At 40.3% G+C, this 253,749-nt stretch overlaps 1 protein-coding gene and 1 pseudogene across 2 annotated transcripts; one reads left to right on the top strand and one right to left on the bottom strand.

The window, feature by feature from the left end:
- The first annotated feature begins 10,586 nt into the window (after positions 1 to 10,586).
- ZSWIM6 (zinc finger SWIM-type containing 6) lies at positions 10,587 to 194,765 on the top strand. Of its 2 annotated transcripts, none has more exons than XM_074328909.1 (14): positions 10,587 to 11,253; positions 124,341 to 124,697; positions 138,094 to 138,242; positions 141,267 to 141,417; positions 169,092 to 169,271; positions 173,676 to 173,852; positions 174,126 to 174,272; positions 178,560 to 178,706; positions 179,734 to 179,994; positions 184,606 to 184,741; positions 187,659 to 187,816; positions 188,434 to 188,597; positions 190,333 to 190,414; positions 192,019 to 194,765. In XM_074328909.1, exons 1-14 carry the CDS (start codon positions 10,608 to 10,610, stop codon positions 192,879 to 192,881), a joined length of 3,618 nt encoding a protein of 1,205 aa, XP_074185010.1. In that variant the 5' UTR covers positions 10,587 to 10,607; the 3' UTR covers positions 192,882 to 194,765. The 2 variants fall into 2 exon arrangements, with proteins under 2 accessions (XP_074185010.1, XP_074185011.1); XM_074328910.1 differs by lacking the exon at positions 10,587 to 11,253 and adding an exon at positions 113,388 to 113,433.
- LOC109453680 (oocyte-secreted protein 2) lies at positions 43,774 to 44,235 on the bottom strand (annotated as a pseudogene).
- Positions 194,766 to 253,749: the final 58,984 nt, after the last annotated feature.

The following is a 253,749-nucleotide window of genomic DNA, read 5'->3' as shown; positions in this document are numbered from 1 at the left end:
ACACCAACCAAACCTCCATACCCACCAACATATTTTCAGTGGATGGAGGAGTTCCTATAAAACTTTGGCCCCCAGGTCATACTTCTGTGTCTGATGCTAATTTGTTCCTTATGGCAGGGCAAGAGGAGCGTTTTCTGAGGCTGTCAAGATACCTGGCTCAGTCCCCAGTGGCAGCTTTCCAAACCTTCCGGCTATATATTTTTACCTCCCAGTCCAACTCTGAACCCTGATGACACACAAGTGGCCCGTCTGCGTCACATAGGGACACTCCTCTCAGGATGCTGCTAGACCTAAGGGAGTTCTCCCCTCTCTCTCTGGGCGTCTTTGTGACTGAGGGTTTTGGAGGCAGACCTGGCAGAGGCTGGGGTGAGGCAGGGAATGGAGAATAAGAAAAGGGACCTGCCAAAAACATGCACAGACAATTCAGAGGCAAACACATGTTCCCACAAAGACATAATAGCTGTGTGTATATGATACCTTTCTGAAGTCCCCTTGCTTGATCTTTCCAGTTAGTCTAGCTGCCCTGAAGGCATATTTCAAACTCTGGTTGTGTAATCCATTGTGTGGTGATTAGCTGTTAATGATGCTGAAAATACCTAAATCATCCAACAAGTCATTTGAATTAATTTTTTTATGGTTACACATCTAGACAATTTAGTGTCATGACAAAAAGACCTGGGGATCTATACAGATGTTTGTACATACAGATGTAATGCACACACACAGTCTCACACACAGAGATAAACATAGGCAACAGTGACAAATATGGAACAAGGTGGGAGGAAAAAAGGAGAACTTCACGGAGAGTCATGTGAATTGAAGAGCATGAAACCCAAGGTAACATTGTGAATCAGTGAAGTTCATTCAGCACCCCCAGTCCCCCGCCCAGCATCCTGCTCCCCGTTAGCACCACCCTGCAAGGCCTGTCCTGAATTTATTTTTCCATGGGGAGAGTGGGTGGTGGAGGGGTTGGCACTCAGTTTAATACCTTGGGATTATAAATTGATAATGACTTTAAGTTTTAGCCCTTCAGGGGATATTGATATTTTTTTTTTAAAGGGACCTCATGAGGGTCCAAAAGAACTAAATCTCTAATAGTTGAATTATAAATTGAAAGGAATATCTTCAGTCTACAGACTTGGCTTTGTTCAAGCATACTTTTAATGTAGAAGCCTCCTCTGAATATTCCTAAAGCCAGAATTACAGGCAAGAAAAAGTGGCTGGGGTTGGGTGAGGAAGTGCAGCGGGGAGCAGTCCAGCAGCTCTGCAGGAAGATGACACCTGTGATGGAGAGGAAGAGTCAGGAGGCGGGACTTCCATAAAGAAACAAACCAGGAGTCAGTGTTTGAATCTTCCATATCTGTCCTTCAGGGAACTTGGAAACTTTCTGGTGACATGAGATGTGGAAAATTACAATTCAGGATATTATATAATGTGTTAAAAACCATCTTACATAACCATATACAGGCACATAGGTTCTAAAATTGTGGACATTTGCTTATTAAGGAGATGAATAAAGTATTTTCTTCCTTTTTCCAGTTTTCTCAAAATTTTCAGTTATTACTGGTCAAGTTTTCTGTGGGCATGAGCAAAACTATCATCTACTGAGACTATGGAACAAAAAAATGCGGTAAGATCAAATGTTTTTTCTGGCTCTGGAAGTCAAGAAATTTTTATCTACCTGTGAAAGAGAAAAAAAAATAAAATTGACAGTGTATAGAGTATGGTTCTTTGTAACCCAAGTTTCCATTGTGTCAGGAAGAGCTGTATAAAATGTCTGAAGTGTTATGAAGGTGCCTAGAGGGAAGAGGGAAAGGTTCTCACTTAGAGCTAATAGTTCATGCTTAACAATTTGAACTTGACTTAAGGATAAATCTAACAGCCCACATCTGGGAGAGGGTATGTTTATCTTTAATGTAGTGATTTGGAGGTATTCATGGCAGAGAACAATGCCTGGCACTTATAGGCACAAAAATAAATACTTACTGATGACACAGAAGCATTGCCTCCAAATCAACATTCTCTCAATTCACAAACACTATCAAAAGGAAGAAAACTATAGGACCCCAATACAGTGAATATTTTCACCCTCTTAATCTCTAAGAGATCATTGTTTCCTATTTCCATGGTAACTAGAAGACTCAAAATTGCCGAAACTTGAGAGACACTTGAGATGAAAGCCAGAAAAAAAAAAAATTAGCAAAAGACAAATGTTATAGGCAGCATGTATGACAGTGTGGCAAAGTTTTTGAAATGTTTGGAAAGATTTCCTATTTCTTTGCTTGGAATAATGCAATGATTTCCAGAATGCAGCAGTAATAGCTTCACACCCACTACTGAATGTTCGAGTAGATTTTATTCTTTTCTTGAAAGGAAAGCAGAGACCCATGGGCCTTGGCAGCAATCAGGTGAAGGTAAGATGTTGGAAATTGCTCTCCTGGCAAGTCTTGATGTTAACCACAATGAGGCCAGTCTGACTGGAGTGCCCTTGTTCCCTCCCTTCCATGAAGTGAACAAATATTTATTGAGCACCTACTATTTTCTAGGTAATCTGTCCTACACACAACTAAGTGAAAAATTACAACACTGATAAGGGCTCCTAGGAGGTGTAGTGTGTAATAGGCAGAGCTGGCTGGTCAGAGCAGCCAGGCCTTCCTAAGGAAGTGTGATTAAGCTGAGTAGGAAGAAACTAGGCAGTGGTTGCAGGGCCCAGGGAGGGACAGCATTCCAGGCCGTGGGAACTTTTGGGCAAAGGCCCTCTGGAGGAAGCGAGCCTCAAGTGTTCAAGCAACAGAAAACGGGCCTGAGCAGCCTGCATTGGCCAAACCCCAGAGAGTGAGGGGAATGAACTCGGGGCAAGGCCAGCTGGAGAGCTGAGCAGGAGGGCTGAGCAGGAGGCAAGTTATGCCCAGTGTGCAGCCTTGAGTCTTGCAGGGTGGGTTTGTTAAGGATTTTGGTCTCTCTCTCTCTCCTCACTTCAGCATGAACTCAAGCTGTAATAGGAAGGCATGATAAGCCCTTCTTGTGTGTGATCTGGGAATGGCGGCTTCTGGTTCATCTGAAATCCATCAGAATATTGCCATAAATTCCAGGTGTGACTCACTAAGTTTCAAAGGATTATGATTTTATGAACTACTTTAAACCTAGATCATATTCAAGATACATTATTTCATGTATGATGATTCAGTAGGCACCTCAGAATCATCATCCTGAATTTCCATTATCATTTTATATTAACCTCTCAGAAGCCAGAGTTTGACCATCTAATAACCTCCCCTTTATCTGTGACTTAGCTGGGATTCAGGAAGTCTGCAAGAATTCAAAATAAATGTGACAAAGACGATGCAGATTTTAGCCAGAGGGGGGTTCCTCATTAAGACCTTAGTTGACTTTTTATCTTATACATGATTCTAACAAGAGGGTTTTCTGGGTTGCAAGGCCACAGCAGATGAAGAGCAATAATTCAGAAAAGGAGAAGGGTTGGGGTGGTATATGACAATAATGAAAAGTAACAGGAAACACCAACTGTAGAGGGGACCCCCCCCCCAAAAAAAAAAAGAACCAAGAAAAAAAGACATAAAAACAAACAACTAAATATAAAATAAAGGAAGACAGAAACCACTCTGGGCTTTTAGTTATGGACAACCATCTTGCAAGACTTAGCGCATCTTGAGGGCATCTTTGTATCGATAATGAGACCTTATGCTAGTCAAGGAAGTACGTGTTTTAGAAAGATTTCTAGCCTACAGGGTTAAGTTTTCTAAAAGGGTTTCGGCAATTAAAAAGTAGATCTTCAGTTATTTGTGAAAATTATCTATTCAAGATGGTTATTATATTACAAAGTTTCTGTATAAACACGGTTTTATGGCAGTATGGTTCTGTGGAGGTATTAGTTAATATAGATTTTTCAGGTTGAAAAAATAGCCAACATACCAGATTTTGCTGAGACTGCTTCATTTTCACAAGTTATATAATTCTGGGTTTGAACAAAGTCATTGGAAGTGACACTTTTCATATCTGAATTGTCATGATGCTATTCTTGATAAGGAATGAGTTCTTGAATATTTAAAAATATTGTAGGTGATAAAATGCCCTTAATAAATACATTTTAGAGTTTGGCTTTGACATTTTTAACTTTAATTTTCATGCTTGTCTCTTAAATGCAAATAATCTTTATCTAGATGTAAGGTGCCCCTAAAAGGTATGTGGTTGTCTGAATTGTATGTCTTTATTTCCTCCAGATGGGACATAGAATAAACAAAATATTGTTTGAGCACTTGGAATATGCTCATGCTATGCATTTATGAAATGATTTGGAGGGATGACATTTTCTGCAAATATATCCTCCATACATGTCAGAGCATCTTTTGTCTCCCCAGAGAATATGTTTGTAACGTTAGTCTTAATTGTGTTTTTCTTGTGCCATTTCACCTATCAAAGATATCTGCAAAAGAGTGATGCAGTTTTGAGGAAATCAGTTAGTTTCTAAATAATGATTTTTCCATAGTTCTTTTTCAGTGTTTAAAAGTGGGAGTTTTTCCCACAGTTGACGTAAATATTTTCATGTTATCCAATTAAATAGTATTCTTGTGTCTTTCTTGTGACATGCTTAACAAAATATTTAGTAAGAAGTTACAGTTATTAAAAAGGGGAAAGAGTGAAAGTTATAATTAAATATGGCATTTCCTGTTTCTTTTGACCATCGCTAGATTCCTGTTTGGAGGTCTGTTAAACATTCGGTTTTGAGATGGTTTTCATTTGATGAGAACTTCATCATTGCCCTTTGGATCGGAATGAATGGCAGGATGGTAATAGTCTGGTCAGTTTTCACAATACTGAAATTGTACACAGACTATATTTACACTAAAATATTTTTGCTAAAAATTAACAAGAGTAGGTTATCTAATATTTAATAAAAGCAAACTCCTTTTATGTCTTGAGGGAGGCATTGTCCAAATTACAAAATTTGAAGCAAATTTATTTGGAAGCAAATTGCCAACCTGTTATATATATTCTATAATATATCGATATCTACATACCTATCGATCAATCGATCGATCGATAGATGGAGAGAGAGAGGGAGAATGATTTATTTTTCAAAATGCCCAATTGTAACTTTAAAGGCTTCCATCTTAACAGAATGCACCGTTTTTAGAAGTAGGATGGAAAAGATTGGCTGGTTGATCAGTAGTTGAATACACTTCTTATAATTACAGCAAATTCTAGAGAGGTACGTCTTAAGGACTAAAGCAATGGTTTAGTAAGTGATAATGTGGCATCTAATTATGGTGTTTTCTAATTTTGCCTATTCTGAAGCCTTCTACAGGGGAGAGATAAAGGAAATCTATATCTTTTAACAAATACTCGGCAATTTTTCTAATCTGACAAGTTTGGGAAATAATGGATAATGGAGAGAACTCCAGGTTTACTGTCAGACAGACTGAACTTGAATCCCTGCTTGGCCAGATTAGAGCCGACTAACCTTTAGCAAATTCCTCTGAGCCTCAGTTTCTTCATGTTTGTTTTGGGGGGACTGGAGCACCAAATGAGTTACTGTTTGTAAAAGATCTAGCACTGTGTCTGCACCAACTCTCTAAAAAATATTAATGGTAAAATATTAGTGGTTGGATTCTCTAAAATGTAACCAAGTTGAAATAGGTCAAATTTCCCCCCTCTTCAAAGATGGAGCGATCCTTTTAAATTGATCAATTCTGGGTTGAGCATTTCCTGTCCACCTCTTGTTTTCCCCAAGAATCTATTTGGTGGAAATGATTGACCAAGAAGACTTCCGACACTTTTCCCTGTTATTGGACATTTGTCCTGATGAAGTGTCACCTCTAATTTTCACTAGTTTTTAGCCCCATAGAGTATGAATTCTCTGTCATTCTACTGGAGAGGGCAACAATGTCTGCTTCAGAGGCTAACTATACTGTTTTAGGCTTTTCTTCTCTAAACAATTAAGTATAGTCCAGAGAACAGAATTGGCTTTACTTATAATATCAAAAGTTATTTCCTAGTATGAGGAAGAGCTTGGAAATGGGCATAACTTTGTGTACACCTTCTTGAAGTCCGTTCAAACCAATTTTCATGTCTTGGACTGTTCCTACTAATGGCAAATATTCTCTTAATTAGCTAAGCTGAGTAGCAATAATGATGAGGCAATGTCATTTTTTCTTCCTGCAGGCCTCCTCCTAAACACTTGGGACTGTGTGAAGTTCTAGCTACCAAAGGGTACTTTTCAAACTTGAGTGTAAATTTAGAAGATTCATGTGGTGAGTGAGTGTCAATTTCTGGTTCTCAGTTCCAAAATTGTGTGCAGTATGCTCTGGGGCAGTCTACGGGTTTCTGTTTGAAGACCACTGCTCCAGGAATTTGGTACATATTTATTGAATTTAATTCAGAATTTTCATTTTTAAATTAAAGGCAGGGAGAGGAGCCATGATAGATTTCTGGATAGGATTCCACTGCCCCTCTCAAATAAATACCTTTGCCATCCATCTGTCCATCCATTTATCTATGCATCCAACTACAACAGGACAGGTGCTGTGGGAGGGGTGTCTCCCTTCCTTGCAACCATCACTTTATGGAGTTCTGTTTATGAAGGCTGCCTGAGAGCCTACCTCCTGACCACACTGGCCAATGTGGTGTGGTATGATGTGATATGATGAGTCATTGCATTTGGGAAGCTGTAGGCTTTCTGTACTTTGATTTCCTACCATTGCCTAATGGTAACATAACCAGAGGCATCTAGCCCTGATTTAGTCCCTGGGGAAGGGGCCTATTTGAAAAGAGCAATTAGAAATAATTCAGTAATGATTTCTATGAACACCAGGAAAAACACTGTAAATACCCCAAAAGTGAGAGGTGGCACAAGCACCAGCCAAAGATGACATACTGTCCCTTAATTCTCCCTTGGTTCATGGGTGTAGCTAACCTCTGGGGAGAGATACGCTTTGCAGTGCAGTGCTGGGCACTTGAGATGAGATGGCTGAGGGCTAATCCCAACCCTCAGAAAATTCTAACAGGGAAGAGAGAAGATGAATGGTTCAGGCAAGTGAGTGCAAACAGAACTGTGATGCTAGGCAGAATGGTATAAATGTCACAAGAAAGATCAAAAGTGTTAGAGTGGCTCTAGGAGAGAGAGATCACACACCCAGGTGGGTTTTCCCAGAGGAAGTGGCATTTGAGCAAATCCTTGAAGGAACGGTAGGAATTTGACAAGTTGTAAGGGAAGAGAGAGACATTACAGACAGCAGGACCGTCTTGAGCAAATGTGCAGAGTAGGAAAGTAGGGATGACTTCTGGGGAACTGGGAGCAGTCCTGTTGGTACATAACAAAATTCCTGTTGGGGAACTGAAAGTTCTGTTGTGTTTTAGTGGGAGATGAAGCTGGAAAGTTGGGTTTGGTTAAGATCACATCTGAGTTTGGACATTTTCCCAGCAGGCACAGGGAGCCACTTAAAGGGACTTGAGCAGGAGGGTGACACTTTAGGAAGCACAGCAGCTGGGTGGAGGAGGGTATGGAGGAGGAAAGGTTATACAGACATACCAGTGAGGAGGTTCTGCAGAGTGAAGAGGAGGAATAATAGAGCAGTGAGAGGGGCTGGGAGGTGACACAGCAAGAAAACCTATGGAAGACCTGCAGGCAAAGGCAAAGAGGAACAAAGCTTGGGGGCCTATGAACAGGTGGCCACAGTAGTAATCTAGGGGGAGGAGGAGAAACTGGTTTCCAGGGAAAGATGGTACTTTGGGTTTGAGGTGGCCACGGGCACCCTTCTGGCAGTGGAAAAGGGAACTGTCCACCACGAAGAAATGTGAACTGAAGTGGAGACCACGGTTGGGAGTTGGAAATGGTGGAAACTCTCCAAGGGATAGATCACCCAAAACAGAGAAGAGGACCATGCTAGGCTATAGGTTAGGGTGCACATTTAATAGTGTAGAGGAAGAAAAACCCCAAAACAAGGCAGATAAAGATGAGTTGGAGACATTGGAGGGACAGGACAGTGTTAGGGAAACCAGAGGGAAGATGACAGTTCAAGAGGGAGAGTGGTTTCAGTGTACGAGACTGCAGAGAAGGAAAACTGAGTCAGATTGAAGTGGTAGCTCTGGATTTGTCTTCAAATTAAACTAAATCCCTCCAGTGTAGAATGATGCCTTAAATCCAGTCTCTGGTTCATGACAAAATCGAGGTCTCTATATGTTAGGCACCTACCTCAAAAGTTGTCTGTTTTCCTTTTCAGTATGAATTAATTTCTTCCACTAACAACTTGTATGACCCTGAATGAGTCACTTTGTCTGGGGGGGGGGGGGGCGCACCAGTTTTGTCATCTTTAACTTTCCAGTTCAGTGATTGTGTGTACACATGAAAGTGCTTGGTCATCTACACAATATTATACAAGCCTAAGTCCTATCATGACTGTATTTGAGGACACCATAGAGGCCAAATTGTGTTATACTTTTCGATTTACTTTGTACTCCTGTCATTTATATTTTCCAAAAATTTAAAAATTATTTCTGTTTTTAGAAATGGAACTGGAAGAGCCTCCCCCCTCCCAGATGCCATAAAGATATTCTTCCAGTTTTTTGCCCAGGCCTTTTCCTAAGCATTGAGAAGGTGCCCAGAAAAATACGACGGATATACAAAAACATAAGGTCACCAAAATTGTCCTAACAAGTAAAACAGCTCTGGAAAGTCGGCCTGTCCTTTGGGACTTGCAGCCTGGGGGTTGGTAAGGCCTAACAAGGGGGAAAACCTGGAGCTCGAGGTCTAGCGGGCCTCGGTCCTGAGTGGGCGATTTTCTTTAAACCTTGGAAGCGCTCTATCCCTTTAAATTCAGGCAACTAGGCAGGCAGGTGTGTATCAGCCAATAACCTTAAAAGACGCGAAAGTGCCAAAGGAAATACGGTTTATCTTCCACAACAGCGATAGTATCAATAACACGGTTTACAGTAAAAACAGAAGGTGGGGCAAAGAGAAAGGATGTCTCTAACGTGCTAATTAAGTCCGTGGCTTGGACCCAGATTTGACCAAGCTTTGCGGAGTGCGAAGAACAATGTCTGCAGGGTTCCCGGTTCAGCCTGGTACTCGCTTCGTCTCCTTCCCCGGCGCTCTCGCACTAACTAGCGAGCTGCGCTCTTCACTCCCTCTGGATCGCCTGCCCCAACGCTGCCTTTACCCGGGAGAATGGTGCGATCGGGCGACGCCAGGGCTGCACAGAGCGCGGCGCGCGTCCCGAGCGCCTGGGCTCCGGGCAACCTAGCCCCCAGCGCGGAGCCGGGCCGCAGATCTAAGTGCGCACCAAGCGCGCTCGCAGGCGCCGTCTTTTGCCTAGTGGCCCGGGCTCGCAGTCCGCAGCCGGCGGTGCTGTGCGCGCGCTCCCGTGGGGTGTGTGCGCGCGCTCCCGTGGCGTGTGTAGTCACAAAGGTGTGTTTGCCAAACCCACTGCCCGGGTGTACGCTCCACTTCGAGTGGGTGCACTCCAAGCCTGGAGCGGGGTCTCAGCGGCGCGGCCGCGCCGGGAGACGAGGGACGGTTCAAGTTCCCCCGCTCCGCGCCGGCGGACCGGCCGGTTTCCTTGCCCGCTGGGCTGAAGGAGCGCGAGGGCGGGGCGGCCGCGGCCCTCTCGGGACGCGCGTCGCTCAGCTGCGGGGCATGTTCTGAGCGCTCCGCGCGTTTTCGGACACTTAGGCCGACTCGGCCCCCAGCCCAGCCACCGGGACAGAGCAGATACAGGGCTGGGGCTGCGGGCGCTGCAGCGGAGCCGGGCGCTCTCCTTCCCGTCTCGGATCTGCAAAAGTGAACTGGAAAACAGCGGCCGAGCACAGCCTCCTCCCCTCTTACCCGGAGCCGCCGTAGCCCCGGTTGGGGGTGGGGGGAGTTCCCTCGGGCTGGCTGGAGGGGAAGCGGGCAGCCAGGCGGCCTCAGCCGCACCTCCTCCGCCTTCCTCTCCACCCCCGTCCCTGGGGCTCCACGCCGCATTTCTTTGTTTTGAAAGCGCCTCCTCCGCCCAGAGGCTTTTCCCCCGGCGGGCAGGCTCTGACGGGGGGTGGGGCATCGGCCCGCGGGCCCCGCCCCCCATTTAGCCCGGACCCCTCCCTGGATTCTCTCCCCATTTCCCCTTCCCTCCCTGCTGCGACCCACGAGGCGCGTCCTCACTAGCCGGACATCAAAGGAAGGCAGGGAATTGGAGAGGGAAGTTGAGTAGCAGGGGGCGCAGAGACCCACCCACCTTGGGCCAAGTCCGGCGGCCCGCCCCCTCCCGCGGGAACTCCTCCTGAGCCCCGCCTCCCGCGTCACAGCAGCCTGATATTCTCACAGCCTTCGGGCACCCAACCCCGCCGGCCCCGCTACCCCCGTGTCCGGCGAGTGCTCTATTTATGTTTCAGCCTAGCGATTTGCATAGGCCCCACCCATGGCCCTAGGTCCCCCTATCGGTGCCCCGCCTCAGCCTTGACGTCACGGCTGAGGCCCCACCTCTTGTTCCCATACAAGGAGCGGCGGGCCCTACATGGCAGCGTGGCGTCGCGGCGGCGTGTGCGTGTCGCGCTTCCTTGTGCCGTTTATAGGGTCCCGGCACTTCCGCTGTCGGGTTAGAAGCGGCGCGGTCATGGCGGAGCGCGGACAGCAGCCTCCTCCCGCGAAACGGCTGTGCTGCCGGCCGGGCGGCGGCGGGGGCGGCGGCGGGGGAAGCAGCGGCGGTGGAGGAGCGGGTGGCGGCTACAGTTCTGCCTGTCGGCCGGGCCCGCGGGCGGGCGGTGCGGCCACGGCGGCGTGCGGGGGCGGCGCGGCGCTGGGGCTGCTGCCGCCGGGCAAGACCCAGAGCCCCGAGTCGCTGCTGGACATCGCGGCGCGCAAGGTGGCGGAGAAGTGGCCGTTCCAGCGCGTGGAGGAGCGCTTTGAGCGCATCCCAGAGCCGGTGCAGCGCCGCATCGTCTACTGGTCCTTCCCCCGCAGCGAGCGGGAGATCTGCATGTACTCGTCCTTCAACACCGGCAGCGGCGCCGCGGGCGGCCCCGGCGACGACAGCGGCGGCCCCGGCAGCGCGGGCGGAGGCGCGGGTGGCGCGGGCAGTGGCGGCTCTTCGTCCTCACCGGCCGCCACCTCGGCCGCCGCCGCCGCCGCCGGGGCCGGGGCCGGAGCCCCGTCGGTGGGGGCCGCCGGGGCGGCGGACGGCGGCGACGAGACACGGCTGCCTTTTCGCCGGGGCATCGCGCTGCTGGAGAGCGGCTGCGTCGACAACGTCCTGCAAGTCGGTGAGTCACTGGGCAGCCGGGGGCTGTCTGTCCGTCCGTCGGTCCCTCAGGAGGGGGGCGCCTGCCCCCTCCCCTCCGGGCAGCCACTCAGTCAGCGCGCGCCCGCACCCCCTCCCGGTGCCCTCACTGGCCCGGACCGTCGTCCCGAGCGGAGCGCCCATTTCCTCCCCGCCACTCCCCGCCCCTCCCCGCCCCCTGTCTCCCCGGACGGGCCAGCGCGAGTGGGAAATGAATCAGCAGGACGCGCCCCGCCGCGGGGTTGGCCGGGTGGGTGTCGGGTGCCCCCCGACCTGCCCCATTCTCCGCTCTTCTCCCGGGGAGCACGTCCTGGAGGGCTTCTCGCCTTTTTGGGGGTGTGGATATGGACAAAGGCGCGGGCGGACGGCCGGGCCCCGGCGGAGGGTGTGTGTGGCGGGGCGGTGCGGGGCGGGGGAGGGGGCGCGGGCCGCACAGACAATGCCGGCCGGGGCCGAGCCGGTGGCCGGGCCGCACTCTGCGTTCTCCCTCTTCTCTCCTCTTGTCTGTCGCTCGCTCCTTTTTCTTTCTCCTCTTCCCCCTCCCCGTCCCTTCTATTTGAGCGGAGGGGAATACATTTCAGTGCCACTCGGTGGCCGCTCCTCTTAATGCTTCGACGGGCCGTGGTGCTTCGCGGTCGCTGCGGCGTTTGGTCTGGCCCAGGCGAGCTCCGCCGGCCGCCCTGGGATTTAAATGTCTTTTTACCTCCGTGTGTCCCCGTCTCGGAGCAGCCCAGGACGGTGCGGCGGGCTGGACCCCTCTCCTGCGGGACGTTGCCCCCGCCCCCCCCGAAAGCCCCGAATTAAAGGGCGCGAGCCCGGGAAGGAGCGGCTCGCGCTTCCCTTTTCTGTGGGGTCGCGGGGGTGCCCGGGCGCTCCTGACGCCTAAGTTTGGTTTGCGCTGGGTGGTCGGGTGGTCGTGCTCGGTGCGAGCCGTGGAGCAGTTACAGGCGATGCGCTCGCAGCCGGCGGCGGCTGCAGGAGCGCGAGGCCGGGGGGCTCCGCGGCTGCCTGGCAGCCGGGCACGACCCCGCACTTTGTTCTCATTTTCAGGTTTATTTGTGCCCCTTTCAGTTTTCTGTCACCCCCTCGGAAAGGGGAAGCCAAACAAAAGAGTCTCTTTATTTCTTTTCAGGGCTTGTAAAGTAGAAGATATTTGACAAAGGCCAGAGAAGGACTTGTGATTTAAAGCTGCACAGCCCTCCTTTCTCTGATAGACCATGAGAGTTTTCTCAAATACCGAGTTTAATAGCTTTCCCTGCGCCCCCGCCCCCGCCCCCTGTGTTTTTTCCCCCCCTCCCTGGCCTGATATCTTTTTCAGCCATAGCGATGGGGATGTTTGAGCTGACTGAAAAGAACAATGCTATAGTGAAACTCCCTTCTCCCCATATTTTTCTTATTGCCAAGGGCATTTTTTTTTACCCCCTCCCATAATGCTGTGTACTTTAAATTGTAGTGATGAAGAGGATACCTAATGAATGGGGGGCGGTTTGGAGGCATCATTGTCTCTGATTTTTAATCTTTTCTTTCCGTAGTCAGTTCCTTTTATTCTTATCTTTGGGAGGCGAGTGGGGGTCTGGAGAGGGGCCCCAAGAGAGAATTCAGATTTGTTTTAATCCTGTCTGGTTAATTTGAATTCTAATGCAATCTGCAAACGTGATTTTCTGCATGGTCATTTATTTCCAAAGGCAGCCCCTAGTGTTGTCTTTTCGGTACCCTTTCCTTCTGTCTAGAGGAGGTTGAACTTTTGAGGCTATCCATCCATCCTTTAAAAAAATGTAATTAACATTTTTTCAAGTTATGCCTTGTTTTTTTCTTGTTTCCTGCCCTGTTGAAACGGATTGAAGCACATCGATGGGTTTTCAGTATAACAAACTAGAGTTTGGGAATTCTCATGGCTTGGCTGGTAATGTTGAGTTGTTTTTTTTTTTTTTCTTCCCCTTCTGTGCTTGATTTTGCTTGCAAGCAATGAGGAATGACAGGAGAGCACATAGGGAGGGTTTCTTGGCTGATTGCATTTAAGCCAGGAATTCACTGTGAAAATAAAGCCAAGGAGCGATAAATAAAAGATGCAATCTTCTCTAGGAGACAGACACACAGCGTGGGCTTTGCCTGCTTTCATCAGTGAAGAGGCCTCCGTGAGTTGTAAAAGAAAATAGTAACTTTCTGAATAGTTCCCCAAGGGGAAGGAGACCACTGAATGAAGTTGGCATTGGTTCATGTGAAGTAGTATGATGCTACTCTTATAATTTTGAAGAGTTGACCACCCCTTTGGAAACACTTGCATACGTGCTAAACAAGTGCTGCAGAAATTTGGAAAATACTCTTTTTCCCCCACTCTTGAGTTCTGCCAATTTCCTTAACTTCCAAGTTGTATTACTTGTTGTGCCAGTCAGTTTAGAGATGGAAGGCTGTTAAATGCCTGGCAGCTGGCACTGTGAGATAGAAAACTTATGACCAGGATTTTTTTTTTTTTTTTTTGATGGAGAACAGAGAGTGGCTAGATTAACCATCTAATTTAGCTCTAAGTAGTGGTTTGAATTGGTATAGTAACTCAAGAAGCTTATTTTATAATTTTGTGATTTGAGGTGGAACTTTTTTTCACTTCAGAACTTGAAATGGAAAAGAACAGAGTACAGTGTTGATAGCACCATAAGCAATTTTCTGGTATTGCAAAATTACAAGTTTGTTTGTACAGTGAGTATTCACTGACTTTAGTCATCTTTAAGATGACTAAATTATAGCTACAATAGGGAAAATCTAGTTGTTGAACTTCATTTTGTATTTATGTTGTTGAAGATTATTTAAGTAAGGATTGAGGGACAGAGAATTGAGACTTCCCAGAAACATAACTTGCTTGTTATTTTTCAACTCCTAGATTTTAACAAGAGAAAGTCAAAGGAAAGAAAAATTGCACTTTTGGTGTAGTAGTTGTAAAAAGAGTGCTCCCTCAGTTCGTTACAGGACGTTTTAGAGAAGCATAGTTGGCTTGTTTTTGTCAAATCGTGATATATTGGAGCTATCACTGATGGTGCTTGCATGTAAAAATTATCGACGTCATTTATGACGTAATTTTTTCGTATGATATAATTTTATCACATAAAATTTTCCCTAAATTTTTTTCTGGGAAAGAGCTTACCTAATATGACCTAAAATTTGAGTATAAAGGAAAATACATAAATGGAATTGCATAAAAAGATCTAAAAATTCCTATAGGGCAGAAAACATGATAAACCAAGTTAAACAGCTAACTGGGACAAATATTTGACCAAAGGCTGACAGAGAACTAAATTGGTTAAAAAAAAAAAAAAAAGATGAATAACCCTCTAGAAAAATGGAAAACACAGTTCACAAAGAAATGCACATGATTAATAAACTTACTCATCTTCACTCTTTCAAAAAGAGACACAGTTTTACTTGTGTAAAAATGACGTGCCATCTTCATCTGTCATATTGGTGAAGACTAACAAGATGGGTGGACAATACTCGGTGGAAGAGGGAGAAGAGGATACAATATTTTTGTGTCATTTCTAGGAATTTATCCTACAGATATATTACTGCACAAAGATGTGTACAGTAAGCGATGCTCATTGCAATATAGTCTGCAATACTGAAAGCCGGAATCAATCTACATTTCTATCTGAAGGAACTGGTTAAGGAATACTCAATGGAATATTACGCAGCGATGAAACAAGTGAAGTAGATTTATGTATACTCATGAGAAAAGGTGACCAGAATACTTCATTTAAAAACAAGCCAATTGTTCATATAATATGCTACAATTTCTGTTTAAAACAAAAAAAGATAGACTTGCATATAGATGCATAAAAATGTCTGGAAAGGCTACACAAGCAGTCGTTGAATAGTGGGTATCTTTGGAGATAGGCAGCCAGATGAATGGGCAAGGCTTTGGGGGGATTTTACTTCTCATTTTGTGCCTGTCTTATGATTGGATTTTTCTTAAAGCTAGAAACATACATTTTTGTAATAAAAAAAAATCTTAGAAAAAGTACCTTGTGTTTTTAGTTCATTCATATTTTTTGTTTTGGTGTGTGTGTGTGTGTCTCCCCTTTCTGAAGACCTGGTATACATTCAGATTTTTTATTTTGTTATGAAATATTCCTTATTTATGACTAAATAATTATTATAAAAGCAAGAAATCTCTAAAACTAGGGTTTTTTATGTGAAGGAAGGAGATAAGTTTTAAAAGGAGTTCCTTTTTTTTTTTTCCCCTGGTTACTTTTGGGAGGAAAGAACGTTGCTCACAATTGTTACCACTTTGGTAAACAAATTCTTAGGGTATTTTCAGATTCATAACTTGAAATTTTGTGTTTTTGGGGGTGGCAAGGCAGTAAAAGGTGATCATTATTAGGATTAAGATGGATAAAAATTTTTATCAATGAATTTATTTAAGGTTAGTTTATTGGCTTTTGAGTATTTTGATTTTTCTTTACAGACTATTATTATATGAAGATGTGATTCTAAATTACTTTCAGAATTGGGTGTTTTGTTTATTGATAGTACATTTCATTGAACACATTTTCAAGACTAAAGTAATAATGTAGAACAATTCAGAATCACATCTTACACTTGTTTGCCTTTTGATTAATGAAAAAGTACACAAAAGAAATTTTGGAACTAGGTGCATGTGTATTTTTTATTGTTTTTCTGTGTAAATTGAGATGTGATTTGCTTGCAATTGATTTTTGAAAGTGCATACCTTATATGTGTTTGTTGTTCTGCGTGCAGTTCTCAATTTCAGGTGAGGAAATTTTGGAATTTGTTACAATACTTAGTTCTCTGATGGTTAGTATTGGTCCAGAGAGGAAATCTCAAATGTTCAGGAGACGACAACACTTTTTGTAGCCAAAAGATTTCAACCATATTGGAAGGTGGAATTGAGGATTTTGATGAAGCAAACATTTCTACTCTTCTTCAGTCTTCAGTTTCTTGGCCACACAGTTTTATTCTGAGTATACCCTTGGAGTGAAGAGGAAAAGGCCATTACCATTGTTTTATTTCAACTGTACATTGCACTTTATCCTTTTTGCAGATGTGAGACTTTGATGCTTTTCCTTTTAAAAACATTAGGATGCCTGTGGAATATGCCTTTTAATAGAAGAATTATTGTAATTAATTGAATAATTCAAGTGATTGTTGTCCTGGCTGATTTTTTTCAGAGGCCTCTTTTCTTTTTACAGTGGATAATCAATTGTTATCAATTCTAACTCCAAATGTTTAATTTGGAATGACACAACCAGCATTATGTTTTGTGCTCACATTCATATTTTAGAGTTTAGTTAAGAATGTGTGATTTCAGCTAGTAATATGTTCAGTCAACTGGATGGCAGTGGAGGAATGACTGATGTTTTTAAAGAAAACTGTCCCTCTTAAAATCACATGGATTTGTACTAATTCCACATGCTTACATGCTTTTATATTTTTATTAGCAAATTACTTTTCTTCAATTATGCAAAATGAATTTGTTACTTTTATTTTAAGAAGCTTACTTACATGTACATACAACAAAACAAACTCCTGTCCTGTTAGACAGTTCATTAAACTTGAACTGTTGTTGACCTTCAATTGTTATATTTAAGAGGAAAAATATCCTAGAAAAGAGTGTAGATTATGGGTAAGTATAAACATCTTAGAAACAAAGCAGATCACATGCAACTCTTTTAAATGGTAATAAACTACATGAAACTTACAAAACCATAAGTTACCTTTTAAATAACTGATACAGTTTCAAGAATGGTGCTTTTTCACAACAAAAAAAGACTAATTTAAGTTTCTTGGCTTATTCATTTTTTGACATATCTAAAATTTGGGGATTACTATAAATTAGAAGACACAAGCTGTTTTCCTCTTTTAAATGTGTGGGAAGACTCTCCATCTCTACCGGAGAAATCAGTATCAAATGATTATTTGGAGAAAAATATTACAGTCTTGTCCCATGAAACCAGACTCTTGTTTCTCAATCCTAGCCAGTCTCAAAAGTAAAGTGGGTTGGTTAGGTTTTTTTAAAAAACCTGGGTATCTTACCAGTTTTTGCTTTCAATGCCTTGTGTTCTACTGAGGATATGCTTTGTACATGATTTAAAAATAGGATCTTTCCCTTCCCTTCCCTTCAGTCTAAAAAGGTAGCTACTATGCAAGCGTTAGAGAGAGTACAGTGCAAAATCTTTTCATTTTGAATTTAAAGATTTGACTTTGAGATTGTAGGGTATGCTGCTTTTTATATTTGTGGAATTCTTAGATGATAACTAGTTTTGTGTTAGCATATATATATATATATATATATATATATATATATATGTATGTTTTCATATATTTACTTGTTATTTGTAACTAATTTGATAATGACAAGTGAGCAGAAAAGGAGACAAGTGAACCCAGGTGACATTTGAGTATGGTTACCCCAAGCATGTTCCAGCGATCTCTGTAGAGATGCGCTGTTCCATGTCTTCTTAGAACAAAATACACCCAAGATGAGGAGCTGTTTTTATAAAATGCTCTTGCATAATAGCTATCATCTACTTGTAGAGCTGTGGAGATTTTAGAGATGAAAAGATAACATTAATTTCAGTTTCTCCTATTTTGCTCATGAGAAAACTGAGGCACAGACATGTTGAGTAATTTGCAAAGTTAAATTTTGTATCTCTGTCTTTCCATTACCCAGCTGCCTCTTAGTTTGTTGGGAATGTTTGGTAAATCACAGCAATCACAACAAGCGTATTCTTGAATGTAAACTGACTGGACTGTTGGAGAGATTATTTGGCTGATATTTTTTTGAATGTTGTAGAAGTATTTCTAGATAGCAGTTTAGTTTCAGGCCACATTCTAATGGCTTCAGTTAAGCAATGATTCTAGTGTACTAAACACAGTGTAAATCATTTGTAGACATTTGGAAATTGTAGAGATGTTCTAAAATGAAATTAAAGTCCAGGAAAAGTTAGTTATGATTGCTAATTGTATGAAACTATATTGCAGCTGTGTGAATATACATGAAAGTATACTACGTACACCCATGTAATAATTTACTGACAGTTTAAAGTGCTTATGCAGAAGAGAATTCCCAGTAAGGAATTAGATTGTTCTGAATTTAGTATGTTTATGAAAAGTTATCCAGTAGTATCTGTATTTGACCAGTTTTTGTGCATTTTTCAGTGTTTTTGTGTCCCCCCATTTCGCCAGTATAGTCTCTTGCTCTGCTTCTAGATACACTTCATTCACACAATTGATGTGGCCTCAAAACTTTAACCTCTCTAACTTTTAAAGGCTCTTTGATTTGGGGCTTTTCCTCACTGAGCTGAACATGATTTATGGTGAGCTTTTTGATACTACCACAACAACATTTACTAATAGTAATAATCGCCAGTGCTTTCATCGCACTTAACCATGTGTGAGATACTATTCAAAGTGCTTTATATTTCTTAACAGCCCAGCCCTATGAGGTAGGTACTTTTATTATTCTCATCTTACCGATGAGGAAACTGAAGCATAGGAAAGAAGCGCAAGTAACTTTAGCCCAACGTGACACAGGCTGGTAAACTACGGAGCCAGAACACAGCCTCTCTGGCTGGTACTCTGACCCTTAACTAATAATTTCTGTGATGCAGTATCATTAAAAACGAACCTGTAGGTTTATGGTCTCTTGATACTTTCTAGGCTGTATTTCATAGTGGCTAGAATTTTAAATTGTATTCATAGCTATGATTTTTTAATGTGTATTTTTTAAATTTGTCTTGAAAAACTGTATTTCAAAAATGCCTTTTATGAATGAATTTCAGCGTTTGGAGAATGGCTGTGTGGGGTGATTTTGGTCATCTTCCATCAGACGTTTTTAACTTTTGAAAGAGGAATAACATGCAGGCTAGAATAACCACATCTAATTGTGGTATATGCAGCAAAGGTAATTTCTCAAGGTATATTTAACAAATTATATATTTATCTCATTTTAACGCCCTTTTAAAATGTTATGATAAAGAATTATGCTATTTCTTGTTGCTGGTAAAAATATTTAACTTTGAAAGAGACTGTTTATTGGAAGGATGTTAATTGGAAGGGAATGATAAAACCTGCCAGTACATTTAAACTCTTACTAACTGAATAAGCTAATCAGATAAGTTGGAAGCTCATTTAGTGAATTTAATGTGCTTAGAATTCAGGTGACTCACTGCCTGGTCCTGCCTTATTTAAGTCTGTTTACTTAAAGCATTTTTCATTGTTAATTGGTGTCAGATCCATAATGTTGGAAGGTATACAGAAAATATGCTTAGGAAGATATCATGTAGAATGAGACTACAAAATCAAGGTTTAAATTTTTGTACTTAATTACACCAGTACAATTTAGAATGATATACGAGTTTGGACAATTAAGTTCGCAGACTTTCCACTGTGCGCTTATATACACCTTGTATGTGCCATGTTGTACCTGTTAAATATTTGCTGACAGTGATGAGCATTTTTATACATGAAGTATAGGTATTTTTAATTTCAGTGTAAAGGGCTGAGCGTGGAGCCTCTTCTGTTGCTATTGGTTTTTCTTGGTAAAGGCCCGAAAAAGTTAAAGGCAGCGCTGTATTTGGTAATGTTGAACCTTTGCTCCTGCTACTGCTTTATATTAACTCATTTCTACAAAGAAGATGGTCATGATTTTTATAAATATTTGTCATAAAATGAATCCCTAAAACACAGATACCAGAAGTTTGTTTGCTGTATGTGAAGACTTCTTCTTCTTTTTTTTTTTTTTTTGTAATATGTTTAGTATTGCTTTAGGACTTAGTTTTTTATTTTTAACATTCTTCAAGTTTCCTTAGCACGTAGGATTTTGTACTCTTGCCGTCATCTAGTTCTCCTTTCCTTCCCTCCTCCAATCGTCACCGATGTCCTTTTTGTCTTCTACTTTCTCTAGACCCATGGTAAAGCTGAGGATTGAAATGACCAATGGCTGCTTTGTGATGGTGGTCAGATCAAGTGAGACTCGAGCGCAGGAGATGGCCCAACCTGCCTCAGAGCTCCAGTTTCTTCCTTCTTTCCTTTCTTTTTTACTCCTGCCCTCACTGCCCTTTCTCTGTCTCTTCCTTTCTTGGGCATGGAGTGATGGGATTGGGGGAAGTGAAAGTAGGAGGGAGTGGTAGGAAAAAAGGGCAAGAAATTGGAAGAGGTAGGAAATACCAACCAAGAGAATATATGCCATTCCTTTCTTTCCCTGCAGTTGTCCCCTCCCTCCCAGCCTCCCTTGGTTTAGGGAAATAAAGCTGAGGTCACAAGGACCTATGTGTTCCAGCTGCTGCTTGACTGCTATTTTTAGCCTGGCTCTACATCAGGCTGGCACCCAGCCATGTTGGCACAGGGCCAGCACGTTGTGGGACTGCTGGCAAATGTCAAAAACCGAACTTTTCGGTATCAAACTAAACTAATTTTCAAACATGTTCTGTGCTGTGGTATTCTACTTACCTTTACTTTTTCAAAATGGGATGTGCACCGTCTTTCTGGAAAGGATTAATTTTTGATAGTGGCCATACTATCACTGTTTTAGATGGGCAGAAGATTTAAGAATTACCTTATCAGATCAGACTTATATCCATCTCAACAATTTTGGTTTTGTGGTGGCACCAAGAGGTGTGAAATTTGCCTGTTTTATTTACTATGCCTTGGGCATCTTTAAAATTGTCATTGCTTTTGAAGTTATGGAGTCTGAATTAGTTTATATAATTATAGGTGTTTCCAGACATTTGAAAAAAGACATGTACTGATTTTTCTACAGTTGTCAATGATCCCTTTGGTAACAAAGTTATGTCTGTTTATGTTTGGTTAATGCTGTAGGAATATGTTTAACAAATAAAAGACGCTTATTATTTATTCTTATAGGAAGCAGTTAGGTTTTGGTTGAAATATCAGTATCTGGGTCTAGATTTTCTATACCCTAGAGCCAGTAAGTAGTATGTGGATTGTATTTACAAACTGAATTTCAAATTTTTGGATGCACATATGAATTTAAGGACTTATTTATCAGTTTCATTCAAAATGAAAAATACTGTATTTGTTCTTGAATAATTTTGGAAAGAAGTAAAAAGAATGTCACAGGGTGAATCTATATCTTTGGAAGGGACTTTGGTAAGAAGAACAGTATTTATATGTTTTCTATAGGCAAACAGAAAAGCTGAGGGTAGATTAGGAATGATTTTCTGTGTACCATGGGCTACACTGAAGATGAATAGAAACAGGGATAGTAATTACTTGCTTATTCAATGAGTAGTGGTGTAATGTACTTAGATCTGTTGGATGGCAGGATAACATTTAGTTAGTGCATTGATCTGATGCTCTTCTTAAGGTAGCAAAAAATAATTGGCCAAAATAACTAGAAACAGAATCAAATTGATTTTTTTCCTTCACTTTGTCTTTAAGGTAGTTATTGGATACATTCTGCTGAATTCACTTTTGTGAAATATGAAAGTGTAAGGTGAAAAAACCCAAACAATCCAATTAAAAATAGGGCAGAGGACCTGAATAGACAATTCTCCAAAGAGGACATACAGATGGCCAATAGGCATGAAAGGATGCTCAACATCACTAATCACCAGAGAAATGCAAATTAAAACCACAATGAGCTACCACCTCACACCTGTCAGAATGACTGTCATCAAATAATCAACAAACAAGTGTTGGAGAGGCTGTGGGGAAAATGAAATCCTCCTGCACTGTTGGTGGGATTGTAAATTGGTGCAGCCATTGTGGAAAACAGTATGGAGGTTCTTCAAAAAATGAAAAACACAACTATCATATAATCCAGCAATCCCACTTTTGGGTATTTATCTGAAGAAATCCAAAACGCTAATTTGGAAAGATATATGCCTCCCTCTGTTCGCTGCAGCATTGTTGACAAGAGCCAAGATACGGAAGTAGCCTAAGGGTTCATCAGTAGATGACTAGATTAAGAAATGGTACACACACATATGAGGTGTGATCAAACAATATGGCGAATGTTTAAAAAAAAATTAGGGTGGACGGGTGGCTCAGTTGGTTAGAGCGCCAGCTCTGGGCAACGGGGCTGCTGGTTCAATTCCCACATGGGCCAGCAAGCTGCGACCTCCACAACTAGAATGAAGTCAGTGAGCTGCCGCTGAGCTTCCGGGTGGCCAGATAACTCAGTTGGTTGGAGCGCAGGCTCTCAACCACAAGGTTGCCCATTCAACTCCTCAACTTCTGCAAGGGATGGTGGGCTGCACCCCCTGCAACTAAACAACGGCAACTGTACCTGGAGCTGAGCTGCGCCCTCCACAACTAAGATAGAACAACAACTTGACTTGGAAAAGTCCTGGAAATACACACTGTTCCCTAATAAAGTCCTGTTCCCCTTCCCCAATAAAAAAATCTTTAGAAACAAAACAATTATTTCAGTCAAAGACACGTTGCCATTAAACCCCCTCAGAATACTCCCTTTCAGTTGGAGCACGCATATCCCATCATTTTGGCCACTTTCTGAAGCAGTTCTGGAAGTCCTCTTTTGTGAGTGTCTTTAGTTGTGCTGTCATGGCTCTCTCGATGTCCTGAATCATTTTGACATTGGGGAAGAGCAAGAAGTCACACAGTGCCAGATCTGGTGATAAGGTAGAGGGAGGACACACCGTAATGTTTTTATTTGACAGAAATTGCTGTATACCAGAAACGATGTGTGACATAGAGCGTTGTTATGATGGAGGATGATTTATGGCACACTTTAAAACACACCTCTCAACTGTAGCTCACACCCAACTGACTGCAGAACAAGTTGAAACTGGTCACACACTGTTACTGAGGTTCGATGCGCTGCTTCCTCAATTGAAGATCCCTGCCTTTCCGTAGGATGGCACTCGACAGCAGCATTCACCGTATTTTGTGATCACAGCGGAAAGGCTCCATGACACACATCGCTTCTGGTTGGGCAATTTCTGTAAAATAAAAACATTACGGTGTGTCCTCATCCCCTTATTCACCGAATCTGGCACCGTGCAACTTGTGGCTCTTCCCCAAAGTCAAAATGACCATGAAAGGTAAACATTTTGAATTGATTCAGGACATCGAGGCAGCCATGACAGTGCAACTAAAGACACTCACGAAAGAAGACTTCCAGAACTGCTTCAGAAAGTGGCAAGAACAATGGGATAAGTGTGTTCGAAGTGAGGGGTGGTATTTTGAGAGGGATTAATGGCAATATGTCTTTTACTGTTATAAATAAATTTTTCTTAATTTAAACACTGTATTTTTTATCACACCGTGTGTGTGTGTGTGTGTGTGTACGTGCACATGCACACTCACAATGGAATATTACTCAGCCATAAAAAAGAATGAAGTCTTACCATTTGTGGCAACATAGATGAACCTAGAGGGTATTATGCTAAGTGAAATAAGTCAGAGAACGATAAATACCATAGGATTTCACGTATATGTGGAATCCGAAAATCAAAGTAAATGAACAAACAAAACAGGAACAAACTCAGAGCTACAGAGAACAAATTAACGGTTGTCAGGTGGGAAGGGGTTGGGGGGCTGGGTGATAAAAGTGAAGGGATTAAGAGGTACAAATAAGCAGTTACAAAATACGTAGTCACGGGATATAAAGTACAGCATAGGGAATATAATCAGTAATGTAATAACTGTGTTACGTCAGGTGGGCCTAGACTTATCTGGGGGATCACTTTGTAAGTGGTATAAATGTCTACCCACTATGCAGTATACCTGAAACGAATATAATATTGAATATCAGCTGTTATTGAAAAACAATTTTTTAAAAAAGGAAAGTGTAAGGTGAAGGATTAGTGAAAGGTAAATGTTGGTCTACTAGCTTAGAAAAGGCAGATGTTTTGGATTTATTTAAATTTCATTTAAATTTTTACACCTGAAAATGAGATGCTTACATCGTGGGAAGAGCACGTTGGGGGCAGCTTGCTGTTGCTGATCCAGGACTATTTTATTTCTTTACTTAGGGTGAAAACAAAAGTTTCACTACAAAATATAATCAGACTGTCTTGGGGATAGAGTATCAAATACATTGAACCACATCATGGTGTAGTAATTACACCGTATGGTCTCTTTCTTCAGTTAGAGGTTATGGTAGGTATTCCAGAAGTCGCTTGGAGATAGATCTATTGATGTATGTATGTGTGTTTCTGCAGATAGGTGTGTGTGTGTGTAAAATTTAATATGATGCATAGAACATTGTAATCTACTGGGTGGTATTAGGTAAGTGACTATCTTTTTGATCCTAATGTAATTTAGATTTTATTTAGGTGAGTCATGTAAATGATGTCAGCTGCTGCTGAGCTTGATTAAAATCAAAGCCCAGAAGGTAGCTTGACTTGTGCTGTTTAGAGTCCTTATAAGCAAAGTGCTCAAATGACCTTCCTTATTGGAACTTGTCAAAGCAGTTTCTTTGCAATTTTCATGGATTTCTCTTAGCAACTTATTAAAAAGGCATTTTGTGTAAGATGTTTCATAAAGACCAGGAAATTAGAAAGTACTGGATAGTATTGCATTTTTGCTTTCAAAAAGGACAATTGCAGTGAGAAAAACGTTTTTAAAGAACTTCATTTTAACAATTTATGGCAAAATACATTTATTTTAAAATGGATAGATTTTTTAAAATTCTTATTTCAACAGTAATTTAAGTTTCATCCATGCTTTTTCATGCTCATTTATTTTTCATAATTTGTTTTCAGAATTTATAATTTTAGAGTTGTTAGAAAAAAGGTTGGTGAAAAACGAGCCAGTGACTACAAGTTTATTCAAAATTCAGTGTCTGTGTTAGGTCTGTATTGGTACTCGTAGCTCATAGCTTAGCAGTAGCTTGTCTTTTGATCTTGTTAAATCATGAGACTTCCATGCTCTTCGGTGAAATTTATTTTTTGACACATGATGTGGTTTGTATTTTTCAAACCGTGTGTGTGTGTGTGTGTGTGTGTGTGTGAGTGTGTGAGTGTGTGAGACTTTGAATGGAATGGTGATAGTGGGCCCAGTGGTGGTGAGTTACAACTCAGACAAGTACCAATTCAAGTCGCCATGCTGAAGTATAGAGGTTTCCTTTCCTCCCCCTCTTTTAGCTAAGGAATTTATATTTCATTGGGCTGCTTATTTAATGTTGTTATTTAAAAACGTGTTTTTTACTTCCTCTCCCCCCATTCTTCCTGTTAAAGAGGAACAGTTCAGATGTGATCTGCAAGTTCTCTGTGTGGTGCTCTTGGGGATGCGATGGCTATTGCAGCTCCCAAGGCTGTTTTAGAAATGTGTTCCTTGAGTTTCCATCTGATCCTTTACAGTTTTGGTGCAACTAGTTTTTGCCTTTTTGGTTTGTCATTTTAATCATTTAGAATTGAACTTTGAATGCAACTCTTTCAAGAAGCCTTATTTAATAAATCCAGGGAAGTCTATGTCTTGAATCTTTCAAGGAGCTGTATTAAAGAAATCTAAAAGCATCACACTGTTATTTAAAAAGATGTAATAGTAAATCAGGTACATTTAGATAATCTGGTTTTCTTCCAGTTAAAGTAGATAGACCTGAAATTCTACAAAGGGTGGTTGTGGAGACGGCCACCGGCCAGTCCGATTCATTGCCCTTTCTAAACCTGGGAGCACAGCTGGGGAACTCATCTTTAATGGGGAGGTTGGAGGGAATGAGGGACAGTTTCTTAGGAGAATCAGAACGTCAAATCCTTTTTTAGGATTGCAGATTTCTAAGCATCTTTGATGGAAGGAGCAACAGTTGACTATAAACTGACTCAAAATATGAAGTGCTAACAAATCAATGTAAAAATATTCTGCTAAACACTGTTAGAGTCATTTTGAGTTTTCCATTGTTTGGTGGCTATGTCTAGTCTTGTTTTTTGGAATGAGAATCACAGAATCTTTAAATACAAAGTCCCTTTTTGTAGTGAAAAATGAATCTGCTCTATTGAAAAAAAAAATTGGCAAATTTTAAATCCAGGACAGCCAACTTTTAATAGTACCCATGCAGTGTGTATGTAGTGGGCATTGAAATGTCACTTGAGTGAACGATAGACTTAGATTATATGCCAGTCTTTGTGGGGGTCTGTATGAAATTTTTGTAGTTGAAAAAAATAGGTCCAAATTCTAATTTTTGTCTAATTTTGTGAATCTGAGTTTGTATTGTAACTTAGTCTCTTCAGAGGTATTTTGAATAGGAGTGTGACCACCGCTAGGCAGGTTGGTTTTAGGAATTGGTTTATCATCAATAACACCTCATGCTAGGTTTCTTTTTAACCTTTCTTATTTGAGGGGACTTTTTCTTGAAGCTTGTTAACTTGCTAATAGCATCGGCCAAAAAGCTGTTCTGAAAACAATTTTTTTATTAGATGATTCCAACTTCTAAAAAAGAAAATAATTTGGGAATTCTCATGTAGAACAGTGCTTTTGGGTTACCCAAGAAAATAACTTTGAATTATAAATGCCTTTGAGGGATTAAGAGATTGCTTTTTCCTTTTATTTGATATTTCATTTTTTTAAAGAAAGTGGCAAAAATAAATTTAATTAGTTTTTAAACCTTTTTTTTCCAGATGACTTGCAAAGTACATATAATTTCAAAACATCCCACTAGATCTCACACTTTGTGAAAAGACTGGCTAATTAATAGGAATGGTTTATTACACTGGTCTACAAAATAATGGTGACTTTCCCTTGAGGTCGATTTTGCTTAAGACTCGGTTTTGCATAAAATGGGATACACCAACCAGTATTTTGAACAGTAATTTAACAATAAGGGTGTAACCCAGTGCTTGGCTCTTGAGAGGGGTGGGTTATCCAGGGGTTGGGTGCCCACTTGTTCTCATTTGCCTAGTCAGTTTTGTTTGATGCCTCCTTTCCTGGCATAATTATGAATAGTCACCTCTTTGATAAGTGTTCCAGTTCAGATGATATAGTGTATGATTACCCTAGCCATATATCTTGTTTTTCCGAAAGAAGGGGGGTAATTAATGAATCACACTCTATATATAATGTTTGCATGCGCGCATGCTCCAGCCTGTGTGTAGGGAGAAAGTGAGAGGAAGAGAGGGAAGGGGGAGGGGTTTGGGCTGAAAGGAGACCTTCAGCTTATCTCTGGTCTTCCTCAGTTGGCTCCACTCAATCTCTTTTAGATAGGAAATGTAGGATTTCTGTCTGGGTTCTCGTTCACACCTAAAGGAAGCAGTTCATTAAAGCGCCTCGTATCCATGGTTTGATGGTTTGATGTGATGTGTCCCATTCCCCCCCCCCACCCCACACACATACTTTTTTTACATTTTAAAGATAGGAGTATGTAAATTTTCCTTTACTTATTTAATGTTATAGTGATGTAGCATATGTTTGTATTAATGATAGAATTCTCATTTCATGTTTCTCACCTTCGATTGATGTTCACAAAGTACTGATCGTTTGAGGTACTTGCAGTGAGTTAGCCACGTGGGGGAGTATCACTTGCTACTCACATGGCCATGAGCTTGGAGAAGATTCCTGACCCACCAGGAGACTAGAGTCGTCTTCTTTGGGTCTTGGTTTACTGGTACCTGTGTGCTCTTAGGCCGATCACTTACTGGCTCTGGGCTTCCTTGAGTCCTCATAAAGTAGGAATAATTACACCTCTGTCACCTCTACTGTGAGGCTGTTAAGAGACCCACATGGGAATACATGAAAGTGCTTGAATTCTAAATAGTTACACAAAGGGGGAGTATATTATTGTTATGCAGTGCTCCAGTTTTCCCTAATTTTCTACATCATTATTTCTTTTAGCTTTCTGTATTTCCCCCAAACCCTGTAGTCATCATGTATTGATTTTGTAATCAGAGAAGGGAAACGTTATTTCAAAAAACCTGTCTCATTACTATTAAAACTTTAAATTTCAGGATTTATAGATTAATCTGTTACTGTTTTATTATGATTGTAATTGTTGCCTCATCTAGTACAACTAAACAGAACACGTATTAGTCAACAAACTATGTTATGGCCTTAATGCCTCCCTTGTTTTTGACCCTAATCATTGTTGAATTTTGTCCTGGAACTCTATCTAGAATTATTCTCCCGAAAGTGAAAAGGGGCACAACTAAGATCAATTCAATGATATTTGTAAATAGAATGGACAGTTTATGGATTAACCTAATCACTTGGGGTTTAGTTTCTAGGTTTCCCTGAATATTTATCACAGGCAAGCAGAGTATGGAATAAGATACAAAAGATTCGGTTTCAGATACAGTTTCTGAATTTCTCGTCCCGTCACTATATGTGCTAAGGTCCACATTCCCTTCTTACGGGGACTTGAATCAGGAAAACGAGTTCACTAACCCTCTTCTCCTGACTTAAAGATTTACAAATAAAGAATCTAAAAAAAAACCAGTTGAAAGTGAAATGTTAAGAGCTTGCTATGAACTGAAATCTTGGTTGTGTATTTCTTTTCAGTTCTGTTTTCAGTGCTCCTTAGAAGTCCTTGCCCTTAAAAGCTGTGCTGATGTGACCTAACCACCTGCCTCATCTTCTTCTCTAGTTATTCTTTGAAGGGCCTATGCATGGCTTTCCTGTACTTCTGATGGGCACCATGGAGATGTTTCTTTCTGTGTATGTACACACATGCATCAGATGGACTTCATGTATTTGTAAGCGTGTCATCAGCTCGTGACTTTCGGATGGGCAGGGATCAGCTCTTAAAACCCTGTTGCCGCCGGGATGCTGGTGCCTGCGCTCTCTGCAGAACCTTCGGTGGCTTTCCCTGTGCTCAGGACTGCAGCCGTTCGTGGGTGTGCAGGCCTGCGGGGTCCCGCCTGGACCCTCATCTGCCGCGTGCACGTTGCCCTCCCCTCCCTTCCGCTGCCTCCGAGGTGCCCTGCTAGCGGCCTGTGCCCATGTTCTTTTTTATGCTTGGAATGCTCTTCATTGCCTAGTTCATGCCTAAATGACCAACTTGGCTCAGAGACATCTGGTAGAATTCTCTCCTTTGTCGCCCTAATCATAACTTCCTGTGTGAGTTTTGATCGTCTCTTCCATTTGCTTGTATGTGTGTGTGTATGTGTATGTGTTTTTGTATCCACAGCTCCTAGTACAACCCTTTGCACATAATTGACTTTCAGAAAAAGCTTGTTGAATAATGGATGGAGGACACGGTGTTTTGCTTTGGAAATATTTTCCTAACTTGCCAGGAAGAGGCACTGCTTTTACTCAGTGGTTCCGTCTACCCCCTTATCCCACAAAGAATGTGTCTGTTTGAAAAACAGCCCAGTTTGTGTTTGTGGCTGCTTTGGGCCACTCCCAGATCCCCCAAAGGTACATTTTCATACATCTTAGCTGTTAGAGGGACGTTTTTAGAAGAGTTTGAGAAGCTCTCTTATCAAGGCCGATTGTATTGGTCTGGGGGTTTCTATGACGTGGTCTGAGAAGTTCAGGTTGTTAGGTGTTGCCTGGGAAACACCAAACAGCCAGAGGTTTCGAGAGGATGGTGGGGTGTGTAGTTAGAGCAGGAGACTCTCTTGCTCACTTGTGTAGGTCATGCTCGTTCCTCTTTTCCTCAGTTCTCTTCAGTGAGCAGTTGTGTTCCGGCATGGTGGGCAGGGCACTGGCCTTGGCAGAGCTCGCAGGCTCACTGGGGGCCTCAGCAGGTCTGTTTTTTCTATTCGTTCCTCTGTGCATCTTGTTTATGCTTGAGCTTTTCCTTTTCAACCTTTTTTTGTCATGTTAATCTTTGATTCCTCATGGTAATTGAACTCAAAAGCAGCAGGCTAGAATGATGCGGGTAAGAAATAGCAATTGTGTCTGCCACACGAAGTTATTTCTGTTCTATCAAAGTGATCTTGGACGGACTTGAACCTTTTTCACTTCTTGTTTGGGGTGGGGGTGGGAGTCAACTCTAATTTGAAACTTGTACTCATTTACCGTTTTATACAGTTGCAGCTCATCACGTCCACCGCTTTTTGAGTACCGGTTCTGTGCTGTACAATCACGACCTGCAACCTGCCTAGTACCTTTGAGATGAAGGTATTCTCCACATTCTGTGGCTGAGGAAACAGACATGAGATGATGCTGAGTCACGTGTCTAGGAACCCAGGCCTCCTAGCCTTCCAGTGGGATCTTTCTACTGCACCACGTGCCTTTCTGACTGTAGCTAGGGGTGCCTTGCCTTCCTGCCTGGCAGGAAAGACGCTGTTCAGAGACCTCCTCTGCCGTGACCACTCAGAATCAGTGCCGTGACCTTTGAACAGTGTTCAGTTTTTGGAACGTGCTACATTTTAGGTTCTTCTCCACAATGGTGGTATTGGATGTTGTATGACCCAGAGTATCTTGTTTCTCAGAGCTGAGACGATACTCAGTTGTACATGACTTGTTTCTTTGCTGAGCTTTTTAAAAAACAGAGTTCGATTCACAACATTTGATGACATGAATAGTTTGGCTTGAAACAAGTACCATTTTCTCTTTCATCAGTTCCTTGATTTTAGTGGGAGGCTTGGGGGCACGTATGTAGGAGCTCCTTCAAAGAGAAGATTAGAGTAGTGGGAGCTCTGGAGGCGGCTGAGGTGCACACGCGCTGCTGGGGGCTGTTAGCGGCGCCGTCGATGGAGAGATTTCGGACTTTGCTGAATTGCGGTGGCCTTTCTTACTATTAAATTATAGACTAAAGCCCCGGCTAAGTCTTAGAGCAGAGAAAGCCTTAGCATCTTATCTGTTTTGTTTTTAGGAAACTCCTCTGTTTGCAGGTGAGGAAAGATTCGCTGTATCTTTCCCATCTCCTTATTTCCTCCGAGGTGTATCCATGAGACTGTATAAAGGAGCATTTCTGGGGGCTGTTTCATCCACTAGTTTAAGATGCCAAGGCCTTTATTGTTTCATTGCGGGATTGGCAGTGTAACGGTGTGCGATCTGCATGGCTTGTGTGAAGTAGTCAATACAGTCAGCACATTATCTGTGCTTCTAAGACAGGGATTATTAGCTTTGCCTTCTTGTGACCTCATTCCTGTCGTCACTATACCCCCTCCTCAAATTAGTGAACTGCCTATGGGTTCAGCTTTTATTCCATAGCTGGATCTTCTGCAGCAATTGCAGCTTACTGTGTAGACTTGTCACAAGTTAAAAGCTTAGGACGTCTATATAACTTATCATAATTTTAGCACTTTAACTTATTAAGGTATATTTTGATTATCTGATTTACAAAAGTGCTGTATAAAAATCCACCTAAGCTGTATAATTGCTGAAATGCAGAGTAAGCTCTGCTTTTTATGACCAAGTTATGGGATGAGTAATGACTCTCTAGAGTGAATGGTTCAAAATGAAATAACTGTGCCCACAGTGTGATGTGATGCCAGATGTATTTAAGCCCCAAAGGTATGTATGTAATTATCTCACCACTTGTGCACATACAAGTACATTTATGTTTATGGCAAGAATTTTATGTGCAAAAGAAAACTCACTTTCAGGTAAGTGAAAGAGGGGCTCAAAGGTTTGGTGTTAGAGGCACCGTTTCAATCCTCCTGAATTTCTTTAGGGTATCATTTAAATTCATACATAACTAGATTCTAGATTAAACCGGTATCATACTCTGGCTTTCAAATATTACTGTGTTTCTTATTTTACTATACAAGACCGGGTCTTATATTAATTTTTGCTCCAAAAGCCGCATTATAGCTGATGGTCTGGCTAGGTCTTATTTTCGGGGCAACACAGTAAGAATAATTTAGGGAGTTTCTCAAAACGCCATGTTTATGATTTATAGTCAACCCCTGTACTCAGTGACACTATTCTTACATTCTATTTTGATCATCAATTGTATTAATTAGAGGCGATAAATGTATTCTGGTTTCCTATTGAAAATAAAAACTTTTGTAGTCTTAAATTTTTAATTTTGTATACAGGTTATCTGGTCTCATTTTACAGATCATGAAGATGTATGTGTAGTACCTGATGCTGATTTGCCCATCTGCTTTTAATTCAGTATTAATATTTTAATCATATTAAAATGTGACTGATATTTCTTGTTTATCACAGTGCCGCTGGCCCCATTAACTGTGCTGCTGTTGAATGGTGTGCAGTGATCAGGTTACATCAGTTTCTCCTGTCAAAGGACCAGATATTTCAGTTTGGGGATTTGGTTGGTAGTTAGGACTTAGCTCCCTGTTCACAAGCCCAGGAGATGAGAATTCTTAGCCTGGAGACCAGTGGAGGCCCGGAGTGGCTGCTAGGTCTTCCCTTGGGCTAGAGAAAGGGAGTTGAGATACCCATGGCTTTGGGACTCCAAGTAAAATAGCAGTAATGATATCTTACCTGTTTACAATGTGATTCTCTTGAGAGGTTTACTTAGTTTTTTAAAATACAGTATTAGGTAGGAGGAGCCACATGTTAACTTAGTTTTGTAACTTAGTGTCAGTGAGCAAGTACAGACATTGAAAGCTTTAAATCCTTAAAAAAAAAAAAAAAGTAATTTACAAGTAATTTGTGAGACCAGCACAGTAAGACACTACCACCATGTATCAGTATGTTAGGTAGTATCAATATGTTCACTAAGAGCCTAGTGAGTCTCTGTTTGTATTTGTGCTGTCTGACGTGGAGCTCCAAGCCACATGTGAGGAGTGAGCATTGGAAATGTAACTGCTGGAACTGAGAGTGCGGGAGTGTAACACTGGCGCCAGGTTTTGAAGACTTGGTGCAATAAAAAGGATGTAAAATATATCATTAATATTTTGTTTAGATGATAATATTTTGGATATTTTGGGTTAAATGAAATCTATCAAATTAATTTCACCTGTTTTTCCTTTTTTGAAATGTGGCTACTAGAAAATTGAAAATTACGTATGTGGCTCACATTTTTAGTGCTGGTCTGTAGACCCTTTTTAGGCTCATAATTTCTTTTTGTTTATGTATACAGGTCAGCTATGATTTGCTTACATACATGATTTTTACTTTTTGTCAACATAAATCTAAACACCCTATAGTGATTCTTAAACTTTGGTTCCAAGAACACTGTTCTTTAGTTGCCCTTTAAATTATTTAGGACTTTTTTCAGTCTTAAATTTTTAAGATAGAAGAACCATATGCTAACTGATTATTTTCTAGGTTTGAGACTTAATTGACTAAGTTATTTCCAATAATCTAAGAGTCTAAATCCATTTTATCTTTGTAGAAAGGTTCAGTAGATTGGGTATGGTATTTAAAATCAGTATTTTGTTTCTAGGTAAGGTATATACAACGAGTGCTAGAATTATATTTACTTTTTTAAATCATTCGTTAGAGACCTGTTGGTCTTTGTAATAATGTAAGGAAACTGTCTTAAATGCTTTGATTTTATTTTTTTTTCATTTGAAGACAGAGGGTGGGATTTCCTTGAGTTTCAGAGTATTTGGGGATTTTATTGCCCAGTGAAGAAAAGGAGGGGGATCAGACCAACACAGGATGGCCAGCCAATTCTTTGTTTTGTCTATTGTGACAGTTTCCAAAGTGTGGTCCTTGGTTCAGTAGTGTCAGCATTACATGGGGCTTTCTTAGAAATGCACGTTCTTGGGTTCCACTCCAGGTATACTGACTAAGAAACATCTGGAGGTGGGGCCCAGCAGCCTCCCAAGGGATTCTAATACACTCAGACCCACTAGCTTAATATGCTTGTTAGGATCCATCTGGGAAAAGGGAAACCACTCTTAAGTTCTTAAGATAGGAATTTAGTGCAAGGGATTGGTTACACAGGTGATGGAGGAGCTGAGACAAGATAGGATGGTGAGGCGACCTTGAGATGAGTAGCGGGAGGACAGTATCACCATGGTAGGCGTCTGGGAGCTCAGGGGCTAGATTACTCTGAGGAGATGGGATCTCTTGGTAGGAGCTGGAGTCATGGAAGAAATCCAGCCATTGCTGGGAACGCTGCCTGAGGTAGAGAAGGAGGGGGAGAAAAATTCTGGCCCCTCCTTTCCCCTCACCCACCAATTCTGTACCAACACTTCTCATAGACTGAACCCAGAGAGAAGCCCGCTGACCTAGGAGTCTGAGAAATGCTGTTTGCAGTGATCAACTCTCCTGGGACGAAGAGCTCTCAAAGAATATGTCTGTGGGAATAGGCCCAGGGCTGGCACATCTAGTGTTTACACTTTAAAGCAAAACAATATTTTGATGTAATTAAAACAATTTAAAAGGCATTTTAATACCTCCAAATAATCCAAGGACATTGGACAGTCTTCTTAATGGAATAAATTTAGCTTTATAAAAACTAAACTGTCCTTGTATAATTTCACTGTTGGCCAGGGAAATCTTTTCAGGGACCAGTACCTGCAAATTTAGGAAACTTTACCTTGTACGTTTGAAAGACTTTATTTCCTGCCTACTCCAGGACCTCTTTTAACTCGCCTCTTCCTATTGGAAGCTTTACCAAGCTGTTCTCGGTTGCTAGCGCCACCTTGTGGCAGATATGGGGAACTTGTTTCTTCAATTTGTCTGAAAACTTTCCTGGAACAACCTGGGTTGTTTATTTTTTTTTTATTTTTTTTTTTAATATTTCCCCCTTCATTGCTTAAAGCTTACTTATACCTTTTTGTGTGTCCTCTTTACCTATAGTATTTACATTTTTCCTTTAGTTTTCCAGTGTTCTCGCCCTTTCTCCTTCGTTGTTTCAATTGTCATTAAACTATGCTTATATTCACATTCCAAAACTTAAGAAAAAAGTTGGAGATAAGCAAGAAACTGGTATAGTTTTCATTTTACTTGTAAGTTATTGTAATAGGAAATGCTGCCAGTAAAAACTTGGAAACAGAGAAGGAGCTCCATTTCATGAGGTCTGGTTGCAGACCAGAGCTATTGTTTCGTGTGCAGGGTGCAGAGTTGAATGCTGTAGAGTAAGGTGCCAACCTCTTTTTACTTCATGACACACAGAAAAGAACATTTTATACAGTATATGGGATAGGAGAATTCTAACTGTACAAATGCTGCCAGGGGCTGCTGGGTGAAGACCCCTGGCCTGGGGGACGGCAGCACCACCTGCCTATGCCAAGCGCTAGGTATCAATATCCTTAGAACCCTCACCTTATACAGGGGAGCTCTGCTGCATGGAGGGCATTCGACGAGTAATGCATTTTAGTCTCCTGAGGAACTCAGTAATACCTAGCACTAGGTTATAATAGTACTGGCGTGTGAAATGCTAGGGAATACCGTAGGAGAGGCTAGTTCTGTTTGGAGTGGAAGGGATCTAGCAAAGTCTCTGTACAGGATGTGGGACACGGAAGGCATTTTATGCAGAGGAATGTTTTTGTGCAAAGGTGTATCGGAGGGACCAAAGGGCAGACAGGGTTTGGGGAATGCCAAGGATTTCTGATGTGGTTGGAATGTAAGATTTGGGGAGGCAAATAGGAAGCAGTATAGTGGGAGCTACTTTTTTTTTTTTTTTTTTTAAAGATTTTATTGGGGAAGGGGAACAGGACTTTATTGGGGAACAGTGTGCACTTTCAGGACTTTTCTCCAAGTCAAGTTGTTGTCCTTTCAATCTTAGTTGTAGAGGGTTCTGTTCAGCTTCAAGTTGTTCTTTCAGTCTTAGTTGTGGAGGGCGCAGCTCAGCTCCAGGTCCAGTTGCCGTTGCTAGTTGCAGGGGGCGCAGCCCACCATCCCTTGCGGGAGTTGAACCGGCAACCTTGTGGTTGAGAGGACATACTCCAACCAACTGAGCCATCTGGGAGCTCAGCGGCAGCTCAGCTCAAGGTGCCCTGTTCAATCTTAGTTGCAGGGGGCAGAGCCCACCATCCCTTGCGGGACTCGAGGAATTGAACTGGCAACCTTGTGGTTGGGAGCCCACTGGCCCATGTGGGAATTGAACCGGCAGCCTTCGGAGTTAGGAGCACGGAGCTCTAACCGCCTGAGCCACCGGGCCGGCCCCGAGTGGGAGCTACTTTTAAGAAAGGAGGCAGGGGTTGACTTCTGGAACTCTATGGGATTAATGACCTTGGGCACCTCATGACCTTGGGCACCACTGGTATTGGCATGATCAGACACCTCCCCTCCTCTCTTTAGAAATACACTCCTGGGGCAGTGTAGAATGAACTGGAGCCTGCAAGCAGATAAGTCCCTAGGGAGCGGAAGACACTGATCCTGATTGATAAGGAATAATGAAGGCTTGTGTGTGGGGAATGGGGATCGGGAGGGCTCCCTGCAGTGGGAACCCACAGATTTTGTCTGTTGATGTGAAGAAAGCTGACTCAGATTTGGACCTGAGTGAAGGAACAGATGATGGGAACGTTGTCAGGATTAGAGTCTTTGTGGGGGGGCGAAGACCTTGATTTTAGACATGTGGCTTGTAAGATGCTTGCAGAGCAACAACATTTATAAAGTGCGTGTTAGGGGCCAGGACTGATCTAGGCGCTTTACTTTTTGAAACTCATTTTATTCTCACAACAACCATAAGCAGTAGATGTTATTAGTTTAGTGTCCAATCAGTAAAATAAAAAGCACTAGATAATTTAGGCACAGAAAGATTCAATGGAGGGAATTGGTTTCAGCAGTATTGGAAGAGCTGGAGGAACAACAAAAACAAGGTGTGTGGTGGGTGGATGTTGGAACAAAAAGGAGAAAGTGTGTGTGTGTGTGTGTGTGTGTGTGTGTGTGTGTAGATGAATGTGGAAGGCGCAAAAAAAAAGGAGAAGGGGATGTTATTCTGCTACCAGACAGCTGCTGCATAATCTGTATGCTCTACAGATTTGCTGAAGACCTTCATTGGTTCTGCCGCTTTGGAACCACCACAGATGCTGCTGGAGCCTGCGGTTGTCTGCTGCTGCTTTTGGAGGTACCACCAGAAACAGGAAATAAGAAAAGACACTTTTCTTGTCTCTCACATTGAAATCTCCTGCCGTTGTTTCCCATGGGCACTGCCCAGCTGGAAGCTAGTTGGCAAGGGAGTTTGGAAAATGTGGTTTATAGACTTCTATCCCCTTGTAATGCAGAAAAGAGATCAGAACCAACAGAAAGTAACCTGCCCAGTGGGTTCTTTTTTTCCTTAGTTTACAGGTATGGAAACTGAGGCACAGAGCGGGTAACTAATTCTCTTAAGATCACACAATTACAACTTGGCAGAGTTGGGATTTGAGTCTAGGTAGTTTGGATTCAGACTGAGCCTGTGCTCTTAGCTTCTACACTTTGATCTTGCCTCCACACGTGGTTAGTGTTTGATTTTTCTCCTTATTGCTGAACCTTTCAAATGAGCAGGGGTTTACACTGATTTTGCTTACCCTGCGCTTATTTTTCTTTTGATGTCTCTCACTGACTTCAGTTTTTCACTTCTACCCCTGGAACCTCTCTCTTCATGGTCACCACTGATTTTTGTAGCCAATACAATACAGTGGGTTATTTCAGTTCTATTCCTCTTTGATCTGTTTCTGGCTTTTGATGCTGTTACTTATTTATATGAAATTCCGACCTTGACCTTTGTGATACTGACATGCTTTCTTTTCTCCTTACCTTGCTGAGGCTCCTTGGTTTTCTTTCTCTTCCCATTCCTTAAATCATTGCCATGTCTTGGCTTGAGTTTGAATTTCAATGTGTTATATAAGAAGCTACTTAATGTTAATTTCATATTTAAATCAGGACCAATACAAACATCAGGTGTACATACAGTTCTTGTGGCCTTTTTCCTTTGTCATGAAGTCACAGAGTGTCAGAGAGGATCCCAGTTTGTACTCTGCCTTGGGCAAGGAGGAAAAGAATGGGGACTGAAGGAGACGGACTCACTCTGAGTACCTGCTATGTGCCAGTGCTAAGTGCTTTAACACAGTGTTTCATTTAAATTCTCCTGTGGGATTGGTTGGTGTTACCCTTATTTTACCCAAGAAAAAACGGACTTGACTGGTGATGAACTAGTAATAGAACTGGGTTGAAATCCGCATCTGACTGGCTCAAGAGGGTTTTTGCCTCCGGACCACCTGGGGAAAGCCCCCACTTTCTTAATCTATTAAATGAAGGAACTGGGCAAGGTAATATTTAAGGCCCATTTCAGTGCCATCAGTATGATTCTGTCACATACTGTCCTGAGCAGTAGTTGACTCTAATATTGAAAAAGGAAGTTGCCATCCCACTCTAGGAAACGTCCTGTTTTATTAAGACCAAGAATACTAACATGTTATTTGTAGAAATTATGAAGGAGGGCAAAGGCATTTAAAGGGGCCACGATGATAGGTCTTCATGTAAGTTTCAGGAGAGCCCCGTTACCTCCGAGTGAGGCTGCTGCCCAGCGCATTAGAGGCTGTGGCTTCTACTGACGGGCTCAGGATAATAGCTTTGGAACTCCTCCAGTGTAAACGAAGGGCAACCCTGGTATTCCGTTATGCTTTCTGTTGAGAGCATTTGCTTCCAGATTATTAAGAATCCATTCTTTCTTTGCAGGGAGTTTAGTATGAGATTTGTAAGAAGATAGTGGAAAATGTATTTTAAGGACAAGATTCACTGTAATGTCGTTTGGCATCTTTAGAAAGCCCATGGACAGCCCTCAAATGATTAACTGTCGTGTGATTCACCCACGTTGTCTTCAAGCATGCACATAGATGGTGGAAATGGATACCAACATCCTCTTGGTATACAGAAAATACCCATCATAAAATACCAGCAAGCATTCCTAGATATGTATACATCAGCAGAGTAAACACATTTCCGGGCTCCACAGCATCTGTTTTACTTCCTTACAAACATCCTCCAACCCATCCTCATTTACACCTTATTTTTTAAAAATGGGGAATTGAAAGGGATATTTCTCTTTAACTTTCCATTTTCTAAGCTTCCCTTGCATTAGAGGAAGGCTGCACGGGGAAACTCAGGCCCCTGGTTTTCCTCCTCCTCCTCTTCATTTGGTTTTGGTGGTTCTTCCTTTGTCCAGCCTCTAAACGGTGGTGCACCCAAAGTTTGAGGCAGGCCTCTTTTCTCCTTTCTCGTGCTTTTTTCTAGATGATGCCAACCCACCCCAAAGCTTCCTGTGCCACCAAGTAACAACTCCCAAGTTTCTGTTTCTAGGCCTGACTGCTGTTCTGATTGCTTACTTGTCTTGTATGTTTACTTAGGTCTGGCAGGTATTTCAAGCCAACTTTAGACTGTCACCCTCTCTTCAAAGTAAGAAGCTTTACATTGCAACCTAGTACACACATAATGTTACCATAAATAGCAGAAATGTTTCACAAAACAATAATCGCCCTTAAAACATGCCTGCCATGGTTGCTGATGTTTTCAGAAGTACCGTTTCATTTCATTAAAACATGTTCTTTGTGACCCACAAAATTGGCTGCTGCCGTATTAGTGGATTGTAACCCACTATTTGAAAAACACTGTTTTTGAACCATTGTAGATGTTTTAGAGATATTTTAGGTTGTGGGGAACCTGCCCACATATTTGAGACCTTAAATATCCAGAGTGCAGTAAATAATTATGAAATGAAAGAAGGCACGAACAGATTCTTTGCTTTTCTCTACATCAGGAAGCCATAATTTCTTGGACTGTATCTGCTCTTACCTAGGTCACTGATAATCTAACCACTAGCTGGGTGGGTGACCCTCCTAAGAAACTGCATTTTTGCCCTTTCCCTGTCTGAGCAAGATTTGGATAAATGGAATTACTAATGATTTTTAAAGTTAATGGAATGAAACCAGTCAGAATTACCAGATCCAAACAAATGTCCAGCGTGTGTGTGTGTGTGTGTGTGTGTGTGTGTGTGTGTGTGTATTTTTCCCCCCTCCAATTGAGGCTGACTTAAAATTTTGGTACCCCAAAACAAAATATGTATGTTCCAAATTAATCACTGATTTTCAAATACCTGACGTAAGTCAGTCTGGTTTCAATTTGTCTCTTTTTTTTCCTCTGAGGTTCAAGATGAAAAGCTGTTTTCTTTACCACCTGTCCAGTTAGCAGATCTATGTCACCTGCTTGAGCAAAATTTCTAAAACGAGGAAACTTATTTCATCTAGTTTCGACCATGTCTTCCTCTCCCCACCCCACAGGGGACAGTGCACACAGGGAAGGCGTTTGATCCGAGCCCACTGAGGTTGGCCAAATGGAAAGGTTCATTATAGGCAACAACAGCAGTTTAAAAGGCTGTCCCATATAAGAATGACCAGGTCAACTTTTGGAGAGAGTGACTATGGAATACGAGCAACCTTTTGGTTATTCAGAAATATTTATTATGTGGAATTGCTCAGTCATCTACTAACGTGGAAATTGTCAGATTATAGTGTACCAGGTTGGAATATATCTGTAGCAGAACTCTATAATGAGATTTTATAGGCACTTACCTTGCACGCTTCTGTTAATCTTACAGAAGGCTGACTAATCCAATGTTCTCAAAAGCGTCTTGATCCCAGCGTGGTGTCATATTTTAGGTCCAACACATTTATTCTAATGAAGCTTCAGGAAATGGCTTTTATCATGCTATAGAAATTTACAATCAGTACAGTGACTTGAGGGTTAGTTAACTTATGGGGTTGGGGGATCCCTAGCTATGCTAGGATGGACCTAAAAATACTATGCTAATAATATAAACACTGCAGAGTTAAGTCATTCCTGAGGAAGCTAAAAGATCTTTAAAGGTTATTGAAAAGACACTCTCTTATTTAACATTTTGGTATTCACTTTTGAGGCCAGGATTTTGAAGTAGCCTGTCTGTATAAGCATATTTTCTACTTCAAAAGCACAATAGTACGTTATTTAACCTGTGGACTATCCTACATCCCCCTCCAGGTTTGAAGGACACTTGATTTCAATATTGCATTTGGTGGGTTTTTTGCATTTTCATGTTTGAATATTGGGTTAACCTGTATCAGGGATTGGGAAATTATGGTCCATTGGCCAAATCTGGCCTGCCACCAGGTTTTGTCTAGCCCACAAACTAAGAATTGTTTTTACATTACTTTAATGGTTGAGGAAAAAATTAAAAGAATAATGTTTTGTGAAATGTGAAAATTATATGCTATTCAAATTTCAAAGTCCATAAATAAAATTTTATTGGAACACATTCATTCTCATTAGCTTACATATTGTCTATGTAAGCAGAGTAGTAGTTGTGATAGAGACTATGGCCTGCAAAGCCTAAAATAGAAAAAGCCCTTTACAAAAAAGTTTGCTCACCCCTGGCCTGTGTTTTGTAAGCTTTGGAATGGAACATACTTCGTCACTTATATCAGTGAAATTGATCATTTAAAAAAGTCTCAATGTAGAATATCATGTTCATAAATAAGAATGGTTTGGAAGTTAAAAACATGAATATATATATAGTTCATGGACCAGCTTCTTGGATAGGGAATTAATAACTTGCTAAAGTTTGAAAAATGTTTGGAAATGGTAGTTACAGTGGTGTGACACAGAGATACAGGAATGCTTAATATAATTGCTGTTATGAGAGTAGAACATTTTAAACTTTGTTTTGGACTTGACAACTTTTCTTCCATTTTTGAGGTGTCTCAGATACATTTTATATGATCACCTCCATCTCACCCTCCCTTGTGTGCTTTTATTTTAATCCAGTGGAGGCTTTGTCTTGCAGTAAACAGTGTGATTATGTTCTTTTCTAACACTTAGTGGTTTTTGGTACTTAAGTGTGTCTAATGGGCTCATACTGAAAGTTGGAATCAGTTCTTTCTGCTGCGTTGCTAGAGAGCATGTGCAGACAGCATTGAGTTGGCATAGTGTAGAGCAAAGTTGTTCTCTCCAACCACCATATATATGGCATACAGTTGGGCAAGTATGTCTAAAATAAGAATGTCTGTGTGATACTTTAGTTCCTCTTCCATACAGTGCCTCAGACCCGAAACCCTCTCTTGTATTAGCTGTCAGTTCTAACCTCCACTAGCCTTTAGTGGGCCAGAGGAGAAAAGGCTATTTATGCTTTTATGGACTATTCGAGCAATCTGGTGTACTAGCCTGCAGCTGCCTTCCTTCACTTATCTTTGTATATCTGAGTTAATAGTAGCAGTGCCATATGCTGGCGTGCTCCAGCAAGACCATATTTATCTATGGGTCTAAAATGTATGGGATCCTCAATACTCTTGAAAACCCACCAAGAAGCTGCCAGATAAGCAAAAAAGAACTCTGAAAAGCCAAAACTAGATGTTACAAAGTCCATGCTCTCAAGTGTTTCTCTTGTTAACTAGTAAAGGAGATCCCAAAAATTCCCCTTAGCACCTGGATTTTTTCCCTCAGAAATCATTTTAAGAAGTCTAGCTATCTAGTTTATTTGAAAAAGACATAGAAGAGGGGAAAGGGTGCCCCGTACAGGCACATGCACAGCCAAGAGTGCCAGCTTGAGAAAGTGATAGCTTGAGAAAGCAAAACCTTAAAAATAAACAGATTCCAGAACTCAACAGGAGCAGTGTGAGGCCATTGGTGTGGGACAAAGCCCCCAAGCCCTCCCAGGGGTCCCTGGAAGGATTGCTGTGTGACTGCCTGCTGACATTTCTAAAGGACTGCGCGCGAGCCACATACTGTTTATTACGCGTTATGTTGTCTTCTCCTAACAGTTCCGTGATGCAAGAACTATTAGATCAACCCTTTTTTTTTTAAATTTACAAGTAAACAACCATAAGCAGCATTTTATTGAAAATGGTAAGATAGCATTTCAAAAAACTTAATGACAAATATCTTGGCAAAATCCGTTTCCAGAGAGATGTAGCACCCGAAATGTACATTCGGTGAGTAATTGAATAATTAATAGCACAGTTTAATTCTTATAACAGATACAAGAAATCTCCCCCAAGCCAGAAGTGATTGTTTTTGGTGTATTACATAGACAGACTCCCTCGTTAGTGAAAAGAAGGTGGCACAAGTAGGTGATAAATGATCATCTAATGAATTAAGTGACAGGATGATGCTATGCTTGTCCATCTCAGTCAGTCAATTATTTCAAGTATAGACGCATCACATCAGGGACAAAGGAAAGCCTCACATCAAATTTCAGTTTAAGGGAGTGGTTCTTACATTCTAGATTATATATTTAATTTCTTCTGAAATAATTATTCAAATATGATATACATTAAATTATTTTTAGGACCCAACTTTACTGATTAATTAGGAGAGCACACACACACACAAGTCAGAGCATCTTCACATAAAAGGACTTTGTCTTTCCTGGGAGTTAGTCTATCAAATTTTAATTTCTGCACACATTTTAGTCTCTGGCACATGTATACACCTATCTCTTTTTTTATTCTTACTAAAAATATTTAAAATATTTAAAATACATACTTTGGAGGTTCATATCAAATAGATCAAACTAATATCATTGAGAACATATTGCTGAATTTATTATATAGAACAGAAAATAAAATTTAAGTGGGTAATATAAAGTACCTAATAGTTAACATTAAATTAATAAGCCGTATTCCCAATGAATAATATAAAAATACACCTTCACTGACACAGAACCTTCACTGAATTAGGGTTTTTTCAGGGGTTAGATACCTGAGCAAAGATCTATATCAATTATTTTTGGGTACAAAAAAATTATTTTTCCAACAAAATTCTTCATAGCAATTCCAAGTTCCCATCTTTCCCTAAGGAGGAAGTCAGTTTAATTAGAACTTAATAATCCTAACTCTTCTGGTGTTGTCTTAAAGTCAGCAATGAAGGGACTGGAATCCCATTTTATTTCATTATCTGTAGACACTGGTGTAAGCTGCACTGATTTCCTAGAGGCAGACCACTCCAGAGGGGTGCTGTGACAATTACGATGTCTATTCCTTGGATTATAGTACAATTCAGTCTGAAAAAGGAGAGTATGCTCTGAAACAACCTGTGTCCGATGCCACAAGCATCAACAAGATATATAAAAGGATATTCAGATGTTTGTATCCGCGTTTCAGGACAGCCTGGTCCCAGGTATAATTCATCAGTGAATACGTACACGTCTGCTGTATGCATGCGGGATAACTTGGACCATCATCCAGTCCATAGAACAAGTTATTGTCACATAAATGGTTTCAGCACAAGGCCAAACCAAAAAAGCAAGGAGAAACGAAACCTCTAAAGCCATAGAGAGCTTCATCTTGGCAGACCCCCAGCACAGGACTTCTCAGGAGGTGGATTATATCAACTCTTCAACATTCATTTTGTAGTTGAGAAAAGTGGAGAGATTTTCTCTAGCTTTTCCAAGATTCCTCAGTAAGCATGGGAGCTAGGATTTGAACCCAGGTGGTTAGATTCCAGAGTTCATGCCTTTTTCATGGTTTCCAACCCTGACAAGAGAATGGGCAGAGCACAGGGAGGCAAGATAGTATAGTGGTTAGACTTTCTAACCTCTGATCCCAGTTCTTTCATTCTGATGGATTAGCTAATATTTAGTGCGTCCATTGCCTCATTTGTAAAATAGGTCTTAAAGTTGTTTGTACTTCTGTCATGAAGTTGTAAGGATTCCTCGAGACGTGGATGTCAGTAGCCCACTGCACAGCATGTGGTTACTCGAATACTGTATTTCATATAAAATACAATCAGTAACGATTCATAATAGACACCAGTAATTTCTGTATATTTAAAAAGATAGAAAGATGTTCATTAATTTCTAGAAACATTTTACTCAGTTGAAATATTTAAAAAATATTAATGCTTAAAAAGGGGCCATCATTTATTAAAATAAGGATAACTGGCATTGTCCTTAAAATAAGGTAGGATAATTGGTATTGTCATTAAAATAAGTTAGGATAATTGGCATTGTCATTTTAGATAATGAGATGTTGTCTTTCTTGTTGATGTAAACAGTAGAAAAGGGGAAGCAAAACTTGAGGTCTGCCTTTCATTTTCCTTCATGGTGTTCGCCCCTCAACTGTTAAATAATTTTTTTTTTAAGTTAAGTAAATCCATGTATTTTATTCTTACAGAATCGGTGTCATGATATACATACTCCTCTACATTTTTTGCCCACTTAACAATATATCCTGAAGAACCAGCTCTTCCTCACTTTTTTTTTTTTTTTAATTGGGGACTATTGGGGAACTATGTTTCTCCAGGACCCATCAGCTCCAAGTCGTCCTTCAATCTAGTTGTGAAGGGCGCAGCTCAGCTCCAAGTCCAGTCACCGTTTTCAATCCTAGTTGCAGGGGGTGCAGCCCACCCTCCCATGTGGGAATTGAACCGGCAACCTTGTTCAGAGCTCGTGCTCTAACCAACTGAGCCATCTGGCCGCCCCTTAAATAAATTCTTAAAGTTTGGGCTTTGGCTCACGAGGAGGCTTACATTTTTAGTCACCAGTTTGCCTTTTGGGTAAAGAACTGTGGTTTTCTATTATTGGTGTCAGTAGATGAAACAACTCTTATTGCTGGCTGGCTCCCAAGAAAGGACGTATGTCTGGGATGTCATCATAGAATTTCCCTTTGATCACACGCCTGCACAAGATGTGAGTCAGTCATTTCTCTCATGGAGATCTTGCTTGGGTGGGGAGGCAGGCAAGAGTGTCTTTCACCCCAAAGTGTAGTTTTTGCTCTGCCATTTAACAGCTTTGTGAACTTAGTCAAATCATTGACGCCTTCTGAGCCTCAGTTTCATCATTCAGCAGGGCGTAGTAATACCTGCCTGGCTTACCGGAAAAGGCTGGTTTGAAGGAGAGGTGGCATATGATGTGTGAAGGAAGCACCGTGAGAGCTATAACGAAAGGTCTAGATACATTTTAGTTATCGAATAATATTTTGTATATTATGCCCTTTTAAATACTCTAAAGTGCTATACAAATGTTTGTTGGTAGTTTTAAAGTTATAACATCATTTCCTTTGATCACATCTACTGGATGTAGATTCCTGTATTGTTCTAAGATCTGAAGACCAGGTGGTTTTAGTAACAAATGTGGCAGCCCTGGTGAACTAAATCTCCCATATCCTTTTGTAGAATTTTACTCGTATAACAATCAGAAAAGTTTCAATCAAAAAGGTCTTTGAGCATAGGTAAGTGAAAGCCCAAATTTCTATTGCAGAATGAAGTAATTTCATCATTGGATTAAATTGAAGTACATTCTTTTAACCTGCTAATAAATGAGCATTCTCTGTTAACCACCATTTTATATAATAACTAAAAGAAAAAATTCTCAAAATCTGTTGTAATAAATGTGTGCTTTCTGGTTGACCAGAATTGAGTCTTCTGGCATCAGGCTGAGGTGACTTGAAGATTTAGCTGGAGAGTTTTTTGGTTTGGTCCTTCGGGTAGCCCACCTTACAGAGATGTCTGGACTTGGGTAGCCCTCACTGTTTACCCGAAAATAAGACCTAGCTGGACAGTCAGCTCTAATGCGTCTTTTGGAGCAAAAATTAATATAAGATCCGGTCTTATTTTAATATAAGACTAAGTATCATATAATGTAATGTAATATAGTATAAATACTGGGTCTTATATTAATTTTCGCTTCGAAAGACGCATTCTAGAGCTGACTGTCTGGCTAGGTCTTATTTTCGGGGAAACACGGTATGTTTGCTTACTTGAGTGGTGGTTTGTGATTATCCTGACTTCTGGGACATGAGTTTTTCCCCTTGTACATCTCATCAAGCACAACTTATGTTTGTGCAAGAACCACCCACCGTGCTAAATAAGCTACCATTCCTGTCTTTTCTCAGGGACTGGCAGTGTAGTAGGGGAGACATGAAGGTTTAGAACAGTGTTACATTTTTCATGTTATATACATTTTATAATTAGTTTTAACCAATGAATTTATCGTATTGTACATGACCATTCTCTTATTTTGGACATAGGGTTGTTCCAAGTTTTTATTTTATGAATAATTGTCAGTTGAGCATCCCCACCTACTCGGCCCGTATTTTAATAATCACCTAACAGTTTCATACACCAATTACCAGCTCTAGGTACCACCATGGTTTTATATTTTTGCTAATTTAACAGGTTACTAAAAGTTTGCCAAAACAAGTTACCTTGTTTCAACGTGAAAATTGTGGATTACACAGGAAGTTAAATAGTTTCCCATATGTTTGCTTATTCGTTACATTTCCTATTTCATGCATTTTTATCCCTGCCTTCCTCTTCACCTGTTGGTAAAAATGGGCGCAGTAGTGGTGGAGGGCAGGAGCTCTGGGGATGGAAGGCCCAGTCCACACCTGGCATTTGCCTCCAGGAGTGGGGAATGTGGGCAGGTGCTGGCACCCTGCTGATGTTTTAGTTGCCATTTTGGGAAATTTGGAAGTTTTTTATTTTTAGGAATTCAAACTTTTTCCCATGGTGGTTTCTAAATTTAGAGAACTTTTCTCACATTTCTCACAAGTTTAATACTCAGTTCTACTTTTTTTTCTGGTTTAAAAAATTATTTTATCTCCTCGCTCTACCTAGAGTTTTTTTTTCCCCTCTCATTTTAAGGTCTTTTAAAATTGAAGACTTTCCCAAGTGTCTGTACTTATTGTGAAGACGTAACAGACATTCATTCCTCAGGAACTAAATTTCTCATGTTTTAAATTTTAAAATTGGCACTGTATTTGTAGTATAACCGAATGTGTAGAAGTTTATTGGGATAATGATGTTGTTTAAATAATTTGTTAATTTATTTAATGTCTTTACCTACATTTAGGTAATGTCTTTACCTAAATTGCTTTTATTTTAGAGAGAATCAGGTAAGAATTTATTAGGGTAGGCATATTAGCTAGCGTTTGGCATGGTGATTTGGTAGGTTTTGGATATTATAAACAATTTTATTTGTTCAGAAGTAGTTGGTAAGATGTTTATCTTTGATTTTTTACCTCCCCTAAAGGTGAGTTTTATATAGAAATCTGTACCTCAGAGTCACACATGTGGCCTTGTGTACAGGCTGTTCAGGGAGCAATTAGGAGGGCAATCAGTTAAATCTTTTGCCTCAAGGCAAAACCATTAGGTGTGCTGTGTATGAACCTCTAGGGGTGTAAAGAACCAAACCATTCATGTAATCATCAGTTTCCTTTCATTTCAAGGCATCTATAGAACCTTTAATCTGTGGAAGAATCAGGAAGTTGACCTATTGGATCCACAGATTATTCTCTTTCATCTGATTATTTTGAGAAAGTATATTTCAGAATTTACAAATTATTGGTTGAACTTTAGGCATATGAACTTTGAATTTCATTTTCCATTGTGATGTGAGCATCCAAAATTTCTGTTATGAGTTAAATGTATGCAGATCTCTCTTAAGAACACTTTTATGTCTGCATAAAATATTTTTTGAGAGATTTATTATTGATTTTTTTTGTTGACTTATTAGAGATTAAGAGCAAATAAATTCCATTAATGGATGGCCGGCGGAGATTTCTCACTGCCATAATAAAACCATCCTCAGAAATGAGCAGCATTTAATGTATTCCCTATATTTTGTGGCATTATTGAAAGGTAGGAATTTTTCTTTTCCATGCTACTATTGTGCATAAGTATTATTTAAACATGGGGAAATCTTTTCCATCTTAAAAAAAAAAAAATCCTATGACACTGAGCCTTCCCACTCCATTTCTTCTGTCAGTGACCTGTTTTGTTTTTTACTTTTTCATACTCAAATTTCCTGGAAGAGTGATTATACTCCATTTCTTCATCTCCCACTCCCACCCTTCGGCCCTCTGCACTCGGGCCTCTGCCCCTTCCCTCCACTGTGCTGAACCTGCGAAGGCTACCCGTGGTACTAAAAGAGTGGGCTCTCTTCATGCTTCATTTTAGTTGACAGCTCCACAACACTCAACAAAGCTGACCATGCTTCCTTGTAACAGTCTTGACTTCCATAAATCCAAGCTCTCCTGTTTTTTTCTCTTACCTCTCTGCTAACTTGTCTTCTTTGCAAGGTCACCTTCTATCCACTTTTCTGGGCCCTTTTCTTACTCTTGTCTACCCATAAAACTTCACACACCAGCTTCAAATCTTTACTTCTCCTGAGCTCCAGACTCTGTAGTCTAACTGTTCACTGGATGTCTTTGCTTGCTTATCACACTTGTGTCTCAGACTTATTATTTTCCTTGCAAACCTGCATTTTCCTATATATCCCCCTGTTCTGTAAATGGTACCACCATCCACTGAGTTGTTCAAGCCAGTGACAATCATCGGTGTGTTAACCATTTCTACCACTTGAGTATCTCTTAAGCAAGTCCCTTGTTCATTACTACTGCTGCTACCCAAGCTCCAACCATCATTGGTCGGGTTCATTGCAATAACTTGTCCTCTATCTCCCCTTGCCACACTGTAACTAACTCCTCCTCTATGCTGTACACAAATGACTTTTAAAAAGCATCATCATCATGTTCTTTCCCTATTTAAAATCCCTTTAAAGCCAAAGTCTAAAAATGATTAAGATTAATATATCTACAAGGTTCTTCATGATCTTGTCCTGCCTCATATCTTGCTCCCCGGACCCTTCAACAGAGAGGGCATGTTTCTCTTTTGATACCTAAGATTTGTAGCATTTAAATTACAGGATGTAGTAGAAATGAATGTTTTGGTTTTTAAACATCGCTTATACAAATTATTGTTCTCCATAAAGTATTTTTTATTTATATATAAACAGCCCAGTTTATGCATATATATAGCCACTGAGATATAGTATATGTTACGATGTTTGTAAATTATAAATATTAATGTAAAATGTTGTTTCTATTTTTTGTTCCCATCCATCATTCCTTTTGCTTCCATGGACATGATGATAAAAGATACTATACATGTGGTAACAATTCTATAGGAATGTTGAGGTAGAATGGACATGATTTTCCAATTTGGAGTGTCCTTTGAATAGGAAATTAGGAAACAGTCCATAAAACAAACCATTATGATAGGAGTGATGTGTTCAGAACAAAAGGCTGCTTAGAACCTGGTCTGGATCATTTGTCTTCTTCAGTTCTTTATTCCTGTGACTTTAGCTTCAATTTTTAGAAAACATATGGTGACCATGGAATTATTTCCTATTTATGTTTAATTTATGGATAAACTCTGTGAATATGCTATTTTAACAGTACTTCTGGCATTCATAACATTTTTCATTCAACCCTTTTGTCTGTAGGAGCAAAGTTAATGCCACACCTACTATTACCTGTGAGAAAGACCATAGTCTTGTGATTGGAGACATGCGCATATGGAATTTGAATGCTCTAGCGAACTCATGAATCAATACCACTCATACTCAGTGGAGCAAAATTGCTAGTCAGGAACATTCTGAAAAAGAAAGTAACAACAGGTGGGACCAGGCCCACTGGATATTAAAAGGTATTAGTAAGCTACATTAATTAAAACTGTGTGATGAAGGTACATGTGCACATCTACCGATGAATGGAAAAAAGATGAAGACGCGAATGACACCCCAAAACACATACAGGACGTGATAAAATTGGTGTCTCAAATCAGTGATGAAATTAATTCAGTAAGTGGTGTTGGGATAACTGGGGAGCCATCTGAAAAACAAAGTTGGGTCTATAATTCATGCTTCCATACAAATGAATTTTAAGTGAATCAATTTGAAGTTTAAAAAGCAAAGTCACAAAGGAACCAAATTGGGGAGAAATTTTTTTTCTTTTCTTTTTTTAAGATTTTGTTGGGGAAGGGGAACAGGACTTTATTGGGGAACAGTGTGTACTTCCAGGACTTTTTTCTAAGTCAAGCTGTTGTCCTTTCAATCCTAGTTGTGGAGGGTGCCGTTCAGCTTCAAGTTGTTGTCCTTTCAGTCTTAGCTGTGGAGGGTGCAGCTCAGCTCCAGGTCCAGTTGCCGTTACTAGTTGCAGGGGGCACAGCCCACCATCCCTTGCGGGACTCGAGGAATTGAACTGGCAACCTTGTGGTTGAGAGCCCACTGGCCCATGTGGGAATCAAACCGGCAGCCTTCGGAGTTAGGAGCACGGAGCTCTAACCGCCTGAGCCACCGGGCCAGCCCGGGGAGAAATTTTTTATAATACAGGATTGTTTTTCCAACTTTGACATAAAACTCTGAAGCAATTAAAAAGATTCATAAATTGGGTTTTATAAAAATTGAAAGTTCCTGCATATCAAAAACTAACACAAGCAAAGTTAAAAGACAAGTTGAAAAAACATTTACAACTCATCAAAGATAATTGGCAAATTTCATTAATGTGTCAAAAATTTCTACAAATCAGTAAGAAAAAGACCAACAATTCAGTAGGAAAATACGCAAAGGATACGTATGGAGATTTCACAGAAATAAGATGTAATTAGCTCTAAATCTAAAGGTGCTCACTTTAAAGAGAAATACAAATTAAAACCATACCAGATGCCATTTAAAACAAAACCTATCACGTTGATAAAAATTTAACGTTGTTAGTCGGGGTATGGAGATAGGCACTCACACATCCCTGGTGGGAATATACATTGGGACAGTGTTTATGGAGTGTAATTTGACAGCATCTATTAGAATTATAAATGCACAGACCCAACAGTTTCACATCCAGGAATTTATCTTATGCTAAATTGAAATGAAGTACTTTATTGAAGCATTGTTTTTAGTAGCGAAACACTGGAAACAAATGCTCATTATAGAGACTGGTTAAGTAAATGATGGTCCATCCATGTAATGGAATGCTGCGAAGTTGGAAGGATGAGGACACTGTAGTGATGTTGGAATGATGTTGTGTGTGTTAAATGGAAATAAGATGTAGAATAGTGTGTGTTGTGCTGCCATTTGAGTAGAAAGGAGAAGAAATATACAAGCATTTATTTACATGCTGCTTGTAATGTGCCTGTAACATCTTTGGAAGGATTCACAATGAAATGATGTGTATGTTGCCTTGAGAGGTTGGGGGCAGGCATACCCTCTCAAGGTTTTCAAAAAGTTGTAAGCCATCATAAACATTAACTAATTAGAAAGGTAAATAAAGAACAGTTCGGAAGTTAACATTAAGTCTTTATATTCAGTTTATCAATTGAGAAATGTTTTTATTTCTTACTGCAATTCCTTGGGCTAGACCGGGTGAAGGGAATTCTTTTTCTACCCTGGGAACAATCTTTTGGATTTGTGGAGTGTATTTTATTGCTTCTCTTTTCTTTTAAATCTTTATTGTCTAAACTACTGCACAGAAGTAGACTGTCATCTTAAAATTGTAGGAATTTACTTGTGGTCAAGTAATCCATTGCCTTTTACAGTTTCATTTGTCCAGAGGGTCCTTCTAGTAGTTTTGAGTTGATAACTGTATGAAGACAAAGAATTTGATACCACAAAAACCTGAAGTCCTTTTTTTCTAGTGCATATTGGAAAAAGAGCTCTTTTAGGGATTTTTTATTTCCATTGGTTTTTGTCTTGTGAGGGATGTCTTTCATGAGGTATATATTGTATTTGGACTCAGCTTTAATAGACTGTCAAGGGAAAACTCAAAGCAAGATGCACCTTCTGTATGCAGTGCCTTTCCATGACAATAAACGCCCCCCTCCAAAATTTTTTCTACTCTGGTAATATGCTGAACATGGACGTATTCTCACCTGTAGCTTGACATTATTAGCATGTCCAAGTCCTAGTGTAGGTAGGAGATCCAGTTATTGCTATTCAAAAGGAACTAAAAGTGTGACCACACTTTGAAATTCAAAGGACTATTAACAATGCAAATGCTAAGTTACTTCTGATAGACAGTAAACAAAATGTTAAGCCTGTTTGATTTTTAAAATGAGAAAATGGCTTTGCCTGTTTGTTATGACTGAATAGCTTTGGGACTATTTTGCTCTGTTTATCACTGTCCTCACTTTGTATAGCTTTAAATTATTCTCAGGATGGACAGTCAGCAGTAGTTAAATACCCTCTTGTAGTAGAGCTCCAGAAAAATGTCCCTGAAAATTAGCATCTGTAGAATGATTTGCTCACCACATTTAAGTCTAGTTTTTGAAGATGTTACTATTATAATGTCCATTCACAGTTCTTTGGACTTCAAATCTTGACAAAACTGCGGGTATTGAGTGTATTACTGCACCAGGGTCAGTCTCCTCTGTGTAGTCTAGAGTCCTTTCTGGATGTCAGGTCAGGAGGTGGAGGTGCAGGAAATGCTGAGCTGGGTAGGACTGTCCGGCACACACAGTAAGATATTCAACAAATATTTGTTTATGGAAAATATTGATGGGAGACCCAAGAGGATTATACTCCTGTGCATTGACCATTACGTCTTCTTCAACAGTGACTTTTGCTCCCTGGTTTTTGTGCCCGCAGTTACCACCCCTTAGTTTAGAACTCCTTCATGTGTTCATAGACATTTGTTCCTTATAGCTGTAATAGATATACTTGTGTAATAGAATGAATCATTCTAGGACTTACTTTTAAAGAATATCATTGCAAATTTTTTTACAGTGAAAATTATCTTCAAATTTTTCTTTTGCATATGACAGTATTGAATTTACTTAAAATAAGGTACACGTGTCCTGCACAAAGAGCTCAGAGTAGCTAATGTTGTGTTACAAGTCATGGTTTCATCTTAAAGTCTGAAGGACGGCACACACATGCCTCAGTGGTGAGCAGTTGTCTGTCGTTTATTTTGTTCTATTCTGTGACATTTGGCTTCTTGGCGGAAAACTAGCGTACAGTTTTTTGATCATCAGAGTGATATATTTTTCTCTGTTAGCTGGAACTCCATATAGTCAACTTTTGAATGCCACAAGAAGGGCTTTTCTTCTCCTTAGTAATTGAGGCATTTCTGCAGTGTGGGGTGAGCAGACCCCTCCATAGTACTTTATGTAGTTCACTGTGTGGATAAAGGTAATACAATCCATTCAAAACAAACATAAAATTTACTAGGGCTTTTCATGTAGAGGTGGAATGTAGATGAAGTTGGCTGTAGCTAACATGTGTTATACTAGTAAAGGTCCACCTGCTAAACTTTTTGTTCTTTGTTGAGGGATAGAAAGTAGAGTGATACAGATATGCTGGGGAAATGAGAACTGGAATGCAGGCCAAAAGCTGGTCTGTTCCAGATGAATGCAGCCAAGACTAAGTAGCATCATGTTCATCTGATAGACAAGTGTGGCTGCTGGTGGTTGGTCCTCTGTGCTCGCTTAATGCACCTTCTCCCTCTCCCTACGCATAGCGAGCTGTTAGTCATTTGGTGATAAAATAGCCACAATGCACATCTTTTCTATTTTGGAGCAGAAAGAGATAATCCTTTCCACTTCAATTTTTCTCTGATATTTTCACAAAGGAATTTTGTGAGTACCCTACTGCCTTTGCTTTTGGCACTCCCATCAAATCTCAAGAGATGCATTTATATTTATTATTAGGTATTCGCCAGTAGTTGACAGCAATCAATGTCAAGATTAACTAGTCTCTTATGGAGCCAATTCTTGTTCTTCAGCAGTTTTTATCAGTTTTCCTAAAGTGCTACACCATAAGCAGTAAAGTCACGATGCCTTCTTTGTAGAAAGAAATTTGGTGTTTGGGATGGTTGGGGAGGTGGGTAGGAAATTTGAGGGAGCTAATTTGCAGTGGATTCAAATATAGGATATCCAAAAAGTCAGGAAATGTAAGGTGGTAGTCTTATTTTTAAACAGCATATTAGTTTTACTTTCAAATAATATGCTCAGTATAATTTTCTTTAACCTCCAAACACTTTTCCAGGTGAAGTTTCTCTAAATTTAGAGCAGTGAATCCACTTCTTAATTGGAAGGAAGGAAGTACAGTAAATAAATTGTGTCCAAAAAGTCTGGACACAGAAGGAAAATGGTATGCTTAATGATCGAGTGTATTATTTGAAAATGTATTACTGTTTAAAAATAAGTTTATCCCATTTTTTAAAAAAATTTCAGACACGCTGTATTTTGTTTCTATTTAGGATTCCTTTTCCTTTCAAGTTTCAGGCATAGTGCTAAAATAACTGTATAGTCAGCAGAGAGATGGGGAAGGTTGGGACTACACACACCTTCAATTTAGGGAGGTGGGAGAATAAAGAAAGGCAGATAACGGGAGTAGAGGATGGTGTATGGCTGTCCAGCTGGCTGGCTTTTCGCTCCAGGAACTGGCTGAGTCATGATTGAAATCTTGATCTTGTTTTGAGTGAATGAAGGCCTGGGAAGCATCACAGTATTATTTTAATATTTATTATTTTAATCTGGTACCCAGTGATGTATAAAAACATTTTCTTATACATACTAGTACCTTTTGGGATTGGCTTAAGTAATATATCATCTTAGTTAGAAAAATGATGCTGAAATCAGTAATATTTCTGAGGAGAACTACTACTTTAATGACACTTTAAAAATTTGCCAGATAAGTATCAGGTTTACAGTAAAGTGCTGCTCTCCTTGCTAAAGCAGAGAATCTGTTTTTTATTGGTATCTTCCAAACTGATGAAAAGTTTTTAGAACAAGTGTAGTGTGAAAAGTTTCCATAACTCTGTGAGTCTGAGCAGAGAGAAAGAATATCACCACCCTCACAAAACCTTTATGAATAGATGCTTTAATCTTTTACAGTTGAACCTGAATTCATGAGATTACAGGGTTTAGAAAATGTTAAGATTGACAGGTGACCAATTGGGCTACGCGGGCATAATTTCTGTTTGCTGGGTAGAACTCAAGTGTTGGAGTGACTGCATTTAGACAGGATGCTGGAAACTTTGTGTCCCTCAAGCTGCTTAAATACATTTTAGATCCATTGAGCCGCATGTAAATGGCATTCTTTTCATATTTTTAACACTCTAGCCCTCTATTTTGGAAAATCTTATGAGGAAGATCCTGCAGTCATAGGGTTTGAACAGGTGGTTTGTACAGCCCCTTCCGTTTCTGGGATGAGTACCATCTCCTGTCCCAAATGGAAGAACACCATGGATGGGATGCAACCCACCACTGCTTAGTGGTGTTTGGTATACTCTATTTAAAAGGCAGAGAAAGATTATCATCAAAAGTGGTAAAAACAGAAACATTTTAGTATTTAAAGGAGTTCTCCCAAGCCAGTGTGTGCTGCCAGGTTGTCAGGGAAATGCTCGGTTCTCTTGAGTTTTAAACCACCTTTATAGATGATCGCAGTGGAAGCTTAACTATTAGGTGGGTACAAAAGTAATTGTGGTTTTTGCAGTTATTTTTAACCTTTTACACTGCAATTATTTTTGCTCCAACCTAATATTTCAGGGCAGCATGATAAGAAAAATAAGAAAAGACATCACGATTTAATAGAAAGAACACTTGCTTTGTAGTTGGACTGGTGTTTGGATTCTGGTTCTAGCACTTACTACCTTTGTGATCTAGGCAAATTATTTAACTTTTCTGGGCCTCAGTTGAGTTAATTGAGATAATGTGTGTCCAGTACCTAGGCCAGTGCATAGGTGCTTTATCCGTGTGACTGCTCTTTTCCTCCATCATTCTTCATGGCAGAATGCACATAGTCTGTATAGCACATGCCTCACGTAACCAGGCAGAGTAGTTGACTTGGCTCCACCATCGACAGTTCTCCTGATCTCGCTTCTTCTGAGCCTGCTCTCAGCCCTCGTGCCCTAGGACTGGAGGGGTGCTAGGCATGTTACCGTGCCCACTTACTGGGGTCTTACGGAGCAGTGAATCTGTGTCTTTTCAACAGTAGCAAATACACCAGGCTGCTGGGACCTGGTCAGATATAATTTATTGCCAGTTCCAGATAGTGGGGTTTGCACGCACGCTGGAGAGAGAGCCCACTGGGAGTGGTGGGCCTGGTAGGCACAGGAGATAGTGGGAACAGTGAGTGGCCTTGTCGCCCCAGCAGTTGAACATTGTTAAAGATGGGAAAATCGCAAGCTAAAGATGGGAAGTATTTGCGGCCTAGTCTGCATTGGCTTTTATACATTACATACTAATTGAGAACACATTTTTATGCTTTGAAGTTGTGCGAAGCTCTCCTGCCTACATTCCAGATTGATGTCTATCTGCCCCGAGCTTGCCATTTGTTTAAAATACTCCACCAGGGAAACACAGACCTCGGAGAGACCTTTGGTTTGTCCCCTGTGCATCAGTGGGTATTTTTCTTCCTGCTTCTGAGTGATTTTGCCTTTGCCTTTGTGCCTTGGCAGGTTTTTTTCCCCTCCTCTCTGTTTAAACAAGGATTAATACTTTCTTCGGTTGAGCTTTTTTATGTGGATGGGTGATTGTAAAGCTTTTTCTCAGCAGGTGTGGAGCAATGAATAGTCTTCTTAATTTCATTTTTTGATTTACATTTTTTATAACCTCTTTTGCAACAAATGGTGAAACTCCATGTCCATACTCTCTTTCAGTCAATAGTTAATGGTTTTTCCATACTTCCCAGCTGCTTATCATGGGCACAGCTGACAAAACCAGAAGAGCCTTTCCAGTAAGGTGAGCTGAGCTGGCGTTTGCGTAGGACAAAGGGTTTTGGTATAGAATTAGGGCTTTGACAAAGTGAACAAATGTAAAGGCAGCTGGAAACTTGAGTGTTGCTAATCAGGAATATATTTCGCGATTCTGAAGTTTCTAAAACGTGTACTTAAGCAAAATAATCCAACAGCTTGTGTTTTAATAGATTTTCCTGTTTTAAAATCCCTTGTGTGGATTTTAAAAATGTTTTTCATATCTTTGAATATCTTACTTTCTCAAAGAACATTACTAACTCATTTTCTTATATTTTTGCATCCCAACAAAATTATGATTTACTTTTGAGGCTCTTCCCCCATTTGCCCTTGCCAAATGCCCTGTGTCCAACTCAATTATGGCAGATCCCTTTATCTTTAGTTGCTAAGACTCTTTTCAAGGGATCATTTGCTTTTATTGTTTTATTTATGACATCGATAATGAGCACTACATAGAGTTCAAAGGGGCTTGTTCTGACTATTGAGAATTTACTTCTCTGCTGGTAGTTGCTTGTGTCTGAAAACAGCTTTTTACAGTAGATTGGCCATCTGCTTTTGGGAGAAATACGCTTGCCCCAAATCAACAAATGGGTAATATCAGTAATAAGATACAGTAAATGTGCCATCTCCAAAAAACAGTATGTTTACATAAGTTGCTTAAAATCCAGGATTGTGTCCATTCCATGTTCTCTTCAATGCCTCATGCTGGAGAAACTTACAAATATTTTAATTAACAATTTTGCACTATTAAAAATAATGGAATATTCTAAATGTAGGGAAACAGTGAAAAGGGTAAAGAATACTTGCGATTCAAGTGCAGAAGTTTAACATGATAGGAAAAGTGCTGTTTTAAACAATTGGGTGCTTGTAACAGTCTCTTCTCTAGAAGGGTAAAGCAAAAGCACTTCACAGGTTGAACACTCTACAGATGTATTTAAAGATTAGTTTGAGTTAATGGCCTGTCACAGCTGCTCTGAAAAACAAAACAAAAACACCTCCCAAACCATCTCTTCTTCCTTTTCCTTTTCCTCTTGAAAGATGGACGTGGGAGCAATTCACATTTCAGAACTTAGCTTGATGAGTATAACTCCTTGAAAACCCACTATTACTAGCTGAACAGCTCCCCACATACCAAAATGTTTTTTAAATGTAAGAAACATTTTGCATTTATATTGTCTTTTCAAATTGGGAACTATTTGGAATGCTATAGAGGTGACACTCGTTCTCGGAGAGGTTCATAGTGCGCCTGGCAAACTTGCTGAATGGTGATGATGCTGTAACAATAGTAATAGTCACGACCGTTACAGGAAGTGCTACAGACTGTTCTAAGGGCTTCATGTGTATTAATGTAAATTAAGAGATACAGTAAAGAACCGCGGCACAGACAGTAAGTGGCTTGCCCATGGTCACACAGCTGGTAAATGGCACAGCTGGAATTTGAGCCCACACAGTGGCTCAAAAAATCTATTCTCTTAACCACTTCATTATGTAGTGACTGAGAGGCTTTCAATTTTCTTGGGTTAGAATTGTGACTTTGGGTATTCTGCTACTAGAAACTCTTAAAATGGAAATCTATACTGTTTACGCAGAAGTAGAAATAACTGTGGAATTCTTAATTTGGTTTTGTAGTCAGCAAAAGCATCGCCTTTAACTTGTCTTTTGAATCATTCTAGATCAGTGTTTCTTTATTCTTTGTCACTTAAAGACCCATAAATGCATTTTGGCATTCTGGGGCACTTATCCCCAGACTCAGGTGGGGAGGAGAAATGAGGGAAGAGACAAAAAACTATGCAAGTCACCATCTGTCAGTGAAATGCTGGTCTGTTCTCCTGCCCCTGAGGCCGTCTCTGTGGCTCCTGCTCGGGAGAGTTCCTCCCACATAGTGGAGGAAGGCCTTCTCGCCTGGTACCACATGTGTAAACGGAAGTGGAAGTAGACTTTTCTTGCTGCTCTTAAGAACTCTGCAACTGAACAGAGAAGATAGGGGAGTGAAAAAGTATGCCGTGATTCAACAACTAAATGCATTTGGAAACTATCTTGTGGAGCTGGAAAAAACTCACTTTAAGAGTCTCAGAATACGATTTTGATGGATTTAAATCCATCTGTGTCTGTCTGCTCTGTGTCTGTGTCGGTCTTCCGTGCAACTGTCAGTGTTGTCATTACAGGTTATAGCAGGCCCCAGATGTATCTTGATGAGGACATGCTGGGCCGACAGTAATTCCTTAGCCACGTGCCACGTATGCACTAACCTTGATGTACAGAAGGTACTTGTGGTTTTTGATCTGGAAACTAACAAAGCAGTCCTTTGGCCAATCTGGGAAAATTCTGTATTAAGGGCGCGCCAATAATGACATTTCCTGTGGGCATCTGCATCATGAAGCCGATGTAAATCCTCCCTTCCTCCCTCCCTTCTTATTTGCTACAGAGCTCCCTTTCTTCATCTTCATTTCCTATCGCCTTTCCGTGACTCTCCATGCCTGCCAGTCTGTCTATCCACCTATAGTATGTCCTACCTTCTCGAAAGAATTCAATTCTGCTATAATGAAGATACTATGACACTTCAGAATTGTTTACCATATTTATTTTTAAAAGTTCTTTTTTTCCCCCTCAAGAACTATTCATTTTGATTAAGGAAGTTACTATAAGTAACATACATTGCTTATATTTTTATGCCTTTTTATAAGGAGGAAAATTACTAGAATTCAGAAATAATGTGACTAACATTGTGCCCAAATCACAATTTTTTTTTTTTAGCTTAAATTCAGGTACCTTATTCCAACCCCCTTATTAAACCTGAGCTTATGACAAATATTTTTGTGTTTTTCTCAATTTTTTTTAAAAGTGAAAATGCGAGTTCCTATTCCCTTGTGCTTCTTTTCACTTTGTCTTTGCCTCTTGCTTTGGAGAGCCCCCACATGGTAACATTTTTGTGAAGGAGCATTGTCAATTGGATAGCAATTTCAAAAATAGTGTTTTCAAAACTTCTTGGGCCAAGGCTCCTTTTGCTGTCCGGTGTGCTTTTATAGGGCTGCGCCCGTTTTGCATATGTGTTCCTTCAAGATTGTATATTTCTCATTGATTGACATGCCCACTGTGTTTTAAAATTGAAAAGTTAATGAAGTACTTCTTCCAGATTAAGAAACTATTTGAAATTGATAGGGTGATTGGAACTATATGTAAGATATCCTTATGTATAAATATTCTAGCTTTCAGATTGTGTTTTCTAGTTGTATTGACGAGTTTACAGAAGATCAAAGAAAGGCTGATTTCTCTGTTACAGCAGACAGATGGAAAGCAAGCACAGTTGCATGCAGGCTAGCTACGCACGTGTACCTACGTGCCCTTTTCTCCCTCTTACCCTCTGAAATGGGCTTGGAGATATCTGTGCTTATGCCGGAGTGTATTTTTCAAAAAAAATTTTTTCTCATGAAAACATCAGTGTTTCTCTAGAGAATTCAGGCGATATAGAAAACTGTGAAGAAGGAAAAATCATGGTTTTAACAGTTTGGTATTACGGGAATGATCAGTGTCAACAGTGTGGTAATATGCATGCATTTATGCCCATGTACACATATGTGAACATACACATACCGTGTTTCCGCGAAAATAAGACCAAGCCGAACAGTCAGCTCTCGTGTGTCTTTTGGAGCAAAAATTAATGTAAAACCTTGTCTTATTTTACTATAATATAAGACCGGGTATACGATACGATACGATACGATACGATATCCTGTCTTATTTTACTATAAGACCAGGTCTTATATTAATTTTTGCTCCAAAAGACACATTAGAGCTGATGGTCCGGCTAGGTCTTATTTTTGGGGAAACATGGTACGTGCACTCTTATTTAGACATACAGGACCAAAATGGTCCAGATTGCTGGACTTTAGGTTCTTGTGTCTGTTTCATAAAACTCTTTTCTTAATCTGTAGGGAGCTTGGAAACAAGATAGCCAACCGTATTATATGATGTATAAAATAAAAGCAAGCAACTCCTGAGTCAAAATCTGTGGAGTAGTGTTCTAATTATAGGAATAGGCTAGAGAAGTTGTTGACTGGTTGAATTTAGCATAGGTGAGGACTTTTTTTTATTTTGGGGCTATTATTTTATGTCCACGTTCTGCTGGATTATTTCTACTACAAAGCAGCAATTTACTGCTGAAAGTAGGAGACAAGGCCATATAAATTGAGATAAAAGTCAAGCATTTATGATTTAAAACAAATCCCTTCAGGTTGGCGGAATTGCTGGTGAAGTGTCTGCCTCCTCACCTCTTCTCTGCTTGGCGTTAGCCCACCTGTAGCGCTCCTCCTTGCGGACATGTGTCCTGGTCTGCACATGCTCCCTGGGCTGCCGGCGCACTCCATGGCTTCTCCAGGGCTGGTCATGGAGGGAGTCATTCAGGACTGGACTGCTTGTGCCCTGGCAGCCCCTGCGTGGGCAAAGTTCCCTGGGGTAGCTGAGCCCTGGCCTGCTGAGCAGTACTGGGTATGCAGAGTGTGGCAGACCCTTTCTCCATCTCGGAGCTCACCTGGTGGCAAGTAACAGGGCCTGAAGGCATGTAGTTGACGGACACTGCACTGAGTACCCTCTGAGAGGTGTGTACGAGGAGTTACCAGTTCTTCCTGGGGACCTGTGAGGGCTTCCAGAAGAGAGGGGGAAGCTGGAACCAGTGGTGGGAAATGAGAGTGGGCTTTTACGAGGGGGAGAGGTGGTTGGTTAGAGGGGAGGGTGTGGAAACACTTTGTAGGCAGCAGATAAAGCTCCTGCTTAAGGGTGAGGTAGGAAACAGTTACTTCCCTTATGTGATTCAGATTCCTTACAGCTTCCATGGCTGGAACTCCGTGTCGGAGGCGGCGGGTGGTGGGAGCAGAGGAGATGGTATAGACTGGCCGCTCCTTAGTGGGTCTTGGTGCCATGGTGCGGAGCGGGACGTGATCTTCTGGTGATGGTGGGGAGCCCTCAGGAGGCTTTCATTAGCCTTGCGCCTTGCTTCATGGGCGCAGCCCATGAGGAGCAAATGAAAGCTTGTTGTGTTCATTTCATGGAGTGATAAATCCCATTTATAAGTCAGGGGGTGTGCTGAACATTAGTACCAGAGGGCGTACATTTATGATGTGACTCATCTCTTCAGCAAGGCTCCCATGGACTGTAAGGTGAGTAGAAAGACTTATTTAATAAAGGGGACACTATTTCAGAAAGGTGCTGAGAAAACTGCCGGCAGTTCAACGTGGTGAAGGGATACAGATGTGGGGGGTGGCACAGGGTGTGTCCTTTGCACAATCTTGCCTGACAGGCCACCACAGAGCAGTCATTGCCCAGGGCAAAAAAGACCGTGTGCTGTGCATTGATTCCCACCCTCCCCCCATTCATACCTGCACACAGATATGGATCTGTCAGGGTGTCATCTTTGAATACTGAGTTAAGCAATATCAGAGTTAAGATAAAAATCAATGGCTTAATTGATTAAATGAGCACAGGGCTAGACATGTGATAACTCAGTAAATACTTAATTGATTTTTTAAACCTGACTTTAAAACAAAATGGATTTCAAAAATTGAAAAACACTTGGTTAAAAAGTTCTAGATTTTTTTAAATGTATTTGTAGAGATTAAGATTCAGAATTTTTAATTTATAAATTAAGACATTTTATTCACTTTACCTGTTAAGCAAAGTTTTATAAGTAAGACGCAATACCGTATTTCCCCGAAAATAAGGCCTAGCTTGACCATGAGCTCTAGTGTGTCTTTTGGAGCAAAAATTAATATAAGACGCAGTCTTATTTTACTATAAGACGCAGTCTTATTTTACTATAAGACTGGATGTAATATCATATCATATCATATCATATCATATCATATCATATCATATCATACCATACCATACCATACAATACAATACAATACAATACAATACAATACAGTACAATACAATACAATACTGGATATAATATAATACTGGATATAATTAATATAATACTGGGTCTTATATTAATTTTTGTTCCAAAAGACGCATTAGAGCTGATTGTCCGGCTAGGTCTTATTTTCAGGGAAACACGGTAGGTCGTGAACTATGTATATTAATAAACTGATATTAAAGTGTTCTGAGAATTTATTTTTCCATAAATTATTCAGATGGAGTAAAGAAAATGGCTTTACTTGGTGGGGGTCAGTGGGTTGTTTACTTGAATACCTTATTAAGCTTTACTCTTTTTTGAGGGGTAGGTGTTGGTTTAAGGCATTCTAAATCAGTGTGTTGCTTGGAAACAAAAAGTCTGGAATGTTTGTGCTTCTTTACAAGTCTATCACATACACTGAGATGAGAAAGTCCAGTCTGGTAGTTGGAGGCAGACATGACCTTGGGCAGGATGGACAAGGTTGGACTTCCTTGAGCTTCCACCCCGGATGTCTTATTCATCTCTGTCACTTGCATCTTCTTTTGCAAAATTACCACAATAACGCTTAACCCTCCTGACCTTACAGGTCTATTGTGAGAATTGAATGTTCTCATTCAAAGGTGAATAAAACATTTTATTTAGCTTGCAAAGTGCTGTACCAATGTAAGATGGCAGTGTGGCAGTGTTAGGTGTCAGATTTTTTGTTTTTCTGGCAGAGCGTATTTTAACTTCAATCAAGTTAGTCTGGTTTAAAAAGTAAATAGTTTAAAGACAAGGGAAAGAAACCTATATTTACAAATAAATTAATTAGACATTTTATAATTTAAGTTTTTGGTTAAAATTTTTACTTGCTGCTGAAAAAAACATTTAGAAAAAATTTTTTTTCTAAAGGGGGTGGGTTTAAATGAGTTGTCTTTCTAATTGTCTTCCAAATATTCCTTATTAAATTTTTGAAATGGAGATAGTTAATCTCTTAGGAGGATTATAAGTATAATGCCAATAAATTTGTTTATCTTTTATAGTTTAAAAAATTGTTTTTTATAAGTTAGAGAACTGCTCAGAGAGGTTAATGACTTACTTATGATTGTCCCAATAGTAAGTAATTTGAGGAGACCTGGAATTTTGACTTGTTGCTTTATTGTCAAAATCTGCCTGAATTTATTTGTGGTACAAAGTAAGTATGTTATTTAGTTTTGGACATTGATTTAGACATAGTCTATAAAAAAATATTCAGTTAGTTCTGAATGTATTCTTCCACCCCAAATAACACATTATCTCAATTGTATGCAATACATCTTAAAGTATCGTCCAAAAATGTGTTTGTATAGAGCAATAATCAAAATGAGTTTTCTTAACGTAAAAAAATTTAAATGCATTGGATTTATCACTAACAAATTTGATCTTAATCAAATTCACCTTGAGTGTTATATTAGGAAATTAGTGAAGTGCTGGGGAGCGGGGCGGAGGTGGCTGCTGTGACTAAATTGCATTTCACAAGAAAAATGGCAGTTTGTTTTGTTGGTTTGCATGGGCTGTGACTCCTCAGCCCTGCAGCGGGGGCCCTTCGGGGACTATGGCACACGCAGCCCATCAGTGATAGCCAAGCTCTTGTGAGGTGACTTCTGAAGGGGACGAGTCCTTTCTGCCTGTTTATTGGATATTTCTAAGTGTAGAGAATGGGCTCTGTGGCCCAAATCCATTTAATCCCTATTGAGAGGGAAAAGAGAAGAGTTTGATCCCATTGCCTAGCACAGAAAACAATAAAAATTTAACCATTATTAATGTAACTATTAGAGGCTTTCCAGTTTATAACACAGGAAGTTCGTTTTCATGTCTACACTTAATCTGTACTGCTGTCATTTATGCCTCTGGTGTTACAGCAGCATCTCAACAGTATTTCTAAGAATGACGCTTCATGCCGTCTGGTATCTGTGAAACTCTTGAATAAACTTGGGCCCCACTCCCTTGCCTTGCAGCCCAAAGCATCACTCTTCTTGAGCAAGCCGGCTGGCAGCATTGTATAACGGTTAAGGTTGTGTGGACCTGGAATTCTGAGTTTAAAGCCTGGTCATTGCTCTTGACTTTGGGCTGGTAACTTAATCTCTTAAAGCCTTGTTTTCTTCATTTATAATATTTACTGTATCGACATGCTATGAAGGACTTAGCACAGCCTCTGGCACCTGGGCAGCCCCAGCAAAGGGTCATTAAGATGGTGATTTTTTTATGATGAAACCAAGCATTGTGTGATTTCAGTTCCGAGTATAATTTTTTGTCTGAGTTAGGGAGCAAACTGAATTTGTGGGCTGGTGTCATTAGGGTGTTTGTTAGTGACAGAACTGCTCAGTGGCAGTTCAGGAGGCTGTAGGAGAATGAGTTGTATGACTTTCTAAAAAGACAATGTCTATTATTTGAAAATGTTGAGTTTGTCTGATTATGGCTTAAATCCTTATGTGACTGGGTGGAGAACATCACTGACGCTGGCATTCCAGTTTCTCTTCTACGTTGAAATCTACTCTTTCTGACTGAAGTAAAAAATAAGATTCTCTTGTGCGTTTTCCAGAATCTATCAGCATTTACTGAATTGAGTGGAAGGTTTGAGTGGTGAGGCGTCCTTCTTCATAGGCTTGAAGGACCTGAATCCTGCGGCGGTGAAGCCCTCAGAGCCGAATTCTTAGTGGGAGACACGTGCCGTATCTGTGTACATTAAGGATTGGTGTTTCTCGGGCTCTTTGGGTAACTTTGAACATTACAGTGAAAAACAAACAAAATCGCTTTTCCTGAACAAGGTGATTGGTTCTTCCCAAGTCTGAATGAACTCTTGGGAAGAGAATACTTCCTCTGTGGTGAGAGTCAAAATAGCCTGATACTTGAAGAAGATGGAACAGAATGAAGAATATGGATTTGGGAGTCCAGAAAGCTGGCCTCTGGTCCTGGCTTTGCTCTAATTATGATAACTGAGCAAGGCAGCTCCTTGGTCTGGCTTCAGGTTTTTCACCTGTGTAGTCAGGGTCTATAGATGATTTCCGGGGTCCTGGGTTGAAAGTAGCTTTGTGCAGCCCTTCTTAAGAGCATAGGTAGACATCCTTCAAGCGCCCTTGAAGCAGCCTTGGCTTGGCTTCCATTGGTTTTCGAGATGCTTTTGAACAACTTAATATTAGGTAGCTTTTCATGTTGTGTAGATTTCTGGCCCTCCAATAGTCCTAATTCTATCTTTTCCATCTTTCACATGGCAAATTTTTAGATTCTGAATAAGAGTTAATGTCATATTCCCCCCACCCCACCCCTGTTATGCTGCCAAAGCTCTGTCTACCATTCCTTTTTGATGTAGCTTTCAGACCTTTTATAATCATGCTAGCTTTCCTGAAATCCTCAGTTTTTCATTGCCACTTTTAAAAATGCGGTCCTCAGAAAAGCATACAGTACTCTAGATAGGATATGACCAGCACAGGTGTGCTATGAAGGTTTAAAACTAATTTCATTTGTATAGTCCACGTTGATGTTTCTTGTTGGTTTCTTTTATGAGCAGCCATGTGCTGTGTTGAGCATGTAACTGTCATCCTTGGTGTTGTCTTTCACATGAATTGCTCATAAATAAGGCCTTAGGTTATAGATGAGCAGCTTGTATTTTTAGCTCCAGGGCAGTACTTCATAATCTCTTTTTGTGCGTTATTTTATATCTGTTACTTGTTCTGGACTGATGAATCCCTTTGAACCTTCCATCGGCCTTGGTATTAGGGAGACCTACAAGTTGTTGTCTGTTGTCTCCTCATTCTCCCTGATCCGGCCTCTGAGTCCATCCCTAGTGGTCGAAGAAAGTGTTGACCAGGGCAGTCAAGTTCTAGCGTCAGTCAGACTGCTAGGGGCTTTCTGCTCCCTGTCCCTTTGCCTGCTGGGGAACCCCGACAGTGGTTCCAGGCTCCTGTTGACAGTATGGTTTTAATCGTGGTTGGATGTAATTTGTCTTGGTTTGAAGCCTTGAATTCAGTTAGCTTTCTTAATAAACTATCATTTTCTGTCTCAAATTCTATATATTTGTATACATTTGGGCTACCAGTGCTAGTTTTTTTCCACAATGATTGTGTTCTAGTTATTACAGCTTTTGCTTTAGTGATCTCCAATAGTTTTGGCACGTAGCCCCCACATTTTCTTTTCTTTGCGTTCACAGTCTCCTCATGGTTTCCTGACCTGTTGAGTGCCAGTACTGAATGCTAAACAAGGGGGGCTGGTGGAACAACAGAGGGAGGAAATCTCTTACTTTAAGAAAGTTTCCAGTCTTTTTCTAGAGGTACTACTACAAGTATACAACAAGGCATTTGAAAAGACTAACTTTAGACAGTTTAAATATATTCTGTGGGGGGATAAAATTTAAAATACAATTCACAAGGACAGTATACTAAAATCTTATTGATATTTTGAATGATAATGTGTGTTGAAACAGTACTTTCAAAATAAAGGACATATAGATAATGATGAGCTAGCTTAAACATATGAGAGAAATTTATCCAGCAAATAGTTGGTAAAAACTTTAGTATGAGTATGTAATGGGATATTGCTACATCAGAAATACTACATAATTTCTCTCTATTGATCTGTCTGAAGAGAAGTGTCAGAGTTTGACATGGAGATAGTTACCCAGAGTAGGCCAAATATGCATATTTTTATTTTGTAATTTATACTTTATAATAGAATTTCCATAGTTGCATCAATTTCTATAACCTTTTCTTAGTTTAACAAAAGAAATTTTAGTATAGAAGTTCCCAAAATAATATCACTGCTCAAAAGTCCCATTAAGCTAAGTATTTTCTGAATCAGTAAGACCAATCCCATATTTCCCTGCTGCCAATTCTTTTGTCCCTTTTCCTTCCCTCCTCCCTCCAGCTAAGTGCGTATCTGTATGCTTAAGTAAGTCTTAAGTAAGTCCTCACACTGATACTCTATTTTTTCTCACCTACATCTCTATTGGTAAAAGGAGAGATTGGAAAAAAAAAAATCCCAGAAATCTTTTAAAGATGGGACAAAATTCCAGGACCTATCTCCTATCATTTGTCATTTTTAACATGTCCTTTATGGAACCTGTACATCTGAGTTACGGTAGCGGTTAGTAAGATCCTTCTGTGTTGGAGACACCCCTTAGTAAAGTACTGAGCAGCAATAGAGTGCTCTGTAGAATTAAAGGACCTTGTTTGTGAGGATTAGAAAAGGTGACTATAACAATTATAAGTACTTTTGGGGGAATGGAGGATTCACTGGTGAGCATGACTTTGAAGACGTAGCTATACATATTTGAAATTTTAATGTAATTTATTAGTTACAAAGAACTTTTAAAACTACAGTGGATTTTTGTCATTATATCACTCATTATCATTGGAATTTTGCTTTAGTTAAATTTGGCTCCCAATCTACATAAAGTCTTAATTACCTGAAGTATAAACTGAAGTTAAACTTTTGTAGCATGGATTCCAGGATGAAATTTCCGGTGATTTTTAATATAGGAAACACTGGTATGTGCAGAAGCTCTCCAAATGAAGGTGTTTTTAATGATTAACTTTCCGCAGAGAACAAGATTCTGTATGATTTCTGGATCACATACTCTAGGGGTGCATGTGGAAATTGAAACTCTAATAATGGGATTCATTTTTCAAGTTGCACCAAACTTAGGAAATTCCAAGTTGTTATTCTCACAATAACTGTTACTTTGTCCCCATGAGCAGATTTAGAATTTGCATTGTTGGGTATAATGTCTAATTTATATATGTATTTGTGTGTGTGTGTATATATACACACACACACATATATACATATATTTGAGTCTTACATCTAAATGAATGAAATTAACTTATTTTTGAATATACTTTAATTGGGCAGCTATTCATTAATAATAATGATTTGAAAATATACTATGTGATAGGCTCTGGGGATATGGAAATGAACAAATCAAACAAAATCCCTGTTCTTATGTTGTACACTTAGGTAGTAGTGGGAAATGCATGTATCTAACTCTGATCCCATAAAAAATTAAGGGAGTAATTGTGTATTGCACTAGGAATAATGTGCTGTTTACAAATGATGTCAAGTTTACACATCTGATTTAGGAAAAAAAACAAGATTTCAGACTTAATTGAGGACACATGTCTTCGGTATCTTTCTTGAGATAACTTACTCTTTATAGTCCTTGAAGATTGTCTTGAAATCATCAGCAGGACTTATTTTAAAAAACCTCCAGTTGAGGCAGCAATTTAAAATTGAGTGATTATTCACTGGGGCACAGTTTTCATACTATTAAAAATAGAGAGTGTTTAGGTTTCAGACCTCCTTTTAGGCTGTTAAAGCTATGTTGTTGTTTAGAAAAATAAAACTAAAATAAAAAATGGCCTAAGGTTTCTAAAGCACGTGACATGTGGTTAGTCCAGTTCCTGTTGTTACAGTGCAGGGAGCCATTGCAAACAGGACCACGCTAATCCATATGCAGTGGGCAGCTTCAGCCTTTCACACGCGAACAAGTGAGACCACTATGAACCCCTTAGCTCCTTTAGTTCTCGCATGGGGGCTTTGTCACATGGAGGCCAGAGGAGGAGGAGCCAGGCAAAAGGAACACTTTGTCTCCAGAATTAGAAAGTATACTTGGAAAAGAAAAGAGCATCTTTTGAATAAAATCAGAAGGGAAAGCATACATGCAGACAAGATTCTGGAATTGTACAAAATAGTCTGTACTTGGACTCTTTGCTGGGAGTTGAACACTTTTTTTGGCCAGTGTAGATTTTTGTCATAAAAGGAAGCAGGTTTTAATGCTCAGCTCTTAGTTTCCAATCTTGTGAACTTCCTGGTATTTAAATAATATTTTTCACAGAACAATTAAGTTATGTGGAAATTCAGCCCCTGCAGTCTATTTTTCAGTGTCTTTCCCTGAGTAGTACTAGCTGTCGTCTTGTCTGCTAAGAGATGAATTAGGTGACCTCATAAAGTCTCTTTAATAGCCATCCTGGGAGGTTTACAAAAGTATTTCTTATACCACAGGCCCTTCTTCCCCTCCCCTGTTTTCTCATTTATCAGTTGAATCCTTAAAATGATTGCGTTTTTCTTGTTCCCTATGACTAAATTTTTTTATTGCCCAATCTTCAGGCAAAGAATGGCATAAATTAAGGCAGATGGAAAACCTCAAAGAGCTTCCCTCACCCTCCTGAAGCTCATTTTGTCTCCACCTCCTCCAGCCATGGCTGTACCCCATGGCTGTACCCCGCAAGGGGGACTCCTAACCCTGAACTCTTTGGTTCAGATTTGTTGTTGAGAAACAGACCTTAAGGTAGACACAGGCAGACGGCTTTAAAGAGGGGACTTGTATACCTACTATTCCTGCAATTCTTGCTGTTGCCCTTCTTTTCTCCCAGTAGCTGCCTCTTCTTTTTTCAGGGGAGACATGGGTGAGAGAAGGTAAATCCAAGAAAGGGGAGGGATTCTCACCACTTCCTTTAGCCCCCTTGGTCCGCTCATGGCCCTGCCCCATCTTCTCATTTTGCACACTACTTGTGTTCAAATCAGACAGTCACCTAGGGAGTTTTGTTTTTTGTTTGTTTGTTTGTTTTTACAAAATACATTCTGGGTCCCACCATCAGCTCTTCTACTCCAGGAAGTCTGGGGTTTGAGTCCTGAGAATCGATATGTTTCTTGAGTTATGCAGGTGCTTTTGATGCCCAGATTTGAGAACTGTTGGCAACCTGTCCCATCCTAGCCTTAGGAATTCTGAGTCTTAAGTCATAGGAGTCGATACCTGTGGGATTTAGAACGTAACAGATTAGGGCCACAGGTGCCAGGGTTCCGTGAACCGACAGCCAGGGCAGTGGAACTTACCTGTAATCACCCTGTTGTGTGGGCTGCTTTTTATATACCATACTTACAGTGCCAGGATGTTAGCTTTGCCTCTTGTATTCCTTTCAATTTGCAAGTTGTTGGAAAGCAGCATTTGAAGATGTGATGGGTAACCGAGCCCCCAACCCCCCAAAAGATAGGACTAATAAGAAAGTATATTTTGTTTACATAAATGGGATATCTAAAATTTTTAAATAAATTTATAAACAAATTATAAATAGGATTTACAAACAGAATCTATATAGTTTTTCTTAATAACAGGGCATCTTTTTCCATTAGTAGAGTATAGCGTTTCCTTCATTTCTTTCATTTTCATATTCATATGAGAATTTTAAACACATTTTGATGAGGTTTCTCTGACATTCTTCATCACCATTATTATCATCATTAGTGAGGCTAATGGAGATTATGAGGGGCTGATTCTCAGAGGGGCAAAGAAATGATGCGGGAGGTGGTATATGAACCGATCCGTTACAAGACAGGACATGTGAGTTTAGACACTGGTATTCTCTATTGTTAGGAGGATATTCCAGATACAGGAAAATGGGATCAAAGTCAGCAGGCGTGTTTGAGAAACAGCGGGCCCTGCTCCCATGGCCTCGGTGGAGGCTCCTTGAAAGAGGCGAGCAGAAGAGTAGGTGAGGGGCAGCGTGTCAGGAACCTGAAGGCAGTTTCCCTTTGGACTTTATTCTGTGTGTCATAGTTTTTACAGGGAAATGGGCTCAGAATTTAAAATAGTAACGTCATAAATATAATTGTAGCAGCACATCTTACAAGGTTCAAGTCCTTTTATTTGAATTGTATTTTCAGAACTTGAAAAACTGCATAATGTGCAGATGTCTGTGTCCCACAAGGAAAATATACCATTAAAGGCTTTTTCTCGACAGTTTGTGGTCCTGTGAGTCTGTGGCAGGCCTGTCCTGAGAGGACTGGGACTTGGGCTACTGTGAAATCAATGATGGCCTCATCGTGCAGAGGGCAGCCTGAGTTGCATTCGGAAATGCTGCCTGTCAGGATTTGGGGCTTCTCCCCGCTTTGGCAGGTCTGTATTCTGCTCCTCCTGCCTCCTGCCCTCCCCTGCTGTATTCACGTACTGGGACTTTGAACCTTTTGTCTGAAGGTCTGTCATCCTGCCATTATCCCTTTAGGGAACCACTTACCCAACCTTATGAGGTCCTGATTAAAGCAGTGGAGTTTGCTGTGTTTTTTGCAACTGACAAATGTTGCATATTGCTCTCTTTTAACATCTTAAAGTTGAAATCATTTGTACGCTTAATACTTTGAATACTTAATAGAGTATTTATCAATATGATGATTTACATAAATGTAAAGCCTTGGAATTTCATAGAAACCTGGTGTAATAATCTCTAACAGACAATAGAAAGAAGGGCAAAAACTATTAGGTTGGTGCAAAAGTAATTGCAGTTTTTGCAATTATTTTTAATCTTTTAAACCGCAGTTACTTTTGCATCAACCTAATAGAAAGGACTAGTTCATCCTCCTTCGTCACTTATTTTTACTTTCAAGAATATTATTTAAAGGATATTAAAAGGCAAAATTGTCTACAATCAATATCAAAATTTTGCTTTAACAATGTTTTCAACATTTAAAATTTTGTAATTATCTGAAGCCTTTATGAAGACTAAAAGTACTTGCCATAATTGGTCGGGAGTAATGTTTCTGAATGGAAATTTATTTTCAAAAAGCTAGTTACTTTGAAGTCACATTAGATACTCTTTCATTATAAGTCTTTAAATGTAACCTAATGATATGATGCGTTAATTTATGCCAGAATTCTTGAAAAGGATTTAGTTTGGTTTAGAAATAAATAAAACTCCCCAAATCTGAAATGTATGTATTGAAACCGGATCTGGTTGTCAATAGAAAACATGTCTTCCTTTCTACTAGATTTAAAAATTACCTCTGATGATAAATGCAGCATAAAAATCCTATGAACCCCACTTACGTAAAAAAATTTAGTAAATATAATAAAGGTAGCATTTCAAATCAGTAAAGAAAGATAGATTATTCAGTAGATAATGTTGAGACTCGTGGGTATCCATCTAGGAAAAAACAAAGTTACAAACTCCAAAGACTGAAATGTAAAACTGAAAAAGAAACCACAGGGGAGAATTCTTTATAAACTGCATGGAGATTGATAGTCTATATCTGATACAATAACCAGAAGCTATGAAGGAATATATTTGATAACAGTTCAGCTTTATAAAATGCCTAAATTTCTGTATGGCAGAAACCGCAAAAATAATTCAAACTGGAAAATAATTTTTGCAATTCTTATCACAAATGGCTAATATCCTTAATGTATAAAAAGCTCCTTCAAACTCTAATCACAGACAAAAGGCAACATTCCTTAAAATGTAAGAAGCTCCTTTCTACAAAGCAGTAAAAAAGTGATGGAAAATCAGTAGAAAAGTGGGCAAAAGTAATAATGTTAAATCATAAATCCACAGAAATACAAGTGGTTTTTAAATGTATAACAACTATTCACATGAGAAATGTAAATTAAAACTGCTGAGATACCATTTTTTCACAGATCTGTTTTCCAGAAACAAAAAAGTTTGGTACCAATGGCCTGGCAAAGTACCTGGGCCCTGGGACCACTATGAAATAAAGCAGAGCCTCTTAATTCAGGAGATAATCTGAGCTGCAGGAGGGAAACAGAACTCTCACCTCATGCACTGTTAGTGGGGAAGGTATGAGGTACAACCTTAATGGAGGGGCAGTTTTCAGGCACCTGTAAAATTACAAATGCATGTTTGCATTGACCCAGCAATTCTCATCTAGGAATTTATTCTAGAGAGAGAGTCACAAGATTTTCACTGTAGCATTATTTATAAAAGCAAAAAGATTGGGGATTACCTCAATGCTCATGAACAGGGGGACTGGTAAATAAATTGTGTAATTCCATGTAGTTCTAAAAAAGAAGGAAAACCATGGAGAGAACTGCATGAGTGATGCAGGGGAAAAAATAGAATATATTTGAATTTTTTAAATATATCACTAAACTACTTCTGGGCGAATACAAGGGAAATAACTCACATTAGGTTTTATGGAGTGAGAACTGGGCCACTGGGGCACAGGATTGGTTGGAGGGAGACTTTTTGTCACTGTATACCCTTTTGCTCCCTGTTTAGACCATTTGATGTTACCGGCTCTTGAAAAAATAAGTTCTAAGAGAAATTATGAAGGAAGGGTCTTGAGAAAACTGAATCTTAAAATTTATTGTCTTAATAAAATGTTTTCATTCCCCTGCTTGAAAAACATTGCTTTAAGGGGGAAAAAAAGCCTGCCGTTTAGGAGGATCATGTGTGTTTAATTAAATTGCCTCTTCGGCAGTATTAAAAATCTTCAGTTATGATTTGGTGTGGAATGTATTAAAACCTTATGGGAGACAGTTCCGAAGGTTGCTTTGAAGTTCGACCGGGAAAAGAAGGGGTTAAAGGTGTTGTGCAGGTAAAGGAAGGGTTAAGGGTATTATGCAAGCTGTAAGTAAAAAGGAAGTGCATTACAAAATGCTGAGCTCAGGAGTCTGGCTGCCAGCCAAGCCTTTGCTTTCTTCACTACAGCTGAGGGCTTTCGAAGCTTCCCACCAGTGGGTTTGTCTGAACTGTTTAGGAATGCGGCCGCGGTCGCCAGCTGACGTCAGCGCCGCCGGTTCAGCCGCGGGCCAGTGTCACGACTGACAGCGCCGGTGGGGGGTGGGTGGGCGGGAACGGACAGGACGGGGCGGGGCCTGCGTGTGACTGACAGCTTGGGGGCGGTGCAGCTTGTGTGTGGCTGACAAAGCAGAAGCGAGGAGGAGCGGGGCGGTGCGCGGGTTTGCAGTTCCTTAATAAACGTTTAGTTCTGATTATAGATTTTTCTTGCAGTAAGGTGAAAGACTTTTTTTTTTTCGTTTTCGAAAGCCAGGGCTCTGTATTGCTTCAGTTTAAGGAGTAAGTATAAGCATAAAATTGAATATTTTTAACTTACATATCAAATTGTCAAATTTCATGGGCCATTTTATTATTTGTTTTTGTTTCTGAGAGGGAGAGAGAAAAACAGTAAAAAATATGGTGATTTTTGATGGTGAAGGGGCCAGGAGATGATTTTTGCTGGATAATGAGATACTTGATTTTTCTTACCTAAAGTCCATTTCAATTCAGAATTGGTACCGGAAAGAAATAGTAAAGGCTTTCAAATGCAATTCTGTAAAACACGATTAAAAAAAATAAGAAAGAAATATTATGTGGAAAACTGCCAAAATTGAGCACAGCGATTAAAAAATACCTTTGGGCATGATAGCTTTGGGTTATTGCTGCTGATTCTTCAGCCCTTAAAGACAAATGGGGGCTTTCTCCTGGAGACATCTTATAAAGATCATATTTAAAACTCTCCCTCCCCCCCATATCCTCCTGTTTTTATGTGGTTAGTTTTACCTTTTGTTTTGTTTTTCATTTTGATATAATACTGCTGTGTTTGAAAACTGGAAGAGTCTGTCTGGCTCTTAAAGTTTTTTTTTTCTGTTGATTATTTTTTTCATTTTTTATTAGTTTCAGGTGTACAGAACAACATAATAGATATTTAAACTCTTCATAAAGTGATAACCCACCCCCCAAGCTATTAACCGTCTGACATCTTATATATTAATAGCTGTTACAATACCATCGACTATCTTCCCTATGCTCTACTCTACATGCCGTGACTATATATACCTGTATATTTAGTTATAGTTGACATTCAGTGTTATTCTACTTCAGCTTCAGGTGTATAGCACAGTGGTCCGGCCTCTACACAGTCTAGGACGTGATCCCCTGGTAAGTCCAGTGCCCATCTGGCACCTTACATGATCTTTACAACGTTTTTAATTATATACTCCCTACTTTATTAACTACCAATTTGTATTTCTTAATGCCTTCACCTTTTTCACCCTGCCCCCACCCGCATTTCCACCTATCACCCTGATCTAGTACCTATCTGGCACCATCCCTAACTATTACAGTATTATTGATTATGTTCCTTATGCTATACCCTACATCCCCATGACTACTGTATAACAACCAATTTGTACTTCTCAATCCTTTCCCTTTTCACCCATCCTTAACCCCCCTCCCATCTTAAAGAAGTCCCTCTAAGATTCCTTGTAATACTGGTTTGGTGGTGATGAACTCCTTCAGCTTTTTCTTGTCTGGGAATCTCCTTACCTGTCCTTTAATTCTAAATGAGAGACTTGCCGGGTAGAGCAATCATGGGTATATGTCGTTGCTTTTTATCACTTGGAATATTTCCTGTCAGTCCCTGTGTTAATTTTACTTTTAAAAACATGTTTTCTCCACTGTTTATTAATTGGATCATTTTGTTTAGTCATATCCAAGATCTTTGTTAATCTTCTGGCTCTTCGTTAATGTAAGAGTCAGGAATGCAAGCTTACTAGCTTTTTGGGGAAGAAGACAAGCGGGGCAATGAGACGTGTGGATGGTTAGTTAGCATAGAGTGCAATACCTGGAGTTTATAAACATGGATCTAAAAGGAGCCATTAAACTTCATGGAAAACTTTCTTACTTGACTGGGCCAGTAAAGGAAGACCGTGTCCAGTGGCAACTGAAGTTATCTGGTATAGTTAATTTAATGGACTGGCTTTGAGTAAACTGTTTCAGGAACGCCAAATTTATAAAAGTGTGTCATTGTGACTTTTGATAGAGGAGGTTTTAGCTTTTCATGAAAGGAAGTCTTATGCTTCTTTGTCCTTATGGAGAAGCCTGCTTCTGCGTGATCTTGCTCATTTCCTTTGGTATTGATGGCATTCCCCTTCTGGACTCAATCACTGTAGTTTTCATTTACCTGCAGCAGCCAGGTAAGGTGAAGTCAGCCTACAGGCTAGGAAGAAATAAAACAGAAAACCAGGACCACCTTTGGCAAAAGACAACATACATAGCCCTCAATTACTCAAATCCTCAAGGGCTCAGCCCTAAATGGACAGTTCCACAGAACTGAGCGTTCTGAGTTTGTGAATAGTATCATAATAATTGATTACTTTCTTTTTAAAGCCTCAGGCTAGACTTTAAGGACTTGCGTTTTTTACTTAGACAGCTTTTGGTGATAATACATATCATACAGAATCATATTTGAAGTATAAAGGACTATAAACTATTCTGTTATGTTGGATCCAAATGTTAAGGTTGTTTCATTTAACACATGGAATATCCAACAGGAATGTTTGGTATATTGAACATTGAATTAGGAAAGAGGTTATAAATTCTTGCTTAGTCACCAATTATGTCACTTTGTCCGCTCATTTTTGATCTTGCTGTGTCTTGGTTTCTCTAGGGGAAATGCTTTTAATTAGTTCCCGCATAATAGGACTCAAGGCAAAAAAGGCCATTATCAAAACATACAAATATTCTGACACAGTGTGGTTGGGCTCCCTAGGAATAAGGCAGCAGAAGAAATGAAGCCCTGGTGTGAATGCACACTGGTTTTTCCATCTCCCCGCTGTCTCAAGCCCCCCAGCTCCTTTGTGGAGAAGCCCTCCTTGGGCTTGCCCTGCGTTCTGGCATTGGAGCTGCAAGTGCTTTGAGTGTGGATTTAGAATTAGAGTTTCCTTCCTTCTTTGTTTTTGCAAAAATAGTTAATCATTTCTTCTAAGATAACCTCTTCAATATATAGAGTAAATGCTTGTGTGTTGTTGGATGAGTCTATATTTGGACTTTGTAGAAGGAAAGTATGACCTAGTTAATAGAGTTTTAAACTCCATTTAATACCAACTTAAGGTGAGCACAATTTATGTTATAAAGGATGGGAACACGGCAAAAATTGCCTCCCAGCTGTTCTTGATGTTAGTGAAAAAGGAACCCTTTAATTGGAAGATTTTGCTCAAAACTGCAGTGTTTTTGCAGCCCTAATACTGTGATATATTTCAGGGAGTTTCAACCTTGCCTTTAATAAGAAACCTTTAAAGGTTCTTTTTTCTAGTAAACCCATGTTTTAAAAGATATTATCTATAAATACATTTGCATTTGTAATTATTGTGTATTCAAAAAAATTAACCAAAAGACATAGCAGGCAATGCTGTACAACTTCAAATAGCGCTGAGTTGGTTCAATTCCAGCTGGCAAGAAAAAAAAAAAGATGTTTGTTAGCCTTGTAGGTTATCCCTAGTAAATCTTTAATTTCTATTAGATGGTTTGAAATTTTGGGCAAAGCTGTATATACTTTATTACTGTTTCCACACTGACCCATAGGGGATTTTGAGACTACTGGGGTCTCTATATACTGAGACCTCATGATTAAAAGAAAAAAACCTCCCCAAGGAAAGTTGAGCTACTTTTCATGCCACGATAGAACTCTAAGGTAGCCCAGAATTGCAACTATCATACTTTAGAGCTGACATCTTCTTTATTTGGAATGAGGTGGGAAGAAAAGCTTTATCCTTGGTTTGATCCTGTGAAGGTTGACAGCTCAGGCAGAGGCATAATAATACATCATTTCAGTGTACTTTGGGGCTTGAATTTAGATCCTCTTCCGTTTCCTTGCTTATCAAGAATTAGTGATGTGAATTTATTTTTTATGTTATTTGGAGCAGCTGGAAGCACATTTATGTCTTAGTTCTGGTTAGTGTTTTAAACTATCTGCATATTTCTTTTATTAGGCTTCTAATAATAGAAGCCTACTTCTTGGTTTCTGTCGAGTTGGAATTAAAAAGAGAACAAGTTCAGCAGTGAAAACAGATTGTCAAAACCAGAAAAGAGGCAAAGTTGTGCTCAGTTTTCTAAACTTTCTATTAATCTCTGTTTTGGTTCCTAAGAGTATTGCTAAAGAATCTGTTTTCTTAGGAGCATCCATCTTAAATATCAAGTTAAAATAGTTTATTGTGAACTTAACTCTCATTGAGACTTATTTCTTATATTGCTCTCCATTTGATGGTTGAAGGTGTTTATCATTAAAATTTATTTTCTGTTCCCATTCATTCTTTTCTCAGATATTTTTTGAACATCTACTATGTACCAAACTTTAAAATGTCAGCCCTCTTGCCTTACAGAGCTTGCAGTCTAATGGAAATTAGAGATGATAAAAGTATGTGTGAAGGAAGTTCATGAGGGGAGAAGGCCTTGGTGTATACAAGGAACTTGGCATGGGTGGTAATAGGGTAGAGTAATGCCAAATGGAGTAGGAGAAATGGGCAGGGCAGTATTTTGTAAGGTATTTTTAGGGCATGGTAAGGAATTGGCTTTTATTCGGAGTGTAGTGGCAAGCCATCCTCCAGCTGCTGTGTGGAGAATAGGTTGCTGAGGGTACACGTGGCAGCAAGGCGTCATAAGGAAGGTGATTGCAGTCGTTCAGGCTGTACCCGCTGGTGGTAGTGTGGGGCGATGGTGATGGGAGAAGGGGGCCGATCAGCAGGGTTTAGTGATGGGATTGGATGAGCTGGGAGAAAAGGAGTAAAGAATCAAAAGTGATCCTAAGTTTCTGCTTTGAGTAGCTGGGTGTTGCTTGTTTACTGGAGGGGTGTTGGAGTGTGACAAATCAAGAGTTTGCTTTTGGACCTAAGTTTTAGCTAAATCAGCAGAGACAGAAGTCAGGTAGGTAGAGTGACTGGAATCTTTTTCTTTTCTTTTGCTCTATAGAATTAGTTATGCTTTACAAATCTAAAGATACAGGATTTTAACTTGTACTTGTTGAGTTTCTTAGTAATTCAGATCAAATTACTTCATCGTACCCTGTTTACCTGATAATAAGACCTAGCCGGACACTCAGCTCTAATGCATCTTTTGGAGCAAAAATTAATATAAGATCCAGTATTATATTATATTACATTACATTACATTATATTATATTATATATTATATCCGGTCTTACAGTAAAATAAGACCAGGTCTTATGTTAATTTTTGCTCCAAAAGTTGTGTTAGAGCTGATTGTCCAGCTAGGTCTTATTTTCGGGGAAACACTGTAGGAGATTTCTCTCTCTTCTGTGGAAACGGAAATATCTTGTAGTAGTCATGAACACAACAGACACCCCCAAACTGAGGAACTCAGCATGAGAGAACTCTGCTATGCTCATTAGATATGATTGGGAGGTAAATCAAATGAGACTGTATGTTTCAGAGGAATGAGTACCGATACCTCTTTTGAGTAGTTGATTTTTAAGTATTTCTTTTGTGTGTTTTTTGGATTCTTTTCCCCTATGTGATGTGAGGCAGCTTAAATAAAAAGACATAATGCAATAAAGTAATAAAATAGAAATAGAAAAAGTAAAGACTGTAGATATTTGCCTGCCAGATGATTCGTTTATGAAAATCAGAAATAGTGTACAACTGTGTTTTTGGAATAATGTTAAAGTCAGGACATTGTTCCAAACTCAGTACATTTCTGTATTGGACAGAAGGTTGGAAAGTTGGTGTTTTATGATGTTGTTTTCCATTTCTGCGAAAGGACCTGCCCTTGAATTGTTTTTCTGGTACTGATATGTCCAGATGTTCTCACGTGATTCCCCTTAACAGTAGCTATACATTTATGATAGAGCCACTTAATAAACGTGTGGCTGTGGAAGAACACAACAAATAATGCTTCATTTGGCACTTTCTCTAAGTAGTTGAGATACCTGATTATAAAGATTAGATTGGGTAGGAAGTGCTGGGTTTAGTCTAAGATAAGACTCTTGAAGCTGGGGATAGGTCATAGGATTACCGAACCAAAGACCTCTAGTAATGGAGACAGAAATGACTCAAATAATAGAAAGTACAACAAAAGTTGAACATTATGTGCTTTGCGCTATGCTTAATCCCTTTCTCTGTATTATTTTATTCAAACCTTAATCCGTACAATAAGGTTGTGAAATAGAAGGCGTTTGCATCCTCACTTTACAGATGAGGAAAATGGGTTGCGGGAGGTTATTACTTACTCAAGGATCTAAAGCTAATAAATGCCTGAGTTGGGACTTGAGCCCAGGTGTGACTGGCTATAAAGCCCCTGCTTTTAGTCACTGTTCTCTAGGGCTTTTCTCGAGTCATGTGGTCCACAGAGAAGTTCATGTGGTGGAGCTCAAGGAGACTTTTGCTTGCTGGTTTAGAACTGAAATGTCTGAAGCGTAGTCTGTAAGTTAATTTAGAGGTACTTAGTGTGTTATGAAAGGAGTGTTATTTTAATGTGTGGTACAGGAACATTTAGCATAGAAATACTTATTTTTACATAAGAATGTGTTTGTTGGGATGGATATGAAATGAGAACTAGGATTGGTCCTATTTCTCTTCAACTGAGAACTTTAAGGGCAAAGCCCTTATAAAAAATTTACCAATGAAAGGTAATGGGAGCTTAAGTTATTCAAGATAAGCTTATCGGGGATTGGAATAGCAGCAATCTGATTTTCACTTTAAATCCAAAAGCACAGATCATAGTCTTTCGTCCAACCTTCTCACGTGAGGGTTGGGTAGAGAAGTATGGGATCCTAGGAATCACTGGGACCCAAAAGGGCAGAGGGAAGCAGGCTGTCTGCACAGGAGCTTGTAGAACAAATGGCATTCGTCCCTTTGTTGCTCAGTGAGTCCAAATGCTGGGAAGGAAGAGGGAAAGGAAGCAGAAAGGCTTGGTTCTCACAGTGCTGTTCTACTCATGGCGGCCTTCTTACGATAAGTCAATTCTGGTTACCTTGGGGATTTCCCTACTAGTGACACTTCTCTTCGTATAGCTTCATCTGCGCCCTGCCCCTCGAAACTGTGAAACTCTTGAACATTTTAGTAAGAATGTTAGATAACTCCAGCAGTAATTTCTAGGCGCTGCATCCTCTGATAACATGAGCTTTTGCTCTTCCTCCTGGCCGGTTATATACCTGTCAGAGTTTAAACACCTTTGATCTCCTGGGGGTTTGTAGCATCCTGCTTCTTGATTCTCTCAGCAGTGATGAGTGACCAGCACATAAGCCTTTTAGCCAGGTGATTAGGGCCTCATGCCATGGACATTAATCAAGAGCTTGATCCTGTAGTCCAGCCCCGTGGGAGAGATTTCGTTGAGCCATGCCACCTCCTTTGGCCTCGTCCTGCTAGCCCGCTGGCCCTGTCCTGCTGTCTTGCCAGCTCTCACCTTTGGATTGCAAAACACAATTAATTGAAAAGATGAATCAACAAAAATAAGTAAGATTGGAAAAACAAAGCTCATGTGGAAAACCAGACGTTGAAGGAAGTGGACAAATGTGAAAAGAATGAATGAGCAGGATGGACAGGAAGAGTCAGAGAGAGAGTGCATACCTTTGTGCATACCTTCCTTGTGTGAAGGGAAATAAGTCAGAGCTGCAGTTGTAGAAATGAAGCGGACTCAGCTCCCCAGGGGCACGCTGCCTGTCTGCTCGGGGGTCCGGCCTCACAAAGTGCCGACTAAAACTACTCAAGTTCCGTTTCAGAAGTAGATGTTTTGAGTGTACATAGAACCGAGTTCCCGAAGAAGCCTTCACATAGGTAGCGAAGCTATTTGGTCTTTTTTTATGAATATCTTTTTCAGGTATTATTAGAGAAGGACACGAGCTGTAAAGGTTGTCCAAGGGCCTGAGACTGCAGTGTGTGGGTAGTTGGTTGAAAGGTAAATGAGAAGCCAAAGCTAACCAACCAAAACTCCATGTGAGATGTGCGTTCCTAGTGCTCCAGGTTGGCAGTGTAATTACATCCTTAGCTTTTAAGAGTGTACATTTTCATTTGCACACTCAGGAAGGAAATAATGGCTTTTCTCTACTTAAAGAACTGGCATACTCAGAATTTTGGAGAAGAGGTAGATTGTTGATCTGTGAATTTTTGAAGCAGATAGTACATATCTCTGTTTTTGCTACATAAGCAAAATATGTGATTCTTCCTAAAAAATTCTCCTCACAGGAGGCACTAAGAAAGACATTGAACCCAAACAATTGAGGATATTATAGAATGGTAGAGTTTTACAAGTGGAAGTTACTTTAGAGGTGATCTAATCAATCTGTCGATTTACACATATAGAAAACTGAGGCAATGAGAAATTAAGTGGTTTGCAGAGAGCTAAATATCTAGTAGCAAAAGAATGAGAACCAGAACCCCACGCCCTTGACTTGCATTTCATTTCTATTATCAGCACTAGTAGGATGCTTTGAACATGGATAAAATTAAAGGAATAAGAAATGACAACTGCTTTTGTTCACAGGGTTCTTAAAACCTGCCTAGGGGTTTTGAAAGTCTCATTTTTAATACAAAGAAGAATTTGATGCCAAACTAATCTGTTACTTTCATTTAAATGAAACCACTAGCCTGGCTTGGTGAATGAGGGGGGAAGACATAAAAACAAATGTTTTAGAGAAAAGTGGTATGGATGGTGATATCAGTAAGAGAGAAAGGATGGCCTTTAAGATGCTCCTTTAAATTCTTCAATGCATGGATATAGTGTTATTATTAGAGAGATGATGTCTGATTTACCGAGACACGTTGCTTTTCACAACCATCAGCTCCTCTTTATAGGTCAGTTAGGTTAAGTTTCCAAGCAGAGTGATGACTCTTCTTTTCCATGTTATATAGTGGGTAACGGGGTGGGCTGTGTGTGGGGAGGTGTACATTAGAACAGTATGACTTGGTCACTGATTATTAAGCAGTTACAGAGGTTGCGTTTGTGCTAGTTTGTTTTTTTTACCTTTGAAGAACAGAAAAAGTATTTGAGGCCACCTTCTGTTAGTGAAGAATAATTATAAATAAAATCTTCAGAAATGATATTGCTACAAGTCCTATATGGCACCACTCAGGTGGTAAGTTTCACTTTGTTTATTCCAACCCTACATTCCACGGTCAGTAGGATGGTTATCTGCATTCAGCCTTGTACAGACTTTATAAACCAATGAGCCTTCTGCCCAGAATCATAAAACGAAAGCAAGAATGTTAGAAATCAAAAACATTTTATGTGTAAAAGTTCAGCTTTTTTGTTTTCATAAAAATTTCCCCCCAGTGTAATACTGAATTTTGACACTGGCTGCCGTTTTATCCCTCAAAAGCCACCTCCTCAGTGAACCTGTCCTCCCCTGCCTGTAACTCTGTGTTCCCCTTCTGGTGTGTTTTGTTCCCACATGGCTTATGCCATTGTTACTGCTCTTCTTTCTTCCTCCATTGATGCTTCCGATGATGGCACGTTTTTAAAGCAAGCGCGGTGCCTATGCGTTATGTCAAGAATACAGTTTTTGAAGAACAACAAGGCCAGGAGGAAGAGGAATTAAAATTTACTGTGTCGGCTCTGAAGGCAGACATAGGACTAAAGGTAGAAATTAGAAGGAGATGGACTTGAACGTAAGGACTGTCTTTTTCTATCTTTCTAAAAATAAAAGGAAATGCTTAAGTGTTTGAGTTGAGGCTAGATAACTACTTATCAGAGATGATATTACAGGGATTAAAATATAAGGCAGAAAAGGCTTGATTAGGTCATATTTTGGGTGAGAAAATTATATTTATTGGGAACTTCAGAGCAAACCTAAGGGAAATAATAGAAGATGTGGAGAATGTTTCCTGAAGTGGGGGGATAGGGAAGGGGCCAGGACTCAGACGCAGGCGTCTCCCAGAGCAGATGCTTACAGGGGCCTGGGCTTCCCCTTCAGGCGCTTTAAGGTCCATTTTAATTCACTGCCTCTGATCTTGAGCTTCATCCCATCATTTTCCAGAATCTTGATAAAAACTCAGAGTAGGCCTCACTTTTGGATTTGTCCTTAGCTCTGCTGCCAGTAGCCCATTTATGCTAAGGGATCACTTTTGTTGAGATAACATCATGGTTTAAGACTATGGATTCTGGAGGTATTCTTCCCGGGATTGAATCTTGACTCTTCTGTGCAATTTTCAGCAAGTTAATTAAATTCTCTTTAGTGCCTCAATTTTCTCATCTGTAAATGTGAGAGAGTATGAGCTGGGAATAATTACTGTATTTTATCAAAACTAAGATCAGCGATTATAAGATATACCATTGCTTTACCACTAAGAAAGAAAAATATACTGTCCATTTAACTATGGTATATCATATCATTGATATATTCCAGTTTATGCGAGGTTAAAATAGAGAAAAGCTACCTCCTAGGATTGTTGTGAGGAATGCATTCACCCTCTGTATCCACGGCCTCCGTGTCCACGGATTGAACCAACCGCGGATCAAAAGTATTTGAAAAGAAGAAGCCGTTGTTGCTGGTGTGTACTAGAGAGTTAAGCCTGCAATAGTTGCATCTGTAGTGAACATGTACAGACTTTTTTCCTTGTCATTGTTCCCTAAACAATATAGTATAACAACTATATAGCATTTACATAGTATTAGGTATTATAAGTAATATAGGTGGTTTAAAGCACACGGGAGGATGTGCGTAGGTTACATGCGTGTACTATGCCATTTCACATACAAGACGTGAGCATCCTCAGATTTTGGTATCTATGGGGATCCTGGAACCAATCCCCCGTGGATACCACAGGATGAAGTCACTTGATGTTTGAAAAAGCACTTACACTAGTATCTGTTACAAAATCAGCGTTCCAGGTATTAGCTGTTGTTTACTGTTGAATCTGTGCTGGAGAAGTTAGTCATCTAGTCAGCACTTAAGAAGCTTCCTGCTTGGAAGACACTGGTTCTAGACCATAACTTCTGCTTTGAGAGGCCTCCTGTTCTAGTTATGGAGAAACTCACAGAAAGAGAGATTCTCATACAACCCAGAAATAGGGACATCGTTCTTTGGCAGAAGAGTGCGAGGAGAGTCAGAAAAGGCTTCACAGAGGCAGTGGCATTTAAGCTTAGTCAGGAAGCACTAGAAAGGGCTCACCAGAAAGAGGAGGCCGTTAGAGAAGGATGTTCCAAGCAGAGGGAACGTCATGTGCTCATGTCCGGAGGCACAGGGCTTGTAATCAGCGTAGCTAGAAGGTCGAGGGTGTGTGTATGGTGGGTGGTGGCAGCAGGTAAATATGAGGAGGTCAGCTTCCCAAGATCGCAAAGGGTCTTACATGCCCACCTAGGGGAGTCTGAACTTGACATTCTGTCCAGTAAGAAATGGGCAGTTAATTGGAAGTTTTAAACAGTGGAAGTGTTAAACAGCTGTTCTCTGTGAGCAGAATAGCTCTTTCTATTCTGTTATTATACAGTTATACCCTGTAGAAGCAGGGTCTGCTCTTTTATAATCAGCTGTGGAAGTACGGAGGCTGCTTTTAAAACCTTTGACACAGGTACTCCTTTTCTGGCACAGTCTGTTCAGGCCATTGTGTGATTTATAAGGTTGTAAGGTGATAGATAATGAAATGGGGTTCTATTTTCACAGTACTATTTAAATACAAACACTATATTTACCAAATTAAAGTCACAGAATATTGGAGGGTGATGCACATGAACTTTTTTATGTTTAAAAATCTTTTTATTAATTTCAGGCTTATGGAAAAATTGTGCAAATAATCAAAGAAAAGCTCAGAACTTTTGGATTTTATTGACTTCTTAACATTTTAGCCCATTTGCTTTATCACTGAGCACGCGCACACACGTAATGTTTTTCTGAACTATTTGAGAGTGAGTTCCATGGGGACATTCTCAGACAAAACCACAGTAGAGTACATGTACAACTGTCATTTTCCATTGTCTATCTCTGTCTGACTAATTTTACTTAGCATAGTACCCTCAAGGTCCATCATGCTGTTGCAAAATGGCAAAGATTTCATTCTTTTTTTTGTGGCTGTGTAGTATTCATACACACACACATTTAGTTCTCATGTCTCTTTAGCTTCTTTTAATCTGAAATATTTATTTGCAAAGACTTCCTTTATCTTTTATGACAATCCGCATTTTTTTAAATGATTTTTAAAAAAATTTTATTGGGAAATATTAGGGGACAATGTGTTTCTCCAGGGCCCATCAGCTCCAAGTACTTATCCTTCAATCTGGTTGTGGAGGGCGCAGCTCAGCTCCAAGTCCAGTTGCCATTTTCAGTCCTTAGTTGCAGGGGGCACAGCCCACCCTCCCATGTGGGAATTGAACCGGCAACCTTGTTGTTCAGAGCCCGTGCTCTAACCAACTGAGCCACCTGGCGTCCCCTGACAATCGACATTTTTAAAGAATAGAACCTCTTTTTCTCATGGAACGTTTCTTATTTGGGGTTTTTCTGATGTTTTCTCATGATTAGATTCAGGGTGTGTATTCCCTGGCAAAATGCTACATAAGTGATGTGTCCTTGTCAGGGCGTCACATCAGGAGGCACACGAAGGCCTCCTGCAGCTCGTTGGGAGTGTTAGTTGTGATCATCACGCGGGCAACGTGTTTTCCAGTTTCTTCACCATATAATCCGTGTTTTTCCCTTGGAACTAATAAGCAGTCTATGAAAATACCCTATTCCACGTCAAAAATTTCCCCTCGACTTGGCATCTATTGATGATTCACGCTGAAACTGATCTTTACTACAATGGTTGCAAAATGTTTAAACTGTCTATATTTTCTTAAGTTTGGAGTTTGTATATATTCCAGTGTACAGTTTCCTTTCTAATTGTAATCAAACAACTATATTTAATACAATTCTTATCTTAAATTGTCAAACTTATATTTACAATGATTCTTTCTGACTTCGTCCATACCACCCCTGCCAGATTGAGAATTCCTTTTCCAGCTACTGAAGATGGTGTTCTTAGTTCCTCTGTACCTGGATGTTGGGCTGCTGGACAGGTTAGCTGTGAGCCGACTAGAATTTCATATTGTCAGTGGAGGGGACCACGGAGACTTTGCATTTATAAAGGGCAGTATCTAAGAGAGCTCTAATTTACACAGAACTTTCTTAATCTTTCAGAGTTCTGGCAAGACACTTAAAAGACATTTGTTTAATTCAAGTATTAGAAAGTCACGTCTTTTCTGCAGGAGTAAGAAGACATAGGCATGAATGTCTACTACCGTGTTTCCCCGAAAATAAGACCTAGCCGGGCCATCAGCTCTAATGCGTCTTTTGGAGCAAACATTAATATAAGACCCGGTCTTATATTGTATTGAATTACATAAGACCCAGTATTATATTGTATTACATTACATTATATAAGGCCCAGTCTTACATTATAGTAAAATAAGACCGGGCCTTGTATTAATTTTTGCTCCCAAAGACTCATTAGAGCTGATTGTCCGGCTAGGTCTTATTTTTCGGGAAACGCGGTATGAACTAAGGCACTTGGCCTGGTTTAAGTCACCTAACTGAAATTAGCCCTCTAGTCATTTTCCTGACTTGTAAAAGCCATTTAGGTGGTTCTCTTAGGCTGTTTTATTTTTCAAATTATAAGGATGCCAGAAATATTTGAAGGAATGGAGAACATGGCCATAATTCATTACCAAGATATCTTTATGTTGTTGCTCCAGCTTTTAGGTTTTCTGTTTTTTAAAAACATTTTCAGTCTCCTCTCAGTGATGGTGCACATGTTTGCTTTCTGGGTAGTTTTGTGCTTTGTAACGACTTCAGTGGCCTGACTGTTACTCTTAGTCATGAGGAGAGGAAGGGGAAACAGTGATCACTACAGTTCCATTGCCACCATTACAAAACCAGTTCTCAGTAATTTACAGGAAAAGTGACTGCGTTTCTTGGTTTTGTTGCACCTTATCAGTTTATGTTTTGATAGAGCAGAGAAACCTCAGTTAAAAACAGTCGGGTTGTGTGTGAGAAGGACAGTCAGCTGTTGCCACTAATTTGAGGTTCAGATTCTGAGGCGTTCATTGAGTGCCTGCTTTGCATGAAGCACTACTCATGCTAGGGGCTCATGCAAGGGGGGGTAGGGTTTGTTACACAGATTGATGCTGTGCTTCTGATCTTAATCAGGTGGTATGATTACCTCACCTTTTTTTTTTTTAATTTTTTTATTGGGGAATATTGGGGGACAGTATGTTTCTCCAGGGCCCATCAGACCCAAGTCGTTGTCCTTCAGTCTAGTTGTGGAGGGCACAGCTCAGCTCCAAGTCCAGTCACCATTTTCAATCTTAGTTGCAGGGGGTGCAGCCCACCATCCCATGCGGGACTTGAACCGGCAACCTTGTTGTTAAGACCTCACGTTGCTAAGAGCTCACGCTCTAACCAACCGAGCCATCCGGCCACCCTGTCTCGCTTTCATTGAAGTTTATTTTTAAAAAGCAAACCTAAACATAAACAGTTGAACTAATCAGCTGATTTTGATGAAAAATGTGTATGTTGACACGGTTAATAATATATATCAATTCACCTATTTCACATGACCATGTTATAATAATTGTTTATGTGGGGATTTAATCAAGGAAAATTGGAGTTTTCTAGATTTATTATAGACAATGACACCATTTATAAAAGGAGAGGAAGAAGAGCATGAGGTGAAACATGTGAAAAGGAAGGAGAGTGGAAGAGAGGTGTATTAGGGGCACATTCCCGAGTCCCTTAATTTTCTTACAGAGCGTAGCCACGATTTTGGCATAGCATGGCGTGTTTTAGTGGCTGTGTAGATTGGAACGTCACGATGGGGGAGGTAGGAGCTCATTTGTTAAGGTGAGAGGTGAAGCGTGATTTACAGAAGGACATGGGGAATGATGGTGAGGCGCTAGATATGAGTAGGATCCTTGGCAAGATCTGCTGTGGCCCAAGATGAGGGGATGGAAGGAGTCTGAGTGGCCTGGAATTGATGCTGGTTTGGGCAGGAGATAAGGTGAGTGAGGTGCTGGGGGACGTAAATATATAGTTGTCCACGTGGAGACAGCTAGCAAACATCTGGACAGGGAGGACCGGTCATCAGAACACAAGAGTGATGAAGATACAGACTTGGGAGCCAGCTGTGTGTGTGTGTGTGTGTGTGTGTGTGTGTGTGTGAGAGAGAGAGAGAGAGAGAGAGAGAGAGAGAGAGAGAGAGAGAGACAGAGACAGACAAGGTGTGGAAACGAATGCCGTTGTCCAGGAAGAGGATGCCTTATCCGTGGTAAGCCCTGAGGACCGGCCACTCCATTGCTCGGCTCAGTGAGTATCAGTCACAGCATTTGTGTGGACGGTGCCTCCAGGCTTTGTGAGGTGGGGCAGGTCTGTACAAAGGGCACGCACACTTAGTACCATGTAGATCCTGAGTGAGAAGTGAAAGGTACTGGAAAGGGGTGTTTGGAGAGGCTGGTTAGAGTCATGCCAGGGAAGTGCTGCAGAAGCCAAGTGAAAGGGTTTTGCGGAGTCGTGTCAGGTGCGTAGAGGGCAGGGAGCAGGAGGCCTGAGAGGAGACTTTGTGCTTCGTGTGCATCAGGCTCAGTGCGGCTCCCAGGAGAAACCTGACCGTGGGATGGTGGCAGGAGAAGCCCGATGGCAGCCGCAGGTTAGGCAGTGAGAGCAGGAGAGGGGGAAGTGCTGAGGAGGCAGCATCAAGACATGATTTATGAATTAGCTTCAGAACATCATAGACTATTTCTAGATGAGGTAATTTCAGAAAAATTTTGCATTTTAAAGATTACTTTGAATTATAGTGATGTTTTTAAATTGTCTTCATATTTAAAAATTTTTCTCATTTTCATAATATTTTGGGAAATTAGTAAGATTCTCAAATTTTATTTTCCATGGTGTTTATATTATCTCATTAAATCATTAATTTTGAATATTATATTAAATCTTATATTTTTCATAATATTGCAGAAGCTGGTTTGTGGTTATTTCCATTATGCACTTGTAGTAAATTAGCTATAATGAAAGTGAATCATTTTTGTAAGGCTTTGCAGTGAATTTCAAACTTCACATATCTTTAGTCTTTCCAATATAACCAAAGTATTTTCTGATCTTGAATGAATATTTATATAGTTGAGGATTGTAGTTAGTAATGATAGGAATATAGACTTGTATTGCGAAAGGAATATAGGGATGTAAGGAAAAAGATGTGTTTAAACCAAGACAATACTAAATAAACTGGGAGTTTGTCTTATATGGTCATTACTGTGTTGGGGCAGAGGGCAGCAGCTTATGATTTGCCAAAAAGTCATCTTATGATAATTAGTGATGTTTTCCCCTGTATTACTTAAAAGTTTGACCATTTCAGCTACCTTCTTCATTCTTCTGTTAAAGAATGAGGCTTAATTAAGACACAGTCAGCATGTTTTGTCATGGACATAAAATCATTACTCAGTTTGCCAGAGGAAAGTTTGGGTTTCCTTTTTCTGTTTTTGTTACTGTTTCTTAGTCTTTTTAGTCTTGTTTTGGGACTTGGCTCAGACTGTAGTGGGTTTTCTTTCTTCTCTCTCTCTCTCTCTCTCTCTCTCTCTCTTTTTTAAACTACATTAGCCATTCACAGAACAGAAGCAAATAGCCATTTTTAAAATTCATGTCTTCAAATGTTAATTCGATGCTTTGAGGCATAAATGACCTTTCTGGCCGTCCCAGACTTGTCAAACAAAGGAACGATAGGAACAAGCTGCTGTTTGTTCTAATACAACAGGCCGTTTTTCACAGAGAATTTCAAAACAATTTTCTTTCTCTTTTCTCCAAAACGTTAAACTTTGGCCTGTGCTAGGTATGGATTTAGAAAGAATTGTGAACACACAAGTGATTAAATGGAATACTGACCACTTGTGCAAATTGAACTGTAGTCTTCAACTTGTAGAGTCTACAAATGTGTGTGGAAAGTGCGTGCCTGGCTGGCTTCTTCTCCCGATACCGGGCTCAATCAAATAAATCTGAGCTACCGAGTTAATATAGTGCTGGAAGAAGGAAGACCAACGACAATGGGTGAGCAGAGCGAGGCGTTGTAGATAGCTTTACATTATTCTTGTTTACAATTAATTGAACCTTGCGAAATGAACTGAGGCAGTGCTGCTTGTCTTGGAGTTTTTATCACAGCTTCCAGATGACTTACTGGCCTTGGACCCTGATGAGTGTCTTTATCTGTCGAATGGGAATAATACTGCTTGTCCTGTTTCATTAACAGCTCTGTACAAGGATGTTTGTTGAGAGGTACCTGTGATATGATGGATGTACATTTGTTTCAATAATTGTCATGTTAACTTATCCTCACTCTGTTCTAGATGTTGTACACTTAAACCAACTCTTCCTGGATGTGATACGATGTAAGGAAGTCAAGCTTTGAGTTTGGGTCTTGCATTGGGTTCTCGTGCTCTAAAATAAATGACTAGGAAGCAGGAAGCTAATTGATCTATAAATACAAACCACCCCTTCTATATCCTTATCCCCCCAAAATTTAATGTCCACTTATTTTCTTTGAAAGTTTAACACTCCCCTTTAGAAGGAATACATGCTTTGTTTTGGTGGATTGTTAGTGTTTTTCTTAGGTTTGAAAAAGAAAGAAAGAAAGAAACTTTATGCCAAAACAAGGTTAGTGGTTCATTACCCAAATAAGCTTAAAATAGTCCCCTTTATGTTCTGGAAATTTGTTTTTCTTAAATTTTATTAGAGAAATTGTTAGTATTATAACAACAAAAGATTTACATAGAGTACATTTGGCTTATTGCCTATAATTCCCCCTCTAAACAAGGCATAGAAAATGTCTGTATTAATTTATATTTGGGGATTGGGTTTATTTCTTAGGGGGAAAGGGATCATTTGGAAGTTTGATAGTTTTAATTAGAAAAATACTTTCTGTTTATAAGAATAGCATGCATGTGACATATAGTTATATTATAGTAGAACGGGGAGCATAAGGATATGTGTAGGAGCTAAGAAATTATCTTTGGACCTAATAGCTTAGCCTCTTGACCAGAGTGATAGGATTGGTTTCCTTAGTTTTTATTGGAGGAGTTGGGAGGAGGATGTGAAAAAGAAAGGAAAAGGTTTGTGAAATTAAAATTCTTATAAATTTCACAGGATACTTTAAGCTTTACCACAGTTATGAAACAGATACGATTCGGGTTTTAAAATTAATGATGAGCTGTTACATTTTATGAAAATGCTATGTTCCTTAAAATAATTTCAACCTGCATTTATTAAGTGGTATATTTCCTTCACCGAGTTCTATTCCTGGGACCCGAGTATTCAGTTGAAACAATTTTGTGAAAAGACCGTTGTACTGGAAACCAGGAGATATAGAAGTTCTGGACAGAGTCTGGCTACTAACTAGTGGTCTGACCTTGGGCAATTCACTTGACTTCTATGGACCTTTTGTCATTTGATAAATGATTGAAAATATGAATAGTTAAAATGTCTCAAATACCACTTAAAATCTTACTATTTTTGTCCTTGGGGGATGTTATTAAAACCAGCAACGGAACTTATTTTAAGTATATATTTAAAATACTATATTTGTTTTTCCCTTGAAGAGTTTTCATTGAGCCAAATGGAATGATTTAAAGTTTTTGACCACAGCTGTTACAGAAATGTGTGCACAGCTACTGTTTTGGTAAACACAGACTAGTAACCAGATGGTAGTAATACTTTGAGAAGTTGGGTTATATGGGCTGGGAACCATCCAAATGGAATTGTCAGTGTTTTGCCTAGGTGCATTCGATTTAGTACATACTAAATGAGTTTGAGTGTGTTTTATTACTGCAGTGGCTAGAAAGAACAAATAGAGTATTATGAGGAATACAAATAATGCTTATTAAGCTTGCAGTTGATTCCTTCTGATAGATGTTCCAAATTGCTGTCAGACTATATTTACTTACTCATAAACAGATGTGCTTTTGCTTTAAATCAGGATAACTATTACAAACCTAGTTATGTGTATTTTAAACAACTGTTAAGGATTACTTTTTAAAATCACTGATTAAGTAAGCTGATTTATTATATATTTTTTTTAGGTTGTTGGCTCGTGGTGGTGGTTTTTGATGACAAAGAAATTAATTTTGTGTTTTTGAAATGCTGGTTAAAAATGGGATATCATCCGTTAAAAATTATTTTCTGGTTTGTAGTCCAGAATGTGTAACTAAGGTGAGCAGTTATATCTTATTTAAAAAAACTTGAGTCACTAATTATCACCAAGAGATGTTGGTAGTAGTTTGGACATCAGCTGAACTGTGCTACAGTAGTAGTGACCTTAACCGTAAAGTTATAGCTTAATAGTGTTGGAGAGCGTTTCTTCCAGTTTTAGTTTTTGCTTCTACATGCATGTTGTTGTCGTTTTGGTTTATTTGTTGAAATCTTTGCTAAGTAGGTGTCCTACTATTCATTAAATATATAAAGCTTCCATAGCCTCAGATCTTCACATTAGTCAGACTATGAACTAGCTTCTTCGTGGCACCCCTGGTGACTGTTCTTTTCTGGTTTGATGATATGTCCTGTCTACTTCTGTGGGTTTGTAGGATAGTTCCTACTAATTCTCAGATCACTTATTTTTAGCATTCATACTTACATGTATTCACAATAAATGTTTATTGAGTCGTCATTATTAAGTATTAGACATTGTGCTGGGACAAACAGGTGACCCTAGTTCTCAGGAGCCTGCTTCCTAGTGGGAAGATACGTGTGAAATGTATATTTAACAGATATAAAGTTGCAGTTGTGATAAAGTGCCAGAAAGCAGAGTTACCTCAACAAATGGTTCTTGCTCCCCAGAAATAGAGCTAGTTCTGTTTTTCAATGTAAAAACAGTGAAACCAGCTTGTCTTTCCAGGTTATGATATTTCCAGCCTGAAATATTCTTTTGTTTTCCATTTATTGAAAAGACTTTTTTGTTAACATCAGGTATACAAAACAACATAATGATTAGCCATTTACACACCTCACAAAGTGATAACCCCCACAAGTGTACTACCCATCTGACACTGTTGATAGGTATTACAATACCATTAATTATATTCCTTATGCTGTATCTCACATCTCATGACTATCTATATGAGGTTGGACAATTCATCCTAGAAAAAGTGCTACATACCTCATTGCTGAATATCACTGTGGTCACCTTCGAAGTACTCCCCTTGGGAAGCTATGCACTGACGCCAGTGCCTAGTCCACCCTTCAAAGCAATTTGGGAACTCTTTCTGGAATGGCCATAGGAGCTGTCACCCTTGATGTCCTGAATATCATCATAATGTCTTGTTTTCAGTATTTCCTTTATCTTCGGGTAAAAAAAGAAGTCATTGGGGGCCAGATCAGGTGAGTAGGGAGGGTGTTACAATACAGTTATTTGTTTACTGGCTGAAAACTCCCTCACAGACAGTGCTGTGTGAGCTGGTACATTGTCGTGATGCAAGAGCCATGAATTGTTGGCGAAAAGTTCAGGTCGTCTAACTTTTTCACACAGTCTTTTCAACACTTCCAAATAGTAAACTTGATTGTTTGTCCATTTGGTACAAATTAATAAGGAGTAATCCCTCTGATATCAAAAAAGGTTAGCGGCATCTTTAGAATAAGTTTGCGAATTTGTCAGACCTCGTGTGTGTGTGTGTGTGTGTGTGTGTGTGTGTGTAAATTGTAGTTGACATTCAATACTGTTTTATATTAGTTTCAGGTATATAGCTCAGTGACCAGGCATCCATACAACTTATGAAGTGGTCTCCCTGTCAAGTCTGGCACCCATACGATACAATACACAATGTTTTGTTACATGTCAGAAGGCTTTTCCAAGAAATTTTGGTACATTTGTACGATGGAGTGTTGCTCTGCCATAAAAGGAATGAAATCTTATCGTTTGCAGCAACATGGATGCACCTAGAGGATATTATGCTATGTGAAATGGGCCTGAAATATTCTTGATGGTTTTAATTATATCATCCTGCGCTCATTTCACCTGCCCATCATCTAACATGTATTTTGCCAGTTGACCAACGACTACTCTTAAATCTTGCTCTGCCTGCCTCCTCCAGGTAACAGTGTGAACATTTGCATCAAAATGCACACACTCCCGGTTATATTTGCTGGTGTGAAATCCCACTAAAACCAAGTAAAAACACACTCCAGCATAAGGGAGAGAAGTGGAGGCTGGCACTAGGATTGGTTCAGCAGCCACGGGACTGCTTGGGTGCTGGTGAGAGGTAGTGTGGGTTGGGCGGCAATGGACCTACGTTTGTGCATCTTTTTTCTTGGAGTACTGGAATCTAAACTTCTGCGTCTCAGAGAAAAATAGATTGATCTTTTAAAGTTTATTACCAAACTTTTAGGCCTTGTGTTTTGGACTTGTGAGGAGAAGTCAGATGATACACAGTGGGCACCTCCCAGAGCCACTGTATCTACACCAACCACGAGCATGTATCCGGCATCCAACTACCTACAAAAACAAGACCTACTCGTTACCTTCTGTAACCAAAGGGAAAATTCACGAATAAAAGTGACTGATTTATAAAGCTAGAGCAGCCTTATTTATGAATGTGAGCAAGTCATTGATCACAGCAATACAGGCTGTGGTAAAGCAGTGTAGATCATAGTGCCAGTGTGGCATGGTTAATTCTGTTGACTCACACATTAGTTCTCTATCGTATATCTAGTAGCAGTTAGATTTGAATAGTATAATATTGCCATTCAGGGTGGTTCTTAAATACTGAACACTCTCAGCTTCCTGCAGAGTATGAAGGTTAATTGTAATGGATAGTATGAAGATTATATAGTTTAAATCTACTCTCCCCACCCCCACCCCATTCCGACGCTTATTCAGTGACATGTCTCACTACCATTTACATAAAAATTGGATCTTTATGGAATGACTTGTTGATAAGAGAGAGACATGCTAGAAATATAACTTTTAACATAAGTGTACAGATTTTCTGGAAACAAGACAATTTCAATATTCTGGTTTTACCAACAACTATTAAAAGTCTTAACATCCACCCACCTCTCCCCCCCATGGCAACCTAATGTGAACCTATATCCAGGACTAAGGAGCCTAGGATACAAATTATTAGTAATTGCAGGGCCAAAACCTTGTCATATTTATTACCTTACTCTGAATGGTGATTTTTTTTTTTTGGTCTTCAATATTCTGTATGCTATTTATTTGGGTCTTCTATTACTGACAACACCAGGGAAGAGACTCGGTAAAAAGTTCCATGTTTTTCAAAGAGAACAATTTAGAATAATGCTACTTAGGAGTACCCAATATCAGAACAAACAGGCAATGAACATCACATAATTCTGCACATTATGCAGAGACATTAAATATACATATTAGTAAGGTAGCAGATGCTTTGCTTCTGAAATTGACATGTGAAATAGCAGTCTTTCTCGGCAGGGCTCCACTCCAGCCAGCGCTCCTTCACGTGTAATGAATAGCTCATTTCAGTCCTATGGTCCATGGGAGACTGACTTGGGAACTGGGAGGAGGAGAGCATTCCAACTCTACAAGCAGCAGGATGTGCTGAGATGTGCTTTTTAATGGAGAAACATTTTAGAACTCTTGGGGGTAAATTCATAAAGAGGGTTGTGCATGTGTTTTGTATTTAAATGAAGGAATTATTAATACAGTTAGACAACCAGGAATCTGGCAGCTGTATTGCAAAAGGGAAAATCAGAATTTGGCGACTGAGCTGAGCTCAGAAATATCTTACACTTTTGAGAAAATACATACTAAAACTATCCTGTGTCCAAATGAAACCAATTTATTAGAAATAGGCATTTGAGAACGTATTTAAATACTTGAAATTTGGGGCTGACTTTTAAAAACTGGTCTTTGCCTCTATACAGGAAAAGGGAAATGACTTTCATTCTTCTGCTTCATGGAGATTTCCTTGCCATGTGCGATTTCCCTGTGTTCATAATTCATTCATCCGTGTCTCCAGTCCATTTGTGGTGAGCACCTGCCTTTTACCATGATGTTCTGGGAGCCTGAAAGGAGTAACATCGATCTCCACCCTCAAGCAGTTTATAATCTGTTGGAAAGACAAACGTACAAATGCTGTAACTGAAATGAAGATAAAGATTTTATGTGTGAAGACTAGAGTTTTTAAGCTAAAAGACTGCCTTTTTATTGTCAAGTGTAAAATACGTATTGAACGGAAACATATGCCTACAGTTGAACAGTTATGGACTCACACTTTATGTCTTCTTTGTGCTTTCTTTTATTCCCATTTTGTGATTCATCTGTGTGTTGCTTGTTGAATTCTTATTGCTGTATAGTAATCTATTTTGTATCTCCACCATACTTTGTTTGGCCATTCTGCTGTTGGTGGACATTTGGGCTGCTTCCAGTTTGGGGGTGTCATCCACAATGATGCAAAGAGCGTCCTTGGCTCTGCACCTCGCCATGTGTGTCCACACATGCTTATTTCATATGTATGTACCCAGCAGTGGCAGTATTAGGTCATAGAGGACATGTAGTTTTAACTACTAGATAAGGACACTTATTATTTCTAAGTCATTTTGTCCAGTGTAAACAGACTTCTGAAGGACTTTTGACATTTAAAAGTCAAATATTTTCTCATAGACTTCTCATGAGCATGTGGTGGGGATAGCGATACGTACCTAACATATAGCTCATTTGTCCTTTCTACCTATTGCGGATCGCAGAAATGTGCTTGAAATGCCAAATCGTGACTCAGTATTCTACTCTGGTAATTGGAATAGTCTTTGACAAATTGGGGAAGATGGAAAAAATCTTTGAGACTGGAAAGCCTGCCAGTTTTGTTTAATACTATGAAGAAAAGGTGTGTGTGTGGGGGGGGGGGGGGGGCTAGAATATATTAAGGGTATAAAAAGTTAGTGGTTTTAAAATCTTGAGCTCACATTTTGAAGTGTAATTCTATTTTAATCTCTTCCCTAATAGAAGAAGAAAGATGACTGATTTGGTAGGGTAATCTTGTTTGAAAAATTGAGCAATTCTTTGGCATGAGGCCCAGATCTCTTCAGATTTTGTGGGAAACAGAAAAATGGCAGTCTCTTAGGTACTATTCATTGTGGGGGGACAGAGTGAGGGGTAGTGCTAACTCTTCATGTAATAAGAGGTAGTGGATATTTCACATAATCAATCCCTCTTACCTTCCCAGAAAAGAGAAAGAATGTCATGAATAAAATAATTAGCAGAGCAGTACTTTAAAAGGTACTGGGATTTTCCAGCTACTTTTCTTGGCCTCCAAATCTATAAGAAATATGAAGGCCTTTTTTACCCCCTTCCCTCCTAAATCATGAGGCCCCGCTTTCACACTGAAAATCAAGATCAAGCGAGCTTTTGCCCTTCTCCACGGGTATGAAAGCTTTTTAAAAACTGCTTTTTAAAATCCCTTTTCCCCACAGGTCTCTTTAAGAACTGAATTTACAAGGTACTTGGAGTTTGCTTTTGCCACCCAGCGCAGCAAAGCTTTCGTGTCTGAGCATGAATGTGGGGGACGCATGCCCAAAGCCATGTTGGTTGAGTGAACGGGAAATGTTCTGTTCTATTTAGTTCAATTCAGTGAACATTTAATGCATGCCAGCCATGTGCCTGGTCCTGGTACGTGCTGGGGACACAAAGATGAATAAACAGCTTATAGTCAGTCTTCTGGGACAGGCAGGCATATAAACAATTCACCGTAGTGTTGTGTGCTAAGGGGCTATAATAACATCTGTATAAAGTCCTTTGGTGCGTGAAGGGAACACAGATACGTGTGTGTGTGTGTGTGTGTGTGTGTGTGTGTGTGTGTGTGTGTGATGGGTGGTGAGGTCCTAGGTAGTTAGTAGTGGTCTTTCACTGTGTGGATTAATGGATTAGAAATAGGTCATGCAGGCGATTAGGACTTCTAAAGAGAGGAGAAAGGGGGCATATTTAGCAGAGGAAATTGCATGAGCTAATGGGTTTGTTAATCTTGATTATGGATAATCTACATGAGATTATATTATGTGTAAAAGATAAAATTTCATGGGAATTTAGGAAGTGATTTCCAGTTTGAAATTGTTACTTTCCTTTTTTTTTTAATCACCAAACTACACATACTCATGACATATTCTCAGCCAGAGTTTAGTAATCAGGCAGACTCATCTTGGACTCGTCCTGGAGGTAAAGATAGCTTCATGGGTACGCTCGAGTCAGTTGCATCATTCAGAATTGCTTATTAAATGCTTAGATGCAGTCGTCTGTGTTCAGGAGAGTACAAGGAAAGCTTAATAAACTTAGTCCTTGCCTTATATGGTGGTGATTTTCAACCCTCTCCCTACATGTTTTACACATTTATTAAAAAAAAAAAATCTATACAGTTGTATATTATTATTGAAATAAAGTAGTAGTGGACATAATCTTAAAATGACCTAATCTATCTCCCACATTGTGTATGTAGGAGACTAAGGGCCTAGTTTGTTAAATGACTTGTCGGAGGCTACACAGCCCGTCTGCGAACTGCGGCTGCATGAGGAGATGGGCACGTGTGAGGGGCAGGGTCTCCGCCTGCCCAGGCCGAGGCCTTTTCATGTGGTTCAGAACCATGGTTTCTGTGTGTCCAGGATTTGAGTGTGTCACCGATCATTCTTCTCATATTTACTGCAGTCATGGTTTAGAAAAATTATCTGATTTAGCTAGATAGGAGGCAACATGCTATAGCACAGGGGGAATAATATATATTTTACTGAGTGGTGAAACTTTTAAATATAAAAGCTCCTAAGCAGTGCTTTTAACTGTCACCACTATCTTTCTTATTTTAAATAATTATGTGGATCAAATGAGCTAATAGAATAGAAATCACTTTTGAAAGTATCACATTCTAAACAAATGAACATATATATCTATTCAGTTAGTTTCCTTCTCTTCGCTATTTCATTCCTCCATAACTAGCTTGCTGAATGGCAATATTACTTCATTAAAGTGGTTGGAGATCTTGATATTTATTTTACTAAATCCTATGGTCCTATAGTAAATGAGATAGTGTATGTTCTCTTTTGGGGGGGAGAGATGATAGGTGTTGGTAGGCATTTTGAAAGTGTTCAAAGAATTTGCAACTTCAGAGAAACATACTGGCTCTGATCTGATGCACTTAGAGGCAGTAAAATAAACACATTGAGCCAAGAAGTATATGAGGGTATCGTGAGATTTTTTTTCTCATGTGGAAGTTGAAAGTTACCATATTTTAGGAATGAAGAGGAAGGATAAGACCATAGTTGGCAGTGGGAGTTGAGTAAGACTAACTACTGTGTTTCCCCGAAAATAAGACCTAGTCGGACCATCAGCTCTAATGCGTCTTTTGGAGCAAACATTAATATAAGACCAGGTCTTATAGTATAGCAAAATAAGACTGGGTCTTATATTAATTTTTGCTCCAAAAGACGCATTAGAGCTGATGGTCCGACTAGGTCTTATTTTCGGGGAAACATGGTAGCCTTGAGTGGAGATACTAAAGTAGTCTGAGAAAAGCACAGTGCTAGTAGGAATAGAGAGTAATAGGTGTCTACAGAATATTTTGATATTATCTACTTGAAAAGCCACTTACGTACAAGGGAAATATGCCGGGAGATCTCATAAAATGTTTATACTGTCACCCCGGCAGTCTTTGTAGCCAGAGCCTCTTCTTTCCCACTTTGAATCCCTTTGGCCATCCTGTAAGATTTCTTTTTGGCATTTACATCTAAGAATGTTGATTCCTGGTAAGTGTTCTGTATAGTCCTAGGTTCTTCCTAATAATACACTAGAACAGTAATTTAGAAAATAGCACCTACACCCCTAGGATATGCCCACTTATTTTTAGTCACTTTGGTTTCTCATTCTGGTTCATCCAAGCTGAGTTTTATGAGAAAACTATTTTTGTTTGAGTTCTAGGCCCAATGTTTAGCTTAAACAGGTCACACATTTGACTTTTCTACAATGTTTAATATTACTGAAAGGTGTGTGTGATAAAGCATTCTTTTTTAGGATTGTATAATTTTTTAAGTAATTATTATTTTAAATTTATTTTCTTGAGTTTTCAGAGTTTTAATACTTTGATTGTTTTTAATAGCTTACATTTGAATAAGGCCATATACTATCTCACAACTCTCCTCTGGTTAAATTATGCCGGTCTGTATCTCAAAGGTTTTAGTAGTTTAGTAGTTTGGTTTGTAGTAGTAGTAGTTTGTACTGGGATTTTGTTGTCATAGTTCCGAGAGTCACGTTCCCAGCATAGCTGGGCTGGGCGGCGATGCTGTGTGTACAAAGCATTATGGGAGACTCAGTCTGTCCCTTTCGTGGTTTTTCCCTCTCTGCTTGTAAATGTGGCTGTTTGAGGACAAGAGCAGGTATGAAGCAGATGGGAGGGCAGTCGAGTGGAACACCTGTCCCTTGACTAACCTTCAGGTGTGATTTGTACAATAACTAAGAAGGCAGGTTGCCTGGAAGTATGAACGATCAGTCCCCCAGTGCCAGCTTAACCAGAAGGGCACACAGAGACGGGCGGGGGTGCTGAATGCTTCAATGCAATGAAAGAACAACTACTTGTTTAGAAGTTGATAATACCCCTAAATGGATATACCCCCACTGCTTTTTAGAAACTCTGAACCTACCTTGTTTCTCCGAAAATAAGATCGGGTCTTACATTACTTTTTGCTCCAAAAGACGCATTAGGGCATATTTTCAAGGGATGTCTTATTTTTTCATGTACAGCAATCTACATTTATTCAAATACAGTCATGTCGTCTTCTTCTGGAACATCGTCATAATGTACTAAATGTGTCCATCTGACTGACGATCTTAACTGGGGCTTATTTTCGGGGTAGGTCTTATTTTCACGGAAACACAGTAGTAGCCACCCAGAAGCCTCTTGTCTTCTGACATCTTCAGCCCCGTTTTCTCTCCCTCTTGTCTTTCTGCCCCTCTCCTTGGATTACCTTTTCTACTCACCTTTCCCCCCTCTATCAATCTGGTAGTAACAGGGAAGAGTAGGAGAAAGAATGATGATTTGCTCAAATTCTTCTTTGCCCCCCATATGAAGTGGGTATTGCTGAAGGCGGTGAAAATGGATGCCTGTAGATGATTTGATTTTTGACCCATCAGCCTTCCCATTCTACTGGGAAGGGGCGGGGTTGGGTCTAAATGAGAATGCATCCCAGAGACTCTTATACTCTTTGCTTTAAGTGATTTCTCATTTGTATGATTTATTTAAAAAATAAATAATTGTTACACCAAATAAGGGCTGCTAAAAGTATGGACTCCACTGAATTACCACCTGAACACATTTTCCCTAAAGTGGGTTAATCAAGTCCTCTGACAGTTACAGGCCACTGTTGGAGATTTTATCATTTTCTGGTGCTCTAATGGTTATAACTTCTCTGAACTATGAATGCTTGGCCTGCACAATCAGTTGATTATTATTGTTACAAAATATTTACCGGACTCCACAGTACTAAATAGTATACAAAGCAGTTAGTACCCTTGCCCCATGAACTAAGCAAAATAAGATGAAGTTTGGGGCAGAGATACTCGTAAGTCTTCACTCAAAGGAGAAATAAATGCGGGCAGGGAGAAGGAACCCCCGGAACATTTGCCATTGGTCATTTTGGGACCACTTATGTAATCCAGTGTGTTTCTTAGAGCTATCTGTAATTTTACTTCATTCAATTGAAGTTTATTTATTTAAGGATAATGTGGTTCCAAGAAGTCTGTTTCCAGAGACTATAGTTTGAAGCTCTCGTTACCTTAAAAGTATGTCCTGACTCCTAAAGACTGTCTGGCTCGTGTGGTTGTTATCATGGTGATCAATAAAGACTGCTTTGATTTGGGAGTGATTTATCCTGAGTGTTAACTGTTTATAACTGCACAGAAGAAGCAGTGGTTTGTGTTTTGGATCCTGTTCAGCTGGGGGAATTTGAGCTTTCTTAGTCCTTTCAGAAAGCCAGACTAGGAAGCTGGCATCGTGGCAGGAATGTTTTAGTTAGATTCAGGAAGTCAGGGTACAAATGTCAGAGTAATTCAGATTGACAGACTAATAGACTGTGTTACTTTTTAAAAATCCAAACTGTGTTTTAAATTATAATTCTATTAAATACATTACTTAAAGTTTGTTATTCATATTTCAAGAAACCTGTAGGAAGTAATGAAACTTTCTATAAGTTGTTTTTATTTTCTTTTGATTTCTCCAGTGACTGCAATTTCTCAATTTTATAGTTTTTCAAAAGCGAAATTTCACAACACAGTAAAATCCCCCCACCCCCCAAAAGGAAATGTGTTTTTTAGTCTTTACCTTGGTTAATTTTGTACCTTCTGGGTGTTTGTGGGATATTTTCTTTTGAATCCATAACTTGACTAGAAAGCATCATTAAATAAATGATTATTTTCGTGTGGAATTAAGTATTTCTCACTGAGTAAGGGTATAGTAAATTTAGAGTGAATTAATTTACATTAAAAAATAGTTTAATGCTTACCAAAGTGAGCACTTTTATAAGCATTCTTTTGATGTGTTGTAGCTCATTCTTGCCATAATGATGCATTTGGACCAATCCTTTCTCTTGTGTGTGATGTATTTAGGTATGGGTATTGAGCCAAGGGTCACTTTAGTGTTTTGTATTTAGAACAAACCTGCTGTTTTTGTTATCACTGGTCATGGAGATAATTAAAATGTTTAAGCAAGTACCTTTACCTTGACTTTTTTAATGCTCTATTTTATACCCATGGGTAATAACTAACCTGTGGCAGTTACTCTAGGAATCTAAAAAAACAAAATCCCTAGTATTTAATTTTGAGGGTGTTTTATGAATAACTTGTGGCTTTTGTAACATGAGATGCACAAAATACTTCAAAATCTAAGACATTTTAATCAGAGTATTGAGTTAACTTTGGTCTGGCTGTAAAGGAGACAAGGTATGTATTCAGAATTTTGTGACAACAGCTTAAGTGGGTTTCTCCTTATTATCTTTCCCAGCATATACAAACTTCTTGTTTTGGGGGAGGGAAAAGAACTTTATCCCAGGATGGCAATGGAAATATGGGAAAGTTTCTTTCCTTTTAAATGAAAGAGGTAGATTTCTCAGTGCAACATCGTACTTCATTAACTAAACTTGCTTTAATTTACGTTGTAGGCCCTGAACGGGTGACATACTTTCTACAATAGTTTTTAGAAATGGTTATTCTGTAGTTTCAAAAGAGATGAATGTAACCTTTTAAGTTTGGGATTTTACAGAGACTGAAAAATTTTTTAGCACCTAATGAATTTTGTTTAGTTGGCAGGATATCTGTTAAGGGTAAACTTCCTCTTCACCCCATTTATAATTAAAAATAAATGTATAATATAAAAGAATATGTGGATGAATTATAAAGCAAAACAGTACACTGTGTACTTAAAAGTACATTACCAGTACATTACCAGTACCTTTGGAGCCCTGTGTGTATCCTTTCCAGACGTCTTTACTTCACTTCTTACTTCCCACCCCCTACAGAAGTTACCAACTCCCTGAGTTTTGTATTAATCGTTTCCTTACTTTAAAAATTTTTTCCATTTAGTATTCTGCCTACTCCATTATACACTGTAACTTGCTTTTTTTCCTTCAGTTATTTCCCTTTCATGTATTTTAAGATTCATCAAAACAGATGTGATTGAATTTTTCACAGAAATAGAAAAAAAAAAATTCCTAAAATGCGTATGGAATCACGAAGGACCCAAAGAGCCAAAGCAATCTCAAGAAAGGAAAACAAAGCTGGAGGCATCATGCTCCCTGATTTCAAACTATATTACAAGGCTACAGTAATCAAAACAGTATGGTAATGATTGACATAAAAACAGACACACAGAAAAATGGCACAGACTAGAAATCCCAGCTATATGGGCCCCACATATACGGCCAACTAATTTATGACAAAAGAGCCAGAATATGCAATAGGGAAAGGGCAGTCTTTTTAATAAATGGTATTGGTAAAACTGGACAGACACATGCAGAAGAATGAAACTGGACCACTGTTTTACGTAGTACACAAAAATTAACTCAAAATGGATCAAAGACTTGAATGTAAGGACTGAAACCATAAAACTCCTAGAAGAAAACAAAGGCAGTAAACTCCTTGACATTGGTCTTGGGGATGATTTTTTGGATCTGACACCAAAAGAAAAAGCAACAAAAGCAAAAATAAATAAGTACAGCTACCGTCAAACTGAAAAACGTATGCACAGCAAAGGAAATCAGCAAAATGAAAAGGCAACCTACCGAATGGGAGAAAAGATTTGCAAATTACATATATCTAATTAGGGGTTAATATTTAAGTTATATGAAGAACTCATGCAATCCAATAGCAGAAACCCAAACAATCTGGTTAAAAAATAGACAGAAGATATGAATAGATGGTTTTCCTAAAGAAGGCATACAGATAACCAACAAGTACATGAAAAGATATTCAACATCGGTAATCAACAGGGAAATGAAAATCAAAACCACAATGAGGTATCACTTCAGTCCTTTTAGAATGACTGTTATAAAAACAACAAGAGTTGGTGAGGATGTGGAGAAAGGGAACCCTTGTGCACTGTTGGTAGAAGTGTAAAGTGGTCCAGCCACTGTGGAAAAGAGTATGGATGTTTCTCAAAATAAAAATAGAACTACCTTATGATCTAGCAGTTCTACTTCTGGGTATTTATTTATTTAAAGAAAACTAAAGCACTAACTTAGAAAGATACATGTATATACCCCCATGTTCATTGCTGCATTATTTACACTATCCAAGATATGGAAACAACCTAAGTGTTTATTGATAGATGGATGGATAAATAAATTGTGTATACACACACACATGAATATTATTCAGCCATAAAAAAATGAAATGTTGGCCATTTGCAACAACATAGATGGACTTTGAAGGCATTATGCTAATGATAAGTCAGAGAAAGACAAATACTATATAATCTCACTTGTATGTGGAATCTGAAAAATTCCACATATAAGTGAAATTATGTAGTATTTGTCTTTCAAACAAACAAAACCAAAGCTCATAGATACAGAGAATAGATTGGTTACCAGAGGTGGGGGTTTGGGGTGGGTAAAATGGTTGGGGGTGGGGTGGGGAGTCAAAGGTACACACTTAAACTTACAAATGAGTAACGGGGATGTAATGTATAGCATGGTGACTGGTTAATAATCCTGTATTCCATATTTGAGAGTTAATCTTAAGAGTTCCCATCACAAAAAAACGTTTGTAACTATATATGGTGCCACTTATTAACTAGACTTATTGTGGTGATCATTTCACAATGTATACAAATATCAAATCATGTTGTACACCTGAAACTAATGCTATATGTCAGTTGTACCTCAGTTTAAAAAACAAATTGTGATCGTAGTCCATTCATTTTCACAGCTACATAGTATTCTGCCATATGAGTATGTCACAGACTTATTCAGTCTGCTGCTGACGGATATTCGGGTTACCAGTTTTATATCACAAAACTGTTTTGAACATTATTTTGTATGTCTTATGGTGCATATGTGCAAGTATTTCTCTGGGGTCTTCCTACCCTTCCTCTTAGCATGAAAAATCCTTTTAATCTTTAAATTGAAATATTAGGAATTGATCTTAATGTGGCCCAAAGGATCTTTGTGGCTTAGATATTTGTGACTTGTTCTGAGGTCTAAGTAACCACACTAAGTTACTAAGTAACCATATCAGGTTTTTTTTAATTTTTAATTTTGAATTAATTTTTGTTTTACAGAAAAGTTGGAAAGATAGTACAGAGAGTTTACATCCGACCTTTATCCAGCCTCTTCTAATGTTAACATCTTACATAAGCATCTTACTTTTATCAGAAGAAATTAGCATTGATACACTGCTATTAACTAAACCACAGACTTTATTGAGATTTCCCCAGTGTTTCTACTAAGGTCTTTTTCCTCTTTGAGGATGCAGTCCAGGATACCACAGTGCACTTAGTCATCATTTTTCCTTGTTTTCCTCTAATCTGGGACTGTTGTTTGGGCTTTCCTTGTCTTCTATGACCTTCACACTTTTGAAGATTACTGGGTAGGTGTTTTTGTAGATGTCTCTCAATTTCAGTTGTCTGATGTTTTCCTCATGATTAGGTTGAGGTGGTGCATTTTTTGCAAGAATATCAGAAGTAATAATGTTGTACACTTCCTGCATCATTTCAGCGGGGGGTGGGTGATACCAACATGACTTACTATTGGTTGTGCTAACCCTGGTCACTTACTTACGGTGGCATCTGACAGATGTCTCCGCTGTAAAGCTACTGTTTTTTGCTTTTCTTTAGAAGGGAGTCATTCAAGTCCAGCCTTTACTCAAGTGGAGGAAAATTAAGTTCTACTCACTGGAAGGAGGAGGACCAGCGAGTTTGTGGGTATATGCTAAGCCCACTTCAGTTACATGTCTGGACGGGAGATATACTTTGAGGCTATGTAAATACTGTTTCTTTTTAAAGCTTCACCCACTCATTCTATCATTTGTCCGTATATCTTGCTTGCAGCAGATATTACTGTGATTGTTCTAATGATGATTTTTACCCTCATCCCTTCTGTATTTATTAATTGGTATCTTCTGTAAGAAAGATGTGTCCTTTCTCTGTTTATTTATTCAATAATTTATTTATATACATATGGACTCATAGATAGATATTTTATTCTCTGAGTTATAATCCAATATTGATGTTATTTATTTTGCTGCTCAAATAGTTGCAGCCTGGCCAAGGAGGGACTCTTACAGGATGGGACAGTTCCCTCGATTTTTTAAAGTACTTACTTTTGGCACTATCAGTATTTTCTTCATCCCTTCCCTAGATTCAGCCATTTTTCCAAGAAGCTTTGGTTCCTTTTATTAGAGAATGGTATTTAGGAACCAAGATTGGAGTGTGCCTTGCTTTTTTTACACAGGCGTTTATCTTGAAAAAATGTAGAGCCTTCTTACGTTCGGCTTATGTTTGTTTATCCTGAAAGTCATTTTTTTTCCTTAGAGAAAAGTGAGATTCATACGGTGATAGGTAGAAAAGTTAACTTTCTTATTAATATTATCCGTAGTGATGAAAATAACCAGACATGTTACTACATTACATATTTCTAGTAATGAGAAGTAATGTCAGAATTTACTTTTTTGGGTTCATGGCATTTTTGTGAAAAACTTGAAAAGTAGTATATTCATTTCTGTGTTATTTCCTGCCTGGCATATAATTGAGAACAGTGAAGCAAGGACAAAAGAAGGGCCGTTGAAGCTACCAAGCTAAACCCACCAATATCCCCAGACTCCACGTTAAGCGCTTAATTCATGGAAGGAATCATGGAAGGAAACCCCAGGCCTATACTCAGACCTCATTGACTCTTATTTATACACAGCATTAACAACACTGGTTACCTAGTTTCCAAACTCCTGTATGGAAACTAGTATTTTAGAAGAACTAGAGGGGATGCAGCTATTAAGCAAAAGGTCAGCTTGAGAAGGGGTACCTGTCTTCTCCCAGGAAGGAGGAAGAAGCAGACTGCTGCTCCGCCAGCAGGGCAGTGCTGAGCTCTTTAGCTGAAGGGCCACTGACCTGGCTGAGTGAGGCTGGGAAGGCATTCCTGGGTGGACATAGTGTAGTAAATGTTATTCATAGGGTAACTGAGCCATCAAACAAGTGTTAGATTTTTGATACTGTTTAGGAAGCTAGGGAAGTATTGACACATTTTTGAAAGATTTTCATAAACCAGGGAAAATGTATATGCTGGTTTCAGGAATAAACTCCCTCAGTTTTTCAGCCAGAATCATCTGTTCTTCAGAATTATTAAAGGGGAAAGTTTTTGAACATATAGTACTACTGTTTTAGTAAGGTCATGATCATGAAAATCGGATCCTTATTTAATCTGATTATACTAGATTAGTTTTCCCTTAAGGTATCCACTTTTCATTTCTGACTTTCTCCTTTAAAAACTACTCTTATATCACGAGTACAGCTGTCATTGTAATGCTGGGAGAATTCAATTTCACAGAAAGATTTAATGTATCAGAGGCCTTCTCAAAAGAGTATGTAAATTTTCATGTATTTATTTAGAAAAAACTAAAGTTTATTTGAGGAAGAATCATCAAAGAGAATGAAGTGGGATTCCTTAGCTTTTTAGAAAATATTTTAAGGCTCATATTTGTCTGGCCTGCCCAGGTTTTTCACTTTCTTGTTTAACAAAATGATGATTTTTGATTTGGGGAAAAAAAAAAAATTTATTATTTTTTTTTGTAAACTTATACCTGTGCTGCTAAGTAGGCCTGTAGAGCTTCCCCCAAAGGAAAAGACTTTATTCTTGGCTCAGAGTAACTGCAGATGTCCCCAGTTTATAAATGGTCCAGGTGGAGTTAGGAGTTGCTGGGGAATATAGCTGCCACAGAAAAGATTCTGTAAGCCTTTTCAGAATGGAGTGAAGGATAAGGGAATGAGGCATCGTACAGATGTGTTTGGCAAAGTTTGAAAGTGTGGAAAGAATTTGAAAGAACAAATGTTACAGAGGGAGAGAACTGAAAGAGAAAGAGCAGTTAAACTAGTAAAAGATACTGCTGTATCTGTCATCATGGCCTTACTCTTCTCTCTACCATATTTACAATCCTAACATTTATAGGTTTCTAAAACAGGAAAATAAATTTCTGTTGGAGATGAGACCTTTTTCATTTTCTGACTCCCTTTCTATGTAAAAGAGGCACATTTATTTCAACCTGAAGTCTCAGTGTTCATACTCTGCCAGAGAAATTAGTTTGAACTATGATTGAAACATTTGTTAAACTAATGTGCGTGATTTATAAATGTATGGCCATTTGCCTCTTCCTCAAAATTCCCGAGCCTGAAAACTAGCTGCATAGTGTATTTCCCAGGTTTTTGTTTTTGCTTTTGTTTCAAACTGTGGAATTTTCCTTGGTCTTATATACAGTACATTTATATTTTATGCAATTAAAGCTGATTTTATAAACATAACAATTCTGGCTGATTAAAGAAGCAGTCCACATATCTTTTGACTGGTCTCCTGTGTTGTTGTAGTGTATTTTTGTCTGCTTTTAATATGTATGGGTATGTTTTTGTTTTATGATGAAATAGAATAGTAATCAGTCATTGGATCATATACATGATGCCAATTATTTCTCATCATTTTTCTCCTTTAACTCCCATTAAAAACTTGTAGAATTATTCTTGTTTCATCATTTGATGCCCAATATTTTGTGGGCTATATTTAAATAAGTTCCCTATTATCAGAATGGACAATAGAGTCTCTTGAGCTTGGATAAGTATGGTTGCCTCCATGTATGTGGATACTTGGATAGGTATTTCAGTTGACTCTAAATGTCTTAGAAATAAACCAAATATACATTTTAAATACAACTAAACTAATTATTTAAAAAGTTCTTCAAAGTCCAAGATGGACCAAAGGAAAAAACATAATTTGAGGCAAAAGTCTAGGTTTTCATCATGTATTTTGACTGTGTGTGTGTGTGTGTGTGTGTGTGTGTGTGTGTTGATTGCTTTTGACTTCTTTAGAAACTAGAAAGTTTGGAGTTTGAGAGTCTATTGTAAGATCTATAAGAAAACCCTTAACCTAAATAAATGAATAGATAATAGATCCTGAACTCTGAACAACTGTACATAATTTTGTGCATATTTAGGGGGCAGCATCTGGTGCCCTTTTTCAGGTTCTCAAGGGATCTTTGACACCCAACCCTCCCATCTCCCCCGCCCCCCAAAAAAAGAAAAAAAGAAAGGTAAGGGACCAGATATGAAAATAATGCCAAAGATTCAAGGTCAAACAGCTAATTAGTAGCAGAACTGGAATTAAAACTCAAGCCTCTTTCCCAGTTCAATTCTCATTTCATTATACTGACAATTCTCAGACACAGATTTTGATTCTGAAACAACTAAGCCACTGTGTATGTAATTGCTACTTAATAAGTGCTGTTTCACATTTGAAGCCATTTAGGTTTACATTTCTTGTTTAAAATGAACAGTGGTCAAAAATTTGGCACAGAAGTTCTCTTATTTTACATGATTAAATTTTTCTTAATTCTAAAGTTTGATAACATTGGATCATCATTATTAATGCACAGCTTTATTTAACAGTTATTTGATGTTGAAAGAAAATTTGTGGTTAGAGCTCTGGGCCAATGCCTCTATTTTTTGGATTTTTTTCTGTAATGTTACCATCACCACATCCAACAGAAGTACTCTTCTAGGCTAAAATGGAATGTATCTGTTCATTTACATTATAAACACTTTGCTTTCAGAAGAAATAAAAACAAATTGTTATTTAAAGCAGTGTATTATTTATTATTAGTGGCTCTTTATTTCTAGTTGAGAGAATGCCAGATGAACTTTTCATTATAATTGTGGTGCAACTAACAACATTGTGTGTTTTGTTTTGGATTACATTATAAGAAGATTGACTTTCAGCAACAGGCTTACTTTTTTCAGTAAATAATTGGCTTCTTAACTGTATGTGGGGGATGCTGATGATGAGGCATCCCAGCCGGTAAGCCACACGTGTCCAGGTGGACTTAAAAAAACTACAAAAGCCTGTTAATTGGCTCCTGCTGATTTATGATTTCCAAACTCTCAGTTGAGCTTTTAATTCTGTTTAGCAACCCTACTGCTCATCTTGAACTATATTTTCTTTCCCTTTTTCTGTAGCTCTTTTAGACCTTTTTTAAACCTTTACTGGCATTCTTCTTTTAAAGTTCTACTAAATAAAGTTCAACAGGAATCCCTTTACTGTATGAGTTCTTAGAGCTGTTTCCATTCTGGTATGTGTTCTGAATCTCCAAAGGGGTGGTGCTGGATGCAATTTAATTCAAACTTACGTGACCTTAAGGAACCACCCCGTCCTTTGATGAATACCTGTTAACATACATTGAACACAATTTGGGAAATGGGGTCTGTGCTGTTTCTCTTATTTATTTCTGAATCCAACTCTGATCTGATTATTGCCCAATAATTTAACTAGACTTCTCAAAACTGGAACCCTTGTGTTATTATTCATGGTTGCTTCCCTGGAGGCTTGTACATTGCCTGTTACCAATTTAGAAGATTAGGGAAGTGGTTGTTGAGGGGTATGGCCGCTCGTGTTTGTAATGATGGATAGTAAGAGAAAGAATATACCTTTTTACATGGTGAAGGCAGACAGATGATCAGATCCATTTGTTTCATTTCATTTTTTAATGGGCTTTCTTTTATGTTTCTGTGTGATTCTATAATTTATACATTTTGCATAAACTTCACCTATATTTATGCAATCTGAGATTCTGTAGATTAGATTGAGAACAAAAAGATACCGTGCTTTAGGAATCTCATTATAGGCAGATGGTTAAAAATTATGTAGATAAAAATTAAATGTTTGCTTGCTTTTATATTGAACACAATTTGGGAAATGGGGTCACATGCCAGTGACATATGAGTGTACATGACTGCAGCTATAAAAGTATTTATCCTTTTCCTCTCCCCTTCCCTGAGCCAGAGCTTCCAAATCCTTTGAAATGACCATTGCTTCAACGTTGTAGCAGCCAAGGAGGTAAAAAGTCTTGTGTGAATGAGTATGGCAACTACCATCCTTCATCTTGGCACAGGTAACTCCATTATTGCTGCCTCCCTCCGTAAGTTTTTTTTAGGAATCATCTAATATAATCTGTGTCCCTTATTTAATCCATGAGAAAAGAGAAAACAGGAAATGGATACTAAGTAATTTGCCCATGGGGCTAACATTCGATAATGGCTGGAATGAAAACCAGCAGCCCAGTCCCTCTCTGCCTCGTCTTACCTGGAGTGCTGTAATCCATCTTTTTTCTCCAGAGTGTGGCTGAGCATCCAGGGGTTCAGGAGAGCCTGGGCGTGTACTGTTGCCAGAGTAGCAGGGCCAGCTAGTCAGGCACTGACCACTTTGATGACCGCGTGGACCCTGTCAATGTTTGCACTTGGTATGTGGTCATTACCAGGCTCCCAGAACGTGTGCTGGACTTCATCTGTAACAGCAGATTCTTTGCTCAGGAAGACTTGGAGCACTTTTTCAGTTTTAGTGAAAGCACTTTTTAAGCAATCTGTGTTCATTGTAGAAATTTTGGAAAAAACATTCCCCTCACGCCAACCAAAACAAGAAAAATAAAAAATCATTTCTAATCACACTGCTCCAAGATATGGGTGGGAATGTCTTTGTAAATTTCATCCATATTTTGAACAGATGACCTCTTTGCTTGCCTTTTATCACTATGTATTTCAGGAAAAAATGTATCACGTAGCCAAGGTATACATCTGCCTCGCCGTTCTTACAGACATATATACACAGAGCATGGAGGATTTTCTTCTCAGCTGAATCTCACAGACAGGGAGATAAGGATACTTACAGCCCTTGCAGGGCGAATGTTCCTTGGCATTCTTCAAGGATAACAGGACTTCTGACTTCACTCTTCCTATCAGGCCATAAATTACTAAAAATGAAAAGCTGTGGGCACTTTTTCTTCCACCACGAGAACTGCAAGTTTCCTCACGGTTGCATCCAACTTTCAATTAGTCTCCTGCTCAGTGACAAGACGGAGTTGAGCTGTAAAAGTAATTTTACATACCTTGTCATTGAAGGCAAAAGTTAGGGGTAAAACAAGGTGTTTTTTATTTCAGTAGAGAGATCATCAAAGCTAGGAGTGAAAAGTGACTGTTACTGAAATGAGAAGTTATTTTGAGACAAGATTAGGTCTTCTAAGTTCCCTTCTTTTCTGTTTGGAAGCAAATCACATTTTAAGAATGTACTTCGTAAATTGGGAACAAATGAATAAGAATGATAGTGTTTCCATTAATTTGGAAGCATGAATGTATGAGAATATAATTGCAAGAACAACAATGAACCCTTGTGCATTATTGTAACAGAACTGCTAGCCTGCTTTTGGGAGCTTGGCATTTCTAACAGCGTGCACATTGAACGCTAAGCTTCCACGAGCACGTGGCGTTTCTATTACAGTAACGACGATAGCAGGCATTTCATAAAAGAAATCCTTGTGGTTTTACATACGTTGTCACTTCTAATCCTTACAGCAGCCCTGCAAGGTAGGTATTATTAATCCCTTTGTATAGATGTAAAAATTGAGGCTAAGTTACTTCCTATGGTCATGTAACTGAGATGTGTTGGAGTTAGAAGGAAAACTGATCTTGTTTTAGAAGGCTCCAATTCTCTCTCAAATCCTACGTCACCTTGTGTTATCCTGCATATTCTGTTGCCTCCGACTTTCTCATATAGGATACACTTTGCCTTAGGCAAAAAGTGTGTTACTAAAATTGTTGCCAATACATTTTTTTCATTCATTGGATTGTTTCGAATACACAAAGAATCCTCAATTATGAGGAATCCTATGGGACTTGTAAAACAATCTGTTTGTAGAAGTAAATACTCTGATTCCTCATGTTTTTTTTTTAATTTTTGTATTTTAATTTAGATTTTTAATGAAAGTTTTACTTAAAATAGGATGGTATAGCTGCAAGCATGAACATTTATAGTAATACATATTTGTTACTATAAAATTCTTTTTTTCCTTAATGCTCAGACCAGTTTAATATACTATACCTGATTTCTTGGAATGGGGAGCATTTAGGTTACGTCATAAGCTAGAAATTGTATACATTCTTTACAACACATGTTATACTTTTCTATATACTATGTTTAATTAAATGTATTTTGACGAGAAAAGCCTTGTTCAGGCTGTAATTTGAATCATTTCGGTCAGTGATGGCGTGGGGCCCAGCCGTGTGTGTCACCATAAGCCCAAAGCACCCATCTATTGTTCCACGTGCCAGGAGTATAAGAGGGTATGTGTGTTTTTATGTAACACACGCTTCTTGAGTGTTTCCTCCAGAACAGTCCTCTGTGACGATGACGTCACAGACCTCTGCCTTCAGCTTAACTTATAAGAGAGGAGTGGACTCTTAGAAATGGTCTAAGGTTAAGTTTAAAGTGTCCTGGGCTTGTGGCCAAAGCATTTAGTCGCTTGTGACTCCTGCAGTGCAGGGTGACATTGCTTGGAAGAGCCCCATGAGTTCCTTCCTTGGAGGTAGTTACCAGGGCCTGACCTGTTGCAACAGCTGTGCTGGGTCTGCCCGCTGCAGAGATGCAAGGCAGTGCCTTGCCTCCAACCGTCCTACAACCTGCAGTGTGTACTCAAGTGTCCAGATCTGCTCGTTTGCCTCATCCTTTTACATCAAACCCGTGTTCCTACCTTTCCTTCAGAGGCCTGCTTAATCCAGAGTGCTCTACCGCTGCCTCCCTCAGAGAACCTCAGCTGCTTCACGTGTAAAAGGGGGCATGTGATGCCGACTTTGCAGGATGGCTGTGAAAATTAAGTCTGTTAGAGCCTGGCAGTGGGGTGAGACATTAGGAATTACACAGGGCCAGAATGTGGGGTGTGCTGGGCTGAGGGTTCAGGCGGGAGCTCCAGGGTGTGGGTGGAGGAATTTGACTACTGAGGCCCTGCATTCTCTCCTGGGTCTGAGCACACTTTTGTACTTACCTCCTGGCTCTGATAAACAGGATTAGTCTCCAGAGTTGCTCCTTCACCGCCACTCATAAAGCAAGCAGCCAAGCAATTCTGAAGGTGTTTTTGCTGTAAGCAACAACAGGAAATAAACTGGTAAAAGGATTTTCTGCCCCCTCGCCCATTTAGACCCGGGCGCTGGGAATTAGCACAGGTGTGTAGAAGTGCTGAGAGTTGGTGTTTGGGCACTAAAGGGCTCTAATAAACTTAATCTGCACTTCAGAAACTGGGGACACAGGTCTCCAATTGGGGAAAGGCGCAGTGAGGGAGGGGGAGAGAAGAAGGGAGCACTAAACTGTAGGGGCGGCATTCGGGGCTGTGCTGGCAGGACCGAGCAGAGCAGCCTTCTGGCCTGTAAGAAGGGCAAAGCTGGAGCTGCTGTGTTTGTACTAGAAAAGGTTGGTGTCAGAGAAAGTAGAATTGAAAAGAGTGGCTTCACAGTTGTGCACAGTTCTGCCTAACATGTTTATCACCCCCGGCCTCCCACCCATAATCTGGGGCTGGACAATGGTTATTTCCCTCAGTTCTGGAAAATGATTTGATGGTAATGGTGGTGGGGGTGGGGAAACCCTTGAGGTACTTCAGAATTTGGGGGTACGGACGTGCAGTGATGTGATTAGAAATCTAGTACATCCCCCTTCAACTACTCCTAGGTGCCCATTGCAGATGCTAAGGGGTAAGTGTCTTTCTTCGGGAATAATTTTAAATGTCTAATGCCATTCATATCTAACAGTTACTGATCATATGGATCCTTCTATGAAATGGTGCAAGAATCTATATTAACGGGAAAACAAACCCGATACTGAGCAGAATGCCGCTGGGAACTCTTGGTTAGGCCCATCCTGTGTACGCTCCGTAAATTTTTATGTCGTTTATGTGGTGTGCTGTGGTTTACAGTCCAGTCTTTGCATTAATTTGCCATTGTCTTTCTCTGAAATATTAATGAAGTGTAGGAGTGACTCTATTCCAAATAGGCATTATTAAAGTGGACTTTAAAAATAAAGCTTTTCCTTTAACAAATAATTTTCTGAAAGACAGAAACCACTTCATTAGTGGTTGCCAGCAAAATGTCCTAAGTCTTTCTATAAGCTGTTTAAGCTTAATATTAGAAATTAAGGCTAGAGGATTTAGTTAACCAGCTCACAGGCTGCGGTCTCTTTAATTTAGGATTTCCCTTTGAGAAAATTATGTAGTTAAGATGGAATACTGTTTTTTAGACAAGTTGGTTTTTGAGTTGAGTTTATTGCCTCCATTTTTGGCACTTAATATGTCAGTACTGCTGATCTGGAAATTAAGCACTATTTGAATTAAAATGTTTTGTTTTTAAAATTGATGCTTGTAACATGTGAGTTGGATTTTGTGTGCCATAGTTCTTGGAGTTAGGAAAGGTAAAAGTTAGGTTTTTCGGGGCAATGATTAACTCATCTATTTTACCAGACACACATAATCAGGTATTAGTTACTATACATTCAGCCAATATAGTGGGTTTAGTTAAGCAATGACTGTTTTGTTATGAATGTGTTAAATGTTAACACTTTTTGCATTTTTTAGACTTAAAAACATACAAAAAAACCTCTCACAACTCTTGCCACCCTTTCAGCCATAACATTACATTGCCTTGGTTTCTGCCTTTAATTTCCCTGGGGGTTCTTTTTATTTAGGAAAAGGGTAAAGGATGTATTTGCGTAGGTACTACACCACTGCTTCTGTTAAATTCTTTTTCAACAAAGAATATGTTACTTCAGTGTCTCATGTACAGGGTGCATATTTTTCTGAAAAGAATGTGCCCTAAAAGCAGTAGTTATTTATTTTACGTCTACCAGTTTATTTTAGCTTAGAAATTTTCTAATGCTTTGAGTTGCTAACCACTTTTCAGTTAACTGTGCACATATACACATGTGCACAAAATGGCAACCTTTAGAAAGTCTGTATGTATTTTGAAACAGTTGGTTTTCTAGTCTGATATCATGGGTCTCTTTGTCACCTTTAAAATGCAACTAAAATCTAACCTTAGATACGGAAATTCAGCTTTCAAAGAAAGCTTATTTTAGAATATCAGTGAATTTTAAATATTCGCTTTCTAGAAACCTTAATTCTCATTAATGTAAAATTAATGTAGATGATTTGATTATGTGCTCATATGTGAGAAATTTACCCTTTCAATGTGTCTCTGCTGAGTCTTACTAACTACTGACCTACTGTAAGATCCAAGTGTGAATAATGCCATTTCAAAGACAATTTGGCGTAGTTCCTTCCTTCCTCCCTTCCTTAGCCCTGCATTGGAATAGCAGTTCTTCGTCGTGCTGATCGCACTCTTTTGTATTGAGGACCCCGTAGTCCTTTTGCTTATGAGAATTATACCAATTGATATTTACTGTGTTTGACATAGAAGCTGAGAAAAATTAAAAAATATTTTTATTAAATACCAGTAATAAACTTAGCATAAATAACATACCTTTATTTAAAAAAAAACAAAAAACTAGTCTCCAAAGCACAAAATATTTTAGTGAAAATGGTGGCATTGTTTTATATTTTTGAAAATCTATGATTTGTCTTTATAGAAGAGAGCTGGATTTTCTTACCTGTCTTCTGTGTTCAATCTGTTGTGATATTACATATCAAGTAGCCTTTGGAGGATTAAATGTACACTCATGAGAGTTTAAAATGTCAGTAATGTGTAGGCATAATTATGAAAACAGTTTTGATCTTGTGGACCCTCTGAAAGGGTCGCAGGGACCTGTTTGCGGGTGTCCCTGGACGAACCACACGTGGAGAACATTATATTATATAATAGACATTTTAGAAATATAGACGGTGCTCAAATCTCTCTAATGTTTTCTAGTTTCTCTGTGTATGAAAGTAACACTCTCACAAAATTAACTGTTTTGTGTGTTGGCAGAACTTAATAGGGAAAAGGGGAAAGAGAGCTGGATTGAGCAAAGGTGTAACTGATTGAAGGTGTCTGGTTTGGTTGTCAAACAATGATCCTTCTACTGTTGCCCTACTCGCTTCACACATTCAGTGGCCAAGCTTATTTTCCAAGCCACCGCACGAGTGAGATGCCTCTCACCCCAAGATTCCAGTAGCATAGAAAAAGAAAGTGTTATGGATGAAGGGAATGTATCCAACACTCCTCCCCTGCTTCTCCAGCTGGAAAGGGAAGGAAAGGGAAATAAAATTTAATGAGCACTTTTACTATGTGCCAGGGGCTTTACATATGTCATTTTAATCCCAAAACAACCCTAGGAGGTATTTCTAGCCACATTTTGCACACAAATAGAGCAAGACTCAGAGAGGTTAAATATCACGTCCAGAGAACTCAGCATTTGAGTGACAGAACCTGATCCAAATCAAACTCTCTGTGTTACCACGGTGTGTACAATGCTGTGCCTCGGTTTCTACTTTGTTTTTCCTCAGTTCCTGCAGATTGATAGTGTGAATACTGATATTTTATTGTGCTCTGTGGTGGCATGATGGTAAACAATTTGATGTCCAGTGAGGTTTGCTCTTACGGGATTAACTGTCTTTGACCGATTATATTTTGTAAAGTCAAATAAATATATTTACAACATAAGGTTTATGTAATTTCTTCAGTTTTAGCTCTTTGAAAATAAAGCAGTTACCCATTGTTTTAACATAGAGTGGAGAATTGCCTTTTTTGTGTGTGTGCCCTTAGTTCTGTCATGTAGAACAGCTAACTATCCTAGAAGATTTTTATCTTTGTGATCCTAACACATACGGTCATCAGATCAGGGTTTGTCAGAACTCCAGAAAGGCAAAATCCATTCTCAGGAACACTATTTTGTTTCAAGTCACACAGTACCCAAGAGAGAAGACTGCTTAGGGGTAGAAAGGAGGCGGTGGGGAAAGATGTCTTCTAGCCCTCTAGGGATTGTTGAGGGAGGAATATCCTCCTTCCTTCTCCTGTGGGTGCTCTGATATGATTTAGGACCCACAGAGAGAGTGAGTTGGTGGAATTTCAAAGGTTTCCCATATTGGAGAGGCTACAATACACAACTATACTACCCTGAAATAAGTAACGCTTAATGGAATTCCTACATATTGACTCAGTATTGCGTAGTCTTAAAAAAGTAATATACCAGCTGTCCCTTATGTGTGTGTATGTAATTTTCCTATATTTAAAGTAAAGCTTCTCATCTCCAGCAACATCAACCATCCCAACCTAAATGTAAGGAGAAAAAAAAACCCAAAACAAATAGGTCTCTAAGTATTAAATCGCCACCACAAAGCTAGTCAAATTAGAGGTACACCTGGCCTGAGGGCAAAGAATTTTCTATGAAAAAGGCTAGCAGTGTAGGAGAGAGATCATCGTAATAGCTGATAGTAGAGAAAAATAACCAAAAAGCCCATTTAAAGTAGTACGGAGCGTTGCCTCACTCACTTGGTAACACCCCTAAGTGGTCAGCTGATTAGAGAGGCAGGGTAGAAATTACACTTAGAAATATTTCCAACGAAAATGGTTGAAATTCTTAAAGGAGTTTGGGTACATAAAAGATAATTTAGCATTACGTGGAAAGTGAACATTCAGGAAACTCCTCAATCTTGGATGATACCAGATTAATGAAGTGTTACTGTATAAGACATGTATATGTTTATTGGTACACTCACGTATTTCTTAAATTATTTTGGAGGTCACACAATATTTTTATAGTTTGCTTTTTAAAAATTTTTATGAGAGTAGTAAGTGTTTAGTGTAATGAAATTGTATTATATGTGTTTTTCCCCCCAGCATAATTGTATGTGGTATCAGGATTCGATACACATTATACTTCCTTCTGACTTTTACTGCTCACATGAATGAAGAAGTCATTTTTGTAAAACTTTTTGAGGGCTTCATCATTTTCCTATTTGGAATAGAATCACTCCTTCATTAATATTTGAGAGAAAGACAGTGGCAAAGACCAGGCTGATAGTTAAATCAGAGAGTTAAATCAGTCTCTTTTGAAGTACCTGTTATGTTACACCTTTATACACTATTTAAATACTAACTCTTCTGGGTCCTCGGTTGTCTTGACTTTGCCTGTAAATGGAGTTCTCCACTGTCGCTTTCCTGGAGAGACTTGGTGGAAAAGTGTTAAGCTGGGAGAGATTGGTTTTACAAATGGCAGTTGATGATCACTTTTTCTATAGACTGCTTTCTTTGTACACATATAAATGTGACTCCTTGCGCTAAAAGTACAGTATATACTTGAGAACTTTCTGGGTTCTCTCTTATACTCCATTGACTTTTTTTTTTTTTTTTTTTAAATCTGTGCCTGTCCCATGGATTTTAGTTATTGTAGACTTACAGTGCATCTGGTATATAATGAGGCAGGGCCACCTTTATTATTCTTCATTGACTTTTTCCTCATGGGAAAATACACTTAAAATTTTTTAAAATATGGTTATATTTACAACGTGTCTTTATTTCTTTTCTTTTTTTTAGGCTGGGTAAAGAATCTAATTGGAGAATTTCAAGGGCATTTGTCCTTTGTCTTGTTGCTTTTAAATATGAACGTTGAACGGTCTGAAGCCATTCTGATGCCTGAACCTTTATTTGTCACTTTGTTCTCCCTCTTTAGAAATTTGAAGGATCTTCTCTATGTCCCAGTGTTCTGAAATAGCACAATGATATGCCTTAGTGTGGGTCTGTTTTCATCCATCATGCAGGACATTCAGTGGGCCTATTCAATCAGGCAACTCATGTTTTTCAGTTCTGGGAAATTCTCTTGAATTATTTTATTGGTAATTTTTACCTTTTTTTTCTTTCTGTATCTCCTGTTGTTCAGATGTGGAAACTTCTGGGCCAGTTCTCAAATTCCCTTTTCCAGCCTCTCTTATTTTCTATTTTTCTTTTTAATATACCCCTTTTATTAAGTTTTGCATTTCTACCAGCATAATTGTTATTTCTAGGAGTTCTTTTTACTCTGAATGTTCTTTTTTAATAGCATCACATTCTTGTTTCATGAATGTAATACCTTCTCTGTGTGTAACATGTTTCCTTGGAGTAGTGTTTGGTTTGGTTTTGGTTTATTTGGTCTGGTCTCTGTCTCCTGAGTGAGAGGCTTCCTCAGATACTTGATGGTCCTTGGTTGTCCTTTCAAGATTCAGAACAGAGGACTAAAAAGCTGAGTGGAAGAGAGAGCATGATAGTGGATGTATCTTTTCCTTAATTGTGGTTTTCCAACAAAACTTCTTGACTAAGAGAGATAAAGGAGACTCAAATATCCATTCTTAAACTCTGTGGAAGAAAATCAAAATGGATAATCTCTGTGGAAGAAAACCAAAGGTTATTGTATTAACGATTCTCAAAAGATCTTATTATGAAGCCATAGTAACTTGTTTTTAGGAAATACTTTTTAAATTGATTAATTTGGTAAAAATTATTGTAGCACTTTTCTCTTTCCACTAAGTGTTACTGAATATGAATTATCAAAGAGACAAAATTATATTATTCCGAAAGATTTCTTGTAAGTTGAATAGTGTTTTTTCCAACTCTCTGGCCTGATTATCCTCCCTTGAAGAAGACGATAAGTGGAATTCAGATGCCCCACATGTGAACTCTGTCATCCAGCCGTCATTGTCACGTGACATCTGTGCAGCATCCTGTGCAACACCCCTCGCAGAGTTCCCCCTTCTCTCTGTGAATGAGGGGAACCTAAAGACACAGTGGCCTGCTTGATGAATTTTGTTCAAGTAGCATAGATAGTAGAAAGCTCAGAGGGAACGAAGGGCTTCATTTTGTAGCTTCAAGTTTCTGTCAGGCACTTGAAATCCAGAAGTAAATTGGAAGTTCCTGGAGATTCCCAAAGGGATCCCCGTAAGCTTTATCTCTGGCCTCTGAATATGGCTTTCAGAGAGGGAAGGTGGAATTGAATGGGTGTGCCAAAAAGAAAAACAATTCAGGGTGACCTTCCCACCTATTTAGGGAAAAGGTGTGAGGAGGATTTGTCCACTGCTCCAGAGGCCAGGACTGACTAGTGGCAGTGGCGGTGGGAGGCTGTATGGTATAGCTAGAGCCCTGCAAAGAAGAATTGTCGCCTGTGCAGGGTGATTGTCTCCTCTCTGGACCGCAAGTCCTGGCCAGGTGGCTGTTGGTCAGGGAGATTGTGGAGGATTCCTGCATGGTTCTAAGCTACAGGCCTGTAAGGCCCCTTGCCACTTGGTGATTTGTGTGTGTGTGTGTGTGTGTGTGTGTGTGTGAGATAGAGAACATGTGTGTGCATGTTTAATAACCTTACATTTGTACCAGCTTTATAATACTGTATGGTATGAAAGAAAATAGTCATTGTTAATTACTCAGACTGTGTTATGTCTGAGATCTGGTGGGTTTTGCAGTTCTACTAGAAGACATTGCTCAGACACAACGCTATATTGTGACATGTCATGCATGCTACAGAAAGGAGTGTTAATTTTTAAAAATTCTCCAGTCAGTGCTTGTGTAAGGAAACCCTCCCCCCCCCACCCCTCAGAGTTGCAAAGTTGGTTGGAGGAGGCTTGTGGCTGCCTGGTATGAAGGTGGAGGGAAGGGAGGAGTTTGTTGAGAAGAAAGCTGAGCTGGCCTACTCTAAAAAGTTTTTTTGAAAAAAGAGGAAGAAAACCACTGATGTAGGGGATTTTTGTCAAGTATACCACAGATTCAGGATAGTGTGATGATGGCTTATTAGTGTTGTGATCTAGCAAGTTTCTGTAGATAACTGGTGGCGTGTCCTGCAATAGGTATTTTCATATGGCTCTAAAATACTTTAGATGTTTGTTGAATACCATTTATTTTTTACCTGTAAGATGTAGGGTGGTAGGGAAGGGGGGCATTGGGGTTTGAGTGGTCTGAATGTTCTTACTAGAAAAAAAAAAGCTGTCATATTTCTTCTTGCTTCTGTCAAGTACTACACATTTCAAAGAATTAGAATATTTCCTAGCATCCAAATGCAGAAGTTAAACTCTTCTCCCTTTCTTTTATATAGGTTTCCACTTGAGTGGCACAGTGACGGAACCTGCAATACAATCGGAGCCAGAAACTGTTTGCAACGTGGCCATCAGCTTTGATCGTTGCAAGATTACCTCAGTGACCTGCAGCTGTGGGAACAAGGACATATTTTATTGTGCCCATGTCGTGGCACTGTCTTTATACCGCATTCGCAAGCCAGATCAGGTCAAACTACATCTTCCCATTTCAGAGACTCTCTTTCAAATGAATAGAGACCAACTGCAAAAGTTTGTACAGTATTTGATCACAGTGCACCACACAGAAGTTTTGCCAACTGCTCAAAAATTAGCAGATGAAATTCTATCCCAGAATTCAGAAATCAACCAAGTTCATGGTGAGTATAGAGGTCCATTCTGTAGATTTCTTCTCTCTGTATTCTTTTTCGTTTATAAGTTAAATTCTTCATAAAAATAAGTTAAAGGTAAATTGGGTCATCAGCATTGCTTTTAGGTAGCTAGGAGAGAATTTTAAATTTAGTTTTACATCCTAAAACATTTCTTTTGAAGTGTTTCGTGCATTCTAGATACCAAGCCTTTCGTGCTCAGAAAAGTCTCTCATTTGTTAAAGCTTGACTCTTACAATTTTATATTTGGTAAAATTTATCAAATACTAGATATTAGTTATGGAAGACACGTATTCATTTCATTCACACATATCAGCTGTTGTCAGTATACTGACTTGCACATACTCGGAAGTTGTTCATTTTCTTTTAAAATTGACTTTCCAAAGCAGGAAGTTTGTGACAGGATGCCTCAGTTTAAAAAAATAAATTATTCTTAGAAAAATATTGCAACCTGTTTAGAGAGAGTTTAGACTATGGCTGTTGTGTTTAAGAAATCCCAAAAAGTACACCTGAAATCTATGTAATTTTACTAACAATTGTCACCCCAATAAATTTAATAAAAAAAAAAAAAAAAAAAAAAGAAATCCCAAAAAGGTTTTCTTTTAAGTCTTTCATTGAACATATCTCATTTATTTTGTAAACACATTAATCAACTATTTTGTGCATTGCAAATAGTGTTAACTCACAAGAATACATGTGCAACTTTTCAGAATTACACCCACCACCTTTTTTATAGAGTACATTAGCACAGGATAAATAGTATTGTTAAATTATAGATTAATGTGCTTTTAAAACATTTGCATTTAATTTTAAAATATTTAAAAATATCTTGAATGTAAAACAGTCTTGACTGTGCCAGTCACTCACTCAACCCTATTGTTTCAGGTTTTCTTCAAAGTCATTACTTGATATAGCAAATATAAATGTTTAAGGAAAGCAGTTTGATATCATTTCTTTTTAAATTCTGAGGTACAACACGCAGAAAAGTGCATAAAATATGAATGTGCAGATTAACAAAGCGAAGCACCACCCACACCCACAAATACGACACTCCCAGCACTGTCCCATAGAAATACAATGCGAGCCACATGTATAATTTAAAATATACTCGTAGCGCCATTTAAAAAGAAACAAGTAAAATTAATTTTAATACAGGTTTTAGTTATCATAGCATATCCAAATGTTCAACATATTCATGTTAATATCACAATACTCAGAAATATCAGTTTAACAAAAGTAGTGGTGTTTTTTTACCTTGTTTTTATATGCAGTCTTTGAAATCTGGTCTGTTTTTACATGCACATCTGCAATCCCACTGTGGCCACTCGCAGGTCCTCAGTCGCTGTATGTGGCTGGTGGCTACCTTACTGCACAGCAGCACTCTAGAGTATTCTAGTATGAGAGCAGCACTATTTATTTGTCCATTCCACTGTTGATGGACCTTGTTTTGAATGGAGCTGCTGTGAGCATTCTTTTACAAGTCTCCTGGTGCTGTAAGGTATTTTTCACATGGTTTTTATGTCCGAGGAAAATCCACATAGCCATATTTCTTCTAGTGCTCCCCATATCAGGCCTGGCTTTATTAAAGTAGCTATCGTAAGGTGTGTAAAGCATTTTACTTGGTAGAGTCCACCAGCTTTAAATAACAGGATTATAAACAACTCTGCCACGTAAGTACCTTAGACCCACCAAAAGCACATGCACTCAAGGACTTTTGAAGTAGGCTTCTGCGGTGTCAGATCGTCTGTCTCAATCTTGTTGCCTTGTGAAAATTCACCCCAGCTAACAGTCATTACAGAGATTTCTCAGGAACCTATTTGTGGCTTCTTACTAAATTGTTCAGTGGAGGTGTAAGAATAGGATAAAACATTTCTTCAAACTTCTATGCATTCTTTTTTTCCTTCTTTTTTCTTAATTCATGTAACTCATTCGGGTCACTTTGTTTTCTGAGTTTTAGTTTAACTAGAGACCCACATGAACAGTCAGTTGTTTGTTCTGCATTTGTCTCCCTTGTTTTCAAGGATAGTAGCCCCCAAAGTTTCTTATCGAAAAGCTTTTAAAATCCTCTTCTATGTTGAAATAGTGGGACTAAGAAAACAATGTAAATTTGGATACAGAATGTGCTCATGTGACATATTTCTTCAGAGTTTCAAAGTTGGAAGAAAAATATATCTAAAGAAATATCAAGGGTAGAATGCAGGTTAGCTTTAATCTCAGTGTGATTTTCAAATAACTTTTGTATGAAGACAGCTTCACAAGAGCAGTGAACTTGAGCAGTTTATCCCGCCAGCTTTCTCTCCACTTAATTTATCATCAGATTTGCTCCTAGCCTGGAAATGGGCCAATTACATGAGCTGCCTTCATGCCTTCCATTCTAGTGTGACAAGTGGTAAAAAAGAAGAGAGGTAGGAAGCAGGCCATGACCTTAAGCAATGAAATGGGAAATCCGCTCCCTGGAGGGTCTTATTTTAACTGTTAGATTGATGACTTACTCATAGGAGGGGGTGGGACTAAAAATCTTTTCAGTTACTTGACTACATAGTCCTACCTGCCTCCCAAACATCTATGCATAAAGCATTCTTGAATCATCTTTAAAACTGTACTTTCTTGTATGGTTTTACGGGTGTAGTTTTTCTTTAAGAAAGATGTAGTAAATGCGAATACTTGGGAAGGGTTAATATTTCTCTAACGAAAAGTATCACTTTTACTTTGCTAGATAAATAGTGTTAGGATAGGATTTATATTTGATTCTCTTAATTGGTGTCTTTTAAAGACAAAGAGGTTTATTTTGTCCAGATTTCTTTTTGGAAGAAAGTCATAATTTATAAGTAAATACAAACTATGTTGGTAGTAGGTTTTTCCTTTTCCTAGTAAACTTACCCTAACACTTAAAATTCTGTTAGTTGCTTATCATTATTTTGAAATATTTTGTTTTTGAAATAATTCTGTCTTGTGAAATTAAAAGCTTCTCCAACTCGATTTCAGTCATATTGTTCTCACAACTTCCTTGTAAGGTAGGCAGTGCAGATTTGTAATTGCAGTAGTTTCCAGATGAAGGAACCAAGAATGGGTTAGTGACTTATCCAAGGTCGCAGATTAATCAAAAGTAGTTGGAATACAGATTTAGTCATTATAATAGTTCAGTCCTGTCAGTATACTATTTTTTACATTCTATTGTGTTTTTATAAAATTTCCCACATAATTTTGATTCGATTATAAATTAACCACTGTATGCTAAATAGTGGCTGTAAGATAGTTAATGTTAATGGCCCTCCGCAGAAATTGCCAGTTATAGTTCTGCATTTTTTTAAGCAAAATTGCTCTTGGTTTTATATTGTAATAAAACTTGCCAGTTTCCACATTCTTAAAAAAAGGTTGGTGTATTTGCTAAGTACTTACGTAGAAATTTACTGATTTCTAAGTGCTAACCCACTCTCTTAATTCAACTCAGCCTTTTCTGGTCCCTTATGCTTCCTATTAACGGATCTGTATTATAGATGGTAAATTGTGGTGTAGGTACAGAACACTGAACTTAAAATCTGGAGGCTGAGAGTCCAGTATTGTGTCTACTGTGTCTTACCTGTGTGACCTTGGGTGAGACTAAGTTTTTCTCATATTTAAAATGCTCATTGTGTTCTCTAACAGCATTGGAAGAATTTTAATGATATAACATATATATGAATAATAATAATAATATAGCTGAATTGCCCTCCTGCTGGGATTTCTCTAAGTACTCATCCTGAAGAAGAGAGAAGAAACCATTGGGGGATGGATGATATTAGAATTGGAGGTCGGCTTGCTTTTCTGTGACTTTGTCCCATGTTTCCTATTCTTCTTTATCTCTTGTGCTCTTCTTTTAGTGATTTCTTTATTGGCTGGCCTGTACTGGGCAGATTTTACAAAGAGGAACAGACTGAGGGAGAGCTGTGGTATTTGTCGCGATTTGGAACAGATGGGAAGGGGTTTCCTCTCAGTGGCTCTTTTACTCCCAGAGCCTGGCCAATCCCACAACTAGGCTAGACTCATCTCTCACCCCTGCTGTACGCCCAGAGATACCAGCCCAGTCAGCTAGATGGAGAAGAGATGTATTCACATGTCAGATAAGGGTTGACAATGACATCTAAGACCTCTTCCACCCCTGATTTTGTGACTCTTTGGTGGTGGTATTTCTGCCGAGACCCCGGAGACACATAGGATCCATACTGCAAGGTGTACCTCCTGCGCTTCTGCCCTGGCGTGCACTCCTGTGTGCTTCCATCCGGCATTTCAATTTGATTGAATATGGTTCTTGTAAAACCAGCACCGTAAATCCCATTCATGCCTGCCTGCCCTGCTTAACTCAGCCTCCAAATGCCTCTGTGTCCCTCTGTGTCTTCACGTCCACTCAGTCTCCCCAGATATTACCAAGTAAACGAACACACCTGCTCAGTGCTCCCATTCGTTGTAGGTTATGTTTACTTGATTATAAGTTCCATCTGGGCCAACACTATGCCCTGTGTATCATGGTAGCCTCCCCAAGGACAGTGCATAAGAAGTAATAGGCACAAGCAATTTGTTAAACAAAAAAAACCACTCCTTTTTTTCATTTCATTATGTTCTTAGTAGCATCTTGGAGATTTATTCTGATACACATACATGTTCCAAATCTAGTAGTAAGTGACACTTGGAGTCATTTGATGGAGGTCTCATGTCACATCTTTCTTTTGATTCCCTGTGGATGGTCATGTTCATTATAATAGGACTTGCATTAGCCACCAATTTTTGCAAGTATCCTAGGGAGATGATTTGGTTATTACAAACATACCCTTTTTATTGTAGAACATTCTGGCATTGATAGTTGGTGAAACAAAGATATGATCTACTGGTGACCAGTATAATTAGCAAATATATTTTGTAGGAGAATTAAAATTGCTTTAAATATGTTATCTCAAAGTGCAGTAGTGTGAAACTTAAAGAAAATAAAAAAGACTGCATGTTGGAAAAATGTATAGTAGTATGGAAGAGCGTGAACATAAAAAGACAAGTCCTCATTGGCTCCCAGCAGCTTCCTCCCTACTCTCCACTAGCTCCCCATCCCCCAGGGCAACCACTGCTGACTGTGGTTTATAGCCTTGAGACAGTTTTCTTTGTGCACACACGTATGTAATTTTTAAAAACAAGTTAAAAAGTCGTTTTCCTGCCGTTTGCTTTTTCTCTCTTTAGATATCATGAATATGTTAATAAATAGGTCTATTACTATTTTAAATGTTGTGTAATATTCCATAGTATGGATATATTTAACCATTAACCAACTGAATGATTTTGAAGTTGTTTATATGCAGTGCCACTGTGACTATCGTGTGTGTTTACTTGTGCAAGTAATTTTGAATAATAGATTCTTAGTAGTAGAAATGCCAGAATAAGTGGTATATGCATTTTGAGTTTTGTAATTACCACCAAATTTTCCTCCAGTAAGTACTAGTTTCACTCTTAAGTTTTAACTAAACTTGATGTTTTCATAATATGATTTAATTTTTTTTTAATTGATGGACTATATGATCATGTACAGGTGAAACTTTTTTTTTTTCTTCACATGAAAAAGCATTTCACTTTACAAAAAAATAATCTTAGAACTTAGGTCACTTATCTTGGAGGAATCACATCTCCAACTCAAGAGGAATTTGCTAGGATAACGCAGAGACAGCCAAGTGACTTTAGACCAATACCCTTCATCCTTTCCTTTCCATTTCCAAATCTTGCCTTCCCTCACGCTCTATAGTTATCTTTGACGTGCGTAATTTACAAAGGATGGCTGCCAGTGGCAGTCAGTTTCCTCACCACCGCCTTCTCTCCTTTAACTGACCTTAAGTCTCTCCATGTTGTCTAGTGAGCTTATTATTCCCATCTTCCTCGCACATGGGTTTCTCAGACCTCCCACTGTAAGACTGGTCAGAGTATTTAGGAGCTTAGAAATTAGCCTAAGTTAGAATACTGGCCCCTTTGCTTTCCAGCTCTGTTACTGGCCTCGGTTTTCGTATTGGTAAAACGTGGACAATAAAGAGTGCCTGTTTCATATGGTCTGGAGGGTTAAAGGAGTAAATATGAGTAGTAGCTGTTATCACCATCATTATAATGTGGCAGTCAGCATGTGTCTTCATAGGTAGTGGTAGATAGTTAAATAAACTATTTGTGAACCAGTTTTCTTTTTTAAAAGCCTTTTAAAATAATCTGAGCAAACCACTCTTGAAGATTGCAGACATTGTAGATCTCTTTTAATAAATTTGAAGAGTTGGATTATGTAAAAATGAGACTTTCCGAGAACGTTGCCTTTAAATATTCATATTTATGCCAAGTGATTGTTAATACATTTGTTAACTGAGTAATGGACTCTGTGTTTATACTCTGCATTTTTTTAATGAGCATTGGAGATTGTACAAATACTTTATATTAAATATAATTTCTGTACACGAATAAACATATTACTGAACTTCTGAAGTAAGTTAAATGATAATAAGGGATGAGTAATAAAGTCAGATGAGAGGAAAATAAGAGATGGGGCTATAAACCATGACAGGCCTATTTGAGTTCCCTGAGAGAGATACTGATTATAGTTCTACTTACTTACTTCTTTGGCAGTTAGCTGAAGGGAAGATGGCTTGTTGAGGGAGCAAAGCCTGGTGCATGCCAGGGCTCTCTCTGTCATTAGCCTCCATGGTAAGGAAAACAGGTTGACCTCGAACCGCTGCTCCTGGAGAGGACACCATCCTGTATCCTGGCAGTAGAATGACATGGACTCACCCTTGAATAGAAGGTGGTGAAGGATCTGTCTGTTTCAGCTACCTCAAAATTGTAAATTGAAATGAAGGCATTTAGTCACTACCACCTTGAAGTGGGGATTTAATTAAGAATAAGATTTAAATCTTTTCGGAAGTGTGCTTATCCAGTGCACATTATTTTTTCAGGGATCTTCTAGCTCTTGTCCTCTCTAAAGAAAAACGTTTTTGAGTTTGAATCATTGAAGTTTACTGCCTTGTCTCCCCTCTCGGTGCCAGTGGTTGATGTCAAGATTTTGCCTTCAACTTGTAAGACAGGCATACCGGTGCCTTTGTAAGCCACAGACTTCAATTTCGTGTTTCCTAGTTTTGACAGCAGGCACCCAAACTGTAGGAGATGGCATTCTTCTATAGATCCCCCCAAAGAGGCTGAATTAGTATCCTCTGCAGTGGAGACATCTGCTGCCTGCATTCCGCCTATTGACTGAATGTGACTAACTTTAACAAAAAGGAACACTGCTACATAAATGTAAATGGTTAAAGCATTATTTGGGCAACAGTGTTACTAAAGCAGTTAGGTCACAATTCAGATGAAGATGTAAACTAAACGCCTTTCACCTCTGCGTGTGAATTTGTTTTCCAACAGAGTAAGAGGAGAAGAAAAAGCATTAAGTTCCCCCATTAGAACCCAAAGCTGTGGATAATTCCACATTCCAAACATAGCATAAGCCAGTTGTGAACGTTTCTTAATATCTCAGTTTACAGTTTACAGCAGGATGAGTTGGTGTTACCTAATGCTTAGAAGCAACTGTTTCCGTGCCATGAGACAGATACGCTGGAGACGCCTCTGATACTTCCGCACCCTGAATACTTTTCAATATGAAGATCCAGAATGTTCCGCCACGTTTAACATTGTCTCCAGATACAGAATCGCCCCTCCACCCCCGCCCCCAGGTTTTATCCTCGGCGAAGATTCTGATTCAGTAGGTCCGAGGTGCTGCCTAAACATCTGTTTTTCACAGTGTGCCTCGGGAAGCTTGATATCCTCTTAATTTTTGAGAACTGCTGGGATAAGGAATTTTGATAATGGGATAAATCAAACCTAAATCAGAACTAAATCAAGTAGCAGACAGGGAGAGATTTGACTGTGGTTCTTCGCGTCCATGAATTCTCCTTCGCTTTCCTGTGTTGTTACATAACCAAGGTAGGAGGGTAAATCAAATTCACACTTCCTAGCTGGGAATGAGAGACAATTAAACTGTTCCACTTTTTTCAACAGCTAATTTCATTTTCCCCCGAAGGCTTGAAACTTTTAAGATTAAGCTTTGTTCATAAAATGCTCACAAATATTAATTATACAGTTGTAAAAGTTATAGCATTTATAATTATAAATATAAATAAGGATAAAAATGTGATAGGTGTTTAACCACTTTAAGTGGACCATTTAATTCACATACACACATTCTGATTGCTGCCCAACTGTGGGAATATTTTAATAGCAAATGTATAAATACAGAAATTATGTTTCTCTGTACATACCTTTCTCAAAGCTAAATGGTGAGAGGTTTGTCTTTGATGATAGACAGCCATTAACAAGTAGAAATAAATTTTGCAAATCTGCATTTTATACGAGGCTTAGGCAACACTTTAATGCATGTAATCAAGACATTAGGATTGAAATAGTTAAACTTTAAAATTAAAGTTTAGTGAAAGAATTTGCTCTTTTAGGGGGGATTATTGTCATTGCAGACATTGAATTTTCTGGTCTATAATATATAGTACATGTCTTATTCCTAAAATGTCGAGTTGTGTTCAGAGTAAATTTTTATTTATCAACTAGTTACCTTTGCATTGTTATGACTGAGTGAGGATGTTTTTTACATAGCCACGTGAGATTTCTAATTTTTATTACCTAGTTAATTTTTTTATCCCTACATTATAGAATTTTAGGGTTGAGGAAATGGAGACCTGAGGAGCTTAAGTGATATGCTGAAGGACAGTTTTTCCAAACTGTGCTTAGAAAGGAAGTCTTCTGAATTCTAATCCAGGATTAGGAACCCACACATCTCTACTCATGTGTAGACTTTATTAACTTATTTGTGGTAAAATTTTATCTGTGGGCCATTTTCCCTCTGCATTGCCTCCTCCTTCCCCCATATGCTCAAGAAATAAGTTTATTCTAACACTAGTTCACCCCTCCTAAAAAACCCCCACAATTTAGCTTACTTAAAAACTTGAGAAACACAATTCATGTATTTATACATTTGCTGTTAGATATCTTTCTAGCTAGACAAGAATAGAACTCTGTATGTATGTAAATTAAATGATCCATTAAAGAAATTTTAAAATCCATCGCATATTTAAAATATGATAGTATTTTTAAACCTATTAGATTTTAAGGAAAAATACCTTGTGTGATTCAAGTCAAGTAAAAGCGATTCCTAGATTATTCTTTGTAGCCCTTCTCTTCGTATCAGAAAAAGCAAGAGTTGAGTTCATCCTGGAGTTTGGGGAGAGTATCTGAATGTCAATTCCTTTGCTACTTCTGGCCAAGGAGAAGACTGGGATTTTCTCCAAACCAAATTAAAATCTGCTTTAAATACTTGGGTATTTCTGTGGCAAACGGAGCTTCAGCCTCACAAGGCTCTGAGCCCAGCAGCGAAGGGTAGCGGGCCTCCAGCACACGGCCTGGGGCAGGACTCCTTGTGGGTCGTGGCCTTCAGTGTCTAACAGAGAACAACCTTAAAAATCACAAAAATTGGGGCAAGTACCCCAGGTGAGGGTAGAAATCAAATTTATTTAGTTCAGTTCAGCAAGGGAAATAATGGGAGGGCATAATCAGTTGCTTGTCAAGAGTTTTCCCTAAGGAGAGGATAAGGAGAGACATGTCATATTTCCTAGGAGGATTTTAACAAGATACTGGGACGAACTTAAGTATAAAAGTTGAGAGCCTATAGTTTGGTTGTTTGGCAAGTCTCTTCTGATGCATGTTAGTTAGGTAAGGAATTTATAGATATGTGTGTGTGTGTGTGTGTCTGTCTCTTTTCCTAGAATTAACCGGATTGGCTGGATTAGGGATCCACATCTGTATCCCTCAGGGATACCCTGTGGGATACAGATGTTGCCCCATTAGTTAACTCTTCACAGCATCACTGTGTCCTTAAATCTTCTTGTACAAACATCCCAGCATCTTTCTTTAAACTTGTCTTTGACTTAAGAGTTCATAATCCTTGCTCTGATACTGCCAAGATTCAGACTTGAGTTCCAAGGCTCAGGGATGTGTTATTCCGCAGGGGAGAGAATGAGGAGACTGGATTTGGTGGTGTGGCTGTGGTGTTATAACCTCTCTGAACCTGTTTCATCTCCTACTCGCCCCCACAGGCCACTGTGAGGGTAAATGAGATAATGTATGTGAGGATGTTTTAGCAGTGGTTCTTTTTAATAGAAATCCCCGGGGGGGGGGGGGGATGTACTCTTGCTTTCTCCCTCCATCTTGTCCCGCCTTCCTCCTGATACTTGATTGCCTGTAAACACTGTGGTAAACACTGGCTAGGTGTTAGGGAGCAGTGGTGAGCAGGGTAGATAGAATCCTCTCTGGGAGCTTCAATATCTACGTAGTTACGTACCATGTTTCCCCGAAAATAAGACCTAGCCGAACAATCAGCTCTAATGCATCTTTTGGAGCCAAAATTAATATAAGACCCGGTCTTATAGTAAGATAAGACCGGGTGTTATATAATTTAATTTAGTATAATATATGTAATATAATATAATACCAGGTCTTATATTAATTTTGCTCCAAAAGACGCATTAGAGCTGATTGTCTGGCCAGGTCTTATTTTCGGGGAAACAGGGTAGTTCCTACTGGGAATAGATTTCTCTGCCTTACTTCCTGAAAAGCCAGTCTCTCCTGCTTTCCCTAATAGGCCACTCGTTCCCATTGCCATTTTTGTTCATTCTCTTTCCCAGCCTTTAAATGTTGACCTTCCTTAGGGCTCCATCTTAGATGCTCTTCTTACCCCATACAGCCTCCCACGATGTATCTAGCTCCCTGCTTGAAATCCTCTCTCCTCTTCTTGGCTATCTCAAAGGTGCTTTAAATTCACCATGTCTGAAACAGCGTAGAACCTAAACACTGCTCATCCCACCCTAAACCTGGCCCTGCTCTGATGACCTGTGTGTCCGTGACTTGTCCAGTATCTTGTCCGTTTGTTTAATCTAGAGACCCATGTCTCCTCTCACCCTTTGATGTCCCATACGTCACATACCCACTTCTTCCTCAAGTCTTGTTTCATTTATGTCCTAAATTCCTGTCAGGTTCTCCATGTCTCTTCTGACTGCTAGTTTTCCAACTACCATCATCCTTTGTACAGACCGTCAAAATATCATCCTCACTGTTCTCTTAATGTATTTTTGCTCCCCCGTCCATCCTCCATATGGTTCCAGCATTTTACATGTATGAAAAAAGTATTCAATGAAGAGCTTCCTTGCCTCGTGTAACTAGGTTACTCATTCTAAACATTGCTTTAAGATATTTTATGCATACGCAAAGAAATAACTCATAAGCTCTTTTTTAAACTTTACTATTTATACAAAAGGTGGTACTCTGTATACTTTTCTTCACCTTGATTTATTTTTTCAATCAACAATATATCCTGGATATCTTTCTACTGTAGTACATAGAGAATCTCTGCGTTTAATTTTATGGCTGCATAAATATCTCACAGTAGGAATGTTGAAATTGATGTACATCAGGACAAAACATCTTTTACTATCTAGGGTGTTCCATTCTTCCACTTTGGATAACCTTGTCACGAATTCCCATTCGTTAGTCTTAGAAAAAAACCTATGCCCCTCGTTTGCAAGGGCTCTCGGGGCCTGTGTACCTTCTCTTCTCCAGGGTTGTTTTGTATTGCTTTACCTCCTCATCCTCTACTTGGTTGTTGCATGGACGTGAATTATCTTTTATTTCATGTACGAACCACGTTCTCTTCCTGCTTGAGACCTCTCTCACATGCAGACCCTTTCCCTCTTTTTCCTCCCTTTAGTTAACTTCTCATCTGCTGAAGGCAAACCTCAGCTCAAATTCCATTTCCTCCAGGTATGCTTACCCTGGCATTCCAAGGCCATGCCAGAGCTCTCTGGTACAGTCTCTTCCTTTGAGCAATGATTACCACTTACATATTTGTATGTGTGGTTATTAGATTGATATTTATCTCACACACTACAAAGTGTTTCTTTATATAGTAGGTTGCAACCCATTATGGTATGCAATCAGCTTAAAAAATTATGACAAGCCTTTTTAATAAATGAAATAGAAGAAGTATTTACTTAATAGTAAGGGTATTTTTTCACGATACTTTGCTACAGATTAATAGATAGACAGACAGACAGACGGACAGAAAGACAGATGTTATCACATAAGCACCTAGATACACAAATATATTGGGCATGATCTAAATTATATTTCTTAATGTGGGTCTCGGTCAAAAAAGTTTGAAAACCATTGAACTGGATGGTAAATTCTGTGAGGACAGGAATTCTGTATATTTTGTAAACCATTCCATCCCCAAGTCTAGCAGAAGGCACTCAGTAAATATGCTGGCTGAATGAATGAATGAATGAATGAATACCGTTTCTGGGAGGTTCACAGACCCATTGCCTTACTCCTAGGGACTGAAGGACCCTGGTTCTAAGCAGATGTTAGTGCTTATTTCCTTGGCCAATTGAGTCTATATTTGGTCATTAGAAGAAAAGAAACGTAATATAAAACAGTACCTACAAATGTATCTTTTTAAGGGATGAAACATTGATGAAAGATTTTTAGATTTTAATTTTTTGTATGTCTTAAGAATCTTAGGACTTAAATACCATTTTATTTTATTTTCTTAATAAATAATGAAACATAATTTTTACCTGTCTAAATTTTGGGGTAATTTTTAATTTCTAAGGTACTCTACACAGAGGGCTTATTACATAGCTATTATCTTTTGTGTGTACTTCAGCAATAAAATATTTATGCAGTTTGGCAAGGTGATACTACAACTTGGTTTAGTACAACAGCTGCACTGCCTGTTCCCATGTGACTTGATTTTCCTTTTTAATCTTTGGTTTTCTGCAACTAAAGACTTATGTCAGCATGTCGTTCATACAGCAGCATTTAGTGGTGAGCGCTTGAATTAACATAGTAAAGAATGAAATACTCTTCTGAGTTTACTTGGTTTCATATTTTTCTAATATCTTCGGAAAACATTTAAATAACATATCCTACACAGTAGGGCTTTAGAAACATCACATATTTACAATGAGACATTTTTGTGGCTTTTTTATTCTTTAAAGTACCTGTAAATTCATCTCCAAAGGCATAGTCTCTGACCTTAAAAAATGGAAATATTTCAGTTCTGACGTAATCTGCTTTTGGTTTAGCACAAGTCAGGAAAGTCCTGGAAATAAAAGAATGATTCTTGTATTTATTTTCCGTCATAAATTTGTATGTATAATTGAAATTGAGATTGGATTAAAAAGTGTTTAGGCAAAAACTACACAATTTCAATTCTTTTCAAGTTTATTATCAGAGCCCTTTTAGCACAGAGTTCTTATCTAGCATATGTGTTATTTTTTCTTTTTATTTCTAGGTGCTCCTGATCCAACAGCAGGTGCTAGTATAGATGATGAAAACTGCTGGCACTTAGATGAAGAGCAGGTTCAAGAACAGGTTAAACTGTTCCTTTCCCAGGGCGGGTACCACGGATCAGGGAAGCAGCTTAATTTGCTCTTTGCAAAGGTATGATTGTTAATTTTTAAAGAAATATTCCAAATATATACATATATAGAAAGTCTCATTTTATATGACCATGTTTACTATAGGGTAAAGACTTTTTTTTTTTAATTAAAATTTTTTTTAATATAGTATCTAAGCTAATCAATTAGAAACTTCTGTGTTGTAATGCAAGCATTAATTTGCTTAGATGTCCTTAGACAAGATACGGAACATTTTTGTCTCAGTTCCCATTAATAAATCGTGATGATTTATACAGTTTTGCAAAACCTTTCAATACTGAAAACAATAAAAATATCTTAATGTTATTTTAAATGCCATCTTTTCAAGCTTTTTCTTTCTTTAGTTAATTTCCCAAGTAGAGCATCACCTGGAATACAGCCCTTAAAAGGTGTATTCAGTTTCATAATGTCAGTATCTTTAAATTTGTTTCCAAAGCATAGACTTTGGAGTCATGCAGACCTGAGTTCAAATGTAAGTTCTAAACCTTACTAGGTGTATGAACCTTAAGAAGTTATTTAAGTCAGTTTCCTCATCTATAGAAGTAGCTCATAATGGAATATCTCCTCAAGTTGTTATGATCATTGCGTTGAATGATGATATGTCTGACGTGTAGTTGGGTCTTGGTAAATTTTAATTTTCATCACCAAAATTGGATGGCCTAAGAAACAAAGTTATTTTCATTATAAGTTATGTGTGAGCAGATGCTGTATCTGTTTCTTTATACAGAACTTTTAGTACCATAAACACAATTCTAAATACTGGATAAAAATAAAATGCTTTTTTAATAATTTTTTAAAATAATACTAAAAAAATTAAACCAATATTAAATTGGTTTTAAGGGAATAGATAACTGTGTTCATTGATACTTTTGATAAATAACTTCTCTCATATTCACAATAAAAAGGTTTTTTGTTTTTTTGTTTTTTTTTAGTTCAGAAGAATTAGAGTAAACTCTGTTACTGGTTGTGGCCAGAGAATAGTGCGTTCTGATTCATTTATACCCTCTTAATATTTGCCTATATACCATACATAGATTGGCAATTTTCCGAGAATTATATTACAATAAAATACATTTAACTCTAAACCTACTTCACATATGATTTAATAATTCTTTGGTAATTCATAGACACTCTAAAACTCCTGTAACACCTCAGAGTCAACAGTCTGAAAATTAATTCCCATTCGGCTACAGATATAGTACTTGAGTGTTGGTTAATATTATAGTTCTGGTTTGTATGCTTACTAGTAAAGTGTTTGTTTTCATTGCTATTTCTAGCTGAGTAACAGGTTAGAAATTTTTCAGGAAAGTAAACATTAAATCAAATTTTATGTATTAGTAATATGAAAGGTTTAGTATGTTTAGACTCACAGGAAGTATTTCATAGGTTCTCATGTCAGCAGAGAATATACTGTGGCTTAGTGGAAGCAATGCGAAAGGTATTAGACTGGCCTGCAGTTGCTATGTTTAATCCCTATACATGGTGTATACATTATGTATGCCATGAGAAGTAACAGCAACATCTAATTGTGGAAATGGCTTAAATTGCAGAGTTAAGTAGAGTTAAGGCAGATCTGGGTTCTGATCACAGTTGTTCCTTTTGTCCTTTGGGCAAGTTACTTCTCTGAGGCATGGTTTTATAATTCATAAAAGGGAGATTATAATCTGGCCTACTTTATATGGTTGTTATAAATGCAAAACTCTTTAGCACGATGGCCAATAAATGGCAAGTCCCTTTCTTTCTCCCAGTCTTCATCTGTTCATAACTTTTTAGTGCTTCCATATTGCTAATAAATTCCTTTTAAAGATTATTGAAATAACCTTCCTGGAAGCAAGCACAACCCTTGTGATTCAGTGTAGAAGTGCTTTTGAGTTCTTTCCAAGGCTCACATTTCTAAAACCCGTGAGGGGTTTTATCACTTGCCAGGGCACAAGCCTGAGGCAGGATCTGTTGGGCTGAAGGTTTGGGTTGCTTTATTGGAGATCTGCCGTTTCCTCCCTTATTTGCCTTTCACTTAGAATCTTGAAGTAAAGGACTTACCTTTCCTTTCCCTCTGCTTAAGACCTTTTGCTTCAGCAATTTCCTGCAGGGAGAACTAGTGTTCAGCTGGGGTTCTTATTTGTTGAGCACATAGCTATACATACTTTGGGAATGGATAGGTTCACTTAGGTTTCCTGTAGAGAGACTTAGCTTCGTGTTTCTTTACTTCCTTTCTTTTTGGGAAATGTAGCACAAGCGTAAAGGACAGAACTTGAGGTTCCAGCTTGAGAGGCCAACTTAACTTCCTAGGTCAGTGGTTATGATTCTGCTTCATGGATTATTCATTTAGAGCCCAGAGAGTTCTTGAACCTACAGCCCTGTCCATTTCCTCTTACCATTGCAGAAACAATCCCATCTGAGTGAATTAGAAGCATGATACCGCTTTGGTGCCAGAGAACTTAACTGAAATATTACTAATTTACCTCAAAAACTGAAGACTTGCACAAACTCTGTGAATATACTAAAAACCATTGAATTATACAGTTTAAATTGGTGAATTGTATGGTATGTGAATTATATCTCAATGAAGTGGTTTTTAAAAAATAGAAGAACAGATGCTATTATTATAAACATTATCAAATCAATGTAGAAGATTCCTAAAGAGGTCTCAACAGACGCTTTAGGCTCCACTGTTCTGGTGGTGAGAGTGATCAGCTGGAGAGGCAGGAAGATGCCTCATGCTACGTCCTGTTCGTTTTGGTGGTTTTTCTGTACGCTGGCGATTTATTATTATTTTTTTTGGAATTGGGAAATTAGCCAAATTTCTTTTCTTTTTGTGGATTCTAAAACATAATTTTAAGAAATTAGTTCTCTGATTAAATTGCTGTTTAGGATAGAGGTCAGTTTTTAACAACTTTTGTTTGCTTATGAGGGCTGGTTTCAAGACTTAACTCCCCCTCACCAAGAAAAAAATAAAGAGAAGCAGTGTACGTCTGTGTTACTGTTTGTTTTTGAACATTTTCCTGAAGGTCTGCTTTTGCCCCACCAGGTGCGGGAAATGCTGAAGATGAGGGACTCCAATGGCGCCCGCATGTTGACGCTGATAACAGAGCAGTTCATGGCTGACCCTCGGCTGTCACTTTGGAGGCAACAGGGCACTGCGATGACTGACAAATATAGGCAGCTCTGGGATGAGCTGGGTAAATATAAACTTACATATCCTGACGGATTGCCATTGAGTTATATGGATAAAGACCATGTTGAATGTTTACAGAGCACAGTCAGACTATTGCTGAAGAGAGAGCTGCTGAGATGTGTGCTTGTTGCCGTTATACACTGGTTAGAACAAGAGGAAGAATAAGGACTTTGCAGGAAACAATCTTGGCAGGGTTTTGGGGGAATTGTCTAATCTTGAGGAAAGCGAGCACAAGAATCTACCTTTAAATATTTGGTGGGGAAAAGCTGTATTATTTTAAAATAGGTATTTTGTATAATAGAGCAGGTTACTTATTTCTAGAATAATATTGTAATCAATGCAGCTAAAATTTAGCTATTTTCCCCTTTTGCCGACATTAAAAATATCAAAAATAGTTTGAACATTCGTTTTATATTTTAACTGTTACAGACTTAGACTGTTGACCATCAGAATGGAAGATACAGCAAACTCTAATTTTTCTTGCTTTCTAAATCCTTGGTTGTAAAGATATTAGTATAGCAGGTGGTTGAAAAAATGAGAAATCTCCTAGTCATATTCACCAGGAAATTTTGGGGGATGACGCTTGTTACTTAATGCTCATTGCTAGGAAATTAATAATGTAGTTGTTATTTTGTCATTCTATTAAGAAATCTGTATGTGGTGAATGGAATTTTTGACAAATCTTGTTGGCAATACACTGTTACGTGCCTATATTAATTTTATGTTCTGGATATATTTACCAGAAGATCCTAGTCTCAATGCAGTTGAGTAGAAGAACTTGTCATAACTCACCTTCTCTCTTCCTCGTGGCTAATCATAGAACACGTCATGCTGACTGATCCCACATCTAGTCTAGACCAAGAGAAAGTGCTGTTCATGAAGATACTACGTGATCATAATAATTGGAAGGGCCCTTTAAGATAAACTCTTTCACAGATAAGGAAACTAAAGTCTGGAGAGGTTAGGAGACTTCCAGGAGATGACACTGTATGACGTAGGGTTATGCAGCAAGTTGGTAGAATTTGACATCCAAGTCCTTTTTCTTATTAATAGGATGTGTGTTCAGGAACTTGGCTGTGGATGGCAACTCTTAACTCTTGTGTATATACTGGGGGTGCCAAAAAATTGTGTACAAGTGGACACTTTCGTCCACGTTGCTCAAGCAGTAGTTTGCCGTAATCAGAGTGTCTATACGCTGATGGTAACCACTTTGAGCACCTCTTGTAATTGCAGAAGTCAAACATGATTTGTATTCATCTTTTGTTATCAGTATATATTGTTACAATTTTAATACAGTTTTCCTTTCTTAAAATGTGTATACATTTTTTTGGCACCCTCTGTATATATCTGCCAATTTAATCTTGGTATTTTTCTTGGGTCACCCGAAATAATAGTAATGACCTTTCCCCTAACTAATCTATAACTACAGTAGATAGTTCCAACCATATTAGAAGAATGTTTGGGGACATGGTGTGGTTGGTGGTTGGAGAACATGGATGTAATGCATGGATTAAACAACTATTTGTGTAGAATACTGAATGATTTACTTTTCCAAGTAAACCCTCCCAATTTTGTAGCTGTACAGTAAATATTGAATTGAGTAGTTGGTTTATGATGGTAAAAAGGATGAGTATTAAAAATCTATAATGAAGGGAATCATTTAAGGAAAAATTATTGAATTAATGTTACATGAATAAAACTTAAAGAACTTTGGTACTTAGAGAAACTTAGAATTGCAAATAGCTTATTAGGAAGAAAATGCCAACTAAATTTTTTTGTTACCTGAAAAAATACAAGTGATACCGTCAAAGTTTACATAGTTCACATGTAATCCATTAATCACATCTTTTCCAAATTGGTTTTGAAAATGGTATGTACCTTAACGCTCAATCAAAAGTATAAATTCTCATTAGGTGGACGTTTCCACCAGCTGATTCTAGTTGTGCCCTCTGATGGACTACTTGCTAGTTATGGACCAGGCTCTATTCAATATTCAAGTTCTTTGATTTCAGTCCAGGATGAAGAATACATCTTCTTGCCCTGTGTTTTCTTTTTTCACACCCCCACTCCCCAGTCATTACTAGACTGCTACAAATTCTTCTCGGTATTCTGATGGCAAGCAAGGGGTCACTTGCCATTTTCATGGGGTCGAAGTTCTGTGAAGAATCCCACATAGACGTACCAATAGCTATCACATCTTAATATTCATTCACCAAAATATTAACTACAGGTTGCTTCTGGACTACAAAAGGAAAGGATTTGGGTTAGTAAAATGGGGGAATTTGACTTCGTGCCCCTGCACAGGGCTCTCATTGCTTCAAGGCTCTGCTTTGGAATTAAATGCTGAGCACTGCCAGATGCCAGACATTGAGAAGAGGCTGAGTTTTGTCGGCAAATGGGATCTGCAAGTTAATTGGTGTTTTCTGCAGGCTTCTGGCTGTGAAATGAAATTGGAAGCCCTTTAGCCACATGGATAATACAGGACCTGAATACAAATGTCACATGTCACCATCAGGACCCACTGTGAGACAATAGTGTTCCCACTCCAACACTGCACCATTACAGATCATTTAAATATGGGGATTACATTTAAACTAAAAGCCCCATTTGCCTTTTACTGCAATTTAAATGTCCTCTTAGCAAAAGCTAAGTGACAAATTAAATGAAAAAAGTGCCCACATTTTTAAAGCTGTAATGCAAAACAACCTTTTATTGCTTCTCATGTGCCACGAATGAATCATTATACTTGTCAACCCTAAACCAAGCCATAATTGGAGCAGCTACTGTTATCAAAGTGGGGCCGCTCTGTGACAGCTTAATAAAGCTGAAACTGTTAAATTAAATCTCAGATACTTAACTCCTTAGCACTGGTGGATTCGATGGGTCCATTTCTGGCAATGGCCAATACACCAGGAAAAAAAAAGATTCCTGGCACGAAAGCCTTAATCTGATGAAAGTGTACAAGTAAGAGTGTCTTAGCCAAGTAACTGCTTCTTGGCAGAAGAGTTTGGAGGCATCAGATTGTTAGACTACAAAATTTTATTTTTTCCTTGGAATCAGATATGCTCCTCCCCAAGCTTTACAATATTCTGAGAATATGTGATTTATTAAAAATTTAAGTGTTGATGTTTCAAAATTAGTTTTAAAAATAACACTTATTTAACATTGTCTCTCTTTCAAATAAATAATGCAAACTTATTTGCGGTACCGTAGCAACAGGCCCAGTTTCTTTCCCCAACCTTTGGCTAACAGAGGGACTAATTATGCTCAGTTCTTCTTTTCTAAAATAAGTGCCTATAATACTCATTTGGTCTGAGTTAATTTTTGTGATTTACTCCCTGATTTTCATAATGTAGTAGGAAATAAATAGAAATGCATACTATTAAGCTCCTGTTTAGTGCATCTCATTTGCAGATACATTTATCTTGTATGTGAATCAGTTTTTCAAATATTAATTTTACTTTCTCTACGTGATGTTCATTTTCCTAAACATACGGCAATCTTCTTGAGATGAGTGTTGTCATGACCAGCTGTAATAAAATGTGTATATTAAAATCTCACGACAGAAAGCCCGTTAACAATGGGAGAGGCTTCACATTTAGTAGAGCTGTAGAACACACACCTCTTCAGTTGCATTCTTTATTCTGTGACACGCACATTTTCTGGAAAGCAGATCACATGTGTAACCCTTGGATTTCAAAGAACAACCCAGTGCCGATTGGTGGCGAGCACACCTACTGTTAGCCCTAATGGCTGTCTGTTCAGCGCACTTAATTACCGTCGGGGTCTTTAGGGATGAGGGGATATATTGTAACCTCTCATCTGTGTTGATGGGTCTCTTTTCCTTAAATGTCTTCCTAGACTGTAATTTTCCTTTGCTTCATAAAACTATAGGTTGTGGCTGCCAGTCTATTAAAAACTAATTAAAATGGATGTCATTAGAGGAAACAGTTCAATAAGATTTAATTACAGTTTTATCACAGGGAAAAATTCTTAAATTTTCATTTTCAAGTATTGCATAATATGTTTTTCCCCAAAATTTTAAGCACTTAACTTTCTCTCCAAGCTGAGTCATGTGCTTTGCTTCCTAGCATATGAACCCTGTTTCTTAGGGAAAGGCCACGGCAAGAGCCTTGCTGTTCTCAGCTGTGCTCATTCAGTTCACAGGCACAAGATGGTACCACTCAGATTTCTTTTCAAAGCTTTTGATCTCAGGATGTCTAACTCTATGTGAGCAGAAGTCGCCATAGTTAGATGCTTTTTTCTAGTTTGAATTTCATGCTAAGGTTAGTTTGTCCACTGTTACTATGCAACGGCTACAATATTGCTGGACATGTTGCGAGGGTTTACAAATTCAGGACACTTGGAGTCAGCACAAATTTATGTTTAGCAGCAGAGAACTCAGTCTACCCATTAGGACCGCATTTAGTAAAAAAATACTGAAAATGACCTATCCTGTGGATCCAGAGAACACTGTCCCTTCTACCTTCCCAGATACACGCGGTCATCTCTGTGGGCCTATTCTGCATCTATCCACCCACATTATTCTTGAGTAAGGAAGAAAGCGTATACTTACGTCACACATTCAAAAGGATACACTGAGTAAGTCAGGAGAGCCTTTACGCACAGCCAGACAGAAGAGTTTAAAGACTGCTTTGGGTATAATTGTGGAGAAATTTTTGTGAAATGCCGTCTTACATCTCTGAAAGCAGTAGGCTTAGTAACACCTCCTCTACCACCACCATCTCCACCTGCACCACCACCACTACCACCTCCACCACCACCACCACCCCGCGTGCGCACGCGCGCACACACACACACACACACACACACACCATAGTTTGAGCCCCTTACTTAGTTTTTATGGTAAATTTAAACTCAAGCTATCCACATTTGGAAGTTGGTAGTGGTTAGTGAATGGCCAAAGAGTAACTGCTTCTCATTGAGAACTAGAAAGCATTCTGATATAGTTTGCCATATAAGTAGTTAGTTACCTCTTTGCTAGTGCCAGGGAGAAAGCAGCGATTCCCAGAGCCCCCTTGCAGCAAAACCATGTCAGTCCAGACCTGTAAACTTCCATGTAGCTGTGACTGTACAGTGTAATCCTAATGAGCCACATTGTCGGGATTGCTCGTTACCCACCAGTTTGTCTTTCCTGGGCACAAGGAGAATCCAGCTTTACCACTTACACCCCCTCAGAGCCCTCTTGTTAACCCTTCTTTCCAGAAGCCTTATTGTGGTACATCTTATCAGTATGTCTTAACTACTTCCTATGTCCAGGGGAGTAGATGTATAAAATACTTGGTTTTACTGTTGACAATGGTACTAGTAGTAAGGAGAGATTAGAGAGCTGCAGCCATCCAGAGACGTGAGAAATTAGAACAGGCATGAAGGAACTGAGGAGAACTTTGATAGGGTGATTTATTCACATATTAGTACAAATATGTGTACAGACTTCACGTAGTTTTACAAGATGTTCATGGAGATGAGCTGTAGGGAAGAAGCAATGAGAATATTCCAGAAGAAAGGAATAACATGAACAAAGACAGGGATGGGCTCAATGAAGGACGGTATGAAGGGTTGGAATTCATGATCAAAAATGTTGCCTTCACATTTTCAATCCAATCTTGTTCCTCTTCCCTGTTAGCTGCAAAGGGAAGACAGAGAGAGACATCATAGGATACAGATTTTTGCTTTGTTTTATTTCCCACTTTTGTCCAGCTACTAGAGATAACACAGATGCCAACATTTATTTATTAGGCACGATGCTAAGCATTTATTCATGTGTTATTTTATCTAATTCTTCAAACAACCCTGTGAGATAGGTACAGTTATTAACCTTAACTTCACAGCCTGAAAAACAGGCTTAAGGAGTCTATATACCTTGCCTGAGGTCACAGCAGCAGAGCAGGAATTTTATCCCAGGTGACAGTGACTTCAAAGACGTAACTACCAAACTAGACACTGTCCTCAGTTTATTTTAAAAGACTGTAACATGCCTCTCCGTCAGGCAGTCTCTCTGTTTAGAGCAGAGCGAGGGCAGAGTGCAGCTCGCCTCGGAGACCATACCACCCTGTGAAAGCCCCCTGGCCCGCTCTGCCTATGCGTGCCTGACAGTCCTGGCGGCAGCAGTCCGCAGGGCTTACTTAGTCTAGTTGCTCATCTGTGTTTCAAGAGACTCTCACTTCAGACTCTGGAAAAAACAAACATTGACGTGGAAGAGCCAGATATAGGCCATTGATTGAGAACTAGATTAAGTATTAAACTGAAGCTTATCATAAAATGCAGATGCTACATGCTGTAGATGGGATGCAGTGAGGTTTTGGTCTCATTATCCAGTCCCCTTTGCTAAGGAGCCGGTGAAGACCTTAGGTCACTGTCTTCATGCTGGTCTATACCAGGCCCTGCGGATGACACTGTTGTCAGTACGTGTTTACCTGATGTGGCCTGTGGGCTCTGCAGATGCCTCCTGCACATGGGACTGGGCTGTCCTGCTCGGCAACGCTGTTGTGGGGGCTCCTATCTCGGTCTCGGCTGCTCCCCTCGTGATTCAGAGCTCCCTCTAAATACACAGGCTTTGTCAATTGTATTGCTCAGGAGGCTTTGCTTCCCTCCAGCACTGTTCTCACAAGGCCTCTCTGCTGCTGGGTCTTCATTACGGGGGCCTGGTTTCTGTCTCTGTTCTGCAGTCCTACTGCTTTCTGTGTGAGACCTTTGTATGCTTGGGCCAGAGGCCTCTGCGTTCTGCTCTGCTGTGGGGATGGGAAGGAGGGGTTTCTTCTCTGTTTCCTTAAATAGGCAGAATAACTTGTAGTTTGGGTCAGAAGTTAACCAAAAGAGAGAATTCCTGTTTCTACACAGTGAGCAAACCTATGGTAAATACTTCGTGTGTAATGCTACCAACCATCCTTCTCTTGACTGCAACTGCTAGGGTTTAATTATCCATTCAGTACCCTGCATGGGAAAGAATGGAAATAAAGAGAAAAAATTTTAAATACATATTAATATACAATAGTAGATTCTCAGGATTGAAAGAGATCTTTACAGATCATTTAATCCCATTATCTAACCAATCGGAGATTCTAAATGCTTGTCATTGTCTAAGTTATTTAGGTGCACAATTGGGTAATTTGTAACCACACTTAGGGATCACCCCCTTGTGTATTTTTATAAAACTCTATTTTAAATACCTTGGAGATTTGATTAGGAGTTAAGATGCCTTATGATTCATTCTACTACGCTTTAGTGTCCTGTGTTATATATATATAGTGTGTTTGTACCAAGAATGGGTTCCAGTTACTTTTTTTTATGCTGTCTTACTATTTGTAACATGAGACCATTCGTAGTAAATACTAGTCTCACATTAGTGGGTAATAAGAATGTCAGAGCATTGGTGTAATGTATCCTTTTCTCCCTCACATCAATTTTAGAAAAGTTCTCTTTTCACTCCTTTCACTTCCTAAGAATTAGTATTGCATTTGTCCTCAAGAAACTGGCAGCCAAGGGCTGGGGGTGGGGGTGGAGGAGGTCTCCTTGCTAAATTGTGGATCTCAAGAGGGTACCATCATGGTAGAATGTAAGGAAAGGGAGAGAGTAAAAATGAAGAAAGACAGGCACAGGATCATTTTCTTTCACCATTTCTTACCCTAAAGTGGCACATACAAAAATTAACGAGGTCTGAGAAGCCCCATTTTAAGCCATCTGAGATTCCCAGGGGCTTCCGGGAGCTAGAGTGGAAGAAGTAAAGCCCAGGACTGAAGCAGACGCACATTGGCTGTTCTCTGTGCGCTGGCACTGAGCAAAGTGCTTTGCAAATGTTACCGTAGTTAATTTAAGCTTAGGTAAGTTAATGAGCGGGGAGGAAAACCCAGGGAGGTGATTAATGGCTGTCCTTTAGACGGGGTGTTCAGACACTGCCTCACAGAGCCCCTGGGGTGCGAGGGGGAGGAGGAAGGAGCGTGCCACCCAAAGGGGGCAGGTCCTCTCCATCCCAGCAGAGACTTGCACCACTTTACATACTAGGCTTTCCATTCAGATTTCTCTAGAACAAAGAACTCTGAGATTTAAAATGCATGTTTGATGGTTACTGTTTTCATAGACTTTTAAATAGCTGCTCTTCTTAGAGGTGTACCTGAGAATCACTTTTTATTTGTATAAATAACTTTCTCTTAACATAGTTTAGGGGGAAGGCAGGCCAGTAAGTGATTTGCAGCAGGTAAATTTTTGTGAGCTTGTCTGGTAATCGCATGACACGCTCTTAGTATTTTATTTAAAAATTCCAAATTGAAATAAGAATAGGACTGTAAGTAAAATACAGGTATTTTCTGATGTTAAATTACTTGGATGAGTTAGTAACTGGTCATAGGTCTTTCTCACGCTCTGATCTAAAGACGAGTAACCAGGATTAGTTAATAGTTGTCCAAAAGGTGGCTAACTCACTCTACTCTATGCCTTCTGCTGCAAAGATAACCTTTGAAATAGAAACCTGAATCTCTGTGGTTTGGAGCTATGACCAGCTGGACCTTCTTGACCCTAGGTCGTGCTTCCCAGCCCGTTTCATTTTGGGTTACTTTCATAAATTTCAAATTTTGCTTCAGCGGAGGAGAAGTAAGAATCATTCATAAATTAGGGCTCAGATAGACTTAAGCGATCAGCGGTCTTGAAATGCCTTGGATGGGAAGCTACAGTCTTCCTTTGTGGATGAGCAAGGGCTGAGGAGCTTGGATGGGAGGAGGCTGAACAGGGCACTTGTGTCAAATTTAAGCTGGGACCTGTGAGACCCATTAGGTTTCAAAATGCTGCCAAGAGCACAAAAGTCTCATCTCCAAGAACAAGTAATCAGAGAGAATTTGTTTGTTTTGAAACTGCTAAACTACTCACTGTATAGTTTCTGCTTTTATTGGGGCATTTAAACTAACTTCATAGCCATACTTTTTCATCTCTGTATTAGTGTCCATTCGATAACCTCACCTCCTTTTTCCCTTTTTGCCCACTAATTAGAACACTGAAAGTGACACTTTTTTTTTTTTAATTTATTTGTTAAATTTATTGGGGTGACAATTGTTAGCAAAATTACATAGATTTCAGGTGTACAATTCTGTATTACATCATCTATAAATCCCATTGTGCGTTCACCACCCAGAGTCAGTTCTCCTTCCATCACCATATATTTGATCCCCCTTACCCTCATCTCCCACCCCCCACCCCCCTTACCCTCTGGTAACCACTAAACTATTGTCTGGTGACACATTTTTTTAAAGTGAATTTTCCTATAAATGTGAGGGAAAACGTGCCTGGCTAGAGTTGGCGCTCAGCAAATATTTGTGAATTAAAAAGTGAATTTGTTTGTTTTGAAACTGCTAAACTACTCACTGTATAGTTTCTGCTTTTATTGGGGCATTTAAACTAACTTCATAGCCATACTTTTTCATCTCTGTATTAGTGTCCATTCGATAACCTCACCTCCTTTTTCCCTTTTTGCCCACTAATTAGAACACTGAAAGTGACACTTTTTTTTTTTTAAATTTATTTGTTAAATTTATTGGGGTGACAATTGTTAGCAAAATTACATAGATTTCAGGTGTACAATTCTGTATTACATCATCTATAAATCCCATTGTGCGTTCACCACCCAGAGTCAGTTCTCCTTCCATCACCATATATTTGATCCCCCTTACCCTCATCTCCCACCCCCCACCCCCCTTACCCTCTGGTAACCACTAAACTATTGTCTGGTGACACATTTTTTTAAAGTGAATTTTCCTATAAATGTGAGGGAAAACGTGCCTGGCTAGAGTTGGCGCTCAGCAAATATTTGTGAATTAAAAAGTGAATGAATAATTGAGGTGTAAAGCTAGAAGCATTAAGAAACGAGTATTTATGATGTGCTGAAAACACTGATTGAAAGGTATTAATTTTCACTGTGTCCTCAGTTTTCTTTTCCTACCTTCCTGTTTATCCCACTTTCTCTACCCATGTACAGGTGGTCCTTCATGGGTGCCTGTGTACGCATGAAAACACATGCACACACATTGAAATGCAGTTTAGGGTATGGAAGGGCAGTGATTCCCCCTTGCCATCAGTGCTGCAGGTAATCTATTGCATTAATCAGCCAGCCAGTGGGAAATGCATGGGGAGTGATTATACTATCATATACAATACAATCAGCATGAAGCACTTGTCAAGACCAATACATCAAAGTTTAATTCAGTAATAGAATGAATTAGAGTAAAATGAAACATTCTGTTCTCCAAGAAGCTCAGCACCCATCACAAGTTCTTTCTGAACTCCGTAGAAAAGTCAGTGCATTAGAAATTATTTTCATGAATAAAATTGCAGTTCTAGTATGACAGAACACTGTAAGCCCTCTTCCTTGTTATTCTTACACAACCACAGTCCTCAAGTGTTTACCGGATACCAGTATTCTACAGTCATAACCTTTGGTAAATGTGATTATTTTTGGTAGGGCTGCTGATGATCTTTTGTCTTAAATTGGTTCTCCACGGTAAGTGAGAGGAAAGTTGTTGTACCAGGGAGGGGTTCAGGGAAGCCTTTATCCAGAAGTATGGTTGGTGGGCCGCAGAGTGCTTTACCAGACCAGCAGGTAAAGAAATACCCCATAGCAGGAACATACTGCTCACATGCCCTGTGGTAGGCACTGCCATTGGGGGAGCTTATAGTCTAGTTATAAAGTAGAATGCGTAAGTGAAAAATAAAAAGCAGCCTAAGACAGCCCAAGACAACCGAAGAAGTAAGGTTATCTAAGGTAGGGTCTGTTTCAGAAAAGTTTGAGGATAGTTCTAATACATTTCATAAGTCACTATTCTATATAATTTTGTAATACATGTTCAAAAGTAATTCTTCACCACACACTTAACCAAACACGTTTTTTTCAAAGGGGAATATAATGAACAGGGTTATTAGAGCCAGTCACTCTTTTTAAGTATGGATTCTTATCCTCACATTTACTGTCCCTTATCTTAGACAAAACCTTGGTTTCCTTATCTGTAAAGCAAGCATACTGTGGAATCTTGAAGTCTAAAATAAGATAATTTAGATAATGCACACCACTTTCTTTCCCATTCCAAGAGTGTTTTGTCTATGTTGGGAAAGTGGATCCAATTGGGAGCTTGAGGAGAGAGGCATCCTGAAGACCTAAAGAGTGTTTGCAGAAATAGATGTATATATATAGACTTGGAGTCAGGACTATTGGACGAATCCTGAACCTGTTTATAAAGACAGCTTAGGGCAGCAGCCAGGGCAGAGCACATGGAAAATGTTTTTGGAGATTACCACAGTTCACATTCCTTCTCACTAACTGTTGACTGGCCCTTTTCATATCTCAGAAGAAGACATTGTCAGTCACTTCTCATTTTTTCTTTCTTTCTCTCCCTTCCTCAAGAAGGAGAAGGGGAGTGAGTGGTGGAGGAGCTGGCTGTGGCCATTTCCTGTAGGACCAGGGTCCTCATGAGGTCAGGCTGTTTTTGTGAATCCTGCTCATTGATCTGACGGGGATGTAACAAATCACACAGGATGGGGACACTGCACATGAGAGGAGGGCCCCAGGTTTGCCCAAAAGGAACATTAGCTGGGAGACCAGGGAGCTGCTTTGGAGTATCTGTGGTTTATTGTCTTTCTCCACAACAAAAAGATCATTGTTTTACTTCAGTCCTTTCTCAGAGCCTGGTTAAATGAGAACCGACTGTATGCCCTTTTGCTAAGGGGTTAGCCCTGCTCGACCTAAGTGATCTCACACCCTCTCTCTAGTATCCCTGCAGTTTTATTTTCAAATTTTCCCAGAGATGATTTAGTGAATTAGAAGCTAGCACACAAAATGTAAAGCAAGGAGAATGTTTTTACCAGGTAAACTTACTTTCCAAACATGGGTGACTAACATGGACACTGAATTGTACTGAGAACAATGCTGTATGTAATTAGGACCACAGTTTTGTGTGGTCTGACCCAAGAAATTTTGTGACTACAGTTTTGTTAGCACAAGTAATTAGGCCAGTGATCTCCTATGTGTGACTGCAATTAGGCATTTCATGGCATCTAAATAAGTATAATTAGTTAATTGGATCATGCATGAAATTCTAGCCTCTTATAATAGCCTCTGAGAACAAAAATAAATACGATAAATACAATGAATTGTTTTATAACTGTGGAACCCTGGGAAATGCCAAAAGTGATTGTTTACTTTGCTTGCTACTATTTCATAAGAGTAAACATATTTAAAAGTAGAAATAAAACTTTCTGTACATATAAAAGTCTTCATTCTCCACCTTTGAGACGGAGCAAAGGGACTCACTGACCTTTCTCACTTTCACCTTTACAGAAGGTGGTGTTGGTTGCCCTGCTCCTCTGCTCCCCACTTCCCCGGCCACTTTCCCCAGTGCTCTATCCAAAAGCGTTGCATATATTGTATCTTCTGGAAAATAGGGAGAAGAGCAATATTTATTTAAAATTCCAAAGTATTTCTTATAGAAAATGTGTAGTTTTGTTTTAAATACTGAAGTGATTTGCATATTAACTCAAAAATATGAAGTAGAAGGAACTTGGAAAGCAGGTTTCATTGACGGGTGGGGGGGGTAGTAATAGATAGAGAATGGCCAGCTGACGTGTCCAGTCACAGATCCTGTAATGCTCCCCCCAGCATTGTGGGCAAAGAGCACACTCAGTCACACACAAGTGCATTATCCCAGAAACGCTGACGCAACTCCGTTCTAACCGACCTCACCGTATATCATATTTTCAGAGAAAACAGATTTTTTCTGACTTGAATAATCAATCTTGAATTGTAAGTTAAGCCTTTTGATTATTTATCTGCTGTTTTAATCTACAGTGAAATTACTTATTTGCTATGCCTGTCAGTCCTGAAAAATTCAGAGTTCTGTTTTTAATTAGGTTCTTTTTCGATGGACTTGTATAGGTTTTTTTTTTTTTTGGGTTTTTTTTAAGACTTTATTGGGGAAGGCGAACAGGACCTTATTGGGGGAACAGTGTGTACTTCAGGACTTTTTTTTTTCAAGTCAAGTTGTTGTCCTTTCAATCTTAGTTGTGGAGGGTGCCGTTCAGCTTCAAGTTGTTGTCCTTTCAGTCTTAGTTGTGGAGGGCGCAGCTCAGCTCCAGGTCCAGTTGCCGTTGCTAGTTGCAGGGGGCACAGCCCACCATCCCTTGCGGGACTCGAGGAATTGAACTGGCAACCTTGTGGTTGAGAGCCCACTGGCCCATGTGGGAATCAAACCGGCAGCCTTCGGAGTTAGGAGCACGGAGCTCTAACCGCCTGAGCCACCGGGCCGGCCCCTTGTATAGGTTTTTGTTGAATATGTTTTCTATACATATGACAGACATATTCTAAGTGCTTAAGAATAATACATGGTTAAAATAAAGGGCTTATTAGCTGTACGTTTAAGGTGCTTCATAATTTGAGAGAGTACTATATCATTTGCATTATACTGCTAAAACACGAGGAAGGGAATGATGGTCTGTCAAAAGACTAAAATGATGAGTCTTGGAATTCATATATGCGTAGCTGCGTGCATGAATCCAAGCTTACAGAAGAAGTACTTTCTGACCACATAGGTCGCCAGAGGGCTAAACAGCACAGTGTTTAAGAATAGGTTTTGGGGGAATGTGGGTCTGGTAACAAATCCTGACTCCCATCTTTAATAGCAGAACAACCTTTCTACTTCTCTCTAAACCTCATTTTCCTTATCTGTAAAGGGGAGTCTTTTTGTGAGGGTGAAATGTGACCATGAACGTAAAATACTTTGCATAAGGTTAGTGTGAGGCAAATATTCAATAAATGGCAGCAATTACCGTCAGGTGGATAAATAAAGATGACATTCACTTTTTAGCTGAACTAGATGGAGTGATCTTTGTATCCTGAAGACAGACGTTTTAAAACTTCAAATGTAGACTCTAATTAGAAACCTAACATGTGTAACCTAATATTGTTAGGATTTTCCTTGAAGGGATAAAAATTAGCATACAAACCAGCACTTAATATTGCAGCTTGTGTTAGGATACATTTTATTCAGTTAAGTTTTCATAATGACTTTCTTAGTTTTTGCTTGACTTGTAGCTCTTCTCATATGTTGAGTAGTTTATTTGGATTTGATTTTTTTTTAACTGCCAGCATTCTCATACTCATTTGTAAATACTTTAACTTTCCATTTTGTAATGTAACAGATTTATAATCTTTACTGGTAATTGTGATAAATTAAATAAACATGATCACAGATTTGTTTGCTGCTCTCTTACTGAGATGTGGGGTCTGTGTTCTTCCCTCTTGTATCTGGGCAATTTTTACAAATATTTGACCAAGAGAATATGGTGGAGTATGTTCCAGGTCAGTTTCTGGGAGCAAGCCTTCAGTGACTGGCAGCATGTCCACTTCCTACCTCTTAGAAGTTTCTATCCTTGGGCCCTGAGTTTCCATATAGGAAGTCTGGCTGTTCTGAGTCAGACTCAAAGATGTTTCCAGCTAACAGACATGCGGTGAGAAAGCCCATGCTGTGCACATGGAGAGGCTGGTTGGGGCAAGGGAAGAGGAGGAGAGATTCAATTTTTGACCTACAGAATCATGAGATACAATGATACATTGTTGTAGTAAGCCAGTAAGTTCTGGGTAGATTTTTGCATAGTAATAGATAACCAGGACAGTGGTTATGAATCTGACAAATACTTCATGCTTCTTCTAATGGTTATTTTCCAAATGTCAAGTGTCTGTAGCAATGTAGAATATAATAATGTGTGAAAATGAAGTTCTGTTATTTTACTTAACTTTATCCCTTATGTTGGACTAAGTAGGATGTTTGTCAGTATTGAATTATATTATTAGAAAATAATGTAACACGGTCCTAGAATATTCTACATCTTCATTTTCAATAGTTTTTGTTTAACAGTGATTCTTCCTTACCTTCATATTCTCAATGTACCAAATTTTACTTGGTTTAACTTCACCCCCCCCATATTAAGAATTTGGGTTCTGATAACTTTTAATTTTGAGTTCTTATAGAAGACTGTGGAGCCCTGAGCATTGAAACTAAAAAGGGAGGCAGAGTGGATGGTAGACCAGAAGTCTTGGCGAGGTGTTGCTAAAGGGGGCGTGTGGGAGAGGCTGAAGGAAGAGTGCGCAGGCTCAGTACTGCACACTTTGTCCATCCTTTGGCATCAAGTCACCACAGACAGAAAAAATGTTATCCTGTAGGATTGGGGATGAGTTCCAGAAATTCCTCCTCCTTCCAAGTAGGTAAGGATAAAATTACCCGAAGCATCTCAGACCTTCAAATGACTCTGATCCTGGGGTGGGGCCTGGGAGGCTAGAGAGAGCAATGTCTATTGGAAAACAAAACATATTTACAAGCTTATCATGGAAACCAAGAGAGAGGAGAGACAAAGATGCTTCTAGCTAAAATCAGAGAATCAACTGCAATCTGAGCCCTTCAAACCTGTTTTAATCTTTTTAGTCTCAGTTTCCTCAACATGGAAGTCTTCCACACTCCCATGTGTGTTTGCAGGAATGCACCTTTTAGAGCTGGCAAACTCTATAGTTTTCAAAACACTTTCTGCATACATTATCTTGCATAAATCTAAACAGCCCTAGGAAGTAGGAATTATTATCCCTACTGTTTAAATAGGGAACTGCTGCTACTGAGACTAAATGGGCTTGCCCAGCTGGTAATCCACATCTTTCCAGATCAGAGCTTGTTGCTCAAACACTTATTCTAGTTGGAAATGTAAAACAGTGGGTGTGTGAGATGGTGGTGATTTGTCCATCTAAATGTTTGATGGAAAAGACTGGCCTTCAGGGCATGTGGAGTTCATTCATTTTTGTTACCTGTATTTGCAGGGAGTATGGGTGCTTGTCCACTGGCACTGTTTATTGGTGGAAAGCAGAACCAAAAAGTCCTTTGTGATGATTTGCCTTCTGCCCATGTTCTCTCACTACTTGGTCAGGTACAGGATGTGAGCAGGTTTAATTACGACCACCGAGTGGATCGGAATCATTCACCGTGTACACAGAATGCTTTTTTCTTCTTCCCAGGGAAGTTGCTTTCCTAGTTTTAGCTTACTTTGGATTGTATGTTACAGTGCATCTTTTTTGCTGAAACCACTGAGTGCAGATATTAGGTAGAGTGGTGGAAAGGAGAGTAAAAGCATGCTGGATGGTAAAGAAAAGCTAGACTACAGCTGAAATGTGCCATGGGTAATTCAGAAACTGAATGATTCACACACCAATGATTTGATAATTGTCTTTGTACATTTTGAGGCACTGAAGCTAGGAAAGCAATTTAAAAGTATTGAATTTGTTTTTATTGCAATTCATAGCGAGTAATTAAGCATCTTTGGGGAAACAACCAGTAATACCTTTCTAGATGCCAGGTCCTCTGTTAGGTGCTGGAAATGCGAAATTTTCAAGAGTTCTCTGTCCTGTTTTTGGTTGAGTCCCTTTAAAAGGGTTAATATTTCCGAGGGATGCCAGAATGAAGTGTTTGATCATGAAAGAGTTTTATTTTTAAAGCTACAAATGTGTCAGGCATGTGTTGGAGGGGAAGGAGATCAATGCCCAAAGTGAGACTTTGAATTAATAAAATTTGGAGAATGACTTACTCAATTTGGTTAACTTGGTTATTAAGGGTAATCATAGCTTTTGTCCTGGTGACTATTAAGATAAAAGACCATATCTATTACAGCTCTGAACTTGAATCTAACCTTAAGAACATCCTTTCAGAATGAAACCTCTCTTTAGGGAAGTGAGTAGTAAAAGAATGTTATAGGCAAATTAATAAAGGCTTGGCTTTTCAAAATTTTTCTCATTCTGCAAAGTGAAAATTTTCTAATTGGAGAAATGTAGGCGTGAAAATCTAAGATAAGTTTTATGGATTTCTTTTTTCCTCAGGACAAATCATTATTTAAAGTTTCCCAGAATATTTAGGATCTTTTAAGGACCATAATCTCTTTGAGTTTCAGTTTTCTCATCTTTAAAGTAGAAATACTAATTCTGACTGTGGGGGATTATTGTGATGAGGTAATGAAAAAATGTTTGCAAAGCCCTGACTATGATGCCTGCAGTATGTAGTAGGCACCCAAGAAATAGTGACAATGATAATAATTATTTAATTAAGGTTTTCTTTGGTATTTCTCCATTTATTTCCAAAAAAAAAGAAAAAAACATTTTTTTAAAAGTAGTAAAAGTAAAAAATGTTTTTAAAAAATATTCTCTTGTCAAACTAGTTTGCCTTCCTATAGACTCCAGTTTTCCCCAGGTGAAGGTGAAACTCACTGGTTCATTATCACATTATCAGTTCCTTCATTTGCAAATCAATCCTTCAGCACTACATACATTGGTTAATATTTTTCTAGTTTTTTCTTTGAGTTACTTCAAAAGAACTAGTGCTTAGTATAAATTTGGTTATTCTATTTTTAAAACCTTGTATTTCACTTATATATTTAAAAAGAAGAGATTGAATGTGAAAACAATGGATTTGAGATAATTACCGTGTTTCTCCAAAAATAAGACCTAGCCAGACAATCAGCTCTAAATCTGTCTTTTGGAGCAAAAATTAATATAAGACCCGTTATATTATATTATATTATATTATATTATATTATATTATATTATATTATATTATATTATATTATATTATATTATATTATATTAATATATATTATATTTTATATTATAGACCGGGTCTTACATTATAGTAAAATAAGACTGGGTCTTATATTAATTTTTGCTCCAAAAGACGCATTAGAGCTGATTGTCCAGCTAGGTCTTATTTTCGGGAAAACACGGTACATATTTTAGGATATGTAATTTCTACTTTAATTTAAAGTAAACTCTATCTTAGCTTTTAGTTGGCATGGTGGTCCTTTAAGCTAGTTTTCAAAATAGATTATAGTTTATACAGGTATGGACTGAAGTACAGAATTCTAAATTATGAAATGGGCACATTGAAAATAAATCATTCATTTTGGAAGGACTTTTACATCACATTATTTGTCAATATTAATTTGTTTCTTATTGCTGAGTAATGTTCTCTTGTATGAATGCACCACTGTGTTTGCTTTGTTTTGTTTTGTTTTGCTTTTAGCTGTTCACCAGTTGAAAGACTTCAGGTTATTTCCAGTCTTTTGCATTTGCGAATAAGATGCTATAAACATTCTTGTACAAGTTTTTATGTGAACATAAGTTTTCATTTCTTCTGGGCAAATGTCTAGAGGTGGGATTGCTGGGTCATGTGGTAAATATATGTTTATTTCATGAGAAACTGCTGAACTATTTTCCAGAGTGGCTATATTATTTTGCACTCCCACCAGCAATTATGAGCATTCCAGTTGCTCTACATCCTAGACAGCAGTTGGTATTGTTAGGTTTTAAATTTCTTTTTCTAATTTTAATCATTATAATATGGGTATAGTGGTATCTTGCGTAGTTTTAACTTGCATTTTCCTAATGATTAATGATGCCAAGCGTGTTTCCATGTGCAATTTGCCATCTGTATATCTTCTTTGGTGAAGTGTCTTTACAAATTTTTTGCCCATTTTTAATAGGGTTGTTCATTTTCTTGGTGAGTTTTGAGAAGGCTTTACATATTCTAGATATAAGCCCTTTTTGTCAGATGTATGGTTTGCACATATTTTCTCCCAGTCTGTGGATTGTCGTTTCAGTCTCTCATCAGTGTCTTTTGTAGAGCAAAATTTTTAATTTTTTATGAAGTTCACTGTATCAATTTTATCTTTTATGGATCATGCTTTTGATATTGTATCTAACAGTATCTTTGCCTAACCCAAGGTTACAAAGACTTTTTTCTAGAAGTTTTATGTTTTATATTTACGACTATGATCCATTTTGAGTTAATTTTTAATAACTTGAGTTTTTTAAATAGAGCATGTGATACAGATTTCATTTGATTTTAGTCATATGAATATCTAATTGTTCCAGCACCAGTTGTTGAAAAGATTTATCTTTTCTCCATTGATTGAATTGACTTTGAACCCTGAATTGATCATATTTGTATGTTTCTTTTGGAGCTCTTTATACCATTGATCTACGTGCCTATTCTTTGACCACTTGTACATTGTCTTGACTACTGTAACTTTATAGGAAGTCACACAATCAGGTAACATGCTGTGAGTCTTCCAACTTTGTCCTTATTTAAAATTGTTCTGGCTATTTTATATCTTTGTCAATATGTACATAAAATGCCTGCTAGGTTTTTGAGTGGGGTTGTGTTGAATATTTAGATCAGTTTACGGAGAATTGACATCTTAACAATATTGAGATTTTCAATCTATGAATATAGTAACTTTCTGCTTTTTAAGATTCTTTGATTTCTTTTGTCAGTGATTTGTAGTTTTTAGCATAGTTTTGTACATGTTTTGTTAGGTTTATAACTATTTCATCGGATTTTTTTGGTACTAATATAAATGGTGCTCTTTTTTTGGTAAATTTTGATATCTATTCAATAGCATTTTAGCATATAGATAGATGTACAGTTGGTTTTTTGCTTTGAACTTGTATCATTATTATGACCTTGCTAAACTTACTAGTTCTAGGAGTATTTTATAGGTCAGTTGTCTGCAAATAGAGGCTATTTTATTTTTTTCCTCTCCAATCTATGCCATTAACCTTTTTTTTCTTTTTTCTTTATTGCCCTGGCTAGAACTTCCAATGTGATTTTGAATAGGAGTGGTAAGAGCAGAGACATCTTTGCCTTGTTTTGATCTTAAGAGAATAACATTGTCTTTTGCCATTATTATGTTACCTGTAGGGGTTTTTGTTGTTGTTGTTGTTAGGTTAAATAAGTTATCTTCTGTTCCTAGTTTGCTGAGTTTTATTTATTATGAAGAGATGTTGAATTTTGTCATTTGCTTTTTCTGATCTGTCAAAATGGTCATAAGCTTTTTCTTCCTTATTCTGTTAATATAGTGAATTATACTGATTGATTTTTAAAGTTGAACCAGCCTTGCATTTCTGGGATAAATTCTACTTGGTTGTGGTGTATTTTCCTTTTTACATATTTTAAAATTAGATTTACTGATACTTTCTTGAGGTGTTTTATGTCTGTGTTCATGAGAAATATTTGGTTCAGTTTTAAACTTAATTGATTTCTAATCTGTTATTGCCGCCCTTCTTTTTGCTTTGGTTTTGATTTCTTTCTTCTCCCCCCCCCCCCCCCCCGTTTCTTAAGGTGAATATTTAGATTATTAATTTGAATCTTTTCTTTTTTATGTTATTTTTTAAGAGTTTTTTTTTAGAATATAGCTAACAAACAATATTATATTAGTTTCAGGTGTGCATCATAGTTATTCAGCAGTACCCACCCAGCACAATACAGTTATTACCACATTATTGATCATATTCCCTACGCTAAAGTGATCACCATGATAAGTCCAGCAACCATCTGACACTGTATCATGCTATCACAATATTATTGATCTTTTCCCCCCTTCTTAAATTTTTCAATTAGAGTTGACAGTCAATATTATTTTACATTAGTTTCAAGTGTGTAGCATAGTGGTTAGACATTTTTATAATTCAAGAAGTGATCCCCTGACTAGTACCACCTGGCACTATATATAGTTATTACCATATTATTGATTATATTCCCTATACTTTACATCCCCATGATTATTTAGTACCTACCAATTTGTACTTCTTAATCCCTTCACCTTTTTCACTCTGCCCTGAGTACCCCTCCCATCCCTCACACGGATAGGTCTCGTACACTACTGACACCACACACAGTTATTACAATATTATTGATTATATTTCTTACGCTATATCCTCCATCCCTATGACTACTGTGTAACAAGCAATTTGTACTTCTTAATCCCTTCCCCTTCTCACCCACTCCCAACCCCCCACTCATCTGGCAACCATCAAAATGTTCTCTGTATCTATGAGTTTGCTTCTGTTTCATTTGTTTATTTTGATTTTTAGATTCCACTTATAAGTGAAACCATATGACATTTGTTTTTCGCTGTCTGACTTATTACACTCAGCTCAGTACCCTCTAGGTCCATCTATGTTGCCGCAGATGGCAAGATGTCATTATTTTTCACGGCTAATATTACTGCATGTATGTATCATCTCTTCTTTATCCATTCATCCATTCAGGGACACCCAGGTTAACTTCATATCTTGGCTGATGTACATAATGCTGCAATGAACATATGGATGAACATGTCCCCTCAAAGTAGCATTTTGGGTTTGTTCAGATGAATACCCAGAAGTGGAATTACTAGGTCCTTCTTTGTCTCTTGTTATAATCTTTGTTTTAAAGTCTATTTTGTCTGATATAAGTATTACCCAGCTTTTTGTTTTTTGTTTCCGTTTTCATGAAATACCTTTTCCATCCCTTTATTTTCAGTCTGTCTATGTCTTTCGATGTGAAGTGCGTCTCTTGTAGGCAGTGTATGTAGGGGTCTTGTTTTCTTATCCATTCAGCCCTTCTGTCTTTTGATTGGAACATTTAACCCATTTCCATTGGAAGGGATTGTTGATAGGTATGTACTTATAGTATTCATTTTTTAAAATTTCATTTTAAAGAAGTCCCTCTAAGATTCCTTTTAATACTGGTTTGGTGGTGATGAACTCCTTTAGCATTTTCTTATCTGGGAAACTCTTATCTGTCCTTCGATTCTAAATGATAGCTTTACTGGGTAGAGTAATCTTGGTTGTAAGTCCTTGCTTTGCATCACTTTGAAAATTTCCTGCCAATCCCTTCTGGCCTGCAAAGTTTCTGTTGAGAAATCAGCTGACAGTCTTATGGGGGCTCCCTTGTAAATAACTAACTGCTTTTCTCTTGCTACTTCTAAGATTCTTTCTTTGTCTTTAACCTTTGGCATTTTAATTATAATGTGTCTTGGTGTGGACCTGTTTGGATTCATCTTTTTTGGGATTCCCTGTGCCTCCCGGGCTTGTATATCTATTTCCTTCGCCAAGTTAGGGAAGTTTTCTGTCATTTCTTCAAATAGGTTTTCAATTCCTTGCTCTCTCTCTTCTCCTTCTGGTACCCCTATAACACAAATGTTGGTATGGTTGATGTTGTCCCAGAGGCTCCTTCAATTCTTCTCAATTTTTTGTATTCTTTTCTCTTTTTGCTGTTCTGATTGGGTGTTTTCTGCTACCTTATCTTCTACATAGCAGGTTTGATCCTCCGCTTCATCTAATTTACTGTTGATTCCCTCTACTGTATTCTTCATTTCAGTTATTGTAGTCTTTATTTCTAACTGGTTCTTTTTTATGTTTTCTATCTCCATTTTTATGCTTCCTATCTCTTTGTTGAAATTCTCTCTGAGATTATTGAGTATCTTTATAACCAGTGTTTGTAACTCTGCGTCTGGTAGGTTGCTTGTCTCCATTTTGTTTAGTTCTTTTTCTGGAGTTTTGTTCTATTTTCTTAGTTGGAACATGTTTCTTTGTCTCCCCATTTTAGCTGCCTTTCTGTGTTTGCTTCTATGTATTAGGTAGGGCTGCTATGTCTTCCAGTCTTACTAGAGTGGCCTTGTGTAGTAGGTGTCCTGTGGGGCCCAGTGACACAGTCTTCCTGGTCACTTGAGCCACGCATTCCAGGTGTGTCCCTTGTGTGGGTTGTGTGTGCCCTCCTCTTGTAGTTACTGTTTGCACATCAATGAGAAGTATTGACTCTCGGGCTCATTGGTTGTGAGGACTGGCCAAGACTACAGTGGAGGAGTGATGGTGCAGGAACTGACCCTACAGAGCAGCATCTGCTTTAGCAGGGCTTTGGTACCTGCCCAATATGCCCCTTGGGTGTGTCATTCTTGCAGGCGGTTGGGTGATGCTCCAGCTCCTTTGGAAGCTGGCCACTGGGGGCACCAGTTCCAGGACTGCCTTGGAGAGGGGATCCACTGGAGGTCAAGCTCAGCTGCAGCCCATGCCCCACCTGGGGCTACCCCGTGGGAGCAGCAAAGCAATCTACAGATGGCTGCTGCCTATGCCGTGCTTGAAATTGCCTCAAGAGGCCAAGCTTCGAACCAAGACTGGCTGTCACTAGTGCCAGGCTTAGGGCTGCTCAGTCAGAAGTATAGGACATGCTCAAGCCAGATGCTGCCTGTCTGGGTTCAGCAAACCTTTGAGAGACCCTAGGAAAGTACCGAATGAGCTAAGGCAGTGCCCTAAAGTTGGGCGGGGTGGGGTCTCGAATCACCAGGGCGTAGCAAACGTACGAGGGAGACTCAGATGTGGTGGCCTCCTGCACATTGGGAGGAGACAGGGCTCAAAAAAGAAACAATAACCTCTGCCCATTCTTCTGTCCTAAAGAAAGCTGCCCTTCCAGCCCCTGTCCTAAGCCAGACAACTCAGTATCCCACATGTCCCTGCCAGCTTTCCAGCTGCTGCCCCAGCACTGGAGCTCAGAGCCATTGATTCTGTTGGTGGATAAGTCCAAACATGGTCTCTTTAAGAGAAGCACCAGGGACTCCAGCCAACCTCCTTCTCACTCAGTCACAATCTCCGCTGGTTTTCACAACCAGAAATTATGGGGACTTGTCTCCCTGGCACTGGAACCCTGGGCTGGAGTGGTGCTGGGACCTCTCGCTCCTCCCGGGGGGGACCAACACAGCTGAGATATCCCTCCCAATTTTTAATGGTCACGTATGAATGTGGGACCAGCCTGTTCTGCGTCTTTGCCCCTCCTACCAGTCGCAGGGTGACTTCTTCTGTATGTTCTTAGTTGTAGGGCTTCAGTTCAGCAAGATTTTAGGCGATTCTCAATGATGGTTGTTTTATAGTTTAGTTGTAATTTTGATGTGGTCGTGAGAGAAGTTAAGCATGGCCTTTACCTATTGCATCATCTTGACTGGAACTCCTGAATCCTTTCTTCTTTTCCAATAGAGGCATTTAATACTATAAATTGCCCCCTAAATTCTTTTTGGCTGTAGATCACAAATATATTTTATTGATATGTTTTATTTGCACGTTCATTCAGTACAAAATGTTTTCTGTTTTCCTTTGTGATTATTTTATTCATGAATAACTTAGAGGTTTGTTATTTCTCAGGTATTTGGGGATTTTCCAAATATCTTCTTTTTACTTTTTTCTAATTTAATTCTATTACAACAGAGAATATACTTTGTATGATTTCACTTCTTTCACATTTATCAAAGTTTGCTTTATGGCTCAGGATATGAACTATTTGGGGGAATATTCTTTGTGTGTTTTAAAAAGAAAAGGGTTTTGTTTTGTTTCTATTAATAGTAAGGTGGAGTATTCTATAAATGTTATTTAGCTTAAGTTCTATAAATATCATTTAGGTTAATTTGGTTGATAGGGTTGTTTAGGTATTTTTCATCTTTGCTAATTTTCTGTCTTCTTGTTCTATCAGTATTGAAGTCTACAACTATAATTGTGGATTTGTCTATTTTTCCTGTCACCTCTGTCAGTTTCCTGCTTCACGTATTTTGAAGTCTTGACATTAGGTGAAGCATACTCATTTAGGATTGTTATGTCTTTTTGGAGAATTGACCCTTTTATCATGTTACGTCTTTATCCCTGGTGTAGTATTCCTTGTTCTAAACTCTACTTTGTCTAATACCATATTAATATTTTCAAAGTGTTGACATTGTATATCTTTTACATCCTTTTACATATTTAAAGTGTGTTTCTTGTACATAGCATAGAGTTGGGTCTTGTTTTTTAATCCAATTTTACCATCTTTTTTAATTGGTATGTTTAGACCATTTATATTTAATGTAATTATTGAGATGGTTGAATTTAGCTCTGTCATTTAATTATTTGTTTTCTGTTTATCTTCTGTTTTCTCTCCTATCTTTTTCTTTGGATTACTTTATTTATTTTTCAGTATTTCAATTTAATTTATTGTCCTTTTTGTTTGTATTTCCTTGTATTTTTTAATTGTGTCAGTATTGTAACAAACATACCTAGCCTTAAGCAGTCTACTTTGGGTTAATATTTTGTCATTTTGCATACAATGTAGAGTCTAACAACCATGTAAGTCCCTTTACTCTTCCTCCTTTATGTTAGTTTCATGTGTATTACATCTACGTACATTTAAAACCCACAAGGTAATGTTCATATTTTTGCTTTCAATAGTCATACTTTAAAGAACTTAAAAGGACAAATATAGTCTGCTACATTTATTCAAGTATTTATTTAATTTATATAGCTGTTTCTTTATTCCTGTAGTTCCAAATTTCCCTCTGATATTATTTCTCTTCAGCCTGAAGAACTTCCTTTAGAATTTTTTCTAGACCAGATCTCTTGGCAACAAATGCTGTTAATTTTCCCTGATTTGAGAATGCCTTTATTTCGGCATCATTTCTGAAGAATGTTTTTGCTGGATATAAAATTATGGGTTGACACTTCAGTTTCTTTTAACAATTTAAAGATAATGTTCCACTGTCTTCTGGGCATGGTTTTCTTTGAGTTGATCCTTTTTGTGGCTAGCTTAGCTTCTTGGGTCTATAAATTCATCCCTCTCTAAATTTGGGAGGTTTTGAGTCATTATTTCTTCCAAATTTTTCTGTATCTGTGTCTCATCTTCTTCTGGGATCCCAGTTACACAAATGTTGGACCTTTTGCTATTTTCCCACCTGTCTTCAAAGCTCTGTTCGTTTTCTTCTGATTGTTTTTCTCTTTTCTTCTGATGAGATAACGTCTGTCTTCAAGTTCACTGACTTTTCCCTCTGTCGTATCCATTCTGCTCTTGATTCCATCCAGTGAGTTTTTTTTTTATTTCAGATACTGTTTTTTCAGTTCTAAAATTTCTGTTGAGTTCTTTTTTATAATTTGTATTTCACTTCTTTCAATAGTGTTTCCCTTCATCTTATGGAGCACAGTTTAATAGCTGCTGTAAAGACTCTGACTGATCATTCTAATATCCGGTTCATCTCGGTTGGCATCTGTTGATTGTTTTTTTCCCTTGAGAATTGATCGTGTTTCTTTGTATGCCAAGTAATTTTGGATCCTGGACATTTTGAATACTGTGTTATGAAAGTCTGGGTCCTATTAAAAACCTCTGGAAAATTTTTAGTGTTTTTAAAGCATATAATCAACCAGGGTCATTTCAGAGCATAAGATCTGGTTCACCTTCTTCAGGTGATGATGTCAGGCAAGTTTACAAGGCCTTGACTGTGCTGCCTGGGGTCTGTCTCATGCAAGTGAGTTGTTACCAGGACTTGTGTCTCTTTGTACACAGTGCGCAGGATCGCCCCTCTCCAGTTCCTGAGCAGAGGCCAGGTCCCCATTTTCCCCGTCCTCTCACCAGCTAGGTGAGGTTTCTCTCAAGTTTTTGCTGAATATGCCCTCTACAAAGTTCCCCAAATTGGGATAATCTTATATCCAAGCCAGGAGAGAAAAGAGGGAAAAATAACAAGAAATCACCCCATATGGCTTACTTCAAGTTTTATTTCCCCAATCTGCTTCCTGCTGTTTACTTTTCAGAGTTCTCAAATTGCTGCTTTTGTGTTTTGTTCCGAGTTGTTGTTTGTAATCATGGAGAGAGATAAGCTATAGTAGGCTTACTGTATCTCAACTGATCAGATTTTATTTTCAATTAGTACATAAAAATACAGAAATGTGAATTGTAAATATCTGTAGCTTAGATAGGTTGCAGTCACTTATTTTCTGCTGGTAAAAGTTATTTGGTATTTAAAATATCAGATTCCCTAATTGAAGAAGCTTGCTAATTTTAAATGTGGAGGACTGTAAAGCATCTCTTTTGGACAAACAAAATACAAGTAATGATCATTCCTATCTTTATTATTCACTTGGCTAACACAACTGGTTAAAACACAGACACACATTTACACATATCTTTTCAAAGAAAGTGTTGCGAATGGCTTTGAAGTACTATGTCTGGTTTAGAAGTTATTAGTAAAGTAAAACTTTAACTTTTAAAACTTGTGAAATACTTGTTTGAATTATCTACCTCTTTGAAGAATGTAGAAAGGAATAATAAATTTTATCAGCACCTCAATTAATTCAAATTATGAGTTATGCCTTCAAAATTCATTATAGCTTTTCCTTTGAAAAACAAGTAAAATTTTGAATTAATGTTTAGTGATTTCATTTAAAGATACCAACTTTTAGTTGCTGGTTAAATCACTTAGGGAAGTATGTTAAAGTGAATTTTATTTTTGAAAGGTTATTGATATAATAGATATGCATACAATTATTAATCATAAAATTTGAAATGCCTCTAAGGAAACTAGGAACTTTTTTATTTGTGTTCATTGTATGCCTTTGTGATTGTATTGTGTAAAGTTAATCTTAGAAAAAAAATTTAACTGTTGCAGAAGAACCATTTAGAGTGGTTTGTTGCAGCATCCAAGTATAAAATCTGTTTATAAATTAAAGTGGCAAATTGGACCTTAGGATGATATTCTTTATTGACTTTTTTTGTCCAAAATGTCATACAAGTAGGAAGGTGGTTACAATAAACATTTGAAATATCTTTCAAATTTATGTGTGGTAGTGTTTGGATCTTTGGTTCAAATTTGGGCTGTGTTGTCCTTCTCCCATTAAACTCTAGATTAGATTTGTGGCTTGGATTCAGGAGAGAATTGACTTATAAAAATGGCAGGCTTGGGTCCATTTTTAAATGGTTTAAAATTTATCATTAGCTATTGCAATTGGACGTTTTTATAATTTTTTAAAATGTACTTCTCTCTCTCCCTTTAAATTAGGAGCTCTGTGGATGTGTATAGTTTTAAATCCCCACTGCAAGTTGGAGCAGAAGGCTAGTTGGCTAAAACAGTTGAAAAAGTGGAATAGTGTTGATGTCTGTCCGTGGGAAGATGGAAATCACGGCAGTGAATTACCCAACTTAACCAACGCTCTGCCTCAGGGTGCAAATGCCAACCAAGGTAAGTCCACAGTAACATTCTGCTCTTTGTATCTACCGAATTGTGCATTTGTGTTTATAATAGTAATTTACAATATAGATGGGAAAATGATTTTCCCCACTTAAGAACTTACTATAACTCAAGGGCTTAGTATGTTTTGACTGTGAATGTGTGTGCATGTGAGTGTGTGTGTTTTAATTTTTACCTGAGACCTTTGTGTACTTTTTTTCATATTTTCAGAACACCGATATAATACTTGTATGTATTAGTGTGTGTTATTTTAAATTATGTAAGTTATATAAAATTACCTATTAACTATTTAGTTTGAATATTTTTTAAATTTAAAAATCATTGAATAAGGTCATAATATTTTGTAAAACAATTATTGAGAGGCTTGAGGAGCTGTGTGTTTTCATTTCTTTTGGTCAATTCATGTTTGGGCTACTGTGTAATCAGTTAAAAATTTTTAGTTTTAGAATGTAGCAAGTAAAGCTTTTATGACTGGGCTAAAAGGCATGGGGTGCTGTTGGCATTTGGACTAGGAACATTTTTTATGGTGAAGGATTGTCTAGCATACTTGTTCCCACCTACTGTGGGCTAATAGTGCCCTACAGTCTTTGGGACAACTGAGAAATACCCAGACATTTCCCAATGTCCTCTTAAGAACCCTCTGTCTCTCACTTCTGAAAATCTTTCTTTGACCTCATTTTCCCTTCCAGCTACTGTAGAATTTTCTCCTCTTTCAGAACCAAATCCTTAAAATAGTTAACTCTTGCAAATAAAAATTTCATGTCACTATTTTTGTGTGACTTTGTGCTATTACTCCCCCACACCCCCTCACCCCGGCTTTTTGAGGCTCTTGAAAGACTGTAAAGTTATGATAGGTGCAAGGTAAGAGCTAGATGATATCAGAAGGATCCAGAATCTAGACTGTCATTCTGTATGTGCTGGCCCCATATGTAGTCGGTACCCTGGAAAGAGCTAGACAATGTGCCAAGTGAGTGTGATGTTAGCATAGTGTTTTCACTTTCTACAAAGGGAAAATTGTATGTATTACCCCACAGGGACTTGTCCAATCAAAAAGAAGTTTTAGGACTTGGGATAGATGATTGTCTGGCTCTGCTTTGTCTGAAGATATTTGCCAAGGGAATTCAGTATTTGAAATCTGTCATATCTTTATTGCCCATGATGATTTATTTAATAACTTAAATGTACCCCTTACTTCCCAAATTCTTTTCCTGAAGCTCAGAATTTTCAAGTGTAGTGATTCAGCATTTATTCTTTTCCATTGCTAGAAAAGAATATGCCTACATCTATAGAGGCAATATTTTTAATCTCTTTTTATTTTTTTTATTTGGAAGTTTCTCTACGTTTTACTCCCCACCTGCTTTTTGGGACCACCATCCTAATATTTTACACTTTACTTTTCCATTTGGTTATTTTACCCATGGTTCAACAGGAATGCTCCATAGGCTTTAGAAAGCCCTTAAAACATGGTCCAGCCTCCAGATGAAACAGTTCGTTTTATTTATGGTTTGGCCCCAGGGTATGAAGTCAGGACCTAGTTTCTGAGGACAGTATTTATAGCTGTTGTGCCTAAAGGCACCAGGGCTCCTGCTTTCAGCACAGTACCCCATCCTCCAGGGGGGCTCTAGTGCTCAGCCTGCAGTGCTTCTGCCGGAGAGCTGAGCAGGCTGCTAGGGGAGAGCCTGCGTGCAGCAGAGCAGAGCCCAGCACCGGTGCCATTGCAGCTGGGGGACTGCATGTGGTACAGACCATCGGCAGAAATGCATGTTTTGGCACATTGCAGTGAATGTGAAGGGCAGATCAGGCCCTTCTCCACTGAGATTACCATGTTTCCCCGAAAATAAGACCAGCTCTTATATTCATTTTTGCTCCAAAAGACGCCTTAGGGCTTATTTTCAGGGGATGTCCTCCTGAAACATCGCGCTAGCGCTTGTTTTCCAGTTAGGTCTTATTTTCGGGGAGACAAGGTATGTCAGAATTAATTAACAACAACAATAACATTAGAATCCACACCTTTGAAAGAGTAGGTTTTTTTATTTTTCCAATTATACCAGAATTTTTTTGATAAAAGAACTAATTTCTCTCTTTTTACTTTTCTCAATTTTCCAAATTTTCTTTAATCAGCATGTGTTAATATCCATATACTTTATTAAAAACTTTTTGCAAGTCTCTTTATCATTTAAAACATTTGGTTACAATAATTTGTTTCTCTTTTTTCCATCTTACTGCAAAAATCAAAACCCTCAGACATCTAAGATAAATAATTCTGATATAATTCTGACAACTAATCAAACTAACTTTTTGTTTGTATGTCTTTTTAGTCATTCTCTATGTACATAATTATTTTTTGTTTCCCATGTTATTATAGAACTTTGTGTCTTATGTTTTCATTTAAGTATTATTTCATTAGTATTTAGCCTTTTTTGTTAAAATTGGTTTTATTGTTCTCTTAGAGCTATTGACTGTTAAAAGCCTGGTGCATGTCCTGTATCCTTCTCTATGCTCATATAATCACATGCAAACATGTGAAAAGTTAAGGTTTTTATTTTTTTTAATGGAATCCTACCTATAGCTTGCTTTTATTATTGATACCACAGAGAGCCAAATCAACAGGTAGAACTCTCGTTGTTTTAATACATGCATAACACTAAGTTGCTCTTCTCAAGTTTCCTTTTAATTTTTCTATGATTTGAGCTAAACAAAATAAATAAAGTGACAAAGCCACTTAAAAATGTGTGAATTTTGGACTTTGGAATATTTGATTGATTGACTATAAAAGGTCATGGAACCAGTTCCTTATTAGGTAGGAGTATATTATTCTGCTCAGCCAGAAGCCCTGACAGGTTCAAAAGCCCTTAAAATGTAAGTCCCACTCTTCCCATTTGCAAGGTGTACATTTGTACTGCTAGCAAGGAAGCTGGGCAGGGGCCATAACAGATACATCAGCGTTTATACCTCTCATTGTCTGTCATTTATGCATTTTGGTATGTCTGCCATTCAAATACAGATATCTCCGTTGACCTAAGACCAAGCTGAAATAATATCTTCCTCTGTGAGACCTGTCAAAAGCCTTTCAGTACAGCTGAAATAGCTGAATTGGGAGTGAGGATATCTATGTTTTGGTCTTGATTGCCATTGCCTGGCTCTGTGACTTTGGCAAGTCACTTTTCTTCTCCTGATTTTCAGTTCCATCAGCAGTATAGAGGGGTTAGACTAGATGAGTTCTCAGAGCTCTTCTTGATTCAGTTGTTCTTTTGACTTTTATGATTTCCTTTATGTCTGTGCTTAGCCAGAGCTCCAGTGACAGAAAGAGGAAACTTTATCAACTAACGAAAATCCAGATTTTGCTTCTCAGTTAATTGAGCTGCAGAACAGTGAGGGGTGATATTTGAGCTGAGTGAAGTACACATAAGTAAAAATAGTTTGTTACCCTGATTTTCAGTTGAGGCTCCTAAGGTTTGTGTCACAGTTGGAGGTAAGTCTGGAGTGGGACCCAAGGGGTGGGAATGTAGGTAGAATTTGAACCATGTTATCCAGAGAAACTGAATAATCCCTGAAGATGGGGTGAGAATATCCTTTATTCCCCAAACATTTCTTTTCTTCGTCAGGTCCTGAAACTTGAACCCTCTTCGGAGTGTGTGCTTCTGCTCTTTTGTGATGCCCCGGCATACACTATGCTGGGGAAATCACACCAGTCATGGAACCTGCACAGGAGTCAGGAGGCAGCCTGTAGGGGCAAGGTAAGTGCGCTGGTTTGTTTTGTAGCTATGTTGTGTGGCTTTGTGAAATGTTAAATATATGCATTTATGCCCTTTGGGATATAAAGTGACATTTAATCATTTTATCCCAAGAAGCATAATAGTTTTAATTGTGCAAAACCGCACAATATAGTTAAAAAATACAACCAAAAGCACAACCCTTATGCATACCTCTGAAGGCTGATTGCATCTTCCTGAAAGGTTCCATGGCTGGTGTCGCGTCTCTTGCATAGTGTTGTGAGAGCTGTTGATCCCATCAGGGCAGCCCACCACAGCACCTCAGAAGTGGGGAGCAGTGAGTTTTCATGTGATTTTTGTGCCGAGTGCCTCCTTTGAGTGTATTTGGCATGGAAACTAGACTTGACAATTCTCTTTGCAGGATGCCTTTAACCTTAGCTTTTGATGGCTGCAGAGTGTTTGTGTTTGGTTATAAAACAAATGAGTGAGTGGTAGCTCTTTGGGCTGACTTGCCTCCAGTCCTTAGGACGTGAGAGGATTCACTCTTTATCCTTCTGCTTAGGGGGTGCAGGACAATGTGTGTGGGTGTGCTCATGAACATCTGGCCACTGAGTGGTATATGACTGATTTATTCACATGTGAATAATAGCTGACACGGCTTTCTGAATTGTGGAAAAAACAGATTCATCGAACAGGCCACATCGGACAGTGTTCACCCGAGCCATCGAGGCATGCGATCTCCACTGGCAGGATAGCCACTTGCAGCATATTATCAGCAGTGACCTATACACCAACTACTGTTACCATGACGACACTGAAAACTCCCTCTTTGACTCCCGCGGGTGGCCTCTCTGGCATGGTAAGTAGCCAAACCGGAAAGACATTTCCATGACTTACTTCTTTGTTTAGTTTCTATAGCATTTTTGGAGTGGGAGGAGGAGAGCTGACGGTTTCAATGGGAGATGGATGAATGCTTGGCAATAGGAGCTGAGTTTTTCATTCAAATCCAAGTTCAGAAATGGTTTCTTGTGTCTTTTTAATAGTATTTTGGGAGAAACATCTTACTATTAAATCCTGTTTTTGTAGATTTATCCGGCAATGGCAACTTTCTCCCCTTAACTTTCTGTTTTAGAACATGTTCCTACAGCCTGTGCCAGAGTGGACGCATTACGTTCTCATGGGTACCCCAGAGAAGCACTGAGACTAGCAATAGCTATTGTGAACACGTTAAGAAGACAGCAACAGAAACAGTTGGAAATGTTCCGAACTCAAAAAAAAGGTGAATGTAAAGGAGTTTTTTTCCATTGGAATGGGATTCTTGGTGATGACATCACTAGGTTTTGTGCTCTTTTGAGAGAGATGGCTTTTAAAATTAGTGATGGAGATGGATGCAGTCACCACTCATTTGAAATATTGAATAGCTCATCTGTGAGAAATTTTAGGCATCTTTTTTCCTGGTTGCATGTTGTAAGAAACAAGTAAGTTTTTTTGTTTTTTTGTTTCTTAGGTTAGTTTTTTAAGGGAGAGCTTTTTTTATTGTTTGAGAAACTGATATGTCTGAATTATCTAAAATGCAAGTTAGCCCCATCTCTTATTTTGTGAAAGTGCATTTTAATTTTTAACAGTGAAGGTTCTGGGGGTAGATGCCTGTGTATGTGTGAATCCTCGCAGGGGGTCCTGGCTGGGAGACCTTCCGATGACCTGACCTCTGGGACTTACATTCCTGTCTGTCTAATGGGGCTCTGTTGAGGACCTATCTCTTAGCGTTGTTGAGAAGATGAAATTAGTTAATTTTTGTAAAGCACCTACGGCAGGGCCTGGTACAGTGTGTAAGGTCTGTAAAACGTTTTAGTTATAATAATTTGTACATATGACATGGTATTTATTTAAAGTGATCAGAACTCCTTGGGTTTTTCAAATGCGGTAAATAACAGTTGATGAACTGTCAACTGACAGAACACATTTAACTTATCTCAGAGTATTAATTTTCTAAATTTTAAATAAGCACTACTGAGTAATCTTAATTGTAGAGGTTTATATCGCATGGATAAGGCCCTGATCAGAAAAAGAAAACATGTATGCTTTTCCTGATCAATCTATACATTTCTTGTTCCTTCTGTAAGTATAAATCCTTTGTATGTTTCTTGGGTAGGATTGTATTGACTATAGAATTTTATTTCTTATTCAGAGAGGTAGTTTTAGTGGCTTTCTGTGGGTTTTTTTTTTTTCCCCTTTGGGTGATTATACACATACCACCTATGGTACACTTTAAAAATTATCAAAAGTTGTTGAAATAGGCTGGAGATTGGGTTAGGTTTTTGTAACTTTTTATACCATCTATATTGGAAGTAATAATAAAATGTTAACAAACATTGTCAATTATATGATGAAAGATAATTCCAGAGGTACAGTTTGAACCAGAGGAATGGGGAGCTCAGATGGAATTGCAATGTGATATCCCTGATAATCATCAATTCTTTATATCATCACTAATTGCCAGAGGTCTTTTGCAAAATATGTTGTTTGGCCCTTTGGAAATTTTTTCTGAAATCCCCTTTCCCCTAAACACACACAATATATAGCCAAAAGGTATTTACTTCTGAAAAGTATAAAGGATAATAATATTCAATCAAGTTAAGAGAAAATAGAGCACTTTTTATACTGCAAAAAGAGAGCTAGCTCATGATCTAATCTTTAAAAATCATATAACCTTTACTAAGAAATGTTTTTAAAGTGAGTTTAGGAAAAATGTTGCAATATCTAAGAATTGCAAAATGTAAAACTGTTAGTTCATGTAGGTACCATATTTTGCTGTATATAATGCGCTTCCGTGTATAATGCACACCCACGTTTTTGGCCCAAACTTTCAAGGAAAAAAATTTTTCATTTTAATTTTTTAATTCAAATTTTTATTTGTTTACATTTAGGTACTTGTTTTTTATATCATAAAGGAATTTTAGCATTTATTTTTTAACCTATTGTGGTACAAGAAATTTTATGTACCGGTAACAAATTTATGGTATTTATGCATCACGGAAGGCCAAGAACTCTTTGTCGTTGCAAGTTCATCGTAAGTTCAACAGAACCAATTATCGTATTGCAGGGTATTATTTTGCATACGGATATCGTTATTGATTTGTAGAATTACACTTTTAACTCAAACATAAGTAAAAGAGTTAAAAACATTTATATAGATAAACAGAATTAGTAATATATAATGCGCATCTTTATTTTTCCCTCACAAATTTGGGCAAAAAAATGCACATTATACCCAGCAAAATACAATAAGTTAGAATACATGTTATAGACTCCTTTGATTATCTTTGAGGACATTTTTACATACGTTTCTCGTTTATCCTTGGAGCAATGAAAAACTTATTGCAGACTATGCTTAAGTATTGCTAATATTATGTATCTATACCTTTATCTTTCTCTACTTTTTTTGTTTGTCCATATTTAAAGACTGTTTTTCATAGCTGTTACAATTCCAAATTGTCATAATAGCTATTTGATATGTGGCCAAGATTAATAAATGAAATATCTTGTGTATTTTTAATACTGTATGGTATGATATGTCAGCCTCTTTTCTTAAATTGAGATATAATTTACATATAACATTATATTAGTTTCAGGTGTACAATGTAATGATTCAGTATTTCTATATTTCAAAATAATCACCACAATAAGTCTAGTTAACATAATTGTCACCACATATAGTTATAAATTTTTTTTCTTGTGATGAGAAAGTTTTAAGATTTATTCACTTAGCAACTTTCAGATACGCAATACAGTCTTGTTAACTATACTCACCATGCTGTACATTACATTCCCATGACATTTATTTTATAACTGGAAATTTGTGCCTTTTGACCACCATCATCTATTTCACCCTGCCACTCCCCCCCCCCCCCCAACTCCCCCTCCCGCCGGCAGCCATCAATCTGTTCTATCTGGGAGCTCAGTTTTTTTTTAGATTCCCCATATAAGTAAGATCACACAGTATTTGCCTTCCTCTGTTTGACTTATTTCACTTAGCTCAACTTCTTCATTCTGAAGAAAACTGTACTCCTTTTTTGATTTATTTCTCCTGTTTCTGTGTTTTTTCGCTAATTTTTGTGTGAAAAGAAAGAGGACGTAGAGGAAATACTTTGTAAAATTTTACCCTCAGTTTCCATCACTTGACAATAGATTTATTTAAATAAGCACAATGCTTACCTTCACTGTGTGTGTGTATGTGTGTGTGTGTGTGTGTGTGCGTTTTTTCCCCCGTCAAATATATATATTTGATTGTTCCTAGGAGTAATGCTCATGTTTCTTTTTTAATTTTTTCATACTGGTTAGGTATATGAAAGCCAGTGACAGAAACCAAAGGAAAAGACCTTCCCAAGGAATCTAGGAGCTAACTTTTATAAATTTTAATACAGTGTACCAGGCCATGCGTCATCTTTTAAATTAAATTTATTGGGGTGACATGGTTAGTAAAATAATATAGCTTTCAAGCGTACAATTTTATAATACATTATCTGTGTATTGCATTGTGTGCTCATTACCCAAAGTCTGGTCTCCTTCCATCACCACATATTTGACCAACCCTTTACCCTCTCCTACCACCTCCCTCCCTCGTGCTTCATCTCTGTGTACTGATAGTTGATGGTCCAAAACCAGAAGACTTCTAAAGGAGTATTGGATTCATGGAATAGCTCTTTAGCTATTAATCAGGCAGTTTGTTTCCTGTGTATTTTATATATAGATTTTGTTATATTTTTATTTAAGAAGGAGGTACAATTATTTGTTACTTTAGTAAACACTTAGATGTGAAATATTGCATTATTTACAACAATGGAATATATCTTAAAATATTTGCAGCTGTTTTTTCAGCCTCTGTAATTTAACTTAACTTGAAAGTATTAACATTCTGTGAATAAAGTGAAAAGAATATGTTTCATCCAAATGATGTTACCTTCTGCTATAGTTCCTCTTTGTGGCAAAAGTTCTCTCTTAAATGCCTTACAGATCTATGCTAAGAAAAACTTTCATAAGGTGATTGGGGAGTAATTTAGTAATATTCCTAGGGGAGTTCAAGTCTGACCCCGGCTACAACTGCCCTCTGATCTCCATTTAAATAATCCTGTTAGCACTGATGCTGAGAGTTTCTTCTTTAATAGAGTTGTAGAGTTACCCAGTGGTAATTCCAGGGAGACTTTTTAGTCCTCTCTAATGCCACTCCTAGGAAGGGAGGGTAGTTGTCCGTAACTTCCCAGGTGAAAACTTAGAATTCATTTTCCCTCATACAACGTAATTTAATAGTGTAAGTAATAATAACCCAATACCATGCACACGTGAATTAAATAGATGTTTGGGAGTTGTCCTAGGAAGTTAGTACTATTTACATTGATTTACAGTTGAAACTTTAGAACTCAAAATAGTTCACAGGTTGAGGATTATATGTACTTTTGTTCTTCTAATAACATTTATAGTAATTTGTCTGGATGCTGTTATTAAATGGTAAATAAAGCTTCTCTTCCCTTTACTTCTTTCTATTTCTCAATTCCCTTTTCCTTCACAGAGCTACCCCATAAAAGCATAACCTCGATAACCAATCTGGAGGGCTGGGTTGGCCACCCCCTGGACCCCGTGGGCACTCTTTTCAGCAGCCTTATGGAAGCCTGCCGCATGGATGAGGAAAGCTTCCCTGGCTTCTCAGATTTTACAGGTAAGACCACTGGCATTTGTCTCATGGGCCTTTTTTCTTCACAGTTTGTTTTATGAATCCACATAGTTGACAATACCTACAGTTAGCAAGAGAGCAAGGAAATAGGCACATTGAATATTTTGGGGTATGCTTCCACGAACTGGGAAAAGCCTTGGAGTTGACAGTATGTGTAAAGAACCGTAAGAATATTTATTCCCTTCTAGTCAGTGATTCTGCACCGAAGAATTTACCTGCATTCGTGACCATTTTCTAGCATCAAGATATAAAATAAGGATGTGCATCATGTGGGAGGGAGGAAATATTGTCCCTTTGCTGCTCCCATGGCTGGGTGAGCTCAGAGGGTTAATTATTTAACCCCTCCATGTGTTCTCCTGCGGTGTTGCCTTCATGGATGATGGGTGACCCAAAACTATTCGGGGGGTGAAAGGTATGACTCTGAATGTTCTTTCCTTGGGAGTTTGATGGTTGAAGTTTGTTAAAATTTCTAATAGAAACACCTTGACAGAGATAAGGGAATGCTCAAAGAATCATTACTCTTGTGGTAACTGATGACTCTTTGATAACAGAAAGGACCTTGAAATTGGGTTACATGTGTTATGTTCTCCACTGTTTCATTATAAATTTTAACATTGTGATAAAAATATGGAAGCTTTTTTTTTAATGCCAGGCTTCTAAAAATTGCTAATTATTGCAGTCATCATGTAATTTCACACTTGTTTAATTAAATTTTTTTCCATTCTTAAGTATTCTTATCTTTTCTTTGATGTATGGTTTTCTTTAGTGATTCATTTTCAATGGCAGAAAAATATTTGTAATGTTCTAGCTCCCAAAACATACATTTAGTAATTCATTGTCATTTTTAAAAAGATACTATGGAAAGCTATGCACTTTAACCTAAGAAATATGTTTTCTCGCTTTCTTAGAATTAAGTCAATAATTCATTTACGAGTACTGGGTATAATATAATATTTATTATACCTGCAAAAGTAGTTTCCAAACTCTGATTGTTTTGTGTGACATTTTACAGAGAATATGGGACAGTGCAAGTCTCTGGAATACCAGCATCTACCTGCACACAAATTCTTAGAAGAAGGGGAATCCTATTTAACGCTAGCTGTGGAAGTAGCCCTGATAGGGCTGGGACAGCAGCGTATCATGCCTGATGGGCTGTACACACAAGAGAAGGTTTGCCGGAATGAGGAGCAGCTCATTTCCAAGCTTCAGGAAATTGAATTGGATGACACACTGGTGAAAATTTTTCGCAAGCAAGCAGTCTTCCTATTAGAAGGTAGTTTGATAAAGAAGTTTTCCACTTGTTTAGCCAATTATATTAAAGCACTGTTGAACGCATTTAATATGGTAGTTATTCTGAGTATCATAGGCATGTTTACTATGTAAAAATAGTATCACTTAATAAAAAAAGTACAGATGTTTAGGTTTGTGTCATTTGATTTAAGTGGTCACATAGGATAGCCAGTTAGAAATGATCCCCATTTGATGACACAAGCTCTGAAAAGAACTGTTTTTATTTTGGCTGTGTTGTTCCTGAGATAACCAGAAGTCTGATACTTAGTGAGCTGTTGCTGGTAGCCATGCTCCTCTTTGCTTGATCAATGAAATAATAAAATGGAAAAATTGGTTGGCATTCCTCTGAATTATTGACTGTTACATGATGCCTGGGATTGGAATATGTGGTTTGCACACGCTAACCAAGGACGAAAGGCCACAGGAATGAATTTCCACTGGGCTAATTATTTCAGAGAATTCATTAGGTATAGGTTCACCAAGTTAAAGTTTCATAGAATCTCTAAGACAGTCTAATTTTCTTTTTTTCTTTTAAATAAAGTGAAGAGCTAAAGGACCTAACAAATTTTGGCTGGCGTTTTTTTTTTTTTTTTTCTCAAAGAGTTAAGTGTAATTAGCATGATAGCTTAATCTTTTGTGTAAATATAGTTGTCTAATTGATAAAATAGCTTCTGTCTCAAAAGTACATGTATGTTAGCTTCTCTGTGACTGATAGGCTCATAAAGTTTGGTGTCTTCATCTGATATTCAAAACTGTTACATGGGGAAGAGATTTAGAGAAAATAGCATTTCAGAACCTCTTTTGTTTGTCCAAAGCTAATGATCTATTTAAAAGAAAATATTTTCACCAAATATATTATACATTTATGTATTTTAGAAATGCATTTTAAATGGAAAATGTTCTTCTTAATAACATGATTAATTTTGGTAACAATTCCTAATATTAATTTTTTAAAGCACTCTCCTAAAGTTTTTTCCTTCTAAACATAGAAATCTATCTTGGCAAATTTCAGGTGATCTTGATTCTTTTGTTACTGTTTTCTTTTAGTTTCATTTCATAATTCCTTTTGATATAAGCAACATCATTAGCCACACACTTTTTTTATGCTGTCACTGGCTCTTAGTACTGACTTTTAGTTCCCATTATATGGAAGGATAGAAAGAGGGTGTGTGATTTTCAAAGTTGATGTGTCTGATATCTTTCTATCATTTACCTTTTTAAATGTCTCCATGTTTATTGCTCATGAATATTTTTTAACTTTGTCTGAGTCTTTGATTAGTCCATACATCCCCATTAAACTTTTTTATGAGAAATGTGCCTGATAAAGAGTGTTGTTGACTCATTCCATCCTCCTCTACTTTCCTGACCCTGCTAGGCCTGCAAAGAGTGGGCGGTACAGGACAGGAAGCAGTCCAAGGGGGAAGCCAGGGACCATTTCAGTAAACTCCAGAAGATAAGCATTCCGTGATGAGTTGACTGCACTGGGGCACCAAGTTGTCCATGCATTTACACTCTGCACATTTCAGGGGCAAATTACGAGGTGTGATCAAACAATACGGTGAATGTTTAAATTTAAAAAATTATTATTACAGTAAAAGACACACTGCCATTAATCACCATCAAAATACTCCCCATCGTTCTGAACACACTTATCCCACCTCTTGCCACTTTCTGAAGCAGTTCTGGAAGTCCTTTTTCCTGAGTGTGTTTAGTTGCGCTGTCCTGGCTGCCTCAATGTCCTGAATAATTTTGACTTTGGGGAAGAGCCAGAAGTCGCACGGTGCCAGATCCAGTGAGTAAGGTGGATGAGGACACACCATAATGTTTGTATTTGACAGAATTTGCTGTATACCAGAAGCAATGTGTGATACGGAGCGTTGTCATGGCACAGTTTAAAACACACCTTCTCTCAACTGACTCACAAGCGACTGCACCAAACAAGCTGAAACTTGTCTCACACTGTTACTAAGCTTTGACGTGTTGCTTCCTTTATTGAAGATCCCTGCCTTTACGTTGGATGGCACTCAGCAGCTGCATTCACCGTATTTTGTGATCACAAAGAAAGGCTCTGTGTCACACATCACTTCTGGTACGGTGATTTCTGTCAAACCATTACAGTGTGTCCTCATCTACCTTATTCACCAGATCTGGCACTGTGCGACTTCTGGCTCTTCCCAAAAGTCAAAATGATCATGAAAGTAAATGTTTTGAATCAGTTCAGGACATCAGTGAAGCCACGACATTGCACCTAAAGACACTCACTAAAGAGGACTTCCAGAACCGCTTCAGAAAGTGGCAAGAACGATGGGATAAGTGTGTTCGAACCGAGGGGGAGTATTTTGAGAGGGATTAATGGCAATGTGTCTTCTACTGTAATAAATTTATTTAAACATTCACTGTATTTTTTTTTTTATCATACCTCAGGGTTATTAGACTCAGGTATCTGAAAAAGAGGAAACAGTACCCTATGTTGTTGCTGAGTATTAATCACTTCTGGCCTCAATATTGGCATATTGGATCAATTGGCATATTAGAAAAGCACTTCTGGGCAACTTAGTACCAAATTTCAGTCCTTTATTATGCAGTACACTGGCATTCAGAATTACACTGATTATGAATTCACAAATAATTCTGTGATATTTGACTGAATGTTTTCCTTGTTGGGAGGCGTCATAACAAAGTGTTGATTATGCCTGCTGGCTTTCCCTGCTTAGTACAAAGAGGTAGCTTGATGGTTTAAGGGAGACATTGAAATGCAATGGAAAAGAAATGAAGAAGAAAAAAACTACAAATTTGCTATAATTAGTTCTTAAGTAAAATAGAGTTAATGTCTTCCTCTGCTGAGACTGCCATAACAGAATACCAGAGACTAGGTGGTTTAAACAATAGAAATTTATTTCTCACAGTTCTAGAGGCTGGAAAGTCCCAGGTCAAGGTGCTGGCCAATTCATTTTCTTGTGAGGGCCCTCTACCTCGCTTATAGATGACTGCTTTAGAGAGAAGAGGGAGAGAGAAAGAGAGCGCATGTGTGTGTAGTTTTTGTAGGAGCTAGCTCTCTGTTGTCTCTTCTTATAAGGAGACTAGTCCTGTCAGATCAGGGCCCAACCCAAGACCTCATTTAGCCTTCATTACCTCCATAAAGGCCCTATCTCCAACTACAGTTACGTTGGGAGTTGGGGCTTCAACATAATAAATTGGGGTGGGAGATGCAAACATTCTGTCTGTAATAATAACCTAAATAATTTGGTCTCATTGTATGAACTAAATGTTCTACTGTATTGCTATATCAACTTTGAAGAATGTCAGCTCACTGAAACATTCTTAAATATCTAAAAGACAAGGAAAAGATTAGTAGATTTGGTAAAATTAAAATCTAGGATGGATTTTAATTTGCGTAGGTGAAAAAAAGGTTTACTATATGATTTTCAAAAGAATGAACTCAAAAATAATAAAATAAGAAATAAAACAATGAAGTTTAAAATAACCTCTTAAAATGAATCTGTAGTATATAATGCTCCTACGCCATGCTCAATTCAGTAACTCCTCTCACCATTTCTTCTGAACTGCATTTCTTGCATTCTGAATTCGTCGCCAGACTGATTTGTTCTCATGGAAAACAAATGCATTATGTCCTTTGAGCAGTAGTGTCATGGTTCATAATTCTAGAAACCATGAAATAGATTTTACCCAAAGGTGACATGGAAACTAATTTATTAAACACTTTACAGTAACTAAACCTCAAAGTACCTAAGTGGAAACTAGTTGAACTAACCACTGTGGTTTCCTTTCAGAATTTATTTTAAAAGTCTATGCGTCCCTTCTTAGGGCAGCATTCAGAGAGCATACAGGGGAAGTCAGCTCTCCCACCATGCCTGTCATAACTTAGTAAGAAATGAATTTTGACAGCTTAAATGTAGTTTTGCTTTTAAAAATTGGTCTTTTGGAGCCCCAAAAGTAGTAGATTGTCAGTTTTTTTTTTTCTTTTGCCCACGGTGAGTATCAAATGGGTAACTATTCTTTTATTATTGTAAATCACTTTCTGAGAATTAATATTTCTGCAACAATGTTTAAAGTCTTTGTATTGGGGTTTGTGGTACAGAATCCTTCCCCCACCCTTCCCCTGAATCAGCTCTCTTTCCTGGAACCCTGGCTTGTCTGTGCCCCTAAGGCTGATTGGGTCCGGGGCAGCTTCCCAAGTTAAGCTGCAGAGTCATCTGTGCATTTGAAAATCTGGATGCTTAGATATACTCATTGAGAGAGGATGTTTGAATTCAGTGAGGTTTTATGCTTTGGAGGGTTTCTTTCTCTGAAGCAGTTATAATGTGAAAAAGCTCTGCCCAGTTCTGTGATTCTCATTTTAGCTGTGGTACAGTTAAGGGATTGTTCCTGAAGTAAATTCGATATTGAATACTATACCCTGTAGAATCATTTTTGATTGAGAATTTGTATTCCTTTCTACTATGTCACTTAGATTACATTTTTGACTAGATTAGCTTGTATGTTATAACTTTACATAAAATTTTTAAGATATACTTTACAAGAAGTCTTAGTTCCTTTTTTAGGAATGTAAAATGTGTATGCTCTCTTCCCACAGCCGGACCATATAGTGGTTTAGGCGAAATAATCCATCGGGAGAGCGTTCCAATGCACACATTTGCCAAGTATCTCTTCACCTCTCTCCTACCTCATGATGCTGAATTGGCATACAAAATTGCACTGAGAGCAATGCGGTACGTATTCACTGCCCAGCCGGGCAGATGCAATCCAAATTCCCCACTGGGACAAATGGCTGTAACCTGACTTCTCATTCATTCATGTTTCTTGTAGGCAGCAGAGAATCTAAAGAACCTATTTGTTTATATGCTTCTTGGATTGTTGTGGTGGTGGTTCGTTCGTTGGCTTGTTTGGCTTCTGTTTTAAAGTGACAGAAGAATTGTATCCTTGACTGCTATCATAGTTATGCCCATGGTGGCTTTTTCCTACTTTTTCTTGAAGCTAAAGTTTAGGAAGAGAAAACAGTTTCAGGCCTAGTTTAACCGCATGGCAGCAACCGTTGAAACCTTCCTAAATTGTTTTGAAAAAATTCGATTTTTGAAACAGTAGTAAATGATAAATATACTTGACTGCATGTACTAATTGAGGGAGCCCTTCACACCTGCCTGCTGTAATTCCCCGTTCCATCAGCAGTGCAGGAAGACCAGCGCAGGGCTCACATACCTTTGTGCTGGAGAGGGAGGGAGGAGGGGACCCGTATCTAGTGTTGAGGGCATCACCATCAGGGGTCTTCCCGGATCTGCTTACTTGAGCTCTGACTGCGTCCATCTCCTCAGGACCTCCTTTTCAGTAATAACAATTAGAATGTGTTATTCTCTGCCACTGACCTTTCTATTTTCACTTTCCTTTTTCAAGTCAGTTCACCACATATTTTATCACGAATTTGTCCTAGGTGATTATTTTTTAATGAATTCAAGATTGTATTTTTCAGTCTTACATGTAGACTGTAAAACTTTAAGGGCCTGAAAGGAATACCTACCTTTCTTAAAACATGAGATTTTTGCTTTTTAAAAAACTTAAAACAGTCCTGTGGTAAAGTGCAGATTAGGCCATGTTATAGTTGCCAAAGGACAAACCATAAACCACACCTAAAAGTTTGAGGTGCTGGAGAATACATTTGATCCCATAGAAGCTTTTCATCAAAGGTTCTATGTCTGCAGCCAGTGTAGTGGATTTAAAAACAAATCCTTACCTTTATGTGTGTAGCTTGTCTCTCTTAGGAGGCCTCTGTTTTATGCAGTGATTTGGCCGGGGTGAGAGGGGAGCGGGGGTGTACCTGTGTGTCAGTGTGTTCTGAAGCTGACTTCCTTTAATTTGACATGCTTTCCTTGGCAACATGAAATCTCATTAACCTATAGAGAAACCTTATAAGTTCTCTCTTGTCTATTTTTGAGGCACCAGAATATAAATTTAAAACTAACATAAGCAAAAGTCTCCCACCAAATTATTTTATACCACTTGGTTTGTATTTTAAAGCACAGTTTTATAAGTAAGTTCCTATTCCCATTTTTGAAGCTGAAATGGCAGTTTTCAGATGAAGACAGATGCTCAGCTCTGTACTTACCCACATTCTAGAATCTTGCTCCTGTGTGAGGAAAGGATGCTAATGTTAGGGTACCACCAGATGCTATTGCTGTGACCATTGTAAGTTTACAAGTAAAGTAGCATAAGGTTTCTCTGTGGTTCTGGCTTGTGTGTGAAGGTATTGGTCAGGCGGAGAGGCTTGCTTTTCTCATATTCAGAAACTCATGTATGTCTGCCCTTGGTTGCTGCCTAGGCAGTTTGTTCATGAGGGTGCTAGCAGTGCACCGGGGAGTTGCTTTTCTACCTCTTCTCTTCCTCCTGCAATTGCTCCCCCAGCAAAGGACTGCGGAGGGAGGGAGGTAGTGTGACCCAGCAGAGCATCTCAGGGCAGCCAGGGGACAGGAAGGAAAAGAGACGTGTAGCTCACTTGCTTCTTCGTCCTTCTGGAATTAATGGCGGGGGACTGAGGAAGGGTGTGTGCAGCACTCATTTTTTCATCTTTCCAGGAATGTTGACTAGTTTCCTTTCCAGCAACTCTGGAAAGATCTGCCTGTGAATACAGGGGCATTCTGGGTGGTTTTTTTTTTAAACTTAATAGCAACCCCACCAAAATTCTTATTACTCAATTGCCTACCTTGACACCCTCTAATGCAAACATCTGTCCCTAGATAAAAGCAAAAGAGAATGAAGCATTTGCTTACCAGAGCAGGCCAGCATCACAGCCTGACCCTGCTGGCTCGTGGTCCCCAGCTCTTGTTTCATAGTCCCTAACTCTGGAATACTGGGGTGAAGGTCATTGTTTTAATGATTGTAAAGGAATTGCTGCAGTTGTAGCTACTCTACAAATCTCTTTGATGCTTATAATTTGGAAAAGATCACTAAGCACGTGCTTTATTTTTAATAATTGTTCTTTATTTGTCAACATATTCTTAATCAAAGATTGATTGATTGAAATGAGAAGTCACACTGAATTTATGCAAGATTGTCAAGGGACAAATACTTGGATCATTTGCATTCATCCTATCTGATACGATTGATAGAACATATTCTAACTACAAATTCCTGAAGTAATAAGGAACTAATTCTTTCGAAAGTATGAATAATGGAAAGGAAATCATTTTTGTTTTACTTCCCCTCTTATTTTGTGTTTCAATCAGTTAACCTTATGCATCTCCGCTATTCACTGACCTCTGACTGTTGTAATGTCAGTCTTAATATATACTTCCCTGTTAGCTTTCTCTTGCTTTTTATTTTTTAATGAGTGATAAGATTCAAAAATTTTAAAGTAGGTAAGCATCGAGACTGTATTTCAGACTTCTTCATTGTTACAGATCTTTATTTCCTTGAATATTGCAATTTTTTGAATGGTGCTAGAAAAAGGAAATCTCTTAGGTTTGGGTAATGAGCAATTAACGAGGTGACTTTGGCATCCAAACAGCAGAGTGTAGCTGTACCAGCTCTTCCTGCACCAAGGACCTGAACAGTTGCTCCCAGCCTCTGCCCACTGCTCTGGCTTCTGGCCAGTCCCTGTGGCCAAGGTGATGAACCTGCCTTGTCTTCTCATTACAGGTTACTAGTATTGGAATCTACTGCTCCAACGGGAGACCTCACCCGCCCACACCACATTGCGTCAGTTGTTCCTAACCGATACCCTCGTTGGTTCACTCTAAGCCACATAGAATCCCAGCAGTGTGAGCTGGCGTCTACCATGCTAACTGCAGCCAAAGGTACGGGAGTGTCCTGAGGCCTGGGGATGATTGGGGTACTTTACCTTTTTCTTTTTTTTAAGGGTCATGTTTGCTATCAAATAGTGGTGCTAATGTCAGGTTGCAGGGGATACTTTTCTTTAGATGTTAGCATATGAGGCAAAACGGGTGTTACTCATTTGAGCCTGACATTTTCCTCATTTACCTGCGTCGTTATACTTGCTGCTGGCACAGTTCAGATTTAGTTATCATGCCATGTAAATGGTGGTTGAGATTCAGAAGCAGATTAAAAAGTGAGGTTACTTTTTTTTTTTTTCTATCTGTACTATTCGCCAAAAAATACGTAAGTAGAAACTAGGAGAATTATTTGCTATCTTGTGTTGGTTCTGGGTCACGTGGTTTTAGTCATTGAGGGTGTCTCGGTGTTTCTTGTTTGTGAAGCCGAGATTCATAGGCATTGCAGTAACTCGGGTACACTTAGCTGTCGCATCCGTGCCGTCTGTGAACATTTCAGGTAAATTAACTTGTGCCTTATGTTTTGTTTCCTTTTTTACTACCCTTCTTGTGTGTTATTTTTTGTTTGTTTGTTTTGTTGGGCTTCATTTTGATGTGGTTTGGTGTTCCCTTGTATGTGGCAGGCGATGTTCGGAGGCTGGAAACAGTATTAGAATCGATCCAGAAAAACATTCACTCCTCATCCCACATCTTCAAGCTTGCCCAAGATGCATTTAAAATAGCAACTCTCATGGACAGTTTGCCGGACATCACTCTTTTGAAAGTGTCTCTGGAGCTGGGCCTGCAGGTACGTGACTGATGGTCTTTCTGGGGTACCAAGGACTGCTAAACAAAGGCCATCTCAGGATTGTTTGTGTGTTTGTTTGGGTTTTTTAGCACAGGTAAGTTATGGGGGGCACAAACCTGTTAGACTTTTAGGAGAGCCCTGTGCTCGGAGCTGTTGTCATGCCCCGCTGACCAGACTGCTGCCAGTCTCAGCTTCGGGGACCATACAGTTAGAAACCCTATGTGTGTCTTCCAATAAAAAAATCGTTTTCTGAATTATAACCTTCACGTTACCATTTCTCTTTTAATGAATGGAGAAGAATTATTGCTCGTCAGAGACTTAAATTAAGCTGTCATGTATAATAAAGATTCACTTGTTAGGGTTAAATTTTTAGAGGAAGTATGAATTTGTATTGATGTTTGCACTTTCACAATAGATGGGCAGTTCTAACTCCTTTTTATAACCCTGCGGAAATGAGGTAAAGGAGGAGTGATTGGGCCAGGGTCCGGTTGCAGCAGGCCTGCTGCTTAGGTGTATTACCAAGGATGTTTTGAGTTAGTCATGCAGCTAGATGTTTGCGTCCTTAGTTTCTGAAAAGCTTTCTGTGTAAACCAGGAACTGAAAAGTTTCTATTTCTACGTTTTTCAGGGAATCTATTTACATTTGCTCTCCCACCGCCTATAAAAAGCAGTGAAAGAAATTGTTATCCTCTAATTACCTAAGTATGGGGAATGGAATGCCCTAATTAGGTGATGAATCTGGTTTTCTAGTTATGGATTTTCCTAACAGTGATTAATAAAGTTTAAAGAATTGAATTTCAGGAAAATGCGCTTACCCGTATATAGTACTGCACAAGCAGAGATATATAGGAGATTTCATTTAAGCCATACAACGACATTTTCAAAATTTCTTTTAAAAAATAAATTCTGGTTATTTGGCTTATTTTTGTTATCATTTGTCTCAAAGGTATGATGCAGGAAAAATCATTAACCCAAGCTTTCTGGTTATTTGGAATTCTGGAAGATATTTTTGGGTAAATGGCAGATTACTGAGAGCTGACCCCTGCCTCATTCCTTCTCGGGTCTAGGAAGGAATCCCATGGAGTCTTTCCAAGGCTTTAGGAGTTAGGTCCCTAGATTTTCTGAATCTTAAAGAATGGGGAAGCAGGAAGAGATGGATAATTTTATCTTGGGATCACTTACTGGAAAGTGAAAAGCAAAATCCGATCACTAATGCAGCCAAAGATGATTTCTTTTCATGGACCTGGGGTTATCTTTATAACTTCCAGAAAATAGAAACCAGAGATTGAAGGAATAACTAAAACAATTATTTTAAAATACCTCTTTGCCATATGAAGATTCCTAGTCAGAACTGGGAGCCTCAGGAAGCTAGAACCATGGAAAGGTAAAGCTGGGGAGGAGAGGGCATGGGCTGTGTTTAACGCTCCTGTCCAGGCCTCTGATTTTGCACACGACAAAAGTGATTGATTGAGTGACTTGCCCAGGATGCCACATCTGGTCAGTTAGTTCCTCCAGGAGTATAACGTGGACCTGCGGCCTCTCAGGCTGGGACAAGGCCAGCTAGGACAGCCGTGGACAAATCCAAATTCATATGCCGAGATTTGCTCTAAATATGGCTCTTCATCCTCCTGGTAGTAGGGAGTGTACCTAGTAGTTTATACCCTGGGATGAATTGTCTTATGTTTCCACTGACCCAGGATAATCTTCCAAAACATTTTGTTGCCCTGTCTGTGTAGGTGATGCGAATGACACTGTCAACCTTAAATTGGCGGCGGCGGGAGATGGTGAGGTGGCTGGTAACATGTGCTACTGAAGTGGGTAGGTAAATTCTGGAGCAGGAGCTTCCCAGGTGCCTCCTCATTACAGATACAGGAACATTTCCGCTCTTTCTCCCTGACTTCTCCAAGGCCCTTGCCCCTTCCAGCAACCTGCAGGGGCTTCCCCCTTCCAGCCTTCAGTTACACACAATTACGTTGCTCCTCTTCTGAACCATCTAATATGTGGGGCTCCAGACTCTTAAGAAAATGGAATAAGTCAGCGAGCAAACACTTTTTATCCAATTGTTCTATCACTACTTTAAGGTGCTTTTAGTAACTATGGGTTCCAGAGTGAATCCTTGGTGGGTTGGAGCCCACCTTTGAAACTGACTTGAGACAGTGGATTAGTGTGGTTCAGTCCCTTTTAATGAAAATAATATATAAAGTTACCTAGTTGTGCTGAGTGTTTTCATCATCTGAGGGCATATGTGATGGTATCAACAGACAAATGACCACTGGGTGTGGTTTAGGTGAGCTTTCAGATATGTGAGAAATTGTAGGTAGCCGTAAGAAGGTCCCTCATTGCCCATAAACTGTAATTTGTGAAACCCTTCAGCTAACTATTTTCCTCTGCAATAGTAAATTAGTACTAAAGAAAACTATATTCCTAGCAGGAATGCCAACACGAATAAAATGGTGGCAGTTTAAAATAAATGTTGGTTAAACTGTCTTTCTTTCTTCCTGTTTGCATCAGAAAAGGATACACACCTCTTGCCAAGAAGACACTGCCAGCTCAGTATTTAGATACTGACACAGCAGATACTGTAAAATAATTTTTCTTGTTATTTTTCTTTCATTGATCTGTAATGGTTTGTTATTTTGGAAAAAGGGAAATTGGTCTCAACATAAAAAATTATGTTTAGATTGTTAAAGTGATGGTTTAGTGAAGCAATACAAAGATAATAGCAAGATGAACTGCCACAACAACTCCCCTACCCCTGCGCCAAGATATATGCCTTATTGTTGTCTGCCATTTAGTACCTTCTCTTAAATCACACACCTTTAGGATTGTCCTTCAGCTTAGGCATCTTGGGTCTTGTGTATTTAAAATGGTTATGTTAAAGACCTTGACAGTCATTTCCCACATCTGAGTCATCTGTAGGTCTACTTCTGTCGACTTTTTTCTCTTGGTTATGGGTCACATTTTCCTGCTTCTTTGTGTAGCTTAAATCATTTTATATCGTGTGTCCTTTAAACTTACAGACACACACGCCACATAAAAACTCCCTATTTTGGTGACGGTTGTGGTTTTTCTGACTCAGATTCTGTAGTGGGTAACTGACAGGAGGCCCCAGTGAAGTATAACTCATTAGCAAAAAGCCATTGTCTGAAATGGCAAGCAGCACAGTGCAAATACCAGCTACCGAGAGGATTAGTTCTTTATTACAGGAAGTCCATGTTCCTTTCAGGCATTTCACTGAATAACAATCTATAATAACCTTATTCTAAAAGGTTGCTCCCAGCCACATTACCTTACAGGATTTTCTGGCCTAACTCATGTCCTATGATGGTTAATAATGTAAGCATTGATTATAACGTGGAAATAAGGCAAGACCTCTAGGCAGCCTCCTCGTGGGTAATGGCGCTTCTCTGTGTTCCCTGCAGGCGTCTACGCCCTGGACAGCATCATGCAGAGCTGGTTCACGCTCTTCACTCCCACTGAGGCCACAAGTATAGTTGCAACCACCGTAATGTCCAACAGCACCATCGTCCGCCTCCACCTGGACTGCCATCAGCAGGAAAAGCTGGCCGGCAGCGCCCGGACCCTCGCATTGCAGTGCGCCATGAAGGACCCTCAGAACTGTGCCCTGTCTGCGCTGACCCTGTGTGAAAAGGATCACATAGCTTTTGAGACAGCGTACCAAATTGTTCTCGACGCTGCTACGACCGGCATGAGCTACACCCAGCTCTTCACGATAGCACGGTACATGGAGCACCGCGGGTACCCCATGAGGGCCTACAAGCTGGCCACCCTGGCCATGACCCATCTCAACCTGAGCTACAATCAGGACACGCACCCTGCCATTAATGATGTTTTGTGGGCCTGTGCGCTCAGCCACTCCCTTGGTAAAAATGAGCTTGCAGCTATAATACCTCTGGTGGTCAAGAGTGTCAAGTGTGCAACGGTACTGTCAGACATTTTGCGCAGGTGCACTCTGACCACTCCTGGCATGGTGGGACTTCACGGCAGGAGGAACTCGGGTAAGCTCATGTCACTGGACAAAGCCCCCTTGCGGCAGCTGTTGGATGCCACGATCGGGGCGTACATCAACACGACGCACTCACGACTCACACACATCAGTCCTCGGCACTATAGCGAGTTCATAGAGTTCCTCAGCAAGGCCCGAGAGACCTTCCTAATGGCGCATGACGGACACATTCAGTTTACACAGTTTATTGACAACCTGAAACAAATCTACAAAGGCAAAAAGAAACTGATGATGTTGGTTCGGGAGAGGTTTGGTTGATAGAACCTGTATGAATGGGGGTGGGGGGTGGGAATGGGAGGGATGGTTTGTTTTTACTTGAGCCTGCCTTTGTACCCTTTTTAACTTAAAAGAACAGAGCCACACCGGTATTATATGTGTATAGTTATATTGCGTTTGCAGACTAAATTGTCATGTTGTGAAAGTTTGTGTGTTTTTAATTTTCTTCCCTTTTTTTTCTTTCCTTTTATTATATTTTTTTAATTTTTTTTTCTTTTTTCTTGTTTTGGTTTTGTATGAGAGAGAGGTTAAAAAGGTTTGGTTTACACTGAGTATATGTTGTCAAGTGGCAAAAGTCCACATAGCTCTCCTGTTTTCTGTATACGTTCACAGCCTCAAAAAAAAAAAATAATTGAAATGGCTTTAAAAACCAAACAAAACACCTCCATCCTGTGATAAGTACCTCGAATGGATTCAGCTTTACTCCTTTGTAACTCATCTTTACATTTTCAGCATATTTAAACAAACCAACAAAATGAAATACTAATAGTTAAAGGCTGACCCACGTGGCTTTGCAGTGCTGTTCGTCCAGAAGCATGGCACACGATGCTTGTGCATGTGGAAACTTAGCGACTGTCAACATACATTCTCAGGGATTTATCAAAAAAAAATTAAAAAAAGAATGAGAGCATTTATTGTACTGTATATATATTATAGTATATGTCTGAATATTGAAAATATAACATTAACTAATTTATAAAAAATATTCTATGTAATGCAAAATACTTGAAGCTGCAGTAGCTTGGTTTTAAACAAAAACAAAAAAAACTGAGAAAAACCTATCAGAAGGACTCAAAGTGCGCCTTGCTTCAGGGTTGGCTCAGGCGGTGAGCTTCATGCTGGGCATCTATGCAGAGCCACCTTTTGGATCGCATGGTTGGACTGAGATCTATTGGGAGAAATTATATATGTATATATATGTATACAACTTATGTATACATATATATATGTATACACACAGACACAAGACACACACGCACGCACACACCACCGCCAATAACAACCACTACACCACACATGCTTGTAACAGGCACTAGAAGAAAGAGGGACAACAAAATACACAGCCAGAGCAGCAAGCCTTAGCATTAAGAATATACAGTATGCCGGAATTGGGGTTCGTGCCTCCTAGTCTAGGAAACTTAAAAGAAATCCTTTTGACACAAAATGCAAAATGTTTTCCAAAACAATTGACATATGATACATAACGCCTTTGCAGTGAGCTAATAATAAGCTAACCTTTGTGCACAAATAACATTATATATATTATATGTCTATTCTGCATAGGTATTTTGACTTTGTGCAGGACAGAAAGTTGTGTAGGTATGACTGTTCTACTTTTCAGTTTTCTTTCTTTTTTTTTAAAATATATTTTATTTTCTCTAGAATTACTCAAAACAAAAGCAGCCTTCTATCTTGCCTTGTCTTAATGCTTTAAAATAACCAAACTGGAGATCTAACTACCAAACTGTTCATTATATTATTAAATACCAACTTTGGTTACAGTATAGTGTCTTTACTTTAGCTGATGGTTCTGTAACCTTGTGCTTTTTAAAGCAATTTTTATGTTTTGGTGCAAAAGTTGTCCAGTGTCTCTTGTTCCCTTCATTAGAGAACATGCTAGAGGTATGTTTGTAGGTATTTTTGTTTAGAACTATTTCATGCGCTCCATTTTATTTATTATAATAGGTAAAAAGAAAAAAAAAAAGGTTGTACTTCATCACCCATGTAAACATGCTCATGAAGTTGAAAGTAATTAAGATTTGATACACTGATATCAATTTATTTATGTAACTAAATCACTGTTTTATAAACTTGTTAATGATCAACAATTTTTGTTTTGATTAAAATTAGTTTTTTGGAAGTTGATTGTGCCTCCTTTATGGTATATCTCTTACTACGCTTGAATTTGGGGATTAGACCTGGTTTTACCTCATCTCCAAGTGTTTAATACTGTATTCATTCATCCAATAAATACTTACGTACTGTTTTTAGGGCCTGGAACTAGAATGGTGAACAAAACCGGACACTGGAGCTTATCTCTGCATAGTAAATACAGACATAAATCAGATAATCACAAAGATAAACATAAGAAAGAATATCCTCCTTTCTTCAGTCTGTTACACTTAGTCATTCCTCCCTAATAAACTATAATTTAGGATGCTCCGTATTTGATATATTTAATAAATGCTAAGTTTATGAGAGGTTTTTCTATGTTACTTAAGAAATTGCATTGTAAGGGTAAATGCTACATACGCATTATAAACATTTGTCATATGCCATCTCTATCAAAGCTCTATATGCAAAATGATGCAAATATATTTTGCTTTTTCGTGTGGTAAAAACATAAATTCACCATCCTAACCATTTTTAAGTGTAGCGTTCAGTAGTGTTAATTATATTTACATTTTTGTGAAACAGAACTCCAGAGCTTCCTCATCTTTCAGAACTAAATTCTACTACAGTCATTAAACAGCTGTCATTTTTGCCCTTCCCTCAAACCCTGGTAACCACCCTTCTGCTTACTATTTCTATAAATTTGGTTTGAATTTGAATTTCTTCTACGAATTTCATTACTTTAGAGATCTCATGTAAGTCACAGTGTTTGTCCTTTTGTGACTTATTTCATTTAGCATGGTGTCTTTGAGGTTCATCCATGTTGTAGGTGACAGAATTTCCTTTCTTTTTAAAGCTGCATAGTATTCCATTGTATGTATGTGTATATATATACACACACACACCACCTTTTGTTTATCGAGTCATCCCTCGCTGGTATTGCTTCCACCTCATGGATATTATGACTAGAGCTGCTGTGAACATGGGTGTGCAAATGCCTCTTCGAGATTCTCCTTTCAATTCTTCTAGATACGTACCCAGAAGTAATATTGACAAACGCTTTTTAAAGCTACAATTTTCAGATTATTTAATCCCTTGAAATATTTAAATGTTTCTCTTTGACATTCACTCTTTAACAATAGATTCCAGATGTCAAGAGGTTAAGTCATTAGGTGGGAGTTGAAATAAATGAGTCCATGGTAACATTTTAAAATCCCATTAGTGCCAAGTAGAAATAAAAATCAAAACTATAAAATGGTATGAGGATTGATTCTTTTTAGCAAGTTTATTCTTAGTGTTTTGAAAGCGATGCTGCCTAAGGGTAAATACAAATTCATGTGGGTCCATTAAAAACACTGGGACATTTTGTAATGCAGGGGACTGCTAAATGTCAGGTGGAATAGCATCAAAGGACGAACAGAGGTGACTTGTTTTAGCCAAGAGTTTGAGATCTTCCCTGATGGAAAGTTCTTCTGTGTTCACAGACCATCTTTGCGGAGCCATCTTACAATTAGTGTGGACCTTTAGAATAGAGAAGGAGACCCAGGGTGACAGAAATGAACTCACATGACTTTCCCTTCCCCATTTTAGCCAACATTTTTGGATCGCCATGACTTCAAGTTTTTTTGGTTATGACTGTGGTCAAGTAGACAAACGGATTTGAGATGTATATGTTTTCTTAACCTTCCAATGAGCCAGTGCTAGAAAAAGTCCTGAGACAGTTAAAATTTGAAAATTTGAGCATTAGGAAGAAGAAATGGAAGAAGTGACAAGCTTGGATAATTCAAAGGCAAGAGAATTTGTTGCTAATTGCGGGCTGGACTGTGAAATTCTGCATTTCAATGCTCTGACTTGTGATTTCATTTGAGAATAAAGGCTATAGTTTCGGGGGAAAAGAATGTTTCATGACTTTCAAATATGAAGTCAGTTGAATAGAAATTAACTCAGTTACTATAGTCACAATATTATAATAGTACAATACAGTAGCAAAGAGGAACTGAGCTTTTTTCTAAATGCTGAAAAAATTGTTAAATGGCAGCTGTTTCAGGAATCAAATGGTCATGAGAAGAAGCTAGGAAGATGTAGGAAAAAAATCTGATACATTAAGGAATGTGACAGGTAAAATTTAAGATGAACAAGCAGTTTGAGGAACAGTTTCAGCCAGTGTAGGTAAAAGAAGTTGAAATGTGAGCTATATTGGAAGGAGTTTGAATGGTTCATTCAGCAAACATCTTTTGTGTACCTACTACGTGCTAGGCATGGTTCTAGGTGCTAAGAAGACAAATAATGAACAAAAAATGCCTATTCTCTTGAGCCATGTATTCTTAGTGAGAGCAAGACAAATAATACGTATTATAAGGAAAAGCAGGGGAAAGGGTGCTATTTTAGGTAGAATGGTTAGGGAAGACTCCTGGTGTGATGAAACAGGAACAGATGCCGGAAGGAAGTGAGGGGGGAGCTGGCCATGATGCTCTCTGGCAGTTGTGTGTGTGAGGCAGAAGGAACAGCAAGTGCCAAGACCCTGAGGCAGAAGTGTGGGCATGTGCTGCCTTCTCAGGTCACCAAAGGGAAGGGACTGGCTGGGGCGGAATGGGGTGGGGGGAGGAGGTGAGGCTGAAGAGGAGGGGAGTTAAAAATTATTTTTTATTTTTATTCCTACAGGGTCTTGTAAAGATTTTTACTCTATGAAGAATCCAAAGTAGAAGAGTCATATGATCTGACTTGTGAGATCAGAAGCCATTCACTGGCTGCTGTGTGGTGAAGAGGGCGAGAGGGACGCAGGGAGACAAATATGGAAACTATTAGAATAACTCAGGCAAGAAACAATGGAGTTTGCACCTTTGGGTCAGTGCATATCTGGCAAGGTTGAGGCATTTCCTGATACTACATGTGGCATGTGAGAAAGAGAAGACCCAATTTTTTTAATTGAGCAACTGGAAGAAGTTGCCAGTAAATGAGAATATCCGGGAGCAAGTTTTTTGGAGGAAGATCAGAAGTTCAGGTTTGAACACATCGAATTTGAGATGGCTGTAAGACACCCAGGTGGAGTTTTCAAGTAGGAATTAGTTCAGGAGAAAGAGGAGGGCTTGACATAAAAATTTGGGAGTCTTTAGTTTTACAATGTTAGCTATAACCATGAAACGAGGAGTGAATGAAGATAATTTGATCCAAACTAGAAAAATGTTCATTTCCCTGATTTAATTGTTACTCTGACAGATCTTTGCCAGTCTTCCCTCATCTTCCTGGCTTCTAAATGGTGGCTGCTTCTAGCACTCAGCCCTCTGAGCGCATCTTCTCTTTTGTCTACATACTGACTTTATTCTCTTGTAATAGTTTCTTCACAGATAGAAAACAAGCTTCTGATCCTCACAGTTCGCCATCAGAGAAAGACGGTATTCTCTTAACTCCAGTTCGGAAAACCACAAGAAAGACCCCATCATGGTTTGGCCCCTGACTTAAAGAGGAATCAGAGAACACAGACATGGCTAAGCAGGGGGTCTTACTTACTGGGATGTGGGATTCCAGAGAAGAGAGACTTTATTTTCAACTGTGCAGTTACCGTTTTTGGTGTCTTCTGTACCATGAACAATAATAGCCTACTGACAGGCAGCCTTATAAATAGACAGCCTTACAAATAAATATATACTAACCGCCTTATGAATATTTTGATTCTCCTACCCTGTGTTGTCTTTTGGCAAAAATGTCATGCTTTCTTCATTTGGGGAAAATCTTGAGTTGTTTAAAAGTCAGATAAGGGAATAATGGTCCCTCTTCCTCCCGACTTCTATTTTTATTTTGCTTGTTTTCCCAGCTTTTTATTCTGAAAATTTCAAACAGAAAAGTTGAAACCATCGTGAAAATATTACTTCCTAAATGTCCACATAAGCTGTAAAACTTGAAGTATGTTTTGGCAATTCGTGTTCATAGGTCTCGTGACTCAGTGTGATATGATACGACTTCCTCCTGCACAGGGAACCCAGCTCTAAAATAGGAAAGGAAGAAAACACCCTCTTTCTTCTTCTCTGCATCAGAGCCCAACTGGAAATCACTTCCTACTCCAGGTAGGGTGAAGTATAAAGAAAAAGAAAATCTGCTTTTCGAAAGAAATTGCTTTATTTCACTGCATGTGTTAACAGTAATTAAAAAATACATATTCAGCTCTACCAATAAACCTCAACTTGAAGGATGTGGGACCTTCTAACGAAAGCAAAGAAATTTTGCTTTTCCTTCATAGACTTATTTTAAACGGGCTGCTGCCTTGTAAATATATTAACCATTAAGTAGTACAAAGTGTAGAAAAGATGAATTATGCTTCTGAACAGTTCGAACATTGCCTCCATTGTAGACTAATGTAATGCGCTTGTCCCCAGATACTGAACAGATGTGAGGGACCAGTGCTAGCACACGTGGGTCCTATGAGCTCGTTTTGGTTATCCCTGTAACATCATAACAAGGATGGCAAGCCCCTTGAGCACTCACTGTGTATCAGGCACTGTTCTATGCACTTTATATTAACTAATTTGCTCCTCATAACAATCCTATGGGGCATGCATTATTGTTATCACCCCCATTTTCTGATGAAGAAACTGAGTCAGAAAGGTTGTGCAAAGCTCCACAGCTAATAAGTGGCAGATTCAAACCCAATCAACTGGCTCCAAAGTTACACTCGTAAGAATCATGCTCTATTGTGGTTTGTGGAATTGATTATTGTACTTACTGAGCATGGACTATGTTCTTAGCCCTGCACAGGGCCCAAGACATTGAAGCCATAGTTCTGACCCTCAAGAAAAAAAAAAGCCACAATGAATTTTAAAATGGATGAAGCGAGGTGGGTAGAACTCATCAACAACGATCTTGAGTTTTCACTCAGAGCAACATGATATGATCGATTCTGTCTTCATTTGAACCAAGGAAATGCAATTGTGGGTGTGGATATGTGTTTGAAAACAAGATAGAAGCTTATTAGCTCACCTAGCAGTCCCCAGCACAGCCTCATTTTCCATTTCCGGGTCCGAGTTGACTAATCCTGATCCTGCTATCGTATCACCCAGTCAGTGGTTAAAAGCAGGTAATGGAAGGAGAATCTAAACCCATTAATCTTTTTCACGAGGACAAAATGCATTTTATTCTCAATCTATAAATCATCGTGTACAGCAGCGTTTATCACGCTATAATCCGTGGACCCCCCCATGTTAGAACTACCAGAGGGTCTGTCAGACACTCTAACTCCTGCACCCCAACCCAACCCAATGATTTTGACCCTCTTAGGGGAAACAGGAATCTGTATAAGGAAACTCCATTTTAAAGATGATTTTTTTGCTTTCACGTCCAACATACCCAGGTCTGCATAAAGGGTCAGTTAGGAAACAAGACGGAGCAGAAAGAGTAGGCTGGACGGACACGCAGCCAGCCCCGCCAGGCCATTCCCTGGTCATCGGAAGCCTGCCTTCTTCTCCGTCAGCAGCTCCTCACAGGAGCACTGCTCTCCTTGGGATTCCCATGTGCCACCCAGGGAAACAATGCATGCGGTCATGGTCACAGAGTGATGCTGCAGATAGACGGGACGTATAACAAGAGAATACCTATGGGCTAGACGCTGGGTGAGCTTTTCTCTAGGTGAAAACCATGAACAGAGACGAGAAAACATTCAGCCAAAGAGCTCTCTTGTAACACAATTTTAGGGATGGCTTCCTATGGCAATCTATACACTCGTCCATATACATAGCACCTAAAACATCCCACGTGAGCTCGGAGAAGAGGAGGCAGTAAACTTGGAAGACGTGAGCCTTCCTAAATTCACACTAGGTAAGTTATGTAGTCCAGTTTCAGGTGGCTCTACCCACTCTGGCTCCCACTGCTGAAACTATATCCGTGTCCACTTTTAAACTATGGACAAATGCGTTTTGTTTTTCAGAAGTCACACCTCAGGCCCTCTTACTGGTGGTGAGACAAAGGCACCGAGCTTCCGTGTCGGGAGCCAGCACATTTACTTTGTGGATGAAATTCCCCAAATCAATTTTGATTGCCGTCACTGTAGGAGATTTTGGGGACTCAGATTGATGATGATGTGTGAAAAACATTGTTTTAAACTGCTAGGCCAAGAATTCACACTCAAGGTCTCCTTGCCCTTCAGGTCCCACTGGGTTTTCATGAGTATCCTGCCAGCGGTTCAGGTGAAAATGAAATGGGGTGGGGGCAATGCATTTCTCTCTATCTTGATGACCTTCTCAAGTGCCTGTTTCTCTGAGCAATTGGTCTGACGGCTCTGAAGTTCCACACATACTTTATGAAGAAAGTGTTTGTTCCCTCCAAGGCCTTTCTGGTGGTACTTGGTTTCTCTGTATGCAGGAACCTCTGGGGCTGCCTGGATTTGCAAGCCGCTTCCAACCAGCCATGTTCTCATACCAGGTAGCAACTGACTTTCTGCTTCGCTGTCTTAGTGACTCAAGGGTCCCGGTCTGATCCTGTTCAAGTGCAGTAAAGAGGAAACCAGACCAGCTCTCAAACTTTTTTTTTTTTTAAATTAAGAAGACATTTAAAAATATTCACTCACATACACAACTCTGTGGTCATGGGACTATTTCTGCCTGAAGCTCAGGCTGGACTGCACATGAGAATCTCCTGTGAAAGGCCGATGCAGGAAGAACGAGCCTCATTGAAAGATAAGTAATAATTTTTAAAAAGGGTCAGTACAAGAGCTACACAAACATGTTACAAGAAAAACGTAGGAAACAAGAAAAACAAATGATTAGCAACGGGCACCAGCAACATATGGTCATCAGTAGATTAAAATTATGACCATATCACCTTGAATGCAAAAAAAATGTTAAAGCTGATCTAAGAGCTCAAAGCAGAGACATCAGAGCTCAGGGAAAGAAACAGCTATGATTATTGTTGTTATTATAATTATCATCATCATCATCATTTCCCATTGCAAATTCACAGAATTTGAAATGTGCCCATAATGGTTCAGGTGCTTTTTTGTATTAATTCATCAATCTTTACAACAGCACTATAAGATAGATGCTTTCAGTTCATAGAAATTAAAGATGAAATATCAAAGTATCTTAACCAGTGTTACGTTCTGATAAGTGGGATCAAACCCTGGCTTTAGAGCCTTCATTTTCAACCACTGTAACTGTACAGCTGGGGAGCAGGACAGTCTAGGGAGGAGACAAACAGAAATAAACTCCACATTGGAATAGGCACAGAAAACAATTAACAATGATGAAAATACAAGAAAGACACAAAGGAAAGGATTGAAAAGCAAGCACAATGAATTGAGGTGAAGAAGAGTTGACAAGAATAATGGGAAAACAATAAATAGGGACATCAGTCAACTGAGATCCACAAATAGTGTCCTCTTAGAAAGGAATCAACCGAATAGAAGAAAATAAATACTCAAAGATATTAAAGAATACTTCTAGAAATGAAAAAGACTTGAATTTCTACTATGAAAGAGCATACCATGTCCCTAGGAAAACTGATACAGTAAGCATCAAATCATAGTAAAGTAGTGACTTCAAAGATAAAGAAGTCTAACCGACAGGGAAAGTTACCTAATACGGAAAAACATCAGACTAATACTAAGCTGCTCCACATCCATGGTTGACACTTTTTCAAATCATGGAAAGAAAATATGAGGAATCCAAGAATTTCACCCCAAGCAAACATGTTGATCAAATATAAAAGCAGAAGACAAACATTTTCTAATATGTAAGACCAGCAGCACTGTTGACCACTTTTTAAAAAATTCCCCTTCCCCATTTTTAATTTTTCAATTACAGTTGACATTTAGTATTATTTTATATTAATTTCAGGTGTACAGCATAGTGGTTAGACATTTATATAATTTAAAAAGTGATCCCCCTGACTAGTCTAGTATCTCCCTGGCAATATGCATAGTTATTACCATATTATTGACTATACTCCCTATGCTTTACTTTATAACCCGATGACTGTTTTATAACTACCAATTTGTACTTCTTAATCCCTGCACCTTTTCCACCCTGCCCCCAAACCTCTCCCATCTATCACCCCAATAAATCTAGTACCCATCTGACACCATACATAGTTATTAAAATATTATTGATTATATTCCGTATGCTATTCCCTACATGTCCATGACTACTGTGTAACAACTTACGTACTTCTTAATCCTTTACCTTTTTTCTCTCACACCCAACCCCACCTCCCATCTGGGAGCCATCAAAATGTCCTATGTATCGATGAGTGTGCTTCTGTTCTGGTTGTTTATTTTATTCTTTAGATTCCACTTATAAGTGAAGTCATATGACAGCTGTCTTTCTCTGTCTGTACTCAGCAAAATACCCTCTAGGTCCATTCATGTTGTTGCAAATGACAAGGTTTCGTTCTTTTGTTATGGCCGAGTAATATTCCATTGTATATATGTCCCACCCCTTCTTTATCCATTCAGGGACACCCAGGCTGCCTCCATATCTTGACTATTGTAAATAATGCTGCAAGGAACATATGGATGCACAAATCCCCTTGAAGTAGCATTTTTGGTACCTTCGGATAAATACCCAAAAGTGGGATTACTGGATCCTTCTTTGTCTCTTGTTTTAAGGTCTATTTTGTCAGGTATAAGTATTGCTACCCAAACTTTTTTTTCCCTCCATTTTCATGAAATATCTTTTTCATTCCTTTACTTTCAGTCTATGTGTGTTTTTCAATCTGAAATGAGTCTGTTGTAGGCAGCAATGTATGGTTCTTGTTTTTTTAATCCATTCAACCACTCTATGGTCTTTTGATTGGAGCATTTAATTCATTTACATTTAAAGTAATTCTATGTAGTTATTGCCATTTTATTATTCATATTTTTTATCTTTATTTTTCCATCTTAAAGAAGTCCCACTAACATTCCTTGTAATACTGGTTTGGTGGTGATGAACTCCTTTAGCTTTTTCTGATCTGGGAAGCTCTTTATCTGTCGTTCGATTTTAAATGATAGCCTTGCTGGATACAGTAGTCTTGGTTGTAGATCCTTGCTTTTCATCACTTTAAAAAGGGATCATGTCAAACCCTTCTGGCCTCCAAAGTTCCTGTTGAAAAATCAGCTTATGGGAGCTCCCTTGTAGGTAACTAACTGCTTTTCTCTTGCTGCTTTGAGGATTCTCTCTTTGCCTTTAACCTTTGCCATTTTCATTATAATGTATCTTGGTGTGGGCCTGTTTGGGTTCGTCTTGTTTGGGACTCTCTGCACTCACTGGCTTGTATGCCTATTTCCTTCTCCAGGTTAGGAAAGTTTTCAGTCATTATTTCTTCAAATAGGTCTCAATCCTTTGCCTTCTCTCTTCTTCTTCTGGTGCCCCTATGATGCAAGTGTTGTTACACTTGACATTGTCCCAGAGGTCTCTTAAACTATCCTCAGTTTTTAAAATTCTTTTTTCTTTTTACTGTTCTGATTGGGTATTTTCTGCTACCTTGTCTTCCAAATCACTGATTTACTCTTCTGCCTCATATAGTCTGCTGGTGACTCCTTCTAGTGCATTCTTCATTTCAGTTATTGTATTCTGAACTTCTGATTGGTTCCTTTTTATGGTTTCTATATCCTTTTTTATGCTTGCTATCTATTTGTTGAAGTTCTCACTAAGTTCCTTGAGCATCGTTATAACCATTGTTTTAAATTCTGTGTCTGGTAGGTTGCTTGATTCCATTTTGTTTATTTCTTTTTCTGAAGATTTCTCCTGTTCTTTCATTTGGGATGTATTTCTTTGTTTTCTCATTTTGGCTGCCTCTCTGTGTTTGTTTATATGTATTAGGTAGATCTGCTATGCCTCCCTGTCTGGTGGGTGGCCTTATGTAATAGGTGTCCTGTGGGGCCCAGTGGCATAGTCTCCCTGGTCACCTGAGCCGGGTGCTCCAGGAGTGTCCCTTGTGTAGGTTGTATGTGCCCTTCTGTTATAGTTGAGCCTTGATTTCTGTTGGGATGTCAGTTGGAGAACCCTCAGGCTGACTGGCTGTGGAGTTTAGTCACATCCACAGCTCATGGGCTGCTATGTGGCGGGTAGACTTACCCCACAGAGCCAGATTTGCCCCAGCTGGCTCTGGTGCCTATTGAGACTGCCGTTTGGGACTAATTGGGTGGTGCTGTGCTGAGGTCTGAAGCCAATGTCCAAGTATGTTTGTTCTGAGGCCTCTTGGGAGGGACTCTGGTGCAGGACCAGGTCACCCACTGCCTGTGACCAGCTGGGGAGTACCTGGTAGGAGCTACAAAGAGCTCTTCAGTTTTTCACTGCTTGTGCTGTACCTGGAGGCATGTGGGAGAGGCCACGCTGCAAACTGAGGACATCTGCCACCAGTACTGGGCTGGGGTAGCTGCACAAAATGCCAGGACATTCTGAGGTCTGCTGCTACCTGCCAGCTCCCTTAAGGTTCAGTCACTGATAAAGCTTCGTATGGTACACAAGGCAGGATCTCAGGGAGTCTCTAGAGTGGGAAGAGTTCTGGTCACCAGGTTAATGTAAATACTGGTTTTGGTGCCAGTGCTAAGCACGAAGCTACTAAGCAAAAGTCTCAGAACACATTGAAGCCAGTCTCCGCCCACCTGGGGTCTGTTGGACTCTGACAGTTTTCCAAGAAAGAGTGCAAAGTGGGTAGGGCTGGGGGAGCTGAAGTGGGTGGAGTCTCAGTGAGTCAGCAGGGCAGAGCTGTGGAGCTCATCAGACCAATTAGATTCAGTTTTGGCCTTAAGTGTAGGGGGAAGGCTCAACACAAGAAAGATGGCGACTGCCTGCTGACTGCCTGCCGGCTGCCGGCCACACAGGAGAAGGACCCCTCACAGGGAAAATGCCGACTGTCCTCCAGTGCTCGTCCAGAAGCCACAACAAGTCAGTCTGCCCTCCATATGTCTCCAACACCTCCCACCCCTGAGTTACTGTCCCTCCGCTGGAACCCAAAGTGAGTGCCTGGGAGTGACGGAGTCTGTGTGCAGGCCCTTTAAGAGGTTTCCCGCTGCCTTCCCCCCCACCCAGCTGCTTGAAATTCCCACTGATTTTCACAGTCACATGTTTTGGGGGGCTCCTCTTCCTGGCACCGTACTCTGGGCCAGTGTGGGGTGGGTCCCTCGCTCCTCTGGGGGGAACATCTGTGGCCGAGATATCCCTCCTGGTTCTCAACAGCCACATGGAGGTTTGGGACCAGCCAGTTCCGTGTCTCCTCCCCTCCGACCAGTCTCGATGTGGCTTCTTCTTTATATTCTTAGTTATAAAACTTCTGTTCAGCCAGACTTCAGATGGTTCTCCAGGTTGATTGTTTTATAGTTTAATTGTAATTTTAATTTGTTCATGGAAGGAAGCAGGCACAGTGTTTTTCTACTCCACCATCTTAGAGCTCTCTCTATAGATGTATGTTTTTGATTCTCTACCTAGGAGTAGAATTGTTGGGTCATATGATAATTCTATGTTTAACATTTTGCAGAGTGGTCAGACTGTTTTCAAAGTGACTATACCATGTTACATGCCCACTAGTAATATATAAGAATTCTAGGGGTTTTAAAAGTTATTTTGATAACCTGTTTTCTCCTCCATAAAATGGAGCTAGTAATATCCAGCCCACCCAGTTCTTGTGAGGCCTGAAGAATAAAATGTGTAACGAAGGCCTACCTCTTAGGCTCTGGAGTGGAGGGGGTGCTCAATAAGTGGAGGCATTTGATTCCCAAACAAAGGGCCTGACAGCTCAGTGCAACATCCATGAGAAGCTATTGTGTGGTCAAGGAGTTCTCAACCTTTAGTTATTTCTTTGGCTGAAGATGGTTTAATGAGGGCTCCAGCCATATCAAGAAACAGAGACACCTCAGTTACCTCAGAAGAGAAATATTTATTGGGGGTCCACCCAGACTGATCCAGAGGTGTCAGGAGTTGAGGTAGCTCATAGACCAGTTTTTTCTTTTTAATAATGGCATGTGGGCTTCTTGTGTTCTCCGTCACTGAGACTCTTTGCATGGGCCCCAGTGTGTGTGAGACCTGAGTGGTTTCTTGGGTTACAATGAGCTTCCTGTCAGTGTTACTCACTGGGAATGGCTTGGGAGCCAATTCTAGGCTCTTGAACTGTCTGGGGATGCCATGTGCCACCACTGTCACTTCTGCCACAGCTGGGTCTGGAGAAACACACCCGCCAGGGTGAGGCAGCAACCTGGGCCAGAGCCTATGGTCACCTGGGGAAGCCCAGTGGGAGCAAGCCTGGTAGTTGGAATTCCTACCCACAGGCCCATGATTTAACAACAAAGACATGCACATGAGTCATGGTATAGAATTGGTCTGCCATTGGCAAAATGCACACTTCATTTCCAGCAGCAGAGTTAAGCCAGATGACTAGCACCAAGTTTGAAACTTTCCCACTCTGAGCAGCCTCTGATATGAACTCTTGTCTTTACCTTCTATGGCAGCTACGCCCTGGTCTCACAAGTTCTTGCTCCGAGTTGTGCCCTTGGCTATGCCACGTGTGGAATAATGGCTTAAAAGAAGCCAGAGGTGTATTTCTTCAGACACTGATATGAGCTATAGTCGTTCTGTTTCTGAGGCCAGAACGGCCCCTCTCGTCAGCTGGAGATCTTTGCACAGAGGCTTCCTAAGGGGTTGACAGCTGGGATGATCTGCGGCCTCAGGAGACTGGGGCCACGTCTGATATTCCTCATCACTCAGTCAGTTGGAGACTGGGAAGGCTACTAATTAAATCAGCACATAATGAGAGGATACTGAGGTCTCCCCAGACCTGTAGCAGCATTGACTTCATAGTGGGATAATCAGTGCTATTAACACATTTGAGGAAAGCACGGGGGAGGAGGGGGCTGATCGGTAAAAGAACTCAGAGAAATGGGCACCCTGAGGAAGAATGGGTCATGTGGTTCCCATGGCCAGAGGAGGGAGAGATTCAAACTAGGGGACATCAGCATCCTGGACAATGTGTTGTGAGTACCCTGGACATGGGAAAGGGATGCCCTCTTCCTCTCTCACCCTCTCTTCTTGGTATCAACACACTGGCAGCCTTTCTTGTCCGTGGGCCACATGTGACTGGACTTGGTTTTAAGTCACCATCACTGAGAGAGATCACAGGATACACGAGAAGATTGATTGTAAAGCTGGAATGACAAGGTCCAGACTTGGACTGTGGTCCTATTGGTGACTGTGGCCAGCAGCCTGACCTAGCAACATTCCCACCTGGTCACAGGCTGTCTTTCCGGCCCCCACCCGTGGCCTTTGGAGAATGGCCAATGGGATAACGAGCTGATAGGCACATCGGCATAAAGTGGGGCAACCAAAGAAGGCTGCCAGAGGCATGTGGGGTTTTTGACTTTTTTTTTTTAAGCTAGTTAGATTTACTACATCCCTTTCACGTACCTACACTGCTCTCAGTCATTTCCATCCTTTTTCTTATGTAATCATCCCAACCAGGCCCTGGATTTTACATTATTATCCTTATTTTACGGATGAAGGGATTGAGATTCAGAAATGTGAAGTCACTTCTCCCTGGTCACACTGCTGGTCAGAATAGAGACTCATTTTTGACTTTCACTGGAGGCCACAGCTGAGAGCCTGGATGTATGTGACCGCTGGCCCTGGTCCCTCCTCTTCATGCCCCTAAACTCCCCAATCTAAGTCCTTCCCGGGGGGTCATGCAGCCGTGACCCTGCAGGGACAAAGGGAGATTTCCACCCAGGCCATTCCCTGAGCACTAAGCTGTCCAGTTCCTGCTTTGTTGGGACAAAAATGGCCCCTGGCATTGTTTTCACAGGACCCAGAAAGGACGGGGCCTCAATGAGGAGAGATATGCAGCAGCTATTCTCAGTGTAAGGGCAAGGAATTCATTTGTGAAGGCATAGCTTCCCTGGGAAGGAAATGCACGCTGAAAAGGCTCACTGCCAACAAGTTCTCATCAGCAGAGGGGGAAGAAAGGCCATTTCCACTCAGCTCTCCATGTGGGAAGGGAGGAAAGGCAAACATCCTGGCCAGGGAAGCAGTCAGGGCCAGTCTGCTTGTGGGCTGTGCTTGGCTGTGGCCACAGGGCATGTGGGCCTTCAGCTCCATGTTAAGTCCTAGCTTTTCTTTCTGGAGAGCCCAGCCTGTGCTTCATCACCAAAAGATCCCGTGACATGGTTTCTGGGCAGGCTCCCTGATGCCCAGAGGCCACAATATGTCCCAGGACATGGGGCCTGTTTCTTTTGATGTTGGTTTGGCCCTTTCTTCTCTCTGCTCTAGCTCCTTGCCAGGGCACAACCAGCCCAGAAGGAGGCCCTGGGCTTCTCTGAATAAAAGTAATCAGTTTATCTACTGAGCTGAACTTAATAAGGTGTCATCTGTGCTAGACCTGACTTTTCCACTCAAACTCAGCTTCATCATCCAAACTAGTTTAATTATCCATAAATATTAGAAATTTAGTACATTGAAATCAAAGCTCTACTTACTCATCTATTTCAAATCTTAGTCTCTGTTTGCCCTTCATAATTACACACACACACACACACACACACACACACACACACACACACACACCCCTTTTGACTGGGTGTGGTCTTGGAAGCGTGCAGTGGGAAAGGTCTCTCTTCCTTGTTCCTCCTCTTCTCTCACTCATGCTGTTATTAGTCTTTTGTGCCTTCAAGGTCCAGCCTAGAGAAAAAGTGTACAGAATCCAGATGATAAGATTACAAACTGGAATCAGGGCACTCTGGGTTTACCCCAAATGTGGGATACTTTTACAGTTTGGAGACTCAGCCCATCCCTAGGGCGCTCCCATTTGTAGCGATTGCCTTCTCTGGTGGGCTTCCTTCCACTTCCTGGTTTCCCATCCCTCTGTTCGCTTCCCCTCCCTTGTTGGGGAGCCCATCCCCTCCTCCCTTCCTGCCTCCTCAAGCTGGTGCCATTCCAATGGCCCATCTAGATGTGGGTACCACCTCTGCCAGACACAGCTTTGCCTCCCATCTCAGCTACTTTCCATTTTTGGATCATGAGTCCATTTCTACATCCACCCTAATTCCAGGAGACACAAATAAGCTCCCTCTTAAGAGTGGTTTCCTTAAGGATCCCCTCGCTTGCCTCCTTGATCACCCTCCCCCCACCAACAGAGCCTCTGAAGTAGTCTGACAGTATGATCACTCTCTCTAGAGAAATTTTTCCTGCCAGCCTCTTGACCTTCCCGAACTCTAACCCGGGTCTGGTATTCACCCATCACAACCTCTAGGCTACGGGAAAGAGAAGCCTACGTGCTAGATAACCCAACCCTCACTCTAGAGGGTGGGGTTTGAGCATCTATTGTTCTTAGTTTGGGGGCCTCAGGCAATACATAGAGACAGAAAGAGTACTGTTTCACAACTGCTTAGACAAACAAACACCCAGGAAGACTCTGTCATCCGCAATATCAGCCTTCACATCCCATCTAAAGGGCGGGCAGGCTGTCTGAGCCTCTCACCGGTGGAATTGCCAGGCCTAATCCCGAGCTTATCTTTGCTTCCAGGATGGATGTCAGCCCCCTCAAAGGACCACAGTGCAGGAGAAGAGGCAACGTGGGGCTGAAATGCTTCCAAATCAATTTAGCTCAAGCTGCCCTTGCTAGAGAACTGGTGAAGGGCACCTCAGTTTGGGGCACGTGAAATTTGGGGGAAAGATGGAAGGTGAGGCTCTGCTTTTGTTCTCAGTGTTCAGGGCTGGAGTTTGGGGATTAGCTCTGGCTGAATCACTAACTATCTGGGGGACGCTGACAAGTCACTGAGCCCCTCTGGACTTAGGGTCTTCATTTGTAAAATGAAGTTGGACTTTACGTCCAAGGGCTCTTCCAGCAACAAGGTTAAAATGAAATCCCTGGAAGTGGGAAAGGTAGCTTGTCACTGGGTTACTTCAGTGTGTCATGGGCCCATTTCTTTTCTTCTGACATTCCCCATATTGATTACAGCTGCCACCCCTGACCTAGCGCCTGGAGCCAGGACTTAGGTAGGGCTCTGGCTTCTCCCCACTTACACATGACAGCAAGTCCTACAAAGTCCCACAGAATCTGCCTCCAAAATTTATCTTGAATAAGTTTATCCTCTTTGTTTTAGCCAGAAAAGACTCATGTCATCTCTTGTCTGGATTCTTCATCTTTCTGGAACCTTCCTTGACCAGTCCTCATTGTCACACACTCTGGTGGCTTCCTCACTGTTGCTTCATTTTCCCCTCTAGTGTGGGCTTACATATTTGCAGGATTATTCAGATAGCATCTCTTTCCTTCCCTCAGGCTGTAACCCCCCAAGGCAGGGACTGGGACCGGTTCACTCCTCATTACATCCCAGTGACTACCACAGAGCCTAGTACATAATAGATGCTCATTAAGGCTAATAAATACTGAGTGAAAGAGTGAATGAATGAGCTATCTCGACAGTCTCCATACAATCTCTCTGATCTTAGACTTTATTCACTCTAGATCAGGGGTGTCCAAACTTTCTTCAACGTTTTTTACCAAGGGCCATATGTGGTAAAATACACACACAGCCGGGCCACTCACTCGAGGTAAAGTACGTAGTGCCTCACCTGGTTTATTTAAGTAAACTAAATATATTTTTGGAATTTGCTGCGGGCCAATTAACAATGGATTACAAGCCACAGTTGGCCTGCGGAAGCAATTTGGACACCCCTGCTCTAGATCATTCTTCAATTTGCTTACCAAAGGTAGGCTCTGAAATCCTGCAGGTAACAGGAAGATATGAAACCTCCTAGCTTGGCCCTGCAAAGTCTAGTTCCAGTTTGTTCATTCACCATCTCTTCCCTTCCCTCAACACTGGAGTTCTCTGATGCTCCAGGTCTTTGCAAGCGCTTCTCCCCCAGCCTGGAATGCTGTCCCTTCTGGGTTTAGACACCTCTTATTCATTCTTCTAGATCCAATCCATTGCCTGCCTTTTCTATGCAGCCTTCTGTGCGACCTCATTTCCCAGGGCAAGGACCGAGCATTGTCATCCTTGTGAGACTCTTATGAAGAATGAATAACTCGATGTCCAGGAAAGGCCTTGGCAGAAGACACAAAGGCAATGTGTATCAAATCCATGAACAGATGTTCAGTAGGCACATAATTGGTGCCCATGGAAAGAAACAGAATATGTGTCTTCAAGCAGCTGAAGGATGATCTATGAATGAGGGATTTATCTGGTGAGCTATGAGTAATCTTTCCTGGGAGGTTGATAGTAACTTAACATTAGAGAGGATCGTGGATAAATAGGAGAGTCAGGCCCAAGGTAGAGGAAACTTCTGACCACCCCAGGCATTAAAATCGTCAGGCAGAGGCTGGAAGACCACCTGCTGGGGATGCAATGGGGGTCTTTACTTTGGGTGAGACCATCTTCATTCCTTTCTGACTCAAGGACTCTACAAGTATAATTTGAGACTTTCCTGCTCTTGCCAATGAATCGAGTAATGGGTGCACAATCCTGGATTCAGCGTCAGGATCAGGACTGGCCAAAAGGAAATCCCCTCTTTTCATTGTACTAATTGTGAAAGATCTTTGGCCCCAAATGTGAGCGATATTTCTTCTCATGAAGAAAGGGGCTGTCCTGGTGGGACCTTCTGGTGGACACTGTGATGCACTGCCGTAATCCTCTTTGGAACCCAAGGACTTTTCTCTTAGCTGCGGGGCTCTCTGTGTGAAGAGAGCCCTCAGCGGCCAGCACTCCTCGGGGATTACCTCTGCTGGGAGAGCTCCCTTGCCCAAAGCCAGACCTCTTCCTGGAGTAGCCAACATCTCGTGACTGATCCACATTGGAGGTGCAAAGGCCTGTCTCCCCTTCCTAACTTGGGACAACTCTGTCAGTTGCTCCAGCAACCTGTGTGCCAAGCAGAGGCCTCTGTTGAGACTGCGTCACAACTCAACTTCTCCCCCTGCCCAACCCTGCCTTCCTCCCTTCCCTTCTACAGGTGTGGATCCCAGGAGCACTCCCTAATAAACATGCTGCACCCCAGTCTGTCTCTGTCCTTCTGGGGGACCCGCACTTGAGACAGGGCCCCTCTCCTGCTCCCCTTCTTGGTGTCTCTCTCCATAACCCTTTATACTTTTCCCATGTGAATCGGCGCCCTGAGAGCAGGACTCCTACAAATCCATATCAATTCCTATTGGGCTGTGGGAAACTATGGGAAGTTTAGGGAGTATCATGGAAGTGACTTTTGAGTGTATGTCTCAAAAGTTATGAAGACTTTGCTCTGATGTTTCCTTGCTGCCCCAGGTGAGGGCTATTAGAGCGCTCTCTTGGAGATCCCTTTATCCTCTGAGTCCCCAAGCTTAGGGCAGCAGGGCACTGTGGCCATGCCTTAGAGTCAACAACACAGGATGTTTTCAGAAATGCAGAGACAAGTATACTTTTTAGTGTGGGCCATAGAGATGCCGCACGAGCAGCACTCAGAGAAGTCAGGATTTCCACACAGGTCACCTGACCTGGGGTCTACAGCTGTAACCACTGAGCCAAACCATCCCTCCTATTGGCTGTGGCTTAGAAGGGAATAGGCCTCCTGGTTCCATAGCAGGGAAAGAGTTCAGGCAGAAGCACTCCTGTTCTTAAAAAACACCCACTTGCATGGCAGAGGGAAGTGGGAAAAAAGCAAGTAACAGAGGATTCACCATAAAGACAAGTAGGAGAGTAGGCTTTGGCACAGGGATCCTCTGTGAGCTTTCTCTGGTTTCCCCAAAGTTTTAAATACACACTTGACATCTGGCAAGGACACCTGGAAAACTCTGACCCTCCATGCCTTCCCACAGGGCCTCCATCTCTCCTGAAAGGTCTCTTCTGAAAGGTCTGCCTTCACCAAATTGCATTTATTCAAATGATCTGTCTCAGAAGGATGCCAGACCTAGCAGAAACACCCCTGGGATTGGAACCTTCAGCTCCCCTGAGCAGAAGTGTTTCAAACCTGAGGTTTAGGTCACTGAGCCAGGCCCTGAGGGGACTGAATGCAAATTTTGTACTTTAATTTAAATCTGGGCAGGAGGAAAGGTGCCACAGAAGCACTCTGCCCCCTGGGAATGCTGGAGCCCCCACTGTCCCTGATCTCTTGCCTCTGGCTGCAGCCGGCACTCTCAGCTTCGGCTTCGGCTTCGGCTTCGCAGGGAGAACAGTTCAGAGAAGAGCTCGCAGTGCACGGGCTCCTTGCTGCTCCTGCATAAGGCTGGAAAATTTTCCTTCTTCAGCTGAGGCTTTTTGCGTTTAGTGAGTACCTACTACGTGCAGGGCACTTAGGGTGATCTCGTCTAATCCTGGCCACAGCAGTGAAGGGAGTATGACTGGGTAGACAGTTCTAGGAAATCGGGGCTCAGGCTTCAATGAGGCCATAGATCCAAGCTCATGTCATGTCATTGCAATGATCCCATTTTAGATTTGGTGAATCAGAATGTCACCCTGTGAAAACCAAAGCCTCCCTGTGTTCTTTAGCACCTTTCCTGGGGACAAATGCTCAAGGATTAAAACCTGGGCGAGGCTCTTGGAGGTCCCATCCCCCGATGGACTGCAGGCTGTAAAACACCAAGGAGAGGCTGTGACAGAGACACTGACGTGTGCTGACGCTGATGGGCAGCTCGACAGTAACCCCCACAGTGGCTTTCAAACACCTAAGTGCTGCTGGGCTGCTGCCCGGCTTAACGTCTTGGTTTCCAGTTCTCAAAGCGATTGTATCAGGCATTGTGTGCACGGGGGCATTAGGTACGGCAGCTTTACCTGCCCCAGGCTCTCGGGAACTTTCCCCTGGCCCATCCCCAGCTGTGGGTGAGGGTGCATGCTATCTAAGCCCACCTTCAGGAGCCTCTACTGGCTGAAGAGATTCATTTGAGCTTATTTCCTACATCTGGGTTTTCACGGCGGATGCTTTCACTAAGGAGCTCTGTTTGTGCAAAGCCTACACTGGGCGCTGACATGTTCCCACCAGTGAGGGGCTGGAGCTGGACATAAAAGCGCTTCCAGTTGTCTTGGTGAATCATTTCGGGCTCAGCTGAGGGGCTGAACAATCAGTGAGCCTGCAGGGTGTCAGAGGACAGTGGTCTCCCTCTGGGCCATGGGGAGAAGAGGCCCAGGAGCCCTATGGTACTTGGACAGTGGTCAGCTTAAGGGAAAGGCTGAAGAAAGTGGACCAGGCTCTTAGGCTGGTCCTGAGCCAACCCCATCTGACATCCATGTCTGCCCCTTGAGAAGCAATGAGAGGTGCACAAAGGGAGGATGTTTGCCCAGTAGACAAACTTTCTGTGTCCAGACAAGATAGGGAGTGTTATGGGTTGAGTTGTGTCCCTCTCCTCAAAATTCATATATTGAAGCCCCAATTCCCAATACCACCATGTGGCTTTATTTGGAAATAAGGTCATTGCAGATACCATTAGTTAAGATGACTTCATTAGGGTGGGCGCTAGTCCAATATGCCAGGTATCCTTATAAGAAGGGGAAATTTGATTACAGACATGCAGATGGAGAAGCCATGTGAAGATTAAGGCAGAGATTGAGGTGCTCGTTCTACGAGCCGAGGTACACCAGCGATTGCCAGAGAACCACCAGAAGCTGAGGTCTGGAGCCGATCCTCTCTCACCGCCCTCAGAAGGTACCAACCCTGCTGGCACTTGGATCGCAGACTTCCAGCCTCCTATCAGAGCTGGAGGACTGGGGGTCTTCTGCCTGGTGACACCCAAGTAACACTGACCTGTTTGCTTTTTCTCCAGCAGGCAGAGAATCCATCATCAGTCCCCAAATATCTCTAGAAACTCTAGCTGTAGATGTAGCTTAGAAGGCACCAACCCTGCTGGCACTTGGATCTCAGACTTCCAGCCTCCAGAATTGTGAGACAGGAAATTTCTGTTGTTGAAGGCACCCAGTTTGTGGTCCTGTGTCATGCCAGCTCTGGCACACTAACACAGTGACCCAGTGTGTCACACCTCAGCCTTGAGGGGTCTCAATACAACAGTCCTCTCTAGGAGGAGAGCACCTGTATGGCTTATGGCCCCTACTAATGGCAAGGCTGACTTGTTCCCCTAACAGGTAAAAATAACAGTGATGATAATTCCTTTGTTTCTTTAATAAATATTTTTAAAGTACATTTAAACATCCTTTATTACCTGGCACTCTTCTAGGTGCTGAGGCTACAGCAGAGACCAAAACGGTCCTCACGGAACTTATGTTCCAAAGGGGGAAAGGAGGCAGAAAACATGTGTGAGTGAAGTGATAGTGTGTTAGGCAATGGTAAGTGTAGCAGAGAGAAATAAAACTAGAAAGAGGAGTAAGGATTGCTGCAGAGGCCTGGGGAGCAATTTGCAGGAAGGAGCTCTCTGAGGTGATATTTAAGCAAACCTGAATGAGGGGAGGGAGTATCGTGAGGGCATCTGAGGAAAGAGTGGTTCCGCCAGAGGGAACAAGTGAAAAGGCCCTGAGTCTGGGACAAGCCTGGCGTGTGTGGGGACCCATGGGGGCTTGGAGCAACTGGAGTGGAGTGAGCAAGCCATAGGGTAGAGGGACATGATAAAAATACACATTTCCTGTCTACATGGCAAGCCCTGGCCTCCCTCTGCTCCCATTGTACCAAGGTGAAACCTGCACTGAGGAAAATGGGCCTCTGGGACACCTCAGGAAGTAGGCTATTCACCTCACCTGAGCTACATCTACAGCTAGAGTTTCTAGAGATATTTGGGGACTGATGATGGATTCTCTGCCTGCTGGAGAAAAGCAAACAGGTCAGTGTTACTTGGGTGTCACCAGGCAGAAGACCCCCAGTCCTCCAGCTCTGATAGGAAGCCATTTTGTGTAGGTCCAGATTTCTTCCCTGTAGGAAGGAATTCCCAGTCCCCACGGGGACCTTCTCCAACCTGCCAAGCGGAGATGACTGGAGCTCTGGCTCACTCCCGGCCTCTCAAGGAGAGACAGCAGGCCTGGCTCAATCCACTCCGGGAGTCAACCCCTGTCTGCTGCACTTGGGTAACGATGGAACTCCAGTGTTTGAGCCTCTACCAGCAGTGGTGAAGAAGTACTTCATGTCATTTAATTTCCCTTCTAGTTGTTACAAGTCAGTAATATTCATTGAGTTGTTTCCTGGCTTTCTCCCAGGAGTAGGAGATTTGGAGAGAGGGAGGGGAAGGCAGTTTGCTATGGGCCACGCACAGGGGACCCCAGCACGTGCGCTTCTCTGCCTTGCCATCTCACAATTGAGGACACGGAGCCAATACTTGGCCAGTGCCTTCTGGATCTGATAGTGGGGTGACTGGACACTATGATTACCTTGTCTCGTGGCATACAGAGAAAAGGGATCCTTTCATAGAAAATAAAAACAATTGATCCAATATTTCAGTAGCCTGGGTTAGGCCTCATGCAACACAGCATGAGGGAGAAAAGACACAGATGGTGCCCCAGGAGACTTCCTGTGCTATTGGAGGAGTTGAGAGTCAGCATGCACATGGTTTTTGGGAAAAGGAGGATGAAAGAGCAATGAAAGTCATAAAGAAACCACTGGAGAAAATAAGAGATTTAAGCCAGTTGGACCCAGGGGGCAGTGATTCAGGTTTGAGGAGGAAGAAAGAGAGGATGAGGTTATGTGGGCAGTCCCCAACCTGGATGCTCAGAGTCCTTGGGGATCCTGTCGCCCCAATTTTAAATGCCACAAATAAGGCTCTGAAAGGGCTGGGCTGGGTACGTGGTTTGAATTGCTGAGTCATGGACACTTCCCAGACCTCACGTTTGGACTTCCTTCCAGAATTGCCTTTGTCTGCTGGGATCCCATTTTGTCTCTTAAATGTCTACAGAAACTTTAGTTTTTCTGATCCACAGTCATGTTTAAACACACACACACGCACACGGGAACAACTTTGAATTTTCAATGTTTCTTGCCTAGGGAAAAAGAAGTTAACTCTCCAGAATCTAAGCCCTAAACTGTCTTTAGAATGGGCGGATACAGCCTTCCTTTGTGCAGTTTGCCAAGGGTTTGGAATGCCATGTGTGGCTGCTCTTGTTCTGTCCCCTTCTGGTTAACAATGAGCCCTCCCTCACGCCCAGGAATCCGGCTCATTTCCTGTCTCTCCTATTTCACTCGACATGTGGTGCATGATTCCTGTAAGGAGCATGATGCAAGCCTAGCGGTTAGAAGAGATGGCAGTTCAGGGAGGCCTAGGTGACTTCCGCTAAATGACAGGGCACGTCCCACCCCCTGGCAACTTATCCCATGCTCTGGCAGTGGGAGCTTGTTTGTGAGCAGCGTGGAGGATGAGCTCCAGGAAGGGGTAGGTTAACAGGGGCAAAATTAATAGATGAGGAAAAGTCTCTTCCTCAGCCTGATGCCAAAACTCCTAGGGGTCCTGTCACGTGAGAAAAGTAGAAGATTAAACACAGAAGAAAGTCAAAGGACACTGAGTTTTAGGAATTGTGGTAAGACGGCTTGCTAGGGCCCTGATAAGCAGCCGCACTGGGTCACACTGTTCTGGTGACCGTCTGTTGTTTATTTTTACTTCCCCAATGTGGCAAATATTCCCAGGCAAAGAGAATCACCACGTCAGTCAGGCCTCCCACGAAGGTGATTCCTGACACAACTGGGGTGGGTTTGATTTTGGGAAAAGTGCCTTCAATCAATAAAGGAAGAACAGGGTTAGTTCAGTTTCTAATGAGAGTTCTGTTTGACAGAGGTATTGCTGAATGGGTCCTGCAAGAGCCAGTTGCCTAAAACTTCAATCTAGACATATGGAGCAGGAGCCCCTCCATTTTCTTATTTCTTGTACAAACTAGCATCTATCATCCACGAATTTAATTCAGTAAATGTATATTAAGGATGTTGTATTAGTTAGAATATGAATGAGGTTGGTCTCAGGCAGACCCAAGATAACAGTGGCTTAAATGCAGTGGAAAAGTATTTTTCTCTTGTGTAACCCTGTGCACAAGTAGCTCCATTGGCTAAGAAGGTGGCTCTGTGTAATGTGGTTCTAGCTCTTTCTATCGTTCTTCTCTCCTGTTACTAGGGTGCTTTGCTCACATGTACTAGGACCACCATGGCTGCCCAGCACATCTGCATCCCAGCCAGAGAGGAGAGCATACTCCTTCCTTTCAAGGGCAAACCCTGGAAGCTGTGCATGCCTTTGGTGCATTTCCTTTTGGCCAGAACTTGTGCACAGGGTCACAGCTAACACAGGGGAGGCTACCAAATGTAATCTTTATTCTAAGTGACCAAGGGCACAGCTAAAAAGCAGCCCTTCTGTTATTGGAAGAGAGAAGCGAGACTGGATGTTAGGGAACATTGAGCAGTTTCTGTCTTACAAGTTCAAAGTACAAGAGGCTAAGCAGGTGCTGAATCAGAAGAAACAGGACAGGCTCTACTCACTTTAGATACATTCAATGTAAGGAACTTACAATCTAGTATATGTTACGAGAAACGTGCATAGCAGACTTTGAAAAGGCAAATAGAGGAAAGAGAATAGTGGAAAAGACTAGAGGAAAAGGGTATCCTAATTGTCATGGAACAGCTGGAATTCAGGAGAGGCAGTCCAGGCAGCAGGACTGGGTGGAGACTGAGGGGAAGGAATGGTGTGTTTGGGAACAGTGGAGCCAAGCAGCAGGCAGGTAGGCAGGTGGGGATGGGTAGAGGGGTGAGCTGGGTGAACCTGGGGTGGGCCACCCATGCTTTGCTGCCTTCTCTAGCGACAAAGGGACTTTGTCAGAGCTGCACTGGATGAGAATACTCTGGCAGCGGTATAGTCTGTGGATGGGGTGGCAGGGCTGTGAGTGAGTGTGAGTGTGTGTGTGTGTGTGTGTGTGTATACACGCATTTGTTCGGGAAGTGGTGAGAGTGAGAGTGACAAGACAGCTGGCAAAAAAATAATAAAGAAAACATTACAGTAAGACCTGGGATTTAAGGGAGGTGGCAGGGAGAGTTAGAAGAAAGTAGTGGACTCAAGAGACTGTGGTCAAATGAAGAGGTAAATATTATTGCTACAGATGCAAGACCTTTGGGAGGAAGGTTAAGGCATAACTACTCTTGGACCCTGAATTTTGATTTTTAATAGGTGAGTCAAGAAGCGTCACTCAGAGATGCACACCCACATTCCTTCTTCCCCTGTCCCATACCTAACTCCCCGTCTCCCCCTCACACACTTTGTAGTCATTGCGACCTATCCAAAGAAGCCAATCTGGGCCTTGATGACTCAGGGCGTAGGGAAATTTCACATCTGGAGACGTTTCAGATCCATCTAGAGCTCTTTTGAACCAAGCCAGAAACTTGATTAGATATTTCTGCTCACACTCTATAAATTTATTTTAGAACTTCTAGTTTAATTTTTTAAATTAGGAAGACATTTATACTGTTCAAAACCCAACAATATAAAAAATGATGCAGTAAATATTTCATTCCCACCTCTGTCCCACGTCTGTCCTGTTTCTAGCTGTATCTCACATAGATAATTATCTGCTATGAATGTTTGCAGATTTTTTTATCCCCACTATCATCTTGATCACTTAGCTCTTTATTTGACTGACGTCTCTTAACCATTGCTTTACTTCTATTCCACCTGCTGCCTCCCTCAGATCTAAAGTCTCATGTTCCTCTATGTTGTCTTTGCCAACATTCTTCTCACTTTCACTCTCACCACTCCCTTAATGGGCATATGTACACACACACACACACACACACACACACACACACTCACATTCATAGCCCTGCCACCCCATCCACAGACTATACTGTTGCTAGAGTATTTCATCCAGTGCAGCTCTGACAAAGTCCCTTTGTCGCTACAGAAGGCGGCAAAAGCATGGGTGGCCCACCCCAGGTTCACCCAGCTCACCCCTCTACCCTCCCCACCTGCCTACACACCTGCCGCTTGGCTCCTCTGTTCCCAAACACACCATTCCTTCCCTGTCAGGGTCTCTTTCTAGTCCCGCTGCCTGGAATTGCCTCTCCTCCTCCTGCACTATCAGTCTACCAAATTCAGATCAAATTCCAACTCTTTCAGGCCAACAGGGATTTCCTTTCCTCTGTTCCTCTGTTCTTCAGAAGCCCTTTTCAAGTCTCTCTTGTACATTTTTTATAATACCTACTAGATTACAAATTGATTTACGGCAGGTTTGGAGAGATGTTTGATCTTGAAATAAGGTGTCCCCCCTTCCCCCACACACTAACAGAAAGACCCCAGGGTCAGTTTATTTGGTTGAAGTGAGGGTCTTTTCATTCCAAGGTGTTCTAATTTGGGTGAATCGAAGCTCTCGATCCTGGGACATGCTGAAAGCCGGGTAGTTTGGAGACATCAGCGGTGTGCTGGTACTAGGGCTGACTGGCTCATGAGAGTCAATTGAAGGAAGTTTCCCCTGATCTGATATTTGAAAAACAAGTTTTTATTCATCACTGTCTATGCTATTTATGACTTTATGTACTTGTCCTATTTCTGCCAATTTTCCTATGGAAATCTATCTATCCATCCAGCTATTCGTCTGTCTGTCCATCCATACATCCATATGTACATCCTTCCACACAGTAAATACTTATTGGCTACCATTAAGGTCCAGGCACTATTTTAGAAGTGGTAGGGAACCAGGCCTGACCTCAAGGAGTTTTTAGTCTAATTAAGATTAGAATACACTGGCTGCCTTCTCTAGAGTTTTCTGATTTCATTCTTTTGGGAGTTGCAGCCTCCCTTTTGTCCTCCAGGTTCCCTGGTGGTGTGTCTGACCCCAGGAATCATGTATTCTGAGCTGAGATCCAATGTTGGGGATTTCTAGTGATTGGCCAGTGCAGAGCTCACCCAATGTTAGGCAGAAACCAGGCTCCACTAAAGCGGATGGTCTGATGGCAGGCCAGAGCCCAAAAGCAACCAGCTGTGGGTTTGGGAACGTCTGTGAGACCTGTGTGCATTATTCATGGCTTGTCATTTGCAGTTGGAGAGACAGGTTGCCCTCTGACATCTCTGAAGATGTCCATGATTTATTGGAGGCATCAGAAGAAATATAAAACTAAATAGTAATATAATCCCCTGGGGGAAGCCTCGCTTCAGTATTTTACATAATATTAGAACCTCAGCAAATAGTTTCCCTGAGATAAAAACTTTGGCAAACATTCAACTGAAATGTTTGAGCAATGAAACCATTCATGTTTTGATGTCAGGAGACTTGATTCTCATCCAGCCTTCTAAATATCAAATTTTGAAAAATCCCTCAATACAAAGGAACAGGAAGTCTGTAACTCAAGCACTGAAACACCAGCAGCTCCAACCCCATTTCTAGAGATGGTGGGTGATTTTTGAATTCTTCCTCTTTGTTTCTTTCTCCAATCTCACCAGAACAAATGCCAACCCTTTCATTTGTGATGATTTAGAGTTAGAAGTAAAAAAATATGCAGAATCTTCTGTATCTCTGTGGGATCATACTTGTATAATTTAGGAATCAATTTTGTTACTAATAACAGAACATTCAACTAGAAGAGACTTAAACCACTGAGTTGGGCTGTATTTCCCTCATATAATAAGAAGTCTGTAGGTGGGCACCCCAGGACTGGTACAGCTGCTCCGGGATGCTGTCAGTCCATTTGTATCTTTTCGTCCCATCATTCTTAGCATGCAGTTTTGAGCTTCTTGTTTGCAAGACTGCTTCCAGGCAGGAATGGGGGTGGGGGTGGGGAAGCTGTCTTCTTGAGGTGCATGGGCGAGGCCACACTGTGAGCCAAGGATAGCTGCCACTAGTACTGGGTCTGGTGTAGCTCCACAAAAAGCCAGTACACACTGGGTCCTGCTGCCAGCTGTGTAAGGTTCAGCAGCTGATAAAGTCTTGTGGAGAATGGCGTTGGGTGTAGTGGGGCTCAGTGAGTCACTAGAGTGGAGCAAGTGGAGCTCACCAGACCAATTTGGATTCAGATTTGGCCATGGGTGTGGGGGAGGACTCAACAGAGGAGAGATGGCGCTTGCCAGCTGGCCTCACAGGAGAAGGACCTCACACAAGGAAAATGGCAACTGTCCCCCCAGTCCTCACCTTGAAACCACACAGCTCAGTATTTCCCCATATGTCTCCAATGTCCCCACCCCCACCCCCAACTGAAGCATTGTCCCTCTGCTGGAGCCCAGGGTGAGTGCCTGTGAGTGAGTGAGTCTCTGCAGGCCCTTTAAGAGCATGACTGGGTTTCCCAGCCGTCTGTCCCACCCAGATGGTTGGAATCCCCCCACCCCCCACCTTGGTTTTTCATAGCCAGATGTTGGGGGGAGCTCCTCCTCCCAGTACCAGTATACCTGGCTGGGGAGCCTTGTGTGAGGCTAGGGTTCCTTGCTCCTCCGTGGGAACTTCTGTGGCTGAAATATCCCTCCCAATTTTTTTTCGCCACATGGAGGTTTGGGACCAGGGTGTTTTGTATCTCTGCCCATGGGCACTTAGCATAAAGATTACATTTGGTAGCCTCCCCTGTGTTAGCTGTGACCCTGTGCACAAGTTCTGGTCAAAGGAAAGTGCACCAAAGTCATGCACAGCTTCCAGGGTTTGCCCTAGAAAGGAAGGAGTGCATTCTCCTCTTCCTCTGCTCTCTTTCTCTCTGGCTGGGATGCAGATGTGCTGGGCAGCCATGGTGGTCCTAGTACAACGGACTCCAGTTACTGGAGAGAAGAAAGATAGAAAGAGCTAGAACCACATTACACAGAGCCACCTTCTTAGTCAATGGAGCTACTTGTGCACAGGGAGTTACACAAGAGAAAAATATTTTTCCACTGCATTTAAGCCACTGTTATCTTGGGTCTGCCTGAGACCAACCTCATTCATATTCTAACTAATACAACATCCTTAATATACATTTACTGAATTAAATTCGTGGATGATGGATATTAGGTTTGTACAAGAAATAAGAAAATTGAAGGGCTCCTGCTCCATATGTCTGGATTGAAGTTTTAGGCAACTGGCTCTTGCAGGACCCATTCAGCAATACCTCTGTCAAACAGAACTCTCATTAGAAACTGAACTAACCCTGTTCTTCCTTTATTGATTGAAGGTACTTTTCCCAAAATCAAACCCACCCCAGTTGTGTCAGGAATCACCTTCGTGGGAGGCCTGACTGACGTGGTGATTCTCTTTGCCTGGGAAGATTTGCCCCTCCTACCAGTCTCGATGTGTCTGCCTTCTTCTTTAGATCCTTAGTTATAAAACTTCTGTTCAGCTAGACTTCAGATGGTTTTCCAGGTTGATTTTTCTAACGTGTTCACTGATGATGTAAGCACAGAACTTGTCTAGTCTGCCATCTTGGATCTCAGTATTTCATTAGGAATTTGTATAATATTTCATTAAGAAGTATATTTCATAATGTTTCAGTTTGACTCAGAGCTGGAAAGTGAAGAAGATGGTGGAAAAAGGGAAAGAGCAGACTCTCTTGTTTTTCTTGAGATAATGGAGCTGCCGCTGACTTTAGATCTTCCTGGTGGTAACCCCTGGGCTGAAGGAGGAATAGATGAGCCACTTTGGGTTGGTTTGGCATAAACCTCTGAGAAAATATCCAAAAGGAGCTATCATGAAAGTTATTCCAATGCAAGTCCCCTGTGGGAGTTCTACAAGGCTCATGGTGACAGGTGCCATGGTAATAGAATGACCAATTTGAGTGCCAGGCATTTGTTGCCTTGCTCTGAAGATTTCAGCAACAAGTTCCATGCCATCATCCATGCCTTTTGGTCTGCATTGGGTATTGGGTATCCCTGATCCTGTGACTGGGCCACACATCCTCCATTTTGGATTAATGCATCACATCCAGGGAGCAAATGGTTAAAATATGAGTTTGCTCTGCCCCACATGACCAGGTATACTCTCCTCCCGCCTTCCCTCCTCCCCACCTAGTCAGTGGGTTTAGAATAGAGCCAGGAAGAATTCCTGAGCATCATTCCCATGATCCAAGGCTACACTATCAGTTGTCTTCCTTTAACTGGATCGGTTTTGCTTAATTAGAGTGATGAAATTCTATGAGATGGTGTTGGATAGGCAAAGACAATGCATCCAGAGAGAGGAGAGAGAATGCTCAGGCAATATAAGTCCCCTCATAAGGCTGAGGAGAGAAGAACCTCAGGACTTGGGGCACAGAGGCCAGAGTGGAGGTTAAGAGCTGAATCTTTTTAAGATAACTAACATTCTTGTTTGTCCACCCATTTCATGAAGTCCTGAAAACAGTGGCTCATAAACTAGAAGGTTCTTGATATAAGCCAGCATATTAGACCTCATTTCAATTGTCTGGGGCAACCTCTCTCTGAGGAAATAGATGGAGAATAAAGAAAGAGAAGGGAATAAATGCTATACACAACCCATAAAATCTAATCTTCACAATATTCGTGTGAGGTAGGAAAAATCAATTGAGGCAACTGAGGCTCAAAAAGTGCTGCACGGCCTAACATCACACAGTGATGAGGGGCAGGTCAGCTTTTGTTTCCTGCCTATCTGATGATAAATTCCGCAAGCTCTTCACTGGACTGGCTTGAGTTTTCATCCCATTGGCTTGTTGGGAAACCCTTAAGCTTAAGAGTCCCCTAGCACAGCCTGGTGAGATGTCTCTAAGCAACATTTGGAGGGAGGGATGGGGCAAAAGTGCCCTTTGTCCCTCAGAGCAAAACCACCAGGCTGGCAGCCCCTGTAGGAGCAAACAATTTACACTGACCAAAATGGCTGCAGAGTTCAGCTAAAGTCATTTTCCTAGTTCCGTCTGGAAGCTCTTCAGAGGCATAATTTCATTCCAGCCAAATGTAATTAAGAATTTGATTTGATTAAAAAGCAAATCGAAGGAGAGAAATGAGGTTTCTTCTCATTCCCTCCCTTTCTTCACAAATAAGGCACTCATTAACATGACGTGACCAGTGACCAGTTCGAGGGAGGAACCCCTCCCCCTTGTACATTGGCCACCTTCCTAAAGACCTATGGCTAGTGGGTGCAATTTCCAGGGAACTCAGAAAATAAAAGCTAAGGAGCAAAAAAATTCTAATTTGGCTTCAAGATACTAGCAAAACACAGCAGCTGCACAACCTCTGCGGGCATGAGATGTCCACTTAATTAGAGGATGGCCAGGCAGCGGGTGGCTCCCAGGAAGAGAGACTCAGCAATACTGGGTACTGATCAAACCAGACCTGCTGCCAAGAGAAAACATGGTCAGCAGGGAACACCAGCTTGCCTCTCCAGGGAGATGGGTCTCCAAAGTCAATTTGGATAAAAAGAAAAGAAAAAAAATAGGATGAGGGGAAAGGATTTGTGATATTGTATTATTGGCCATGACCTACTCCAGCTTATCTCACAGGGTCTAATGAAAATTGTGTGGTGAGCTTTTATAAAGGGCAACTCAAAATGAGAACAGGGAGGTCAAATACTGCTCCAGTCAGATTTCTGCCCAGACACACCCTCTCACCTGCTCCCCTATTTGTGGGAATGCTCCTTTTATAAAACATTTTTATTTATTTATTTTTATTTTCTAAATCTGTCCCTTATTCCCTATTTGAAGAAGCCCCATATGAATATGTATATGTAAACTGAGTTAAGCAGGAGCTAGAAACTATTTTCCAATGTTCCTGTTTTTAAATGAAGGCAGGCGTTATTGAAAAGAACTGGAACTTGCAAGGAAATGTCTAGAACTCAAGACTTCCATAGGACGGGACTAAAGCATGGACCTTAGGGATAAAATGGTTGCTGGGATTGGTTTAACTGCTCACGATGCCACCAGGGGCTCAGGCTCTTTCTATCTTTCCACTACATAATCCGTAGAATATTGCCTTTTGACCTCATGTTTGTTGACTCATGGATGCAGAGGGCCATAGCAGGTCTGCACATTATGTCTACACTTAATGTAGGAAGAAGGGTGGAGAGGGGCACTGGTCGCATCTGTTTCATCTTATCAGGAAAGTAAAACCCTTCCCAGAAGACTCCTTATATTGCATTGGGCAAAATGGTGACATGGTCACCCCTGGCTCCAAAGGAGACTGGAAACAAGGGCATTTATCTGGAAACTTTGCTGATCTGATAAAAATTAGAATTCCATTTACAGGAAAGACAGGAGGAATGGGCAGTGGGTAGGCAATGACCAGGGTCTTCTGTAGGTCCTTAGACTACTGAGTAGCAGCAGGGTCTAGTAAGGAAAATAAAAACCACTCCAGGTATGTCAAACAGAGGAAATTCAATGCAGAGATTTTGTTGTTGGACAAGAAGTGTCAGACGGGCCAAAGGAAAAAAAAGGGGGAAATGAGGTTACCCAGGCATTAGGGATTATAAGAAGTCATTACCACGCTTAGACTTTAGCTGCAGAAAGGATATGGTGTCACACCAAAATTTAGGATTGCTGGATTCCTGAACTACTACTGGTATACCTCCTCCTCCTCCTGCTGCTGCTGCTGCCACCTTGCAGGAAACCGGAAGCCTGTGCTTTCATTGACCTGCAGGAGCCTAGGAACATGAGTATCTGCACCCTAGCAGTGTGGCTGCAGGACCAGAGCCCATGAGCACTGAGCTGCCAAAGTGGCTGTCACTGCTGCCCAGGCACCCAGGCATGAGTGCTCCCTTGCCCACTACTGGTATAGCACTGACGATACCAGAAGCAGAAGAACAAACAAATACCTCTTACTTTTTCCATCCTTCCAGTCTCCTGCTGATGCTGACCATTGGCAGAACCGAACTAGAAACGAGCTGGTATGGGAACTTACTTGGTAAATGTTGTTTGCAGGCTTCTAGCCCCCTGTGATATACAGAGGAGAACAGATAGCCAGGTGGCATGAGATACATGATGACAGAGGCTTCACCCAACCGCAGTGATGTGATGAGGTGGAGGTCGATGCCATCAGCTTCGTGATGCAGCGTGGGTGTGCACTGTCCTCTGCTGCAGTGACTGGTTGACGAGTGGAAGGACAGGTGAAAAGAGTAGTCCAACTTCAAACCCACTGATGTAGTGGGAAATCCAGAAATAAGTCTATTAATTGTCCAAAGACCTAGCTTTTAGATCAAAAGATACCTTCATTTAGTTTTGCTCTAGATGACCTAGAAATTATACTTGAATGGATTAAAAAAATGTCTTCTGTGAATACCATCTCATGCTTGATGTCATGTGAGAGTATAGAGAAGGATGCGGACCTCTCTTGAAGATGGTTCAGGTTAAAGGATCTGTGTGAGCGAGCAAAGCTTGTTGCAGGACAGTCCCATAATTCTCTTATCAAACCCAAGCAGTGGGTTTGATAAGGCCAATAGAGAAGAAATCATAGTAAGCTGATGATGGTCATATTTCCACTCTAATGTCAGTTGTGACCCTCTGTTGGAATGTAGCTCTCTGATTCACCATGATAGTGAATCCTTGTCCGTAGGTGGGATGTGCACAGATTCTGGCTGGAGGGAATTAACTTTAGGGATAGTGTTGAGGGCATACTCATAAGCGGGGAGAGGAGCTTGTCGCCCCGTGTCCAGCTATATTTAGGTATTGGGAAACCCAGGAATTGACATGTCAGCTATGAGCAGGATGTAGGGATAAGTGTAGGTCGGGAACTTCAGGTAAGCAACCCCAGGAGTTCCTGTTTATGATCTCCTCCTTTCTTAAAAGCTCACCTGGAAAATCTGAGAGGCAGGCACAGAGCCAAGACAGAAAATTGCTGTGGGCCTGAACAAGGGCTCAGAGCTGCTCTTTGGAAGAGGACAGGAAGAGCAAGGCAGGAACTCATAATATTAACAACGACCTTTTATGTTTGTGGAGCACTTTATGATTTGCAATGTGCTTTTCTATATTCTTGACAGTTAATCTCACATGATAGTCACTTACCTGCAAGTTAGGTGTTCCGATTCTCTATTGCTGCATGACAAACTCTGCCAAACTGTAATGCCTGTGCATCTAGAATGGCGCATTTACATGGTCTGCAGTCAATGCTGACTGTTGACTGGGTCAAAGGTTGGCTAACTAGACAGCAACAAGTGGCCTCTCCACGTGGTTTGGGTTCTCAGAACATGGCGCCTGGATCGTAAGCCAGAGCATCCCCAACGCTAAAGCTCCAAGAAGCCATGGTGGGAGGCCCAGTCTCCATGTGACCGGGCCTCAGCAGATGATGTCACTTCCTTTGCATTCTATTGGTCAAGCAAGTTATTGAGACCAACTCAGATTCGAGGGGAGGGAAATTAGACTGCACCTGTCAGTGGCAGGAGAGGCAGAGAATTTGGGCTATCTTTAATCTACTGCAGTAGATGTTGTGAGCCTCATTTGACACTTTTTACACAGAATTAACTTGCTTGAAATGACCTAGTGAGTAAAGGCCAGAACTGAATTGAATTGGAAAGCAGATTTGCTGACTCTAAATCTAGTATTCTTATAAAAATTATGCACACATATACAAAGGGTGCCAAATAATGTATACACATTTTAAGAAAGGAAAAAAAAACTGTATTAAAATCATAATACTCAATATATACCGATAACAAAAGATGAATACAAGTCACGTTTGACTTCTGCAGTTACAAGATGTGCTCAAAGTGGTTACCATCAGCATAATTTTAATACAGTTTTTTCCTGTCTTAAAATGTGTATGTATTTTTTTTTTTTTTTTTTGGCACCTTCTGTATAGCTAAGTCCATGCTCTGTGCACAGCACCTCATGACTTTATGGTCATTTGGAAAGTGTAGAACCATCTGGGTAAGCTGGTCCCTCTCCTGGCTAGCTTTTTCTTTGTTGCAATGATTTCCCATGACCCTACTCAAGACAAACAGATCCCTTCATGCAAACCAGAGGGCCAGCCACTCTAGGTCCCCGATGCAAAAGGTGGGCAGCCCTTCCTCAAACCCTAACAGTTAAAGTTGACTCCTCCCGGGATCCTGAGCCAGCTGTCTGACTTGGCTCCGAGAGCCTGTGCCTTAAATACCACATGTGAGGGGCCCTAGAGGAACCTGCATCTTACTGAGCAGGAAACAGAGACCCAGAGACTGGGAGGGAGTTGCCTCAGGGACCACAGCTCAGTCAGAGATGAGGCCAGTTCTGGCGTCTGACCCCAGCTACAACCCACCCCGACTGCCCTTTTGAGGAGCACAGCAGAGGGGCCCCTGAATCCCAGGGCACCCTTTCCATCTCCATGTTTTCTTGGACACTCCCTCGCCAGCCACATTCCCAGGTGCAGGAAGCAGTAGAGAGAAGCCCACATAAGCATGAAGGATGGCAAATTTTTCCGATGAGAGTAGATGGCAACTTACTATTTATAAAAACTTTTGCGCTATATTGTTGCCCTGACTGCAGATAGCATTCGAGCTTCCGTCTTCGTGCTCCGCTGTTATGTGTTTTTCAAAGCTCAGCCCTTCTGATACATAGGCTCACAACCCCTCACCCCCACCCATTTTATTCATTGCCTGCGGGGTATCTGATTCACTCGAAGTGAATATAATGTTAGTTGCCTTTGGAGAAAAAAAATTTTTTTGCATTCGACAGCTTTATGAATATACTGTTTTTGCTTCCGCATTAAACCAGTTTACTAGATTTTTCTGGAAAACAAAACCATAACTTTGGTGTGTTTCACAGTTCATTTAAACAACAAGAAAGGGAAATATTTAGTCTCTTTCTAGGTTGGCAGCTCAGCAAATTACAGAAGAGTGGTTTGCTGTGGTTTTGGGTTTGTTCTTCAAGTCCCTGGTGGAGTCACAGATGTTGGAGCCTGGTGGGAGGGGCGTCCCTGAATAAGGAAGTCTGGGAGGGGGTTTCTGAGTGAGAAGAGGCAGGTGGCTTGACTTGGGCAAGGGCAGAGGGGGAGGCACTCAGAGAAACAGACAGAAGAAGCAGAATTCTGCGGCTGCCCCTATTCACACAAGGTCTTTGAGCTCATGAGGCAGGGGGAACATTAAGAAAAACAAGATCCATGCTTGTAATGATGGCAAGTTAGCTGTTTGCAACTTGAAATGGTCTAGAGCTATATTATCATTTATTTATTGCCCCATATTTTTCCAGGAAGAATTTGGGAGCACATTTTGCTGCTCATTACCTGCTGAGGAACTTTAAAGAACCAATGCCTGGTTCCACTCTGAGGGTCCTGATGCCTTTGGTCTGGGGCATGGCCTGGACATCAGGATTTTTAAGAACACTTCAGGTGATTCTGAAGTATGGCCAAAGTTAAAGGCCACTGACTTAAGTGATGTGTATAAATAGAGCCGGTGCAACCGGCAAAAGAGGTGAGCAATAAATGGATGAGGAAATTAGGATAGTGGGGAAATGCGAATCGGAGAGAAGTGGAAGCCAGGAGTGAGTGAGGTGAGACCATTAGGATTTCATGTCTGCATGACAAATGTGAACAGATTTCTCCAGAGGGGCCCCACAGTCTGCTGACCTGAGACTATAAAGAAATTTCTCTGATGATTCACCACTAATAGTGGCTTCTGTGCAGTTTAACAAAAATCTTCAAGGGTAGAAGACCATCATCTTTAGTTCTCAAAGAATGGAAGCTTCCCCAGGTAACTAACTGCCTGAGTTTCTAAATCATCACACACGCAGGACCCATTAAGGGCGTGCGTTGAGACGTGCTGAGCCCAGAGCAGGTGACCGTGCTGTCTAATGCTGGAAAAGTGGGCTCCAGATATCAATCTTGACTTGAGTGACTACAACTTCTTTACAAATTCCCAGCTTGGACAATCATGTCTCCAGCTTCAAAGATGGAGCATAGTGTGGTGATGAAGACTTAAACTTCCTTATTTTAGATTGCAGACCTGACACTCACAAACTGTGTGACTCTGGCCACGATACTTAAATCCTCGAGTCTCAGTTCTCTCATCTCCAGAATGGGTATAATCGTGGCAACTATGATTATGATGCTATTATGATGTTTGAGGGAGATAATCCATGTAAATAACTTAGAATTGTGTCAGTCATACAGCAAATGTTTAAAATGTTACTTATTTTTAATTTTGTCATCTCCCCTCACTGATGAGGTCAAATGTAGGTTTCCTCATATTGAATTTTCTCAAAGCAAAGACTGATTAAAATGAAATTTAAATTTCATACTGTCCTCAGTGACCTCTCCTGGTTTATTAAGTCGGTGTGTGGTGGGGCCCAGGCACTGGTTTGTCTGGAATCATCCGCGGGGATGGTTCTAATATGAAGCCCAGGCTGAGAAGTAGTCTTATTGTCTGATTTTGTTTTACCTGCTCTCATAGGTGCTTCCTAGTCTCCTCTCTTGGCAATTTAGTCTTCAGGCTTGCTTTCATACTTCCTGGTTTTTTTGTGCCGAGTAAGCATGGATTATTACTTCTACTGAATTGTTTTTATTTTTCAAATTACCATTTTTTCCTGATTTTACGAACCTGTGAACCTATGTTCATGCTATTCCATCTAGAGACAATAATGCAAACATCATATGGCATCTTCATCCAATCTTTTGTCTATGTATCATGTGCATGTAAATGTAAATTTTAAAATTACAAAATTAATTTTGCAATTTGTTTCTTTTGCTGAACTTTTTGTCATAAGCACAGACTTGAATGCCAGGGAGTTTTTGAAAGTATAATGGATTTTCCTCATTCATCATTCCAATGTATCTCACTGTATTTCCCTTATTATTAGCTGTATTGGCTTCCTAGGGCTGCCAGAACAAAGTATCACAGACTGGGTGGCTTAAGACAACAGAAATCCATTCTCGAGGCTGGAAGTCTGAAATCAAGGTATAGACATGGTTGGTTCCTTCTGGAGGCTCTGAGGGAGAATCTGTTCCATGCTTCTGGATGTTGCCCCCAATCTTTGGTGTCCCTTGGCTTGTAGGTGCATCACTCTAATACCTGTCTCCATCTTCACATGGTGTTCTCTCTGTGTCCCTGTGTCTATCTGTGTCTAAATTTCCCTCTTATAAGGTCCATCCCAATCCAGTATGATCTAATTTTAACGTGACTGTATCTGCAAAGACCGTCTATCTAAATAAGGTCAAATTCACAGGTACTGGGGATTAGGATTTGAACATATTTGTTTTGACCAATATGGGACACAATTTGACCAAGTAAGTTGGCCATTTGTGACTTTACCTCTTTAAGGGACCAGTCAAGGATTTGCATGCACTGCTTGCTACTTCTAGGTCTCAGCTCCCTAGAGTTTCCCATCTTGCATGAATTCAGACAGGTGCTGAGAAGGCCAAGCTAAGAATAAAACTGAGGCAAAAGGGTCAGTTTCTGTCCTCTCTGGACACCCACCTTCCCTGGAGCAAGCAGGGTGCCTGCCTCAGGCAAGTCCAGGAGAGGCCAGCTGAGGTAGCGGGGAAGCCACAGGTGGTGGCGGGAGCAGGGCCGAGGGCCTCCTGCAGCTGCTCGGCCACCTGGCTGGGCAGCTGTTCTCGCTCTCAGGGAGCTATGTGAGGCGAGGCCTGTCTGGCTTATCGCAGCCTCTCAGAGAGTTACAGGATGCCAACATGCCTAGTCAAATCTGTCAATTCTGTTGAGCAACTGTTTTGGGGAGTGGAGGAGTGAGGTTGGGGGTGAGGATGCACCAAACTGATTGTTTATAGTGAATGCGCAATATAGACAAGAATTGACCCAAGTGCACCCACAGGCACTCATTCAGCTGGGACACTCTGGGCTAGCGCTGGGCTTGCTACAGCCTGCAGGCCAAATACGGCCCACTGCCTGCTTTGCACAGGCGCAGGAATAGTCTTTCCGAGTGAACATTTGCAATTGATGTGATGTTAGGGAACACTAACGCCGAATCCCACATAAGCAAAAGGTTAACCCCTCCAAAACACATTTCATTCTTCTCATTATTAGATCCATATTATTTAAAAAAAATCATACTGAACAATTACTATCTTTTTTTTTTTTTGAATTTCATCAATAAAAATGTTCTGGAGATTTATATTCTATCTTGTTATGGAAAATACCTAGGTTACACCTTCAGTTTTACCTCTAGGACTGCAAAGTCTAAAATCTTTACTGTCCAGCCCTTAACAGAAAAAGTTTGCCAATTCTTGATCTAGTCAGGTCGTCTCAAACATCAGAAAAACCGTCCAGGCTTTTAAAAATACAGATTTTTGGGCCCCACCCCTGGACTTTCTGATTCAGTAAGTTTGGATGGAGTAGGGACCAATAATTTGTATTTCTAACAAGTTCCCAGATGTTGCTGATGCTGCTGTTTCAGAAGCCACCTTTGAGGCCCACTGGTCCAGTCAACAATCAATGACAAAACATTTATCTAGGACACAACAGCCCATAGTGCTCATAAGAATAGGCACTAGATCAGAGCTGGGTTGTTGCCTGATTCTGCCACCAACTCTGTGATCTTGTGTATGTTACTTATGTGTCCTGAGCCTTCATTGCCTCATTTGTAAAATAGGGATAATGAAAGTGACTACCTCACAAGGGTTGTGAAAGCTTAAATGAAATCAAGCTTGTAAAGTTCTCAGCACACATTAGCTATTTTCTAAGCCCCTGCCCTCAGGCAATTTACAATTTGGGGCTGTGGAAATAAGGCTATCTTTAATGAACAGGACTGAGTGGTAACGGCTGTAACCAGGAAGATCAGAGGAGCAATCTGGGAGGACTTCCTGAAAGAAGCGAGGTCTGAGCCGAGCATATGAGAAGGATTGGAAAGCAAATGGGACCATTTATGGGGGATTGGAGAATGAGATCGGCATGCTTCCCAGAGAGGAATTCAGACTGCTCAAGTGGCATAGGAGTCAGGGGAATTGTGCCAACTCCGAGGGTCCAGTGAGAATGTCATAGTGCAGATGCAGTGTGTGTGGGCAAAGGCCTTGGCATCCTAGAAACTGCTCTAGGTATTCGATTAAAATGTGGAAGGCTGGGGACGCTGAATTGTCCTGCTTACTTCTCAAACCCCAATTCCACTTCCTGGGGCTGCTCACGGGCGGGCCTCATCCCTGTGTCTCCGTTCTGTTTACCCCACAAGCATTCCTGTCGTTTGGTAAGAACTGCTGCCTGGCAGAGAAGCCTTGGGAAGCTTTACTCCGTCTTCTAAGAAACAGGAAGTTATTATTTGCCCAAAGCAAACAAACTCACAAACTGCAGGGTTCACATTCAGTCCAAATGCAGTCCCAGGAGGTGCTTATGTGGGCTGAGGACACGGGGACCAGAGCAAAGAATCCTTTCCCCGCCCCCTCTCCCCGGGCCACATAAACAATTGCCATAATTTCACAGCCATGACTTGCAGGAAGCCTGAGGTAAGTCTCCCACACACAATGTATAGACGCTGAGCTGGGTTTTCTTCCCCAGACAGCGCCCATTCCCAAGTGGGGTTCTTCTTTCTGTGACAGTAGCAAAACTATTTCCATTATTCCTGGAATTGGAGGATGCTTAACCTTCTCCGTGTGCAGTTTCTTTTCTCTACCAAGAAGGAAGGAAGGAATGGACATTTATTGGAAGCCCACTATATGCCTGTGCTTGCACCAGCCTTGCCTGGACTCTCATTTAAATCTTGCAACAACCCTGTCAAAGGGGCACTATTGTTTGCATTTATAGATGGGAAAAAAGGAAGCTCTGAAAGAACGGTCACTTTCCCCATGTCATCCAGTAGAGCTGCCATTTGAAATCATGTCAGGTTGAACCTACATGTGCTCAAAGCCACAGGCGCCTCTGTTAACTTTAGAATCCCTGCTAATGCCTTCTCTCACTCCCTGTCCTCCTTTAAAAAGTTTTGCCTTGACTCTTTAAAAACGAGACGTATAGCTTTCCTGTAGCTTACGCAGTGCATGAGGCTAACAGAACAGACCTGCCCTACTTATGTGCCTTATAGGAGAAAACTGGTGGCTCCCCAATGAACATCCCAAACATAAAGAACACGAAAAAGGACACAGACAGGAAGCCAAAAAGCTTCACTATTTCCCTGATTCAGGTTACATGTGACACAGTGTGTGAGCGGGCAGAGGAAAGCTCAGGCAGAGAAAGATTACAAGACAACATCTCTGATTTCCTGGTTGGGTGGAGAAAGCTGGTACCTAATCTGAGCTGATATAAACTGTGTGTTCAAACCATGATATTCTAAACTACAGAGCTTAGTGGCCTCTGCAGCCAGAATGTTCAGGTTCGGCTCTTGACTTTACCATTTACCAACTGTGTGCCCTTTTAGTACCTCAGTTGCTTCATCTATAAAATGGGGATAATAAAAGTTCCTACCTCACAGGGCAAAAGTGCTTCCCAAAGTGCCTCGCACATCTGATCCTGGGACTCAGGAGCTACTGGAAAGGGGGCAGCCTCTCTGGTCAGCTTGGGAATGGATAGACCCTGCCCAAACCCATGCAGCTCCTCTGGCACCAGGCCCCAAACCCATCTCATGACCCAAACAGATGAACAGGGCGTGTCCTCAGCAAGGCTGACTCTTCCCGACAGATGTTTGGACTATTGTAGTGAAACCTCTCGGGCCAAACCCTTGAAATATTTAAGTACTTTTTCCAATCAATTACTTATTAATGAGTTATAATCTTCAACACTACATCAGTTTATTCATCCAGGCTTTAAGAAGGACAAGAGCTACAACCAACATTGAAAACAAACCCCAAAAGGTCTCATTTGTACATGTTTTCTCAACCTTTGTAACCAGGCCCTCCTTCGGCAGTTTCCCCATCTTTTCTGTGGTTGCTCAGGGAACCCAATGACAAGTGACTCTTAAAGGGACCGTTTGGGCTGAGGGCTGGCTGAGGGCCTCAGACATCTCTGCTGCAGGGGGGACCTAGCAATGGACGGCACTCCCTGAACCTACAGCTGTGCCTGAGACACTGGACTGGGAAGGACTTCTGAGACATCACTTCTTTGCTTCTATCTAAAGACCTTAGGTTACAAAGATAGTACCTGTAATTATATAGTGAGCTGAGTCTTCATAATGCCCATTCCTGGTTGGTCGCAATGTTAATAGTATTGATGATGATGTAATTTTTGAGCGCTTCCTGTGTCCCGAGCATGGTTCTAAGCACCTGAAAGTCTCAGTGAGATCTTTCTTTTGCAAATGTCGGAGAACCCAGCTATAGCAGACCCACTGGTGCCTGTGTGTGTCCTCTGGGCCCCACATTTTCATTAACACCAACCCAGCTGCCGGCTCCTGCAACCCTGACTGAGGTCTGCTCTGCCTGTGCTCAAGTCAGTCCAGCAGTGCTAAGGAGGTAATGCTTCTCATCCCTACCCTTCTGCAGCCCTCGATCAGTGACAGATGGGACACAGTAGTTAAATGTACCCTGTTCCCTTGCCACTCCACTGGGATACCTCTGAAGAGGCGCGTTTGGCATTGCTTCCCTCAGCTTCTCCACAGGAGTCCTCTCCAGCTGCCCATGGTAAAACTTGCTAGATAATGTCCCATTTAGTGGCTTTTCTTCCCTGCCCTGCTTCTCCCCCCCGCCCCCTCCTTCCGTGTTTTCTATAATCATCTCCCACATAAATGATTTGCAGGTGAGTCTTTGTCTTAGGGACTGCTTCTGGAGAAAATAAACAGGGAAAAACGTATTAGCTCATGCAGTTGAAAGTCCGGCTTCAGGATTGGTTTGATTCAGAGTTCAAATGATGTCCAACCCCAGCTCTGTTCTTGGATCTGCTTCCTCTGGTTTGTTTCCATCCTCTGAATTTTCTAGCTGCCCTCAGGCTCACATCGTCACAATATCCCAGCCAGAGGGAGAGAGGTCCATTCCCTGATAACTTAAAATCCCAGGGAGAATTGAGTCATACTGGTACTGAGTGCCCAGGTTTGAGCCATGTGCCCTCCTTGAAGCAATATGAGTGGCCAGGTGTGCGGTGTGTGTGGATGTCCCATCCTGATCAGGGGTCCAGGCCCTGTAAGCCCCCAGGCTTAGAGTGAGGATGGGGTGGGTTCTCCCCTGGGTGAGTGGGAGGGACTGCTGAATGGATGCTGGCGGCAGACACACCGTAGCCACCAATATTTGTGTATTGCATTTCTTCTCACACAAGGTTTTCTTTCCAGTTACAAGGAGAATCTCAAGGTTCAGAACAGTTATTTGTACAAGGTCACCCATCTGGAAAGGGGCAGAGTGACCTGGGCATCCTGATTTATCTGTTTCCAACACTTTCTCTGCTACCCATATTGACTTAAGTGTATTTTTACTTAAAACATATGAACATACATTCATTCCCTACCCTTTTGATTTAGGGCCAAAGCCTTGTTTTCAGGTATGAGCCCTGCTAATTCCAGATCTCCTTTTTCTTCCACGTAGACTATTCCTGCAATGCCTTGCCTAGGATTCTAACTTCAGGGTCTTTAGACGGAGAACTTAAAGAGCTTGATAAGCAATCTGAGTACGGCATTCTTTTAGGTTTTCACATGCCCCTCCTCAATCTTTTACATTTGTCTCCTCCATTGCTGTCTAATTTGACGGTAATCTTTCTTGGAAACTTGCCTTCATTGAGCTTTTCCAAAGCAATCAACTTAATTTTCATGGAAACAAAAGTTCTCTTTCGTTTTGCATCTCCCCAGTTTACAGGATAGTTAATTAAATTACTTGATCACAGCGACACACGCAGCTGGCATCCGTAGATTTGGGAACATGCAAAGCTAACTCTTGGTTGGCACACAGCTCAACTGGCAGAAGACGGAACAGCATTCTAGAGGGATGACCTGCCAGCTGAGGGGCTCAGACGGCTGTGGGTGGTGAAGGGAGGTTTTACAGAGAGGAGGGGAGCGTTGGCCAGTCGAGCCAGTTGGTTAGTGGGGTAGCTGTTTGACAGCACATTTCTGTAAGTGCCTAGAACTCTGCATGGGTTGTGTAATCTGTTCACGTGGTGGGCAAAAGATGGGGTTAGCTGTAGAACATTCCTTCTCTGGCAGTCGTTTCCTGCCTAGTGGTCTGAGTCTGTGCAGAAGTGACAGAACCACATGACTTGATTATTGTCAAGGTCATGGAAATCACTTGTCCTTCATGTGATTGGAGAACTTCAACATGAAGCAAGAACTGAGGTTCGGGAAGCCAGTGGTCCCCGCTGCACACCCCCACCCCAATACTGGGATCTCCTGTGACCTTATGACCCTCTCAGGGGGTCTCAGAGTGGGTATGCATTTGATATCCTGTTATGTGTACTGGTGGGTAAAGGGCTTTTTTTTTTTTTTTTTTTTTTTAGGGCAGCTGCCGTCTCTGTGTGCTTTTTTGCAAATTAGAAAAAGGTACTTCCTTTGGGTGAATTAGAAAAAGGTGCCCTCTCTGGACACACGAGCCCCTTCATCCAGGTCAACATGGCCCCTTGGAAGAACACATGGCTTGGCTAGTGAAACTTGAACTCAATCCCCATGCCCTTCATCCAGGTGCCTCTAGGCAGTACACAAACTGGGCAACTGTACAAGGCAGGCTTTAGAATATTTACTCTCCTCCAGTAGTTTCCTGTAGAATGTTTTCATCTCCTCCAGGGCTCCAGGGACAGTAGAGCAATAAGACAATGCTCTTCAAAGTGTGGAGCATGTACCAGCAGCAGCAACAGCATCTCTGGGAACTTGCTAGAAATGCAAATTCATGGGCCATACTCTAGACCTGCTGAATCAGAATCTCTACGGGTAGGGTCCAGGCATCTGTTTTAACAAGCTTTCCAGGTGTTTCTGATGCTTGCTAAAGATTGAGAACCACTGAGTCCCTTACTGCTGTGGTACCTTACATCTATCTGCCTATTTCCAGCTGTTGGCCACAGCCAAGACGACGCTTCCCTCTCCAGCTGTGGATTTGAGTCCATCCAGGCTGGCTTCCCCTGGCTGCTGGGAGCTCCCACTTGTGCTATACAGGACTTCTGAGTATTACCACTGGACTGGCTTGAACAAGCACACCCCTGCATTTCTCAAGACATTTTTACTTCGTGGGAATGAGGAAAACTATTCACTTCTTGGAGCAGAGGAGTTCTGCCAAGTCCGCAGAAGAGCTGGGCCTCACGGTCCAGTGGGTTGAATGCCCCTCAAAATTGGGTGGAGAGTAAGAGCGAGCTGGAGCAGAAGTGTTTGGGGATGTGAGGAAGCAAACTCCCACACCCGGGCAAGTCCGTCCTGCAATTGTTAACCTTGAACCAAAGCAGAAATTTGGGGGGATGCTTAGCTCCTTGCCCCCTCAAAGAACATTCAGTTTCTTTCTTTCCTAGGATCTGTCTGACGTCCTTAGCAGCCCCAAATCCTTTCTCCCACCCGACGCCACCTCTCTGGGGAGCAGGGAGGAAGCATATTTCTCAGTCAATGGTTTCTCTGCCTTGCATGTTTTAAACTGTCTCTTTCTGGTAAACATTTGGTCTGTTTCAATTCTCAGCTGCGTCGGAGGTTGCTTCATTCTTCGCTTGCTTCTTTCTTAGATGGCATCTTGGTGTGGGGGAAATTGTGGTCCTCTACCAGCCCAGTGTTGGAGGAGGACGATTAGGACATTTTGCAGGCAAAATAATGCCTCCCAGAGGGAGAAAAACCACTGCTGGAGTTTAGAACACCAGAAGCCTATGTTAAAAAGTCAGTGAGGTCTACTACAAATTTGGGTGTTGAAAACAAGAAGAATCAGAAGCACAGAAAGCAAAGCGAAACAAAAACCTTTATATGTGAAAAGGGGAAGAATTAGGCCAACTTTCTCCTCCTTTTTGCCCTGTGAAAGGAGCTTTGCAAGGAGTTGATTACATTGCAGAAACGGAGAGACTCTTCTACCCTCTCAAAGTGCTGGCCCTGGCCCACATATCCTCGGAAGGTGCCTGCAGGACCCTGTGGCCTGCCAGGGAGCACTGCATCCTGTGCTGAAGAGAGGGCTTTGCAATCAGAGAGCCAGGATTCAATCGCCACACCATTTATTTGCTGTGTTACCTAGGGTGAACTTTTTAACTTCTCTGAGCTTTGCGGCTGAATTACTGCATAGTAACATGAACTAGGCATGCGGTACAGAGGGGAGCATAGGAATTAAATAGGAGGATGTATTTGCAGTCTTAGCAAACAGTAGTCATTCAAGGGTTGGTTCCTTTCCTGCACTAATCACTTGTCTATAAAACCTTTATGTTATGGTCATACGTGGAGAGATCTTAGTGAGCGACGGCTGAGAGTTGGTGCGCATACAGCTGAGGTCAGAATTCAGGCTCTACGTGTTTCCAGCTGTGTGAGCTGATTAAGTTGCTTAGTTTCTTGAAACCTCAGCTTCTTTCTCCATAAGAGTGGAGATCGCCTTACTACTTATTTGAGTGATTGTTGAGAAGGTAAACTAAGATAACATGTATAGAACTGTGCTTTGAACCATGCCAGGCACAGAGGGACAAGGGAGAACTATTAACATAATTATAATATTTAAGTATGTAGGGCTTCGACTAACATGCATGGAATGGTGATGGCGCCAGGCTCTCTGCTGGATGCCATAGGCACAAAGACCAGGGAGCCACAGCGTGGAGCTGATCGACCTTACAGTCGGTTAGAGAGACAGAAAATGAAGTCAGTGCTTCTCACAGTGGACGGGCAATGACAGCTGTAGGCCAGCACAGAGCATACAGGAGAGTCCCAGATCTGGATAGTCTGGGTGGGAGACAGGTGGGCAATGGAGGGATGGGGTGGGAAGCACATTCTGAGCAAGGAAAGCGCAGAGGCAAAGGCTGGGAGGCTGCAAGCGAGATGGAGCATGGAAACGGCGAGGTTCAGGTGGAGCCTGGAGCCTGCTCAGTGCGAAGGAGGAAGAGGCAGGGGAAGGCGCGCTAGTCACACACTGCTGTGTCCTCCGTTCACTGCTGTTCCTAAGCCCCCGCAGCCAGGCTGGCCACTTAGTAAACAATAAGTAATTGTTTGACTAAAGGAAAGTGAAAGATGGACAAAGTTGAGAATGGAAACAACAGGGGATCATACCACAGTGACACCTCTGGTGGAGATGGGGTCCAGAGCGGTGGAGGGAGGTGGCACCCAGCCTGCCCTCTGCCAAGAGTGTGGAGGAAGCACACCTAGCACACACGGGTGGCAGTGAGTCACTGATGAGGCCCTGCCTCAACCCTGCGACAGTGAGGACGGCTGGTGGAGGTGTGCGCCCAAAGGAGGCTGTGGTTTGCATTCAGCAGTTTTGAGACCAGGAAGAGAGTCCTTAGGAAACTGGGGGCGCTGCTGAGGGTCCTGAGTGAAGTGGACTCTGAAGCTGAGGCACCATCAGCGCTGCTGAGGGACTTTTCTCTCACAGGCCTCCACTGGGGTACAAAGAAGGGGACTGGATGCGGCGGGGGTGGGGTTCCTTCAAAGCTTCGGGTGTTTCTGGGTGCGTGAGATGGAACACAATGCTGGGCTATGGAGCCTGGGCTGACAAGGCAAAGGCAAGAAGACAGGAAGGCTGATTCCACGAGAAAGGAGATCGGAGGAGGCTCAGTCCAGAACGGGGAGGCCAGAGGTTCCATCTTATCGCACGGGTGCAGCTCCCTTACCTCCGCCTGGAATGCCACTACCATCTCTGTGTATCCAACTTTCTCATCCTTCAAGGCTGCGCTTGAGTGCTCTGCAAGCATCTCTGAGCTGAAATCTCTCCCTCTCCCCATTAGGGTTGTACTTATTTGCCCGGACCCCTTATCTTTCCCATGAGAACGTAAGGTCCTGGACACATCCCATAGTCCTTCCCTCGCAGTCTCTACAGACTCTGCTGAAGTTCATCTTGTGCAGAGTAGGTGAATATGTATTTGTGAAATGAATGGACGAATCATTTCTATTTCTGGTCGATGTTCCCTGAGAATTAAAAAATAATAATTCAATCTGTAGATTCACTTTCTGGAGAAAGACAATGTTGCATGAGAAAAAAAAAACATGGCTTTTCAAGACTTGGCTTTTCTTGTTGTGAAATGCATTGATGTCCTAGGGATCAGAAATAATATATAAGCAGGACATCTCCTAGCACATGTGACAGCACATTTCCAAAAGACACCTCTTGCTTTGGGACTATGCAGCCTGCACAAGGGCAGAGCATTTGGCAAGTGGATTTCAGTCCCCCTTGCTGCTCAGCCAGACACCTTTGTGCAGCGCACAACTGGAAATTGTGGCCTTGCTGAAATGCCTGGCACATAGTAGGCATTAAATAAAAGTAGCAATTAGATTTATAGTTATTATTAATACAATATCATTACTATTATGCATGGTGCCCACCGGGCATTACATGCAGACAGATCCTTTGATGAATATTTCTCTACAGTAGATTTTTTTTTTCTATTTTAAAGATTCAAGTCATAGGCACAGAGTAGCACAGTCTGTCTTGAAGAAAAATGAAAGGGTGTAGTAAATAATGCTATTAGAATTATACTTTCCTCATTACAGAAGTAATATGACCCTGCTTTAAGGATCCAAGGTCCCAGGAATGCTGAAATTTAAAGGACAGGGCCTAGAACAGAGCCCCAGAGTAAAAGGAATGATTGTAGAAAGCCATATAAATGGATTTGATCTCTTGTTAGTGGTCTGTATTCTCTTGGTGGGGCTAAGGAAGCCAACTTATTATCAATAAAAAAGAATAAACACTTTACGGGAAGCTATTTTCTCTGTCACCAAACGTTTTATATACCTGTCAATAATTGTAACTGTTAAATATGACATACTGATGAGTACAGTGGGACAAAGGGATGCTTTTTCCTGATCAGGGTGAAAAGACTTTCTAGTCTTTATTTTACAGATGGAAGTAATCCAACTCACAAACTTCAGCTATCTATAATCTTCTATGGGAAGGCAATAAAAGAAAAAGAAAATTCTGAAAGGAGCTCTTTTAGCCAAGAGCCCAACCCTGTGGGTTATACCTTTCTTACCAAATTAGGAGAATTGGCTCCAAAAACTGAATTCTTAGGTTGTAGCACATGCATACGTTCAACTTAAGGCCTTTATTTAAAAAATAACACTAGTCGCTGTAACAGAAAACAAACAAATCTCAGGGAATATTATTCATATAAACTGTATTTGGAGATCGAGTGGGGGTAAGGTGAGGTGGTGTGCTCTACTCCACCCAGTCATTCAGGAATCCAGGATGATGGAAGCTCACTTTGAGAATGAAGCATCCAAAGTCACCCTGGGAAGATGCAAATAGCTAGCAGATGGGAAAATAAGAGACTGGAGGGTCACAAAGGAAGTTTTATTGGCAACTCAGGAAAGTGGCATAGAATCATTTCTGCTTACATTCCATTGGTCCAGAATTCAGCCGCATGACCACACCTAAGTGCAAAAGAGGCTGAGAAATGTAGTCTTTCTGTGTAGCTAAAAGGAAAGTGAAATGAATTCAGTGAACAGCTAATGAAAACAATGCCAACTTGTTTTCCCAAGTGTCTATACCAATTGACACTCACATTTAGCACAAGAAAAGAGTTTTATTGATCTAATTTTTTTCCCATCATGTACTACTGTTGACTTCTTAAGTTTTGCCAAGCTAGGTATAAATTGTTACCTCTTTAAAGTCTTAATTTCCATTTCCCTGATCACTATTAGCATCTTTTCTTATATTTATGAGGCATGTGTTTCCTCCACTCTGAAATACTTTATGTATTTTGCTCAGTTTTCTCATGGCTTAGTGTAAAATGCATTCTTTATGTATTCTGGATACCAAAACATGATAGATTTTTATATGTTGCAAATATCTTTTCTGGATTTTGACTTGACTTTTCACTTTTTAAAGTTTCATTTGGTGAAAAAGTTTCTTATTTACAGTGTAATATATTTTTATCAACATCTCTTTTATGGTTAGTGTGTTTGGTGTTTTGTTTAAGAAATGCTCTTCTACCTCTAAGTCAGAAAGATATCCTGTGTTTTCATTGATACTCCACATTCATTTGGTAAACAGATATTTTTTCTCTCACAACTAGTTGTATTGAAAATTTCACACCTACAGAAAAATTGCAAGAATAGTGCAGCAAATGCCCATTTATCCTTCAAGTGGACCCACCAACTGTTAATGTTTTGCCACATTTGTTTTATCTCTCTTTGTGTATGTCCTTATATGTACATATACACATTTTTATTATTATTTGTTAAATCATTTGAGAGTATATTGCAGACCGTCCCTCAAATACTTGAGCATGCATTTCCTAAGAACAAGGACATCCTCTTACAAAAACATAATACAATCATCAAATTCTTGAAGTTTAATGGTGATACAATACTACAATCTATTATTCACTTTCTTTAGTCTCCTTCAATCTAAAACAGTTTCTCAGTTTGGCTTTGTTTTTCATGATATTGACCTGTCGGAAGAGTAGAGTCTAGCTGTTTTGTAGAATTCTCTGTTTGGGTTTGTCTAGTTTCTTCAGAATTCAAGTCAGGTTATGCCTATTTTGTCAGGAATATCACACAAGTGATGTTTTATCTTTTGGAGTATATCATATCATGAAGCATGTGACATCTGTTTGTCCCATTATTGGTTATGTTAAGTTTGATCACCTTTGTTAAGGTGGTGTTTACCTTTATAATTAATAAGTAATTTGAGGAGAGAGAGAACAAGCTGATATTAGACACTTTTTATAGTTGGATAGAATTGACCAAATCTTTAGAAACTCAAGCCCATTGCTGCTGTTGGTAAGAAGAAGTTGTAGACAGAAAAGTCTTCTCCATCTTCAAAACTAGAAAAATAAAAGTACATACTTTTCCTTTTCAAAACTAGAGGAAAAAAAACCTTTTTCCCTTTTTATAATTTGGAGGGGAGGAAATACAAAGAAGGCAATAAGTAAATACAGGTGAAAATGTGGTAACTAAATTTAAATATGCCTGACTTCTGGTGCTCACCCAGAGTAACTGCACAATGTGAATGTGCTTTACAAAGGCACACAGTGCTATACATGTATTTGTTTGATGTGATGGGCGCAGAGAGTGTGTATGCTCCCAGCCAGGTCATTTCAATAACAACAGAAGACCGCAATTCAGCTGACTGGTGTCTTTCAGGCTGAAGAGCTTCCGCAGTCTCTCCACTTCCATACTGATTAGAAGTGCTTGAGATACATCATAACAGTGTCAGTGCAGTGTTTACGGGGGAAATTGTCGCTGTCTCTCGCTTGTGGAAGGTGACATAATGGAATTTCCTCCCTTTGTCCTGGTGACAGGATGATGAGCCAGGCTGTCTGGGCTCCAGTTCTGCATGCTTTGCCATTCATGTATCCCGGCTCAACTGACAAGCCCCGGGGAAATGAGGGAGAAGGTGTGTCTTGTCACTGGGCGGGTAGGGAGCAAGTGGGTTGAGCCCAAACCTCCTGTATGAGAGAGAACTTAGAAATGATGGCTGACCTAATGAAAGTGAGGGTGGGGGTGGACACCAAAGATGGGGTTGGGAAACAGCTGCAGTCTTACTGGTTTCTGTGAGGTTTCTGAGACTGTGGATCCTGAAGACTTGTGAGATTGGGACCTGGTGCCTTTATCAGCGTAGGTGTCTAGACACAGATTCAAAGTATGTTTACCTCTTGTCACTCCCTTCCCTACTCCCCCAACCCCAAGTCACTCATATGATTCATCTGTGTATTAAAAACATGTCTTGTTCTAGAAAGGTCTTCAGAAGTCTCAGTGTGATGTATTAGGAGTTGGGCTGCATATTTGAGACAAATTAAACAGTATGTTTATGTGAGGACTGTGTGGGGAGAACGAGAGAGAGAGAGAGAGAGAGAGAGAGAGAGAGAGAGAGAGAGAGAGAGAGAGAGAGAGAGAGAGAGCAGTCTTTCAGTTACCTTGTCACTTTTTCCAAGTAAACTAGACCTTGTCTATCTGCACCCCATGGAAAGTGTGGCATAGCAGAAAAACAAATAGAAATAAAATAAGTTGGTTGCAAGTACACAGATCCTGGTTAAGGGATTTTTAAAGAGGATTTTGCAATCACTTCTCTGCCATGACCATTGAAGAAACCTTCTAATTGGTGTCCTGCCAAGACTTACCCTCTCTAGTCCACTTTCTAACTCAGTGTTGGAGTGAGATTTCAAGCACACAGACCTGGACAGATAATTCCTCACATGAACATTTCATGACATCCCATTGCCTGCTACCTAAAGACTAAACTCCTTATGGTGGATGATGATGATGGTGATGATGATAATAGCAGCATAATACTAACATCACCCAACATTTATTGAGTCAGTACTATAGGCCAGGCACCCCTTTAAATGAACGTATTACATCGCTAATCCTTCATGACAACCCTGTGAAGTAGTTAGTGTTAGGTAATCTCATTTCCATATTAGGAAACTGAGGCTCAAGAGGTTGAGTACCTTGCCCAAGGTGACCCAGCTAGTAGGCAGCTGAGCAGTGCTCTGACTGGTCTGACTCGAGAGCCTACACTAATCCTATTAAGTCATGCTTTGCCACCTGGAAGTTGAGTGTCTCCTGGCATTTGCACAGAGCAATACTGGTAATAGCTAATATTTATCAGGCATTGAATATATAAAAGGCATTTTTAAGTGCTTTACACTGACTCACACAATTAAACCTTTAACAACCTTATGCATGAGGTAAATGCTAGTATTATCATCTTTCCTCTTGTCACTCCCCCATCTCCAAGTCACTCATATGATTTATCTGTGTATTAGAAATGTGTCTTGTTCCAGAAAGGTTTTAAGAAGTCTCGGTGTGATATATTAGGAGTTGGGCTGCATATATGAGACAAATTAAACCGTATGTTTATGTGGGGACTGTGTGAGATGAGTAAATCAAGGCACACAACTGTCCCATAGCTTGAAAGTGGCAGACCAGGCTTCAAATCCAGGCAGTCTGGATCGAGACACTGTACCCCATGCCACTTCTAGTGTCTGGCTGTGTCTTACAAGGGATACCTGTGTGAATAAAAATAAAGTGATATTTAAAAATCCCCAAACTGGCAGGGGCCTCCAGCTGTCCTTTGGCTCTGTCCCTTGAGTGGAACCAAGTTTTTCCCTGAATTCTTGAAAATGGTAACAGATTGGTAGTAAGAGCTCCTTGGGGACGGGGTCCTGCCTCTCCTTTGGTCTCCTACCCCAACGTTCCATCACCTCAGGACGCCACTGGCCAGATGCCTTCTAGTCTCTCAGCTGGAAAGATGACTATGAAGAAAATAAAGGAAGCTCTCAATGATGGAAGCTCCTGATGGTGCCTGCAGTGGGGGTATTTTCCAGCATCTGGCCGCTGAGATCATCTTTTTATTGCCCAAAGACGTTGCTCCTGTTTTGTCATTGGTCACTAACCGCTGCTCAGGTACTGGGAATCCAGAGCTGCCTCATTATTCAACCCAGTCAGTGTTACACCCCAGACTGCAATACATTATCATTCAAATGAGCCAGCCACAGTGGAAGAAAAGAACTGCAAGCTGATTTCTCTCCAACATCCTTTTCCTAGCACTCCCTAATCACAGCCGGCAGTTGATTGGGACAGGTGAACATGGAGGCTGCCAGGGCAGCGCACTGGTGTTCTCACGTAAGCAAAACACAAACAACGCGTGAACTCGCTAACACTGTTTAGGTAAGCAGGATTTTATTCACTACTCAGTGGTGTAACAATGCTCTGAATTTATCAGCCAATGGGCTATCATAGCATTTCTCTCTTTGGTTCCATATTTTTGGTTGTTTCTCCTTTTTTGAAAAACAACTGATTCATTAGTGACCTTGGCTCATCCCTGCTCTTCATTTTCCTTGTCTTTCATCAGAGTGGTTTCGTGATGACTTTCCTATCCAATGCTCAGTATTTTTCCAAGGATAGAAAAACTCCTGTGCTCTATTCTCTGTGTTCACTCATTCATGCGTTCATTTATTCAGACAACAAATATCTACTCAACATCTACTAAGTGTCAGGACATTTTGCTGTGTTCTGGGGATATAAAACAGTCAACATTCTTGCTCTTCCCATAGCTTAAAGGCTATTGGCAGAATTAGATATTCCACAAATAAATACTCTTCTAACTATGCTTTTGCAAATTGTGATAAGTGCACTAAAAGAAGAGTCATCACAAGGAAAACAATGTCATGATGTGAGGTGATGAATGTTAACTCATTTGTGGTGGTGATCATTTTGCAGTATCCATAGATTTACCAAATCATTCTATTGTACACCTTAGACAAATGCAATATTATTTGTCAATTAAACTTCAATGAAACTGGGGGAAAAGAAAAAAAGTAAAAGAAGAAGACGCTCATATTCTTGCCTGGCCTCTAAGTATGTTTAGAGGAATGCTGGTTCTCAGCACTAACAAACGACATTTTAGTTACCTAGTGTCCTTCTCCAAACAACATTTTGCCTAGGGGATGCTCTTTATACCTTGAAAAATTTCAAAGTACTCTATGTTTTCTGATGGGAATTTGATTATTAGTGAAGTTCTTTGACCTCCAGGATGATCTTATCTATTTCCATTTCACTGGCTTTGAGTTACTGTTGTGTGTTGTTCTGCATCTTGCCAACACTGGTGAGAACTTGGAGTGGTTGAATGTGCAACAGGAGGAAGAGAGCTTTCGTGTATTTATCTGGCATTTTTTTAAAAAAGTGTTCCTTATGTTGAAGACACTGTCTAATTCATCTTTCTATCCTCAGCACTTGTCACACAGAGTTTACCATTGGTATTCTCAGATAGTTTTTCATACATTGTGGTGAGCGCTTTTATCTATCCACCAGACAAATATTTATTAAGTATCTGTATTATGGCAGTGCTGGGACCTGGAGCTCTGGGGGTCTCTCCTCTTTCAGAGCTTAAGCTGCCTGGAATGTATGGAGAAGGAATCATGCAATTACTGTGTGGCAGGAAACTTGCTATGATGGGAGAGCCAAGGGGATACCATGGGGGTAATTGGACCTGGGATATGGGATCAAGGAAAAGTTGTAAAGGCTACAACACCTTAACTAAATAAAGAGTGTGTGGCTATGACTAGGTCTAGGGGTACAGCAGATCTGGAGGTAAGACAGAAAACACGATGTGTTTTAATAATTACAATTGTATAGAAAATGGGAAGTTGAAACAGATGAGACTGGAGAAGGAAACAGGAGTCAGGAATGATTTTCTAGGCCCTGCTAATGATGAGCAGGAATGGAGTTAGCAATGGTGAGTGTCAAAAAGTTATTTTTTTTAAAAAAGATTTTATTGGGGAAGGGGAACAGAACTTTATTGGGGAACTTCCAGGCCTTTTTTTTCCAAGTCAAGTTGTTGTCTTTTCACTCTTAGTTGTGGAGGGTGCCGTTCAGCTTCAAGTTGTTCTTTCAGTCTTAGTTGTGGAGGGCGCAGCTCAGCTCCAGGTACAGTTGCTGTTTTCTAGTTGCAGGGGGCACAGTCCACCATCCCTTGTGGGAGTCGAACCGGCAACCTTGCGGTTGAGAGGATGCGCTCCAACCAACTGAGCCATCTGGGAGGCAGCTCAGCTCAAGGTGCCCTGTTCAATCTTAGTTGCAAGGGGCGCTGCCCACCATCCCTTGTGGGAGTCGAGGAATTGAACTGGCAACCTTGTGGTTGAGAGCCCACTGGCCCATGTGGGAATCGAACCGGCAGCCTTCGGAGTTAGGAGCATGGAGCTCTAACCGCCTGAGCCACCAGGCCGGCCCCTCAAAGAGTTTTAATGGTGGAGGGAGTGGAGTGGTCAGATCTTCATGTAAACATGCATCCTGGAGGCTGGGAAGCTATTGCAGGGATCCACAGGAAGATGGTGCAGTGGGGATGGAAGTGCATGAATTTAGAGATATTTGTTAGATGGAATTCACCAGACTAAGGTCATTCTGTTGGATGTGAAGGTTGAAGGAGAAGGAAGAGGCCACTGAGGGGGCAGGAAGGGAACAGAGGTAAAGACGTTAGCCTTGGACCACGCCTTGATGTTGTTTTGCTGCTTTTCTTTTCGAATCTTCACGTGTTTCATAGCGTGGATGTGCCATAATTCATACAACTATTCTCTTCTTGATGGAAAATTATGTTGGTTCCAGTCTCTTACTATTACAAGCCATGCTACCAGGAACCTGTGGCCGCATGGGAATTTCTAATGGTGGAATTGCTGGATCAGAGGGGTTAGGAAACTCCCAAAGTCTCCTAGCCAGTGAGTGATAAAGCTGATATTCAAACCCTACTGGTAGGAATTTCAACCCCGCCATTCTGTGCCCTCCCATGCTGAGCCACCGGGGCCTCTGAACTGCAGGTTCTTCTCTTGTGGAAGGATGACGGGCTCGGTGCAGTGGTTAGGAAATCACCTGGAGAGCTTACACATGCAGCGGTCTGGGCCTTCTGAATAAGAATCTCGGAAGGCTGCGTTTGGAAACCTGAATTTTTAATTTTGTTCCTGACACTCAGGCAGCGGGTTCATTCTGACCTCGAGTCCTGGATTGGGAACCGCAGGCCTCTTCTTTCAGATCCTCCCACACCCGGTTCTAAAATCTCAGGATTCAGAATAGTCTATAAATTACACCACCTCTCTGTGTTAGCTCCTCCAGAGTGTCAGCGAGAAGGTGAGAATGGGGAGTGGGGGGTGACAAGAAAAAAATTCTGAGATGTTCCAAATTAAAATGACAGCAGCTGGAGACTGAGAGAAAAAGAAAGAAGAGTTAGTCTGTTAATAGCCATGGACCAGTTCTGACGAAAGACCGCTCACATTCCTGTATATCTGCTGGAATTTAGGATTAATTTCCAGGGGGCTATTTCTGAGATTATCTGAAAGGGAGAACAGCCAGTCACCACAGAACCCAGGAGCTCCGCTTCGTATTGACACATGAACTTTCCAATCCGCTGCCCACAGGAGTGGGTACTCTTCCTGGTGGGCTCTGCTGCACCGATCCTGGAACTATCCCCGTGAGCCACTGTGGGGACAGAGTCCCAGAGAGCAGTTTCCAGGCTGTCGGACTCATGTGGAAAGGTGCTGGCTCAGGTAGTAGATAGCCATCAGCTGTGACTAGTTGGCCATTAGCTATTAATATAACTACCATGGCTAAGCTAGCAAGCGCGGATTGCAGTTAGCAAGTGGGGTAGTTGGTTGGCAGAGAAGCAGGAGGTGGATTGCTTATCGTGTGGCTCCTGCTTCTTGTGTCTCCAACTCATCCGCCAGCGAGAATATAGTGGTATGACTCCCCTATCTGTGGCTCCATGAGTGTTCCTTTCTGGCCTCACCATGTCCTGCGTTCTTATGTGGGGAGCGGGACCAGAGACCCCGCATGACAGCCATGCTCCAAGACTACTCTTTCTATTCTCGTCCTCTCCTCCTCCTCCTCCTCCTCCTCCTCCTCCTCCTCCTCCTCCTCCTCCTCCTCCTCCTCCTCCTCCTCCTCCTCCTCCTCCTCCTCCTCTTCCTCTTCCACCTCTTCCTTCTGCTAACAATGGCCTGATAAACCCTTTCCTTTAAAAAGACCGTCAGCCATGGAAGTTAATTTTTTTTAACAGCAGGCTGCAGGGAGTGGTGAACTGTCAACTTTGTGGGACTTTCTTCTCCCTTCTCCCATGGTGTCCTGTGATACCAGGCTGGATAGGAGAATCTCAAATGCCCACATTTCACCCAATCTCATGGGTCCGGTGGTAGCAGGTCACACTGGGGACTGTCAGCCTGCTCTGTACTACCCCTCCTCCAATGGAGGAAGGCAGCGTGCTCATACCTGAGCCAAACTCTTACCTGTCATTCGTAGCAGGCCTATTCAGTGGCATATCTGACCCACATCGCAGTCCTTTTGACCGGAAGACACTTTGCCACAGTGGAAAGAACCCCAGGAAAGAGGAAGCTCCTTCCCCTCAGCTTGGGGAGCCCCTGACTGGGATTCTCCTCTCCACACTGTCTGCATCTGGTACCATCATCCATCAGCACGTGTTAGCATTGCCTAGGCATGCTTTGAGAAATCCTGACGCCGGTCTCCGGCAGAGATTTAGATTGAACTGGTCTGGGGCAAGGGCCAGGGCAAATCTCCTCAAGTGATTCTAATGTGCAGCTGACTTTGGGAACGAAAAGGTCTTGTGCCTTCCCTCTTGGGGGAAAGGTGGCTTCCCAGGCCTCTGAGGGCTGGCCCAGCCTGGCAAGGATGTGAGCATGGCTGTGGCCCATGGGTCCCTTCTGGGGCAGCCAGATGACAGAATGGAGTCAACCCTGGGATTCTGGCTGTAGCAGAGCTTGTTTTATGGGTAGGTAGGTGTGGCTGTTGCAAACAAGGGTGCCCTTCATTAGCTCTGTGCCTCACCACTCACTGATACAGCGTGCACGCAGTTTGGTCTCTATGCTCATAGCAAACAACTCCTTTCCTCTTTCCTAAATTAGGAAATATGTGACTGGCACTGGCATCAGTTCCTGTTGGCCACTCAGCAGCATGATGCAATGACACTATTGCTCAGGATTTATGATTTAAAAAAAACCGTTAGGTGAAAAAAGAGCTTTCTCCCCAGAGGGCCCTGTGAAGCAGCACTACGACTATTAATTTGAAATCATTAACTACCCTCTTCTGGTCACCCGCACCTTGACTTTGTGTCCTAGCCAAGGAAAGGAACAACGTGGACCACAAGGAAGAAGCCCTGAACTCTACCTCAGTAGTTGAGTATTTGGCACCATGAGCGTCTCTCTCATCGTTTTAGACCTCAGTTTCCTCACCTGTGAAACCAGGAGATGTTCTCTTTGAGCTTTTCTACTCTGGGTGTCTTATGCATCTCTGAAGGATAATTAAGTCAACATGGATATCCCTTGGCCTGCCCTTCCCATTGGAAGTGAACTAGTCACGAACTGTATAAGAACTTGCACACGTAAACTGAGTCAGAAATACTGATTTCCATCTGAAACATGCTCAACTCAACATTTTTGCCATATGCCCACCTTTTTCTGAGGATGCCAAGCAGTGGGTCTAGGAGATGATGTCTTTAAATGTACATGTTCACTGTTTTGGAACGAGGAGTTTCACAGGGCACAAGTACCCAGAGCCCCAGCCGTTCAGGGAATACACCATGCTGAGAGGGGCTCTGTGGGGCACTGCTCCCCATTTGGAGTCAGTCTCTCTGCTTGGCAGCTGTAGGGCCTGGCTGATGAGGAGGCTGAGGGGAGGCCCCTGGGGGGAAGGGGAAGTGCCCAACCAGCCTGGACATTTGTGTTCCAGAAGTCCTGGAATGGGGTTTTATAATAGGCTGGCTCTGTGCCCTCCCTGCTCTTTGACTGGCAGCTGAAGCTGAGAATTCCACATCTGTAGACTCAGCTGGCTCCAGGCTGTGCTGCGGCTGATCTAGGTTGACGGGTAGGTTAGAAAGAGCCCTCATCAGACCACTGTGGAGTGTGCCTGTGGGTCTGCTCCAGCCTTAATGTCCCAGTTTCTCCTGGCTTGGGTTCTTATATCAATTAAGGTGCTATAAACTG

Source organism: Rhinolophus sinicus, linkage group LG03 (assembly GCF_036562045.2).
Source record: "Rhinolophus sinicus isolate RSC01 linkage group LG03, ASM3656204v1, whole genome shotgun sequence".
Lineage (NCBI taxonomy): Eukaryota > Metazoa > Chordata > Mammalia > Chiroptera > Rhinolophidae > Rhinolophus > Rhinolophus sinicus.
This window is presented reverse-complemented; position numbering and strand designations above follow the sequence as displayed.

Bases quoted from the DNA above. Each gene is read 5' to 3' on its own strand.
- ZSWIM6 (XM_074328909.1), top strand. From the start codon at position 10,608: ATGGCGGAGCGCGGACAGCAGCCTCCTCCCGCGAAACGGCTGTGCTGC. The intron at 169,272-173,675 runs GTAAGTCCACAG...TGGAAAAAACAG, and splicing joins GGGTGCAAATGCCAACCAAG to ATTCATCGAACAGGCCACAT. The intron at 178,707-179,733 runs GTAAGACCACTG...GACATTTTACAG, and splicing joins TGGCTTCTCAGATTTTACAG to AGAATATGGGACAGTGCAAG.